The 218,595-nt window shown below is 44.0% G+C and overlaps 7 protein-coding genes and 1 long non-coding RNA gene across 14 annotated transcripts in view; 5 read left to right on the top strand and 3 right to left on the bottom strand.

Annotated features, from left to right (window-relative positions):
* Positions 1 to 3,332, top strand: part of man2a2 (mannosidase, alpha, class 2A, member 2) — an 83,046-nt gene extending 79,714 nt beyond the window's left edge. The window contains exons 21-22 of the mRNA XM_059945913.1: positions 100 to 210; positions 1,123 to 3,332. Of these exons, the coding sequence (XP_059801896.1) occupies positions 100 to 210; positions 1,123 to 1,272 (261 nt within the window). The 3' untranslated portion in view covers positions 1,273 to 3,332. The remainder of the gene's footprint in view (positions 1 to 99; positions 211 to 1,122) is intronic.
* Positions 3,333 to 13,562: 10,230 nt separating this feature from the next.
* LOC132378767 (protein shisa-like-1) lies at positions 13,563 to 37,234 on the top strand. Of its 3 annotated transcripts, XM_059945915.1 has the most exons (5): positions 13,563 to 13,784; positions 17,271 to 17,371; positions 21,762 to 21,876; positions 27,042 to 27,249; positions 34,382 to 37,234. In XM_059945915.1, the coding sequence occupies exons 3-5, from the start codon at positions 21,783 to 21,785 to the stop codon at positions 34,590 to 34,592; spliced, it is 513 nt and encodes a 170-aa protein (XP_059801898.1). In that variant the 5' UTR covers positions 13,563 to 13,784; positions 17,271 to 17,371; positions 21,762 to 21,782; the 3' UTR covers positions 34,593 to 37,234. The 3 variants fall into 3 exon arrangements, with proteins under 3 accessions (XP_059801898.1, XP_059801897.1, XP_059801899.1); XM_059945914.1 differs by lacking the exon at positions 17,271 to 17,371 and having other exon boundaries at positions 13,564 to 13,784; XM_059945916.1 differs by lacking the exons at positions 13,563 to 13,784; positions 17,271 to 17,371 and adding an exon at positions 13,791 to 14,348.
* Positions 37,235 to 48,241: 11,007 nt separating this feature from the next.
* Positions 48,242 to 93,082, top strand: LOC132378768 (protein unc-45 homolog A-like). Its single transcript, XM_059945917.1, has 20 exons — positions 48,242 to 48,335; positions 50,309 to 50,467; positions 51,070 to 51,106; positions 52,839 to 53,014; positions 53,778 to 53,870; positions 56,668 to 56,835; positions 58,403 to 58,571; positions 61,130 to 61,300; positions 62,810 to 62,981; positions 65,370 to 65,670; positions 67,252 to 67,346; positions 69,602 to 69,743; positions 70,392 to 70,532; positions 74,131 to 74,258; positions 76,101 to 76,167; positions 77,428 to 77,541; positions 81,302 to 81,417; positions 84,813 to 84,930; positions 86,394 to 86,549; positions 91,230 to 93,082. The coding sequence occupies exons 1-20, from the start codon at positions 48,324 to 48,326 to the stop codon at positions 91,500 to 91,502; spliced, it is 2,808 nt and encodes a 935-aa protein (XP_059801900.1). The 5' UTR covers positions 48,242 to 48,323; the 3' UTR covers positions 91,503 to 93,082.
* LOC132378772 (uncharacterized) lies at positions 85,537 to 86,995 on the bottom strand. Its single transcript, XR_009507175.1, has 2 exons — positions 86,758 to 86,995; positions 85,537 to 85,621 (listed from the first exon to the last, which is right to left on the bottom strand). It is a non-coding gene; the product is annotated as an uncharacterized LOC132378772 (long non-coding RNA).
* A 175-nt stretch (positions 93,083 to 93,257) lies between the features above and the next one.
* Positions 93,258 to 108,980, top strand: LOC132378769 (RCC1 domain-containing protein 1-like). Of its 3 annotated transcripts, none has more exons than XM_059945918.1 (8): positions 93,760 to 94,309; positions 98,022 to 98,258; positions 99,598 to 99,751; positions 100,414 to 100,535; positions 102,835 to 102,954; positions 104,117 to 104,296; positions 107,225 to 107,254; positions 107,650 to 108,980. In XM_059945918.1, the coding sequence occupies exons 1-8, from the start codon at positions 94,015 to 94,017 to the stop codon at positions 107,793 to 107,795; spliced, it is 1,284 nt and encodes a 427-aa protein (XP_059801901.1). In that variant the 5' UTR covers positions 93,760 to 94,014; the 3' UTR covers positions 107,796 to 108,980. The 3 variants fall into 3 exon arrangements, with proteins under 3 accessions (XP_059801902.1, XP_059801901.1, XP_059801903.1); XM_059945920.1 differs by having other exon boundaries at positions 93,846 to 93,927; positions 98,011 to 98,258; XM_059945919.1 differs by lacking the exon at positions 104,117 to 104,296 and having other exon boundaries at positions 93,258 to 94,309.
* A 24-nt stretch (positions 108,981 to 109,004) lies between these two features.
* LOC132378771 (calcium and integrin-binding protein 1-like) lies at positions 109,005 to 134,835 on the bottom strand. Of its 2 annotated transcripts, none has more exons than XM_059945922.1 (8): positions 134,695 to 134,835; positions 122,892 to 123,027; positions 119,213 to 119,247; positions 117,219 to 117,318; positions 116,501 to 116,654; positions 113,694 to 113,812; positions 109,368 to 109,456; positions 109,005 to 109,272 (listed from the first exon to the last, which is right to left on the bottom strand). In XM_059945922.1, exons 2-8 carry the CDS (start codon positions 122,940 to 122,942, stop codon positions 109,251 to 109,253), a joined length of 570 nt encoding a protein of 189 aa, XP_059801905.1. In that variant the 5' UTR covers positions 122,943 to 123,027; positions 134,695 to 134,835; the 3' UTR covers positions 109,005 to 109,250. The 2 variants fall into 2 exon arrangements, with proteins under 2 accessions (XP_059801905.1, XP_059801904.1); XM_059945921.1 differs by lacking the exon at positions 134,695 to 134,835 and adding an exon at positions 134,521 to 134,688.
* A 2,234-nt stretch (positions 134,836 to 137,069) lies between these two features.
* Positions 137,070 to 143,944, bottom strand: gdpgp1 (GDP-D-glucose phosphorylase 1). Its single transcript, XM_059945924.1, has one exon. It carries the CDS (start codon positions 143,770 to 143,772, stop codon positions 142,636 to 142,638), a length of 1,137 nt encoding a protein of 378 aa, XP_059801907.1. The 5' UTR covers positions 143,773 to 143,944; the 3' UTR covers positions 137,070 to 142,635.
* A 5,892-nt stretch (positions 143,945 to 149,836) lies between these two features.
* On the top strand, positions 149,837 to 210,557 carry LOC132378774 (tubulin polyglutamylase ttll6-like). Of its 2 annotated transcripts, XM_059945925.1 has the most exons (16): positions 149,837 to 149,945; positions 151,462 to 151,741; positions 153,456 to 153,496; positions 154,439 to 154,557; positions 156,280 to 156,410; positions 157,768 to 157,924; positions 158,698 to 158,841; positions 162,917 to 163,002; positions 164,459 to 164,684; positions 177,288 to 177,469; positions 181,898 to 182,086; positions 183,460 to 183,628; positions 192,300 to 192,494; positions 195,818 to 196,202; positions 200,275 to 200,530; positions 210,204 to 210,557. In XM_059945925.1, exons 1-16 carry the CDS (start codon positions 149,846 to 149,848, stop codon positions 210,214 to 210,216), a joined length of 2,673 nt encoding a protein of 890 aa, XP_059801908.1. In that variant the 5' UTR covers positions 149,837 to 149,845; the 3' UTR covers positions 210,217 to 210,557. The 2 variants fall into 2 exon arrangements, with proteins under 2 accessions (XP_059801908.1, XP_059801909.1); XM_059945926.1 differs by lacking the exons at positions 162,917 to 163,002; positions 164,459 to 164,684.
* The last annotated feature ends 8,038 nt before the right edge of the window (positions 210,558 to 218,595 follow it).

Below are 218,595 nucleotides of genomic sequence, written 5' to 3' on the forward strand. Positions count from 1 at the left end.
CCCCCCTCTCTCCCCCCTCTCTCCCCCCCTCTCTCTCCCCCCCCCTCTCCCCAAATTACTAGCACCCCTCCCCCCTCACTGTCTCATTTTTTGCTGCAGGTGGTTTCTGCCCCAGAGTTAGAAGCTGCTCTGATCCTTCATCGCAAAGGCTTTGACTGTGGGCTTGAGGCCAAGAGCCTGGGCTTCAATTGTACGACCACACATGGCAAGGTATGGGACAGATGACTGACCTCTGTAGTCACAGTCTGTTAACTGGCAGCAGGATAGGTGTCAGCAGATATGCGTGAAATGAAGAGAAGCAGTTGAGGGCAGCATTGACTGGAGCGGGATCTCCCAGTGGCCACCCATTTTAATTCCACTTCCCATTCCAATATGTCTATCCATGGCCTCCTCCACTATCGTGATGAGGCTATACTCAGATTGAAGAAACAACACCTTATATTCCGTCAGGGTAACCTCCAACCTGATGACATGAACATTGATTTTGTGAACTTCTGGTAATGCCCCCAACCCTGCCCCCTTCACCATTCCCTCTCTCACCTTATCTTCTTGCCTGCCCATCGCCACCTTCTGGTGCTCCTCCCCCTTTTTCATTCTTCTATGGCCTTCTGTTCAGACTCCCCCTTCTCCAGCCTTGTATCTCTTTCACCAATTGATTTCCCAGCTCTTTACTTCACCCCCTCCCCCTCCTGATTTCACCTATCATCTTGTATTTCTCCCTCCCCCTCCTGCCACTTTTTAACTCAACCCTTCTTATTTTCTCCAGTCCTGCTGAAAAGTCTCAAAAAGTCCCAAAACGTCGATTGTACTCTTTTCCATAGATGCTACCGACTTCTGATTTCCTCCAGTATTTGGCATGTATTGCTTGAATTTCCAGCATCTACAGATTTTTTGTTTGTGCTACCAGGGGTGGTGGTAAAGGTACATACATTAGAGACATTAATGAGGCTGTTAAATGTCCAAGATTTTTTTCTACAAATTAGTCTCTGATTTTAATTTTTTGAAATTTAAGTTTGAGAGATAGGCACAATATTGTGGGCTGAAAGACCTGTAGTATGCTGCGTAATTCTATGCTCTAACCCTTGTTTACAGCCTAACCCATTTCATGCCTTTCTGTTGCAGTTATCAGTGGGGACCATGTTTCAGGGTCTGGATGTCGTGAATGTGCAGCCAATGTCGCTGACTCTCCTGTATCCTGCCAAGCCCTTCAACAGCAGTCTTGTCTTCCTGAAACCAATGGAGATCTCCACCTTCCGCATTCGGATGGTTTGAGTGAATTCCCAACAGTACTTCCTCACCTGGAGCTAGGAGTTGTAAGATAGCAGCCAATTAGCAATATGAACCATGGCTCTTGGATACATAAACCCCAAGATGTTGATGGGGAGGGTGTTGGGGTAGGGCAGACTCAAAGACGGAAAATGTGTAACAGAACAACTCTGAATTTGAATTGGTCATGAATTTCTAGTTGCTTGTATAGTGAAAGCAGAGCCACACCAACCAATGCACTTTATGTAGAAATTCTACATGCAGTTTATGCATTTACCACTACAGTGTATGTCACTTCATGAATTTAATCGGCAAGCTGGACATGATTGTAAATTCATAACTCCAAAAGCAAGGACTAGAGCTCTGGTGAATCTGGAAGTGTTCAGTTTACACCTGTCTCTGTCATGCAAAAGCTCGTGTGCAGAAACAGAGCAGGCAAGTGTGGAAGTGTTAGTTGTGTGCACGGCGTCAGAATATTGTGCACACTCACAATTGCTCAGTGTGCACACCTGGACACCTGAACTGATCTAACTTGTGTAATGCATTCCTGAGAAGACTGACAATGAATTTCTCCTCAAGGTCTCTCCCATTCAAAACTGGGGGGGGAGGGTGGGGGGGGGGTGTTGGCGATGGTAGGATAGTCTGTTCTTTGAAAGTACTTTCCCTGTTGCAGATGAATTTGACGTGGACTGAAGCTAAGCTTGTGTAAGCCAGTGTCTCCACGATCCTGCTGCATTTTGCCATGTAAACCTCAGGCCAGTTGATACTCTGTTCTCATATTGTTTAGGACTTGGGTTCTGGTGTCTGGACCAGCACTGGGACATTCAAAGCCTCAGCTTCATTCGTCAGCATCTCCCTGGGTGTTTGTGCAATAATCTGTGGTTGTGCTGCATATTCAGAGTTGAAGGTGCTGGGTGACGTCAGGTCCCTTCACGTACGGCTGAGCTGCTATGTGCGATGTGCTTGTCGCAATATTTACAGCCCAGTACAAGACCTGATCAGCAATGTTAACAAATAAAAATGCTGTAAATGCACAGCAGATCTGGATGCACAAATACACATCAGCATTCGGAGCTTTCTGTACCACCTCCAGTAAAGCTAAAATATTTCATGGATTCTGGATTCTGAAGGATATGCTGGGTATTTTCATCATTTTTTACATATTTCAATGTTCCTTGATGTGTTCTGATTCACAATGTGAGCTCTATGATAGTTTTGCAAAATGATAAAGAGTAAGTTCTACTTCTGAAAGTTGTTTTTTAAGGTTAACTTGCTGCTCTTGGAAATAATCACTTTTTAAACAAATTGTAAGGCAGTTGGAATAATTTGCGATTGAAAAATTATGAATTCCGTAGTCTGAAACTAGAAAAGAGTCCTATAGAAATTTCCAACAGAAAAAAGAATTCTGGAATAACTAAGTTGTACTTTGAACCAGTGATATTAGCTATTTAAGATACTCTTTTTTTAAAAAAAACAAATCATGTTGTGCTGGAAAAATTGAAAAGATATCCAAGTGCAGATAGTTTATACTGAAATTAATTGACAAATTTTCTGAAGGAATGTTTTGTTGCACTGATCTGAAACAGGACTGAAGTGTTAGTGTCTTAACTTCCAGCAGGGCAGCTTTTATCTCCATCCTTTCTAAGGGGAAGTGTTTGACGAAACTACTTTGACCTTCATAACACTAAATACAGAGCCTCAAGATGGTTGATAGTGGTGGATGTAGCATAAGATGACAAATTAAAGGTATACCAATCAACTTTCTACATGAACCACATTATATTTGCTGAAGTTGTCAGGTGTTCCTGTTGTGACACCCCTCATTCAGGGGCCACTTGATGATAATCTAGATGTGCATTTAACTAGATTTTCTTGTATCTTTGGATTCAACCATTCCTTGTTCTGTAAAAGACCCAGCGTTCCTGACGGGATCAGACTGCTGTGTCTCCTGCTGCCAATAGAATCACTTGAACTTGGTGGATATTTGATTTTCTTACATCACAATCGCACTTTTATAGGAGCAGAACACAGTTACAAATACTCAATAAAACATGAGAGGAACTGGACTTTGTGTATTGTACACTTGTGTTTGTGCACCTATAGTTGGAGTCACAGCATGCAAGAACTAACGGAGTCAGTACTAATCACTGCGGATGCTGGAAATGTGAAGTGAACTGAAAGGATGGATATTTGGAGAAATGAATAAATACTTCTCTCTCTGGTGATGCCTGAATCTTTCTACCATTTTCTGTTTGGAGCATTGTGAAAGGAGCTTGCCCGTGCTGTTGCTGTGAGGAAATCTTGCTGCACATTTGTTTTGACAAATCTCTGGCTGTTGCCAAACAGACTGGGAAGCTGCACACAGAAAATGTCCTGCTGTAACTCGCTAAGCCCCTCCAGCATTTTGTGTGTTTTGCTCAAGATTTCCAGTATCAATAGAACCTCTTGTGTTATTGATGTCCTGTGGCCTTAACTAAGATGTAACATTTAGAAACACGAGGTAATCAAGCAAAATCAAATTAATTCTTAAACAATTTATTTGAAGTAATATTAGTAGATAAAGGGGAACCAGCGGATCTGTTGGTGTTTGTGTTTCTGGCTAAAGGATTCCTCTTCACCTCTGTTCCACATTGTCATCCTTGTATTCGGAGGCTGTGCCTTCTGGTCCTAAACACTCCCACTGTTGGAAATGCCCTCTCCACATCCACTCTTTCCAGGCCTTTCAATATTCAGTTGGTTTCAGTGCAATTTTCCCCCACCCACCTCCCTGTTCTTCTAAACTCCAGTGAGCCAACAAATACCTCACATGTATTAATCTCTTCATTCCCAGGATCACTTTCATTAACCTCTTCTGGACTGTCTCCAATGTCAGCACTGTTCTTAGATAAGGGGCCCAAAACTGTTCACAATACTTCAAGTGTGTGACCGATGCCTTGTAAACCTCAGCATTATATCCTTGCTTTATATTCTAGCCCTTCCAAAATGAATGCTAACGCTGCATTTTCCTTCCTTACTACTAACTTGATTTGCAAGTTAGCTTTAAGGCAATTCTGTACTAGGACTCCCAAATCCATTTGTACATCCAGTTTGTGAATGCGCTCCCCATTTATTCCTCCTTCTAAAAGTGCATGACCATGTACTTTCCTACACTGTATTCCAACTGCCACTTTGTCCATTCTAGTCTAAGTCCTTTTGCTAAAAAAGTCCTGTCTAAGTCCCTGGTTCTTCAACACTACTTTCCCCTCCATCTGTTTTTGTACCATACACAAGCTTGGCCACAAAGCCAACAATTCAATCATCCAGATCTTTAACACATTACTTGAAAAGTAGCAAACCCAATAAATATAAGGCCTGTAGAACACCACTAGTCACCAGCAGCCAATCTTCTGACAGCACCCGAGATCAAGATTTAACCTAGGACTGGATCTTTGACTCTTCAGGCTGTATGACTGAGCCACCCATCTGCTGCAGTCTGAGGGAGCTATTGGGTGTGAATTTCGAGGATCTGGTAGTGAAGAAGAAATAATGTCCCAAGTTGAAAATTTGCAAATTACCAAGGGGCTACGCATTTGTCTCCAGGAGCTGTTTCTCTTTCCAGTTTGCAGCACTTCTGATAAAGTTCTCTCAGCTGCAGCTTGTACTGATTTTATTTTACTTTTATTTAGGATACAGCAAGCTAACAGGTCCTTGTGACCCAACAAGCCCATGTCACCAATTAACCTCCTAGCCCATACAAATTTGGAATTGTGAGGAAACATGCAGACACAGGGAAATTACAGATAGCAGTGAGAATCGAAAAATGAGTTGTTAGTGCTAAGATAGCATAACCACTATTTTACTCTGCTGTCCGTAAAGTTCGCTAATCTCACAGTAGTGTTGTGAATTCCACACTTGACTACATTAGGGAGAGAATGGGTTAAACAAGAGTTAAGGGGGTGGTACAGTACCAGTTATTACAGCACCAGTGACCCAGGTTCAATTCCCTCTGCTGTTTGTAAGGAGTTTTTACGTTCTCCCTGTGATAATATGGGTTTCCTCCCACATTGCAGATGTAGGGGTTAGGATAATAGGTTACATGGGGTGTAGTTGGGCAGTGTGGGCTCGTTGTACTGGATGGGCTTGTTACTGTGTTGTATATGTACATAAAAGATTCTTGCTGCTAATTCCCATCTAGCAGAATGCAATATTGGGAAGCAGGTTGACAGGAAGAGTTGTAACTGGAGAAAGTTTGAGGAATGTTTCTGCAGCAGATTCTTCATAGCAGTGGATGTTCAATGAGAGAAATCCACTGAGATGTAACACAACCAGAGTGAGAAAAGGTGATTCAACTGTAACACCCTGTGATGGAGTGTCTAGAATTAGATTTGGTAAAGGGTTGATCATTTCAGATTCATTTGAGGGTGTAAATTCTTAGAATTCATTCCGCCAGAGAGCTGAATATTTTCAAAAACTGGAAATTCTGTACATGCTGCAAGTCCAAAGTAACACTCACAGAGAAAGAGACACACACACCTTGAGGAACTCAGCAGGTCAGGCAGAATGCATGGAAATGAACGGTCAACACTTCAGTCCTGATGAAGGGACTGGGCTTGAAACAGTGACTCTTTGTTCATTTCCTTGGATGCTGCCTGACCTGTGGGGTTCCTCTGGTATTTTGTGTGTTGCTTTGAATATTTTCAAGTTCAATAGATGTTGGACTGCATGATATGTGGGATTGAGTGTGTAAATGGATAACTCAGCTTGTTTTTTGTGCAAGCTGAATGAATGGTACACTAGTTTAATTTCCAAACCATCACCTTTTCAAAAGTTACAAGACAGTGGGGGAAAAGCAAAGGAGTGGAGTGCTTTTCCAACAATCTGGCACAGGGCTCTTGAGCTGAGTAACATCAGGTATTGCTGTACTCCATGTTAGCAGCGGACTTTTATGTGATGGTCCTGAGGCAGAGTATCTTGGAGACACACCGTATCCGAATTCCCATGCACAGCAACAGTCTCCTGTTTATGAAAATTTTGTCCCATTGACAGTTGGCACCCATTACATTGGGAGCGCAAAAACTCAGATGGCTAGTAATTGAGATCTTTGCAGCTGAATTACCTCTTACTAAACCTTTGCTATATTCCTGTGATTTCTCCATAAAAGTGGCATATCTGTTTACTACGGTTAGTTCGAGGGGAGTGAAATGTTGGATTTAAAACTTCCTGCTCTTTTCAGCAGTTCACTGTCAATCATACTGTGAATCAATGTAATGAATTTGACAGACACTTAATGAAGAATTGAAATAGACACCTGATTTTCTGAAACTCTAGCATTGAAAGACTGTGTATCAAGTGCAGTCAACAGCGGGAAGCATATTTTCAAACCAGATTTGTCGATGCTGGCATTAGTAATTACATCCCATTCTTGGATCATTTCTTACTGCCCAAACCCTGCCACTTTAGTGTGCATGGACACTCCTTTTAAAGATTTCACTATTCCTCACTGTGGTGAAACATTCCTGTCATTCTATATCACACCTCTCAATAATTTCTCACCCCAAACCCAGCTCTTTATCCAACCACTTTTAATCTACATTCCCTAGTTATTGGTGGACCTCTCAATAGAATTCATTTCACCTGATCCTCTCCATTACAACAGCGATTACGTTTTTTGAAGTAATTTGCCTGTAAGACTGAGGTTTAGACAAATGCTGGTTTACATCAGCTGATTACTATTAGTTACAGCCAGGTAAGCCAGTCAGAAAGAGAAGTTTAGTAGTTATTTGGTGTATGAGTGGAGGCAGGAGCCAATTGGGAAGCGTGTGAGTTCGGTGCCGGTAGGTAGAGGAATAGGGAGAATGTGGCGGCTCATTTCCTAGCGTGTGCGAACCGACTCACAATTAGATAGCCTACGGGGGTTTGCGAGCACAGAGCTTTGGAGCCTCTTCGCCATGGGGGGCCGGTTGACAGAGGCTTAAAAGTGAGGCTGAAGTTTTCGAATAAAGTTTTTCCTTCGACTGCAGTTACCGACTCCGTGTCGTAATTTTAGCGCTGCTTGTAGCACACCGCTACAATTGGTGACCCCGACGGTCCAAACGATTTTTGGACCAGAAATGACCGACGCCGCCTCTGTTCATGCGGTTTCGTTGAAACTGCCGGGTTTCTGGACACAGCGCCCGGACCTATGGTTCCAGCAAGCCGAAGCCCAATTCCACGTTCGCCGGATCACCTCAGAAGACACCCGCTACTACTACGTGGTGGGCTCCCTCGGCCAGGACACAGCTGCCCAGGTCGCGGAGTTCGTACAGTCGCCCCCGGCAGACGGCAAGTACACGGAATTCAAAGCCCTGCTCCTCAGGACTTTCGGACTCTCACGGCGCGAGCGGGCTGCCCGTTTACTGCACCTGGATGGCTTGGGCGACAGACCTCCATCGGCTTTAATGAATGAGATGTTGTCTCTGGCCGAGGGACACACAGGCCTCATGTTTGAGCAGGCATTCCTGGAGCAGCTGCCCGAGGACATACGCCTGCTGCTGTCCGACGCGGATTTCAGTGACCCCCGGAAGGTGGCAGCCCGGGCGGACTTGCTGTGGAACGCCAAAAAGGTGAGCGGGGCGTCCATCGCACAGATCTCCCAGCCACGCTCCCGGCAGCAAACCAGTCCAGGCCCGGCCGCAGAGCCCACTAACCCCCGGCCCAATGACCACTGGTGCTTCTACCACCAGCGGTGGGGCGCAGAAGCCCGCCGTTGCCGCCCGCCCTGCAAGTTCCCGGGAAACGCCAGGGCCAGCCGCCGCTGATGGCTACGGCGGCTGGCCATCGGGATAGCCTCCTGTATGTGTGGGATAGAAGGTCGGGACGCCGCTTTTTGGTCGATACTGGGGCTGAGGTCAGCGTTTTACCTCCGACGGGTTACGACACCCGCAGCAGGGCACCGGGTCCCCCCCTGAGGGCCGTGAATGGCAGCACAGTAAGGACCTATGGCACCCGTCAGGTGCAGCTACAGTTCGGCCCCAGCCAGTTCACGTGGGACTTCACACTGGCCGCCGTAGCCCAACCGCTTCTGGGTGCGGATTTTTTGCAGGCTCACAGCCTACTGGTTGACCTGCCCAGGAAGAGACTGGTACACGCCGAGACCTTTCAGACGTTCTCCCTGGGCGCGGCCCAGTTGCCAGCCCCTCACCTCGGCTCCATCACGCTGTCCGACAACAACTTCACCAGGGTCCTGGCGGAGTTCCCATCGGTTCTGGCACCGCAGTTCACAGCAGCCATGCCCAGGCACGGCGTACAGCACCACATCCCGACACAGGGACCACCCCTCCATGCCCGTGCTCGGCGGCTTCCCCCGGACAAGCTCCGACTGGCGAAGGAGGAGTTCCAGAGAATGGAGGAATTGGGGATCATCCGGCGGTCCGACAGCCCCTGGGCTTCCCCCCTGCACATGGTGCCCAAAGCGACGGGGGGCTGGAGACCGTGCGGCGACTACCGCAGGCTGAACGAGGCTACCACACCGGACCGCTACCCTGTGCCGCACATTCAGGACTTTGCGGCAAACCTGCACGGCGCCCGGATCTTCTCCAAGGTCGACCTTGTCCGAGGGTACCATCAAATCCCGATGCATCCTGACGACGTCCCCAAAACGGCTCTCATCACCCCGTTTGGCCTCTTCGAGTTCCTCCGCATGCCGTTCGGCCTGAAGAATGCCGCACAGACGTTCCAGCGGTTAATGGACGCGGTGGGACGGGACCTGGACTTCGCGTTCATCTATTTGGATGACATCCTCATAGCCAGCGGCAGTCGTCAGGAGCATCTGTCCCACCTCCGTCAACTCTGCGCCCGACTGAGTGAGTACGGTCTTACAATCAACCCTGCCAAATGCCAGTTCGGACTCGATACCATTGACTTCCTGGGCCACAGGATTACTAAAGACGGGGCAACCCCTCTGCCCGCTAAGGTAGATGCGGTCCGCCACTTCCCCCGACCCACCACGATCAAAGGCCTTCAGGAATTCGTAGGTATGGTCAATTTCTACCGCCGCTTCCTCCCTTCAGCTGCCCGGATCATGCGCCCCCTGTTCGCCCTGATGTCGGGTCCGAGCAAGAACATTACCTGGGACGAGGAGTCCGCCGCCGCTTTCGTTCAAACGAAGGAAGCTTTGGCTGACGCCGCAATGCTAGTACATCCCAGAATGGACGCCCCTACCGCCCTCACAGTGGACGCATCAAACACGGCAGTCGGTGGGGTGCTGGAGCAACTCATCGCAGGTCGCTGGCAACCCCTGGCGTTTTTCAGCAAACACCTGCGGCCACCCGAGCTCAAGTACAGTGCTTTCGACCAGGAACTGTTGGCGCTCTACCTGGCAATCCGGCATTTCAGGTACTTCCTAGAAGGCCGGCCCTTCACCGCGTTCACGGACCACAAACCGCTTACCTTTGCGTTTACGAAAGCATCCGACCCCTGGTCATCCCGCCAGCAACGCCACCTGTCCTACATCTCTGAATACACAACGGATGTCCGGCACGTCTCGGGTAAGGACAATGTCGTGGCGGATGCGCTCTCTCGCCCTACCGTTCATGCCCTTTCCCAAGGGGTAGACTTTGAGGCACTGGCAGAGGCACAGCAGGTAGATGAGGAGATTCCGAGTTACAGGACTGCAGTCTCTGGTTTGCAGCTCCAGGACTTCCCCGTGGGCCCAGGTGAGAGGACCCTACTCTGTGACGTCGCCACCGGCCGGCCCCGTCCGGTCGTCCCCGCAGCCTGGCGGCGACGTGTTTTCGACTCCATTCATAACTTGGCGCATCCCTCCATCCGGACAACTGTCCGGATGGTTTCCAGCAGGTTCGTTTGCACGGACTCCGCAAACAGGTCAGTGAATGGGCCAAAACGTGCATGCACTGCCAGACGGCCAAGGTGCAGCGGCACACCAAAGCCCCACCGCAGCAGTTCCATCCCGCCCACCGGCGTTTCGACCACATTCATGTGGATATCGTGGGCCCCCTGCCAGTGTCGCGCGGAGCGCGTTACCTCCTGACTATCGTGGACCGGTTCACAAGATGGCCAGAGGCGGTCCCGCTCACCGACACCACCTCCGAATCTTGCGCCCGAGCCCTGATCGCCACCTGGATATCCCGCTTTGGTGTACCAGCCCACATTACCTCCGACAGAGGCGCCCAGTTCACCTCCAGCCTGTGGTCAGCTATGGCCAGCCTTTTGGGGACTCAGCTGCACCCCACCACTGCCTACCACCCACAGTCGAACGGGCTAGTGGAGCGTTTCCACCGTCACCTGAAGTCGGCCCTCATGGCCCGCCTGCGAGGAGCCAACTGGGCGGACGAGCTTCCCTGGGTCCTACTCGGCATTCGCACAGCGCCCAAGGACGACCTGCACGCCTCGTCGGCCGAGTTGGTATACGGCGCGCCCCTGGCCGTCCCCGGGGAGTTCCTACCAGCCTCAAGGGGGCAAGAGGAAGCTCCCGCAGCAGTCCTGGGCAGACTTCGCGAGAAGCTCGGTAACCTGGCCCCCATACCCACTTCACAGCATGGGCGGCACCCGACCTGCGTACCCAAAGACCTACGGAACTGTAAGTTTGTGTTTGTACGAAGGGGCGGGCATCGGCCGCCGCTGCAGCGGCCATACGAGGGGCCGTTTACGGTGCTCCGGAACAACGGGTCCACGTTCGTGCTGGACGTTGGGGGGAAGGAGGAGGTTTTCACGGTGGACCGCCTCAAGCCGGCCCATGTGGACCTGGCGCAACCGGCCGAGTTTCCGGCGCCTCGGCGCAGAGGCCGACCTCCCAAGCAGGTTCTGGCCCAGGCTGTGGACATTGGGGGGTGTATCGCCGGTTCTGGCCCAGGCTGTGGACATTGGGGGGTGTATCGCCGGTTCTGGGGGGGGGTTATGTGGCGGCTCATTTCCTAGCGTATGCGAACCGACTCACAATTAGATAGCCTACGGGGGTTTGCGAGCACAGAGCTTTGGAGCCTCTTCGCCATGGGGGGCCGGTTGACAGAGGCTTAAAAGTGAGGCTGAAGTTTTCGAATAAAGTTTTTCCTTCGACTGCAGTTACCGACTCCGTGTCGTAATTTTAGCGCTGCTTGTAGCACACCGCTACAAGAAGCTATTTATTCCGATACTGTTTATTAAAAAAAAGACGAGTCTGGCTGATGTCAAAGGTCTTTAATTTTATCAAAGAAATCGCTGGTAAATGCAAATGGGATTTCCACATATAGTGGATATTAAACCTAGTGAGCCACCCCACAGGCTGACTAGCTCCTGAGCTTGTAGCCTGGCTGATCTAGTTATGATTAATGGTGAACTCACTCTCTCCCTCTCCCTATCTCCATTGGAGGGGTGAAAGCAATCTGCACTTTCCAGTAGATCATGGAGTACGTATTTGGGAGAGCAATCAGATTGGCAGGAAGAGTCTTACCTTTTTGCTATTTAGCACAAGGCGCAGGAACTCTGGCTGCAGTGAGGAAGTCAACAATGACTGAATATCTCTGGAGGGCATCAACAGTCTATGTTTCAGGCCAAGACCTTCGTCAAGACTGGAAAAGAAGGGGCAGAAAGTAGCCAGAATAAAATGGTGCATGGGTGGTGTGGTAGGAGTACAAGCTGTAGGTGAGGGAAAAGGTGGGTGGGTGGGGACTGAGGCATGAAGTAACAAGCTGGAAGGTGATAGGTCGAAGAGGTTAAAGGGCTGAAGGAGGAGGAAAGGGCAGTTCATGTGGGGAAAAAAAGGAGGAGGTGCATCAGAGGGAGGCCATGGGCGGGCGAGGAGAATGGGGTGAGAACAAAATCTGAATGGGGAACGGAAAAAGACAAGACGTGGGGGGACAAGTTGGAGAAATTGATGCACATTAGGGAGCAATAAATCACTATGAATAGTATCAGAATCTGGTTTAATTTCACTGACATATGTCGTGAAATTTGTTGTTTTGCGGCAGCAATGCAATACATAATATTTTAAAAACAAATTACAATAAATATGCATTAAACTAAATAGTACAAAAGTGAGCAAAAATATTGATAGTTCGTGGGTTCATTTTCCATTCATTAGTTCGATGGCGGGGTGGGCGTGGGGGAGGAGCAGTTCCTGAAATGTTGACTCCGTCTCTTCAGGTTCCGATACCACTTCCTTAATGGTAGCAATGAAAAGAAGGCAAGTCCTGGATGATGGCGGGGCGGGGGTGTCCTTATTGATGGATGCCGCCTTTTTGAGGCATAGCCTTTTGAAGGTGCCCTCGATAGTGGGGAGGCCGATGCCCATGATGGAGCTGAGTGAGTTACAACTTTCTGCAGCTTTTCCTGATCCTGTGCAGTGGCCTCTCCACATCAGACTGCGATGCAACCAGTTGGAATGCTCTCACCGCTGTAGAAATTAGCGAGTCTTTGGTGACATAGTAAATCCCCTCAAACTCCTAATGAAATATAGCCGCTGTTGTGCCTTTGTAATTGCATCAATATGTTGGGCCCAGACGCAGCAATCCTGGAACTCCCTGATGTGGGAATTCCTTCACCAGGATTATAGGCGCATCCCCAGCTTTCCAGGGACAGTTAGGGCCTCACCAGCAATAGCCAAATCCCCAGCGGTGAGGACTCTCCAGATGGTGCAGAGAACATGGAGGTTTTAACTGGAGCTCCCACGATGGCGCATCGTCTCCAGCATCAAAGCATCACCTTTAAGCAATGTGCCAGCCAGTGCGTACATCTACAGAGAGTGCTGTCGCAAAAAAGCAGCATCCATCATCAAGGACCCCGCCATCTAGGCCATGTATTCTGCTCGTTAATGCCATCGCGAGGAAGCAGCCAACAGATTCTGGAATAGTTATTACCCTCAACCATCAGGCTCTTGAACTAAATTATTCCCACAACCTCTGGACTCTTCATCTCGTGCCCACGATATTTATTGCTTATTTATTTTATTATCATTATTATTTTTTCTTTTTCTGTTTGTAGTTTGTTCTCTTTTGCATATTGGTTGTAGGTTTTGTTGAGCGCGGCTCGGCCCGAAATGTCGACTGTACTTCTTTCCATAGATGCTGCCTGACTTGCTGAGTTCCTCCAGCATTGTGTGTGTGTTCATTGATGCTAACGTGTTTCTTGTATTTACTATAAATGCCCACAAGAAAATGAATCTCAGGGTTGTATATGGCGACATATATGTACTTTGAACTTTGAGAACAAGGCGCAGGTGTAAGAGTCGGTGTGTGTGTGCGCCCCGCCCCACTCCTCTCCCGTTTGGGTTTTAATCTGAGACAAATCCCGGGAAGCGTAAGGAGTGTTGAATTTTATTGACTCCAGCACTGCGTTGCTGGGAGAGTGGCGTCGCTCAGTGACGGTTGCCGGGGGACTGGATCGGTTACGTGAGAGGTTTTGCAGAGTTCTTCCTCCCGGGGCTTCTCGCTGGCTGCGGGGGAGATGAGTCCTGAGTCTGTGCAGGAAGCCCTTCCAACGGTATCTTTGCAAATCAGAGGGTCCCGCCGAATAAAATGACTCAAACTTCGGGGAGACGCGCCCACTACGGCGGCGGCTGCAGCTGGGTGAGTAGAGAGACGGGAAGAGTTGTCAGGCTGAAGGGCGAGGGTGAACAATCCGGCGGCACCGAGCACTTGTTCAAAGTCCGGCGGCACAGCAGCCGAGTGCATCCACAGGGTCTGCGACTCGGGAGAAATTGAAACAAAATCCCCTCCATCAATTTTGTTATTAATTGAGTTGTACGGGACACAACTCCTTTAAACGAATCCACAGGAGATTCTGGAAGTCCAGCGTAACACATACAAAATGCTGGAGGAATTCAGTAGGTCGGGCAGTGTCTTGTAAAGGGATAAACAGTCGACATTTCGACCTGACATCCTTCATCACGACCGGACAGATAATGTTAGCGCCCCCGGAGAATGACTTTCAATGTATTTAAAATTCTCTCTGACTCCGGACTACAGTCCCGAGGGGGTGCCGCACAGCCTGCCAGCCCTGTTTCGGGTTAAGCCGATGCTCCTTTGCAAGATCTCCAGTCACCTTGAAATTTCTGACCCCCAAATGCAAGGAAGTTTGGCGTTGGCGGTTGTTAGGGACGAGGATTGGAATACCGCCCCGGCAACTAAGAAGTTAAGTAAATTAATAATTTTTTAAAAAGACCAGAGCCAGTCACAGTGAGAGTGATATTACTGATTGTTATATAAAAATCAGGATTCAAGGAGGTAATTTCAAAATGAGGTGCATTGGAACAACTTCTCCTTGAGAATGTGGATCCTTGAACCAGAGAGGAGAACTTCACTCACTCACTCACTCACTCACTCCAACACTAAAGTGTTCCCACAATCTATGGACTCACTATCAAGGACTCATCGTCTCATGCTCTTGATATCTATTGCTTATTTATATATTATTATTATTATTATTTCCTTTTGGTATTTGCACAGTTGTCTTTTACACATTTGGCTATCCTGTTGTGCAAGGAATTTCATTCCTTTGTACCCACTGTGAAAGTCCACAAGAAAGTGAATCTCGGGGTAGTACATGGTGACACACATGTACTTTGATAATAAATTTACTTTGAACTTGAATTCCAAACCCATAGAGTTTGGATCTGTGAGGTGTTAGAGGAGGGTGAAAGTTTGAAAGGTCGGAGTGCTGTCCGAAACGGCCACAGAAGAGGAGACAAAGCCTGGGGCCAAGTCTTGTTGGGCCAAGTCGTCTGCTTTCCTGTGTCATGAACACCCTTCAGGAAGGGAAATGTGACGCCCGAACTCCAGGCCACAGCCCCCCCCCCCCCCCAGTCTGGTGCCCTGTCAGAAACAGTTAGCCATGGTGAGAAAGGGCCTGCATTGCCAGGGGCATCATGTTCTTCTCATATTTCCTTACAAAATTGAAGACCATTAGACTCATTGAGTGAATGCTGGCTCTCTGACATTCCTATCAGTCCAAGAGTCCCACTTTTTCTCTGTAATATATTCTCCCCATCTTCCCATCAAATTCCCCCAAGGTTCTCCCATTCGCCACCACACTAGGGACAGTTAAATGCTAAATGCAGCCAATTAACTTGCGGCCTACACATGTAGGAGTTAGCGCATTGCTTTACAGTGCAAACAACCTGGGTTCAATTGCCTCTGTCTGTAAGGAGTTTGTTTGTTCTCCCACAACTGCGTGGGTATCCTCTGGTGCTCTGACGGCTCCTCACATTTCAAAGATGTATGGGTTAGTAGTTTAATTGGTCAGATGGGTGTAATTGGGTGATGTGGGTTCATTGGGCCAGAAGAGCCTGTTACTGTGCTGTATCTCTAAATAAAAAATAAATAAAACACCTTTTGAGTCAAGTGCCGGAAGTCTTGAGCAATACACACAAAATGGTGGAGGAACTCAGCAGGTCTGGCAGAAACAAACAGTTGACATCTCTATCCAGATGAAGGGTCTCAGCCAAAAAAGTCAACTGTCTTGTTTCCCTCCACAGAAGCTGCCTGACCTGCCGAGCTCCCCCAGCACCTTGTGTGTGTTCCGCACATCTTTGAGATGAGGGAGGAAACACCTGGGGGAATGCAATCACAGAGAGAACGTGCAGACTCCACACAGACAGCACCAGAAGTCAGGATTGAACCCGGGTCTCTGGGGCAGGGAGGCAGCAGCAGCAGCAGCATTCATTAACCCTGTGGTTCTTAGCCATGTTAAAGTGAACTTTGAATAGGTCGTTGTTGTGATTGTAGTGTGGTTGCTGTCACGTTACTGCCTGTGTGAGCTTGCAGTTGCCTTTCCTGCCTTGTGAAGTGATTGAACTGGATGCCTTTAAAATGATGTTGCAAGGTGGAATTAAAATTGGTTTATTATTGTCATATGTACTGAGATACAGTGAAAAGCTTGTCTTGCATACTGTTCCTTCAAATCAGATCATTACACAGTGCATTGAGGTAGAACAAGGTAAAACAATGACAGAATAAAGAATAAAGTATAACAGCTACAGAGGAAATGCAATGCAGGTGAACAGTAATTTGCAAAATCATAATGAGGTAGATTGTGAGGTCAAGAATCCATCCTAATAGTCTGATAACAGTGAATAAAAGCTGTCCTTTTGCCTGGTGATACATGCTTTCAGGCTTTTGTATCTTCTGCCCGATGAGAGAGGGGGGAGAAAAGGGAATGTCTAGGATGGGTGAGATCTTTGCTGAGGCAGTGGGGAAGTATAGACACACCCCAATTATGCTAAACAGCTCAAAACTGCAAAGTTTACTTTATAGTTTAAAAAAAAGCCTGCATTAAATAATCAAGACTATCTCTTTCTCTTGAAGCTGTCCAGGATATTGTGTCTCTAATATTCTGCCAGTATGGACCTGTGGGTGTGAATGGGGCTGCAATGAAATCCACCCCAAGGTCAATTAGCATGCATCATTCATAGGGTCGTTTATGAGGAATGCTCACTTAGGAAATGCCTCCCACGGTTATTCTTTGACCCAAAGAACTTTTAAAAAATTTCATTTATATACCTTTGCTTCAAACAATCCAAGCATCTGGTTGTTTTTTTCTTTGTTATTTTTGTCCTCTGATTAATTTGCATTTCTTGAATTTGTTCTGCTTCATGCCTGCTGACCAGCTGACAATTCAGGTTGCAACCAGGGAGTTCTCCAGCAGCCAGTCTGAAATTATCTCAGTTACACTGAGAATTGGACCCAATCTGAATAATAGTGTAAATATTTACCAGCAATGTAAATTTTGTTTTAAACATTTAAGTATAACTTTCATCCTTGATATTTCAAACTTAAATCTGTTTGGAAATTATGACTGATATGTTACTGACATAAATGTGTTACTGTGAAGCATGCAATTTGTCAACACATTCAGTTGCAGTCTATGGTTTCAGTTACAAGTGTTTGTTTGAGGCTTGTCTCTTTGTGGGAGCCTTCCCCGCACTGTTGCCACTTCCTGTTCCATCAATGGTCGGAGACTGTAATTATAATGTAACATTTACATGTTAAGTACAGTACTAATATAGCAGTGAATTGCATAAATAGTATTAAATTTTACTTTTTTATCTTATTTAGAGATGCAGCATGGTTACAGACCAGAAAGTGGTGAGGCATATGGATGAGTATTGAATTGCCAAGCCAGAGTAGACTACAGACCAGTGACTGTGATACAAGAGGTATGAGGGAATCTCAGTGAAATCTATTGAACACTGAAAGATATAGATAGAGTGGATATGAAGAGGATATTTCCTACAATGGGTGAGTCGAGGATCAGAGGGTGCAGCCTCAGAGTAGAGGGACGTCCATTTTGAACAGAGATAAGGAGGAATTTCTGTAGCCAGAGGCTAGTGAATCTGGAATTTATTGCCATGGATGGTTGTAGAGGCCAAGTCCATTGAGTATATTTAAAGCAGAGGTTGATAGGTTCTTGATTAGTCAGGGTGTCAAAGGTTATAGGGAGAAGCAAGGGAATGGTTGAGAGGGATAATAAACCAGCCATGATGGAATTTCAGAGCTGATTTGATAGGCCCAATAGCCTAATTTTTCTCCCGGTGTAATGAACTTACAGTCTTTGGTATTGGTATAAACTATAAACTAAGTGCTGGTTAAAGGGGTTTGTATCAATGGGCATTTAATGATCAGCATGGACATGATGGGCCAAAGGGCCTGTTTCTCTGTCCTTCGCAAAAGGCAGGACCTCCTGGAAGCAACCTATTTCAATTCAACTTCCTATTCCCATTCTGGAATATCTGTCCATGGTTGCCTCGACTGCCAGGATGAGGCCACACTCCGGCTGGAGGAGTAACACCTTGTATTCCATCTAGGTAGACTCCAACCTGATGGCATGAACATTGATTTTGCAAATTTCCTGTAATGATTTCCCCTTCCACTTCTCTCTTTTTCCATTCCCCATTCTGATTAATCCTTCTCATCTCCTCACCTGTCCTTACCTCCCTCCTCTTTCCTTTACTTCTATGGTCTACTCTGCAACTATCACCTGCCAGTTTCTTACTTCATTCCCCTTCCCCCCCCCCTCACCTGGTCTCAACAATCACCTCCCATCTTCCCCTCCCCCCCACACCCTCACTGATTGGCGTAGCATAACCAGGACTTGGAATATACGACCATCTGCTGCTTGCTCCCAGGCTTCACGTGACCCTGACCGGGGGCTAAGCAGGTGCTACACCTTGCCCTAGGGTGACTTGCAGGGTAGCAGAGGGAAGGAGTGCCTTGCACCTCCTTTGGTAGAGGTGTGTCTCCACCTTACTACCCAATAGCCCTCCATTTTCTTTCTCAGCTGTTTGTCTCTATGGTTGTTCACTTTTCATGGACTCTTCCTCCGCACCACCAAGGACAGCAGGAAATTGGCTTCTCTGCTAGCAGGTGGAAGTGGTGACAGACTGGACTAGATGTCAGCATCTCACAATATCTATCCTGGGCCCAACAATATTGATGCACTAACAAAGAAGCTGTGACAGCACCCTGTTCCATGGGGCAGTTGAGGAGATTTGGTGTGTCACCAAAGACTCTACCAAATTTCTGCGGATGCACTGTGGAGAGCATTCCTACTGGTTGCATCACTCTCTGGTATGGAGTAGCCACTGCACAGGATCAGAAAAAAGCGGCAGAGGATTTTAAACTCAGCCAGCATCATGTGGGCACTAGCCTCCCACCATTGAGGACATCTTCTAGGCAACATCCATCATTAAAGACCCCCATCATAAGGTCATGCTCTCTTCTCATTACTAGACAGACAAACAGATGTACTTTATTGATTCCGAGGGAAATTGGGTTTCGTTACAGCCGCACCAACCGAGAATAGCGAAGAAATATAGCAATATAAAACCATAAATAATTAAATAATAATAAGTTAATCATGCCAAGTGGAATTAAGTCCAGGACCAGCCTATTGGCTCAGGGTGTCTGATCCTTAGAGGGAGGAGTTGTGAAGTTTGATGGCCACAGGTAGGAATGATGCTCTGGCGCTCGGTGTTACATCTCAGTGGAATGAGTCTCTGGCTGAATGTACTCCTGTGCCTAACCAGTACATTATGGAGTGGATGGGAGTCATTGTCTAAGATGGCATGCAAATTGGACAGCATCCTCTTTTCAGACACCACCGTCAGACAGTCCAGTTCCACCCCCACAACATCACTGGCCTTATGAATGAGTTTGTTGATTCTGTTGGTGTCTGCTACCCACAGCCTGCTGCCCCAGCACACAACAGCAAACATGATAGCACTGGCCACCACAGCCTCGTAGAACATCCTCAGCATCGTCCGGCAGATGTTGAAGGACCTCAGTCTCCTCAGGAAATAGAGGCGGCTCTGACCCTTCTTGTAGTCAGCCTCAGTGTTCTTTGACCAGTCCAGTTTATTGTCCATTCGTATCCCCAGGTATTTGTAATCCTCCACCATGTCCACACTGACCCCTCAGATGGAAACAGGGGTCACCGGTGCCTTAGCCCTCCTCAGGTCCACCACCAGCTCCTTAGTCTTTTTCACATTAAGCTGCAGATGATTCTGCTTGCACCATGTGACAAAGTTTCCCACCGTAGCCCTGTACTCAGCCTCATCTCCCTTGCTGGTGCATCCAACTATGGCAGAGTCATCAGAAAACTTCTGAAGAAAGCAAGACTCTGTGTTGTAGTTGAAGTCCGAGGTGTAAATGGTGAAGAGAAAGGGAGACAGGACAGTCTCCTGTGGAGCCCCAGTGCTGCTGACCACTCTGTCTGACTCACAGTGTTGCAAGTGTACGTACTGTGGTCTGCCAGTCAGGTAATCAATAATCCATGACACCAGGGAAGCATCCACCTGCATCACTGTCAGCTTCTCACCCAGCAGAGCAGGGTGGATGGTGTTGAATGCACTGGAGATGTCAAAAAACATGACCCTCACAGTGCTCGCCGGCTTGTCCAGGTGGGCGTAGACACGGTTCAGCAGGTAGACGATGGCATCCTCAGCTCCTAGTCGGGGCTGATAGGCGAACTGGAGGGGTCTAAGTGTGGCCTAACCATAGGCCGGAGCTGCTCTTGAACAAGTCTCTCCAGGGTCTTCATGATGTGGGAGGTCAATGCCACTGGTCTGTAGTCATTGGAGCCATTGGGGCGCAGCGTCTTCGGTACAGGAACGAGGTAGGACGTCTTCCACAGCACAGGAACCCTCTGGAGACTCAGGCTCAGGTTGAGGACATGGTGAAGTACTCCACGTAGCTGGGGGGCACAGGCTTTGAGCACCCTGGGGTTGACACCATCGCCCGGATGGCAGCCTTGCTTGGGTGGAGACATTTCAGCTGTCTTCTCACCTGTTCAGCTGTGAAGCCCACCATGGTGGTTTCAGGTGTGGGAGGGGTGTAGTCACAAGAGCAGGGTGGGGGGCTGTGAGGAGGGGAGAGTGGAGTATGTATTGATTGGGGGCCGACAACAGATGAATCATGTAGGGGATGGGCAGGGGAACAGTGTCAAATCTGTTGAAGAACAGGTTAAGTTCGTTGGCCCTGTCCACACTGCCTTCAGTTCCTCTGTTGCTAGTTTGCCAGAACCCAGTGATGGTCCTCATCCCACTCCAGACCTTTTTCATGTTGTTCTGCTGGAGTTTCCACACAAGCTTCCTCCTATATCTGTCTTTAGCCTCCCTGGTCTTGGCTTTCAGGTCCCTCTGTATTGTCCTCAGCTCCTCCCTATTTCCATCTCTGAACACCCTCTTTTTAGCGTTCAGGATGTCCTTAATATCCTTTGTTACCCATGGCTTGTTATTTGAATAACAAAGGACAGTTCTTGCTGGAACATTGCAGTCCACACAGAGGTTGATGTAACCAGTGATGCACTCTGTGAGCCCATCAATGTCCTCTCAATGTGGCTCACAGAGGGCCTACCAGTCTGTCACCTCAAAACAACCCTGGAGTGCCTCATAAGCCTCCCCCGACCATTTCCTCACTGACCTCGAGGTTGCAGGTTTACCCTTCACCAGAGACACGTAGCAGGGTTTGAGATGCACCAGGTTGTGACCTGACCTTCCCAGTGAGGGGAGGGGAGAGGAGCTGTATGCATCCTTAATGTTAGCATACATCAAGTCCAGGGTCCTCCCCCTCTGGTTGTACAGCTCACAGTCTGCGTGAAGTTGGGCGGTTTTCTAGCCACGGTAACATGGTTGAAGTCACCCGAGATGGTAATGAGGGCACTCGGGTGCTGGGTTTGTAGTCCAGCTATGACGGTGTGAATAATGTTACACGCCAACGTCAGGTTGGCAGAGGGAGGGATGTGCACAACAACCACAATTGCATGTGAGACTACCACCTAGAAGGAGGTACAGGAGCCCAAAGACACACACTCAACATTTTAGGAACAGCTTCTTCCCCGCCACCATCAGATTTCTGAATGGACAGTGAAACAACCCATGAACAGTCACTCACTATTTTTGCTCTTTTTTAGCACTACTTATTAATTTTTTAAAAATGTTTCTTACTGTAAGTTACAGTATATTTTGAGTTGCATTGTAGTGCTTTAGAAAGAGAACAAATTTTACAACAAATGTCGGTGATATTAAGCCTGATTGTGTACTGTTTCAGATCCTGCTGTCATCCTTTGGGATGACAATTAGAGGAGCGGGGAATCGTAGCTACAAACAGTCGCTCTTCCACCAGCTCCACGTTTTTCTGCTGCTCTCTGAGTTATTGGCAACAGGTAAGAAACCAGCCCTCGGTAATGCGTTTCCTGGTCTTGAAATGCCCCAGTATGTTACTTGGCTGCCACTTGTTGTGTTACTGTGGGCACCAACTGTAGTTTGGTCGGTAACACAGGCGTAACGGTATTATGGGGCCAGCAACCCGGGTTCAATTGCCACCACTATCCGCAAGGAGTTTGTATGCTCTCCCCATGACTGTGTGTGCTTCGCAGCTTTAATTTAGACCATAAGACCATTAGATATGGGAGCAGAATTGGGCCTTTTGGCCCATCGAGTCTGATCTACCATTTCATCATGGCTGATCCATTTCCCTCTCAGCCCCAATCTCCTGCCTTCTCCCTGTATCCCTTCATGCACTGACCAATCATGAATCTATCATGTCTGCCTTAAATATACATAAAGATTTGACCTCCACAACAGCCAGTGACAAAGAATTCCACAGATTCTGGCTGAACAAATACCTTGTCTTCTCCGTTTCCTCTGGATGCTCTGGTTTCCTCCCACAGACCAAAGACATACAGGTTAGTAGGACATGGGAGTAACTGGGTGGTGTAGGCTTGTTGAGTGGAAGGGCTGTATCTCAAAATAAAATAAATGTAATGATGTGGATGCAGGGATAGATATTAGCCAGAGGAAAGCCTTCCTCTTCTTTAGAGCCGTGTTTAGGATTTTGGGAGTGGTGAGAGACTGGAATGGGTGTCAGCATCTCAGAATATCTGTCCTGTCCTGGGTCCAATATATTGATGCAATTACAAACAGTGGCTGCTATTTCATGGTGAGTTTGTATTGATTTGGGCTGGACAAGTTGGCCTGCATTGGCCTGGCAAATTGTCCATGAGTTTAACAGCAAGTATTTCCCCTCCTGAAGGACATTGAGGTATTTAGAGACATCTCAAAAGCATCAAAGGAACTGTCATGGCGACCAGATTTTTGTTTGAATTTAAGTTCTCCAGCTGCTGTGTGGGAACAGGAATTCATAGCTCCAGATCAATCATCCAGACCTCAGGAAAATAGTCCAGGATCATGACCATCAATCTACTGTCCTGTGAAGGGACTGGAAAATCAGCAGGACTGGTTATGATTAGGAGTAATTCATGGGGCTCTGGGTCAGTAAAAATTCTGCAAACATAGAGACACTCCTGTGCCTAGCATCACGTTGTGGGCATACAATCAATCTATGTACATAAGCTATCTGATGTATTTATATTTATTGTGTTTTTAAAATTATTATTGTGTTCTTTATCCTTTTTTTGGTGCTGCATCAGATCCGGAGTAACTTCATTCTCCTTTGTGTACTGGAAATGACATTAAACAACCTTGAATTTTGAATTCTGAACTTAAAAGAAGTGCGTGAAAAATGATCCTTGGTGGAAGTTGTGTGAATCAAACTGCTCCTGTTGGGATTAGTGTGTCAATGAGACAGGCACATGGATAATAAAATAATGAAGTGCTAAGATTAGAATGGTCTCTTCAAAGCAACGCTGTGGACTAAAGGATCTTTACTGTGCTGTAGTGTTCTATGTAATTGTTTCTTGGTGCATGAACGGGTAATGTGGACTTGTTCAAATTCAGATTTATATATCACACCTACATCAAAGCAGTGAAGATATGCTGGGGGCAGTCCACAAGAGTCACCACACATCCCAGTGCCAAAAGATCGTGTCTACAATGCTCAGCACAGAACACAACGTTACAGAAAACATGAAGCAAGAACCTTCTTGGGAACACAAACCTCCCACGACACAGGGGCTGTATGTACGCACACAGGAACAAGGTCTACCAGTTAATTGTGACACAGCAACAACTTTGCTCTTAACGCCAGCAAGACCAGAGAGCTAGTTGTGGACTTCAGGAAGGGTAAGACAAGGGAGCATGAACAGAGCGCAGATTTGACCAAAAATGCTATTTATATTTTCTGAAGCAAATCGTGGTGAGGAGGCAGATGGAGGCAAGGCTGGTTTGGGGGATGAGCCTCGTGGAGGCTTTGCAAGGTGCAACGTGTTCGAGCTGCAGGCAGAGCCGGAGTTCATATCGCTGCTGGAGATGGAGTGAGCAATTTAGAGAGGAGTCAGTACAGGAGAGATTCAGTGCCCGGTTGGATCACTCCAACTGCTGAGCTGATTTGGTGAGATTGAGAATCAGGCAGCCCAAGAGTATCAGAGCACCTGCATTCGGGTCCTAGAATGTGGTTTTACTCAACACTCTAACGTCAGCCAGATAGGCTGGAAGCCCGAGAGTCCGGTAGACTTCACTCGCAGTCCCACGAATGCTTATTCCTTTCTCCGCAGTGTCGAGGCTGTGAACTGATCGGGCTGCTGTACTTGTTTTGCCATGCTGGTGTGATGAAATGGAGACTGAGGCTCGGCTTGGGTCTACTCTGTCTGCTCGGATCTAGGACTCAGTCTGGTCTGCTCAGGCATGCTTCAAGGACAGGTGTGTAAAAAGGATCACTGGGGACCCAAGTCATCCCAACCACAATCTATTGGTTTCACAGCATAAAAGCCAGGACCAACAGGCTCCAGGACAGCTTCTTCCACCAGGCCATCAGACTGATTAATTCACACTGATTTTAACGTACTCTATATTATATTGACTGTTCTATTTATTATAAATTACTATGATTGCATATTTAGATGGAGACGTAAAGATTTTTACTCCTCATGTATGTGAAGGATGTAAGAAATAAAGTCAATTCAATTCAAATGTGCTTTGAATCTTTGACATGTCAGCCAATGGCCTTCTCTTTTGTCACAATGTGAGCAACACCTCATATTCTATCTAGGTAACCTCCAAACTGGTGGCATGAACATTGATTTCTCCTTCCGGTTATTTTCCCCCTCCCTCTTCACTCTTCTTCTATTCCCCACTGTGACCTCTTACTTCTTCTCTTCATCAGCCTATCACTCTCCTCGGTGCCCCTCCTCCTTCCCTTTCTCCCATGGTCCACTCTCCTGTCCTATCAAATTCCTCCTTCTCCAGCCCTTTGCCTTCTTCACCTATCACCTCCCAGTTTCTTACTTCATCCCCCTTCCCCCACCTACCTGGCTTCACCTAACACCTTCTAGCTTGTCCTGCTTCCCCTCCCCCCACTGTTTTAGGGGGCATCTTCCCCCTTCCTTTCCAGTCCTGATAAATGTCTCAGCCCAAAATGTCAATTGTTTGTTCATTTCCATAGATGCTGCCTGACCTGCTGAGTTTCTCCAGCATTTTGCGTGTTGTTCTATTAACTAAGATGATCTTTATTTGTCAGGTGTACATCAAAATATACAGTGACTTTAAAAAGTATTCACCCCCTTGGAAGTTTTCATATTTTATTGTTTTACAACATTGAATCACAGGGGACTTAATTTGGCTTTTTTGACACTGATCAACAGAAAAAGACTTTTTTTGTGTCAAAGTGAAAACAGATCTCTACAAAGTGATCTAAATTAATTACAAGTATAAAATGCAAAATAATTGATTGTGTAAGTATTCACCCCTTCAAGTCAGTATTTAGTAGATGCACCTTTGGCAGAAATTACAGTCTTGAGTCTGTGTGGATAAGTCTCTATCTGATTTGTACCTCTGGACACTGCTATATTTCCCCATTTTTCTTTACAAAACAGCCCTTTTCAATTTCTGTCACAAATTCTCAATTGGATTGAGGTCTGGACTCTGACTTGGCCACTCCAGGACATTAACTTTGTTGTTTTTAAGCCATTCCTGTGTAGCTTTGGCTTTATGCGTGGGGTCATTGTCTTCCAGGAAAACAAATCTTCTCCCAAGTCTCAGTTCTCTTGCAGACTGCATCAGGTTTTCCTCCAGGATTTCCCTGTATTTTGCTGCATTCATTTTACCCTCTACCTTCACAGGCCTTCCAGGGCCTGCTGTAGTGAAAGCATCCCCACAGCATGATGCAGTCACCACCGTGCTTCATGGTAGGGATGGTGTGTTTTTGATGATGTGAGGTGTTTGGCTTTTGCCAAACATAGCATTTAGTCTGATGGCCAAAAAGTGCAATTTTAGTTTCATCAAACCATAGAACCTTTTTCCAGCTGACTTCAGAATCTCCCACATGCCTTCTGGCAAACTCTAGCCAAGATTTCATGGGAGTTTTTTTCAACAGTGGCTTTCTCTTTGTCACTCTCCCATAAAGCTGTGACTGGTGAAGCACCCGGGCAACGGTTGTTGTATGCACAGTCTCTCCCGTCTCAGATCCTGAAGCTTGTAACTCCTCCAAAGTTATCAGAGGGCTCTTGGTGGCCTCCCTCACTAGTTCCCTTCTTGCACGGTCACTCAGTTTTTGAGGACAGCCTGCTCTAGGCAGATTTACGGCTGTGCCATGTTCTTTCCATTTCTTGATGATTGACTTAACTGTACTCCAAGGGATATTCAGTGACTTGGAAATTTTCTTGTATCCATCTTCTGACTTGTACTTCTAAATAACCTTTTTGCAGAGCTGCTTGGAGTGTTCTTTTGTCTTCATGATGTAGTTTTTGCCAGGATACTGACTCACCAGCAGTTGGACCTTCCAGATACAGGTGTATTTTTACTATAATCAATTGAAACACCTTGATCTCCAAAAACAGATCTCTATTTAACTAATTATGTGACCTCTAAAACCAATTGGGCACACCAGTGTCATATTAAAGGAGAGTGAATATTTATGCAATCAATTACTTTGTTTTATATTTGTAATTAATTTAGATCACTTTGTAGAGATCTGTTTTCACTTTGACACGAAAGAGTTTTTTTCCTGTTGACCAGTGTCAAAAAAGCCAAATTAGATCTGTTGTGATTCAGTGTCATAAACCAATGAAACCAAGGATCGTGAATACTTTTTATAGGCACTGTAGAGTGAAATGTTATTTTATGTCAATGACAAACACTGTCTGGCACCAACAGAACATGCCCACAACTTATTAACCCTAACCCACATGTCTTTGGAATGTGAATGGGAACTGGACCGTCCGGAGGAAACTCGTGCAAGAATGTGCAAACTCTTTACGGACTGCGGTGGAAATTGAACCTGACTTGCTGCTGTTGTTATGTTTTACACAAACCCTTGTGCCCATTTACCTGAAGTAATCATCATCCTTCTACAGCTGTGTGTGGCACTGCTCTTATCTCTAACTTTGTCAGTTTACACGATCAATGATCTGACAGTTAACTCTTCACTGTCCAGTTTCTGCCTCTAAGTTCAGGACCTGCGAGCCGTACTTGGATGCTGTGGGACTATATCACCCTGGATTCCACTGTCCACGCCTCAACGATGACCAGAAGCAAACATATTGCTGCCGGCAGAGTAACCAGACCCTCAAGTACTGCTGTAACAAACCAGAGTTTCAGAGCACCAAGGGAGTCAACTTGACTGAGGCCACCAGGAGCCCTGTGTATGTATGATCTCATCTAAGTGTAGAGGGAATGTGCTGGCTGCAGACAGGCCTGGCCATGTAGACTGGCAAGTCTGCTTTGTGAGCAGTCAGAAGATGTATGGCAGGGTGTGGTCTCCAGACCAGAAGAGGCTGCCTAGCTCTGGAACTGCACACAACATGCTAGAGGAACTCAGTAGGTCAGGTAGCATCAATGGAGGGGAATAAGCAGAGAGTGTTTCAGGCCTAGACTCTTAACCATGATGAAGAGTCTCAGCCTGAGACATCAACTGTTTATTCATCTTCACAGATGCTGCCTGATCTGCTAAGTTCCTCCAGCATCTTGTACGTGTGCCCTGGATTTCTAGCATCTGCAGAACCTCCTTTGTTTACCCCTGGAGCCCACCACTTTGACACTTGATTTTTATGTATTCATTTTCTTTAGCAGTACAGCACAGTAACAGGCCCTTCAGGCCCAATCAGCTCAATGGTCCAGTGACACCCCCATGACCAATGAGTTTGCACGGTCCAATGACACCCCCGTGACCAATGAGCTTGCACGATCCAGTGACACCCCCGTGACCAATGAGCTTGCACGATCCAGTGACACCCCCGTGACCAATGAGCTCGCACGATCCAGTGACACCCCCATGACCAATGAGCTCGCACGGTCCAGTGACACCCCTGTGACCAATGAGCTCGCACGGTCCAATGACACCCTTGTGACCAATGAGCTTGCACGATCCAGTGACATTGCTGTGACCAATGAGCGCACATTGTCCAATGACACCCCTGTGACCAATGAGCTCTCACAATCCAATGACACCCCTGTGACCAATGAGCTCGCACGGTCCAATGACACCCTTGTGACCAATGAGCTTGCACGATCCAGTGACATTGCTGTGACCAATGAGCTCACATTGTCCAATGACACCCCTGTGACCAATGAGCTCTCACAATCCAATGACACCCCTGTGACCAATGAGCTCGCACGATCCAGTGACACCCTCGTGACCAATGAGCTCACACGGTCCAGTGACATCGCTGTGACCAATGAGCCTATTAGTCTATATCTTTTGGAACGAGTGAAGAAACTTGAGCACCCGGAGGAACCCCATGTGATCACAGAGAGAACGTTCTAGCTCTTTACAGGGAGCAGCGGTATTGATTACAGATCGCTGATGCTCCAGTAGTGTTACACTAACCACTCTGCTACCATGTTACATTTGTTCACAATTACAAATGTGAATGTCAGGAATGGGATTCGAACCCACACCCTCAAGGTGGAGATCGGAACGCCTGTGTTTCTTCAGAAAGACTTCATTCCTTGAGTCTGGTGCGTTAGACCATTTGGCCACACGACAGCCCTAAGCGGATTGATGAAGTGTCTCCACAGATGCTGCCCGGCCCACCAATTCCCTCCATCGTTTTATTTATTCCAGCAGCTGCTACATCTGGTGTGTGCTGCTTGATTGTTGCCAGGAATTCAGTGGGTGAAGGGCCTGTTTCTGTACTGTGCAATGTCCAATCCTTGCGATGTTACAGCTCACCTGTGACCTTAAAATTGTCTTTTCCCATATTCCTTAAAACCATTGCAAGTTGGGTTAATAATGAGCTTTGGATTTAATGTCCGCAGCTGACCAGCTCTGACCGGTCTGTGGAGACTTTGATCACGCTGTGAGAGTACGGAGCATTTTCTTGAGTTTGCTCCTGATGTGCGTGTCTCTACCTGTTAGCCCCAGCCTCTCCCACAGTGAGCACGGCCGATTTTAGTCATACAGTGTGGAAAGAGACCCTGTGGCCCTGCTCGTCCGTGCTGAGCGTGGCAGCCACATGAGCTAGTCCCACTGGCCAATCTTGCTACGTTTTGCCTATCTATGTACTTGTCAAAATGAATCTCTTTATTGTACCTGCCTCAGCTACTACCTTTGGCAACTCACCGCTTTGTGAGTGAAGAAGTCCTATTCCCCTCTCACCGACACCCCACCAATTTCCTAAACTTTCAATCTTAAACCCACACCCTCTAGATTTGACCCCTCTGCTTGGGAATAAGACTGCATCCACCTTTATGAACTTACAGATGGCCTATTACCTTAAACCGGCTTATTTATGCCTTAAAACTATTTGAATTCTTTTATAACCAGCCTTGGATTCAATATCTGCAGCTGCCCGCACTGACCAATCTGTGGAGAGTTACAGACACTCATCTTCGTGTACGGATGGAGGATTTTCCTGATGTGCACCCTCTCTGGGGAGGGTTACGTGTGTGTGTGTGTGTGTGTGTGTGTGTGTGTGTGTGTGTGTGTGTGTGTGTGTGTGTGTGTGTGTGTGTGTGTGTGTGTGTGATTTTCCTGACATGCACCCCCTCTGTGGAGAGTTACAGACGTCGGTCATGCTCTGTGTGTCTGTGGAGGATTTTCCTGACGTGCACCCCCTCTGTGGAGGGTTACAGACGTCGGTCATGCTCTGTGTGTGTGTGGAGGATTTTCCTGACGTGCACCCTCTCTGTGGAGAGTTACAGACGTCGGTCATGCTCTGTGTGTGTGTGGAGGATTTTCCTGACGTGCACCCCCTCTGTGGAGGGTTACAGACGTTGGTCATGCTCTGTGTGTGTGTGATTTTTATGACGTGCACCCTCTCTGTGGAGAGTTACAGACGTCGGTCATGCTCTGTGTGTGTGTGGAGGATTTTCCTGACGTGCACCCCCTCTGTGGAGAGTTACAGACGTCGGTCATGCTCTGTGTGTGTGTGATTTTCCTGACGTGCACCCCCTCTGTGGAGAGTTACAGACGTCGGTCATGCTCTGTGTGTGTGTGGAGGATTTTCCTGACGTGCACCCCCTCTGTGGAGGGTTACAGACGTCGGTCATGCTCTGTGTGTGTGTGGAGGATTTTCCTGACGTGCACCCTCTCTGTGGAGAGTTACAGACGTCGGTCATGCTCTGTGTGTGTGTGATTTTTATGACGTGCACCCTCTCTGTGGAGGGTTACAGACGTCGGTCATGCTCTGTGTGTGTGTGGAGGATTTTCCTGACATGCACCCGCCCTCTTTGCGCTTTCCACCTCCACATCTGCCAGACCCATTATCTTGAAAATCCAAGTCGAGTCACACCTTGACCCTCTGAGTTCCAGGGAACTGAACCTGAGCTGATGTGTTTGCTTCTTGTTATTTAACCCTTGATGTCCCTGGTGAACCCTTTCCAAGTCAGCACACGCATCGAACTGTCTTAGGCTCATTACTGACCCCAGCAGGATGTAACCAGGCTTATTACAGACCCCAGCAGTGTGCTGTGCATTTGCAGTATAACTTGTCCCCTGCGGTGTCAGTGAATATAACACCAGCATTCTAGTCTCATTTTGATGAGAATCAGAATCAGGTTTATTATCGCAGATTTTCAGTGCCCATTAATGATATTTTATTTATCTTTAGACACAACGCCTACCTTTCCCCTTGAGCTTATTTGGATCTCTGCTGCTTTGGAGATGTACTTTTCCAATCCTTCCTGGGTTGAAATTTCACTTCGTTACTGATGACCTTGAAATCCATTTAGAACATAAAACATGAGCGCAGTACAGGCCTTTCAGCTCATGATATTGTGCTGACCTTCTAACCTGATCAATCTAACCCTCCACCACCACCCCGATAGTTCATTGTAGGTGCCCACCACTCTGAGTTTGAAATAAAACCTAACCCTAACCCTCTGACATCCCCCTTTACTTTCCTCCAATCACCTTAACATTATACCCCTTGTATTAGCTACTTTTGTCTCTTAACTGTCTGTAATCTATCTGCCTCTACCACCACCCTGGCAGTGTGATCCACACACCCACCACTCTCTGGCGTCCCCCTATACTTTCCTCCAATCACCTTGAAATGATGCTCCCCTGGTATTAGCCATTTATACCCTGGGGAAAGACTCTGGCTGTCCACTCGATCTTGCTGCAGATTCTCACGATTGTTCCACTAATGAGCTGTCTGTCCTGCTTAATGCAACCACATGCACAGTTGTCAAAGTGATTTGTCTTCATGTCACTGCTGAACCTAAGTCTGTGGCTGCTTTATACTGTTATCCAACTACCCTAATCTTTATCGAGACGGAGAATAACAGTGACCACACCACATCGCCCTCCTCCCACACCAACCCCTACCAATCTGAGCTGCTGACCATTGTCTCTGGTCACAATCAGGCCTGTAAAACCCCTTTGGTTCCCTAGCACATACATAACATGCTGGAGCAACTCAGTAGGTCAGGCAGCATCTATGACAATGAATAAACAGTCGGTGTTTCAGACAGAGGCCCTACATCAGGACTGGAAGGAAGGGGGAAAAACATCAGAATAAGAAGATGGGGGGGAGGAGGAGATGCTAGAAGCTGGTAGGTGGGTAGGCAGGGGAGGGGCAGATCACATAAGAAGCTGAGAGGTGATCGGTGGAAAAGGCAAAGGGCTGGAGAAGAAGGAATCTGACAGGAAAGGAGAGTGGACATTGGGAGAAAGGGAAGAAGGAGGTGAGGAGAGGAAATGAGAGGTCAAAGTACGGAACTGAACAAGGGGAGAGGAAGAAAGAGAGAAACAATTTCCGGAAGGAGAAATCAATAATCATGACATTAGGTTGGAGGCTATCCTAATGGAATAAGAGGCGTTGCTCCTACTCCCTGAGAGTGGCCTCATCGTGGCAGAAGAGGAAGCCAGGGACCAACATGTCAGAATGGGAATGGAGATAGGAATTAAAACAGGAAATTCCACTTTTGGTGGGTGGAGCGGAAATGCTCAACAAAACAAACCTCCAATTTACATCAGGTTCTCCGACTTTTTCATTTAATGAACCATTTCTGAGAATGGGCTGGAAGTCCACGAGAACCATGTCAGGCGCCCCTTCAGAAGGCTCATTAAGTACCCTCAGCTTCACTGGGCTCGGAGGGAAGGGGACTTGCTCTGGGAGAGTGAGGGGGTGTGGACAAGGAGTGGCAGCAGGGTGAAGAAGGAGCCATTCAGTTGTCATCTGCCATGAGTTTGTGGATTGACGGATGTTTGGGGCCGTGGGGTAGTAGATTGTTGGGGCTTGGGATGGAACTGGCTGGAGTTGTAAGGAGGAATGGATGGGATGAGAGTGGGGATGGGTGACTGGGTGTTAGTGAGCTGGGGTGGGGTTGGGATTGGGACTGGTGTAGGCTGCGAGAGCAAGGTGGAGGTGTATTGGGTGGGATGGGTTGAGAGGAATTAGGTAGTACATAGAGTGTGTGGTGGGGTGGGGTAGGGATGTAGTGAATGGGATGGTGGAGGGGTGGTGAAATGGGTGGTTGTGAGTGAAGTGGTGAGTGAGGGCAAATAGGATGGTGGGGATAGAAGTGTAGTGGTGAGGAGTGGTTTGGGGTAAGATAGTGATGGGGATGGATGGATGGTGAGGACTGGATTGGGGTGGTGAAGAGTGGGTTGAGGTGGTTGAAGAATGGATTGGGGGGGTTTAAGGTGGTGATGGGGATGGGTGGGTGTAGGGAAGAATGGATTGGGGGTGGAGAGGAAATGATTGGGGGTTTAAGGTGGTGATGGGGATGGGTGGGTGCAGGGAAGAATGGATTGGGGTGGTGAGGAAATGATTGGGGGTTTAAGATGGTGATGGGGATGGGTGGGTGCAGGGAAGAATGGATTGGGGGTGGTGAGGAAATGATTGGGGGTTTAAGATGGGGATGGGTAGGTGCAGGGAAGAATGGATTGGGGGTGGAGAGGAAATGATTGGGGGTTTAAGGTGGTGATGGGGATGGGTGGGTGCAGGGAAGAATGGATTGGGGTGGAGAGGAAATGATTGGGGGTTTAAGGTGGTGATGGGGATGGGTGGGTGCAGGGAAGAATGGATTGGGGGTGGTGAGGAAATGATTGGGGGTTTAAGGTGGTGATGGAGATGGGTGGGTGCAGGAAAGTTCTGGGTGAGCAGGTAGGCGTGGGTGGTGAGGACACTCTGAGTGTGAGGGGGTGGGCAGTACAGTAGTTTAGCGGTTAGCACGATGCTATTACAGCCTGTGGCGTCGGCATTCAGAATCCAGTCCCGGTGTCTTCCAACTGGAATGCGTGGGTTTCCTCTGGGTGCTCTGATTTCCTCCCACAGTCCAAAGATGTTCTAGTTAGTAAGTTAATTGGTCATTGTGATTTGTCCTATGATTAGGCTAGGGTTAAATCAGAGGTTGCTGGCTGTGTGGCTCAAAGGGTTGGAAGGGTCTGTTCTGCACTGTATCCCTATTTAAAAATAAATGTAAAAATATTCACCAATATTCATCATTGTGTGAGCTGCCCATGTTGATTGACCTGGGCACCCTCTGGACCCTCTGAGGCATTGACTCCCAAGCATACACCTTGATTACTATGGTCGAAGTTCAGTGGATTGGGCACTAACAGAGCTGTGACTCTGACCCACCTGGCTGTAACCTCGGTGTCAGCAGTGAGCCAAGTTCATGACATCTCTGTGTCTGTTCAAGATTGTTTAATGTCACTTCCTGTACACAAGTGTAAGGAGAACAACATACTTGTTACCCTAGCACAAAAGAAACACAAGATAAAGAACCCAATAATAATAACAACACAATGAATGTAAAAACATTAGACAGCTACTATTCCATGTCCATGAAGTGACACTAGGCTGTACATAAGGTGACTGATGGGATATGATAAAGTAGTGGTGGGTTAGTGGGTGGGGGTGTTGATCAGCCTGACTGCTTGGGGAAAGTAACTGTTTTTGAGTCTGGTGGTCCTGGTGTGGATGCCACGCAGCCTCCTCCCTGATGGGAGTGGGACAGACAGTCCATGAGCAGGGTACGTGGTATCCTTCATGATGTTACTGGGCCTTTTCAGGCGCCTTTCTGTTCATATGCCCTTGATGGCAGGCTTTTGATACGCTTTTTATTTTATTTAGATACAGTGCAGTAACAGGCCCATCTACCCCTGTGAGCTTGAGCTGCCCAAGAAGACTGATGTGACCAACTAACCTACTAATCCGTAATGCGAGAGTTAATCCACACAGTCATGAGCATGCACGAACTCCTTACAGAGAGCGGTGGGAATTGAATGTGGGTTGTTTGCGCTGTGAAGTGTTACTCGAACTGCTCAGTTACCATGCCATATCCTCACTTGCTGTCCTGCTGTTTTCTCTCCCCACCCTGCAGCAAGTACGGGCTGCTGGCTGCCGTTCTGGTCTATGGTCTGGGAGTTATCGCCCTTCTGCTGACCGACCTGCTGTATTACTACTCGCTGAATAGGGACGACCCCCGGCTGTGCCCAGCTCCCGCCTCTCTCTGCAGACGCCGTGGAAACAACGCTGAGGGAAGATCACCTGCGCTGGGTGAAAATTTGTCATCGGGACAGTGTGCCCTTTGACATTGCTGCTGGTGAAGGATCCTTGCATTGGTGGATGTGAGAGCAGGTTGTAGGCCCCAAACTCGCAGGAGCACAGCCACTCTGCGGAACTCCTTGAAGGACAGGATGAACCGTGGAATCGAGGGGGTGCAGCAGCCTCTCTGTCTGGTCAAATAATATGTCACGGCAAAATCATTTGAGGGTCAAAGGCTAACCAGGGCACCATGAGAACTCACAGGTGCAAGAGATTCTGTGGATGTTGTGAATCTGTAGCACTGCACACAACATACAGGAGGGATGCAGCAAGTCAGGCAATATCTGTGAAGAGAAAAACACAGTTGCTGTTTTGGGCTGAAACCCTTCATCCTTCCATAGATGCTGCCTGTCTTGCTGAGTTCCTCCAGCATGTTGTGTGTCTTCCCTATGAGAACTCTGCTTTCAAAAGTAGCATGTGGGATCTGGTGCCAAGGTATGCAGCAGTTCAGAATCAGGTTTATTATCACTGACGTTTGTCATGAAATCTGTTGTTTTGTGACCGCAGCACAGTGCAAGAGATAAAAGAGTTACTGTAATTACGTCAAAATAATAAACAGTGCAGAATTGTGAGGTTGTCTTCATGAACCATTCAGGAACCTGATGGTGGAGGGAAGGAAGCTGTTCCTAAGCTATTGAATTTGTGTTTTCTGGCTTCTGTACCTCCTTCCCAGTTGTAGTCATGCAAAGAGGGTGGGTCCTGAGTGGTGAAGGTCCTTAATTATGGATGTCACCTTTCTGAAGATGTCCTCAATGGTAGGGAGAGTTGTGCTTATGATGGAGCTAGCTGAGTTTACAACCTCCTACAGCCTTTTTTGATCCTGTGCATTGGCACCTTGATATCTGTCTGTGATGCAGCTGGTGGGAATGCTCTCCATGGTACATCTGTAGATACTTAATGGAGTCTTTGATGACATACCAAATCTGTGCTGGAGCACCAGCCTGGATTCTGTGGTCATGTCTGGAGTGGATGTGAACACAGGAACTGTGTGTTTAAAAAGGATGCTGCCTCCCTAACCTCTGACTGACCCTGTTATACTCTTAGAGGAGAGTGGTAACCTTGGACATTGCTGGTGTTGCTTTGACCCAACTCTAGTTGTCCTATGGATAGAGGTTAGCTACTCTGCTTAGTCAACAGCATGACTTGATTGTCTGAGTAATGCTGAGGCTTTATAAGCCATTGGTTAGACCACTCTAGGAATATTGTGAGTAGTTTTGGGCTCCCTATCTAAGGAAGGATGTGCTGGCATTAGAGAGGGACCGGAGGAGGTTTCATTCCCGGGAATGAAAGTGTTAATATATGAGAAATGTTTGATGGCTCTGGGGCTGTACTTGCTGGAGTTTAGAAGAATGGAGAGGGTGGAATCTCATTGAAACCTATCGAATATTGAAAGGCCTCAGTAGAGGGAATGTGGAGAGGATGTTTCCTATAATGGGGGAGTGTAGGACCAGAAGACAATGCTGACCCTTTAGAACAAAATTGAGGAGAAATATCTTTAGCCAGACAGTAGTGAATCTGTGGAATTCATTGCCATAGATGGCCATGCAGGCCAATTCATTGAGTGTATTTAAAGTGGAGGTTGATAGGTTCTTGACTAGGAAGGACATCAAAGATTATGGGGAGAAGGCAGGAGAATTGGGCTGTGAGGGATAATAAATCAGCCATGATTGAGTGACGGAACAGACTCAATGGGTTGAATGGTACAATTTTGCCCCAATGTTTTATGGCCTTATGGAGTATACATGATGACAAATAATCCAGACCTTAGCCTTTTGATCTGACAGTTCCCGTGTGCCTATTTATTCTGCTGTAGACATTGGCCCTTGCACTCCAATCACTCTTGAAGGGTTGACAGTTATGTGATAATTTTTGGCAAACAGCACTCCTGAATTACAGGCAGAAAATCAGCATTTAGGTGACAGGAAACTTGACTCCTGCCCAATATTCAACCCTCAACCAACATTCCAAACAGACCGATCTAATGGCTCTCTGAGGCCAGTTTGTTTTCTTCCTTCTAGCACTGATTATAATTCAGAAATATTTTACTGATATAAAGATTGAGTGAGTTGATGGACAAATCTTCCCTTCAAGTAGAAAGACCAGCTTGTGTCACTGTTGGTTGGGGAAGGGTGGGATTTGAAAATAATATTGATCAGGGCACGGGATGTATGTTGCTCCTCTTTGAGACCGGTAAGTCTGAATTTCCCTCGGCGGGAGATTCAGCCAACTGCCTCTGCGATGAGAACTCGGTGCTAAATTCACCAGTTCATCGCCCATGTGTGACAGACAAGCCAGCTCCTCAAAACTTAATAATGATTTGGAGGTAGAGGTATTGACAATAGCAACATTTAAAAAGTATCCAGATGAATACATGGATGCGAGAGGTTCATGGGCCAAATGTGGGCAGATAGGACTAGCTCACTGGGCAATAAAAAGCATCCGGATGAATACATGGATGACCATGGATGGGAGAGGTTTATGGGCCAAACGTGGTCAGATAGGACCATCTCACTGGGCAATACAGTTGGTGTGGAAGAGACGGGCTGTTTTTTTTGCTCTATGCCTACATGACAATGTGGTACAAACTACTTAACTGTATATCTGTAAATTATAGAATAAAACATGAATTATCACATGCTTTTGTCTAACCTCTTTGTGAGGGTCTAACAACTGCAATGTTTAATTAGGATGAGCCCCAAGATAGTGTTACATAGAACATAGATCAGTACAGGCTTTTCAGCCCATTAATCTAACCCTTCCCTCCCACATAGCCCTTCATTTTTCTATCATCCATTCTATATCTAAGACTTTCTTAAATGCTCCTAATCTACCTGCCTCTATAAAAAATAAGAGCAGGAGCTGGCCACCTGGCCTGTCAAGCCTGCTCTGTCATTCAATAAGATCATGGCTGATCTGGCCATGGATTCCTCGCCACCTACCTGCTTTTTCCCCATGATGCTAAATTCCCCTACTATTCAAAAATCTAACCAAACTTGTCTTAAATATATTTACTGAGGTAGCCTCCACTACTTCATTGGACAGAAATTCCATAGATTCACCAACCTCTGGGAAAAGCAGTTTCTCCTCATCTCTGTCCTAAATCTACTCCCCCAAATCTTGAGACTATGTCTCCTAGTTCTAGTCTCACCTACCAGTGGAAATAACTTTTCTGCCTCTATCTTATCTATCCCTTTTATAATTTTATATGTTTCTATAAGATCTCCTCTCATTCTTCTGATTTCCTGTGATTACAGTCCCAAGAGACTCAATCTCTCCTCATAGTCTAACCCCCTCATCTCTGGAATCAACCTGGTGAAACTCCTCTGGACTGCCTCCAAAGCCAGTATATCCTTCCTCAAGTATGGAGACCAGAACTGCACACAGTACTCCAGGTGTGGCCTCACCAGTACCCTGTACAGATGTAGCATAACCTCCCTGCTCTTAAATTCAATCTCTCTGGCAATGAAGGCCAACATTCCATTTGCCTTGAGAGCCTGCTGCACCTTCAAACCAACCTTTTGAGATTCATGCACAAGCACTCCCAAGTCCTTCTGCACAGCAGCATGCTGCAATCTTTTACCTTCTAAATAATAATCTGATCTATTTTTCTTTCCAAAGTGGTTGACTTCGCATTTACCAACATTGTACTCCATCTGCCAGACCCTTGCCCACTTACTAAACCTATCTATATCTCTCTGCAGACTCTCCATATCTTCTGCACAATTTGCTTTTCCACTCAACTTAGTATCATCAGCAAACTTAGATACACTACACTTGGTCTCCTCTTCCAGATTGTTAATGTATATCGTGAACATTTGTGGGCTCAGCACCAACCCCTGCAGCACTCCACTCACCACTGATTGCCAACCAGAGTAACACCCATGTATCCCAACTCTCTGCTTTCTATTAGTTAATTAATCCTCAACCCATCGCAATTTGCCTATAGCCACAATAGGTCAACGGCAGTCACAATTTCAATGGCTCTCCAAATGGCTTTAGACCACCTGGACCACACAAACGCCTAGTGTTCATCTACTATAGCTCAGCATTTAATACCATCATTCCCACAATCCTGATTAAGAACCTGGGACTCTGTATCTCCCTCTGCAAATGGACCCTCGACTTGCTGACTGGAAGACCACAGTCTGTGCGGATTAGTGATAACATATCCTCCTCGCTGATGATTGACACTGGCGCACCTCAGGGGTGTGTGCTTAGCCCACTGCTCTACATGACTGTGTGGCCAGGCATAGCTCAAGTACCATCTACAAATTTGCTGACGATACAGCCATTGTTGGTAGAATCTAAGATGGTGATGAGAGGGTGTACAGGAGTGAGATATGCCAACTTGTGGAGTGGTGTCGCAGCAACAACCTGGCACTCAATGTCAGTAAGATGAAAGAGCTGATTGTGGACTTCAGGAAGGGTAAGATGAAGGAGCACATACCAATCCTCATAGAGGGATCAGAAGTGGAGAGAGTGGGCAGCTTCAAGTTCCTGGGTGTCAAGATCTTTGAGGAACTAACCTGGTCCCAACATATCGATGTAGTCATAAGGAAGGCAAGACAGCAGCTTATACTTTATTAGGAGTTTGAAGAGATTTGGCATGTCAACAAATACACTCAAAAATTTCTATGTGGTGACCTGTCCATGATGGATAATTTTTTTAACAATTTGAATATTCCTAAACTGATAGGTGAAGATCGTAGCTTGTTTGATGCTCCTATCTCTATGGCCGAAATAGGTGAGGCTATCTCATCAATGATTTCAGGGAAAGCTCCTGGCCCTGATGGTTATATTGTAGAATTTTTCAAAACTTTTTCTTCTTTGCTTTCCCCTTGGTTATGTGAAATCTTTAATGATGCATTTGCTAAGAAGAGATTACCTCAATCTTTTTATGAAGCTACTATCTCTCTAATTCTTAAAAAAGATAAAGATTCTACTTTATGTACATCTTATCGCCCTATATCATTATTAAATGTAGATTCTAAGATTCTTACAAAAATTTTAGCCATTAGATTAGAAAAGGTACTATCACAGATTATTTCAGAAGATCAAACTGGTTTCATTAGGAATCGGTATTCTTTTTTAATGTTAGAAAATTGATTAATATAATTTATACTTCATCACCCACAGTCCCAGAATGTGTTATCTCATTAGATGCTGAAAAAGCTTTTGATAGAGTTGAATGGACATACTTATTTAATGCATTGAGAAATTTTAATTTTAGTCCTAATTTTATATCATGGATTAAATTAATATATTATAAACCTGTTGCTTCTGTTCTTACAAATAATTATAGATCCTCTTTTTTTCAATTATCTCATGGTACGAGACAAGGTTGTCCTTTAAGTCCTTTATTATTTATTATTGCATTAGAACCTTTAGCCATTGCTATTCGTGAATCTCCTAATATTTTTGGTATTACCCATAATGAGAAGTTATACAAATTATCACTTTATGCTGATGACTTGCTGTTATATATTTCTGATCCTGACAGGTCTATTCCCGCTATTTTATCCTTGTTGGCTCAATTTGGTAGTTTTTCTGGTTATAAATTAAACTTAGATAAGAGTGAATTATTCCCCTTAAACGCGCAAACTTTATTGAATGACAGGATTCCATTTAAAGTTGTTACTGATAACTTTATCTATTTAGGTATAAAAATTACCAAGAAATATAAAGATTTATTTAGACTGAATTTTTTACCTATGTTTCATCAAATTCAACACCTTACCACAAGATGGTCTCCCTTATTCCTATCATTAGTTGATCGGATTAATGCTATTAAAATGATGATTTTACCGAAATTTTTATATTTATTTCAAGCCTTACCAATTTTTATTCCTAAATCTTTTTTTGACAACATTGATTCAAAAATTTCCTCATTTGTGTGGCAAAATAAAAACCCCAGGTTAAGTAAAAGGCAATTACAAAAATCTAAAAAAGATGGTGGTTTAGCTTTACCTAACTTTACTTTGGGTGAATAATATTCGTAACCTAACGTATTGGAAATTTGACTTGGACTCACCATTGTGTCCACAGTGGCTAAATTTGGAATGCAATGAGGTAAAGGGATATTCTCTATTCTCCGTTCTTGGTTCTTTTCTTCCTGCTGATTTAGTTAAATTCAATAAACAGATATCTAATCCTGTTATCAAACATACATTACGAATTTGGTTTCAATTTCGTAAATTTTTTACTCTAAAAAACTTTGTTCTTGATAGCCCTATTTTATTTAATTTTTTTTTCAAACCTTCCTTGACAGATCAAGCTTTTAGCATATGGAAAAGGAAAGGTATAAAATGTTTTCGTGATCTTTTTTTTGAAGGTACTTTGATGTCTTTTGACCAACTTTCCAATAAATTTAAATTACCTAAATCTAATTTTTTTCAGATATTTACAAATCAGAAATTTTTTACATAAAGTTCTACCATCTTTTCCCAATTCAACTTCAATGGATTTCTCAGATTTGATTTTTACCTTAAATCCTTGTCAGAAGGGATTAGTAGCCTTTATTTATAATATGATTATGAAGATACAACCAGAAATATCTGATAGAATTAAACAACAATGGGAAAAAGAACTTCGATACAATATATCAACAGATAAATGGGAAAAAATTTTACAAATGGTTAATTCTTCTTCTATATGTGCTAAACATGCTTTAATACAATTTAAAATTGTACATAGAGCTTATATGTCTAAAGATAAGCTTGCTCGATTCTATTCTCATATTAACCCTCAATGTGACAGATGTCATTCAGAAGTGGCTTCATTGACCCACATGTTTTGGTCATGTCCCACTTTACATAACTATTGGAAGGACATATTTGTTACCATTTCCTCAATTTGGAATATCGATTTACAACCTCATTTTATTACATACCAAATGAGGATGGTAATCAGTTTTCTCCTTCAATTAGACGAATGATTGCTTTTGTAACATTAATGGCCAGAAGGTCTATATTACAAAATTGGAAAGAAGTAAACCCTCCTACCACGTCTCAGTGGCTTTTTCAAACTATTTCTTATCTGAGTTTGGAAAAAATTAGAAGCACTATTTTTGACTCATCAATTACATTTGAAGAAACTTGGGGACCGTTCATTCGACATTTTCATATGAATTAATTTGGCCTTTTCCAGACCTTCTCTCTGCTTATTCTTGTTCAGGTATGGAGTTCCGGAGTTCTTTGACACTATCATATACTTATAAACTGTTATTATTGCCCATGTTAGTTTAGTTTAGTGTTTTTTTTCAATATATATTCTCTTTTATATATTTTCAAATTTTTTTTCTTTTTCTTTTGACGATTATTTTTTTTCATATATAATTATATAGACTTGATTGATTAATGTACTTTTTTTTGTTGATGTTCAATAGGATATTATTATCTTATTATTAATGTAATTTCAAGTCTATTGTATTCATAACCTATTCATTATTATGTTATGTTTTTTTATATTTATATGAAACAATAAAAAGATTGAAAAAGAAAGAAAGAAAAATTTCTATGGTTGTACTGTGGAGAGCATTCTGACAGGCTGCATCACTCTCTGGTAGGAGGCGCCACTGAACAGAACTGAAAGAAGCTGCTGGAACTTGTAAATCTGGTCAGCTTCAACTTGGGTACTAGCCTATGAAGTACCCAGAACATCTTTAGGGAGCAGTGTCTCAGAAAGGCAGCGTCCATTATTAAGGACCTCCAGCACCCAGGGCATGCCCCTCTCTCGCTGTTACCATCGGGTAGGAGATACAGAAGCCTGAAGGCACACACTCAGCGATTCAGGAACAGCCTCTTCCCCGCCACCATGTGATTCCTAAATGGACATTGAAGCTTTGGATACTACCTCACTTTATTAATATACAATATTTCTGCTTTTGTACATTTTTAAAAATCTATTCAATATATGCAATCAATTTATTTATTTATTTATTTATTATTTTTTATTATTATGTTTATTTTACTTATTGTTGGTGCATGGCCAAGTGGTTAAGGCGTTCGTCTAGTGATCTGAAGGTCACTAGTTCAAGCCTTGGCTGAGGCTGCGTGTGTGTCCTTGAGCAAGGCACTTAACCACACATTGCTCCGCAACGACATCGGTGCCAAGCTGTATGGGTCCTAATGCCCTTCCCTTGGACAACATCAGTGGCGTGAAGAGAGGAGACTTGCAGCTTGGGCAACTGCCGGTCTTCCATACATCCCTGCCCAGGCTTGCACCCTGGAAACGTTCCAAGGCGCAAATCCATGGTCTATCGAGACTAACAGAGGCCTACTTACTACTTTATTTTACTTATTATTTTTTCTCTCTCTGCTAGATGATGTATTGCATTAAACTGCTGCTAAGTTAACAAATGCTGGTGATAATAAACCTGATTCTGATTCTAATACATCACCCCAATTCTATGTATCCTTATCTTAGTCTTTTATGTGGCACCTTATCGAACGCCTTCTGGAAATCCAAGTAAATAACGTCCCTCTAACCACTGCTCTCGTTATATCCTCAAGGAACTCCAGTAGGTTTGTCAAACAGGACCTGCCTTTGCTGAATCCATTCTGCATCTGCCTGCTGCTTCTATTTCTTTCCAGATGTCTCATTATTTCTTCTTTAATGATAGCTTCAAGCATTTTCCTAACTATAGATGTTAAACTAACTGGCCTATAGTTACCCGCCTTTTGCCTGCATCCTTTTTTGAACAGTGGCGTGACATTCGCCATCTTCCAATCTGCCAGGACCTGCACAGAGTCCAAAGAATTTTGGTAAATTATCACCAAGGACTCTACTATAACCACTGCCATTTCTTTCAGTACCCTGAGATGCATTCCATCAGGACCAGGGGACTTATCTATCTTCAGGCCCACAAGTTTGCTCAGCACTGCCTCTTTAGTGATAGCTATTATATCGAGGTCCTCACTTCCCATTGCATCTGTAATATCTACCACTATCTCTGGCAGGGTTTTCCACGCACTCAACATTCTGTGTAACAAAACGTACCTATGACACCCCTCTTATGTTTTCCTCCAATTTTACTTTTAAATTATGTCACCTCTTATTAGCCATTTCCTGGCTAATTTTTCTGGCTAGAGTCGATGCCTCTTTTAGTCTTGTACACCCAACAAGTCATCTGTCATCCTTCTCTCCAAAGAGAAAAGCCCCAGCGCACTCCACCTTTCCTCATAAGGCATGGTCTGTAATCTAGGCAGCATCCTGTTCAACCTCAGGTTCAAGTTCAAATTTACTTGTCATTCAACCATATCTGAACACCCATGAACACAGTGAAATGAAACAGCGTTCCTCTGGGGCCAAGGTACAAAACACAGAACCAACAGTCACTCACAGCACAAGTCACACCTAGCCCCTGTACGACAGCAAGCACTTATAAGATGTCAGTAAAATACAGTCATAGCAAAAACTATAGTCCAAGACCCTGAGACCACAAATATTGCAGCAGTCTGAAATCAAACACAATACAACTTGTCTATTGTCGAGTGAGAACCTTTGTAAAACTTCCAAAGGAACTGAGCACAGCACTCCAAGTATGGTCTAACCAGGGTGTTACAGAGCTGCAATGTTACCTCATGGCTCTTGAACTCATTCCCCCAACTAATAAAGGCCAACATACCATATACAAGAGAAAATCTGCGGATGCTGGAAATCCAGAGCAACACACATGAAATGCTGGAGAATCTCAGCAGGTCAGGCAGCACTTAGAAATGAATAAACAGTTAATGTTTCAGGCTGAGACCCTTCATAAGGACTGAAAAGGAAGGGGGAAGATGACAGAATAAAAAGGTGCGGGTTGGAGAAGGAGGATAGCTAGAAGGTGATAAGTGAAGCCAGGTGGGTGGGAAAGGTAAAGGGCTGGAGAGGAAGGAATCTGATAAGAGAGGGGAGTGAACCATAGGAGAAGGGGAAGGAGAAGGGGACCCAGGGTGAGGTGATAGGCAGGGGAGAAGGGGAAAGGGGCCAGAGTGGGGAATAGAAGAAAAGGGGAGAGGGAGGGAGAAATCGATATTCATGCCATCAGGTTGGAGGCTATCCAGATGGAATATTAGGTGTTGCTCCTCCCCACTGAGCGTGGCCTCATTGTATGGTTTCTTAACAACCATGTGTTTCTCTCTCCCCTCAACCACCTTCTAAATCTATTCCTCATCTTTTTTTCTCCAGTCCTGATGAAGGGACTCAGCCCGAAACATCAACTGTACTCTTTTCCATAGATGCTACCCGGCCTGCTGAGTTCCTCCAGCATTTTGTGTGGGTTCCATGGGTTTCCAGCATCTGCAGACTTTCTCTTGTTCTTAACAATCCTGTCAACTTGGTTGTTATATTGTAACCGAGCACAGTTTTACCCTGGGACCAGAGATAAAAGAATGAGAATTAGTTAATAAGGAAGCAGAAAGTATTCAAAGGAGTATTTCAGAGGTACTTTTAATGACAGATTTATCTATGTGGAAAGATGTTGCTGTCAAAGCTCTATTTATTGCCTGTATCCAACAACCTGAGAGATGGTGGTGAATTATTACAATCCATCTAGTGACTCCAGTAGAGTTGTTGGAGAAGATAGTTTGATTCAACTATCAAACAAACAAACTGCTGGAGGAACTCAACAGGGTAGGTAGCATCTACAGAGGGGAATAAACTGTTGACATTTTGGGCTGAGACCCTTCATCGGGACTGGAAAGGAAGGGGATAGAAGCTGGAATGTTAAGCTGGGGCAGGGGAAGGAGTACAAGCTGGCAGATGATAGGTGAGGCCAGGTGAGGTAAGAAGCTGGGAAGGGATAGGTAGAAGGGTAAAGGGCTGAAGGAAATAAGGTCTGATAGTACTCAAAATGCTGGAGGAACCCAGCAGGTCAGGAAGCACCAATTTCTAGCATCTGCAGAATCTCTTGTGCTTATGAGTTCAATAGTTCGACGACTCTGAGTTCATTTCAGAGGCTGCATATTGCCATGTTCACGAAAAGTTGGGTAAGAACAACTTAGTTATTTCCCTGAAGGACAAATTCAACAGCTTCACCCTGACTATAAAATAAGTCTAGATTATTTAATCAACTGAATTAAAATTGTCCAGTGGTTATGTTGGGATTAGGTGTTTTTTGTTGTTTTTTTCCCTTCCTTTCCAGTTCTGATGAAGGGTCTTGGCCCAAAATGTCAACTGTTTGTTCTATTCCATTGATGCTGCCTGACCTGCTGAGTTCCTCCAGCATCTGTGTTTCAGCTTTGAACTCGTATCTCCTTCTCAACAGTCCAGAGCTTTGCATAGTGAGGTCTCCATTGGTCACAGTCGACCATGGATGTTACATCCTAGCTTTGATGCAGCACCAACAATACACAAGCCAGGGTGGTACGACATGGAGAGTAAGCTCCTGCCCGTGCAGCAAGCTCCCCCTCCCCACGCAACTGATGAACTTATAGGAATGGTAGAGACTGATGCAGTTTGGCACCAGCAGTGTCGCAGGAGTTGCCAGTCAGTGTTGAACTCAACGGAGGGCTGTCTTGGGGACTCCAGCTCTGGAATCTTCCTTGGGCAATACTCTTGAAGCCTTCTCCGTGAGTGGCTGTAGACCCAAGGCAGCAGAGGTTTGAGATCAGAGTATCCCTTCTCCAAGACAAGTGGCCAACCACGGCTGATGAGCTCCATCTGCCCCAAGTGACTGGTTTTAAGGTGCCAGTGACCTGCCTTTACCCCTCCTCCTGTCAATAGAAATGGTTCTGCTGAGCAAAGTAGCCTAGCCACATATGAAGGCCAGGAGCTGGGCTTGGTTATCGGGGCACACCGTTGGGAGCATTTAATAGGTAGTGGGGGCTTATCCTCACTAACCTCCCAGATAACCTCAAGGAGCTTTGCATTAAATCCATTAATTTAACAATAGAATGTATCATCTATAATTCCATAACAGATTCTAAAAATGAAGTGTACTTCAAAATGTCAGGCTTGGGAAAAGGAAAGTTTCCAAAAAAAAAAAACCACGTTAACTGTTCTGACTGGATTGAGGTTCAAATATCTAGACAATTTGTAAAGGATGAGTGAGCTGGTGAAATGGGAAAAGTGTGGGGCTTTATTCAACTCGAGGCGGGAATCAGTGATGGGCAAAGGTGCTGAAACTTTGTTGGGTGAGAGTGATGGACTGATTCACAGTCAGAGCTCATTGACCCAGAAATGGGGGGAGCCCCCGCAACACATAGATTACCAGCCCCACTCGCGTTAGGTTGAGAGGTGAAATCAGGTGGGCACCTTACACAGAAAGTTCCTCTGGGCGTCCCTCTAACTGTACCGAGCACACTAGTGTAAAGTAAGAGAGAGAGAGAGAGAGAGAGAGAGAGACAAGCGACACACACAGCGTGCTGGAGGAACTCAGCAGGCCAGGCAGCATCTATGGAAAAGAGTAGAGTCGACGTTCCAACCGAGACCCTCCATCAGGACTGGAGAAAGAAAGATAAGGAGTCAGAGTAGAGGGGAGAAACAGAAGGTGAGAGGTGAAACTGGGGGGAGAGATTAAGTAAAGAGTTAGGAAGTTGATCAGTGAAAGAGGTACAGGGCTGGAGAACGGGGAATCAAATAAGAAAGCCATGGAAGAAAGAGGGGGAGGAGCACCAGAGGAAGGCGATGGACAGGCAAAGAGATAAGGTGAGAGAGGGAAATGGTGATGGGAATAGAGAAGGTGGGAGGGCATAACTGGAAGTTTGAGAAATCAGTGTTCATTCCATCAAGTTGGAGGCTGTCCTGACAGAGTATAAGGTGTTGCTGCTCCAACCTGAGTGTGGCCTCATCACGGCAGTAAGGAGGCCATGGACTGACAAGTTGGAATGGGAATGGGTAGTGCATTAAAATGGGTGGCCACTGTGAGATCCCATTTTTTTTGGCAGATGGAGCTCGGTGAAGTTGTCTCTCAATCTACATCAGGTCTACAGGAGGCCACACAGTAAATGAGTGCAACAGACTCACAGGTGAAGTGTCACCTCACCTGGAAGGACTATTTGGGGCCCTGAATGGTAGTGAGGGAGGAGGTGTGGGGACAGGGGTAGCACTTGTTCTGCTTGCAAGGATAAGTACCAGGAGGGAGATCAGTGGGGAGGGAAGAGTGGACAAAAGAGTCCCTACGGGAAGCAGAAAGTGGGGGGAGGGAAAGATGTGCTTGGTGATGGGGTCCCTTTGGAGATGGGGAAAGTTACGAAGAATTGTGAGCTGGACGCGGAGGCTGGTGGGGTGGTAGGTGAGGACAAGAGGAACCCTATCCCTGGTAGGGTGGCCGGAGGATGAGGTTAGAGCAGACGTGTACAAAATGGAACAGATGTGGATGAGGGCAGTGTTGACGGTGGGGGATGGGAAGCCCCTTTCTTTGTAAAAGGAGGACATCTCCTTCGTCGAGAATGAAAAGCCTCATCCTGGGAGCAGATGGAGGAATTGGGAGAAGGGGGTGGTGTTACAAGTGACAGGGTGGGAGGAGGTGGGTTTGTTATAGACACCAGTGGATAAGCTGACTCCAGTGACAGAGAGATCGGGAAAGGAGAGGGAGGTATCGGAATTTGGACTGGAGGAAATTTCATCCCAAACTCGCCGCGACTCTGCCAGCCGGAGCCCCGCCCCTTTTTAGAGTGACAGCTCATCGCCTTTTATGGAGATGGAGTTTAGCGGGAGCTCCGTGCTGACGCCATCATCGCGCGACGGCACGGACACCAAGGATCGGCTCGGTCGCCGCGGCAACCGGAGTGGGGATGGCGGGCAGGGTGAGGCCGGAGGCGTGGGTGACCAGGGTGGAGGGAGAGAGGAGACCGGTGGGTCGGGGATCGGGGCAGAGGCTGAGGAGGGCAAGGGGCCATGCGATCAGCAGCCGGGGTGTGCGGAGCGGAGGGCTAAACAGCGAGATCAGTGGTCCTGGCAATGGTGAAACAAGAGGAAGGAGTGAAGAGTCCGGTGCTGTGTGCTGTCAGGCCTGGGGAGGGTGAGGGGCCTGAGGAAGGGCTGGGGAATAGGGTCCCTAGGGTGCAGAGGGCACCCGCTACGTTGGGGACGAAGTGGGCGGGGGTAGGGTGTTGGACAGAGTGGTCCTGAGGATGGGGAGTGGCCTGGGTTCTGTGAATCACTGGGAAGTGTTTGGGACTGGAGTTGGCAGAGGTATCAGAGAGAGGGGGGCATAATTTTAAGGTGATTGGAGGAAAATCTGGAGGGGGGCAGGTGGTGTCAGGTGGGTGGTGGTAGAGACATTCACGTTAGAGATATTTAAAAGCCTTTTGGATAGGCGTGCGGTTGATATGAAGGACTTTGTGGGAGCGTAGTCTTAGATTGATCTTGGAGTAGGTTAAAAGGCTGGCACAACATCGGGGGCTGTCGGTTTTTATGTTCTATGATGGGCCATTTACCATAACAGTAGGGATTCCAAGAGCCAGAGATCTCATTGCTAAAGTATGAAAACAGTGCCCGATTGTAACTGGCAATAACACTCAAGACCATGTTACACATGCACTCCATGACTGCCAATCTGATCATCTGGTGACCAGATGGAGAGCTACGTAGGAGATTGATCTTGGTGCAGGTTAAGTGGTTGACACAACATTGTGGGCCGAAGGGTCCATACTGATCTATGTTAATGTCTCATTAGATATTGCCAGGAAAGATGCAGCACGAGTGTAGCAGTTAGCACATTGCTTTATGGCTTCAGCTGTAAGATTCCCACCACTGGACGACCTCCTTGTGACCACGTGGGTTTCCTCTTACATAGCAAAGATGTGCGGTTGGAGTTAGTGAGTTTTGTTGACTCTAGAAGCATGGTGACACTTGCAGGCTGCCCAGCACGATCTTTGCTGATTTGATTTGGCGCAAGATGACAGGTTTCACTTGATGTACATTTAACAAACAAAACTTATCTTTTAATCTTTACAAGCCCCTCTGCATTGTTGGATCAGTGAGTACTGCAGTGTTTTTTTGACATTTTATGTTTTGTTTTCTCCTACACTGTTCATCAAATGCTGCTGGGACAGAGATGACTATGTAGCCCCATTGTGGTCATCAGTTCTTATTTCAGTAAACTTCCTACTGTAGCACCAGCTGCTCTTCACCTTCATTAACTCAAGTTTGCAACTTGCTCTAAGCTGGGGACAATTCATGCCCTTATCTCAAATAGACTAGATTAGATCAATACACTTTTTACTGGCCTTCCAAAGAAATCTATTGACAAACTTAAACTCATTCAGAATGCTGCTGCTACATTTGTAACTAAAAGCTGGATGAGGGAGCACATCACTCCCGTCCTAACAGCTGTGTACTGGCTTCCTGTATCTTTTAGAATTGATTTTAGTGTTCTCTCTACTTGTTTTAAAGCTCTCCGTGGTCTGGAGTCTGCCACAGAATTGTTTTAATTTTATAATCCTCTTCGAGCTCTCAGGTCTTCTTCCGCTGGTCTCTTAAATTTAAACAATCTCGATTTCCCTCAAAAGATAATTGGCAAGTCAGCTTTTTTGATCTATGCTGTGGAACTCAATAATTAAAACTGCAGACTCAGTTGACACTTTTAAACCAGCTCAAAACCTATTTACTTAGCTTTGCTTTTAACTAACATCAGTTTTTTTCTTTTATTTTCATGTTAGCAGTTAATCCCATCGTATGAAAACTGCTCAATAAATAAGATTATTATTGTTATTGTTCTCTTGGGTTATTGAGGAACTGGGTCAGATCAGATTTTCGCATCTGTTTCTTGTTACAGGGCAGCGTGGCACAGCTGCGGGAAGATGGAAACGCAAGTTTCAAATCGGGAGACTATGAGGCAGCTCTGTCCTGCTATACTCAAGCAATTGAGCTCTCCCCGGAGCCAGCTGAGCTCAGAGTGCTGCACCGTAACAGAGCAGCCTGCTACCTCAAACTGGTGAGTAAAATATCAAATAATCTGATAGCTTGAGTTATCTTTTCTTAGAAACTGTGAACACAGGTAGTCAAAACTGCTCAACGCATCATCAGTTCAGGCCTACCCACCATATAGGACAAGGAAAAGGGGTAGTGACTCGTGATGGATCCCACCCACCCCACTCATGGACTGTTTGTCCCACTTCCATCAGGGAGGAGCCTACATAGCATCCACATTAGGATCACCAGACTCAAAAACAGTTACTTTCCTTAAGCAGTAATTTTGATCAACTCCTTCTCCCATTAACTCTGACCCTAAATTATTATTTTCAGTCAGTCACCTTATGTACAGCCTAGTGTCACTGTATGGACTTACAAATAATCTATTTAATTTTGTATATTTATTATGTTTTTTTAATTATTATTACTGTGTTCTTTATCTTTTGTTTTTTCTTTTTGTGCTTTGTCTGATCTGGACTAACAATTACTTCATTCTCCTTTACATTTGTGTACAGGAAATAACATTAAGCAATCTTGAATCTTAAATCTCTGAATAATTATAAATTATTTATTCAACCTTGTGGACAATATGTCTAATTATTTTTTGTTACTCTCTGTTATCAGGAACAGTACTCAAAAGCTGAGGCTGATGCTTCAAAAGGTGAGTGAAGAACGTGCTCTGTATAGTGATGCTTCATGTAACTACATTTACCTGGTTGTTCCTGAATATTCTCTTGAGTGGGAATGATATATTCTCTGTTGACAAACTGAATTGGTTAAAAAATCCCACGGAACCACTGAAGTAGTCAGCAAGGATGTTTTCCCCAGTGCACTAACCAATATTTATTCTTCTTTCAGAATTGCTGAGGCTAATTGTATATAGTCACTAAATTGTTAATAGTCCTTATTATATTCCGGTTGGTCTGATAAAAGTCTACTCTTCAGAATATTTTCATATTCAATGAGATATTAAAACAAATTTTAAAGTAAAGTGTTTTTTTCTTTTATTTCTTCTTCTTAAGCTTATCACCCCTACTGCAGCATTGGCTGCCAAAAGCAGCTCGCCAGAGTACTCTGTCCTGGGCCGATAGAAGGTTGATCGGCTCTATGACTTTATACATCTTCTAGGCAAAGATCCTTCCCCTCCCAGGCATGAGGTCTCTGGAGCTTCTGATGGCGTTTATGTAGCTCTGGGTTTTGAGGAATGGGGTTGCTCACCCCATGCCCAACCTTCCTCCTTTCACAACCAGGCTTGGGGCCATCCATGGTGGAGTTTTCTTTGATTTGCAACATTCTAAATTAGACTCATAGCACAAATGCAAGTCCTGTGGTCCAACTTGTCCATGCTGACCAAGGTGTCTGCTCAGGCTAGTCCCATTTGCCCTCACTTGTAAAACCTTTCTTTTCGTGTATCTGTCTAAATGTGTTTGAGCATTGCAATTCTTGTGTGATGCATGCAGACAGGTTTGTGCGATTTGAGAAGTTGGTTATATTGCAGCCATTTGTTTATTTAGCGATGCAGTGCGGAACAGGCCCTTCTGGTCCACCGAACTGTGCCATCCACAACCCACCGGTTTTACCCTAGCTTATTCACAGGACCATTTACAATGACAAATAAACATGTTAACTGGCATGTCTTTGGACTGTGGGAAAGCACATTCAAGCACATACAAACTCCTTAAAGAGAACACCAGGATTGAACTCTGAACTCTGACGCCCAAGCTGTAGAAGTGTTGAGTTAACTGCTACGCTATCTTGGCACCTATGTTTGTCTGCTTTGAGAAGCTGGTTATATTGCACCCATTGCATAGTTCTGCTGAGCTACTGGACTAGAAAAATATCCCTAGTGAACTAATCAATCCTAAAAGCATCCATCTCTCACATATCTATTCAAATCTATCCTCACTTGCTATTCAGACTATAGTCTCCGAATTGTAGGTTACCCTTGTAAATAACTAAAAGCACGTGGTCCTTTGAACCTGCGTCGCCACTCATCAAAGCTATGTCTTCTAGCTCAGTACCACTTTCCTGCGCTTTCTGTTTCCCATGATTCACAATATCTTGAACTCTCTTAGTCCCTGTTTTCAGTGACATCAACAACTGAACCTCCACAGTTCTCCACAAGCCAAGAATTTCATGGTAAAGAAATTTCTCCTCTTCCCTGACATAAATGTCTGCCTGTTATGCAGAATATGAAACTGACTGAAGTGCTACACTCTTCAGCAAGGGTAGTATTGTTTCCAGTGACTCCCACCCACCCTCCACTCCCTTCAAGTGTACCGTTGAGCCCTGTTTCAATGAGCTTGCTTCTCTCTTGAGGCCTAATCTACTCAATCTCATTTGTTTAAATTTCTGTGTTAAGTTCCAGCAGTAATGGTTGTTTCTCTTCTCAGTCATTGAGGTGGATGGGAAGGATGTGAAGGCTCTGTTCCGCAGGAGCCAGGCCCTGCAGGAACTGGGAAGGCTGGATCAGGCATTTGCTGATATCCAAAGGTGTGCTGTTCTGGAACCGAAGAACAAAGTCTTCCAGGAGTCAATGCGGCAGATTGCAGCGAAGGTCCAAGAGAAGGTGAGGGGAAGGTGGAAAGGCAGAAATGGTGAGGGTGGAGGTGGTACATATTGGCAGGAAAAAGAAATGCATGCAGGTGTTAAAGTATTTGTTAAAGATTACCTTTACTTGTCACATGTACATCGAGACATAGTGAAATGTGTCATTTGCATCAACAACCAACACAGTCCGAGGATATCCTTGGGGCAGCCTGCAAGTGTAGCTGCCAATGTAACATGCCCACAAACTGTACGTCTTTGGAATGTGGGAGGAAAGCAGAGCACCCAGAGGAAACCTACACAGTCATGGATCACAAACTCCTTACAAACAGCAGCGGCAACTGAACCCTGATTGGTGCTCCTGGCACTGTAAAGCATTGTACTAACTGCTATGCTACCGTGCCACTGTAAAAGCATCGGCTAAAGGTCTAAATAGTCAGCAATGACTATGAGTTCAGAACCTAGTTTTTCATGACAGGATAGCATACTGTTCTGTTCATTCTTTGTCATCGCTGGGTTTCAGAAAACTGCCCCACAAGGAATGTGAAATTCTAATACATCTTAAAATTCTAATGGCACTTCCTGACATGGACTGTTTGAAGAAAGTACTTAGAATTATTTTCTAGTGTCATGCTCAGAGGCTTGAATTTTTAAAAGTTAGGTCTTCTTTCCCAGATTCCTGCATTTCTACTGATGTTTCAAGTCTGACAGTGTCATTGTTGATCAACTCTGGTAATAACGACATAACAATCCTTATCTGCTGTGTTCCTGTCTATTTATTTCAGGTCCGACTACAGTCCTCTACTGACTCGCGCGTAGAACAAATGTTTAACATCCTCTTGGATCCTGGGGAGAAAGATTCCGACAAAAAACAGAAGGTCAGTGTTTTCTAGAGAACATTCTGTCAACTTTAATGCTCTGATCTGAAGAGGGTGCTTTGGATCTTGGACGGGAGCTTGAGGCTTTGCGGTACTGAGCATTGAATGCTTTGTTGTGTCACTCCCTTGTGCGTTGAAAGATCAGCATGTAGCAAGAGTGGCCTGGTAGAGCAGCAGTTAGTGCAATGCTTTACCGTGCCAGTGACTCCGGTTCAATTCTCACTGCTGTCTGTAAGGAGTTTGTACATTCTCCCTGTGACCCTGGGTGCTCTGGTTTCCTCCCACATTCCATACGGTTAGTAAATTGTGGGCATGCTACGCTGGAGCCAGAAGCACTTAAGAGCTGCCCTGGCACAATCTCACTGACTTGATTTGATGCAAACAACACATTTCACTGTACGTTTTAATGTTCATGTGACAAATAAAGCCAATCTCTTTATCTGCCCCTCTGATCATTAGGTACATTGTGGCAGGGTTATAATGACCTCAAAAGCAACAGTTAAATAATCAGATAGTCATAAATTGTTGATGTCAGCTCAGGATGCTGGGAAAACAAATAAAAAGAGAAAAAAAATCATTAAAGGTGGCATCTGTGGCGAGAGAAACGGAATAAATGTTTTAGGTCAATTGTCCTGATTAAAGATCATTGCCCTGATATGTTAACTGTGTTTCTTTCTCCATAGATGCTTCTGGTAATTTTCCCCCCTCTCCCTTCCCTCTTCTTTAATTCTCTACTCTGTCTTCTTACCTCTTCTCACCTGTCTATCACCTCCCTCTGGTTCCCTCCTCCTTCCCTTTCTCCCATGGTTCACTCTTCTCTCCTATCAGATTCCTCCTTCTCCAGTTTTTGCCTTTTCCACTTATCCTCTCCCAGCTTCTGACACCCCCCTCCTCACCCACGTGACTTATAACCTTTGAGCTTGTCCTCTTTCCCCTCCCTCCACCTCCTTATTCTGGTATCCGCTTTCCTTTCCAGCCCTGATGAAGGGTCTTGGCCGGAAATGTGTGCTGCTCATTCATGTCCATAGATGCTGTCTGACCTCCTGAATTCCTCTGGCATTTTGTGTGTGTTCCTTGATGGGCTGAGTATTTTCTGTTTCTGATTTCCAGCATCTGTAGATTTTGTCAGGGAGTCAAACAGCATTGGAACAGGGTCCTGGTCCACCGAATTCGCCTGAGCATAAACCACCCACTTACACTATCCTATACGTCCCATTTTATTCTCTCTCTATGTTGAACTTAGGCAGCACAACATCATTCACAGAAGGGCCTATACTCTGCTGTTGTATATTCCACTCCTCCCAGATTCTACCACTTTCCTGCACACCAGGGGCAATTGACAGCAGTCAGCCTATCAGTCAACATGTTTTTGGGATGTGGGAGGAAATCAGGGTATGCAGGGGAAACCCACATGACACAGGGAGAGCATTTGATCTGCTGTGGAGATTTCGGCAATTGTCTTGGTAGCGGTGGACATCCCACCTCAGGCTCTAGATGAACTGAGCGATGTAATCAACAGGCATGAAATAGCTCATCCTGATGCTGTCAACATCATTATGGAGGATTCTAACCAAGCCAGCTTGGAAAAGTCTTAAATAATTATTACCAACAAATCATTTGTAGTACCGCAGCCAACACACTGGACACTCTTGAAGTGTGTTCTGCCAAAAAGTTCAACATCTGTCTCATCTGTTCACAGAACATTGTCCCGGAAGTGTTGTAGAATATTCGGGTCGTCTTTTGCAAACTTGAGATGTGCAGCAATTATTTTTGTTCTGGAGAGCAGTGGTTTCCTCCGTGGTGTTCCTCCATGAACTCCATTCTTGATCAGTGTTTTTCTTGTAGTGGACGTATGAACAGAGACTTCAGCAAGTTCTAGGAATTTATTCAGGACTTTCGCTGTTAACCTTGGGTTTTTTTCACCCCCTCCATCTCTTGGTGTGATCTTTGCAGAGGATACCCTCCACTAGGTGGAGTAACAACACTACTGAGTTTCCTCCACTTGTAGACAATTTTTCTTACTGATGAACACTCGGGTCTTTAGAAATGTTTATGTAGCCTTTTCCAGCTTGATGTATTTCTGTAATTCTTCTAACGTCTCCTGAAAGTTGTTTTGACTGAGGAATGGTGCACATAAATGTTCCGAACGTATCTGCCTTTATCACCACCCTTGGCAGGGCATTCCATGCACCCACCACTCTCTGTAAAAAGCCTATTGCAGACATCCCCCAATACTTTCCTCCAATCAACTTAATATTATGCCTTCTTGTATTAGCTATTTCCACCTAGCTGTCCACACTGTCAATGCCCTTATCATCTTGTACACCTCCATCAAATTGCCTCTCATCCTCCTTCGCTCCAAAGAGAAAAGCCTTGGCTCACTCAACCTATCTTCGTAAGACATGCTGTCTAATCCAGGAAGCATCCTGGTAAATCCCCTCTGCACCCTCTCCAAAGTTTCCACATCCTGCCCATAATGAGGCGATCATTCAGAGCAGAACAAAAAGAGAATGTGTACAGCACCCGAGGTCTCTGGAGCTGAGAGGTAGAGGCTCCTCCAGCTGCTCCACACTTAGACTTTTAGGTTTTAGGGAAAACTGTTGCTTTTTTCTGATGTGGGATCTTTTGTGCCTAACCGTCTCGAGAGAAGGCTTGCATCTCCATTGGTGCAGTACTTCTCACTGAGACTGCTCACCCTCTGTGGCTCCAAAGTGACTGCTGACAAAACAAAATGAAACCACCAGACTGAACAAGAAGTTTCTGTACTTGTAGTAGTTTTGAACTTTATCACGTGCAGGCTGTCCAGAATCTGATTGTTCTCGCTCGCGAAGACGCTGGGGCCGAGAGGATTTTTCGCAGTGATGGGGCACGTCTCCTTCAGAAAATGCTGGACACGAGGAACGTGGATATTATGCTGGCTTCGCTACGCACACTAGTTGGACTGTGTTCGGGTCACCAATCTCGGGTGAGTCAGGAGAGTTGGGAGAGGAATTATCCTCTTGATTCCTTTTAATTAGGAATTGTGCTCCAAAGAGCCACCTAGTGGCCCGAGGTTTCAACCACCTTGTGAATGAATTGAATTGAATTGACTTTTATTTCTTACATTGTTCACATATATGAGTAAAACTCTTCACATTACGTCTCTGTCTGAATGTACAAATTATAGTAACATAATTAATATGTCAGAAATACAACAGAACAGTCAATATAGCTTAGAAATACAATTGTGTCAGCGTGAATTAATCAGTCTGATGGCCTGGTGGAAGAAGCTGTCCTGGAGCCTGTTGGTCCTGACTTTTATGCTGTGGTACCGTTTCCTGGATGGTAGCAGCTGGAACAGTTTGTGATTGGGGTGACTCTGATCCCCAATGATCCTTCGGGCTCTTCTTAAGCATCCGTTGCTGTAGGTGTCCTGAATAGTGGGAGGTTCACATCCACAGATGCGCTGGGCTTTCTGCACCACTCTCTGCAGAATCCTGCGATTATGGGAAGTATAGTTCCCACACCAGGCAGTAATTCATCCAGTCAGGCTGCTCTCAGTTGTGCCCCTGTAGAAAGTCCTTAGGACTTGGAGACTCATGCCAAACTTCTTCAACGGTCTGAGGTGAGAGGGGCGTAGTTGTGCTTTTTTCACCACACAGCCAGTCTTTGGTATTGTGTATACCGAGGAGGAACTTAAAGCTGTTTACCCTCTCAACCCCAGATCCATTGATGTCAATAAGGGTGAGTTTATCTGTAGATAAAATTGTGCAGGGAATGTTGAAACAAAACAATAATAAGTTGAACCCAATAACAAGTTACATTTCTGAAGTGAAAGTTTCCAAGGTGGTATAATACCATAAGGTATAGGAGCAGAATTAGGCCATCAGTTCCAATTACTCAGATGAAACTGAAAATGCTAGAAAATTTCAACAGGTCAGGCAGCATCTGCTGAGGGAGAAGCAGAGTTCTTGGCTAGGTATCAGATCTGTCCTATACCACTTTATGAAAGATTTTTTAGAATAGTGATTTCATTACCTTCAACTTCGGCAGTTCCTCATGATCAAAGTTGACTGTATCCACCTCATAGGTTTAAAAAAAATTGTGAGGCACATAAGTAGTCAGAGAGTCAAGGAATCTAAAACTAAAGATTTCAGGTGAGAGGAGTAGGATTCAAAAGGGAGCCTGAGGGGAAGTTTATCATGCAGAGGGTGAGGGGTATGTCAAACAAGCTGCCACAGTAGTTGGTAGAGGAAGGTATAATTCCAGCATTTAAAATGCATTTACTCAGGTACATGGATAGGAAAGGTATATGGGCCACATCCAGGCAAATAGTATTACTATGCGAACATCTTGGTTGGTATGAATGATTTGGTCCAAATGGCCTGTTTTCTCCATTGCAGTCACTTAATGTGTGATTTGTAGTCAATCTTACTGCAACAGTCAGGTTCTGTAGTACTTGAGGCAATCTCTAGATTTTGGTACAGAAAGATGGTATTTGTGACACCTTGCTTTTCATCTGAAAGAGTTAACATTTTGACGTCTGTTGATAGGCAACAATGATCTTGCACACAGTAGGAATGGACAGGCTGTGCCATGTGATGGGCATTGACCATGAGCAGGTTTCCCTGGCGACCTGCAATGTGCTGCAGGGTATTTTTGATTCATTGAAAGGTGGAATAAAAAGTGATGTTCGAGGGAAGGAGGAAGCTGTAGTTCTCGGTAAGTGATCTATCTAACATTGATGCAAGTTTTTTTCAGGAGTGATTTCAATTTCCTTCTTATTGAAGCCTCACTTTCACTATCAACACTGTCTTAGTAGAGTAAGTAGCATTAAATTCTTCCATTACTTTTATATGTACACTCAGGCTATGTCCACACTACACCAGATAAATCCGTAACCGAAGCTTTTTCTCTTCGTTTTTACTTTCTGTCCACACTAAACCGGTGTTTTCGTCCCCCGAAACCAGAGATTTTCAGAAATGCTCTCCAGAGTGTGTAATTTTGAAAACGCCACTTGGTTGGAGCAGTGTGGACGGGGCAACTCGAGAAATCTAAAAATGCTGTCATGACGTGCTGGAACAGATGGTGACAGCAGCGCGCCATTTCATTGTTTTCTTGAACACAACCTAACACTTTCAGAACAGATGGCAACAAGACTGAAGCCAGAAGAGTTAGAAATGTACTCACCAAATACTTTGACCCATAACTTACTGAATAAATAAGTATGGTCACTTTGCCCTGTTTTCTGTCCTTGCTCGTATGAAGGTGGTTTACCTATTTATGCAAGTACTTCTCTGACAATAGATGTGTAACAGCCTTATGTAGCATTGTATGGAAGTACAAGATAACACTGATGCAGACATGTTTTATACATTTAACAAGGGGCTTTATTAATGCAACAGAGTTTGTCAGGTTTTCAATGTTTGTCATCAACTGGGTCACACTGTCCATGAACTCCCTGTCAGTTGCCTCTATACGCTCCAGTATTTGTTTTTTTTTACTTTTAAGTCCTCCTGCGCGAGAGCCAACAGCTGCCTATCATTTAAGTTTTTCTAGTTTGTAACTAAACAAATGCGCACTCAGTCTTTCATGGTGAGATTCGACACCAAACATATCGCTTGTTTTCGGCAGATGTGTCCTGCGCATGCACAGTAGGAGGAAATTTGCCAAAATATCCGTTTTAATGTGGACAGAGATATTTTTTTAAATGCCTAGTGTGGACGTAGCTTCAGTGACTACTTTATTAGGTGCCTCCTTTAGTTCAGAGATACTGTTCTGCACACCACATTTGTAATGTGATTATTTGAATTACTATCACCTTCCTGTCAGCTTGAATCAGTCTGGCTATTGTCCACTGACCTCTCTCATTAACAAGGTGTTTTCACCCACAGAATGGATGTTTTTTTGTTTACCTGCACCATTCTCTGTAAAATCTAGATACTGTAGTGTGTCAGAAGGTCAGCAGTTTCTGAGATACTCAAACCATCCCATCTGGCACCAACAATCATTTCTTCCCCATTCTGATGTTTGGTCTGAACAACAACTGAACCTTCCGACCATGTCTACATTCTGTTATGTATTGTACCTAATCAACTGGCTTCTGTGTGTACTTTCTGGTAATATGCTGATATGTAGGATGCGGGGCTCAGTCTCCTGGAGTTTGAGTATTTAATCATTGAATGGAAACATGGGAAATAGGAGCAGGAATAGACCATTCAGCCATTTAACTGTTGATAAGGTGGTTACCCATTCTTCCAGCCTGTTGGTCTCCTGTTGTGAAATTTATTTATCCTCATTGCGGTTCACAACAATGCCAAGTATTGTGTCATATCAAACTTAGAAATTGCGGATTGTACCTCCAATATTATTGATCAAAAATGCAACGTGCAGTCTTTGATAAGAAGCTCTCTCAAGGCTCTCTTAAAGTGGAAGAGCATCACAAGGTAGTTAACAGGAATGCTATTGAATAAAATTTAAAAGTCAACTGAGCAAAATACAAGGAAATGAGACAAAAATCTTGATTGAAGTAGTTTTTTGAAAGAAAAGAGAATCAGAATTTTATAAAAGAATTTCTGAGCTTTGGCTGTTAAAAGGCACGGCCATCAGTTGCGGAGCAAATGAAATTGAAGATGTACAAGACGTTAGAATTGGAAGTACTTGTAGGAAAGTGGTTGCACAGTTGCAACGCTGCTAGCATTACGCTTTACACTGTAAATGATCAGGATTCAATTTTGCCAGTTTCTGAAAGGAGTTTGTACATTCTCCCTGTGACTACGTCGATTTCCTCTGGATGCTCCAGTTTCTTTCAAAAACATACAAGTTAGTGTGAGTAAGTTGTGGGCATGCTACGTTGGTGCCGAAAGCTTACAGACTGCCCCTTGTGCTGTTTTGGTTGTTAATACAAACTATGCATTCCACTCTGTTTTAATGTTTCAATGTATATGTGACAGATAAAGATGATCTTTAAAATAGACTTTTAAAAAGTCTTTAAATTCCAAGGTTGAGGCATTGCTGGTCTGAGAGTTGATCATCATTATCAGTTGCCATGCCCACTTTGAGCTTTGACTGCCATGGCCCACACACTCCTGTTTCGGGTCAAGTGGATCAATTCATTGGTATTCATTTCCAGTTCTTTGGCTACTGTCAGTTGATACAGAGATGTAAAGGAGTGAGTGTAAGGTTACTGCCAGCAGATCTCTGAATGAACTTTTTGGAAGACTGAGGTGATTAAATGTGCCTTCATGTTTGATAATTGACAGTTAGTCTTTGACCTTCAGATCCCGTGAAGGAGATGAAAATGATGGTGCAACAGCTAATAGAGATGTTAATTCAGCGTGACGTCTCTACACATGGTCGAGAAAATTCCATTAACCTCCTGATTAAAAATGTCCCACGTAAATCCTTACGGGACCCAAACAACTCCATGACAATTTGGGTCATTGATCAGGGTAAGTCAGCCCTAAAGTTATTGCATGTTAAATTGTAAGCAAAGCCACTTTAACTGTGAATTACACTCCATTTCCTGAGTTAATGTCACTAACGGATTCTGGTGTCCTAATTTTGAATTTATTTATTGGCAGCTCTTTACTAGACACACTAATCTCTAAACAGGATAAACAATGACTGAAAAATCAGCAGAAAGGTTCATGAAAATCTTGTCTCATAAGTCAGTCATGATAAGTGTGATTCTGATAAATCTGATTTAAAAGAAAAATAAATAGTGTTGGGAGTTATTAGCAGACCAGTGCGCATCTAGGGAAGAGGTAAATGGAGTTGACTGTTCAGGTTGACATGTTGACAGAACAGATTTGAGGTAATGAGCTTTGAGAGTTCAGCAGTTTGGGCTCAGCAACTGCTTGTGGAAACTACAGTCTCGATTATATATAGAATGGCTTATTGGATTTGGGAGGAAGGAGGTTAAGAGAATTGGTGAACATGGTATTGAAGATCAGATTCCCAAGAGAAAAACTTGTAAAAAAACAAGCACTCTGACTTGTGAGAAATTGACATCAATTGACCTTAAAGATGAGCTGGCCAAACCATTTAAACACTTTCCCTAATCCAATGGTCTGTGAGTGCGCTGGGGAGTTGCCCACAAGACCAGGGCTGTGTCCCTATTAAAATTCAGCCACTTAACCAACAAAATGTGATTTCAATGAAATATAAACTGTTATTACTGTCAGATCTCCTTTAGGCATGTGTTTTTATTTGTTTGCACTATTTGTCTTCTTTTGCACATTGGTTGTTTGTCAGATTTTGTTTATATACAGTATTATTCAAAAGTCTTTGGCACATGATGTATTGCACTGTACTGCTGCTGGAAAAAAACCCAAACCACTTCATTCATGAGTGATGATAAATGTGATTCTGTTATGGGTCTCTATTGTGGACTGAGAGTGGAAAGAGGATGGGAAAGGGGAGGGAGTGGCAAGCACCAGAGAGACATTCTGTAATGGTCAGGAACCCAATTGTTTGGTGTGTCTACACTCAAACCACCCCTACTCTTAGCACTCCACCTCTGCCACCTGCTCCACCCTCTCGGTTCCCAACATCCTTTGCTCCTACCAGATTTACAACCTCACTGTCTGCTGTACATTGACAAATACATTACTGTGCAAAAGTCTTAAGCACCCTAGATATATATATACTCAAGACTTTTGCACAGTACTGTACAATTGCTTGTAAATTCTACTGTATTCTTTATTTTCCTGTAAATGCCTGCAAGAAAATGAATCTCATATGGTAACATATACATACTTTGATAGTAAATTTTACTTTGAATGGTGTGCTTTGCAAGTCAGGCTTTGAGGAATGTGTGGTCTTACTTCACAGTAGGTGCTGTATAATTCACCCACAGAATTCATTCAGCCCAGCAGGTCTATGTTAATACTTGTGCTGTGTACAAAGCTCCTTCAGCTCAACCCTGCCGATAATAGTCCTCTGTCTGCACTGATTAGGAATGAAGAAGATCCTGGAAGTGGCTGGGACGGTGTCTGAAGTTCCTGATAGCCTTCCGGTCACTGACAGTGGTCGGATGAGTGTATCAGTACTGCTGAACAAACTCTACGATGATCTCAAATGTGATGCAGAGCGAGAAGCCTTTCACAAGCTCTGTGAGGACTATGTCAGGTAGGAACTGTGGTGTCAGTGATAAAAACACATTATTGGGGCTGAAAGAGTCCAGTTTTCCAGCCCCTAAGGTAAATTTATTTCCCCTCGAATTACATTGTGTATATTGCAATAGCGTTTTGTACTCTGGCTCATAGAAGAAATATCTGATGTAGTTTCCACTCCTGTTTCCTGTACAATAAATCCGGTTGAAAGAGAAAATGGAGGCGCTCACTTCTCATCAGTGAACACATCATTGATCAGACCTCTGCCACTACTGCAATGTCTTCCAACTTCTAATCCTCCCAGGTCTCCAAGCTTCTTCAGTTCTGACCCTCTACCACTGGTGGTTGTCCATCCAGATGCCTGGGCCTTTATCTCATGAGAAGGGGAATGGGACTGTGATTGCTGGGACCCAGTGACCCTCTGTATTAGGGTCATCGAACACTACAATACAGAGAGGCTCTTTGGCCCATCCAGTCCATGCCAAAATACATATTGTAATATGCATTTTGAGAAAGCAGGTGCAGCCATGACAGCCTTTGTTGGAGCACACTTGGGGTTGGACTGAACCTTTAGGCTGGATTGGAGTGGCAGGGCCCAGGCCCAGGAGTGATTAATGAACCGATGTTTGGCTGATTTAAGCACTGAGCCAGATTAGAAAGTTTAAGGCGTCAAGGGCAAATGACGAGCCGGTGTTCAACTCGCTTCTCCATGAGGTACTTGTCTCAGCGCTGAACTGAATGCAGCCATTTTACTCAGCTCAGCGCTGAGCTCGGTTCCGTGGCTGTGGACTTACTTTCGGGCACTCTGCAGTTTATGTCTTGTAGATTGTTTGTTTGCATTTTCTGACTGTTTGCACAATGTGTTCTTTCTTTTTCACACATGGGATGTTTGACTGTCTTTGTAAATTCTATTGTTTTCTGCTTGCCTGCATGAAGCAAGATCTCAGAGTTGTATATGTTTTCCTCTGAGAGGCTATCCTGCCCCTCCACCACCCCAGCCGAAACAGTAACCGTATACAACTGGTACACCTGTCAAAGAGGGGTCTTGCACTGCTCAGTGTAAGGACAGGGTGGTGTTACGTACACACAACCCTGTAAAAGGTTCAGTAACAATAGAACACACCTGGAGTCTGGTTTTACTGTTAAAAAAACACTATTTTATTAGTAACTACGTCATATAGCAATTTAAACCAGGCAAGTCAAAAGTTAACGGCGTTATGCATATGTAGGTGTAAGTATATAAATCCCTAAACTTCTAAGCTCAGGTGGCAAGAGTTACAGTCTTACAATGGTATGTAAGAAAGTTCAGTTCAGATGCACAGGTTAATTAATGTGAGATGTTTGTAATCCAAAGGCAAGTGTTGTGAGAAAGCAATTACGTTGATATTCAACAGATCCCACAACAGCAATACAAAATAACAATAGCAGTAGGTTTTGTCTCCGAAGTTGTTCCACTGCACACATGAAGTATCACCATCAGTGATCTTCAATGAATATCCTTTCAACACAAGCGGTACTACACCTGAATTCAGCTATGGGACGTCCCAAAGTGGTAGCCACAGCATACTCAAACAGAATCCACATATGGATTATCACCAACAGTAGCTTATCACAAAGGGGACCATCTTCAAGGGAACCACCACCAGGCAAGGGTCGACACACCGGTAGATTCCACACAGTTACCCCAAACACACAATGTGATAGCCACTTATCCAGTTCCATAACATACAAAATAACTCCAACAGTGGTTTGCCACAGGGGTGCCTTCTTCAGTGAACTACCACACCCAGACATGAGGGTAAACACACACGTGGTATTCACAAAGGTTTGCCCCTCACCAGAGAACCTATTCCTGTGGATTAACTAAGTGACAATCACACTTCCGTAGCCGAATGGAAACAAACTCACCCTCACGGGCTACTTAGAGAGAGAGTCCAAACAGTGATCTCTTTGTCACTAGGTTTCTTCTGTTTCAAACCTTCCTCTTCTCCTTTCTCTGCAAACTTCTAGTTGCAGAAACTTGTGAGAGTCATTTATCAATACTCTGGATTGATCTCAACTCACCCCTTTTTGGGCTACTGAAAGTTAAACCAGCGACCGACTCCCTGGTGTCTTCCATTGACTGAATCCATCTTGACTCTGAGCTGTGTGTCCTTGTATATTCAAAACATCAATTGTCCATCAAATAACTCCACCTCTCTCTCTCTCTCTGGAGCAGCTCAAACAGTGTCCAAAAGTCAGTCTTGTTCTCCTGGTGTTTTAAAGTGACAGTCCACAGAAAAACATGAATCCTTGGGGTACATAACTGTGGGGGTTCACCGCCAGTGAAAAGATCCAGATTTCAAACAAATAAAAAACTGCGGAATTCTGCTTATTTTTAATATTGGGAATTTGTTGTGTGTAGGGGCCGCTTTGAGTCTCCAGGGATGGATGGAAAGCTGCAGGCTATCCAGACAGTCTCCACCCTGCTGCAAGGACCCTCAGAGGTTGGCAACCGTGTGCTGGAGATGAGTGGCATATTGGAATGCATGATAGCCCTGTGCAGCTCAGAGAGGGAGATCGACCAGCTGATTGCCGTGGAAGCACTGATCCACGCAGCGGGCAAGTCAAAGAGGGCTTCTTTCATCACTGCCAATGGGGTGACCCTACTGAAGGACATCTATAAGAAGAATGAGAGTGATCAGATCAAGATTCGAGCGCTGGTGGTAAGTCAAAGCTAGTTCTTTAGGTGGGAAGTCAGGGAAATGGTCAGGGCGATGGATGTAAAAGTTACGAGAAGGGGTTTACTCCATCTTGTTTGTGCTGCTCAGGGAGATCTAGTGTGTTGTATAGGTGGTTGAGTGAGTAATGAAGCTGTATAACCAGGAGGTCCTGCTCTGAATAGTGAGCCAGTCACTCCCTGGGTGACAAAAAGGTGTCCAAGGGTTGTCGCTTAAATACAGGTCTTATGACCAGTATTACAGAACAGAATACCTCGTTTTCTTAGTCTGTGCAAAGTTATCATCAAAGTATGGAGATGACACCATATACTACCGTGAGGTTCATTTTCTTGCAAGCATTTCACAGTAGATTCAAACACAATAGAATCAGTGGAAAAACTACACACGAAGACAGGCAAACAACCAATGTGATGAAGACAAACAGCAAACATAAAAAAAACAAAAATAAAAAGTGAAAAAAAAAGCAGTACATAATATTGAGAACATGAGTTGCAGAAAGCGAGTCCATAGGTTGTGGAATCAGTTCAGTGTTGTTTGAGTGAAGTTATCCACTCTGGTTCAGGACCTGGTGGTTGAAGGGTAATAACTTCGTGAACCTGCTGGTATGGGACCTAAGGCTTTTGTACCTCCTTCCCGATCGCAGCAGGAAGAATATGGATGGTGGTGGCCCTTGGTGATGGAGGGATTAATAGGATTAATAATGGGAGCTTGCTGTTTGCAGATAACTCTTACTCGCTTTACAGTACATTTTCAAATAAGCATGCTTCAATAACTGGTGAGAGTTTTGGAATGTCTTGTGATGTGAAAGGCCCTGTTTAATATTAAATTGTATCAAATTTGTCTGCAATACCCCTTTGTATTTTAGTAATATCTAAAACTTGATTCTAGATTTGTTTTGGAATAAGGACCGTTTACTGGTCAGGCCTTATTTGAAATATTGTGAATAGTTTTGGGTACTATATCTAAGAAAGGATCTGCTGGCATTGGGGAGGGTCCTGAGGATGTTCAGGAGAATGATCCAGGGATTGAAAGGGTTAATGTTTAAGGGGTGTTTGGGTCTGTACTTGTGGGAGTTTAGAAGAATGTGGGGAGATCTCATTGAAGCCTATCGAATATTGAAAGGACTAGATAGAGTGGACATGAAGAGGATGTTTCCTATAGTGGGCGGAGTCTTGGAGGACAGAACTGAAGGGTGTCCCTTTAAAACAGAAATGAGGAATTTCTTTAGCCAGAGTGTAGTGAATCTGTGGAATTCATTGCCACGGACAACTGTGGAGGCCAAGTCATTGGGTATATTTAAAGCAGAGATGATAAGTTTTTAATTAGTAGAGGCATCAAAAGTTACAGGGAGAAGGTAGGAGAAGGGGTTGAGAGGGATAATAAATCAGCCATGATCACATCATGGAGCCTGTGGTTATTGAAGCACCATTCTGTGCATTGCTGAACCCTGTTACATGGAGGACAGTTTGAATTTTGCTCGTGCCTTCCATAGACAGGACGTGCCACTGCTTTGCTTTCACTTGTAGATGTCAAGCCTGTGAATTACCTGATGTCTCCTGCCCTCAGGGTCTCTGCAAGGTGGGGTCAGCGGGAGGAACGGACTGCAGCATGAAGCAGTTTGCTGAAGGATCAACCTGCAAGTTGGCGAAACAATGCCGAAGGTGAGTTGGCTTCTGATGCCATGAGGTCACTTGTGATTCTGAGTACCATTTACAGGAATGAAAGAGCATTGACACTTGGAACAGGTTAATTGCTTATTTTTTCATGCTTGTTGAGGTATTGGTGGGACAGGTTTTTGGCCTGAAACATAGATTGTTTTTTTACCCTCCATGGGTGCTGCCTGACCTGCTAAGTTCCTCCAGCCTTTTGTCTGTGCTTTGGTGCCCCTCCTCCTTCTTTCTCTTCCATGATCCACTCTCTTCTCCTATCAGATTCCTTTGCCAACCCTTTACCTTTTCCAGCTATCATCTCCCAGCTTCTTACTTGATATCCCTCACCTTCAACTGGCTTCACCCATCACCTGCCAGTTTGTACTCCTTCACCTCTCCTTACCTTCTCATTCAAAGGTTCAAAGGATCATTTATTATCAAAGTATACAACTCTGAAATTCTTCAGTTCTCTGGGTACATGAAACCAAGAAAGAAAAGAAAGGCAGCACGATCATCAACCCCCAAAATCCCTCCTCCCCGCAAAAAAGAAAATGAACAAAAATGGAACAGGCACATTCATCCCCAAATCCCTCCTCCTGCACAAAAAAAACCCGAACAAAACGGACAAGGCACATCGACTCCCAAATCCCTGCACAAAAAAAAAACCCAAGAAGACCTGGTGAATAAACACAGAATATAAAAACTATAAGACTGAAAAAAGGAGTCTAGAGTCCAAATCCAAAACACAGAAAAATCCTGGACAGCTCTCTGCGCAGTGGCGGACTCTACCTTCTCCTGTATAGAGTAAACAATCAAAAGGTAACCAGAGGGTGCTCACCCTCTACACTCGTTTTGATGCTTCAATCTCCCTAGTCACTTTAATCGGCAAACAACAGAAGCTAAAACCAGCGAAATGGTGCCAAATGTTGGCTTGTGGCCCGTCCTGCAGCCTGCCTGCAATGAGGTTTGTGTGCATTGCCTCTGCCTTTTGGAATCCTCTCAGAGACTGCAGAGCACTGGAACACCCAAACTTCTGCACTTGCCTTGATGTTTCAGTCAACTTTGTTGCTTTAATCGGTGAGCAATGGAAGTTACAATGGGTGAGATGGGATCAGACATTGGCTCACGTGCCATCCTACAGTCTTCTACCCATGAGGTTCAGTCATTCCTCCCAGAATCCTCTCAGAGAATGCAGAGCACTGAAGCACCCAAACGATCTCCAAACAACAAACACAGGTTCCAGCAGTTCCAGAATTACATCCAAGTTGAGAAATAAACATAAAAGACATAAAAGAAGTGAAAAAGATGGTTTCATGAACTATCCACAAGATGTCAACCAAAGGAGTGGTATATGCAGGCGCTATCTTGACCGGGAGTATCCCTGGGTAAAGAATCTTGACCCAAAATGTCTACTATTTATTCCCCTCCACAGATACTGATTGACCTGTGGACTTTCTACAGGGGCACAATTGAGCAATGTGCAATTTATAGTAAATTGTAATAAATAGTATGCACAACAGGACAGTCAATATAGCATAGAAATACAATTGTATGGAGGTTCAATTCCTTCTGCTATCTGTAGGAAGTTTGTATGGTCTTTCTGTGATTGCATGGCTTTCTTCTGAGTGCTCCTGTTTCTTCCCATGTTCCAAAAAAGATGTATGTGCTAGGGTCAGTCAGTTGTGGTCATGCTATGTTGGTACTGGAAGCATGGGAACACTTGCAGGCTGCCCCCAGCACATCCTCAGACTGTGTGGATCATTGATGCAAATGACACATTTCACTATATGTTTCAATACACATGTGACAAATAAGCTAATCTTAAATTTGTGAGGTGATACACTCAAGATGCTGGAGGAACTTGGCAGGTCAGGCAACATCAATAGAAATAAATAAGCAGTTGATGTTTTGGCCGAGACATTTTGTCGTGTCTGGAAGGGAAGGAGGATGAACCAGAATATGAAGGTGGGGGGAGGGAAGGAGTACAAGCTGTCAGGTGATAGGTGAAGCCAGGTGAGATGAGGTGAAGGGAAGATGGGGGCGGGGGGGGTAGGTAAACGTTGGCTGTTTATTCCTCACCATTGACACTACCTGACCTGCTGAATTCCTCCAGCGTTCTGTGTGTTGCTCTGGATTTCCAGCATCTGCAGAATCTCTTGCGTTTATTGTCTACGAGGTGATGTGGTTTTGGGAGGTCGAATGCAAGAGAAAGGAGTGGATGGTTTAAAGGTTGCCTTTTGATCTCACTGCTGCTTTACCTTGTCCAGATGGTTGTGCAATGACTCGATTCAGTCCAGCACACGGCGCTGGGCAACAGAGGGGCTGGCCTATCTGACCTTTGACGCTGATGTGAAGGAGGAGTTTGTGGCCGATCAGCCTGCAATGCATGCTATGTTTGAGCTGGCAAAGGTACGTCTCCGAGTTGGTGCCATGCATACGGAGGGACAGAATATGCATGTGGTTAATGGTCTGTATCCCTGCCTTTGGCAGTCCTAGCTGGATTGTTAGAGAGGATTGTGACCAAGTTAAACCCTTTAGAGGTGTTTGATCTGTTTGGCTCTCTGAAATAATTCGGAGCTGGTGTTCCAGTTATGTTGTCACCTCAAGTCAGCCTCATGATGTGGGGTCCATTTGGCCCATGAGACCTTGGGTTTGGAGGAAACGTGTCACCAACATTCCACTCTTTATTTAGAGATAGAGCATCATAATTGACTCTTCTGGCCCAACGAGCCCATGCCACCCAACTACACCCTTGTGACTAATTAACCTATGTCTTCGGAATGTGGGAGGGAACTGGGGCACCCAGAGAAAATTTTGTGGGCACAGAGAGAATATACAAGCTCCTTACAGACGTTGGTGGAATTGAATCCAGGGCCTGGTGCTATAGTGTTACGTAACTGCTGTGCTACCATGCTGTCCTCTATTGGCCTTATTGGAAAATCTTTAGGTGTAGAGATGGACATTCATTGTTTAAATGTACATTGACAGCTGCTTCTTGATAACTGTGGAACAGGATGTATGTCCACCTAACAGTCCCTTGCCTCTCTCCCTCTCCAGTCAGAAGATAAAACCGCCCTCTTTGCAGTTGCTTCCACTCTCGTAAACTGCACCAACAGCTATGACAAGGAAACGCCTGACCCACAGCTGCTGGAACTCGCTAAGTATGCCAAGCAGCATGTCCCGGAGGAGCACCCTAAGGTATGGTACAATCCGGGGATGACATGGCTTAGTCATTGCGCCTCAGAGCCCGAGGAATCTACAGGCATGAGAGCCATTTGACTCTTCAGGTTTCTGCGCCACTGAATGGGTTCACTGCTAATCTTCTACTTAGTTCCACGTTCTGTTTTTACATTCTGTTTCCTTAAAACTGTCATGTTAGCTTTGGATAGACTCACCAATAAGGATCAACGGTCCTTTAGGTGCTAATTTGCAAATATTCTCAACTGTTTGAAAAGCAATTAACAACAGGGGTGACTTTGGCAATCCAGTCAGAGGCAACTGGCCTCGTTTGTGTTTCCTGTGGTGTGAACGAACATTGGCTAGCAGATAGCATCCACGTCAAAACAGAAGGATACTTTATTCATGTAGAATTGTTTATTCGTCTGCCATCTGCTTATCGGTATTTCACTCACCTTTTTATTATCCTTAGGAAGGGAAAATTTACAGCTGTTAGTCTGTCTGAGGATGCAGAACTGGCTTAGAGCAAGTGAAAAGATCCAAATGAGCCCATAGAAACCAAGAGGGGCTTGGATTTTTATATGTCAGACATCTCAAAACAGTTTCCATAGTGAATTGCTTTCAAATGTATTGTAACAGTGTCCAGAAATAGCAACATAGTTGGTGACCAATTGATCTATTCCTGGCATTGTATGAAGTTATACATCCTGTCTTCGTACGACGCAGGTTAATGTCAGTACCTCTGTGGGTTGCATATTCATACTTGGGCCTGTCTCTGAGTCAGCTGGCTGTGCTTTCAATCTCAGTGCCAGGGGCTTAAGTAAGCTGACACTGCAAGTTCCGCTCTGAAGAGCTGCTGCACAGTCAGAGTTATGAACTTTGGGAAGAGAAGTCAAACAGGAACTCTCTCTGCCTTCTGAAGTGTTTGTAAAATATCCCAAAATGTTGCTTTGAAGAGTTTGTCATTACCAATTAACTAGACTCTGAAAACTTGCACTCATTCTTCAACCACGCTTTTTTTAAATTGTGCACAAAGAAAACACATGGTCCCTGTCACCAAACTGTTCTAAAGTTTGAACAAAGAATTGCTAATTTTATACAGAAACTGGAGAGCTCGATACAGAAATTGACTATAGAAACCTCGTTCACTTCTGAATCTTGTTATTTGCATATTAAGAACCAATCAAAATACAAAATTTGGGTGTTTAAACCTGTGTTAAAGGTGAATAATACTTGATAACTGTTCAATAGTAGGTGTTGCCCTGGAGTCCTTTGTTTGCCTTCATCTTGTCTTGGTGACCTCTGTTCCTGGGCAAGGACAGAAATGCTGTGCAAAGAAGAGTCAGGCTTTCAAGGGCCATGTTCAGCCTGAATGTCTACACACTGTCAGCTTATAATATTGGCTTTTGCTTTGCTGAACTTCCACAAACAGAAAAGGCTGTACAATATGTCTGCGCTCTGTTCCGTTAGTACACCATTTTAACCCTTATCTTGCTGCCACTTCCATAAGTCCATCAGGTTTAGAGGAAAGATATTTTTGTTAAATGATGAGAAGATTGGAGTGGCGCTAACCATGGCTGTGGCATTATTAAAAATGGGACATAACTTTAAGGAGGGAAGTATAGAAAGGATGGCAGAGGTAAGTTTTATATAGCGTGCTGGATGCCCGAAACGCACTTCTGGGGTGGTGATAGTGGTAAATACATTAGGAACATTTAATTAACTCTTGGATAGGCACATTGATGAAAGAAGAATGGAGGGCTGTAAGGGAGGGAAAGGTTCGACTGGTTAAGTAGGTCAGCATAACACTGGGCCAAAGGTCCTGTATTGTGCTGACAGTTTTATGTTCGTAAAAGAGAGAAAAGGATAAATGGCTAATTGCAGGCTAGTTTAATTGTTCAGCAAATTATTGGAATGAGTTCTGAGTAATATTTATGAACTTCATTTTGAAAGACACTGTTTAATTAAGGAAAATCACCATATGTTTGTAATAGAAAGGTGAAGAATGACAAACAAAGGATTGTTCAGAACACTTGCTTATGGACTGCATGGATTTTAGTGAAGCTGTTCAACCACTTTCTCCATTCTACTGGATTAACTATCCTTTAATCAGCATTACCAGCAGAGCAACACACACAAAACGTTTGAGGAACCCAGTAGGTCAGGCAGCATCTATGGAAAAAAGTATACGGTCAATGTTTTGGGCCAAGACCTTTCATCAGGACTGACTTGAGTCATGATGAAGGGTCTCAACTTGAAACTGGATGACCTGCTGAGTTCCTCCGGCATTTTGTGTGTGTTGCTCTGGATTTCCAGCATCTGCAGAATCTCTCATGTTCTTGATTACCAACAGAGACTGTTGGGTTAATGCTGTATTGTTAAGAATTTGCTTGTACAAGTTGGCTGCTGTACTTCCTACCTCATTGTCTGTAAAGCAGCTTGGTTAATGAAAATGTAAAAGCACATTGGCACTTCGAGCAACTTAAATTTAATTTTACTCATTGCAGTCTTTAGAAATCCATCTCCAGGATTTCATCTTTAACTTCTAATTTCAGAACTTTTTAATGCTCTCTTATAAACGTTCTACTTTTAAAGTAAAAGCGTTTGAGGAAAACTGGTAAGTTGGTTTATTATTGCCACATCAATTGAGGTACAATAGAAACACTTTGTTTTGCATGCCGTCCACACAGATCATTTCATACATCAGTACATTGAGGTAGTACAAGGGAAAGCTTGCAGAACTGTGGAACGAAGTGTTAGTTACAGACTAAGTGGAGAATAGGCGAATAAGGTGCAAAGTCATAATAAGATAGGAGGTCCCTCTTTTTATATTACAGGAGCATTCAGAAGTCTTGTAACAGCAGGAGAGAAGCTGTTCTTGAGCTGTATCTTCTGCCAAATGGGAGGGAGAAAAAGAGAAAATGCGCAGGGTGGTTGGGGTCTTTGATTATGCTGGATGCTTTTCTGAGGCAGCAAGAGTGTAGACAGTCTATAGAGGAGTGGCAGATTTATTTGATGTGCTCAGCTGTGTCTGTAACTCTGCAGTTTCTTGTGGTCTCAGACATACCAGTTGCCATACTGTGCTGTGATGCATCTGGAAAATTGGTGAAGGCCAAAAGGCGCATGCCAAATTTCTTTAGCTTCCTGATGGGTGAGATGGATGAGGAGAATTGGAGAGTTCTCCACTCCAACTACTTTTAAAGCTGAAAACCTTTCTCAATTTCTTCCTCAAGATGCTGGAGGAACTCAGCAGCCCAGGCAGCATCTATGAAAAAGAGTATAGTCGACATTTCGGGCCGAGACCCTTCAGCAGGACTATTTTTCCAGACTTGCTGAAGGGTCTCAGCCCCAAATGTTGACTATACTTTTTTCCATAGATGCTGCCTGGCTTGCTGAGTTCCTCCAGCATTATGTGTGTGTTGCATGAATTTCTCGTTTGTTAATTTCTTCCTCGTTTTTTTTTTATGATGATCATAATTTGCATTGTTTTTTAAAAAAAAAATCTCACCAAGTAAACCAATCTCTTAGTATTAGTTTGGGATTATTTTTCTTTAAAATGATGGTTGCTAAGAAAATTGAAAGCAGATTCAGCAAGACTGTAACATTTTCTGAATTGTAGGATAAACCCAGGTATGTGGGGAAACGGATTGGGAAACTGCTGAAGGCAGGTGTGGTGTCTGCACTGGTGTGCATGACTAAGAGGGAGAGTCCAGCCCTGACTGATTCTTGTAAGGAGATGATTGCTCGGTGAGTATGATTAACAATTGTTGTTACGTAGATGTTTTCATATGGTGATATACATAGGGACATATTGATTATTTCATAGGCAGGCATGATTCACATTTGACCAAATGTAAGCTGTGAGTTATTTGATTAGTGTGACAGTATCATAAGTCTGCCTGAGCCACCACAGCAGGTGGGAGGGAACTTCCATTTTGATGAATTGCACTGGAATCACAGGAATCCTCTACAACAACCTACAGTGAACAGGTTATGAGCATTAATAGAGCTAGCATTTCCTGGAATGTTTCTCCTAGTGCTCTCATGTCCTCAGTACTTCAGGCGATGCTGCTGCTATGAGCTTAACTTCTGGAATATGGCTTCAATGCTGAATAAAAGTAAAAATTGTTCCTCTGACTGTGCAGCATTCCTTCAAACCATACTGAATTAGAATCGGATTTGTTTTCACTGATGTGCGTCGTAAAATTTGTTGTTTTGTGGCAGCAATACAGTGCAAGATATGAAAGTTACAAAACAAAGTAGTTAAAAAGAGGAATGATGAGGTAGTGTTCATGGATCAATCAGAAATCTGATGGCAGAGGGAAAGAAGCTGTCCCTACAATGGTGTGTGTGAATCTTGAGGCTCCTTTACCTCCTCTTTGATGGTAGTAGTGAGAAGAGGGCATGTCACTGATACTGAGACTCCCATCATGATGGATGCTGCTTTGTTGAGGCACCAACTTTTGAAGATATCCTTGAGGGATGGAAAGTTGTACCTATGATGGAGCTGGCAGTACATCTACAACCCTCTGCCCTCTCTTTTGATCCCAGGATACAGGTTCAGGGAGCAGTACTTGACCCAAGTCTTTGTGAATGTAAGGTGCAAGCTAATAGCAGTAAAAGCAGCGTTTACTAACTCACCTGGCCAGATTATTAATCAAAACAGTACAAACTAATATAAAACACAGGCAAACTAGTATAAATACACCGGGGCTGGTACTTTTGGCCTGATTAAGCAGCAGCCCCAGTTAGCTGAAGGGTGTTTATTAGGTGCATCAAAAATCAAACTTACAAAAATTAGTGAAAATAGTGAAAAGAAAATTGCCAATATTTAGAAAAGACATCTTCAAGAAAACACAATAACTCCATACTTACTCTTGTCCAGTTTGAACTCCTCACAGCCCCCATCTCTCTCCCCTACTGAGGGTGATGAACTCTTTACTGTTAAGCACTAGAACATACCATCTTTTAATTACCCACAAAGATTAGGTAGAATATGATCCACCCCTCAATGTAGTTACAATCATATTGAGAAATAAACAGAAATATTTACATGTCTCTACCTTAAATACAAACAATATACATATTTACACATCCCATTACTAAAGAAATGGTGTATTCCACTGTGTATGGAGGGAAAGTCACTATAAAGCCAACCCGAGCCCATCAGCTCTTTTTGGGGCCTATTATGAGCACACACTGGGGAAGACGAAGTGCTCACATTCTATGTAACAACAGCAGAATGACCAGGCAATGTCTGTTTGTGTGAATGCATGTATGTAAGGAGTGAGTTTACTGAATGTTCTCTGTCACAGTCTGTACTGTGGATTGAGAGTGGGAAGGTGGCGGTGAGAGGGGAATTGTGGCTGGGAAAAGGGGAAGGGAGAGGGGAGGAGCGGGATGCACCAGAGAAACATTCTATAATGATGAATAAACCAATTGTTTGGATTCAAAAACTCTTGCCTGGTGTTGTAGGGCTGAGAGCATCTGCACCTGTCTGCCACCTGTTCCACAGTTTCTGTTTCCACAAAAAAAAGATTTAAATCTGCCCTGCAGGATTGACAGTTTAATTGCCTTTCTGATTTTCAGAGTTTTCCTGGCTCTGGTGGAGGTTCCTGAGGATCGTGGAGTTGTGGTAGCTCAGGGAGGAGGGAAGGTGAGTCAGCACCAAACACTTCATCTTTACTTCGGTGTTCATTTTGACAGGGACAGTCGAGACAATGGTTAGAAGATGTCTGAGAATGTTTCCTCTTGTGTTTAGAAGCAATGCCACAAGGAACCCACAGTCCCACAGTCCTGGCATCTCTCTCCAATCATAGGTAAAGATGAAGATTAAGGATTTGTTTTATTTGTCACATGTACGTACATCAAAACATACAGTACAATGAAGTGCATTGTTTGTGTCAACGACCAACATGTTCCAACAATGTGCTGGTGCAGCCACAAACATCGCCACGCTCTCAGTGCTAACTACTAACCAACCTTAATCCGTACGTCTTTGGAATGTGGTTGGAAACCAGAGGACTTGGAGGAAGCCCAATTTGTCATGGGGAGAATGTACAAACTCCTTACAGACAGCAGTGGGAATTTAAATCACAATCTTCTGATCACGGGCACTGTACGGCCTTGTGCTACAGCTGGTAATGTATTGTAAGTCTGGCATCCCAGCAACTCTTCCTTTCACCAAGAGTTAGAGGGCCACAGGATGTCGTGGTAGCATAGTGGTTAGTATGACACTATTACTGCTCAGGGCATTCCAGAGTTCAGCGCTGATCTGTAAGGTGTCTCTGTACCTTCCTCTCCATGGAATGCATCGGTTTTCTCTGGGTTCTCTGGTTTCCTCCCATAGTATGAAGACTTACCTGGTAGCTTACTTGGTCATTGGAAATTGTCCTGTGTTTAGGTTAGGGTTAATTGGGTTTGTTGGGGGTCGCCAGGGTGACATGGCTCAAAGAACCAGAAGGGTCTATTTCATGCTGTATCACTAAATAAATAAGTAGTTTTCAATAAAAGGGATTGGGAATTAAATAGAAATTGTGGCATAGAATTGGTGTTTTTTATCCCAGTTGGTCCATGAAGTGTTTATGCTGCATAAAGGTATCTTCTCACCTCTGTTTCATGCTTTAAGTGTATCTTCCATTGCTTTCTCCTTCATGTGTTTATTGTGCTTTCACTTGAATCAAATTCTGTCAATTCCCTTCAAAGTCCAGGTTTCCCATGCTTCCCACAATAGGTAAATTGGACTGATTGAAGACTACCTGGTGTTTGCTGTTGTTGAGTTTTGATTCTTCTCATGTGGAAATTGCTCTTCAGAGGGATGGCTGTGCAGTGGCCAGTGTTAGATCTGCCTGTTACTGTGACTGTGTTGTTGGTTTTGTTCAAACTGACCTGAAAGTCGTCTTCCTCAATCCCACAGGCATTGCTCCCTCTGGCATCAGAAGGCACCGAGGTTGGTAAAACTAAGGCTGCCCAGGCACTGGCAAAGATCACAATCACCTCAAACCCAGAAATTGCTTTTCCTGGAGAGAGAGTAAGTGCAGAGGTTTTATCTGTTGTACTCCACTAGCTTCATGATAAGCTCACCTTTTCTCAACAAAATATTCCTCAGCACAGCCCCTTTAGTCCATGCCAAACTATTAATCTGCCATTAACCTGCACGGGGATCATACCCCTCCCATCTATGTACCTATCCATATTTTGCTTAAACGTTGAAATTGAACCCACATCCGCCACTTCTGCTGGCAGCTTGTTTCATACTCTCACCACCAGAGTGAAGAAGTTTTCTCTTAAACATTTCATCTTCCACCCTTAACCTGTCATCTCTAGTTCTACTATCACCCAACCTCAGTGGAAAAATACTGGTTTTACTGTATCTGTATTCAGCAGTAATTTTAATTTCATGTTAAATGGATGTGCCCTTGGGGTTTCCCTGCCAGAACTGGATTTTGTAGGGTCATGTAATCGGTGGAAACGTACATAATTCACATCAACATTGAGTTGCGGTTCACTTTAAGTGGCTAGTCTAACGTGATGACATATTATGTGAAGCTCTGTTACTGTGCTTTTTGTGTTACTGTTTATCTTAAATGTAAAAATCCTTACGCTGTTTTATTTGCGAAAATCTACGTTGGTGACCCTGATGCTCTAGGACAATTCTACAGTTATTGAACATGTTAGCCAATGCAGTCGCTTTGAAACTGCTGGAGTTTTGGAAGCAAAATGCTGTCGTTTGATTTGTAAAAGCTGAGGCCCAGTTTGCGCTGTTAGATGTTACTGCCAACAACACCAAATTTTTCTTTATGGTTGTGTCACTCAGCAACTCCACAGCTGTGATAATGGTGAGTCTACTAGAACACCTGTCTGAACACAATAGATACCTGATAGATTGCTGAAAATTCACCTTTTATAGACTTCTGGACTACCAGAGTCTGAACTCCTGCCTCAGCAAGTACCTTGACCCATTGCAATTTGCCTATAACCACAATAGGTTAATGCCAGACGCAATCTCAATGGCTTTCCACATGGCTTTAGACTACCTGGACAACACAAACACCTATGTCAAGATGTTGTACATCGACTATAGCTCAGCATTTAATATCATCATTTCCACAATCCTGATTGAGAAGTTACAGAACCTGGGCCTCTGTATCTCCCTCTGCAATTGGATCTTTGACTTCCTAACCAGAAGACCACAATCCATGTGGACTGGTGATAACATCTCCTCCTCGCTGAAGATCAACATAGGTGCACCTTAGGGGTGTTTGCTTAGTCCACTGCTCTACTCTCTATATAAACATGACTGTGTAGCTAGGCATAGCTCAAATACCATCTACAAATTTGCTGACGATACAACCAATGTTGGTAGAATCTCAGGTGGTGACGAGAGGGCGTACAGGAATGAGATATGCCAACTAGTGGAGTGGTGCCACAGCAACAACCTGGCACTCAACGTCAGTAAGATGAAAGAGCTGACTGTGGACTTCAGGAAAGATAAGATGAAGAAGCACATAACATAAGGAAGTACAGCACGTTTGACATGAGCTTTTTGGTCTCTATCTGACTGTCTGCCATTTTTGTTTTCTTGTGGAATGTTGCCATTTCACAGCGTTCGTTAACCACAAACCCTTTGTGCATGCGATGGCCAAAATTACAGCAAGTGCCACCTGGCCAACATATCAGACTTCAGAACTGATAATGCCACAGCTGATTGTCTGTCATGTCTAGCTGTTGAGGCCATACACCGTAGGGTTGACTATGCTGGCATGGCAGCCAACCAAGCTACTGCCCAGGCTTACCGAACAGCAGTCATGGGCCTGAGTTTGGGGAAGCTGGGGGTCTCTCTCCTGCATGATGGTTTAACCGGTCACCCTCACCCCATAGTGTCAGCAAACTGGAGGCAGACTGTTTTTGACTCCTTACACAGCCTCTTTCATCCAGGCCGGAAGCCTCACAGAAACTGGTTGCAGTAAAGTTTTTGTGGCACGGCCTTTGAAAGGCCCAGGTGGCCAGAGGTCATCCCTCTAGCATTGACGAAGGCCACGCATGTGGCTCGGGCGTTCAGCAGCAGCTGAGTTTCTTGGTTTGGCAACCCCTCTGATATTTCCCTTGACCACAATCCCCAAATAATTTCTGACCTCTAGGCAGCTCTGGCCCAGACTTTGGAGTTATCACACCATGGCATGTCACCCGCAGACCAATAATCCGTGTGAGCGGTTTCACTGCTTCTTAAAGGCTGCACTTGAGAGCTTCCCTGACTGATGAGTGTTGGCATGATCATCTCCCATGGGTCCTACTGGGGCTCAGAACAGCTCCAAAAGAGGACTTGCAGTTGTCCGCTGAGTTGGTATATGGGCAGCTGTTACGAGTGCCAGTTGATTTTATTTCTGACGCCATGACCGTCTGGTTGGCCTGTCAACACATTCCACCATCCTCAGGAAATCCAATTCCTTTGCACCTATTGCTACCTCCCATCATGGCGTACAGCACCCTTGGGTTCCTGTTGATCTACGTTCTGCCTTGTTTGCTTTCTTCCGCCATCATACACACGAACATCCCCTCAGGCCATCATATGATGGCCCATTCAATGTTTTGGAATGGACAGAAAAGACTTCTATCATAGGTAAACCCGAATGTATTTCGATAGATCGCCTTAGATTAGCCCACCAAGATATGGAGGATTCTGCTACCTGGAAGCCCACGGGTATTGCCACACATTCTGGTGCCAACATAGCATGGCCACGCTGGGCTGAACAATGCAGTACACAACAAGTGACACAACAACAGCAAAACAAGCCCCTTTCCTCCCACCCACCAACACCCATACACAGTCCTTTAATCCCAGAAAAGGCCATCTTCATCCTCCGGCAGAATGGACTCTCCTCTATCTGCACACCATAAAGTCTCAGTAAAGTTAATTTGTATGTCCTTTGGTGAAATTTCTTCAACACCAAACCGTGCAAGACAGGTGTTGTCACACTGGTGTGAAAGAAGGTACTCATTATTAAGATCAGGTTGAGGCATTGGAAATGGATCCAAACTAAACACTATAGACTAAGCAGATGCTGGAAATCCAGAGAAACATACACAAAATGCTAGAGGAAGCCACCATCTATGGTGGGGAATAAACAGTCAATGTTTTGGGCAGACACCCTTCAACAGAATTGAAAAGGCAGAAGCCAGAATAAGGTGGGAGAGAGGAAGATGTTTAAGCTGGCAGGTGATGGATGGTAAAAACAGAATTTGATAGGAAAGGACAGTGGACGATGGGAGAATGGGAAGGAGGAGTGACACCAGAGGAAAGTGATGTACAGGTGTGTTGAAGAAAAGGGGTAAGAGGGGGAGCCAGAATATATTGAAGGGAAAAAGAAAGAATGAGGGAGAAATCGATGTTTATTTATGTTGTCAGGGTAGGTTGGAGGTTACTCACATGGAATATTAGGTGTTGCTCCCCCATTCTGAGAAATGCTTCATCATGGCAGTAGAGGAAGCCATGGACTGCATGTTGGAATGGAAAGTAAGAATTAAAATGGGTGATAATTGGGAAACCCACCTGTTGTGCAGCAGAGTGAATGTGCTTGTTGAAGTGGACACCAATCTGCATCAGGCCTTACCAATGTAGAGGAGGCCACATCTGGGGCACCAATATAGTAGGTGACCATAATTGACTCATAGGGGAAGTGTCACCTCACTTGGAAGGACTGTTTGGGCCCTTGAAAGATGGGGATGAAGGGGCAGGTGTTGCAATTGTCAGGAGAGATTTAACACTCTTCCTTCACCCTTTGCTTTCCCAGGTTTATGAGGTAATCCGACCTCTGATCAACCTCCTGCACCTTGATCGTACTGGACTGCAGAACTTTGAGTCCCTGATGGCATTAACCAATTTGGCTGGACTCAGTGAGAGGCTGCGGTAAGTGGCTGGGCAGAGGTGAGATTGAGGGATTGTTCCAGTAACCCAGTGAATAAACACATCCCTTCATTGTGGATAAATCTGAATCTTTATTATCTTACTCTTATAGCTGTTCCTATAATCATAATCCTTTAGGTTAAAATGTTTCTTCAAATGGACTAAATGTCTGAATTCCTAAGATTGCAGTGTTCTCTTTAGCAACAAAAATCTCCTTTACAAGGCGCGCTGTAGCAGGAAAGTAGCATCTATTATCAAGGAGCTCAGACATCCAGGCCTTCCTCTCTTCTCGCTGCTGTAAACTGGTAGGAGGTGTAGGAGCTCACGGCCCACACCACTAGGTTCAGGAACAGTTATTATCCCTCAACCATCAGGCTCTTGGACTAAAGGGGAAAACTTCACTCAACCAACACTGAACTGATTCTACAACCTATCAACTCACTTCTAAGGACTCTACAACATTGATATTTATTGTTTTTTTTTTTCTTTTTTTAAATTTGCACATTGGTTCTTTGCGTGACACTTGTGTGTGTTTTTTCATTGATTCTGATGTGTTTTGTTCTATTTACAATGAATGTCCGCAAGAGAATGAATGTCTGGGTAGTTTATGGTAGTATATTTGTACCTTGATAATAAATATACTTTGAACATTGAACAGACCAATTGGTCATTGTACTTTATGATTCTTCCGGTTGAATTATTTCTGCCAGATGGCTGTGGAGTCTAAGTGAGTTTGTGCAGACTGAAGTGGCTTGAATACATTTACTTCAGACTGGTGTCATGTTTAACCCAGCGTGGAATTTTCTGATTGCAAATCTGTGCCCTTACTGACCACACAGTAACAATATCAAGCTACTCTTGTCTCAACTGCTGCATAAAGCTCCCATCTCCACTACTTCAACTCGACTGCCACAGAGAGCCCTCATCTCCACCACCCTGACTGCTGCAGGGAGCCCTCATCTCCACCACCCTGACTGCTGCAGGGAGCCCTCATCAACACCACCCTGACTGCTGCAAGGAGCCCTCATCAACACCACCCTGACTGCTGCAGGGAGCCCTCATCACCACCACCCTGACTGCTGCAGGGAGCCCTCATCAACACCACCCTGACTGCTGCAGGGAGCCCTCATCAACACCACCCTGACTGCTGCAGGGAGCCCTCATCAACACCACCCTGACTGCTGCAAGGAGCCCTCATCACCACCACCCTGACTGCCACAGAGAGCCCTCATCTCCACCACCCTGACTGCTGCAGGGAGCCCTCATCAACACCACCCTGACTGCTGCAGGGAGCCCTCATCAACACCACCCTGACTGCTGCAGGGAGCCCTCATCAACACCACCCTGACTGCTGCAGGGAGCCCTCATCTCCACCACCCTGACTGCTGCAAGGAGCCCTCATCACCACCACCCTGACTGCTGCAGGGAGCCCTCATCACCACCACCCTGACTGCTGCAGGGAGCCCTCATCACCACCACCCTGACTGCCACAGAGAGCCCTCATCTCCACCACCCTGACTGCTGCAAGGAGCCCTCATCTCCACCACCCTGACTGCCACAGAGAGCCCTCATCTCCACCACCCTGACTGCTGCAGGGAGCCCTCATCTCCACCACCCTGACTGCCACAGAGAGCCCTCATCACCACCACCCTGACTGCTGCAGGGAGCCCTCATCACCACCACCCTGACTGCTGCAGGGAGCCCTCATCTCCACCACCCTGACTGCTGCAGGGAGCCCTCATCACCACCACCCTGACTGCTGCAGGGAGCCCTCATCACCACCACCCTGACTGCTGCAGGGAGCCCTCATCTCCACAGTCTCAACTCATTGCCACAAGGAGCCTTCATCTCCACCACCCTGACTGCTGCAAGGAGCCCTCATCTCCACCACCCTGACTGCTGCAGGGAGCCCTCATCACCACCACCCTGACTGCTGCAAGGAGCCCTCATCACCACCACCCTGACTGCTGCAGGGAGCCCTCATCACCACCACCCTGACTGCTGCAGGGAGCCCTCATCACCACCACCCTGACTGCTGCAGGGAGCCTTCATCTCCACCACCCTGACTGCTGCAGGGAGCCCTCATCACCACCACCCTGACTGCTGCAGGGAGCCTTCATCTCCACCACCCTGACTGCTGCAGGGAGCCTTCATCTCCACCACCCTGACTGCTGCAGGGAGCCTTCATCTCCACCACCCTGACTGCTGCAGGGAGCCCTCATCACCACCACCCTGACTGCTGCAGGGAGCCTTCATCTCCACCACCCTGACTGCTGCAGGGAGCCCTCATCACCACCACCCTGACTGCTGCAGGGAGCCTTCATCTCCACCACCCTGACTGCTGCAGGGAGCCTTCATCTCCACCACCCTGACTGCTGCAAGGAGCCCTCATCTCCACCACCCTGACTGCTGCAAGGAGCCCTCATCACCACCACCCTGACTGCTGCAGGGAGCCCTCATCACCACCACCCTGACTGCTGCAGGGAGCCCTCATCTCCACCACCCTGACTGCTGCAGGGAGCCCTCATCTCCACCACCCTGACTTGACTGCCGCAGGGAGCCTCCGTCTGTTTATTAGGCTCCAGGCTGTGTTGTTGCAACTAACTGCTGACTTTTAAAAAAAATTGCTTCTTGTTTTCTGATTCAGCGGCAAGTAGTATCTACAATCAAATGAGGCACTGTGCATGTGTTAAAGACCATAAGACATAGGAGTCTGCTCTGCAGTTATATAAAGAATAAAATACAGAAAGAACAAAAAAAAGTAGTAAAAAAGGCAAAATAATACTTAACAGGCAATCATGAAGCCATGCTATCCAATATACTGACAGAGAGACCCACAAGTGTTGACAACAGCTTTTCCAGTCTCTCTCTCTGTCCCTCCCTCTCAATGGCCTTGTCTCTATCTCCAGCTAAGAGACGATTGTCCTGGCACTAAGAAATTGCCCTTCTTTTTAAAACCCTTCAAGATCCTTTATCAGTTTCTCAGGGAAAAATGTGTTTTCCACCATGATCTATTCTCAAGGCTGTAGAATGCTACTCGCACAAAGTTCTCAAAACATTGCTCTGGACAGGTCCCCTTGTACTTCCTCAAAACATTCCCAGATCCCAGATGAACACCATTTTAGCATGTACCAAAGAGGAATCAAATTTAACTCTTTATTTACACTGACATCCTTTACTGTGTAAGTGGAAGCTGTTGTAACCGTAAACTTCATCACATTCCGTAGCTTTTCCCACCTTGGCCCAACTCCAGGACTAAATGGGTCTCTACTACTCACTCCAAAGCATGCTGGTTCATCTTCTGAGATTTTCCAATTGGATAATGGAACTTACTATGTTCTGATTTAGGTGCGAGTACTTTCATTTGCTGAAGGCTGATTTATCTCTTATGTTTTTAGCGAGAAGATAATTAAGGAAAAAGCAGTTCCAATGATTGAGAGCTACATGTTTGAAGATCACGAGATGATAAGATTGGCAGCTACGGAGTGCATGTGTAACATGGTCTTAAGTGAAAAGGTGTGTTATTGCTGGATACTGTCGTTTTTTTGCTGTATTTGTCCCATTTTGAGGGTAAGTGGCCCATCATAGAACATTACAGCACAGTACAGGCCCTTCAGCTAACGATGTTGTACCAACCTTTTACTTAGTTTTTTAGCGGAGTAGCCCTTCTGGCCCTTTGAACGATGCTGCCCCAGCAACCCCAATTAACCCTAACCTGCTCCAAGATAAATCTAACCCCTCCCACATGGCCCTCCATTTTGTCTATTATCCACAGGCCAATTAAGAGTCTCTTAAATGTCCCCAGTGTATCTGCCTCTACCACTGCCCCTGGTAGAGTGTTCCATGCACCCGCCAATCAGTTTAAAAAAAACTCCCTCCTCAGACATCTCTACATTTTCCTCCAGTCACCTTAAAATTATGCCCCGTCGTATTAGTGCAGCATGGAATTTGGTGATGTGGAAGCCCTAGATACTGTCCCCACTGTGTGCTGACTTGGTGATCTCCAGGAGGTGCAGCTGGGACAACTGGCCTGTCCAGTGTCCCTGAATGAAAGTAGAGGGAGGGCTGGGGATTCTAGAAAACAGTAGTGTCACAGAGCTTGCTGAAACAATAAGAACTGACCTGAGTTGTATGAATAGTTTAATCCAAAATTAGCCCACAAGCACAGAAAGAGAATTCTGGACATACGCAGTTGGTCAAACAGCATCTGTGGACAGAGAAACAGATAAGTTTTATGACCCTTTATCAGAACTAGAAATATCATCACACAATCAGTTTCTCTCTCTACCCAGTATCTCTGGTATTTTCTGGGTTTCTTTTGTTTGTTTCAGATTTCCAGCTGCTGTAGTTTTTTGAACAGTCAACGTTTCGGACTGAGACCCTTCATCAGGACTGGAAAGAAAGGGGAAGAGGTCAGAATAAGAAGCATGGGGAGAGGGGAAGGAGTACAAGCTGGCAGGAAATAGGTGAGACCAGGTGACAGTGAAGGTGGGTGGTAAGGAAGAGGTTGAAGAAGAAGCTGAGAGTGGATAGGTGGAAGAAGGGCTGAAGAAGGAATCTGATAGGAGAGGAGTGGACCATGGGAAAAAGGGAAGGAGGAGGGGCATCAGAGGTAGGCAATAGGCAGGTGGGGAGAAGGGGGAGAGGGTCACCTGGTCTCACCTATTACCTGCCAGCTTGTTCTCCTCCCCCTCCTCATCACCTTCTTATTCTAATTTTCTTATCCCCCTTACTTTCCAGGGTTTTGGCCTGAAATGTTGACTGTTTATTCTCCTCCATAGATGCTGCTTGACCTCCAGCATTGTGTTGGTGTGGCTCTGAATTTCCAGCATCTGCAGAATTCCTTTAAGTTTTTAAGCTGCGTGTATTTTTGCTTTTTAGTAATTAACTGAAGGTCTGTGGATTAGATTTTATTGGGAAAAGAATGTTGCTTTGCAGCTGGCTGAGTGTTTTATTTTTCTGTTTGCATGCTGTTCCAGGTGCAGGAGCTGTTCCTGGTGGAGGGCTCAGATCGGCTGAAGCTTTTAGTGCTGTACAGTGGTGAAGAGGATGAGAAACTGAGATGTGCAGCTGCAGGGGCTTTGGCTTTCCTGACGTCACTACAGCCAAAACTCTGCACCAAGATGACACAGGTGGTGAGTGTCTGTACACATCTTGCCTCTTCACTGGACCACACTCCAGGCTTAATCCTGAACTTTTGCTTTCTCATTCCCAGCTTCCTTCTCCGTGAAGAGGGTACTTTAACCAATTGTAATGCTGGAATTGTTATGGCATAGAAGGAGTCTATTCTGCCCAACGAGTACAAGATAGCTGTATTAGAATAATCTATACAATCCCACTCACCTGTTCTTGCATGTGTCTATCCATTTCTGTTTTAAATCTCTGTTGACTCTGCTTCCATCTTCCCCAATGGTAAAGATCCAGATCATAACCTCACTGATTTAAAAATAATTTCTCATCTTCCCTTTGTACAGTACTGTGCAAAAGTCTTGGGCACCAGAGATTTTTCCTATGGTTTCTGATGGTATGGCTTCCACAGAGCCTGATCTCACTGATCCCAACATCATCAAGGCTGTCTGGGATTACCTGGAGAGACAGAAGCAAGCTAGATAGATTCAAAGTACATTTATTATCAAAGTCTGTATAAATTATACAACCTTGAGATTCCTCTGCTTACAGGCAGCCACAAAGCAAGAAATCCAAAAAAGACTAACACCTAATGTGCAGAGAAAGAGAAAAGAAACAAAAAAGTCATGCAAACAATAAAAGCAAGCAACAGCATTCCAAACCAAGTTGTGTCCATAGACCTGCAGCAGCCGGAATAGGTCCGTAGCCTGAGCCTCAGTTCATCACACAGTGGAGCAATTCGCCACACAGAGCTCACAGGCACGAAGCATTTAGTAGCTGGAGCAGTCTCAATCCTCAGTGCCATAAAAAGAGGAGTAAATGTCATGAAGAGTGAGAGGAATCAGCCCAACCCATGCCTTCAGTCTCAACACCCTAGTTTTTCAGTCTATCTGTGCCAGCATTTAACTTGTCCAAACACTGGGTCATGCCCCACATTAGGAGCCAGGTCCTGCCACAACGATACATTCAGGGCCTGTACCCCACTGTCCAGCCCGAGGCCTTTCTCGACCTTTCCAAATCGGCTCAGCACATAGATCAATCCGACCTCTCTCCCGGTTTTGGTGGATGGACACCAAAACTCTTCTGCCCCAACTCCTCTCCAATTCATTCACTCTAACTCCAACTCTGACTCCGTCTCCATCTCGACCATGTCTCAAACCTCGCTTCGACCGCTTCTCCTTGAATGTACCATGCTCCAACTTTGCATCGCATCTGCATAGCTCGATCATTGAATCAGCCCTGCCTTCACTTGCCTCTTTATTGTTTTTGGTGATATTCTACCACAGTTTACCACAGAAAGAGTGTTATTAATAAAGTGCTAAGTCATATTTCTTGCCTTTTGAACCACCAGCCAAAGTCTGCAGAAGAACTCTGGTAAGTTCTCCAAGATGATTGGAACAACTTACCAGCTGATTTTCTTGTAAAACTACACAACAGTGTACCTAAGAGAATTGATGCAGTTTTAAAGGCAAACGGTGGTCATATCAATTATTGATTTGATTTAGTGTTTTACTCTTTACTGCTGTTTAGAGTTTTTTTATATTTAGAAACTTAATTTCATTATTTTTGAAAGCATCTTCAGTTTACAGAATTTTTTACATGTGCGTAAGACTTTTGCATAGTACTCAATATTTTCCTTGTGAATTGAAATCTGTGTCCCTGAACCTTGAGAACTATTTGCAAATAGCATCAGGTTCTTTCTTTTTTTGAAGCACAGTATATCAGATACACATACCTCCCAACTGATCTAGCCACACTGTGACTCCACATCCACTCTCGCGATCCAGTGGCTCTTTGGAAATCAAGAATAAGGCGGAAAACTTGGTGGTCACAGCCTTTTTATTAAGTTTTATAAGAACAAAAAAAGGAAGACAAAGAAAAAGAAGTTATAGTTGTCTCATAATCAGACTAGAGTTAACAAGATTCCAGTGACAATAGTTAACCTGTAAAATTGGGCACCACTGTAATGTAGTGGTTAGCATGACACTATTAGAGCCCAGGCATTCTAGAGTTAAGAGTTCAACTCCAATGTCATCTGTAAGGAGCTTGTTCGTTCTCCCCGTGAACGCATGGGTCCTCTGGGTGCTCCGGTTTCCTCCCATAGTCCAAAGATGTGCCAGTTAGTAGGTTAATTGGCTGTTGCCGATTGTCTTGTGATTAGGCTAGGATTAATCAGTGGGTTACTTGCAGCGCAGCTCTTTGGGCCAGAAGGGCCTATTCCCCACTGTATCTCTAAATAAATAGATTGCTTCAAGTGGTATGTCACCTGCTGCAGGAAAACTGAAAAGCTTCCAGAAAATACAGAATCAGCTAAACAATTATTAGAAAATTTACTGAACAATTACACAGATGTAGATGATTATATAAAAATTATAAGTGAGCATAGAAAAATTAAATACAAGGAAAATACTAAAAAAAAAGCAAGTCTACACCATTATCCAAGAAAACCAATCAAACTTGAATGGCTATGAGGGACAATAAATGATAAACAACAGCTCTGCTACTGAATGGATCATTTAAAAAAAAAACTTAAACACATAGAAAATCCTCTATGAAAAGAAGTAAAGAGATTCGGATCTGATGCAGGCAAATGGGATTAATATAGTTAGGCATCACTGTCAGCATGGATGAGTTAGGCCGAATGGCCTGTTATGTGCTGACTATCCTGAACTAAAGTGGAGACCTGTCGAGTTAGCTTCCTACTGGTAAATCTGTGAGGATTAAACCCTGTCTTTGTGTTCCTGTTTCTTCTGTGCTTGTAGTATCTTATCTGCTGAGTAAGTTGTAAAATCCCTTCATTTCCTGGAGAAGCCACAGGGCAGGGCACCCTGTGATTAAGGGCTTTAAATTTAAAAGGAAACCCAGGGTCTGTACAGTGCTGCCTCTGGACAGGCAGTGGGGCTGAGCTGCCAACTTTTGAAGATCTGAAATGGGATGGAAAGCTGCAGTTTATATATAAAACACTAGATTCCTGACAGTTAATGCACAGCGATCTATTTGTTAATGGAACACAAAACATGGAGGTTATACATTAATCCCCAGCTGGATCAGTGTTTAACTCTGGAAGGTTTTAAGGTTCAAAGGTTTGTTTATTATTCAAGCATGTATCCATATTAAACTCTGAAATGTATTCTCCAGAGAGCCATGAAACAAAGAAAGAGCACGAAAATCGTTCAGAGAGGGACATCAAAATCACCCCCCCCCATAGAAAAAAGTACAGCATCCCAATCATCAATCCACCAAAAACCCCCTCCTCACAAAACAGAACAGGAACATCAACCCTCCCCCCCCAAAAAAAAACAACTCCAGAACACAGCAGAACATCAATCCTTGCACAACAAAACAGAAAAGGAACGGGTGATTTAACAAAAAACACAGAATATAAAAACCGTAAGTCTGGAAAAAGTCCCCAGTTGATAAACGCAGACGACAATACTGACTTATGATATCACTGACTTAGGATGAAGTTGTTGATGACATTTACTGGAATGGTACCAAGATGAGCTTCTTCAGTTGCAGATAAATAGGAGAAGCATTTAACAATCTGCTTGGAGTGGAGAGTCACCAGAAATGTCATGAAAGTTTAAATCAAAAATGAGCAATGCACAATTTTCTGGTGGAAATCAGTGGGTCAAGCGTTACTGGTGAGGAAAAATAAGTTGTTGCTGTTTTGGGTTGAAACCCCATATCAGGACTGAGTGGAGAGGGGAGATGAGCAGTACAGTGAGGAGAAGGGGAGTGGTGGGAAAGGACTCTGAGGTGATTGGTGGACTGAGGAAAGTAGGTAGTGCTAGGAGGGATTGGAATTGGAAAACTGTGGCAGGTAAGTGATAGATGCAGACAAAGAGAGAGGAAAAGGTGGTGGGGGGGAACTACCAAAAGAAATTACTGTTTCTGGTGATACACCAACAGTGGGCAGTCACAAAGCAAGGGGGTGGCCATTCTGAACAGAGATGAAAAGAAGTCTCTTCACCCACAAATTTCCTTTTAGATTCTCTGCCCAGGAGAACTAGGGAGACTGTTACTAATGGATATGACTAGTACAGGAAAGTGGTGCTGTTGAAAACAATCAACCATGAACTTATGAGATGGCAGAGTTGGCCATTCTGTTGTGAAGGTCTTGCATAGGCTTGCAGATGGTGAATGGTCCTTGCCAAACAGCAAATGTCTACTTGGACTCAGCAAAGCCCAGGTGAGAAGTAACTGGCAGCATTCTGTTTACACTCAAAGGATGTAGAAGCTTTAGAGAGGGTGCAGAGCAAATTTACCAGGATGCTGCCTGGATTAGACAGATGTCTTGTGAGAATAGGTTTAGCAAGCTCAGGCTTTTCTCTTTGGCGTGGAGGAGGATGAGAGATAGATAGACAGGACAACCAAGGACTTCGTCCAGGTGGCAGTGGCTAATATGAGAGGGTATAATGAGGAGGAAGGTATAGGTGGGAGGTCTCAGGAGGTAGGTGGGTGCATGGAACACACTGCCAGCGATGGTGGTAGAGACAGAAACGTTAGGGATATTGAAAAGACTCTTAGACAGGCACATGGATGATAGAAGAATGGAGGGCTCTGTGGAGTGAGGGGCTGGATTGATCGTAGAGTAGGTTACAAGGTTGGCACAACATCTGTACCTCTCCTCTGTGATGAAATGCAGTGCATTTGTTAATTACGTGTTGTTCCTCTTCACCCTCCAGACAAGCCACTGGATGGAGATTCTGCAGGCGCTAGTGCTGAGCCCTAATGTTGACTTGCAACACCGGGGAGTCGTCATCACATTCAACCTGATGAACGCTGAACAGGAGCTGGCCACCCTGCTGATGGAGTCGGAGATGATGGAAATCCTGTCGGCCCTGGCCAGGGATGATGATGAGAAGAAATCCAAAGTGTGTGGGGTTGCCAAAGACTGTCTTGACCGAGCAGTAGAGTACGGACTTATTAAACCTAGCGTGGAGGGGAAGAGCCCGTAGTGGAGGCAAATGCAGGACATTCCAGGGATATATGACCTATTTCCCAAATCACTGCTATTCACTATAACCCAATGAGCTTTGGTGCCTCACATCATGTTTCTGTTGATAACAGAGTACCGAATATTAGCCATTGCAATTGGGGTATTAATGCCAGCAATGTGGCTAAGCCTTAAGACACTTCCCACTGTAAGGTTTTGCAAGATTTTCCTGTAGCGTCACTGAAACACAGTTTGCTCTCCCCATGGGCACAGTGGGCTTTTTGAGTTCTGGTTTTGGCGTGATGTTTGGCAGCCTTCTCCCCTTTGTGGTTCACCTGTACATAGTATTGATCATTTCTCTGTCATCTCCTTTGAAAGACAAAGAGAAAAGCCCAGAGAAAATTGGGAGAAAGTTCCTCTTGGATAATTGGCAGTCCAAGAGATCTCCTTCTAGTCAAGGATCTCCGGGTTCCTCCGTAAGGTGGATCGTCAGCCCCCACCTGCACCAGAGGTTTCCTCTCCATCAGGGGTTCCCAGCTTGGGGTTCACAGATCTTTTGCTGAATAGCAGGTGTCCATTGTATGAGAAAAGTTGGGAAGCCCTGCTCTACATGAAGAACCATGTCCAGTTTAGCATAGTTTTAATAATGTTTGCTTGTTTACAACCTGCATTAATCTGATTACTATATGGCCTGATTATATATAACCAGGCGAGCTGAAAGCACTCTGGTAACTGACTTTTAACACACAAAAATCTGATAATGAGGATAAAATGATTCACTTATTAAACAACTTAATAGAAAACATTAGACAACCATACACAATGATTGAAGATCCTTAGAAACATAATATACTGTATGTGGAACAAACAAAACAATACCTTCAGGAAAACCAACAAAATATAGGCAATAATAGCCAAGAACAAAAATATTCCCAGAGGGACCATGTTGCTAGATTTTAGGACGTTTATGACACATTTAGTTTACGGGTGTATAAAATATACCCAAATAAAATAAAACATTTGCTTTCCACCCATCAGTTTGAATGGGAATATTAATAATGTTAGTTGGTTGCAGAGAACTTTGTGCTGGAAATATGACATGAAGAAAATTTGACTGTTAAGGTTTTGAACAATCCAATTCATAGTGCAGACAGTGAGCAGGAGATGTAGATTCAGGTTTAATTGATATCCAGACATACAGTGAAATGCAGCATTTGCATTAACAATCAGCATTCCCATGGCTATACTGGAAGCAACCAGCAAGTGTTGCCACACATTCTGATGCCAACACTAACAGAACTGTAAAGGGATTTGCTGCTAAGGCTGGGAAGAGTATCCGTGGAGCAACCCTAAACCTAATGCCCACTTGAAGCCACTGATGTGAAATGAAATTATTGTCCACATGTTAAATAATCTTATTGCCCAAACAACTTATTACTCATTTTAGGTAGGCATTTGTCCTCCAGAGGCTGAGTGTTTTTACTCATATGGAGTTTAAAAAGACCCATTTCATCTTTCTGGTGTGAGTGATATGGGTTGGACTTTATACAAAAAAAGTATTTGAAGATCACATCGGATTAATTACCACCTTCTTCAGATAATAAAAGAAAAAAGATCAAATCTTGAAATGAACTGTTTTTGTGTATGCATCCTTGAACCTGATAGCTTAGATTATGTGTGTATATAGACATATAAAGGTCTATATGTGTGTAGGTTAATGGTCGAGCAATATTCAAGGCGTCAGGTTACAGGGAGAAAGGAGAATGAGATTGAGAGGGATCAGCCACGGTGGAATGGGTTGACAGATTTACAATCTCATGGAGCAGCCACGGGTGTGAACCATTGAAGAACATAATAGCTGGGAAATCTAATTCAAGAAACAGCGACTGCAGAGCAATGTAATGGTGTTTATAAACACGTAGGATTACTGAAACAGGGTGACGACCAGAAATCTCGATCTTGTCACTCTGCCTGTCTGATCTGCTGAGTTCCTCCAATATTTCAGTTCCAGATTTCACCATCTGCAGTCTCTCGTGTTTCTGGTTCACTGATGCCCTTACCTACTACCCTGGCTCGGGTCAATAAGGAATTGCATGGATTACAAGCAATGTCCACACTCACTGCGGGATTAACACGCACAAAATGCTGCAGGTACTCAGCAGGTCAGCAACATTGATGGAGATGAGAAACAGTCTACTTTTCTGGCTAACATCCTTCATCAGGTCTGGTAATGAAGGGTCATTTTTATATATTTGTACATAATAGTGAATGAGCTGCCAGAATTATTTAAACGTCCGCCAATAAAGCCATTTAATTTCGTCATGTTTCGATGAACGAGAGAGAAAAAAAAGTAGTGCAAGGGTCGATGGGGGAGAGGTCATTGTGTGGGGACTGCTGGGAATTCCGGTGTTCAACGCCGGGACCACGCGGAGGCTGTCGGGAATGAGGTCGGTGACAGCGAGCGGGAGGCATGGCGCGGTGTCCGGTTTCAAGTTAACGACCGTCTGTTTTCCCGTCACTCGGTGTCTGCGGGGATGGCGGCTGGGCGTTGGTTTGGGTTTGGCTTTAATCGTTTTGGACAGACTGTCAACAGCGTGGAACGGCCTGGGAGCCCGGTGAAACGTGAGGCAGATGACCGGGTGCTGGAGCCCCGCGAGGTGACAGTCTGTAACTCGAGGCCAAACCGGAGCGATGTCCCTCCTCCCCGGTCTGGCTTCGAGTTACGGACAGACCAGCCTGAGGCGGACGATGGCAACGGGCCGAATCCGCGGCGGCCTGACTTACCCTGTCGAGTCTCTCCCGCCTGGAGTCATTCTGCCTGCTTGACTGGTAAGGGGGCGTGACGGGGAAAGGGATGAAACCCCGGAGAACATAGGGCGATGGTGCTCTGGTCCTGCGTCGTGTTGTAAATATGATATAGGGGCAGAAGTAGGCCATTCGGCCTATCGAGCCTGCACCGCCATTCAATCATGGGTTGATCCAATTCTTCCAGTCCTCCCCACTCCCCTGCCTTCACCCCGTACCCTTTGATGCCCTGGCTAATCAAGAACCTATCTATCCCTGCCTTAAATACACCCAATGACTTGGCCTCCATAGCTGCTGGTGGCAACAAATTCCACAGATGTACCACCCCATGACTAAAGTAATTTCTCCACATCTCTGTTCTAGATAAAGATCCTTCAATCCTGAAGTCGTTTCCTCTTGTCCTAGACTCCCTTACCATGGGAAATAACTTTGCCATCTCTAATTTGTTCAGGCCTTTCAACACTTGGGAATGTTTCTATGAGATCCTCCCCTCATTCTCCTGAACTCCAGGGGGTACAGCCAGACGTTCATCATACAGTAACCCTTTCATTCCTGGAATCATTCTCATGAATCTTCTCTAAATTCTCTCCAATGTCAGTATATCACTTCTAAAATAAGAAGCCCAAAACTGCACACAATACTCCAAGTGTGGTCTCATGAGTGCCTTATAGAGCCTCAACATCACATCCCTGTTCTTCTATACCTCTAGAAATTAATGCCAACATTGCATTCGCCTTCTTCACCACCAACTCAACCTGGAGGCTAACCTTTAGGGTATCCTGCACAAGAACTCCCAAGTCCCTTTGCATCTCTGCATTTTGAATTTTCTCCCCATCTAAATAATAGTCTGCCCATTTATTTCTTCCACAAAAGCGCACAACCATACACTTTCCAACATAGTATTTCATTTGCCACTTCTTTCCCCTAAACTATCTAAGTCTCTCTGTTTCATCAATGCTACCCGTTCCTCCACCTATCTTTGTATCATCGGCAAATTTGGCCACAAATCCATTAATCCCATAGTTCAAATCATTGATGTCCATCATAAAAAGCAGTGGTCCCAACACCGACCCTCGTGGAACTCCATTGGTAACTGGCAGCCAACCAGAGTAGGATCCCTTTATTCCCACTCTGTTTTCTACTGATCAGCTAATGCTCCACCCATGCTAGTAACTGCTGTAATTCCTTGGGCTCTTACCTTGCTAAGCAGTCTCGTGTGCAGCACCTTGTCAAAAACCTTCCGAAAATCCAAGTACACCACATCTACTGCCTCTCGCAGGATCTTCCTTTCAGGAAATCATGCTGGCTTTGGCCTATCTTGTTATGTGCCTCCAGGTACTACGTAATCTCATCCCTAATAATCGATTCCAACAACTTCACAACCACTGATGCCAGGCTAACAGGTCTATAGTTTCCTTTCTGCTGCTTCCCACCCTTCTTAAATAGCTGAGTAACGTTTGCAGTTTTCCAATCATCTGGTACAATGCCAGAATCTATCGATACTTGAAAGATCATTTTTAATGCCTCTGCAATCTCTTCAGGTACTTCCTTCAGAACCCAAGGGTGCATTCCATCAGGTCCAGGAGATTTATCCACCCTCAAACCATTAAACTTCCTGAACACCTTCTCAGTTGTAGTTTTCACTGCACAAACCTCACTTCCCTGACACTCTTGAATGTCCGGTATACTGCAGATGTCATGCGCTGTGAAGACTGATGCAAAATACACATTCAGTTCCTTTGCTATCTCTGTATCTCTCATTACAATATCTCCAATGTCATTTTCTATTGGTCCTATATCTACCCTCAATTCTCTTTTACCCTTTATATACTTAAAAAAGTTTTTAGTATCTTTTTTGATATTGATCGCCAACTTCCTTTCGTAATTCACCTTTTCTTTCCTAATGACCTTCTTAGTTTCCTTCTGCAAGTTCTTATAAGCTTCTCAATCCTCTAACTTCCCATATAGGTTGATCATCCTGTCAACATTTACCAGTCTCAACACTGAGTTATAGAGTTATACAGCACCACAACAGATGCTTTGGAAGGTGGGACCTGTACAGAGGGACAGTTTGCACCTGAACTGGAAAGGGGGGGGGGGGGTGCACTATTATCCAAGCAGGAAGGTTTGTTATTGCTGCAGATTAGACAATGTCTAAGGAGAGCAAAAGAGAAGTAATGTTTCAAAGTCAATTCTGTGTCTCTCTCCAAATTGTTGCCAAAACTGCTGAGCATTTGCATGAGCATTTTTGTTGTCATCCTGGATCAAAGTAATCTTCTGATGGTGGTGTTTAGGATTTGTTACAGATCATAAGACATAGGAGCAGAGTTATGCCATTTGTCCCATCAATTCCTCCATTCCATCGTGACTGATTTATTATCCCTTGCAACCCTATTCTCCAGCCTTCTTCTTCGATGCCTATGTTAGCAAGAACCTACCAGCCTGTGCTTTAAGCATATCCGCTGACTTGGCCTTTACAGCCATCTGTGGAAATCAGTTCCACAGGTTCCTTATCCACTGGATAAAGAAATTTTTTCTTATCTCTATTCTAAAGTGATGTCTTTGTATTCTGAGTCTGTGTCCTCTGGTCTCCCCCACTATAGGAGACATCTCTCAGTGCCCACTGTATCTAGGCTTTTCAAAATCTGTAAGTTTCAGTGAAATCCCTCCCCCCCCCCCCCCCCATTCCATACTCTAGCGAGTATAGGCCCTGAGCCAGCAACTGCTCCTCTAGCTGTAACTCTAGCCTTAATCTTGTTATATTCTCCTGACATTCCATCAATTTTCTCTTAATTTCATCTGCATATTGGGGGAAATTTAGAGTGACCACTTAACCCACCAATCCACACAACATTCCCTCTAATTGTTTTTTACTGCTGCGCAGACCAACCTTTGCTCTGAGCAGGAAATTTTTACTTGGCCTGAAAATTGCACAGCATCTTAAATGGTTTTTGTAGCATGCACATCAAGCAAGCACAGCCTTTACATAAGTAAACAATGTCAGGTAGTCAAAACAACCAACAGACACAATGACAAAAGTAAAATATTTTGACAGGACACCATTGGTTTTCAGCAGGCTGGCAGTTTATTAACAATCAGCTACTGACTTCCATTCTGTGTTTATTGTTACAATTTGACGCAGTGTTGTAACTTGAAACACTACAATGTAAAGACTTCGAAGCTCTAAAATGTTTTTTTAAGTAAAGTTTGTAGTATGTTAGTTATTTAGAAAATTTATAGATTATTGTTATTAACACATAATCACAGGGTATTTCACAATTCTATTAACAAACTCTTGAACAAAATGGGGATAACTTTTATCTTGTTATTTATTGCTATTTATTTATATCTGTTCTTGCATACTTTGTTGACCATGGATCCTGTTTACAGTTTATGTTCTAAAAATTTGCTAAGTATGCCCGCAAAAAAGAATCTCAGCTTTGTATGTGGTGACGTGTATGTACTCTGATAATAAATTTTACTTTGAACTTTTTGAGATTTCAATATTGTGTTAGCATTATTTTAAAATTATATTGCCATTATATATAAGAAAACCCCAGCTGTGTGGCAGTAAAAGTAATATGTGTGGGAGCATTTCAGTTGTTGCATGGCTGTGTACCCGTGCAGCTTAGAGGGAACAGTGAATCCACATTATCACCCATTCATTCTCTTTGTAGTTCAAAGTAAATATGCAAACAAGTTTCACTGCATTAATTTTGTTTCAGTTTGGTTCCAGATGATGGGTCAATTTATTTCTGGGGGTTTGTTGCTGATGTTCCATGGCACCAGATGTACCTCAACAGCCAAGGTTTGCAAGGATGCAGAGATATTCTGTCCTCTGAGAAATACCTGCTTACGTTGTGGCGGGACAGGGTGGAGTGCTGGGATATCCCAAGCCTCTGTCGTACTGGAGAGGCAACAGGTGCTGTCATTTGGAAGAAGCACCTGCAGGAAGAAGAGAAACCAAATGCAGGTATGGCTATTTGCAACAGCACTTTGTTCCTTGTTCCATATCCTCCACCTCTTTTGCATTTGCCACTCTGTTTTTCATTTTGCTCTCCAGCTGTTGAATGTTGCTGTAATTGCTTGCCTGCTCACAACACGCCCAGAGAGGCCTCACCAGTGCTTTATAGTTTCAACATTACATCCTTTCTTTTATATTCTAGTCCTCTTGAAATGAATGTGAACATTGCATTTACCTTCCTCACCACAGACTCAACTTGCAAATTAGCCTTTAAGGAATTCTGCACAAGGACTCCAAAGACCCTTTACACCTCAGTTTTTTTGTGTTTTCTCTCCATTTAGAAAATCATCAACAGTTTTATTTCTTCTACAAAAGTGCATGATCATACACTTCCCAACACTGTATTCTATCTGCCATTTCTTTGCCCATTCTTCTCATCTACCTATGTCTTTCTGTAGCCTCTCTGCTTCCTCAAAACAGTCCCCACACAGACCCCTGTACAGCATCACTAGTCACTACTAGCCAGCCAGAAAGGGCTCCCTTTATTCCCACTCTTTTCCTCCTGCCCATCAGCTGCTGCTTTATCCATGCTAGAATCATTCCTGTAATACCATGGACTCATAGCTTGTTGAGCAATCTTGTCAAAGGCCCTCTTAAAATCCAACTACAGAACATCAACTGATTCTCCTTTGCCTATCCGGCTAGTTATTTCTTCAAAGAATTCCAACAGATTTGTCAAGTAAGGTTTTCCCTTGAGGAAACCACACTGACACCCTGTTTCGATGTACATGTAACAAATAAAGCTAATCTTTAGAAAGAGGCACATTGCAGCTTTCTGTACTCAGAAATGAACAGAATGTTTTCAGAATCAATGTTCTTTATAGGCTTTTATCATGCATTTCTGGCCTTGTTTTTATTCTTTTTCCTTTTCCAGTATTTCAGGTTTCATACCTGCATTCTGAACTATACCTCCCCTGTCCCCACCATTGCAGGTAGCTCTGTCAATGTTTGTGTCACTTAATCTCTCCCAGCACCTCTCACTTTTGTCTGCAATTTAAAACTTGTTTCTAAATTTGATTGTTCTTTAAATCTGGGAATCAACCCAAAAATTCTACATGTACTGCCTGGTCAAAGTTGAGTTTAGTGTTATATTGTCATATGCCTCTTTAACCTCCCAAGAAAATAAAGACTCCTTATGATTGCATCTATGTGCTGGGTATAGGACTGCTCATCCAGTGTGTTACCATACAGGAATTTAAAGCTGTTGGCTTTCTGCCTGCTCTGATGAGCATATGTAGAATTCCTTATTATTATTACATACTTTCTCTCCCCTCACCCCGCCTTACAGCATTTCCGTTAATCGCTGGTGGTTACATTACAACAACGCCTCCATTTTACAAATCGCTGTCACCACTGCTTGGTGGAAGGAAGCTGGTACTTGGCAGTGAGCATGCTCTCCTGCTGACCTGTGATTGGACTGTGTATTCCTGGGGTGCAGGACGGTAAGGCTTACTTTTTAGTTATGAGAAATTTCAAAACTGTTCTGAATTATGAGCTCTATCTTGTAGATGTATGTCAAAGGATATAATTGTAGTAAAGTTCCTCAAACACAAGGAGTTCTGCAGATGCTAGCAATCTTGAGCAATACACAAAATGCTGGAGGAATTCAGCAGGCCAGGCAGCATCTGTGGAGGGAAATCAATAATTGATATTTTGGGCTGAGAATCCAAGCTTATTCAGCCTCTGTGTTTGAGTTTTTCCACTTATTATCTATTAACTATTTTTCCGAATCTTGATAATCATCTTACTCTTTCTCAAAATGGTCAAATCATGACTTCACTAGTAGTGACTTATTGGATGAAATGGCAGACAAGATTGTATTGTTTTGATCAAATCAACCTAAAAATAGCCGTTCTGTACCAATTTCACTTCAGATTTACACTGAGAATGTTTCTATATGAACTGTTATTAATGTGAAGCTTTCTGCCCCCTTTTGAAGCATTCTGAAAATCTGCCCTTTCTGTCATCCTGCGGATTGACCAGTGTTGTTCATATTGCTACCAGTTCTCTGTAAAGCCTCTCATATGTACCATTCTGGAAAAGTAATTGTGGATAGGTCCAATCCCTGCTTATTTTTTTAACAACATGCTCTTCCTGTTTGCAGACATGGTCAATTAGGACATGGTGGTGTTGAGGATGAAGCAGATCCACGGATCGTGGAGGCGTTGCATGGCCTGGTGGTGACTGAGTTAGCAGCCGGGGCCTGGCATTCTGTATGCTCCAGTGGTAAGGTCTGACATTGTGCCTCTGTCTAATCTGCTTTATAGAACAGTAAAGCACAATACAGGTCTTTAGGCCCATGATGTCGTGCTGACCATTTAATCTACTCTATGATCAATTTAACCCTTCCTTCCCACAGAGCCCTCCATTTTTCTATCATCCATGTGCCTATCTAAGAGTGTCCTAAATGCCTCAAATGTATCTGCCTCTATCGTCACCCCGACAGTGTGCTCCACACATCCACCACTCTGTATTTTAAAAAGAAAACTACTGCTGACACCCCCCAATACTTCCCTCAAATCACCTTTAAAAATTTTGCCCCCTTATATTAGCCATTTCTGCCTGGGAAGATGTCTCTGGCTGTCCACTTGATCTCTGCTTCCTTTCATCTGTACACCTCTATCAAGTAATCTCTCATCCTCTTCTGCTCCAGAGAGAAAAGCCTTAGCTCATTCGACCTACACTCATAAGACATACACTTGCAGATTCCTGTCTCTGCCGTTCTTTTGGATTCATTAGCTGTGTGGAGCAACAGCTTGATCTCCATATTGACTGACAGTGTGGAAGTCGAATCCAGGTCAAGTCACTCAGAGACTAAGTACAAACTCTTTATTCAAAGCACCTGGGACTTACTCAGTTGCTCAAACAGGAACAGCCTGTGACTGTTCCTGCCTAATCCGCCACCTAACTCACAATTCCCCTTACAAATGGATATATTAGTTCGGATTTTTTTTAGCGTGTGGCACCAGACGGTCAGCCATTCTTGTCTGGCACATGGTGTCAGGATTGGACTGGTCTCCTTTCAGATTAACCAGGTCACGATATGAACGTTCCTGACTCAACCCTTGTATTTTGTACGAGGCCGAGTGGCTAGCTCGACGCTCAACCCAGCATGGATAGAAAGTGTGCTCAGGGGTGGCCTGACTTGGATTCGAACTCGGTAGCCTTCGCTCCAGAGCCCAGCGCTGATGCCATTGCACCACTAGCTGGCATTCATTCAGGTACCCCCCACACATACCAAGCTGGAGTCAGACTTACCTATTGCTTGACAGTACCAAGAGACAAATTACAGAATAGGCACAATGGCCTAATACACAAAACAGACTGGAGCTGTCCTATCTCTACGCATGACTGCACAAGGAGATAAGCAACCTGAAAGAAGGAGGATGAGAGGAGACATGATAGAGGTGTATAAGATATTAAGAGGAATAGACATAGAGTGGACAGCCAGCACCTCTTCCCCAGGGCACCACTGCTCAGTACAAGAGGACATGGCTTTAAGGTAAGGGGAGGGAAGTTCAAGGGGGATATTAGAGGAAGGTTTCTCACTCAAGAGAGTGATTGGTGTGTGGAGTGCACTGCCTGAGTCAGTGGTGGAGGCAGATACACTTGTGAAGTTTAAGAGACTACTAGACAGGTATATGGAGGAATTTATGGGATGCAGGGTTTGAGGGTCGGCTCAACATTGTGGGCCGAAGAGCCTGTAATGTGCTGTACTATTCTATGTTCTATATAAACCGTAGCTGGCTACCTTCAAAAAAAAATATTGCTCAGCATTGAATAACAAAATTAGCACATCTGTTGATCATCAGCAGTTTCCTTCAGAAAACCAGGCTGCTGTTTTTTAATGAAGTGTTAACCCTTTTACATACTTTATCAACAGCACTGCACCAACATGTAGTCAGCTAGGACGCGACGTCCATGGTCAACCCTGACCAACAGAGGACCTCAATGCTGATCCGTGATATTCCTCTAATGCATAATTGTCCATAGTGTTGACTCTCTGGTAGTTCAAAGGGCAGCGGATATTGAGTTTGTCTCTACCATTGGGAACATCCCTTATTGCCTCCATAATCATAATCAGAAGCAGGTTTTATTTCCACTAACATATGTTATGAAGGTGTTGTGGCTGCAGTGCGTAATACAATAAATTATAAGGAATCCAGAGCAACACACACAAAATGCTGGAGGAACTCAGCAGTCGGATTCAAAGGGAATCAAAGACACCAGAGAGTCTGTCAATGCTGGAAATCTTGAGTGCACACACAAAGGTGGAGGAACCAGTGGGTCAGACAGCATCTGCGGAAACCTGCATCAAGACTGGAAGGAAAGGGGGCAGAAGCTAGAATAAGTAAGTGGGAGGGGAGGGGAAAGAGTACAAGCTGGCAGGTGATGGGGAAGGTGGGTAGGGGAGGGGGGATATTGGAGCTATTGAAATGTGCTCAAACACACCTCTGCTCTGTTAGATGTTTCTCAGTCTGTGGTATCAATTTTGTTCCTGTATTTTTATTTTTAATATGGTTAGCCTCAGGAGACCTGTACGTGTGGGGTTGGAATGAGTCGGGACAATTGGGTCTGCCAGCGAGGTCGTGTTCAGGGGAGGAGCATCAGAAGCCTTCTCAACAGGTTGAATTCTCTGGAGAAGGTGAGGGCATTCATGTGGTAACTTGCATTTATCCACATTTTACTGTACCTGCAATGTAGTTGCCCACTCACTCAATGACCCAGAATGGTAATCTCTCCTATGCTGAAGTGCAAATTTATAGCTCCAACAATGTTCTCTATCGGTTAAGACATTTGTGTCCTTCTGTGTGTCCACTGTCCTTGTGTTTCTGTAGAGCAGCCACGTTTCCCCACTGACTGTAAAGGACACATTGGAATTGGTCTATTACTGTCACGGTGAGGTGCAATGAAAAGCTTGTCTTGCACACTGTTCATACAAATCAATCATTACACAGTGCATTACAAGGTAAAACAATAACAGAATACAGTTACAGGAGAAAAAGTGAAGTGCAGGTAGAGAATAAGGTGTAAAGTCACAATGTGAGGCTGAGAGTCAATTTTATCGTTCAAGTTTAATTGTCATTCAACCATACGTGAATACCCAAGAATATACCAAATGAATCAGCATTATTTGGGGGCCAAGGTGCAAAACGGTACTAACAGTCCACAGCACAAAGCACATATAAGATAGCAGTAAAATGCAGTCACATAAAATAATTAGTCCAAGTTCTTGAGTCCATGATGTTGCACCCAAACACCGTCCTGCATGTCTTCTGCTGAGCAAACCCTGGGGGCAACACTGACTCCAGCATAAACACAGCACCACATTGCCACCGGCACTCCTGTGGAACACTCTGACTCCAACGCCACCTGCTGTCCTGGCAACTCTACAGTTTGAGAGAGTGCCCAAGATGGATGGTGTCTTTGCTTTTGCTGGCTGCTTTTCTGAGGCAGCAAGAAGTATAGGCAGTGTCCGTGGAGCAGAGGCTGGTTCTCAAGAGTTCATCTTATTGTACAAGAGTCTGATAACAGCGGATAAAAGATGTCCTTGACCCTGGTGGCACATGCTTTCAGGATTTTGTATCTTCTGCTTGATGGTAGGGTGGGGGAGAAGAGCAAATGTCCAGGGTGGGGTCCAGCATAGAAGAAGCAACGTCAGTAGAAATGCCTCATTACTTGGTACTTGCTGTAGTTCTGGTGATTTCAGTAACACAGTGTACATTGTCTTGTATTCAAAGTGTGTAAGTGTTGGCTGGTGTTTGCATGAATGTTTTTGGCTGAAAGTACTCAATGTTTTTGTGCAGGCACACCGATCCTGTGTGATGCAGGTGACACTGTTCAAAAATCCACCACAGGAACAGCAACTATGGGAAATACAAATGTGTTCATCTCAATTCAGGCATTTCCAGCACTCTTGGACCTCCCAGGGGAGCTGGAGATCAGCAGAGTCAGCTGTGGGTCACGGCATACGGCGGCTGTTACCAGTAGGTACCAGTGTAATGTTTCTCTGCAGTGAACGGCAACCTGGTCTGTGGTTGAAATCATGTTTGTTTACGTGGTTTCTCAATGTGTTGTTTAGTTCAGCTGCAAATTTAATCATACATGAATTTACAAGCACAGAATTTTAATGTGAGAAATTGAAGAACTGCAGACTATGAATATTTTGTTGCTGATAATAAAATGAAATAACTGGGCTCAACTCAAACATATTTCTATTTTACTTGTGCACAAGGAGAACATCCTGGCCACTGTCGCCCACACTGTTCTGAAGTCGGAACAGAAACCTACTATTTTTATGCAGACTTGGTAGAGTTTTTATACAGTTACAGATATTGATTATTTGGTAATTTTTATATGTTTGAATTCCTTACTTGCAAAATCAGTTGCTGTTCATAATAAATGTGTTCAAAGTCGATAGAAACACAGGCTGACAACTGATGATATTTTGAAGTTGGTAAAGTAAGTTGTTGTATTTCACATCCTTCTGTTATTCTTATCTCATCTGTCTCCAGCACTCCCTACTGTGTAAAGGTTGATTACACGCTACCACAGTCGTTCTCAGCTCACAGTCTGCAGTAAGGAAGATTGACTCCAGCGGTCTCAATTCAATGGTCTCCTTTGATTGGGTTTTTCTGCACAAGGTTGAGGGCTGGCTCCTTCTGTTGGTGCTGCCCTCCGGTATTCAATTGGTGGAATGACCAGCTGGATTGCATGCCTGCTTATGTTCATCTGCAGACTGCTGAGAGCTGAGTGTTCTTGCTGATGACACCCATGCACCCTCAATTTACAGGATATGTCACTCGGGCTAGAGCTATATGTATTTATTTCTGTGTGACTGTTTACTTCCTATCTTATATGTGCCTTATATGTACTCTGTATGACTATGTTTTGCACTTTGGCCCCAGAGGAATGCTATGTTCATGGGTATTCCTGTATAGTCAAATGTTAAGTCTTTGCCTGGATGTTATCTTTAACCCTTGCCTTACTGCAACTTCCACAAATGTATCAGTGGTCAGATTTACAATTGTTCCTAATCAACAAGTCCAAAGAATCCCTTTGTTTTAGCTGTCAGTGTGCTATGTGTGTCTTGTTGGTTACTTCCATCCTATTATTGATAATCTAGAAGGTTAATATGTTCTACAGAACTCAGACAATCCATTCCTCTGAAGAGTGAACATGAGAAATACAAAGTGTTGGAAACACAAGTTTGTTCCACCAGTTATTGAAGCAAGAAAATTCAGTAAATCCCTGAACCATAGCCCTTTCTTGAAGATCTAGTACTGTGTATCTTGGCACGTGTTGATAGTGAACTGTGGTAGTGATTTTTGTAATAGTACTGAATACAATGTAAAAAAATTCTAGTCTGAGTTGGACACCACTAAGATGATTCTTCAATTATTTGAGGATGTGACAAAGCACATTGAAGGTAAAGCTGTGAATGTGAAGCATGTGGATTTCATTAAGGTGTTTGGCTATCAAGGCTCCCCGGCGGTGGGGGGGGGGGGGTGGGGGCACATTCAGAAAGTCCTGAGGTATGAAAGCCAGGGAAACTTAGCTGCATAGATTCTAAGAATGCAGAGGGTGGTAGTACACGGAGCGTATTCTATCAGGCAGTCAGCAAATATTGATGTTCTGGGATCCCTGCTCTTTGAGAGTTTTATAAATGACGTGAATAAGAAAGTGTAGGGGTGGGTTAGTAAGTTTGTACATGATGCAAAGGTTGATGGTGATGTGGACAGTGTAAAAGTTTGTTGTGGGTTACAATGGGATATTGATAGGAAGCTGAGCCGGGCTGAGAAGCGGCAAATGGAGTAAAATCTAGCAAGGAGTGAGTGAAATGATTCTTTTTGGAAAATCAAATTTGAAAGTAGAATTCTTGGCAAGGTGGTGGAATCAAGAATCCACATCCATAGCTTTTCAAAGTTGCCTTAAGTTGATAAGGTTGTTAAGAAGATGTTTGAAGTATTAGCCTTGATTAGTCAGAGGTTTCAGTTGAATCATGAGGTAATGTTGCAGCTCTGTATAGCTATGGTTGGAGATGTTTCAGAAGCCCTCAGGTGGGCACATGGATGATTTTTAAAAAAGGAAGGCTATGTAGGAGGGAAGGGTTAGACTGATCTTAAAGTAGGTTAAAAGATTGGCACAATTTCATGGGCTGAAGGGCCTGTACTTGTTGCCCCTTACACTGCTGGTGTTTAGGGCAGCAGTGAAGCTCCTCCATCCCTAATGGTGTTCAGGGTTTCCTGTCAGTACCACTGAAAGTCATGCAAATTGCAGGTGGCGACTCAGGAATACCGCTGTCACACATAGATGTAGGATTCTTCACTGCCATTTCGGCAGCAGTTTTGTTTACCAGTCAGGGTTGTTAGCCCTGAGCTCAACCCCCAAACCTGGAGGACTGATGGACCACTCTTAGTCTGGCCTCGAACCTTTGACCTGTTTGGCATGGGTGACCCTACCAAGAGCCAAAGCATAAAGCCCTGACTCCAGCCAACATAGCTCTCCGGGTCTTTGAGGCACGCAAGTCTCCAAAGCACAAGGTTGTGGGTCTCTTAGGGGTGAAAGTGCTGTACTGTGCTGTAATATTCTATCTTCAATACTAGTATTGAGAGTTAGGATATTGTTTCATTTTGTGTACACCATTCAGCTTTTAATAGACAGACATAAATGTGTAAAAATAGCAAACACTTAGAAATGAGTTTTGACATCAAATTTCCAGTAACAGTTTTTGAGAGGCACATGAGCAGGCAGGGTATGAAGGGACACAGGCCATGTGCTGGCAGATGGGATTAGTTTGGATTGGCACAGACTGTGGGCCAAAGAGCCTGCTGTACTGGTCTGTGTTCTCAATAAAAGCTGATTATTGTCTCAGGATTCACTATTAAACCACATCATTTCTCTTTTGTTTCCAGGAAGTGGTCAGCTGTTCACATGGGGCTGGGGTAAGTAGTAAGCAATGTCCTGTCACTATTGTGTTTTGGTTCCAACTGAAATAGATAGACTGACTTGCTCTGCTTTTGGTGTGGTGTAAACGTGTGCAGTCAGCAGAATTTTCAGTCAAGCTTCTGTTTATTGCTCTAGTTGGTGGAAAGATAGTTATTTACGGTGTGGGTAGCTCGTGAGCTCAGGGCAGGAGCAATCTTTCACCATCTTGAAGTGGGCTGGTTAGTTATTCATCTGGGTGCTGGTTTGTGGATTGTTCCTACTGTAAAATGTCAGCTTGTCTTTCCAACATAAGTCAGTGGCTACAAATCCAGTTCCTGGTTTAGCATCTGATATACTATTGAATTAATGCATCATGTTTTGCAGTGAATTTTACATTGTTCTTATTTTCTAGGGAACTATGGACAACTTGGCCATGGACAGACCCTCAGCACTGATCTTCCAAGGCTTGTCGAGTACTTCATGAGGAAACAGCTTTATGTGCTGGATGTTGTCTGTGGGCCATGGAACACCTTTGTGTTTGCACATGAGAAGGATTGAACTGTGCTCTGATGATGTAGTTCCATGTTTACTGTCATGAGGGAAGTCAGTCGACTGGTTCAGTGAATTTTACAGGCAGAAATTGTTGGTTTGGCTCTTGATCACTGATCATTTACTAGGCATTTACTGCGACGTGAGTACACGGTGTTGGAAACAGCTGGCCACCTTTCCTGCTCCTGATTGTGGTGTAGTTGTGTGATCAATTGAATAGAGTATGGGGTTGTCTTACTGGTGAGTCCTTTGTCCACTGCAGAGCTCGATCCAGAATCCACATAACCTGGGATGTTAGGCTGGATTCTCTTAACATGGGCAGAAACCGCATGATCTTGGATACATTGAGGTCAAGGTCCAGTGACATGGGGTGCAAGATGACTGGGTACCCATCACTTCTGTAGCCTTCCTCTGCCCTCACTGCTGTTGTGGTGTGTCATCATTTTTTGCCAGCTCCAGTACTGAGGTCTTGGTCAGATTGCTCTTTATCTGGAACCTCCCCCTTGACCTTACTACTATGAGTGACCCTACCAAAAGCTAAGTGCCAAATAGCTAGACTCCAGATGACTTCACTCTCAAATGGAACCCACAAGCCTCTCCACCACAACAAGGTGATGGTTCTTGGAGAAGCACCAATATGGTGTACTCTAGTGAGGGCAGGACTGAAACACTTTGATAAGATGTTTAGGAAGATTGCTTATCTTGACTTGTATGAGGAGCTGAGATCTCCACTGCTTTGTGGCCCACAGGGATTAGCACTTTCAAGGTAAGATGGAATGTGTTGTAAAACAAACTTCTCCCTTTAATATCATAGAGAATGAATTAACACCAGAAGGTATTAGATACGGAGACTTGTTAAATAATGTTTCTAATACAGAAAAAGTGTTTATCAAGTTTCCTGCTCCCTCTCTTAACGTGTGGTCCTTAGTTTATTACTGAATATAGATTTATGTATTTGGCAACGGCTCACTATATGGAGTCTGATCATTGCTGGGCTCTTGGAGTATGTGTTACAGTCCTGGTCCCCCAGGATATCATTAAAGCTAGAGTGGTCACAGTCTTTTTTTCCGGGATAGAAGAGTCTGAAACTGAAAGACATGGCTAAGTTGGGCCAAAGAGCCTGTTTCTGTATCATCATTTCCTGTACAAGCTAACTGGCATTAGAATAAAGTGAAAAGGACACCAGACTGGCGATAAATATGACAAAAGTAGTGAGTGTGAAGATAGAAAATACCTTTATTGCACAGTAAAAATATTAACAGGTTGGTTATTAATAATTACAAAATTAAAAACAACTTATTAACTGATCGGGTAGATATTTGAAACAATTACTCTGATCGTTGTAATTCTGGTGAGGAACGTTGACAAAAAAAAATTAAGAACAGCAGCGAGAAGGAGAAACGTGACCTTTCCGACAGGCCACAGAGCTTTGTACATTCTTTTCTTTTGTAGGTGTTCATCGTGTTACAAGACGATCCGAAATGAGCTGAGAAACAAATGGAAATGGATTAGCTGTGGAGAACAGGACAGGGCACATTAGTATTTCCCCTCAACAAACGATCCTGATGCTGTTTCACGTACCTGACAAAGTCTGGTGATCTGGAAATGACATGCTGAAATTCTGAGAGGTTCACTGTCCCATCCTTGTCAATGTCAGATTCTTCCAAAATCTGGGCAAAACAGTTAGTAATATTCATAAAGGATTCTAGTCTTCAGTCTGGAGTTATTTGCATTTATCAACTCAACAGAACACTTTTAAAGATTGAAAATTAACACAATCTATGCCTGGCCCAAACAAAAGTCAAGATCAGAGTGTGGCAGAGTCAAATTGCCCTTCATCAACAAACAACAAAATAATCCAATTGGAAGATCAGGAGCTGGAGAGGAGGAAATTTCACTCGGGTCCGCTGACCGAATATAAAAGGCGCAGCAACTCACGGCAGTTTTTGGGAGCTCTGACTAGGAAGCGATTGGCATTTGGGATTGATTAGCAAGAACAAATTAAAGGAGAGTGGTGATTTTAAGTCTTTAGTTCTAGGCTTCAATCACAAAAAAAAAACAAAAAAGCTCTAGGTAGAGTTTGTTTTCCCCCTCTCTTTACATCTGCTCAGTTGGGACAGTAGGGATGTCTGGCAGGATAGTTGAATGCTCCTTTTGCGGGATGTGGGAAGGCAGGGAGACCAAAGGTATCCCTGATGACTACAACTGCGAGAAGTGAATCCAGCTGCAGCTCTAACAATCCATGTTAAGGAGTTGGAGCTGGAACTGGATGAACTCCAGATCATTTGGGAAGCTGAGGGGTGATAGGTTGGACATAGTTAGTTACACCCAAGGTGCAGGACACAGGAAGCTGGGTAACAGGAAGGGGAAGGGGATTAAGGGGCCTATGAAGAGTAGCCCTGTGGCCATCCCACTTAAAAGAAATATCACTTTAGATTCTGTTGGGGGGATGATCTAGCAGAGGGATGTCACAGTAGTCAGGTCTCTGCTGCTGTCTGGTTCTGTGACTCGGAAGGATTGGGGGGGTGGAGAAGAGGCAAGCTGCGGTGATGGGGGATTCGTTCATCAGGGGAACAGAAAAGAGGTTTTGTGGGTGAGAATGAAATTCCTGGATGCCAGGGTCTGGGACATTTTGAATCGAATCCTGAGCATTTTCAAGTGGGTGGGTGAACAGCCAGAGGTCAAAATCTAGGTAGCCAATTACATGGGTAGGATGAGTGGCTGGTTCTGGATAGGGAGTTGGGTGCTAGGTTAAAGGGCAGGACCTCCAGGGAAGGGACTGCAGGATTGCAACTCATGCCAGAACTAGGAAGATTACAGTTTAGCATGTGGCTATGGAGTTGGTGTAGGAGGGAGGGCATAAGATTGTTCGATCATTGGGTTCTCTTCCAGGGAAGGTGGGACCTGTACAGAAGGGACAGTTTGCAGCTGGACTGGGGGGAAGGGGAGAGGGGGCATAGAGGCTAATATCCTAGCGGAAATGTTTGCTAATGCTGCACGGCGGGGTTGCCAGAACAAACTGCAGACAAAATCAGGAATCAAAAGGTTGAGCATGGTGCAACTTGTGTCCTAAGTGTATATTTCAATGCAAGAAGTATCATGGGAAAGGCTGATGAGCTTGGCCCAGATCAACTCCTTGAATTATGACATTAGCCACTGGTGAGGCTTGGTTACAGGAGGGGCAGGAATAGCAGCTCAGTATTCTGGGGTTCCATTGTTTTAGACGTGACAGAGCGGGAGGGATTAAAGGAGGAGGCATGGTGTTACAAGGCAGGGAAAATGTCACAGCAGTGCTCCATCAGGACAGACTGGAGAATTCAACTAGTGAGGCTAAGTTATGGGTGGAACTGAGAGAAGAGAAATGTTAAAGGACTATATTACAGACCACCCAATCATCCTTGAGATTTAGAGAAACAAATTTGTAAAGAGATTGCTACAATAGGTGATTTTAACTTTCCGCATATTGACTGGGACTGGATGGAATAGAGTTTGTCAAACATGTTCAGGAAAGTTTCCTTCGTCAGTATGTAGAAGTCCCAATGAGAGAGTATGTGATACTGTATCTGCTATTAGGGAATGAGACAGCACTTTGAATCTAGTGACAACAATGCCATTAGTTTCAAAGTATATATGCAAAAAGATTCTAAAAAGGAAAAAGGCCAATTCTGATAGTATTATAAATGATCTGGCAGGCTATTTTCTGACAAAGGCGTACTTGGGAAGTGGAAGGCCTTCAAAAATGAAAATTTGAGAGTACAAAGCTTGTATGTGCCTGTCAGAATAAAAGGTAAAGACAACAAGTGTAGGGAACCTTGCTTTTCAAGAGCTATTCAGGCCCTGGTTAAGAAACAAAAGGAGGTGCATGGCAAGTAGGAACAAATGAGGTGCTTATGGAATTGAAGAAATGCAAAAGAATATTTTAAGTAAGAAATCAGGAGGGTTAAAGAAGACATGAGGTTTCTCTAGCAGACAAGGTAAAGGAAAACCCCAGGGGATTCTACAGCTATGTCAAGATCAAAAGGATTGCAAAGGACAAAACCATCAACTTTATGCAACTTGTACAGATTATAGTGGAGGAGGTGTTTGCTGTCTTGAGGCAAATCAGGCTGGATAAATCCCCAGGGACTGACGAGGTTGTTCCTGTAGACCGAACAGGAGAATCCCTTGGGATTCTCCTTCTCCTTGACTGCTAGAGGCAAGGATAGAAATTACTGGAGCCCTAGCAGAGATATTTAAATCATCCTTAATGACAGGAGAGATACCAAAGGATTGGAGGAGAGCCAGTGGTGTTATGCAGCTTTAAAAAGGCTCTAAATATAAACCAGGAAATTAAAGGCCAGTAAATCTGCCATCAGTTATGGGAAAGTTATTGTAAGGTGTTCTAAGGGACTGGATACATGGACTTCAACAAGGACCCACATGGGAGGTTGGTCAAGGTGGTCAGTTGCTTGGCATTCAGGATGATGTACTGTTTTGCATTAGACATGGGCTTTGTTGGAGAAGCTAGAGAGATAGGTAAATGGTTGCCCTTCAGACTGGAGGCTGGTGACTAGTGGTGTGTCACAGGGATCAGTTGGGTACTTTGTTTTGTCATCTGTATCATTGATCTGGATGATGATGCGGTTAGCTGGATCAGCAAATTACAGATGACACCAAGACTGGGGGAGTAGTGGACAGTGAGGAAGGCTGTCATAGCTTGCAGAGGGATCTGCATCAGCTGGAAAAATGGCAGATGGAATTTAATGCAGACAAATGTGAGGTTTTGCATCTCCCAAGTCCAAACAGGGTAGGTCTTGCACAGTGAACAGTAGGGTACTGAGGAGTGTGGATCAAAGGGATCCAGGAATGCAGGTCAATAATTCATTGGAAGTGGTATCATATGTAGACAGGATAGTAAAGAAAGCTTTTGGCACATTGGCCTTCGTATATCAATGTACTGAGTATAGGAGATGGGATGTTATGCTAAAGCTGTATAAGACATTGGTGAGGCCTAGTTTGAGTATTGTGTGTAGTTTTGGTTACCTACTGGAAAGATGTGAACAAGTTTGAATTTACAAGGATCTACCAGGTCTGGAGGACCTGAGTTATAAGAAAAGATTGAATAGGTTAAGACTGTATTTCTTAGAACATAGAAGATTGAGAGGAGATTTGATGGAGGTGCACAAAATTATGAGGGGTATAGATAGGGTAAATCCAAGCAGGCTTTTTCCACTGAGGTTGGGTCATAAGGATGTGGAATGAGCTGCCAGCACAAGTGGTGTATGGGAGCTCAATTTCAATGTTGAAGAGAAATTTGGATAGGTACATGGATGGCTATAGTCCCAGTACAGGTCAATGGGAGTAGGCAGTTTTGACATTAACTGAATGGGCTGAAGGGCCTGTTTTGGTGCTGTACTTCTTTAAACCTACACTTTAATTCCTTTTCAGCTGTATACTCCCAACAGCTCCCTGTACACTGCATCAGAGATGATTTGTTAACTTTCGAGCTTGCCACAACTCCTCCACATGGTATGGGTGTGACACTTGCTGTCTGGGTCACTCATACACAGAATCTGTTCCAACCATTCGCTTGGGCAAGGACAGCAAAGAGGTGCATTTGTATAATGTCTCTTTTGTACTTGAGATTACTGCACATATTAGTATATGATACCAGAGTGCAGAAGAATTCATACAGAAATGACCGGAGGGAGTTTAGAGATGGAAATATTGGACACGGGTCCAAACAACTGGATCAGAGCACCTAGTGGTGAGTCTAGTACTTGGAGCACCAGAGCCAGGAAGGTTTCCAGTGATGGGTGTTGTAGCTAAACAGTCAGTGATTGAGAGTGAAATCAAGCAGAATATTCAGGTTACATTCAGGCACAATGTGGATAGTAGGCAGGTTCAAGGTCACAGATATCATCTTACATTGTTGATCAGCTGGTTCATGTCTGTTTCTGTCAGCTGGGAGTTGGCTGTGCCTCCTGTCAGACAGTTCACCAGTTTCTTCAGGTCTTCCTTATTCAATGTCCCATCACCATCAAAATCTGGAAATAGATACATTTAGAGCTGCATAGACACTTCCTCCACATTGAGTATGCCACTCAAATATCATGGCCACACCACAATTTTAACCAATCGCTATGACCCTCAATTCTCCAACTTCCAGAAATCTCCCTTCTCTCCCTCACACCCCTTCCCCCTTTGGTTCCCCTCCTCCTTCGCTTTCATACATAGCCCACTTTTCTCCAATCAGATTCTCTGTTCTTCCACCCTTTACCTCATCCAGATATCCCTTCCCAGCTTCTGTCTCAACTGCTTTCATCTATCACCTTTCAGCTTATCTTGCTTAAATTGAAGCAAGAGGCGGAGAGTGAAGAAGTAAGGGCATCTTGGAGAGAAGCCGTTTTTTTAAAACTGATTGGAGAGAAGAGGCTAGACTGCACAAGCACATGACATAGCGCGCCAAAGGTTTAAAATAAAAGACAGCCATAGACAGCGGCCACTGTCAGAGTGGGACGGCTTTGGCTCAACAGGCAGAGGCGAGGGTAGGTTCCGGTAAGTTTTGTTTGTTTAGAGCAGACAGAATGCCAGGCAGGATGTTGGAATGCACCTCTTGCAAGATGTGGGAAGTCAGGGAGACCTCCAGTGTCTCTGACAACGACACCTGCAAGAAGTGCATCCAGCTACAGTTCCTAACAAACCGCATTAGGGAACTGGAGCAGGAGCTGGATAACCTCCGGATCATTCGGGAGAATGAGGAGTTTATAGATAGTAGCTACAGGGAGGCAGTTACACCAAAGGAGCAGTGCACAGGTAACTGGGTTACCGTCAGGCGAGGTAAGGGGAAAAGGCCGGCAGAGCAGGGTTCCCCGTGGCCATTCCCCTCAACAACAAGTATACCGATTTGGATACTGTTGGGGGGGGGGGGGGGGAGAAGACTTACCTGGGACAAGCTGTGGCAGCTGGATCTCTGGCAGTGAGTCTGGTTCTGCAGTGCAGAAGGGAGGGTGGAAGAAGAGGAGAGTGGTAGTGATAGGGGACTTGATAGAGGTAGAGACAGGAGGTTCTGTAGTCACGACAGAGACTCCCGGATGGTTTGTTGCCTCCCAGGTGCCAGGGTTAGAGATGTCTCTGATCACGTGCACAGCATTCTGAAATGGGAGGGTGAGCAGCCAGATGTCATGGTACACATCGGTACCAATGAGGTAGGAAGAAAGAGTGAGGAGGTCCTGAAGAGTGAGTATAGAGAGCTTGGTAGGAAGTTAAAAAACAGGACCTCAAGGGTGGTAATCTCAGGATTGCTACCTGTGCCACGTGCCAGTGAGGGTAAGAATAGGATGCTCTGGAAGATGAACACGTGGCTGAGGAACTGGTGTGGGGGGCAGGGTTTCAGATTTCTGGATCATTGGGACCTCTTCTAGGGCAGGTGGGACCTGTACAAGTGAGATTGGTTACACCTGAACTATGGGGGGGGGGGGGGGCAATATCCTTGCAGGAGAGTTCATTGGTGCTATTGGGGGGAAAGGGTTTAAACGAGATTTGCAGGGGTATGGGAACCAGAGTAGATAGTGGAGCAGGGGTAAAAATAAATGATGTTAAAGGTTCATGCAAAGTCACAAATAGAAGGGTTGTGTGTGGTGGTAATAATCTTCTGAGATGTGTCTATTTCAATGTGAGGAGTATTGTGGGGAAGGCTGACGAGCTGAGGGTGTGGATTGACGTGGAATTATGACATTGTAGTCATTAGTGAAACTTGGCTACAGGAGAGGCAGGACTGGCAGCTTAATGTTCCAGGGGTCTGATGTTTCAGATGTGATAGAGGCAGAGGGATAAAGGGTGGGGGGGGGGGGTGACACTGCTAGTCAGGGAAAATGTTACAGCAGTGCTCAGGCAGGGCAGATTAGAGGGCTTGTCTACCGAGGCCATATGGGTGGAGCTGAGAAACAGGAAAAGTATGACCATATTAATAGGGTATGACCACCCAATAGTGAGAATTGAAGGAGCAAATCTGCAGAGAGATAGCAGACAACTGCAGGAAACATAAAGTGATATTAGGGGATTTTAATTTTCCACATATTGATTGGGACTCCCATACTGTTGAAGGTCTAGACGGGTTAGAGTTTGTAAAATGTATTCAGGAAAGTTCTCCAAATCAATATATAGAGGTACCAACTAGAGAGGATGCAATATTAGATCTTCTATTAGGAAACAAGTTAGGACAGGTGTCGGAAGTGTGTGGAGGGGAACACTTTGGTTCCAGTGATGATAACACCATTAGTTTCAATTTGATCATGGATAAAGATAGATCTGGTCCTCGGGTTGAGGTTCTAAACTGGAAAAAGACCAAATTTGAAGAAATGAGAAAGGATCTAAAAAGCATAGATTGGGACAGGTTGTTCTCTGGCAAGGATGTCATTGGTCTTCAAGCCAATGACCCAAGCCATTGACCCAAGAGGGCCAAAAGGCCTGTTTCTGTGCTGGAACGTTCTATGGTTCTACTTCCCCTCCTTAGCACCTTATTCTGTCATCTTCCCCCTTTCATTCCAGTCCTGATGAAGGGTCTTGGTCCAAAACATGGACTGTTTATTCCCCTTCATAGATGCTGCTGAACTTGAGGATGAGTTCCTCCAGCATTTTGTGCCGGTTCCTCAAGATTTCCACAGCTGTGTTCACCTTGGAATTAAATGTGGCCAAGGTATCAGTTATCCAGGAGCCAGGAAAATCAAACTAACCAAAGATTTTAAAAGCATAGTGAGACTTTAACTCTGGTGTTGCAGAATCACTAAACACACTGAGCATGTCCAGGAAGTCCTCAAAGGACATGCTGCCATCCCTTTCAGCCGAAGTTGAAAACACGAAACAGATTCTCTCTCGGAAGGGATTGGCCTATAATCAGAGAACAAACAGTCATTAAACAGATTAACTTCAAACTGTCTTTTTCGTGTCTCATCCTTACCATTCAGATCACTATTAGATATCAGTAAAAGCACTTGAATCATGAATATACAAAAAGCTATTGGTCAAGTTCTGGAAGATGGGATTAATATGGTGGGTGCCAACAAGCTGGTTAATGGGCTGAATGACTCATTTCGTGTTATTTGAGTCTTGTGGGAATTTCCACAATGAGCTACAATCAATAATCTTCCTACAGACTGTCATAACCAGGACAAATTCTTTGAGAGCCCAAGCTACAACTATCCAGAGACTAGCTTTGCCACCCAGCCCAGGCAATCAGGGTCTCACTGCAAAATTTACGGCGAGTGAGTGGTACAGTTAAAGAGCATCTCGCTCCCCTGTCCAGAGCAGTCCTCCAAGATCACGTTTTTGTCAGATCTCATTTTTCAGCATTAACTATTCTGACATGGGTTGGTTCTATTCATTATTAACAGAGCAAGCCCCAACCATTAACCATGGCCAGAATCTTTTACCTCCACAGATACAGTCTCATACCTTCAACTCTGGCATTTCACAAATCGTCATCTTTGGAACTCGTGTGTTTTGTAAGTCGATCTGTTCAGATGAAAGCAGCTGTTTGAATAGCCGATGAGCACTTTGGATAAAAAACAAATTGATTAGCATTAATATATTACGTCTCTGGAACATACATAAAGTAATCGATTTTCTTATTTGTAGTGGTAATTCATATGGTTAATTTTTAAAACAAGGTTGGCGACAGTTATTCCTGCCATTGGCTGGTGCAGAAATCATCTGCCCTCTTGCAATGTTAGCCCTTTGCTAGGGTGAACCTCCATAAGTCCCAAATTTTGTCTGTTGTCTCCTACAAATCAAGACAGTGAGACTAGAACTAGAGGTCATGGGTTTAGGGTGAAAGGTGAAATATTTAAGGAGAACCTGAGGGGGTGCGTGTGTAATGAGCAACCAGCAGAAGTGGTGGATTGCAACATTTAAATGAAGTTGGATAGGAGGGGTATAGTTCAGGTACAGGTTGATGGGACTAAGCAGAATAATGGGTCAACACAGACTAGATTGGCCAAAAGACTTGTTTCTGTGCTGTGGTGTTCTATGATAAACATCTAATCATGTCTCCTTGGGCATTAATCTGTTTTTCCTTGCAACCCTTAACACACTAACTAATCAAGAACCTGTCAATCTCTGCTTCAAACATGCCCAATGACTTGGCCTCCACAGCCATCTATGGCAATGAATTCCACAGATTCACCACCATCTGAAGAAATTCCTCCTCATTTGTTTTAAAGGGACATCCCGTTATTGAGGTTGTGCCCTCTGGTCCTAAACTCCCCTACTACTGGAAACAACCTCTCCACATCCACCCTGTCCCGGCCTTTCAATGTTCGATAGGTTTCAATGAGAACCCACCTCATTCTTCTAAGCTCCATGTACAGAGGTCAAGGCATCAAATGCTCTGTTAACCCCTTCATTCTCATTAACCTCCTCTGGACCCTCTTCAATGCCAGCACATCATTTTGTAGACAAGGGGCCCCAAAACTGCTCATAATACTCGTGTGGTCTGACCAGTGACAAAGTCTGAACATTATATCCTTGTGTTTATATTCCAGTCCTCTTGAAAGGAATGCTAACATTTACCTTCACTACTGACTCGACCTGCAAATTAACCTTGAGGGAATCCTGCACAAGGACTCAAGTCCCTTTGCACCTTACATTTCTGAATTCTCTCCATATTTAAACAAAATAGTCTCTGCTTTTATTCTTCCTACCAAAGGGCATCACCCCCACACTGCACTGCATCTGCCAACTTTTTGCCCACTCTCCCAACTTGCTGACGTCCCTTTGAACCCTGCCCATGACACAATCTGTCCCTCCTTCTGCCCGTCCCCGGCCACTTCCCCTCCTCCTATCCCTGCTCACTCCCGTTCTCCCTCCATCCCTACCCACTCCCACCTTCCCAGCCCTGCCCATTCCCGTCCCCCCAACCTCCTGTCTCTCCACCTGTCCTGGTCGTGTCTGCAAACTTGCCCACGATGCTATCAGTTCCTTCATTCAGATCACAGCTCCCCTCCTGTATCTACACTAAGCATTGTTGTTGAGGGACCAGCTCATCGGAGGTCTATCACCTTCACTGGGTTTCATCCAAGGAGAATTAAGAGGGCAGAAACTGAAAGGGGAAAGTGTCGGTGTGATGAAGGCCGTTAGAGGTTGCGGGTTACCCTGGCGGACTGAATGGAACAGTTTACACAGACTGTTGAAGGAATTCGCAATAAAGGTATTTGGGTGATGGGTGTGAAGAACAGGGATAGGAAGGGGGACATCAGAGCATCCAGATTCAGATCTCTGTTCCACCTCCGCTCTGCCTTTGATCTCTTGCACTGTGCCATGAAGCTGAAAACAAGGAACAATATCTCCTCTTCTACCCACGCTTCTTAGGACTTTTGGCCTCAAACCCCGCAGCACAGTCCATCAAACCCCTCCCTGCTCCAAAACAAAAAAAAATTATATCCACTTACTGCAGAATGTCCTGCTTTGTTAAAAATGTCAGCTCCTAAAATAAAAGAACAAACATTAGAGTCAGAGTCATACAACAGCTCAAAAAAGGCTCTTCAGCCCATCTAATATGTGTTGAACTTCTGTTCTGCCTAGTCTCAATGACCTGCAGCTGGACCATAGCCACACCCCTCACATTCATGTACCTAGACAAATTTCTCTTAAATGTTGAAATTGAACCTGCAACCACAACTTCCACTGGCAGCTCGTTCCAATCTCGCACCACACTGAGTGAAGTTCACCCTCACATTCACCTTTCACCCTTAACCTCTTGTTCACATCTCACCCCACCTCAGTGGAAAAAGCCTCCTTTCATTTAGCCTATCTGTATACCCCACCTCTATCTAATCTTCCCTCATTCTCCTACGCTCCGGGGAATAATGTCCTAACCTATTCAACCTTTTCCTATAGCTCAGGTACTCAAATCCTGACAACATTTTCTTCTAAATTCTCTCTGCTTATTGACATCTTTCCTGTGGGTCAGTGACCCAAACTGCTCAAAGTTTTGTACAACTTCAACATAACATCTCAACTCTTGTACTCAATACTTAGATTTGTGAAGGGCAATGTGCCAAATGCCCTCTTTACAACCCTATCTACATGTGATGCCACCTTCAAGGAATGATGGAGCTGTATTCCCAGAATACCGTGCTCTACCACACTGCTCAATGTTCTGTCCAAGCCCTCACTGCTTGTTCCTCCAAAGTGCATGATGTGATTGCAACATGCTGGCTTCAAGCACACACAGGCATGTCCAAGCTTGTGTGTAACCCAACCACTGACCAAAAGTGGGTCCTCCTGGGTTTGGTTACAGAGGATAGAATGTCTTGTAATGCCTGCTTCCCACCTTTGGAAGCTTCACATGTAGCTAACGATGAAGCAAATCTCTGCAATTTCCTCCCTCAAAGTCAGAGGATGCATTCAGTTGGGCTGTAAGGATTTATCCACTTTAATGTGCTGCAAGGCTGCAAATAATTCCTTGCTGATGAAAGTTGTCCAAAACATCTCAACTTGTCACTGTCTCTTGAGAAACCATGTAAACACCTCAAAATCCCACCCATCTCCTTAGCTTGAAACATAGTTGGCCTGTTGATCTCCAAGGAGACCTACTCTCTCCCTCACCACCCTTTTAATTTAGCTCTAGAACCTCATGGGATTTTCCTTGACTTTACCTGCCAGATCCATCTCACACCCTCTCTTTGCCCCCTTGATGTCTCTCTTAGGACTATTCTCAATGTTTTATATACACTTCTGTTGCTCCCCCTCCTCTGGTGACGATCTAGACTGGTAGTTTTGTTCCTGCTCCATGGATGCTGAATAATTCCTGCAACCTTCATCTTACTGCACACTGCTGTCAGCTGCTGCTATGTTGAGATCCACTTGTTTATTGTGCTGGGGGCAGGTGGTTCCTTTGAGACAGTCCTCACAAATGCAAGATGCCAAAGCTTTGTGATTCCTTCTCCCCCGGGTTTAGTGACGCACCGGAGGGTGATGCTTGTCTGATGGGAACCTGACCTTGTGACCAGCACATCTGATACTGCAACAGGGGTGACACTTAGGGCTGCCCCTTGTGGCTTCATGAGTGAAGGAGCTACAGTATATTAGAACACAGAACAGGCCCACAATGGTATTGCAGACCTTTTTAACTTACTCCAAGATCAATCTAACCCCCCCACTCCCACAATGCCCTCTCTTAAATGTCACTGATGCATCTACCCCTACCACCAGACCTGGCAGCTCGTTTCCTGCACCCACCACTCACTGTAAAAAAACCCCACCTCTGACTGACTTCCCCCATACTTTCCTCCAATCACCTTAAAATTATGTCTACTTGTATTAGCCAATTCTGCCCTGTTTCTATTTCTGGCCATCTCGACATCTTATCATCTCAAAATTATAACATTGAACTTTACTCTTCCTACTCCTGAAGTTATAAGAACATAAGAAACAGGAGCAGGAGCCGGCCACCTGACTTGTCAAGTCTGCTCCACCATTACTGATCTGGCCGTGGACTCAGCTCCACCTGCCCATCGTTTCCCCAAACCTGAAATGCACACAGTACTTCCGGTACCCTGAACAGCCAAAACGTAACCTTGCTTAGTTCCAGGAGTGGGAAACTTCACCCGAAGATTTAACAAGTTCCAAATGAGTTGATAAATTAGGTGTCATAATCAAAGACCCCACCCATCCTGGACAATTCCTCCTTGCCCCTCCCATCAGGCAGAAGAATCAAAAGCCTGAAAGCAAATACCACCAGGCCTAAGGAAATGGTCCCACTGCTATAAACCATTAAATAGTTCCCTACAATAACATGGATCCTTGACCGCAATCTACCTTATGCTCTTGTACCTTATTGTTTACCTCTGTAGTTACTACACTTTATTCTGCATTCCTTCTTCTGTCTCAATGGACAGTGTAATGACATGTTCAGTATGAACAAGACAAGATTTTTCACTGTACCATAGGACACTGGAGCAGAGTTTGGCCATTTGGCTCTTTGCTTTCTTCACCATTCGATCATGGCTGATTTATTATCCCTCTAAACTCCATTCTCCTGCCTTCTTCCCATAACTTTTGGCACTGTTACTAATCAAGAATCTCTTGACTTCAGTGTTAAACAGCCTCCACAGCCATCTAAAGTTTGAATAAAATTTATTATCAGAGTACACACGTCACCACTTACAACCCCGAGGTTCTTTTTCTGCGGGCATACTTAGCAAATCCATAGAATAGTAGCTGTAAACAGGATCAATGAACAACAAACTGTGCAAATGCAATAAATAGCAAGCTTGAAATAACATTAATTGTGGGAACACCAGAGTGTAGTCTCCCCCTTCGGTTCAACAGCCTGATGGTTGAGGGGTAGTAACTGTTACTGAACCTGGTGGTGCAAGGGCCGAGGCTCCTGTACCTTCTACCTGAAGGCAGCAGTGAGAAAAGAGCTTGCCTGGGTAGTGAGGATCTTTGATTATTGATGCTGCTTTTCTATGGTGAGGTTTCATGTAGATGTGCTCAATGGATGGATGGTCTTTACCCGTGAAGTACTGGGCTGAATCCACTACCTTTTGTAGGATTTTCTGTTCAAAGACATTGGTGTTCCCATGCCAGGCCGTAACGCAGCCAGTCAGCACACTTTCCACCACACATCTATAGAAGTTTGACAAGGTTTGCTGAATCTCCACAGACTCCTGAAGAAGTAGAGGCACTGTCGTGCTTTCTTTGCAATTATATATATATGATGGGTCCAGGACAGGTCCTCTGAGATAGTGACACCCAGGAATTTAATTTTTTATGTTCTAATTCCACAGTATGAATTCAATATCCTCTGACTAAAGAAATTCCTCCTCACCTCTGTCCTATTCAGAGGCTGTGCCCTCTGGTCTTAGACTCTCCCACTACAGGAACCATCCACTGTATCTGGGTCTTTCAATATTTGGTAGGTTTCAAAGAGATTTCCCTCATTCTTTTAAATCCCAGCAAGTACAGGATCAGATCCAAACACTCCTCTTGCATTCCCAGAATCATTACGGTGAACCTCCTCTGGACCCTCTCCATCTTTCCATAGAGAAGGGGCCCCAGAACTGCTCACAGAACTCCAAATATGATCTGACCTCGGAGATCAATTCCAAGTCACTATCTCACCTGATACTCAGTGAGTTGCTCCTTAGAGAGCTGGCTTGCTGACGCCCCCATGTTCACAGAAGCTCCAAAGTTTCCAGCCCCCCTGAGCTCTCGGATTCTGCCGTCCCTCCAGAGCCTCGTTACCTGAAATTAGTTCCTGAAAGGGAAACCAACAGGTTAGCATGGGCTGGTCCTGCGCAGGCACAACTGGAGACTGGAACCAGGTTAGGGTAACAGGCTGGCTGCACAGGGTGTGTCCAGGGTCGACGGCTAAGGCTGCGAGGCTTACAGAGACACAGGAGATGCTGGACATCCTGAGCAAAACAAGCAGGAGGAACTCAGCAGGTCAGGCAGCATGTGGAGGCCCTGCGTCGGTCGGGGTCAAACATGGATGTTGAATCCCATCTGCATGGATCACAAGCCAGGTCACTACGACATGGAGAGCAAGCTGCTGCCCCTCTACACACAGCTGAGGAGTCCAAAGGGACTGCATCGCAGGAAATACCAGTCAGTGTGGAGTCCAGCCCCGGAATTTTCCTTGGGGTTTACCCCTGAAGGCTTCCACATGAGCGGGTGTAGCTGCAAGGCAGTGGAGGTTTGAGATCAGAGTTCTCCTTCTAGATGAGCTGCTAGAGCCCAAAACATCGGCTGTTTATTGTTCTGCATTGACCTGCTGAGTTCCCCCACCATCTCGTGTGTCAACAGCTGCGTCACCTGAGACGAAGAGAAAGATCTTGAATCATCTAATGCAAAAACACACTAGGTAAGATACAAGCAGACTACTCGGCCCATCAAGCCTGCTGTATCTCTCAGCGATGGCTGATTTTGTACATGAAGGCCACTATGCAGTCGGATCCCCAAACCCCACCATTCACGTGGGGAGCCCACCTGCCCTCCAGACCACAGAATTCCCAGGAATTTCCTCCACACTTATGCTGACCCAGCCTCACAAGCCTGGTTGAATTCTTCACGGAAGTGATGAAATCAAAGCAGTTTATACCGATTTTATGTTCAGTTCTGATTGCTTCATCACAAGGAAAGATGTGGAAGGTTTAGGGAGAGTGCAGAGGAGATTTATCAGGACGCTGCTTGGGTTAGAGATCTTGCCTAATGAGGGTAGGTTGAGTGAGCTAAGGCTTTTCTCTGTGGAGCAAAGGAGGATGAGAGGCGACTTGATAGAGCAGTACAAGATAAAAGTCACAGATCGAGTGGAGGACCAGAGACGTTTTCCCAAGGTGGAAAGGGTTAATACGAGGGGACATAATTTTATGTTGATTGGAGGAAGGCATATTGGGGGAAATGTAAGAGGTAGGTTGTTTTAATAAACACAGCGTGGTTTGTGAGTGGGACGTATTGCCAGGGGTGGTGGCGTAGTCAGGACATTCATGTGATTTTGATAGGCAGATGGATGAAAGAAAAATGGAGGCTATGTGGGAAGGAAGGGTTAGATTGATTGTGGAGTAGGTTAAAAGGTCTGCACACCACTGTGGGCCAAAGGGCCTGTACAGTATTGTAATGTTCTATGCCAGATTTTCAGAGTGCCCCTCAGTCATCTGCTGATACAAAAGTTAGTGGCAATTTCTACCACCATCTTCAACACACCTCCCCACACACACAACTCTACTTACAGACTCCTCTCCAAATATCCCGTGTTGTATGCTTGCAAATATAAAGAATGTTTCTGAAATAACTAAATAATGATTTATTCAGAGACATCACTATCTTCAGCACCCCTCCATAGACAAGAACATACACACTCATGCTCACCTCCAGTGAGACACAGAGACAGAGGCTCCACACACAGACATCCTGACATTTGATACGTAGACATTAACTGGAAGGTGAGGGATGGGAGTGCGGTGAGAGACACTAATGGCTTTGTCAGAAAACATCATTCATTATTAATCTGTTCAGTGATACTGGTGTCTTGTTATAAAGAGTGCAACACAATGCAAATGTTTCCACTGCCAGCTCTTCCCGTGAGTAAAGCTGACTGCGGATCTCAGCCAAGACAGGGGTTCCAGACCTCAGTCCGAGGACAGAGTGAAGGGAAGAGAAATCGATCGCACTTCCCGGACAGAACGGGTTTTATTTGTCACTCAGCGACCCCTGCCCAGTCAGCCGGCTCTGTGAGGTGTGAGATCTGGGGCTTTGACGTAATGACAAACAAAGCACCAAAAAATTCACAGCAAGGAGTCTCTTCAGCCCATCACCCATACTAGCACAAATGGATTCTTCCATTTCCCAGCTCTCAGTCCACAGCCCACTTAATGTACAGCGAGGAGGATCTCATCTCCAGCAGCCCTCCAGGTAAAACCATTACTATTCTAGAGGTAAAGCCTCTTCCCCACTATCAAGGGCATCGGCGCCTCAAAAAGGAGACGTCCATCACTGAGGACTTACATCATTGAGACGTGTCCATGGGGGGAGGGGGGAAGGGGCACAGGAGCCTGACCCACACTCAATGCTTCTTCCCCTCTGCCGTCAGATTCATCAGTGATCAATGAACCTACAAAGTCATTATTCCTTCATTGTTTGTACCATAGATTTTGAAATTTATAGTAATTTTGCATTTGCACTGTACTGCAACTCCAAAACAGCAAGTTTCACATCAGATAATAACCCTGATTCTGACTCTCTGTTCCCTCCTGAGTGACAGTGTGATCCGAGGCCAGAGTTTGACTGTAAGGTTCCCATTGCTCTGGATGGGATTACTGGGTGCCACCATCTCTGAAAATCTATCCCAGGTCCAACATATTGATGCAATTACAAAGGCGAAACAACAGCAACTCAATTTCATTAGGAGTTTGCGGAGACTGGGTACGTCAGCAAAGACTGGCAAATTTCGACAGCAGAGCATTCTGACTGGTTACGTCACCATCTGGTAAAGAAGGCAGCATCTGTCATTAAGGACCCCCCCCCACATCACATGCCCACGTCTCATTGCTTCCATCAAGGGGGAGGTACAGGAGCCTGAAGACAGACCACTCAACATTTCAGGAACAGCTTCTTCCCCTCTGCCATCAGATTTCTAGATGGTCAGTGAACCCACGAACACTCCCTCGCTACTTTTTTCTCTTTTTGCGCTGCTCACTATACATTTCTCATTGTAATTATAGTTTATTCTAATTGCAATGTACTGCTGTCATATAACAAATTTCACGACATAATCCCAGTGATAGTGAACCTAATTCTGATTCTAATAGACATCGTCAAATCCTTTCACAGAGCAATGATTTTGGTCTCAGTCTTACTTAGGAATGTTACCAGTGGCTCCCAACGTCATTCATTTCCGTTGCTCAAGATTCTGACTGATTTATCACGTTAATCGAAACACAGTGAAATGTGTAGTTTCATGGGTCGCTGGGGGCAGCCTGCAAGTGTCACCGCACATTCTGGCATCGACAGCGTACTCACAAAGCTCAGCAGAGCATCAAGACAGCGAAACAAGTCCTGTTCTTCCCTCCCATCCACAGTCCGCTAACTCCACAACAAAACTTCTTCAGCCTCAGGATTAGACCCAGACGTGCGGATATTTGTCCACATCCTCAGAAACGCCCCCCCCCCCACTTCCAGCAGCCCCACCCACACTAAATAACTCCTCCAACAGGAATCATTTCAAACAAGTGTCCCTGAAATAAAACGGACTAATTCCATGCCCTACGTAACTCTCAAGCTGAACCCTTCCGTTGGTCAGGGTTAACTATAGGTGTTGCGTCCTAGCTGTCTACGTTTCAGCATGCAAGCCAGTGTAATCGATATGAAGAGCAAGCTGTTGCCTATCCAACAGATTCCACCTCGCGATGCAACTGACAAGTCCAAAGGAACAGCAGAAGTCGCTACAGGTCGGCATCACAGGAGTTGCCAGTCAGCGTTGAACTGCCTCAGGGTCTCCAACTCCGGGTTTTTCCCTCGGGGTTTACTTTGGAAACCTTCCCCATGAGTGGGTATAGACACAAGGCAGTGCAGGTTTGAAATCAGAGTCCAACCATGGCTGACAAACCCCATCTGCCTGCAGCAAATGGTTTCAAAGCACCAGTAACCCAAATTTGCCCCTTCTCTCATTAGTAGAAATGGTTCTGCCATGGTAACTAGCTAAACCATGCAAAGCCCAGGAGCTGGACTTGGTTGTCAGAGGCTGTTTGAGACTCCTGCGTTAGGAGCATTTAATAGGTGGTGGGAGTTCATCCCTACTACCCCAACTTTCCTCAGCTGCGACAGCCTTCAGGAACTAAATATTAATATAGCATTGAACACTTTCTTTCTCACTGTTATAAGATTACTGAACAATCCCCTAGCACAGTAAGATGGACTCAAGACTTCACAATCTACCCTGTTACTGCTTTGCACCCATGGAAGGGAGAAGCTAAAGTCAGATGCATCAGAAATACAGTGAAGTTAAAAAAAATTATGATTGAGCCCATTCGGGGATCAGCTATTCTGGATTAGGAACTGTGAAATGAATAGGATTTGATTAGGGAGCTTAAGGTAAAGGAACCCTTAGGAGACAGTAATTATAGTTTGGTAGATTTATAATATAATAATGTTATAATAGAATTTAAATCATGATGAGAGATTTGTAATATACAGTGATCATAATATGATAAGATTCACCCTGCAATTTGAGAGGGAGAAGCTAAATTCAGACGTGTCAGTGTTACAGTGAATTACAGAGGCATGAGAGAGGAGCTGGACAAAGGTGACTGGAAGGGGACCTATCAAGGACGATGACAGAGCAGTGATGGCTGCAGCTCCTGGAAGAAATCAGAAGGCAGAGGATAGATACATTCCAAAGTAGTATTCTAAAGGCAGTATGATCCAACTGTGGCTGACGAGGCAAGTCAAAGCCATCGTGAAAGCAAAAGAGAGGACATACAATAATAGAGAAAATATTAGAGGGAAACTAGAGGATTGGAAAGCTTTTAAAAACCAACAGAAGACAATTAAAAAGCCATAATGTGGGAAAACATGAAGGTAAGCTAGCCAATAATATCAGAGAGGATACCAGAAGTTTTTTCAGACGTATAAAAAGTGAAAGAGAGGCAAGGGTGAGTATTGGACCACTGGAAAATGACGCTGGAGATACAGTAATGGGGGGGGAGGGGCAAGGAAATGGTGGATGGACTGAGTAAGTATTTTGCATCAGTCTTCACTGAAGAAGACAACGGCAGTATGCCAAATGTTCAAGAGTGTGAGGGGACAGAATTGAGTGCTATTACTAAGGAGAAGGCGCTTGGGAAACTGAATGGTCTGAATGTAGATAAGTAAGTGCTGAAGGTAGTTTCCTCCCACAGTCCAAAGTCGTACCAGTTGGTAGGTTAATTGTCCTGTGATTACGCTCAGATTGAATGTGGGGGTTACCGGGTGACGTGGCTCCACACTATACCCCAATAAATAAATAAACAAGTCACCTGAGCCAAATGGACTAAGCCCCAAGGGTTCAGAAACAGGAAGAGATTGCACAGGCACTAATTATCTTTCAAGGTTCACTAGGTTCTGGAATGGTTCCAGAAGACTGGAAAATTGCAAATGTCACTCCATTCTTCAAGAAGGGAAGGTGGCAGAAGAAAGGAAATTACAGTCTGACCTCAGTGGCTGGAAAGATGTTGGAGCCTCAGGTACCCCGATTGTTTAGGCTACTGGGAGACGTGGACCATCTTCCCTTAAGGGAAGATCTTGCTTGACAAATCTGTTTGGAATTCTTTGAGGAAGTAACAAGCAGGATAGACAAAGGAGAATCAGTGGATTTCCAGAAGGTCTTTAACAGGGTGCCACACAAGAGACTGCTTAGCAAGGTAAGGGCTCACGGTATTACAGGAAAGATACTAACATTTGCTGATTGGCAGGAGGCAAAGAGTGGGAATTAAGGGGACCTTTTCTGATCGGCCGCCAGTGACTAGTGGCGTTCCACAGGGTTCGGTGTTGGGACTGCTTCTTTGTACATTAGATGTCAATGATTTGGATGACCAATGGTTTTGTGGGCGATGCAAAGATAGGTGGAGAGACATAGTGTTGAGAAAGCAGGGAAGCTGAGGGACTTGGACAGATTAGGAGAATGGGCAAACAAGTGACAGACAGAATACACTGGTAGAAGGAACAGTGTGGACTATTTCCTAAATGGGGAGGAAATTCAAAAATCCAAGTTGCAAAGGGACCTGGGAGTCCTCCTGCAGGATTCCGCAATGGTCAACTTGAAGGCCGAGTCAGTGGTAAGGAAAGCGAATGCAATGTTAGCTTTCATTTCAAAAGGACCAGAATGTAAGGGTGAGGATGTAATGCTGAGGCTTTATAAGGCACTGGTGAGGCCTCACTTGGTGTATTGTGAGCAGTTTTGGGCCCCTTATCTAAGAAAGGATGTGCTGACGTTGGAGAGGGTTCAGAGGTGTTTTCAGGAACAAAAGACATCATTTGAGGAGCATTTGATGGTTCTGGGTTTGCACTCGCTGGAATTTAGAAGAATGGGGGGGGGGGATCTCATTGAAACCCATCGAATATTGAAAGGCCTATACAGAGTAGATGCTTCCTACAGCGGGGGAAGCTAGGGCCAGAGGGACAGCCTCAGAACTGAGGGATGTCCACTTAAAACAGATGAGGAGAAATTTCTTTCACCAGAGGGTGGTGAATCTGTGGAATTCATTGGTACAGACAACGGTGAGGACCGAGTCACTGAGTTTATCTAAAATGGAGGTTAAAAGATTCTCGATTAGTCAGGATGTCAAAGATCACGGGGAGAAAGCAGGAGAATGGCGTTGACAGTTCTGATATATCAGCCATGATGGAACGGCAAGCAGACTCGATGAGAACAATGGCCTAATTTGCTCCCATGTTTCATGGTTTTAAAAATTACACAAAAATTGAAAAATCAAAAAAAAAATTTGGGACCTTAGATAATAAAATTGCAGATAGCTGAACCCAAAATGAATTCACAATGGTGAAAGTCGATATGAAGGGGCTGAGCAAACAGACTTGTCTGCCCACATGAAATTTACAACACAGAAGCTACCAATTGGCCCATCCAGCCCATACTAGTGCCCAGAGCAGTCCCAACAGTCCCACTTAGTTCCCCCCGAAAGTGAATCTCTTCCGCATGGCAGTTGCTGCCCTATTGCTCCTGCCCCCATGTACATTAGGGGCAGCATCCAATGAGTTTCCCAGCGTGTCTTTGCGATGTGGGCAGAAAGCAGAGCACCAGGGGTGGGAGAAGTGAGGCCCACGGAGTCACGGGGGGCCGGGACAGAGAACCTGGGTCGTAACAATCCACTACTAACCTGTCTGTGACATTGGGGGTTTGACAGGAGGTGAGAGATGGAGTGTAGAATGTTAACAGTTACTGTCTGGACTAGGGCCCTGTACTCCTTGTTCTACACGGTTCCTGAAGGTTGTTAGAACCGGGGTGGGAACAGGGACAAGCTCCCAACTGTGTGTGCTTCAAACGGCCTCTGATAACCAAGTCCAGCTCCTGGCCTTCACATGTGCTTAGCTACTAAGCCTGGAGGAACTCTTTCCACTGACAGGAGAGGGGGCAAAGGTGGGTTGCTGGTGCCTTAAAACCAGTTGCTTCGGGCAGATGGGGCTTGTCAACCATGGCAGGTAAAGTCTCTGATCTCAGACCTCTGCTGTCCTGCACTATACCACTCATGGGAAAGGCTTCAGGAGCAAACCCAGAGAAGAAACCTGGAGCTGGAGTCCCTAAGGCAGTCGTACGTCGAGTTCAACTCCTGCGACGCTACTGGTGCCAGACTGTATCAGCTTCTGCCATTCCTTTGGATTCAGAGAGAAGAGAATGGCTTGCTCCCCATTATCGTACTGCCCTGGACTGTGTATCGACTTAAGAGAGCTAGGATGCAACATCCGGAGTCAACATTGACCAAGAGAGGCCTCCATTCTCGAACATTCCCCACCCATCCCTCATCCCCTGAACCAGGTCTCACTGTGAACATCCCACCCTCAGTTGTCTTATGTCTTCCCATAATATAACACCTCACACTTACCCAAATCAAACTGCAGGGCAGAAATGGCTAATACCAGGGACATCATTTTAAGGTGATTGGAGGAAAGCATGGGGGGTGGGGTTGGGAGAGATGACAGAGGCAAGTTTTTTGTTTCACACAGTAAGAGGTTGATTTGTGGTAGTTAAGGGTGTTTCAGATACATTCCCAAATCAAAAGCCACGCATGAACCAGGAGGTCTGTAGTCTGCTGGGGGGCCAGATCTGTGGCTTTCAAGCCTGGTAATCCAGGACTACACAAAGAAGCCAGGTACAACTTACACCAGGCTATCTGAAACACAAAACAATTCTGATCGAGGTCAGAGGTGGAATCGGATGCACGTCAACTCTGGCTGGGTTTGCAGGCCTCACTAAATACAAAGCAAAACCTATCATGATGCTTTAATCCCAGATAAGCTGAACACCTTTTGTACTTTGAAAGGGAGAATAAAACTACAGTCGACCCTCCTTATCCGCGGGGAACTGGTTCCAGGACCCTCCCGCGGATACCAAAAAACTTTGATGCTCAAGTCCCTTATTTAGACAGTCTCAGTGCGGTGGACACTAGGACCCAGCAGTGCAGCTCTGAATCCGCAGTTTCTGTTCACGAAAATAATCACAATCACTATTGAAAATAAAGTGGAAGTAATAAAGTGATCGGAAAGAGGTGAAATGCCATCGGACATTGGAAAAGGGTTAGGCTACAGTGGGTCAATGATCGGAACAATTTTGTTGAAGCATGTGAAAGGCCCTGCCCCGATGAAAGCTGCAATTACTAAGCAATAGTGGTTTAATTATTGAAATACATACGCTTCTTAAGTGTTTTATCTGCATAGAAAGATAAAATATTTACTACATACTAAGACAAACGTTTGACTAACTGTCGCTAAATAATACCAGATGTACCTGTTCTGACTTAATGAAGAACACAGGAACAGAACTAGTTCATAACCCGGGGACTGCCTGTACTTTAAAATCATCTCTAGATTACTTATAATATCTAATACAATGTAATAACAACAAGAAAAAATAGTCTGTACGTGTTCAAACAATGAGTGCTGGAGAGAGAACTTCCGGGTTTTCCCGATTGGCAGTTGGTTGAACCCGCGGATAAGGACTGTACAGCTATAAGAGTTCCTGCAGCATCTGGTGACTGTGACCCCTGTCTTGGAGGCCTACGTCAGAATGTCCTTCGAGAGTGTGAACCCTTGCAGGGCATCATGCCTTGATAGACTACCGGGTATGGCTCTGAAAACTTGCATTAACCATTTGCCTGTGGCGTTCAACCTCTCACTGCTACAGTTATACCAGTGTCCAGGAAGAACAGGGTGAGCTGCCTTAACCACAATCGTCTACGGTCATGACTTAAATGAACTCCTGACTCAGTAAGGACCTGGACCCACTGCAATTTGCGCATCATCACAGTAGGTCTTCAGTGGATATGATCTCATTAGCTCTTCACGTGAGCTTGGATCACCTGGACAATATGAATACTTACAACAGGTTGCTTTTCATTAACTACAGCTCAGCGTTTAATACAATCGTTCCTACAGTCCTGATGGCAAAGCCTCTGCAACCAGATCCTCAACTTCCTAACTGGAAGACCATAATCTGTGCGGATTAGTGATAACATCTCCTCCTCACTGACGATCAACACTGGTGCACCTCAAGGGTGCGTGCTTAGCCCACTGCTCTGCTCTCTCCATACCAATGACTGTGTGGCTAGGCAGCTCAAATGCTGATGATACAACTATTGTTGGCAGAATCTCAGATGGTGATGAGAGGAGCGAAATAGATCACATACGCATCAGTAATACCAAAGAATTGATTGTGGACCTCAAGAAGGATAAGATGAGGGATCCCTCATCAATCAAGTCGTCACTTTTTATTGTCATTTCGACCATAACTGCTGGTACAGTACACAGTAAAAATGAGACAACATTTTTCGGGACCATGGTGCTACATGAAACAATACAAAAACTACACTGAACTACGTTAAAACAACACAGAAAAAAACTACACTAGACTACAGACCTATCCAGGACTGCGTAAAGTGCACAAAACAGTGCAGGCATTACAATAAATAATAAACAAGACAATTGGCACAGTAGAGGGCAGTAAGTTGGTGTCAGTCCAGGCTCTGGGCATTGAGGAGTCTGATAGCTGGGGGAAGAAACTGTTACATAGTCTGGTCGTGAGAACCCGAATGTTTCGGTGCCTTTTCCCAGACGGCAGGAGGGAGAAAAGTTTGTTTGAGGGGTGCGTGGGGTCCTTCATAATGCTGTTTGCTTTGCAGGTGCAACGTGTAGTGTAAGTGTCCGTAATGGCAGGAAGAGAGACCCTGATGATCTTCTCAGCTGATCTCACTATCCACTGCAGTGTCTTGTGATCCGAGATGGTGCAATTTCCGAACCAGGCAGTGATGCAGCTGCTCAGGATGCTCTCAATACAACCCCTGTAGAATGTGATGAGGATGGGGGGGTGGGAGATGGACTTTCCTCAGCCTTCGCAGAAAGTAGAGATGGATCAGAAATGGAAAGTGTGAGCAGTTTCGTTCCTAGGTTCAACATCTTTGAGTATCTAACCTGGGCCCAACATTATCAAAGAAGAATTGACAGTGGCTATATTTCCATTAGGAGTTTGAGGAGATTTGGTAAGTTACCAAAAACACTCTGAAATGTCTATAGATTTACCGTGGAAAGCATTCTAACATGGGGGAGGGGGATGTCGCTGCACAGGATCAGAATAAGCAGCAGAAAGTTGTGAAATCAATCAGCTCCAACATGGGTACTAGCCTGCCCAGCATCCATGAGATCTTCAAAAAGGTGGCATCCATCATCCCGGGCATTCCCTCTTCTCATTGCTGCCGTCAGGGAGGAGGTACAGGAACCTGAAGGCACACACTCAGCAATTCAGGAACAGCTTCTTCCCCTCCGGATTTATGAATGGACATTGACCCCATGAACACCAACTCACTATTGTTTCCTTGTTTGCCCTACTTCACTTTTCATATTTCTTACTGTAATTTTATAGTTTTATGTATTACAATGTACAGCTACCGCAAAACAACAAATTTTGATTCTGATAGAGATCTGGACAAATATTTTAAAACTAATGGCCATTACTGGATATGGAGTTGAAATATAGGTGGGTCTACTTCTGCACCTATTGTCTATTGAACAAGGCAGGGACTGGGTATTGATAGTGAATGATCAGCCATGATCTCTGAATGGCGGTGCAGACTCGAGGGGCCGAATGGTCTACTTCTGCACCTATTGTCTATTGACCGACTACCTTCCCCCCCTTGTCAACAGTTAACAGAAACGTGTCTCTCCCCCCCCCCCACATACGCAACCTCTTGCCTTCTCACGCCCTCCCCCCCCCCCCCGTGTTCCTGTGCTCACAACCAGCCGTCTGTCGGTCCGTCCGTCCCCCTACACGCCCTGAATCCCCCGTTCCGGTTCCCTACCCCGTCTCCTTCATCCCCAATCCCAAAGCTATTCCTGATTACTTTTCCTCCCACCTCCACTCCCCGGCTACTCCCCCCACCCCAGCTCCTCACCCTCCTACACTTAGCTCTTTGCCCCTCTCTTCAAACTTCTCACCCCCTACCCTTGCCCCTCCTAATTGACACCGCCCCTGTTCACTTCTATTCCTCCTTACCGTCGGGCCCGGCGCTCCGGGGAATTCGTCAGGTCGCTTCAGCGATCCCGAAGGCGATGTAGTGGAGGGAGGACGGAGGGAAGGTGGGGAACGTTCGGGGTAGGAGACAAAGTTGGTCCGGTATCGCAACTTCGGAAAAAGTTCAGAAATTCCAACGCCCGACGGGCAACTTACCCGGAAGTCGGCCGAGGGTCCGGTCAGTGACGCCAGTGCGCCGCCTGCTGGTCCCTGCCGCAGCTGCACCACACCGCACTGAATAGCAAGGAGCGCGTCAAAGTCCAAGTCCAGTTTATTGTCACATCCGCAAAAACATGTCTGCACAGGTGCAACTTGCATCAGCACATAGTACCAGATGTACAACATTTAAAAGAAAACATAAATTAAACAAATTTATACTTTTCATCGAACAAAAACACCAAAGCCCACGATATCTGGTAACCACGATACCAACTGAACGAATTCCCCGCACCTGGTCCCTCTCCCTCCATTCATTGCCTGTTCATGTACCTGGCTAAATTTCTCTTAAATGTTGCTATCGAATGTGCTGGTATTAATGTCTTCTTTTGCACAGCGTTTACCTCAATATCTAGAGTAATTTATGTATAATTTATGTTTTGTGTTGTCTGACACCGCTCTAACCGTACCTCGCCGTACTTAAGCACAATAACAATAAACACGACTTGCTTTGACTCCTCCCGGACAGCACAGGTTCCGGACTCCTCCTATTCTCCGTGCAGCATACAACAAAACATCGTGCTTTAAAACTACACCCTCTATTATTTGACATTGTCACCTTGGGAAAAAGTCTCTGCCCCAAATGTACGTCTCATTATTTTATAAACTTCTGGAGTCAGAGGACAGATATGTTCTCTAGCTCACCCCGTCCATCCGAACCATCAAACGCGCATTAATGACACTCGATAATCCAAGATCTCAGCTTCAGAATAGAAGGGCGTTCCTTTCGAACAGAGATGCGGAGGAATTTCTTTAGCCAGAGGGTGGAGAATTAGTTCATTGCCACAGACGGCTGTGGAGACCAAGTCACTAAGTACATGTAAAGCGGAGGTCGATGTGGGCTCTTGATTAGTAAGTGCGTCAGAGATTCTGGGGAGAAGGCAGGAAAATGGGGTTGAGAGGGAAAATAAATCAGCCACGGTGGAATGGCGGAGCAGACTCGATGGGCCGAATGTTTTCTGGTCTTATTCCAACACTTCTCGCCGCCCTCGTAACAAACCACCCCGCCCGCAGGCAGTAATTTCATCTCAGCTCCTCTCCTCTCTCCCTATGATATACCTCACAAACACGAAAAAACTCCGCAGATGCTGGGAATCCAAAGCAATACACACACAGAATGCCGGAGGAACTCAGCAGGTCAGGCAGCACCTATGGAAAAGAGTCACCTGTCAGGCCGAGACCCTTCATCGGGACCGGGAAAGGAGAGAGGTCAGAGTTAGAAGATGGGGTGGGGGGAGCACAAGGCGGTAGGTGATACCAGGAAAGGGGGAGGGAGTGAAGTAAAGAGCTGGGAAGTTGATTGGTGAAAGAGATAAAGGGCTGGAGGAGGGAGGATCCGACAGGAGAGGGATAGAAGATCACGGAAGAAAGGAAAGGGGAGGCAAGGAGATTAGGTGAGAGAGGGAAACGGGAATCAGGGATGGGCAATGTAGAGGACGCCGTGGACTGACGTGTCGGAATGGAAATGCGAATGCGAAGTAGAATAAAAAATGGATAGCCACCGGGAAGTCCCACTTCTTGTGGCCGGTGGAGGGAAGCGACCTCCCGATGTACTTCCTAATTTTATCCTAATCTCTCAACCGAAAAACATTTCTTACCGTCCTCTCTATATACCTCATAATTCGTTATACTTCCAATCAGATTCTCCCACTGACAAAGGTTCGCCATCCCGAAATGTTCACTTTCCATATCCCACTGATGTTTGTTCCAGAGTTCCAGTATCTACATTTTTTCCTCCTGTGCTCCGAGGAGAAGGAACCCAAACCCTCAGTTCCCTCCGGGCAGCGGACACGTTCCCCCTCCTCATTACATTCCGGTCCTACCCGAGGATCGTCACCTTGTCTTGGTGAAGAGGCTTGTGAGTTCTAGCGATCTGGTGCTTAGCTCCTGGTAGGGTCACCCAGCGAGGTTCCAGGCAGACGGTGGAGCTGGCGGAAGATGACACATTAAATGCAGGGAAACCTCCTCGGGTCAACTTGCCACTAGACCCTGACGCTGGTCTGTCAACGACCCCGCACAGCCCTTTTCCACTAGCATCCCGGTTATGTCGATCCCGACCGGGCTCAACAGCCAGCAATAAACAACCCCCTTGGAACATCATACTCAACCCGAGTATTCACTCTGCCGCGCTATCACATCCGTCCGCTAGCGTGGTGACCAGAACTGCACACAATGCTTCGACTGTGGTCTAATGTTTTAGAAAGTTGCACTATAACTTCCCTGCAGCTGCACTCTATCCCCGGCTAATTTCATCTACCCTCAGGGATCGTTGGACACCAAGTCCCGGTTCTTCCTTAAAGCACTTTATTGACCCGAGTGAGAAATTCTTTCATTACAGCAGTAAAACACATTTAGCAGAGTGCAGACTTAATAAAGTACATAATAATATACCAATGTGCAATTATAATGTATGAAGTAATCAGACAGAGACTATTGCTCTCTGATGTGTTCTCCTGTCGCACAGAGATAACTGTATATGCTTACTGTATTGTGACAGCGGAGCTGAATGTGTCTGTTCGAAAGGGTGCTCCGCCGCTTATTCAGTCTGTCATGGAGAGGATGTGCCTGATTGTCCATCATGGATAACAGTTTGTTTAGGGACCTCTCCATCACTAACTCAAAACAGTCCGGGTTGCACCCAAGGCCGGATGGGATGAGTTGTTATTCTCTCTGGTCCCGCCAGGTTCGGACAGAGACAAGTCCCTTCAAATTCCATCACTTCACACTGAACAGAATTACCCTCCATCTACCCCTATTATTGGTAATTTATTAATGTTTATTAACTAATGTTTTTAATTAATGGTTTATTGTCGTGTGATACGAGATACTGTAGAATCAATAAAAGACCGCGCCCAAGAGGACGGACAAACTATCAATGCGCAAAAGACAACAAATTGCAAATCCAAAAAGAAATGATAAATAAGCAATAAGTATCGAGAATAAATACTCAGGGACCAAAGAGCTTCAACGGGCGCGGCTATTCCCTAAACTGCCAACCCTCATCCTGTCCCGTGGGAACGCATTAGGGCATATGGGGTATTACGAAATATGGTGGATTTTGGATTTGTGGAGAAACCAAAAAAAATGTGACTGGCAAGTTCCAAACAAAACACAAATGTACAGGTAGATTTTCTAACAGGAATACAAAGGAACGGCGCCACTGGTGTCGGGAGTCGCATTGTCTTTAAACTGTACAGTGCGCTGGGGCCTCGTTTCCCTATGAAAGGCGCGACAGAAATGTAAACCTTTACATAACACGTTGACAAAATATACACCTCAGCGGTGAAAATTATCACAGGATAGCACAGCCATTTGGTCCACGACGCCGTGCCAATTTATACTGAATGTCCTCCTATACATCATCCACACTCCCCATTGTCTTCTCATTCTTAAATTTCACCCAACTGCCTGCTACTACAGCTCAGTAACCTATTCTGTACAAAAAAACCTTGCCCCTCACGCTGCCTTTAAATTTCCTTTCCCTAACTGGTTTTTGACACGTCTACTTTGGGGAAAAGATTCTGTCTGCCTACCTTATCTATACCTCTCAATTTTAAGAATCTCAGCCCCAATGCTTTAGGGCAGGAGTTCCCAAACTTCTTAATGCCATGACCCCCTACAATTAACCGAGGGGTCCCTGTACCCCAGCTCTATGGCGAACCCAAGTTTATTCATCTTTTTATTATAGCTCTTACCCTTTAGTCCAGGCAACACCTGGTAAACCTCAGAATTAGCTTCATCTCTGACATGAAATTTGCTGTTTCGCTTGACAGTACTGCGAAATATATCACAGCACAGAAACAGGCTTTTTGGCCCTTCTTTTTTCTGCCTAGTCCCACTGACCTGCACCTGGCCCATATCCCTCCATACACCTCTCATCCATGTAGCTGTCCAAGTTTTTCGTAAATGTTAAAAGTCAGCCCGCATTTACCATTTCATCTGGCAGCTCATTCCACACACCCACCAATCTCTGTGTGAAGAAGCCCCACTCCATCTTCCCTTTAAACTTTTCCCCCTTCACCCTCTGGTTTTTTCTCCCCTGGCCTCAGTGGAAAAAGCCTGCTTGCATTCACTCTGTCTGTACCCATCATAATTTTATATACCTCTATCAAATCTCCCCTCATTCTTCTACACTCTTTGATGCTGTATTTTTACATAACAGTAAAAATATTTTTTAAAAAAACTAATTCAACAAGAGAGCAAAATAGCGAGGTTGTGTTCAGGGACCACTGACAAACATTGAGTGTGTGCCTTCACTCTCTTGTACCTTTTCCCTGATGGTAATCTTTGGTAGTGTAGTTGTTAGCCCAATGGTTTACAGTATAAGTGACCCAGGTTCAATTCCTGCCACTGCCTGTACATGTACCATATGGGTTTCCTCCCACATAAAGACATATCAGTTGATGTTAATTGATCATTGTAAATTATCTTATGATTAGGGTAGCGTTAAATTGGGGAATTGCTGGGCAGCGTGGCTCCAAAGCTTATGTCTCAATATACAAAATTAAAGATGTTTAAAACTTCACATCTCAATCCTGAACGTATTCCACAACCCAAGAATTCACTTTCAAGGACTCTACAACTCATGGTCTCAATTTTATTCATTACTGCTTTCAGCTTTTGCATCAGTCTTTGCTTATGTGTAGTGTTCATTGATTCTATTGGATTTCTTTATTCTACTGCAAATACCTGAAAGAAAATGAATTTCAGGTTTTATGGTGACAATATACTTTGATAATATAATTTGAACTTGCTTTTTTGTCAGCTTTTTAATTTTATTTTGGAATGACATTATACCAAGGCCACATGTGGATGTAAATATTGCCAATATTTATTTCCTCTAATACACATTACTGATGGGATTCAGTTGTGCACACAGTAGTAATGCACGGCCCCCAGTGAAGAGCTGGAATGTGTATTGGAATAACCAGGGCTCATGCAACAGTAGAGAATGTGAGGTATCCACTGTCCCGAGGCTGGATGTAGAACATTTACAAGACCATGCAAAATTCCCCACGGTCCTGGCTTCAGACAACCCTCAAGAAACAAACCAGACATTTACTGAATTGCATAACGGTTCAGACGGATTGCTGAGCTTTTCAAATGTTTAGAAAGTTCTGGTCACCTACCTACAGGAAAGATGTCAAGTTCTGTTCATTTAGAAATCCAACTATATAAGCTACAAGGCTGGACAAACTTTGTTTGCTCTGGAGCACCAGAAGCTGACAGGTGAACTGACAGAAGTTGTAATGAGAGGCTTAGATAGTGAAAATCTCCATATTTGGTGTATCGAGAGATGTTTTGGGCCCCATGCCCAAGGAAGGACGTGATGGAGTTAGAGGTGGTTTTTGAGAACAATACTGGGAATAAAACAGTTGGCTCTAGGCCTGCACTCACTGTGGGGGGTGGGGGAAGAGAATCTCATTGAAACCTATCCAACATTGAAAAGCTTGGATAGAATGGACACGGACAGGATGTTTTCAATAGTGGGACCAAAGGGCACGGCATCAGAATAAAGGGATGTCCCTTTAGAACAGAGATGAGGATAAATTTCTTTAGCAAGAGGGTGGTGATTCTGTAGACAGAGATCTGTGAATGTCAGTTATTGGGTATATTTAAAGCAGAGGTTAATAGGTACTCAAGACATCAAAGGTTACAAGGAGAATGGGACTTTGAGGGGACTGATCAAAGTGACTCAATGGCCTAATTCTGCTCCCATGTCTTATGGTCTTATTCCCAAAGTAGAAACGGCAAATACTAGAGAGCATAGCTTTGTGGTGAGAGGGAGGGTTTGACACAGATGTACGAGGGAAGTTTATTTTCTACAGGGAGGGGTAGGTACCTGGATCAGGTCAGGGCAGGTGGTGGAAGAGGTTACAACAGAAACACATGAAAGGCAGCAGTACAGACTCGTGAGTAGCAGGGAAGGTGGGATAGATCATATGTGGAGTTTAAACTGGCATCGAGGTCAGCACAAACACTGTGGGCTGAAGGGCCTGTTGTACTCTGTTCTATGTAATACTGTAATAATTTGACAGAAACGCTCAGTGTCTCTCTCTGCAGGTGCTGCCTGACCTGCTGAACACCCACAGCACTGTCCAAATTTCTTGCGGATTTCCAGCATCCGCAGCTCTTAAATTGTCAAACAGTCTTCTTCATACAGATTGTTAGAAACAGTCTTCACCTGGTTCCTTAGCTGAAAAACCAGCTTTGAACTGAAAAGTGTAAAAGAACTGAAGGTGTCCAAGTCTGAAACAAAATTCAGAACATTCCAAAAGTGCTCAGGTCAGACTTCATCCTTGAGACAAAAAAAAGCCCCCCCACCTGAAGCACAGCGGGTTTCTCTTCCAACAGAAGCAGCCCAACCCATTGAGTATTTCTAGCTTTGTCTATTTAGTTGCAAACAAGGGCATGCAGCAGCCAACGGTAGGTGAATTTCCTCCAACGGAGTTGCTTCCATGTTACCGTATCATTCAAGTATTTCCTTAGGTAGCAGTCCAAATGCCTCAACATCAACCCAGTGTCAACCTCGAGATCTCAGATTACGCAGGAGGCTGTTCAGGGAGGTTTCTGGTCCGACACTGAGCCAGCCTGGTCCATAGAGTGCTTCCATCAATTCCAGAATCAGCTCACCAACTCTTTTAGTTCCTAGATCAGTTCAAGCTGAGGCCCCCAAATTCAAGCTCAAAGGTTGATTGATATAATTTATTTACACATCTCCACATAGGATGGTCCAGCCTGTGTATTTGTCTTGGAGTAACCCTGGAGGTAATGTTTCCTGTCTCTCTACTGATCTTTTAGCTGTCCAGATGTTGATATTATTTCCAATTTACGGTGAGTGAAATATTTTCATCAGGAAATTCCCAATTGTCGACAGTGACCCAGGTCCAGGCAGCTTCATTCCAAGATCAACAACAGTGGACGAGAGATAGAGGGGACAGCCAGTGCTTTTCTCCCAAGGAAGCAGTAGCCAATACCAGAGGACATCCTTTTAATGTGAGCAGAGGACAGATTAGGGTAAAGGTCAAAGTAGTTTTCTTTTTAAAACACACAGAAAGTGGAAGGCGTGTGGAATGTACCACTGAGGTAGTGGTAGGGGCTGATATGGAAATTTAAGGAACTCTTGGATAGGCACATGGACCATGTGAGGGAAGAGTTAAATTAATTGTGCAGTAGGTTAAAAGGACATTACAACATGTACTGTTCTATTCCAGCAGCGTGAGAGGAGGCATGCTAATCACCCTGGAAACACGTGAGATGGCTGATAGTGGAAATATGGAGCAGAGAGCAGAGGCGCTGGAGGAACTCAGCATCTGTGGAAGGAAATGGACAAAAGAGATCTTGACCTGAAACGCTGACTGGTCATTTCCCTCCACAGATGCTGCCTGATCTGCTGAATTTCTCCAGCACCCTTGCAAGTCGCAACAACCACTCTGACTGTTTGGGGTGGGTGAGACTAGTGGGGCAAGTGTTTTTTCTGGAGGAATATGGGGATGGTGATAGGAAAGTGGACAGGTTCATTAATGATTTTTGAAATATAGCGAGCCGTGCAGCAACCCACTGATTTTACCCCAGCCTAACTGTGTGACAATTTACAATGACCGATTAACCTACTAACAGGTAGGTGGGAAGAAACCGGAGCACCTGGAGAAACACACATGCACACGGATAGAACAAGATGTATAAATTCCTTACAGAGGACGCCAGGATTGAACTCTAAAGTGTAATAACACCACGCTAACCACAACACTAATTGGCACCCCATACCTTACAGTGGCGTGGGACAGGATTAGACGGGCAGAGTGGCCTCATCCTGTACGGGGAGGGGTGACAGGGTAACATGAAAGGGTCACTCGTGTCGCTCTGGGTGCACTATGGGCTTCAGGGCAGCGGCAGCGCCGCTATCTCGGCGCAGAGCCGTTGGAAGTGCTCGGCGGGCAGCTGCTGCTCGCCGATGGTCCGCAGCGCCGACTCCTCGGTCAGGCTCTCGAAGTGCCGGGCCGTCTTGACGGGCAGGAAGCCGGCCAGCTCGCAGACGGCCACGTTGAAGGCCGACTCGTCCTTGGCACCGAAGCAGGGTGTGCGCGGCCACACGATGAGCCGCACGCCGTCCCGGCTCTCGGGCTCGGGCGGCCGGCGCCCCAGCGGGCAGCCGCGGCTCACCAGCAGGTTGTGGGCGAGCGAGCGGCGCAGCAGCAGGTCGCTGACGGCGAGCAGCGCGTCCGCCGCCTGGGCCCGGTCGCGGGCTCGGCCGTCCGAGTAAAGCACCAGGCCCCGGGTGTAGTGGCCGCACAGCCGGTGGAGCCGGGCCCCGACTCCGGCCTCGCCCAGCGGCTCGGTGGGCACGGACTCCACCTGCAGCCGGTGCGGCAGGTAGAAGCCGTGCAGGTGCAGGTGGTTGACGGAGGCGAAGGCGCCCAGGCTGTTGAAGCCGACCCGGAAGGCGGGCTCGGAGCTCAGGAAGACCAGCTCGAGGGCCTGGAGCACCGCGGCTCGAGTCTGGGCCTGCGGCAGCAGCAGCTCGGGCTCGGGTAGCAGCAGGACATGGCCGTAGGCCAGGGGGCTGACGTTGATTATCAACAGGGCCTCCGCATCCCCGCCCGCCGGCTCGGCATCTCCGGCCTCGGGACTCTGGCTCCGGCGCAGCCGGAAGAGGAGCTCCCGGCGCGGGACGCGGCTGAAGTTGAAGCGCTGCGGGTCGAAGGGCTGCCGCACGCTGAGGATCTCCTGCGGCTTGCGGCGCTCGGTGGCCCGCCGGACGTTGAGCTGCGCCAGCAGGCGGCACCTCCCCGGCAGCTCCCGGACCGGCAGCTCGGGCCCCCACAGCCGGTAACGGAAGCAGCCGGCCCGCATCCTCCGCTCCCAGGCCGAGCGCAGCGCCTTGTCCAGGCGGGACTCGGGCCGCGCTCCATCCCAGCGGATGCCACTCCGCAGCAGCTCTCGCTCCGTGTAGACGAAGGCGGGCTCCGGCTCAGGCCCCGGCCCCGGCCCCGGTCTTTCCTGCTCTTCCTCTCCCATCACCGGGCTCGCAGCGCGCCGCCAGCCCGCGACGTCATCGCCGCGCCGCCTGTTTCCATGGTTTCCAGGTTCGCCCAGGGCAGCGCCTGCGCACTCTCCCAGCGGGAATTCAAACTGTTCGGGGTTGTGTCGGACAGAAACGGACCTTCGGCCCTCCACGTCTGTGCTAGCCTTTCCCCTCTACATCTGTTTTTAAATGCCTGTCTGACTGTCCCTTAAACGCAGTGACTACCTTTCAGTTACTCCGTGGAACATAAACTTCCCCTTCAGATCCCTCTTAAAACTCCTCACCTTAAACTTATGCACTCTTGTTAATGATATCCTCACCCTCCTTGTCTCCTATTTTATAAACCTCTGTTAGCTCTCCCCCTCTGCTACAAGGAAAGCAACTGTAACCTACTCGGGCTCTTCTCGGAGCTGAAAAACTCCACCCCACACCCTCTCTAGCGCAGGGGTTCCCAAACTGTTTTTATGCCAATGAACCAAAACCGTTAAGCAAGAGTTCCATGGACCGCGGGTTGGGAACCCCTGCATGCTGACATGCGGTGGGTCCTCTGCACTCCCCCTCAATATCGAACAGAACATGGTATCAGAAATGGTGATTGTTGAACTGGTGCTCGTTATTGGTTACAGCTCAGCATTTAATACCTTCTTCCCCTCAAAACTAATCAATAAGCTCCAACACCTTGGTCCCAATACCTCCTTGTGCCACGGGATCCTCAATTTTCCTATTTGCAGACCCCGGTCAGTTCGGATTGGCAAAAACATTTCCTTCATGGTCTCCATCAGTACCGGTGTACCACAGGGCTGTGTGCTTAGTCTCCCGCCCGCCCTAACTCACTTTACACTTATGACTGTGGCTAAGCACTGCTCCAATACTGTATTCCAGCTTGTTGACAACACCGCTGTTGTGGCCCGATTCAAAGATGGTGATGAATCAGCATTCAGGTGGGAGATGGAATATTTGGCTGAGTGGTGTCATAACAACAACTTCTCACTCAATGTCAGCAACACCAAGGAACTGATTGTAGACTTCAGGAGAGGGAAACCAGATGCCCATGAGCCAGTCCTCATTGGAGGATCAGAGGTGGAGAGGGTTAGCAACTTTAAATTCCTGGGTGTTACTATTTCAGAGGTTCTTTGACAAGCTTTTATAGATGTGTATTGACTGGCTGCATCACAGCCTGGTAGGAAACCCTACAAAAGGTAGTGGATTGGGCCCAGTACATCACCGATAAAGCCCTCACAACCTCTGAGCACATCTACATGAAACACTTGTAGTAAAGCAGCATCCATCATTAGAGATCCCCACCACCAGGAGGTCATCACTGGTATCTCAATGGTACCATCAGGTAGAAGGTACAGGAGGCTTATAACTCTCACCACCAGGTTCAAGCACAGTTACCACCCCACAACATCAAGCTCTTGAATAAAAGGGGATAGCTACTCTCAATTGCTCATCCACTGAGATTGAGAACCAATGATCTCACTTTAAGGACTCTTTATCTCATGACCTCATTTTTTATTGCTATTTATCAATATTTGTAATTGCACATTTTGTTGTCGTCTGCACTCTGGTTGATCTTTCATTGGTTCTGTTGTTACTTTTCTATAGTTTTGTTGAGTATGCCTGCAGGAAAATGAATCTCAGGGTTGTATGTAGTGACACATATGTACTGTGATAATAAAATTAACTTTTTATTACTTTTTGAATGATGGTTGGTGCTAGATGAGGTGGTTTGAGTCTGATTGCCTGGGATTTTCATGCACAACTGTGTCTCGAGTTTACAGAGAATGATGCAAAAAATACAAACATCCAATGAGTGACAGTTCTGTGGGCACAGGAGGGAGCTAATAAAGTGGCCACTGAGTGTCCACTCTCTCTAAATGATGCATACATGTGGAGGCACAACCACAACCGCAACCACAACCACACACAGTCTTGCCCACATCCTCTTTCTCGTGATTCCAGTCCCTTCAGATAATAACATTTACTTCAAACTTTGAAGTGAGAATTTACTGTTCTTGTTCACTGGCATCTATGAAAAATATCCAGAGACTTGTCAACATAAACTGCCTATGCTAGTACATGACCATGGGGAGTGAGCTGGGAAAGGGACAGGGTTACTAGGCAACACCTTTGTATTCCATCCAGAAGTGAATAGATTGTAATGATCTGCAGGCCACTAGCCTGGAGAAGGAGGTGTGGGGGAGGGGGGATGGAGAGAGAGTGGAGGGGGAAGAGGGAGAGGGGGAGACAGACAGACAAGTCAGTTATACTCTCAGGGAGAGAAAGGAAGCCTTTTGTAATCCAAGTAAATAACTTAAAAAAAAGGAAAATTGAACAAATACCTTCAGTACCTACATCTACTTACATAATAAAGCCCTGTGAGAGAGCTGATTTCTCTGAATCAGGGGACTTTGAAAGATTTAGGATTTCAAGCAACCTCACTCAGGCTTCAGAAGAGCATCAAGTAAGCACACTGATATACTGCATGGGTGACAAAGCAGATGACATCAAGGGTGGATTAGGACAGACAGATCCTCATAAAATGGAGTACAAAACAGTGCAGGACAAATTCAAAGACTATTTCACAGGAAAGTGAAATGTGACATTCAAGAGGGCAAAGATCCACTCCAGAAAACAGGAGCCAGATAAAAGAGTAAGTGAGTTCATCTCAGCATCGTACATTCTGTCAGAAAACTGTACATATGGAAATATGAGCGATGAACTCATTAGAGACAGGACTGGTGTTGGGTTACTTCAAACCAAATTGTCAGAGAGACTTCAGTTACAGGTAAATCACACACTAGAGAAAGCTATTACTATGACCAGGCAGAGTGAGAATGTCACTCGGGCACGAAAACGATGCTGAGGTAAAGCTAGAGGCTGTACAAAAAGAAAGCTACAAACAAGGTGTGCTCTAAAAGACTACAGAAAGATACCAATGGAGTTCAGCTCAAACAAACAGACAAGCAAAACAAAGAGCAAGTAAAATGCCCATCTGCAGTAGATTCAGCAAGTCTCCATTCCACATTGAAGAGCTCTGTCCAGTAAAAGAAGTGAAATGACTCCAAAGCAATAGAATTGGTCTTTTTTTTAAATCAGTGTCACTCAAAAACAGTTCTTCTGGAAGTCAAATAAGATTCTTCTTCAGCTGTCCATCGATTTTTGATGATGACTGAGGCCTGGGCAGGGTTGTATGGAAGACCAGCAGTTGCCCATGCTGCAAGTCTCCCCTCTCCACGATGTTGTCCAAGGGAAGGGCATTAGGACCCATGCAGTTGGCACCGGTGTTGTCACAGAGCAATGTGTGGTTAGGTGCCTTGCTCAAGGACACAGCATGCTGCCTCAACTAAGGCTCGAACCAGTGACCTTCAGATGACTAAACCGATACCTTAACCACTTGGCCACGCACCACTTTCCTTGGCATGGTAAACTAGCTGGGAAAGTTCATTCCAGGTTTGGCAAAGAAAACAAAACCACTATGTTACCTCCTCTCTCAGAGAAACATGTGGACTTGAGACGCACCACAGGAGAGGTCATTCTCATCACTTAAAGCAGAGCTTATTTCTCCGCCAACATTGGCATTCGTTGATCCAAACAAAGGTCTCAGCAGACAAATTGGCAGGAGTTTGGGAGTGCTCATGTGAGACTGCAGTGGTGTATGGAAACCTGTAGCATCTGCATCGAGTCCTTCTGAACAGTGTTACATCCAAATCGAGAAGGAGATGCTGGGGGCTTGTGAGAACTTCACCTGCTACTTAATAGGCAATAATTTCCCATTTGAACAGACCACAAACCACTTGTCAGCCTCCTCCACTCAAAACACTTGGATGACTTTCCTCCACGTCTGCAAAGATTCAGAACAAGTCTTAAGTGATATGTAATGATGTTGAACATATCCCTGGCAAATCTTTCATAACACCAGACACTGTCGAGGATGCCATGCAAAAGTGAGTGTACAGAAGTTGATTCTGCCCTCATGGAAGACACCAACATCTGCTAGGCTCAGCTACATGAAAGCTTTCCTGCAACACAGAGTAAACTGGATGAAATTCACGCTGAGCTGAAAAAGGACCAAATCTGCAGCAAGGTCGTGCAATACAGTGAGCATGGATGGCCAGCTGTTCCAATAGGAGCTCACAAATCAGACCTTACTGGCTCGAAACCATTTGTTGCTAAAAGGCTCCAGACTCGTCATTCCTGCTTCTATGCACAGCTGACGTCATCAGTCAAATCCAACAAGGACATCAAGGCATTGAAAAATGTTGCCTAAGAGCAAGAAATCCGTGTGGTGGCCTGGTGTGAGCTCACAGCTGGGAGATGATGTAATTTGAAACATACAGAAAACTGCACAAAATCATGCTGAATTCCCACAGAATTCCCAGACTTCCCACGGAAAATTGCAGGCACAGTCAAAAATCTTCTCATTGTGGATTACAATTCATGGAATGTTGAGGTGTCCAAGCTGTCCTCTTCATTGTCAGCAGGAGTTATACAGCACCTGAAAGCCATATTTGTTCACCATGGAATACCAGAGACACTTGTATCAGACAACGGTCCACAGTTCAGCTGCTCAGAATTCAAAGCCTTTGCTAGAGACTATGAGCTCAAACTCCAGACAAGCAGTCCACAGTCCTTATAGGCAGATGGAGAAGCAGAAAGAACAATGCAAAGTGTCTCCTACTGAAAGCAAAAGCCCCTACAAAACAATGCTAGCTCAACCCTCTTCACCTCTTGCGAAATGTTACAGTCCATCAGAGCTGTTGGTGGACTGGAGACTGAGAACAAGCCTGACTTTTCTTCCTTCCCTTTCCAACCTCACTTACCAGACTTAGACAAAGTGAGAAATTTTGAGACAAAATTTTGGGAAAACAAAGAGCATGTACGATCTCAGACACTGAGCAAAGTCTTTGTTGCCACTCTGGAGAGGTGAAGCTGTTTGGCTTTCAGACAAATCCATCAAAGGAACAATAGTCCAGCAGCATGATCGTTTGTGGTCAGACATCACAAGGTGAAATCAGGTTGAACACGCGTGCGCTTGTGTGCCTTCAAAGTCCACGAAAGGTAAAGGAAGAACTAGAGTGGCCTGATCTTTATGACAAGCACCACGTGGCCGCTCCTGTTCTCCACCCACTCCAACACTTCCAGAAACCTACACCTGATATGGTCATTCACTTGTCCCACCACAGACATATACTCCATAGCCTAACAGCTTAGAGGAAGTGACTAATAATCCTCTCACTTTGCCCGAGTGTTCAGGCAGTCCACCCTGACCTCCATTAGATTTTTTAAAAAAGAGTTCTGATGTTGAAAACGTTCCTGAAACTGAGATTGTTCTTTAAAAGATGGTGAAAAAGGAGGATAACAAAGAGAGCAACAGTTATAATGCCGGCAATTTTTTATAGTTTATTTAAGGAACATAATCAGAATCAGGTGACGTGAATTTTGTTAAGTTCCGTGCTCTGGTTAAAGTGAACTGAAGCGCTCAATTTCAGTGACTATAAATTCGATGCAGTTCAAGAAGTACGTACCTAGTTTTTCTTTTTTTTGGGGGGAGGGGGGAGAAGGAATTAGTAGTAGTTAACATAGGAGAAGTTCACATATTGTACAAAGACGCTATGAGGTTCAGTTAGGTTCCTGCATACTGGCGTCCTTGTGTGCTCCGTACGATCCCGCAATAACAAACACCAGTTTGTTGTATTCCATATACCTTCACCACTTTAGCACGAAGTTTGAAAAACTTACTTGTAGCAGAATCATCGGCAGTTTACATTCACGAAATAAATCTTTACAACAAAACGCAATTAGAAGAGAAATGTTCATTGTAATGCAAATTGTTAATGTTTGCGAGCAGTATATCCTATATATATATATTCTGCATATCCTATATTTTAAATATAGTGAATATATGACCCGATCAAAACCAGAATCGGTCTGGGTCAGTAAAGTCGTGTGCAACAGGAAAGTCCCTTGAACCAATGGAGATCGACTTGCTGCGCAGCAACCAATAAAAACGAGCTTCACCTCCCTACGTATGCAATTAACATACCACGCTCAAGACCACCAATGAAAAAGCGAAGCCCTTGGACTGAGCGTCCGGTTGTCATGGTTACGAGAGGAGCCGCGGCGGCGGTGAGGCCTGGCCGGTGGGGCGGGTGTGCATCAGGTTAGTGTGGTCCGGGTCTCCGTTAAACCCAGCGATCGGTGCTGGGTGTCTACCCCGCGGAGGCCTCTGCGGTTCCCCGCCTCCCGCCTCAGCTCCATGACAAGGCGGCCCAGGGAGCCCTGGCAACCGGCCTGTTAGCTGGACCGGGTTAATTTTGTTGCAAACGCTAAACAGCGGATAAACCAGTAATCCTCCGAAAGGATTTAATTCTTGTACGATAACAATTTCGAAGAGGTTGCTATGGGCTTTAATATTCATTATGAATGCATATTTGAACATGGAAATCACTGTCTTCGCGTTTTTAAAAAAAGTCTTAAATTGGATGGGGGGGGGGGAAACGATCAAGCACGGTCACATTAAAACAGATTACCATAAAATGCAGTGTATACACTGGTTAGAAGCATGCAGATGATAACGAGATTGAATCTTCAATTTATACATGTTCAAATATGTAAATCAAAAGTTACAGAAAATGTCAGACATAGCAGGTCGGGCAGCATTTGTGGAAAGGAATAAGCAGTTTATGTTTTGGGCTGAGTTCTGATGAAGGGTCTCAACCTGACTTTATTCCTCTCCATTGGTGCTTCCTGACCTGTTGACTTCCTCCATCATTTAGTGGGTGGGAATATGAAAGGATTTGAGAACTTGGTCAAGAATTTTAAAATAACAGCATTTTGTAGGCAGAAGACAATGTGGTCACAAGACTGATGGATGAAAATTAGCCCAGTGTCGAAAATACATCCAGCTTATAAAAAGGATGTGTGTTGGGTGTGCAGTGCAAATGTCATGTCTAAGGTATTGTTCTGCAAGCTAGGGAGTTGCACAGATCTATAGGGGAGGACTGGAGCTCCTTTGGTTATGAATGAAGGCCTATTGCTCAAACATCTATATCAGTTGGATTTAAAAATAAATCTCAGGGTATTACATAGTGATCTATAAATAGTAAATTTACTTTGAAATTTGAAAAAAAATCAATTACAGAGAAGAGAGAATTGTATAAAAATAAAGTTAGAAGTATAGATATAGAATAACTGTGGAAAAATACAGGAACACTAGCAAGTATTTACGATGTAAACAGCTTTATAAAAGATCTCCTTCTTCTCAGCCCATCACCCCTTCTAGGGCACAGGCAGCGACAGCAACTTGCCTTGAGACCTTTGTCCTGGGCCAGTCTTTCAAATTGTCCTCCGGAATAAAGATCATTCCCCTGCCATTGAAGAGGTCTTTGGAGCTTCTGTTGGCATTTCTGTAGCACTAGCTTTTTACGGGATGAGGTTGACCCCATGCACAATCCTCCTCCTTTTGCAGCTGGGTTGGGACCATCCAGGGTGGAGTTATTATAAAAAATAGCACAAACAAAATGTGGGAGGAACTCAGCAGGTCAGACAATGCCTATTTAAAAAAATAAGCAGCCAAGACCCCTCATCAGGACTGATGCATTATGAAAGGTACACCTAGCTGATTAATCTAAGTCAGAGGATCCTTATGTAAGTCTTTTTACTCCTCTCTTACAAAGCCACCATGAATGCACCTGGAGGCAGGAGTGATTCTGAGGGAGATTCTGTTGAAGAGGAAGCAGAAAATGAAGAAGAGAGTCTATCTGAGGGGTCAGAGGATGAAACGGAATCAACAAGTAAAGTAGATGTGACTAGAAACTGCCCGACAGCTCAGGAGTTGCAGCAAGAAGTGAGGGATGAAGAGGATCTTCACAAACAGGAACTTGACTTGCCCAAACAGAAAAGCAAAGAGAAGAAAGTTAAAGAGGAGCCAGTCAAAAAGAAAAAGAAGAGGCGAAGGTATAGTCAGAATCAACTTTTATGATTACTTCACCAGGTCTTTTGTGCTTTTACCAATACAATTAAATGTTCCCCATTGATCTGACACTGACAAGTGAAATTTGTGAACCCACCTCACATTGACTCAGAATCAGGCTTAATCAGCACCAAACATGAGCAGTGAGGTAGTGTTCATCCGTTCAATGCCCATTTAGAAATCAGATGGTAGAGGAGAGAACGCTCTTCATGAATCACTGAGTGTGTGCCTTCAGGCTTCTGTGCCTCCTACCTGATGGTAACAATGAGAAGAGGGCATGCACTGGGTGCTGGTGGGTTTTCAAAGGTTTCAAAAGTACATTTAACATCAGAGAAATGTATACAATATACATCCTGAAATGCTTTTTCTTCACAACCATCCACGAAAACAGAGGAGTGCCCCCAAAGAATGAACGCCAGTTCAATGTTAGAACCCCAAAATCCTCCACAGCTCCCCTCCCTCCCACGCATAAGCAGCAGCAAGCAATGAACACCCCTCCCCCCACCGGCAAAAAAAAGCATCATCACCCACCACCGAGCGCTCAAGTGTGAGCAAAGCAACAGCAAAGACACAGACTTGCAGTACCCAAAAGACTACTCGTTCACCTGGTATTCAGCATACCACAGGCTCTCTCTCTCCCTAATAAGGGGAAAAGAGATATCTCTGTTTCACAGTGAGAGGGGAGATATAATAAACAACTCAATGGTTTACAATGTTAAAAGTCCGTTGCATCGCTTTTTCTGAGCTCTGTGTGCAAAGTTCTTGAGTCTCTAGGCGCACAGCTGTAGATCTTCCGAGTCTCCTGATGACACACTGATCTCCTGCTGTACAATTCTCTGCAGCTTACTGTGATGCTGTGCAGTACCACAGCGCCCCCCCCCCCCCCATACCAGACAATGATGCAGCCAGTCAGAATACTCTCCACGGCTCAGCTGTAGAAGTTTTTGAGTGTTTTAGGTGACAAATCAAATCTCCTCAAACTCCGGATGAAATATAGCTGCTGTCTTGCCTTCTTTATAGCTGCATCAGTATGTTGGAATGAGGTTAGATCCTCAGAAATCTTGACACCCAGGAACTTGAAATTGCTCACTCTGTCCACTTCTGATCCCTCTACGTGGACTGGTATGTGTTCCTTTGTCTTATTCTTCCTGAAGTCCACAAACAGCTCTTTCGTCTTCCTGACGTTGAGTGCAAGCTTGTTATTGTAACACCACTCAACTAGTTGGTATATCTCGCTCTTGTACACCCTCTTGTCACTATCAGAGATTCTGTCAACAATGGTTGTATCATCAGCAAATTTATAGATGGCTTTTGAGCTTTGCCTAGCCACACAGTTGCGGGTATAGAGAGAGCAGAGCAGTGGGCTAAGCAGACATCCTTGTGGTACGTCTGTGTTGATTGTCAGCAAGGTGGAGAAGTTATTACCAATCCACACAGATTGTGATCTTCTGGTTAGGAAATCGAGGATCCACTTGCAAAGGGAGGTACAGAGGTCCATGTTCCACCATATTTCAGTGATACTCCCTCATGGCAACCATTATAACTCGGATACACTATTTAAACCAGGCAGTCTATCACAGGGTTAATATTTCCACTGATGTGTCTCACATGGGGCCACTCTGTTGCATAGACTAGCACAGCTTAGGGTCTTTGGGTTAATGCTATTGTCTTTCACTTCCTATCTCTTCTCTTTTGCAGGTCAATTGGCATCAATCTAATCAATTGCAAGTATGAAAGTGGTAAGTTCTAATGTAATTAAGGGATTAATAGGCCAGGGAGACTTGCTCAGACCAGTTTTCTCCCTCCAATCTTATTCACCCTCCCTAGACACCATTTTAGGGTGCAATTCCTTTAGCATAATTCCATCTTTTGTGTCTTGTGTCTGATGCACCATCAATAACTCTCAGAGACAGGAAGTGAATGATAGGCTTTTATTAGCAGCAAAAAGAGAGCACGACATCTCGGAGACTGAGGGAGGAGCAGTGCCCCAATCGCCTTTATACAGGGGTCTGTGGGAGGAGCCACAGGAGCAGTCAGTGGGGGTGGGGGCGTGTCCAGACAGGTATACATAGTTTATCACAGTGTCATTAATCGTATGTGAGTTTTGATTGTGTCAATTAGCCTTTTCAACTTCAAACTATTTTGTGAATCCCACTCCACATGTGGTGTTTCTGATGTCCAATGCAAGGACTGTTTGGCAAGAAATCATAATCTGCAGTTAATTCCATCACACCCACACTTCTCTGGCCAATAGATTATCATCAGATAAAGAAATTTACAGCTAATGTCTCCTGCTGGCTGCCACGGCTGTACTCTGTAAAAATTCAACACAGACCTGCAGATTTTTTGGTATCTAATTTCTAAACGTCTATTTTGATTAGTATTCTGTTTCGATAGTTAAATTGACTTACCAAATGTGATAATGACTGATTCATTTCCATTGCTTAGAATTACTAAACCAGCTAGTAAATGCTTTAATGACATTTTCTCTTCTTGTCTCCTCCTTTCTTTATGCTTCAATCTTATGAGTATTTTGTTAACCATTCGTCTTTATTATTCCTTCACTTTTTGTAATTCTCTTTTTAGCTTTGTATCCTTCCCCAGTTGTCTGTGCCTCTCTGTCTGTGCCTCACTGTCTCTTCATTACGATGGTTGGTTTATGTCTCCGCCCTGTATTCTAGTCCGCCGTGCAGCTCGTCGATATGGACTGAAGGAGGTTGGAGAGGATGAGGAATGGATATTGTACTGGACTGACACATCTGTTTCTCATGAGAGAGTTATGGAAATGAAGCGATTTCAGGTCAGTGCACTGGGGAGAAAAAGTAGTTAACAAAATGTAATAGCAACTCACACAAAATGGTGGAGGAACTCAGAAGCCCAGCCAGCATCTATGGAAAAGAGTGAACAGTTGACGTTTCAGGCTGAGACCCTTCATCGGGACTGGAAAGGAAGGGGTAAGGAGTCAGACTAAGTAGGTGGGAGTGAGGGGAGGAAGAAGTACAAGATGGCAGGTGATAGGTGAAACTGGAAGAGAGGGCGGGGTGAAGTAAAGAGCTGTGAAGTTGATTGGTGAAAGAGATAAAGGGCTGGAGGAGAGGGAATCTGATAGGAGAGGATAGAAGACTATGGAAGAAAGGGAAGGGGGAGGAGATCCACAGGGAGTTGATGGACAGGTCAGGAGATAAGGAGAAAGAGGGAAATGGAAATAGGGGAAAGTTGAAGGAGAGGAGAAGGGGGCAATTACCAGAAGTTCGAGAAATCGATGTTCATGCCATCAGGTTGGAAGCTACCCAATAGGAATAGAAGGTGTTGCTCTTCCAACCTGAGTGTGGCCTCTTCGTGGCAATGGAGGAGACCATGGACTAGCATGTCAGAACGGAAATGGGAAGTAGAATTGAAATGGATGACCACCAGGAAATCTCACTTTTTATGGTGGATGGAGTGAAGGTGCTCAACGAAGTGGTCTCCCAACCTACGTCAGATCTCACCGATATAAAGAAGACCACACTGTGAAAACAGTTACAGTAGATGACCCCGACAGACTCGCCTTACCTGGAGGGACTGTTTGGGGCCCTGAATGGTAGTGAGGGAGGAGGTGTAGGGGCAGGTGTGGCACTTGTTCCGGTTGCAAGGATAAGTACCAGGAGGGAGATTAATGGGGAGTGACGAGTGGACCAGGGAGTCGCATAAGGAGTGATCCCTGAGGAAAGCAGAAAGTGGGGGGGTGGGGGGGGAAGGGAAAGATGTGCTTGGTGGTGGGATCCTGTTGTAGATGGCGGAAGTTACTCTTTGTTAAACATCTTCTCTCCATCCACCATAAAAAGCAGGATTTCCTAATGGCCACCTATTTCAATTCCACTTTCCATTCCTATTCTAACAGATCAGTCTACTTCTGCCATGATGAGACCACACTCAGGTTGGAGGAGTAGCACCTTGTATTCTGTCTGGGTAGCCTCCAATCTGATGGCATGAACATTGATTTCTCCAAGTTTCAGTAATTCTTTTTCCCCTCCAACTTCCTTTTTCTTCAATTCTCCACTCTGGCCTCTTACACTACCCCCTGTCTTTCACCATTCCCCATTCCTATTTCCCTCTCTTACTTTGTCCTTCTTCCTCCCCTTCCCCCACCTTCTTAGTCTCATTCCTTAACCCTTCCTTTCCAGTCTTGATCAAGGGTTTAGGCCCAAAACATTGTCTCTTCCTCAGATGCTGCCTGGCTTGATGAGTTCCTCCAGCATTTTGTGTGTGTTGCTTTGATTTTCCAACATCTGCAGATTTTCTCGAGTTTCAGATGTAATAACTAGTTTCAGATTAATGAGGTGTAGATATAGCACAGTGACGAGTGTCCCTCCACCTTCTCCTTGACCTGTGGTCTGAGAATTTATCATATAAGTATGGTCTGGGTTCTGATCATAGCTGATTTCTTCCCAGCCTTTCCTGCTCTCAGTTCCTTTTGTTTTTCATTCTCTGTTATGTGGTGGATGCAATCACTGATCTGTTTCAAATATTTCAATTTCTGCAGAAAATTAATCACTTTCCAGGAATGAGTGAGATTTGTAGGAAGGACCTACTGGCCAGGAATTTGAACAGGATGCTGAAACTCTTCCCAAAGGAATATAACATCTTCCCCCGCACATGGTGTTTACCTGCTGAGTGAGTGATCTTAAGTGGGGTGTAGGTGATTTCTAAAAGTTAAAGATCTGTGGCTAATTTTTTTTAATCAAAAGAACCTTGTATTTATCCAGCGTCTCATCATATTTCTCAGCACACCTCACAACACTTCACAGACACAAAGAATTGGAAGCACACTCCCCTTTTTGTTACGTAAGCAGGTGCCCTTCAAGTTACCACAGAGTATCCAGTGGTTCGCTGGGTCTTGTACTGGTATTTAAGGAATACAGTGGATTTCAGTTAATTGGGACACATTGAAACCGGTACATCTCAGCTTAATTAAGTGGTTTTCCCAATCAGCCAAAGTTTCATGGAAATGTTAAAAAGGTATAAAAAAGACAAACTACCATTGAACAGGGTAACAAATTGTGTATTTAAATTAAATACACTTCAAATTAGAACACTACCAATACTACCATAGTACTTACTATGAAACTGTGTATTAGTTCCTAATGATTATCAATGGAGGAATTCATCCAGTATACGCTACTGTGTTCTTCTGATTGGCTGTTAATGAACAAAATCAGTGCACATAATGAACTGCCTTCATACAATGTTTTCGACAATTGTATCCTTTAAATCTTTCTTTTCATTATAACATTCAAATGATTGTCAACACTTCCAAATTCTTCATAGTTCTTAATTTTTTGAAGTAGTGAAATCATTTAATTTTAACTCACAGCTGTTTCTCTCATCTCAAAGCCTGAATGCTTGAAACCATAGTGAGCAAAATGGTTCTGAATTGTCTTACAGCTTATTTCTTGCCAAGTATCTGTGACAAAGATAATTGCTTTTTGAACACAAACACATGTAACTGACGCTATTTAAAACTGTTCTCTGTAAGCATGGTGTAGAGTCTAACATCCACACAAATGCATGGGAAATGCTGGTTAGAAACTGTTCAACAACAGTCTCCTGTTCTTATTAAGTGGCATTTGTTCACATAAATGATAGGAATCCCAACTATTTTCTTGATTAGTTTATGTTCTTTAAGAGTTGTCCAAATAAACGGCTGTCCTGATTTAACCAATGGCCCACTGTATTGATCACCAGTAAACCACTGTATTGATTACCAGTTTTGGGAGCTGTTCCTGCTGATCATTAACCAATCACAATATGGCTCTTCTTGGGGGCAGTGTTATATTTTGTTGGAGCACCTGGTAAATGGGTCAGAGATATAGGTGGATTTGCATGATTCACTTCAGGAGAACTGATTGTTGTTTGACTGAACTGGTGTTTGATCCTCCTGGTTAGTACTCATCACATTTAATTGTGACCTACGTTGATATTTAGACATCTGTCACATGATCTTTGTACATTTTGTTTATATTCTGCACAGTTTTGGCGATTTTCAGGCCTACTGCAGGACGAGGAAGCCCAAGACGTATATATGTAAACCAGACTGTGGATGTCAGGGCCGCGGGATTTTCATTACCAGGAATCTAAAGGAGATTAAACATGGTGACCGAATGATCTGCCAACATTACATCTCCAAGGTATCACATTGCAGTAATAGCATAAAAGTAGGTCAGAAAAAGAGCGAATAAACATATTACTTCCACTTCCACCCTACAAACCTCCACATTCTCAACTTTCCTCTGTTGGTACTTAGTAATGAAACCTTTTAAATAACACAACATCGAAGTTTTCTACAATTATAAGTCAGGAAATAGGATTAAGGTACACAGGTTTATTTCAAGAGCTATTAATGACACCAATGCCATGGGCCAGTGACTTCCTACAGTGCCTGTGATTCTGTGATCCTAACTATTACAAATATTAATTTCATGTCTCAATTCCAATAATGAATTATTCAAAATTCATTTTATTTCAATTTGGTCATTCATTATTCCTCCTTTGGATAAAATTTGAATCACTGTTCTTTATAGCCTACTCTTCCCCTTGTCCCACTGCTGAAGTGTGGCCACTAGACCAACACTCGATGAACAGAGCAACACACGCAAAATGCTGGATGAACTCAGCAGGTCAGGCAGCATCTGTGGAAATGTAGAAGGGTCTCCGCCTGAAACATTGATTGCTTATTGATTTCCATAGGTGTTGCCTGACCTGCTGAGTTCCTCCTGCATTTTGTAAGCATTGTTGTGGATTTCCAGCATCTGTAGAATCTCTTGTTTACTGTTTCTGCAGGGCAGAAGTATTTTCTCTGTCATTTAAGCAAGGTCTCTTATTATATGCTGTGGAGATGGTTGACAACAGATTTGCACTGTTAATCACTCTCTTAATAAAGTTTCTGTTGTTTCATTCACAGCCTTTCCTCATTGATGGTTTCAAATTTGACCTCCGTATTTATATCTTGGTTACATCCTGTGACCCCTTTCGGATTTATATTTATAACGAAGGTCTGGCAAGATTTGCAACAAGCAAGTACATTGAGCCCTCTAGCAACAACTTGGTAACTCGATTTCTGCCTTCATATTATGTCAAAGCATAATGTCTTTACTGGGGAGTTTTGCTTGTGTACAAGCCTTCCGTCACAGTAAAGTGACATTGCAGGGGAAAATAGACAATTCCTTTATTTTCCTGTGCCTTTCATTTTACAATCAACTTAACAGTTGATTTTACAATCAACTGCTTTAAGATAGAAAATGTGCAAGCAAAGTGTGCCTTGCAACCTCCCACAAACACCTTCGGCCAAGAAGGGAAAAATGACCAAGACATAAGATATTTCCTCTGCAATACACACAAAACACCAGAGGAATTCAGCAGGTCAGGTAGCACCTGTGGAAATTAATAACCATTTTGGGCTGAGACGCTTCATCAAGTCTAGAAAGGAAGGGAGAAATGCCAGAATAAGAAGGTGGGGGAGGGAAAGAAGGCCAAACTAGAAAGTGATGGGTGAATCCAGGTGGGGCAGGGGGGATGAAGGAAGAAGCTGGGAGGTGATGGGTAGGAAAGGCAAAGGGTTGGAGAAGAAGGAATCTGATGGGAGAGGAGAGTGGACCATGGGAGAAAGGAAGGAGGAGGGACACTAGGGAGAGGTGATCGGTAAATGAGGAGAAAAGGTAAGAAGTTCGAGTGGGGAATTGAAGAAGAGAGAAGTGGGAGGGGAAAAAGAATTACTGGAAGTTGGAGTAATCAATGTTTATGCCATCAGGTTGAAGGTGCAGACGGAATATGAAGTGCTGCTCCTTCACCATGAGAGTGGCCTCAACATGGCAGAAAAGGAACCCATGGACCCACATGTCAGAATGGGAATGGGGACTGGAAATGAAATGTTTGGCCACTGGGAAATTCCACTTTTCTCCCATGTTTTGCAGTTTTGTGGTTTAATGTATAGAGTGACACCTCCATGAGTGAAATAGTTTGGAAGTTGTCACCTTGGAAGTGCATCTTGGTGAGGGCCTAGTGGTGAGTTTGACACGTGGTAGAGACAACTACTTGAGATTTTCTTCTCAAGTTCAAGTTCAGATTTAATTGTCATCCAGCTGCATACATGTATATATCTAAATGAAACAGCATTCCTTGAGGGTCAAGATGCAAAACACAGTACGTAGAGTCACACACAGCATGTAGTTATGGTAGCACATACACTCACAAAAGAATAATATTAACACAAATCCCTGAGTGTCCTGGCCTGAAGGTTGATCGTGTATGGAATGTTGTCCTGGATCCATGTTTCTGCAAGAACAAGTACACAGCAGTTCCTCAGTTCGTGCTGGATCAACTGCAAACAAATGCAACCCAGCTTGACTTTTAAAAAAAATATTTGTTTAGAGATACAGTGGGAATAGGCCCTTTCAGCCTTTTGAGCCATACCACCAGCAACCTCAAATCTAACCCTAGCTTAAACATGGAACAATTTACAATATCCAATTAACCTACTAATGGGTATGTGTTTGGACTGTGGGAGGAAACCGGAGCACCCAGAGGAAACCCACACATTCCACGGGGAGGACATACAAATTCCTTCCAGTTGGCACTGGGATTGAAACCCAAACTCTGACATCCTGAGTTGTAATAGCATCGTGTTTATTGATGTGCTAACATGGCAACCCACAGAGCAAACACTGGAGAGCAGCATGGACAGGAGAGCTGGCCTTGCGGGGGCTTTCCCCCAATCCTCTGTTCTCTCCTCGCCTGGGCTCCATTGCCTTTTTTTTCATCTGGAAGATGGTAGATGTTACTGAGTAATTAGGCCACATGCTGTTGCTAGTTATCCCCCTTATTACAATGTTTGGCCAACTGAAGATCTTAAATAATCCTGGAATTCTGCCAAGTTTTAATTTCTAACTCACTAATTTGTGCTCTCTATACTTTAGACCCCAAAAGTTTGGGAAGGTCTCTTTGAACTACTGTCACTCCCTTAGTGCATAAACTGCATTACTTAAAGTAGTTGATGGCATATGGCTTAATGCCGATGTAGTTAACATACCAGTTCATGTTGTTTTTGGTTTGAGTGCAGCATTTGATACTGTAGATCACAGCTTTCTTGTAAAGCACCTCAGTGGGACAATGGGTAGGTCCTTCTGGTACCACCTTAAGCTCGCTTCAATCTCGTACAACAGGAAGAAAATTAAAATTCTTTTGTTAGCTGTGGTGATTATGTGTCTAAAATCCATGACACTGTGTTTGGCGTGCTACAAAGATCAATTCTTGGCCCGTTGTCGTTCTCACTCTACATGCTCCCATTAGGTCAGATTATTTCAAAATGTGGGGTGAATTACCACAGATATGCAGACAACACATGACTGTATTTGTCTATAACACCAGATGACCCTGAGGCTCTAAACTCTGGTCTGGTATCTTGCTAACATTGAAGAATGGATGAGCTCAAATTTCCTTAACCTAATTAAGGGAAAAAAAACAAAAATTTTGGTTACTGGTATTAATAAAAAAAAAAATGAATCTTGGAAATAATCTTGATCAGCCAGCCTTCCAGACCAAGCCAGAAGTAAAACAATTTAGGCATTGTTATTGACTCTGAGCTAAATTATAAATCACATATTAGCCATATTATTAAGACTGTGTTCTTTCATTTAAGAAACATTGAAAGAGTTTAATTTCTTATAACATCTCAAGATGCAGAAAAATTGATAAGCACTTTTGTTTTTAGCCGATTAGATTACTGTAACACACTCTTTTTAGCACTGCCTAAGAAAGCAGCTTGTTCAAAATACAGCAGCAAGAATCTGAATTTAATAAAAAATTGACAATCTTTTATCAGTTTTAGCATCATTACATTGGCTGCCTGTGTCCTTTAGGATCAACTTTAAAATACTCTTAATTGTGTATAAGACTGAGAAATCTAGCTCCTCTGTATATTCTGGAGTGTCTATCCCCTTACATCTCTAATCATGATCTTATATCCATGAATACTGGTTTGCTTAGTGTTCCTACAGCCAATGGTATAAGAACTGGTAACGTGATCTTTTGCTCTTATGTACCAAAAATCTGCAATACTCCACTGACTGAGAAACACCAGGCTAGTACTGTGGAACGATTCAAAATATCTCTGAAAATCTACGTTTTTAATGTGGCCAACTTACAGGATTACTTGGTGCCTGTTGATGTTGATTACATTTATATAATTGGATATATTCGATTACATTGTATAATGTTTGCCTTTACTAATGATTTTAAATTTTGTATCATATTTTTATGACTATATTAATTTAGCTTTACAATCTATGTAAAGTACTTTGAGCCTGCATCTTAATGTATGAAAGATGCTATATGTATAAAAAAACTTATTGTTATTATTACTAATATTAGACAATGCATTCCAGGTCTACAGACAAAGATCACCAGTTGCTACACTAGTGACTCAGTGGGAACATAGATTTAGCAGCTTGCATCGATAATAATTTACACTTTTATAGTTTGAATGATCCATGGTTTAGTCATGGTGCTGTCAGCAACACAATGAACAAGAATCAAAAGAGCTGGGAGCTATGATTCATTGGTGAAGATGCCCAAAGATAATCTCATTAGGACAAAAAGGTCATTAAGCTGAAACCTTGTGTCTTTTTTTTTCAAACTCCACAAATGCTGTCTGATCTGACCAAATCCAGGAATTTGTGTTTTTTTTTCAGATTCCCGGCATCTGTAGAACAGGCGTATCAGTAGTTTGTTGATTTATAAATACCAGAGGTTATTTCATCACTCCTGATGAAGGGTCTCTGCCCAAAATGTTAATTATTTGTTCTCCTTCATATATGCTACCTGACCTGCTGAGTTCCTCCAGCATTTTGTGAGCGTTCCTCTAGACTTCCAGCATCTGCAGAATCTCTTGTTTTGAGAGATTATTTTAAACTGGGCATTGAAAGAGATGCTAGGATAAGTAACCTAAAGCATTGCAGACCCATTCACCAATGGCAAAGGTGTGTAAGAGACTGGAACTGGAGGCATGCAGATATCTCCAAAGGTTAGTGGACTGGAAAAGGTTACAGTGTTTGTAAGGAATGTGGGCATGAAGGGTGCTTGTAAAATACTTATTTCAAATGATTGAAGTATGTTGTTGATGACAGGATGACATCTGTATGCACTTGACAAACTATGCTATCAACAGGCATAGCAAGAATTTCATCAGAGATGGCGACAGTGGCAGCAAAAGGTACTTAAATGGGTTGGGGAAAGAAATCTTAAAGTAAACCTTGTTTTCTTCACTATCAACATGTAGCATCATTATTGAAAACACTGGTTAAGGTAGCTGGGCAAGTCATTGAGGGAATATGTGGCACCAGGTATCACTAATGACTGATTTAAACAGATCCCACAACACTGGTGGGCAACTAGCATAACACTTCAAAGCACCAATGATCAGGGTATAATTCCTGCCAGAGTCTGTACGTTCTTGCCGTGACCATGTGTATTTCTTCTGGTTCAGTTCTACATTTCAAAGATGAACGGGTTAGTAAGCTGTGGGGATGCTATGTTGCCGTTGGAATCAAGGCAACATTTGCGGGCTGTCCCAGCATGTCCTTGGACTGTTTTGGTTGTTGACTCAATGACATGTTTCACCGTAGTATGTTTCAATGTAGATGTGACAAAAAAGGTAACCTTTATATCACTTAAAGTACAAAGTTTTAGTATTATTAAAGGAACTGCTGATAAATCTTAGGGTATAACTATGATGTTATTGTCCTATTTTCCAGTAAACCAATGCAAATACCAGTTGTACTGTTAGTGCAATGTTTCTCAATCAATCATTCTTGTAATAGGAATTGTGTGACACCAGCAGTGAAGCCATGACAGTTTCACCTGGGTCACCTGGGACCATTTTGTTCACCAATTGTAACGTCTTCAAAATAATTCTCAGTGGGAGCATAACTGGAGTCTTTTAGCTCATTATAAAGATTAATTTATTTGTCACATGTACATCATAATATACAGAGAAATGCATCATTTGTGTCAAAGCAAATCAGCAAGGATCATGCTGGGGGAAGACTGCAAGTGTAACATAGCATGGCCACAGCTCATGCACCTTTGGAATGTGGGATGAAACTGGAGCACCTGAAGCAAACCCATGCAACCACAGGGACAGCATACAAACTCCTTTCAGACAGCAGAGGGAATTGGCGATTGCCGATCGCTGGCGTTGTAATAACATCACTCTAACTGTTACGTTACCTGCTGCCCCATATCAGATAAAATTAAAAACTGGTACCTTTTTTACCAAACAACTGACCTGTAGTTCCAGTCATACACTTCTTCTTCTTCTTAAGCCCATCAACCCTATTGGGGCCTACACCACCAGCAGCAGCTCACCAGAGTCCCCTGTCCCAGGCCACACTTTCCAAGTTATCCCCATCTTCTTAGGTCCCTCCATTGCCAAGAATGAGACCTTTGGTGTTTCTGTAGCATTGGGTTTTTACAGGATGAGATTGCCAGCCCCATGCCTAAACCCCCTCCTTTCGCGTCCAGGCTTGGGACCATCCATGGAAAAGTTGCTCACACAGTTAGTTAATATCAAAAATATACCTATTGGTGCCTGATCTACAAGTTAATCATAGTGCAATCTTTATCCAGCTTTGTATTAATTCATCCATTCTGTGTTCTGTGTTGTATAGAAAGTTGTCTTCACTTAATAAGTGGTTGACAGATCATGGATACAGCGTGACAAAGGTCTGGATGGACATTGAGGATGTCATTGTTAAAACTCTAATCTCTGCCTACCCGATCTTAAAGCACAATTACCGAACCTGTTTCTCCAATCATTTCTGTGGCAGCGCCTGCTTTGAGATACTAGGGTTCGATATTTTGATGGACCGTAATTTGAAGCCGTGGCTCTTGGAGGTGGGTTAACAGCAAATTAAGTGTGATAAACATGCACAAGCAATGTAAAATCTTATCTTATGGTGACCATTTTTGATTATATCAGATCAGAAATCAGACTTGTAGTAGAAAACAGGGTCTGACCTCTTACCTCTTCTCCTTACCTGCCTATCACCTCCCCCAGTGTCCCTCCTCCTTCCCTTCCTCCCATGGTCCACTCTCCTGTCAGATTCCTTCATCTTCAATCCTTTTCCTTTTCTAACTGTAACCCTTACCCAACAGGCTGGTATATGTCTAGGGGAAAAGGAGATCCAGCCACACACCAACCCACCTCCCGTACACGCAGGTGCTGTGGGAATCAAGTTTATGCCGCGCGCACACACACAGTATCAAACACACACTAGGTACCATTATGAAATACACTTTAAAGATTTTACTAAAACTAAAGGAGTACTATGCAATACAATATATATGAAAGAAAAGAAAAAGTAAAAGGCGCCAACTTATCAAAGTTCAGTCTGTTTAGTGCACATCGTTGGAGCTCAACTATCGAACCATTCGACCCCTCGTCACTTTCCTCCGACTTCCACGTCCTTGCACCTGGGACCACCCCCGGTGGTCGACCAAGCAGTGCAGCACACGTCCACCTTCCTCGGCATCTCCTTCCTGCCTCCCCTGAAAAAACCGCGAAAACCCCCAAGCTCCCAACCTCACCAGACAAAATAACATTTCCCATTGGTTAACAAATGAATACAATCCCCATATCAGCAAGTCTAAAGCTAAACAACTGCGAGAGAAACACTTATCAAACAAAGAAGCATTCCTACTCTTAACAAACCAAAGAAGCCATTTTGAGTAACAGACACAGGACATTGTACATAACTATCACCTCCCAGCTTTTTACTTTGTTCCCCCCCCCCCCATCACCTACCAGGCTTCATCTATCACCTTGTTCTCCTTCCTCTATCTACCCCCACCCACTTACTTATTCTGGCATCTTCCCCCTTCCTTTCCAGTCCTGATGAAGGGTCTTGGCCTGAAAGGTTCACTCTTTATTTCTCTTCATAGATGCTGCCTGACCTGGTGAGTTTCCCCAGCTTTTTGTGTGTGTTGCTCTGGATTTTCAGCATCAGCAGAATCTTGTGTGTTTAGGATTCTTTAGATAGCCACAGACGCTTGTTGAACATACATTTTGTACTTCAGCTGTGCAGTACTGTCTCAGTACTGCAGTGCAAGTCTGAGTCAAGTGCAATAGAATTGGTTTATTATTGTCACATGTAGCAAGATACAGTGAGGAGCTTGTCTTGCATACTGTTCCTACAGATCAGATCATTACACAGTGCACTGAGGTGGAACAAGGTAGAACAATAACAATGGAGAATAAATTGAAACAGTTACAGAGAAAGTGCAGTTCAGGTGCAAGATCATGAGAAGATAGATTGTGAGGTCAAGAGTCCACCTTATCGTATTAAGGAGCTATTTAAGTCTCGTAATAGTGGAATAGAATCTTGTCTTGAGCCTGATGGTACTGTAGGGTAATGTAATTGGTGGAAATGTACATAATTCACAACCACTGACATTGAGTTGGGGTTCATTTTAAGAGGCTGATCTGACGTGATGGCATATTATGTGAAGTTCTGTTACAGGGCTTTATGTGTTCAGTATTTCGAGTACAATAAATGTATTACATTTTTAAAAAAAATATCAAATGCCTCACATTGTTTTATTTGTGAAAATCTACATTGGTGGCCGTGATGGAATTGTCCTAGAGCAGAGTTATTGGACATGTCAGCCAACAAAGTTGTTTTGAAACTGCCAGAGTTTTGGGAGCAAAATGCCATTGCTTGGTTTGTACAATTCCTGTTGCGAGAAATCACTGCTGACAACACTAGATTTCTCTATGGGGTAGCATCGCTCAGCAACTCCATGGCCACCTGCCTGAACTTGATAAATACCGATTGCTGAAAATTTTCCTTGCCTGGCCTCCACAATGCTAAACTGTTGGAGCTAATGGACTACATGCTGTCTCTCCTGGGAAATCACCATCCTCATTTTATTTCTAAAGAACTCTTCATGCAACAAATGCCTGTGAAGTTTGCATAACTCTTGCTAATGCACCCATGATGGACTATAGGGAGCTTGCTAAAATGGCGGATAGTCTGTACTCAGCCAGGCAGTGATGCAACATTCCTCCTCCTTTTCCTGCCTCAATAAGCCCAGTCAGAAGGCCCCCAACATAAGGATACCCACGGCTGGGAAACAGACAATGCCAGGCTTGTTTTGGTATGAACGCGAGGAAGTGCAACTGCCTTGCAGCTTTGACAGAGCCAGTGCATCGGGACATCAGAGGTCTGTGCAGCTGCCAGATTCGCCTACTCTTCATTACGGACACCCTTTCAGGACGATGCTTCCTGTGTGACACGGGTGCTCAAGCGAGTGTGCTGTTGGCATCACCTACTGCTGAGAAGGCAAAGAGCAATGAAGCCTCACTGGAAGCCACCAATGGCAGCCGGATCAAGAACCACGGGACACGACAGGTGATGCTCTGCTTCAGTGAGTGATGTTACACATGGAACTTTGGCTTTGCTAAAGTGGCTAGACCTCTGTTCTGTGCAGATTTCCTGTGTGCCCCAGGACTATTAGTTGATCTTAAGAAATGCTAGTTTATTGATGTCAAGGTCTTTGGGTCGTCACTTCATTCCACGAGCTGCTGAACTTGTACTCCCCCTGTATAGTGTGCTTAAAGGCTATACCTGTATCAAGTGCTTGATTGATCAGTGGACATGACCAGGGCATTTGATGACCCCAAACAAGCTCTTTCTAACGTGACCCTGCTGGTGCACCTGCTCCCCAATGCATCTGTAGCCATGACTACTGACTCTTCAGACTATGCTGTGGGTTCTGTGCATGAGCAGTTGATCAGAGTGCTCACCTGTGGCGGTTGCTCACCTTCAGCCAGCAGCTCCATCCTCCTGAAAGTAAGTACAGCACATTTGACTGTGAGCCTCTCGATCTCAGTGTGGCAGCCCGCAATTTCACTGTGTTCATTGACCACAAACTGCTCATGCTTGCAATGGCTAAAACAGCAGACCCTAGTCTGCATGGCAGCAATGCCACCTGGCCAACATATCAGAGTTCACAACTGATGCACAATATAACCAGGGGAAAAATAATGCCATGGCTGATTGCCTCTCACAGCCAGCCATTGAGGAGTTGACTATGCCAGCAAGGCAGCTGACAAGCTACTGACCCAGAGGTCCAGGCTTACCAAAAAGCAGTCACAGGCCTGTGGTTGGCTGACACTAAGTTTGGGGAATCTGGAATTTCTCTCCTGTGCGATGTATCAACCGGATGCCCTCACCCCATAGTGCCTGCAAACTGGAAGCGGACTGTTTTGACTCCATACATGGCCTCCTGCACTCCAGAAGGCCTCCCAGAAACTGGTTGCATTAAAGTTTGTGGGGCACAGCCTTCGTAAGGACACGTGTGATTGGACTACTGCCTGTGTGGAGTGCCAACGGGCAAAAATTAACCATCATTTTCAGGCGCCATTGGCAACTTCTGAGGTCCATGCGTGATGGTTTGACCACGTCAATTTGGACCTTGTTGGTCCTCTTTTATTCCCCTCTTCTCCCCCCCCCCCAGCAGTTTCATACACCTCCTTACCATGGTGGACTGTACCACTGGGTGGCCAAAGATTGTCCCTCGAGCATCAATGATGGCCCCAGATGTGGCTCAGGTGTTCATCAGCACCTGGGTTACTCATTTTGGCACCTCATCTGATACTTCCTGACTGTGGTCCCCAATTTATTTCAGACCTCTGGGCTTTGCTTGCCCAGAGCCTCGGTGTTAGGCTACATCACACAACGGTGTATCACCTGAAGTCCAATGACCTGTGCAAGCAGTTTCACCACTCTTTAAGGGCTGCTCTGAGGGCTACCCTGACAAATGAGTGTTGATCGTCTCCCCTGGGCCCTGCTGAGGCTTTGAACAGCTCCAAAAGAGGACCTGCATTTGTCCGTGGCTGAGTTGTTATATGGGCAGCCATTATGAGTACCAGATGATTTTATTCCCAATGCCATGCTTGCCTGGTCAGCCTCTCACAGCAATCTACCCTCCTCAGTAAATTCAATGCCTTTTTACCTATTCCTACCTCCCGTCAGGGCACATTTCACTTTTGGGTTCCTGTTGACCTACATTCTGCCTCACTTGTTTTCATCTACCATGAGGTACACCAATATCCCCTTAGGCCCCCTTATGATGGCTCATTCCACATTTTGGAACAGAGAAAAAAACTTTTATCATAGATAAGAGGGGTAAACTGAATGTATTTCGGTAGATTGCCTTAAACTGGTCACCAAAATTTGGAGGAATCCACTACCGTGCCCCTGCCATCAAGGCATGATCATAATTATGTCTACACACATCAGGATGAGTCAGAGGCACCTGCTGTTCCTCCACCCGTGGAACATTGGATCTGAGCCAGGCAGCTCAGCTGAGCTCCTGACAGGCTCATACTATGGGTGTTAGTGAATTCTGGGTGGGGGGGTGGGCTGTGTAGGGTAATGTAATTGGCGGAAACTTACATAATTCACAACCACTGACATTGAGCTGGGGCTCACTTTAAGAGGCTGGTCTGACATGATGGTTTATTATGTAAAGTTCCGTTACTGCACCTTTTGTGTTCAGCAATGCAGTTACAATAAGAGTCGTTACAGTTTTTCTTAAACATAAAACATCTCATATGGTTTTATTTGTGAAAATGTACCATACTTACTTTAAGGCTTTTGTATCATCTACCCGTTGGAAGAGGGGTTGAGAGAGACTGTCCAGTGTGAGTGACGTCTATGATTATGCTGGCTGCTTTGCTGAGGTAGCGAGAAATGTAGACAGAGTCCACGGAGGGGAGGATGGTTTCTGGTGAGGGTCGACAGGGGCATGCCAAGTTCCTGCATGCTCCTGACCGGGTAGAGGTGCTGCTGAGTGTTCTGGGCCATGGTCTTTACGTGGTTCAACCAGGACAGGCTCTTGGTGATGTTCACTCCTGGGAATCTGAAGCTCTCAGTTCTCTCAAGCTCAACACCGTAGATGTAGACAAGAGCAAAAAGTGCTACAATTTCTGGAGAAAACCCATAACCCCATAACCTTAGCTCTTACTGAGCCAAGCTGGTTTTGAGACCCATGTGAATGATTGAGTCTTGGTAAAATTATAATTTTTAAACAGGGAGATGAGGTCTATGGCTATCATGCATGCTTTGGGCAAATTAGGACATAGGTGACACCACACCTGGAATATTGTGTACAGTTTTGGTCTCCAGGTTTAAGGAAGGACATTCTGGCAATTGAGGAAGTGCAGCGTAGATTCACTAGGTTGATTCCTGGGATGGCAGGGCTGTCTTACGCAGAGAGATTGGAGAGATTGGGCTTGTACACACTGGAATTGAGGAGATTGAGAGGGGATCTGATTGAAACGTTTAAGATAATTAAAGGATCGAGGCAGGAAATATGTTCCAGATGTTGGGAGAGTCCAGTACCAGAGGGCATGGATTGAGAATAAGAGGTCAGTTATTTAAAACAGAGTTGAGGAAAAACTTCTTCTCCCAGAGAGTTGTGGAGGTGTGGAATGCACTGCCTCGGAAGACGGTGGAGGCCAATTCTCTGGATGCTTTCAAGAAGGAGCTAGATAGATATCTGATGGATAGGGGAATCAAGGAATATGGGGACAAGGCAGGGACTGGGTATTGATAGTGAATGATCAGCCATGATCTCAGAATGGTGGTGCAGACTCGAGGGGCTGAATGGTCTACTTCTGCACCTATTGTCTATTATCTATTATAACAGTTCTTTTAGCCTACAATATTGTGCCAAACCAATTCAATTTGTATTCAAATGGCTAATTAAACTAATCTCTTCCTACACAATGACCATATCTTTCCATTTTCCTCACAGTCGTATGCCTATTTAAAGTCTCTCAAAAGTCTTTAATGTCTCTGCTTTTACCACCACCCCAGGCAGTGCATTGCAGGCACCCACCACTCTCTGTGTGTTTAAAAAAACTTGCCCCTTGCATCTCCTTCAAAGTTATACTCACTCACCTTAAATGCATGCCCTTTGGTTTTAGACATTTCAGCCCTTGAAGAAAGATACTGTCTGTCTACTCTATTTAATCTTCTAAACCTCTGTCAGATCTCCCTTCAGCCTCTGCCGCTGCAGAGAAAACAACTCAAGGTTATCCAACCTCTCATTTTAGCACATCTGCTCTAATCCACACAACATTAATGGGGTAACCAGAACTGTATGCAATACTCCAGATGCAGCCTAACTAAAGTTTTGTAAAGCTGCAACATAACTTCCTGACTTTTGAACTCAATGCCTTGACTAATAAAGGCAAATATGCCATGTGCCTTCCTAACCAACCCGCGTAGCCACTTTCAGGGAGCTATGTACTTGCACTCTGCTCATCAACACTCTTAAGGATCTTGCCCTTAGCAGCGTACTGTGTCTTTGCATTTCACCTACTAAGGTGCAACACCTCACATTTGACCGGGTTAAGCTCCAAATATTCTAAAATAATAGAGGGTGAAAATTGAAGTTACGAATGCAGGTGCCATTAGGCCTTGGAAAGAATTTTTTTGGTTGGGTAAAATTTGTTTGAGTAGAAACAAGAGCCATGATTTATCTACGTTGTATTGCAAAGGGTGATCATTGTCCAACCTAAGGTGTAATGCTTAACGTATGCTAAGTCATTCAATCTTTTTTCAAAAGAAAAACAGCAAATACTGGATAATGATAATAAACACAAGGGATTCTGCATAGCTGTAAGTCCAGAACAACACACACAAAATGCTGAAGGAATTCAGCAGGTCAGGCTGCATTAATGGAGAGGAACAGCCAACGTTTCAGACTGAGACGCTTCTCAGTAGGTCAGTCAGCATATGTTGTGTGAGACATAGAAGTTAACATCTCAGATTAATAACATTTCAGCAAACCTGGGAAAACTAGTGAAGTAAGCAGAGAAGAGGCAGGAAGGGAAAACATTTTTAAAAAATACCTGTAATAGGATAGAGAGTGAGCACTGTTCCTTCTAAGGTGCGTGGCTGCGCAGAAACTGAATGCTCCCACACACATAACCTTCGTTGCTACGCAGCTAGAAAAGGTTTATAAAACATGAATGATTCTCTTTGTTGTACTGTGCTTCATTATACTCTTCCAATTAATAAATAAAATCAAAAGTGTGATTCTTCAGTTTTCATTCTAAATATTCATTTATGCATATTACAAAAAAAATTAATTTGCACTTTTTCAGGCCGTGTAAAAATTTCCTGTTTAGAGCAATGTCTTTGCAATGTTGGTCCATGCAGCTGTAAAAAAAAAATAGAGGGAATGTTGAGAGTGAGGTAGACTGAATGATGCAGATAATGTTGGTTCCAGTTGAGAGAGGGTTCTGAAGGCTTGATACTTGCTGTTTATCTGTGTTACTTACTTAAGGCCATCAACCCTACTGGGGCAATGGCAGCCAACAACAACTTGTCACAGTCCTTTGTTCGAGCCAGTCTTTCAAGTTGTCTCCCAGGTGTAGGCCATCTTAAGATTCTAACTCTCCCAGGGTGAGGTCTTTGGAGCTTCTGTTGCCGTTTCTGTATCTCTGGATTTTTATGGGATGGTATTGCTAGCCCCATGCTCTTTTCACAGCCGGGCTTGGGACTGTCCATGGTGGAATTAGTTAGTTTATCTGTCTGGTGGATGTTTTGAGCTGGGTGAGGATGGAGGAGAAAGGAAACAAAACAACACTGGAACTGTGAGGTGCATCTCTGCAGTGGTTGAAAATCAGAGATGGAAGAGAATGCTGCAAATATCCAACAGGTCAGGCAGCATCTGTGGAGAGAGGAAGAACTTGCACAATGGTGATTTTTCATCAGAACTGGATAATTCTGACTATCTGAAGTCCATTGTAGAGTTTTTGGGCCTGGAGCATGCCTGGTTGAAACATGAGAAACTGTCAAACTTGCTTTGGACACAGACTTGCTGGAGGAACTCAACAGGTCAGACCTGCTGAGTTCCTGCAGCATTTTGTGAGCGCTGCTCTGGATTTCCAGCGTCTGCAGAACATTGTGTTTAAAACTTGAATCAGATTTTATTGAAATAGAGTTGGAGGTCAAGAACAAGGATGTCAGAGTGGGAGTGGGATGGGGAATTGAAGTGGCAGGAATATTTGAGCCTTTTGGAACAGAAACACAGAAATATAGAAAACCTACAGCACAATACAGGCCCTTCAGCCCATATGCTGTGCCAAACATGTCCTTACTTGAGAAGATACCTAGGGTTCGCCATAGCCCTCTATTTTCTGAGCTCCATATACCTGTACAGGAGATTCTTAAAAAGACCCTATCGTATCTGCCTCCACCACTGCCGCCAGCAGCCCATTCCACGCACTCACCATTCTCTGCATAAAAATCTTACCACTGACATCTGCTCTGTACCTACTTCCAAGCACCTTAAAACTATGCCCTCTTGTGCTAGCCATTTCAGCCCTGGGAAAAAGCCTCTGACTATCTACACAATCAATGCCTCTCATCAACTTATACACCTCTATCAGGTCACCTCTCATTCTCCGTCACTCCAAGGAGAAAAGGACAAGTTCACTCAACCTATTCTCATAAGGCATGCTCCCCAATCCAGGCAACATCCTTGTAAATCTCCTGTGTACCCTTTCTATGGCTTCCACATCCTTCCTCTAGTGAGGCGACCAGAACTGAGCACAGTACTCCAAGTGGGGTCTGACCAGGGTCCTATATAGCTGCAACATCACCTCTTGGCTCCTGGACTCAATCCCACAATTGATGAAGGCCAATGCACAGTATGCTTTCTTAACCATAGAGTCAACCTGTGCAGCAGCTTTGAGTGTCCTATGGACTCAGACCCCTAGATCCCTCTGATCCTCCACACTGCCAAGAGTCTATACTATATTCAATACTATATTCTGCCATCATATTTGACTTAGCAAAATGAACCACCTCACACTTACGGGTTGAACTCCATCTGCCACTTCTCAGCTCAGTTTTGCATCCTATCAATGTCCTGCTGTAACCTCTGTCAGCCCTCCACACTATCCATAACACCTCCAACCTTTGTGTCATCAGCAAATTTACTAGCCCATCCCTCCACTTCCTCATCCAGGTCATTTATAAAAATCACAAAGAGTAAGGGTCCCAGAACAGATTCCTGAGGCACTCCGCTGGTGACCAACCTCCATGGAGAATATGACCCATCTACAACCACTCTTTGTCTTCTGTGAGCAAGCCAGGTCTGGATTCACAAAGCAATTTCCCCTTGGACCCCATGCTTTCTCAATAAGCCTTGCATGGGGTACCTTGTCAAATGCCTTTCTGAAATCCACAGGCACTACATCTATGGCTCTACCTTCATCAATATGTTTAGTCACATCCTCAAAAAATTCAGTCAGGCTCCTGAGGCACGACCTGCCTTTGACAAAACCATGTTGACTATTGTGCCTCTCCAAATATTCATAAATCCTGCCTCTCAGGATCTTCTCTATCAATTTACCAACCACTGAAGTAAGACTCACTGGTCTATAATTTCCCAGGCTCCGTTACCTCTCCCATCCCCACTGATGATGCAAAGATCATCACTAGAGGTTCAGCAATCTCTTCCCTCACCTCCCACAGTAGCCTGAGGTACATCTCATCTGGTTCCAGTGACTTATCCAACTTGATGCTTTCCAAAAGCTCCTGCACATCCTCTTTCTTAATATCTACGTGCTCAGGCTTTTCAATCCATTGCAAATCATCACTACAATCACCAAGATCCTTTTCCGTAGTGAATACTGAAGCTTTAAGTACCTCTGCCATCTCCTCTGGTTCCATACACACTTCTCCACTATCACTCTTGATTGGTCCTATTCTCTCACGCCTTATCCTCTTGCTCTTAACATAATTGTAGAATCCCTTGTGGTTTTCCTTAATCCTGTCTGCCAAGGCCTTCTCATGACCTCTTCTTGCTCTTACCTAGCTTTTTGAACCTTTCATAAGCTATTCTTCTTGACTAGATTTACAACAGCCTTTGTACACCATGGTTCCTGTACCCTACCATCCTTTCCCTGTCTCATTGGAATGTATCTATGCAGAACCTCACACAAATGTCTCCTGAACATTTGCCACATTTCTTCTGTACATTTCCCTGAGAACATTTGTTTTCAGTTAATGGTTCCAAGTTCCTACATGATAGTCTCATATTTCCCCTTACTCCAATTAAACGCTTTCCTAACTTGTCTGTTCCTATCCCTCTCCAACGCTATGGTAAAGGAGATAGAGTTGTGATCACTATCTCCAAAATGCTCTCCCACTGAGAGATCTGACACCTGACCAGGCTCATTTCCTAATACCAGATAAAGTACAGCCTCTCCTCTTGTAGGCTTATTGTCTCAAGAAACCTTGAACACACCTAACATACTCCACCCATCTAAATCTCTTGCTTGAGGAATATGCCAATCGATTTTTGGGAAATTAAAATCTCCCACCATGCCAACCCTGTTGTATCTTTCCAGAATCTGTCTCCCTATCTGCTCCTTGATGTTTTTGTTACTATTGGGTGGTCTATAAAAGAAACACTCAGTAGAGTTGTTGACACCAGAACTGCAAAGTGTTTATATTGTGGTAAAAACCAAATGTATAACAGATTTTAAAAAACAATTCATATTGGGTAAAAAAAAACAAATGCATATTTGGTTTTAAAAAATGCATATTGGGTAAATAAACTCAGACTATGGGCAGTTCACTAATCTGAAAGAAACCACTAAGTCACTGAGTGCTTGAATCACTGGATGTGGAAAGGGAAAAGGTAAAGGGCAGGCGTTGCATTTCGTGATGTTGCACAGAAAGGTGCCGTCACAAGGTGTAGGTGTGTGATGGAAATGATCGGATAAACCGGGGGTCATGGAAGAATGCCACATTTGGAGTGGAGGGGAGAGGAAGATGAGTCTGGTGGTCTTGTCACCGATTAACTGGACTCATTTCTCAATCACACTTTATTTACTTGTGCACAAGGAGAACAGCATGGCCTCTGTCACCCACACTGTTCTGAACTCTGAACAGAGAAATGCTCTTTTTATACAGAATTGACTAGGAGCTACAGATATTTACCACTCACAATACTGGTGTTAAAAGTCAAAAGAAACTACAGGCCAACAACCGATAGTACTTTGGAGTTAGTAAAGTAATTATCCCTTGGTGTGTTCTCCTTAAATCCTTCTTATCTTATCTTGTCTCAGTAAGCCAAATGACTCTGGCCCCCTTCTATGAAAGAGGAAGCTATGCTCTTGAAAAACCTGTCTTAAAAGATGTTTCTTACCTGGGCTGACTGCTTAACTCTTGACTTGCGTCAACTTCCACAGTGGCCCCTTATTAAAATTAGCATAAAATATGTATGATATTATGATTTAAGATAAGATTAGCATTATTTATCATGCATACATTGAAACATACAGTGAAATGTGTTGTTTGAGTCAAGAACCAACTCAGTCCAAGTATGTGCTGGGGGCAGCCTGCAAATATCACCGTGCTTTTGGTGCCATCATAACAAGCCCATAAACTTACTAACCCTAACCTGTGTGTCTTTGGAATGTGGGAGGAAACTGGAACACCAGGATTAAACCCACAGGATCATGGAGGGAATGTAAAACTCCCTACAGACGGCAGTGGAAATTGAACTGTAATCGCTAGCATGGTAAGCCATTGCAGAACTGCTGCACACCTGTGTCGAGTCTGCAGGCTGATGGGGTGGAAGGTGAGAACAAGTGGAATCCTTGTTCAGGGTGTGAAGTAGTGAGAGCGGAAGTATTGGGAACAGCGATGATTGGAAGCACTGTTGACTATGATGGATGGGAAGCCATGGTTAAGGGAGAGTGCACACATTTCAATAGGATTGCATTTGATAAGGACTGGTATAGGAAATTTCATATGTACTCATAATGATCAGCCTATTAATTATGTAGGTTGCTTAAGGGTTTATAGCTGGGCGGGGTTAAACTCCCACTACCTAATAAATGCTCCCAAAGGGATGTGTTTCAAATAGCTTTAGACAGCCAAGTCCAGTTCCTGGCTTAGTAGCTAAGTAACTCATGGAACCATTCCTTCTGACAGGAGAAGGGGCAAAGGTGTGTTACTGGCACCTTAAAACTAGTTGCTTTGTACAGTTGGGGCTTGTCAGCCATGGTTGGAAGCTCATCTAGGAGAAGGAAAAGTCTGATCTCAAATCTCCACTGCCTTGCGGCTATACCCACTCATGGGGAAGGCTTTGGGAGTAAACCCCAAGGAAAAATGCAGAGTTGGAATCCCTAAGGTAGTCCTATGTTGAATTCAATGCTGTCTGGCAACTCCTGCAATGCTGCTGGTTTCAAACTGTATCAGTCTCTTCCGTTCCCTTTTCATTCATCAGCTGTGTGGAGAGGGGGAGCCTGCTGCATGGGCAACAGCTTACTCTCCATATCGTACTGTCCTGGCTTATGCATCATGTGAACAGCCAGGACACAACATACAGAGTTAATTCCGACCAACAGAGGGCTTCAATTAATTATGTATCATGCCATGCCTATATTTTGCTTTCCAGGTAAACCACTCTCCCAGTTTCACCACTGATTCCAGGCTGGACAGAGAGGTGAAGGATAATCTTCTGTATGATACAATTTCTTTGATAAACCTTGGAGCAAACAACAAGCAAAAGGCGATGGAGGAAGAGAGGCGCAGGGTGCAGGAGCGCCTGTGGCAGCGTCACTCAACTCGTGAATCAAGGTAGAAAATCTGGAGTCCAGTGGGACCTGCCTTCTTTCACGTCCCCAGCTTCTTTCAACAACTAGGGCTAAAGTCAAAAGTTGAGAGACTTGGGGGTCCATGTCTTTAGTTCCCTGGATACTGTGGTGAAGGTATATATAGTATGCTTGCCTAAAGAGGTCTACATATAAAGTAAGAGCTAGAATGTTAATTTTGAAGTAAGTTTGTTATCAAGGTATGAGGGATGATTGATAAGTTCGTGGCCCATGGTAAAAGGAGTTGAGTTACACTGCTCTCATTATATGTGCATGCAGTTCAACTGTTTGAGTGATTATGCAGAGAGTTTGAAGTTAATAACTCATCCTCTTCTACCGTAGGCCACAAACCTATCAATCACCCCTGATGAATTACTAACTTCATAGTTCCCTGAAAGCAGCAACGTAAGTGGATAGGGTGGTGAAGCTATATGGCATGCTTGCCTTCATAGCTCAGGACATGGAATGTAAGAGCTGAAATGTTCTGTTTAGGCCTTACTTGGTGTATTGTAGTCACCACACTAGAGCACATGCTTAAAGGACATTGAGACAGACTCTTGAATGAGCAAGATATAGGAAATGACCCTATGTGGGTAAACAGGGTTTATGTTGCTGAGCAAAGAAGATTGGATCTAGAGTGCTGTAAGCTCTGATGTTTCTGAGCGTTTCCTTTGTGCTCCTTGCTTGTTGGCTGACATGAAACCCCATGAAGAAATGTGAAATAAAATTTGATTTGGGATGTTTTGCAGTTTCAATGTCCAAAATGCCTTCCAACCACAAATTTTGAATCATAATTACTTCCATAATGTACATTGTTTGCGAACCAGCTAGTCCAGATCTTTCATAGTCCAGTATCTTTAGTCAAACACTGACTCTCACCCTGGAGGCAAAGTGTCCTGGGTAGGAATTCTAAATATGTTTGCAATATTTTGGAACCAACAAGGTGAGATTAAAAGATAGAAAGATCAGGATTATTTGTCACATGAACTGCAAAACATACGGTGATATGTATTGTTTGCATCAAAACCAAGGATGTGCTGGGGGCAGCCTGCAAGTGTCACCATGCTTCTGGCGCCAGCGTAGCATACTCACAACTCACTAACCCTAACTCGTACATCTGGGAGGAAACTTTAGCACCTGGATGAAACCCACACGGTCACAGGGAGAACTCCTTACATATTGCAGTGAAAATTGAATCCCAATCAGTGATCACTGGCACTGTAACTAACCGTTATGCTACTGTGCCATCCCTTTCCACTGCTATGTACCGTGTACCATGGAACATGGGTGCCTTGTGGAACTCTTTGCAGAAGCTGGGAGGGGGCTAACGGAGAGAGTTGGAGAGAGGATTGGCGAGGTGTTGTGTATAACAGGAATTACAGAGAGTTTGGGTGGCAGCTAACATGTCGTCTTCTCATTGGTGTATTGTGCTTTGAGTTAAAACTGTACATGCTACATTTTACTTTACGTATGAATCATAATGCAAGAATTAAAATCCTGCAGTAGCTTTCCTGACCAGATATTCACGAATCAGTTGACTGGATGACACAGTCATTGGTTTTAATCTTACACAGATTCTTTATGTTCCTCACCTCCCACCCTAAAGGTGTAGCAAGAGCAGCAACTGTGTGCAACTTTCCCCTCCGTTTGACCACCTACACACACCCTCCCATCTTCTCCCACTCTACTCCTTTAGTGGAAGACAAACATCAATAATTAAGAGATTTGGCAGATACTGGAAATCCAGAGCAACACACACAAAATGTTGAAGGAACTTAGCAGGTCAGGCTGCATCTATGGAAAGGAATAAACAGTTAATGTTTCAGGCCCAGACCCTTCAACAGGACTGGGACAGAAGCGGGAAGGGGAAGGAGGACAAACTGGCAGGTGATAGGTGAGACCATGTGAAGGGGAAATTGTTGGGTGGGGGGAATGAAGTGAGAAGCTGGGAGGCTGAAGAAGGAGTCTAATGAGAGAGGAGAGTGTACCATGTGAGAAAGGGAAGGAGGCACCAGAGGAAAGCACATGAGGAGTTACGGTTTATTTTTTCATTTAGCGATACAGCGTGGAATAGGCCCTTCTGGCCCTTCGAACCACGCGGCTAGCAACCCTACAACCTGATCAACTCTAGCCTAGTCACGGGACAATTCACAATGACCAATTGTGACTCAGTCTTTGGACTGTGGGAAGAAACCAGAACTCTTGGGGAATACCCACAGATTCCACAGGGAGGATGTACAGAGACTCCTTACAGACGGCACTGGAATTGAACCTCATACTCTAGAGTGTCCTGAGCTGTAATAGTGTAACACTAACCACTATGATACTGTGGCACCTTCTTATAGAACAGTACTGTCAAAAGTGTGGGGTATATGTATATAGCTAGGGTGCTTAAGATTTTTGTACAGTACTGTAGTAATTTTCTGTATTGCAATGTATTGCTGCAAAAGAAAAAAATTCTTGACGTATGTGAATGATGGTAAACCTGATTCTGATATGGGAAGGGGGCAGGGAGAGGTGTATCATGGTTGGGGAGAGGTGAGGGAATGGAAAACATCAGAGAAACATTCTGTAAACCAATTGTTTGGGATCAAAAGACCTTGCCTGGTGTCTCAGGGCTGGGTGAGTCTGTACCTGTGCCCCCCAGCACTCCTTCTCTACCAGCTGTCCCACATCCCTCCCGCGGCACTGCCTGCATCATTCCCTACATCCTTTGCTCCTGCCAGATTTACAGACCTGCTCTCTGCTGCATGTTGACAAACTCAGTACTGTGTGAAAGTCTGAGGTACCCTCGCTGTATACATGTGCCTAAGATAGTTCCTGAGACACTGTGAAGATAGTTCATCTTCAATGCACAAACTCATTCTTTACAAACAGCTGGAGCACAGCTATCTTCAATATTACAGAAATGTACAAACTGATAGGAAGAATTTTTATGTCTATTTCAAAAAGAAAAAAAATTAAATTGAATGTTGGTCCCTGTGGTGAGCTACATATACCTGTCTGGACATGCCCCCCCCCCCACCCCCCGGCTGACTGCTCCTGTGGCTCCTCCCTCTGACCGTGGCTCCTCCCATAGACCCCGGTATAAAGGCGATCGAGGCCTGAGCCCGGCCTCTCAGTCTCCAGGATGTAGTATGGTGGTCACTCACTGCTTGTTCCTTCTTCCAGTCAATAAAAGCCAATATCTCGCCTTTACGTCTCAGAGTGAGTTATTGATGCTGCATCAGTGATTGAGGCCTGAGCCCTGCCCTCAGTCTCCAGGATATAGTATGGTGGTCAACCACTGCTTATTCTTTCTTCCAGTCAATAAAAGCCGATATATTGATGCACCATCAGTCCCATAGAAATTAACACTGGAAATTAGTATTGGAGTAATGGAAATGAGGTGAAGTAAACAGATGATATAATATTACTCTTCACTGTGGAGGCTATTTTCCCCTGTTGTCTTTGCTATAACAGCAGGGGAAATTACACATTGCCTGAATTTTAATTCTGTATATTAAAGAAGGGTGTAATAGATTGGAAAATAGCAAAGGCAACAGGGGAAATGACCCTCCATAGTGAAGAGTGATATAGAACCAATGGAACGGAATAAACAGTTGATGTTTCAGGCCAAGACCGTTCCTCAGGACTGGAAAGGAAGGGAGAAGAAGAAACATTAAAAATTGTTATTCAATGTTATTTCAATTTCTACTTTCCAAATAGTGTGTGATGGCAGGCTGTTCAGTGATCTGTGGTCAATGTATAAACAATGCTGCTGAATCAAGAGAGGGAACCCTGAACCATTTTATCTTCCTGTCCCAGAGGCATTAAAGCCAATCGTACCTTTATTTATTCTGTTAACCAATTATACATTGTTCAGTAGATTATCTTGTAACCTGTCCAAGTAAAGATTTGAGATTGTTTAATGTTGTTCTTCAGTACACAAGTGTAATGGAAAAGAAAATGATGCAGCATAAAAACACACAATAAAAAGTAATTTTAAAAACATAATAAGTAACATGATTGGAGTCTCCTGCAATTATGAAGAGACTGTACGGATGCTGCTTTGTAGAGAACTGATGATATTATAAAGCTCTCCCAATGTGTCCTTGGTGTTAGCGCTTGGGAGGGGAAGTGGATGGGGGAGGTGCAGAATGTAGACGGTGATAATGATGCACTTTAAAAATAGTGCAATGAGCTGTTGCGCTTAAGGAAGAGTTTATCTTGGTTTTGGGGCGGGGGGGATTGTGGGTAATGAGACAGCCAAGTAGAAATAGTGTAAATGGCTGAAATTGTTGACATGTTAGTGATGGTTGCAAAACAATGCTGTTTGACTCTATGACTATAAAAATTTTTCAAAGCCTTGCTGGAGTTGATGAGAAAGCTGTCTTTTCCTCATCTCCTCATTTAACATCTTTTGCCTCCACAGACGGGAGCAGTATGAAAACCAGCAGTTAGCCTGGCTCCAACAGGTGGAAAAATATGAGAAGGAACACCTGGGAGGTTTCCGTTTGATTTACCCACTGTCAGACTCCAAGAAATACGATGACTTTTTTAAACAGAGTGGATCACTTTTTCAGGAGACAGTCGCTTCCAGAGCAAGGGAAGAATGTGCCAGGTACTCCCAGCACATTCGAGGGCAAAACCAATTGTGAGCAAGGAGGCATATGGGTTAATCGTCGATAATAGCTGGAAATATGGTGGGGTTTAGTTCTTGTTTGGCAACAATAATGTTATTCATTTGTATTCAATTTTAATTGAAGTACTGTAATTTCTGGACACTGGCTACAGATGTTTAATAATTAATGCAAAGACTCTCCAACCCAGTAGCCTTACAGGGTTTAGCGGTCTTCATCATTGCTATTCAACCAAGTACATATACTTATCCAGTGCCACAGATTCTCTAGAAATGGCTCATTTCCCTTATTATAATGCCCATCAAATTAGATACCAATGCCATTTGTAGGACAAAAAACTGTTTGTAACCAATACAAATATCTGCAGATCTTGGAAATCTGAAATAAAAACTCAAAATGCTGGAAATATTTAAAAGGTCAGGGCAACATTCCTGGTGAGAGAACCAGAGAGAACACCTCAGGTTGATATGAACTCAGCAGGTCGGGCAGCATCCGTTGAAAGGAGCTGTCATCGTTGACTGAAACATTGACTGCTCCTTTCAATGGATGCTGCCCGACCTGCTGAGTTCATCCAGCTTGTTTGTATGACTTGATTTGACCACAGCATCTGCAGTGTACTTTGTGTTTACCTCAGGTTGATAAACTTTCGTCAATACTGCCCAATTTAGACTTGCTGCTTGTTCCTTTCACTCTGTTCTCCCTCCGGAGTGGTTCCTTTTGTCCACAGTGTCACTGTTTTATCCACTGAGCTGTGAAGCAAGGCCCTAGAGCCCGCTCCTACCCTTGAACAGTATCTGTGGAGGTCCATATTTCCATACATAGGATCAGAAGCAGGAGTCTTGGTTGTACTTTTAACCAACTGTCAATTTTAACTCAAGTTCAAAGTAAATTTATTGTCAAAGTACGCATATGTCACCATGAACTACCTTGAGATTCATTTTATTGTTGGCATTTACAGAAAAATAAAGAAATACAATATAATTTATGAAAAACTGTACATAAAGACTGACAAACAAATAATGTGCAAAAAAAGAAGTCAAACTGTGTAAGTAAAACGTAAGTAATACTGAGAACATGGGTTGTGGAGTCATTGAAAGTGAGACTGTAGGTTGTGTGTAGTCAGTTCAGTGTTGAGGTCAGTTGATGGTTACCCCGCAACCATCAGGCTCCTGAACCAGTGTGGTAACCAATCCTGATGGCTGCAGGGAAATATTTTTTTCTGAACCTGGTGGTGTGGGACCTGAGGCTCTGGTCAGTCTGGCTGGGGCCAGTGACTTGTACATAGAGTTGGCTGTGGCAATGTGTCACATGCAAACTGTGGAACAGAATTAGTTACCGGGTTCTTTGTGCTCAGGCAGCAGCTTGAAGAGATTCGACAAAAGAACGAACCCAAGGAGCTGGCAAAAGGAAGAAAAGTGAAGGATCCAAAGGACATCCATCTGCACGGCGAGTCAGGGGGTGAGGCTTCCACACTGGACCGAAGCTTCAGGAAGTACAATCATTGCTTATCCATGACGAAAGAGGTACCGTTCTTTCTGTTTTCCAGTCTCAATTATCACAGTTTATTTCTTGTTTCCTCAATTGCTGTGCATCTATGGTATCAAATTCAAGTTTATTGTCAGTTAGCTGTACACATGTATACAGCTGAATGAAACAACATTCTCCTGGGACCAAGATGCACAACACAGTACATATATACAACACACAAAATAATATTAGCACAATAATATTAACAGATAATCAAGCACATTCTGTAGGTGTACAAGTTGACATAAAGTGCATATATTACATATAGTTCAGAATCACAGTTATTATCACTGGCATGTGTCATGAAATTTGTTAACTTAGCAGCAGCAGTTCAATGCAATATATCATTTAGAAATAGTAATAATTGTAATAAATAAATCAATCAATTACAGAATATGTATATTGAAAAGATAAAAATCATACAAAAACTGAAATATATATTAAAAATTGAGGTTGTGTTCACAGGTTCAATGTCCATTTAGAAATCGGATAGCAGAGGGGAGAAGCTGTTCCTGAATCGCTACGTGTGTACCTTCAGGCTTCTGTACCTCCTACCTGATGGTAACAGTGAGAAAAGGGCAACACCCTCTCATTTCCATCTGAGATTCTACCAACAATGGTTAATATATAACAGTATAATGCTACTGACATTACATCTTGCTTGCAAGTGCAGGTTTAATTGTCATTCAACCATACACATGAATGCAGCCAAATGAAACAGCATTCCTCTGGGGCCAAGGTGCAAAACACAGTACCAACAGTCACACACAGCACACATAGGACATGTAATTATGATATCAGAAAAATATACAGTTACAAAACAAATGTTCCTGAGTGTTCTGACCTGTAGATTGCGGGTGTATGGATGTTGTCCTGGAGCCATGTTTCTGCAAGGACAGTCCATAGAATTTTCTTGTATCACACAGTGCAGCCACAGATGAACAAAATCCAGCTGGTCTTCCACTTGACTTTATTCACAGGAAATTCAGCCTCACTAATTTGATTTAAGTCTTTGAAGAAGTAACTAACTATATTGATGAGGACAGCATTCTCTACATGGTCTTTAGTAATCTCTTTGGCAAGGTTCTGCATTGTAGGCTGATCCAAATGGCTGGAGTCCATGTGATCCATGGTAGGCTGATAAACTGAATCCTAAATTGGCTTGGTGATAGGAGGCAGAGTGTGCAACCATCGGTGTAATCCAAAATTGGTGCTGGGACCCTTTACTTCTGTGATAGGCTATACATTTGCAACACTGTTACTCCTGAGTTTGGAGTTCAATTCTGCCACCATCTGTAAGAAGTTTGTATGTTCTTCCCGTGAATGCTTGTGCTCCAGTTTCCTCCCACAGTACAAAGACGTACTGGGTAGTAGGTTAATTGGTCATTGTAAATTGTCCTGTGATTAGGCTGGGGGTAACTAGGTGGGTTGATAGGTGTTATAGTTCATTGGGCTGGAATGACCTGTTCCACACTGTGTCTCTGAATAAATAAAAATAATATTACACAACTTGGATGTGAATGTAGGAGATATGATTAGCAAGTTTGCAAATGACATGTAAACCACAAGAACAGGGACATCATATGAGAACTTTATAAAGTATTGGTTATGCCGTGCCTAGAGAATTGTGCCCAAACAGCCTGATGATATTGTGTAGGAGAGTGAAAGTCATCACCAATTAACTGGACTCCCATTCGTTTCTCAATCACACTTTATTTTACTTGTGCATAAGGAGAAGAGTGTGCCTCTGTCACCACATTTTTCTGAATTCTGAACAGAGAAATACCATTTTTATACGGAATTGACTAGCAGGGTCAGATATTGATCATTTGGTAAACTATATGTCTGAATTCCTTAGCCATTCACAACTCATGTTAAAAGCCAATACTGCAAGTGGACATCAATGATACCCTGAAGTTAGTAAAGCAGTTGTCCTTTAGTTGGTGTGCGTGTTTCGTATCCTTCTGTTACATTCGTATCTTGTCTGCAGTAAGCCAACTGGCTTCAGGAATCTGCTGTGCAAAGGGAAGCGGTGCTCTTCGAAGTCCTTTCTTGCCTGGGTTGTCTACATTCTATCAGCAGTCTATCCTTGCCTGGATATTATGTTAACCCTTGCCTTAGCACAGTTTCCGCATACTGTGAGCAGATACCATAATGTTATTGTGTTAAATCAAGTTGCATTAGAAGGAAGTAGTTGAATGTATGAAACAAACACTGGAGTTTATAGCTAACATTTGATTTGCTCTATCCTTGCAGAGTTAGTGCAAGTAGTCACATCCACAAACTTGTGAATGAATTCCCAAAAAGTGACTATCATGAATGTCTGCAATTCATGCCTGTTGCTGTTGAGGTTAATGTTATCTGATTTTAGTTAATTGACCTGACATTTTAATATTTTCCAGTCCTGAAATCTGTATGAGTGATAAATGATATGTGAACATTCCATATTGAAACAGTATTTATGAATGCTGCTGGTGTATAGGCTATCTACCTAACACTAGAAAATGCATGACCTGTAATTTTGCCTTGGTCTTTACCTGGATTGAGATCTTAAAGGCTTTACTTGTTACACGTACATTGAAACACACAGTGAAATGCATCTTTTGCGTCAATGGCCAGCACAGTCCGAGGATGTGCTGGGGACAGCCTGCAAATGTCACCACGCTTCTGGCGCCAACATGGCGTGCCCACAACTCATTAACCCTAACCTGTACATCTTCTGGAATATTGGAAGACCCAGAGGAAGCCTGCATGGTGTTGTAGAGAACATACAAACTCTTTACTGATAGCGGTGGGAATTGAACCCCGATTACTGATCACTAGTACTGTAAAGCATTGCACCAACTACTAGGTTACCATTCTGCCCTGAATCCATAATCTAAGCTGACTCACTAGTACAGCACTGAAGGGGTTTTACAATGTGGCAGGTTACCCTCTCTGATTCAACTATATCAGAGAAGATCATGAGATACCTCCTGATGTCCTGATCAACAATCAGCCCCTAATCACCATCACTGCTCGTAGCCATGACTTTGCTGCTGTCTGTGAGACCTTGCTGTGTGAAAATTGGTTGCAGCATGTCCAGCATTACCACAGCAACCACATTTCAAAGATGCCTGTACAACTGGAACGTCACAGAGCAGTGCAAGGCAGCACTGTGACTATAAGATAATACTTGCTACCTTTATTCTGCACCTGGATCTTGATCTCTGTGCTCCTGATGTGTTAATATGTGTTGTAACCATTCTGTTAGTGCCATGGGATTTATCTTGTCTATTTGGTTTGAGAATGATAGTTGGTGGGAGAGTGGTGTCATGGACCATCTGCATTCAGTCATACCTGTCTCTCACCAGCCACAATGAAGGAAGGGTTGTTAACTGGGCAGATGTATTCCCTTCCGTTGTTGCTGTGCACTTTCTAGCAGGAATTGTTAATACTGATAGAAGCCGAGAATCCTGAAGCCATTTTACTTTTCTTTCTTACTCAGTCAACTGCAATGGCCCAATTGAAACACCTCATTTGGAACAAATTGGCTAGATGATAAAGTACATTTGGTCCCAGGACAGGTAGATCTGAGCTTTGCTTCATTAAGAATAAACAATAAAGCCTTGCACAAACTTTTTAAATCCATGTTTGCATGATCTCAAGCTGTAGATATTCACATATCATGTTCTGAGATTCCGGTGACATCATCGTCCAGAATGGCAGCTTAAGTCAACAGCTCCTCTGGAAAAACGCATATTTTGCCCTGTTAATCCATCAAATATAAGATCTTTAGAAAACATTTGAATTGATAAGGGGGGCAAGAATGGGGAAAAAGAATGGAGATAAAAAAAGCATCACTGTGGAGCCCATGGATGAGAGGGGTGCAGCGAGTGGCTCTCTTACCCGAATGTGTGGTAGTGAGGCTGACGATGAGCCTCATTCAGGCGAAGCGGCAAATAAGATAAAAATTCTGTAAGAGATACGGGGATTCCAAAAAGATATAAAACAGCAACTAAATGATAGCAAGTCAGAGCTCGCCAACGTCAATCAAAAAATAGCGGTGGCAGAGACACAAATTGAGAAGGTGGAAGATAGCATGCAAAACGTGGAATGGATACTAAGTAAGACGATAAAAATATTAAATCAACAAGAAAGTAAACTGCTTGACCACGAGGGAAGATCACGGCGGAAAAATATCAGGTTATATAATATTCCCGAAGGAGTGGAGGGTTTGTAGGAAAGTTGCTGCGGGACGCGCTGGAGATTCCTTCGACTATGGAGCTTGAAATTGAGAGGGCGCATCGTGCGCTGACCCCAAGGCTACTTGAGACAGAGAAGATAAGCCACATTCAATAGTAATTAGATTCCTTCAATACAATGCCAAGGCAGAGATTCTACAAAGCGCCTATGGAAAGAAGAGGCTGTTTTTGGATGGGAAATTAATATATTTTAATCAAGATTACCCCCCAGCAGTCCTGCAGAAATGTAAAGAATACTCTGAAATAAAGCGAATATTAAAGCAAGGAAAGATTAGATTCCAAACTCCATACTCTGCTAAACTGCGAGTGTTTTATAAAGATGGGATCCAACTGTATCAGACAGTGGAAGAGGCAACTACAGACATGAAGGCCACAGGGTTGCCTGTCAGCGTGTTCAAACTGAGGGAAAGCCTGGCTGAGCAATTATCCCGCTCTGCTTGGGAAATAGTGAGAGAATCAAGAAAGCAGGGGACGGGAGGAGGGTGAGAGAAATATATCAGGAAGAGACTGTGAGTTTTCCAAAGACAACCCTCACCCCCTCCAGAAGAGCCATAAGGTTTGGCTAACTTTAAAAGTGATGATAAGCTAAACAGAAGTGAAAATAGATGGTGCTATACTTATCTGAAGAAATACTTATTATAATGTGGATTTATATTACTCAATTACTCTTTTTTATTCATTCATTCACTCCTTTTTCTCCGCCTAAACGAGAATATATATATATATATATAGTAGGAATGTAATGGACATAGATTTGTTCACTTACTTTTATGGGTACTGCAATGGGGGCCCTCAATTCACAGGAAGGAGGGCCTATCCCCCACAGCTAGATGTTTCCTCTAGCTCAACCCAGGGTCATCTACCAGAGACCTCAGCCTTGGAATCACACCTTCATTGCCTTTTGTTTTATTATTTGAGTTTCTTGGTTCTTATTTGTTCAGGGAGTAGATCGATTAAGTTTTATTCTGCTAATTTCAATGATATATTGATAGATATTACACATGGCTAAGGACAAAGTAAAGTTAATTTCTTTTAATATCAATGGATTGTTAAATCCAATCAAACACAGTAAAATTCTATCCAAAATGAAAAAAGAACAAGCCCATGTAGTATATTTACAGGAAACTCACAAGTGATAATGAGCATGGAAAACAAAAGCGAATGGGCATCACTAATTTGTTTTTCTCCTCATATAAATCAGGACATAGCAGAGGAGTTGCTATTCTTATCTCAAGCAAGCTAAATTTTGAAAAAGGATTCAAAATGGGAGATAGAGAGGACAGATATATTCTGGTAAAGGGGAATATAGACAGAATTTCATTCAGTTACTCTATTGAATATATACGCACCCCCTGGAAGTGATACTCGTTTCTTTCAGAAATTTACTAATATTATGGTAACAGAAACAGAAGGTCTCCTGATCTGTGGGGGAGACTTAAATTTACAATTACAACCAAAGTTAGACTCTTCCAATAGAAAAACCTATGAAACAAAATTCTTACATAAGAAAGTTAATATGCTTTTTGAGGATGTTGGTCTAATTGATATACGGAGGGACCTTTTCCCCAACAGAAGGAACAACAGAACAACTCATTATTCTGCCCCCCATTCTGTATATACAATAATAGACTATTTCATAACATTTGGAAAAGACAAAGACAAAATAAACACCTGTGAAATTGGGACAACAGATGTAAGTGACCATGCACCTTTTATTTATCTGTTGATTTTGACCTACAACCAAAGAATACTATTTGGAAACTAAATTCAAATCTACTCAATGATTCATACTTTAAGGAACAAACTAAAAAAGAAATTGGTCTTTATTTAGAATTCAATGATAATGCAGAGGTTTCACCTCCCATTCTATGGGATATGAAGGCTGTCTTAAGAGGGAAAATTATAGCGATATCTTCATATAAGAAAAAAATAAGGAATAACACATTGGAGGATTTACAAAATAGGCCGAAGGAACTAGAGAAAAAATACAAATTGAATTTGGCACAGAGAAGCTCTTCTGCTGTAACGCATGATTATCTGAGTTACTGTTACGTTCCTGTCAGCTTGAACCAGTCTGGCCAGTCTCCCCTGATCTCTCTGATTAACAAGGCATTTTTTGCCCAATGAAAGCCACTCACTGGATGTTTTTTTTGGGTTTTTTTTGCCCCAGTCAATGTAAACTATAGAGACTGTTGTGTATGAAATTATCAGGAAATCTGAGGTACTCAAAAACAATTATTCCATGGTCAAAGTCACTTAGATCACATTTCTTTCCTATTCTGATATTTGATCTGAACAAGAACTGAACCTCTAGACCAAGTCTGCATGCTTTTATGCATTGAGTTGCTGAAACATGACTAACGAGCTGGTGTACAAGTGTACCTAATCAAGTGACCACTGGGTGTAAATGTGCCTTTGAGGTGTTTTTGGTTGCCATGTGTGTTCTGAATGGGAGTACTTGTATTCAATAACCTCGCCCACTATGGGTAAAATAATTGCTGGAAAACTCCATAAAAGGAACATCAGGAATAGATTTCTTCCATGAAAGATGTTAAATGATACCTTTTTAATTCTGTTGTAGGTCACACAGCAATGGTTGCCAATGCGTGCTCATCTCATTCATCTCTGTCGACTGACTTTTCAGGATCTCTCTCAAGCCAGACTAATTTAAATGCATCTGCTCCTAGCCCTCCATAATAAAGATGTTTAATAAAGAACTCAATGAGTAGTAGTTCTCTTTTAAATTGTTCCGTCTTTCACATTGACCAAAATGTCAGCAAACACTTGGAAACAACCTAATAATATGATGGCAACACGAGTGAATCTGCAGATGCTGGAAATAAATAAAAACACAAAATGCTGGCAGAACTCAGCAGGCCAGACAACTTCTATGGGAGTAGATAGTGACAACATTTCGGGCCGAAACCCTTCATCAGGAGGATTTGACTATATGATGAACTATATGAGTCTCCTGATGAAGGGTTTCGGCCTGAAACGTTGGCACTACCTCCTCCCATAGATGCTATCTGGCCTGCTGAGTTCTGCCAGCATTTTGTATTTCTAATGATATGATATTTGGATTAGTATATCCAAGTTGAATTGTATTTCAACATTTTGCTTAACATCAACTAGGAGACTGCCTTCATTGGTACCACATACTATTACCCGTTAAAAAAAGTCGTATGTTAGGATTTACACCAGAACTTTCCGAAGGTCATTCAGAAGTAAATGTCTCAAGGCATTTGAAAAGGGACTGAGTAGGCTAAGTTTCTGTTCTCCAGAGTTTAGAAAGCTGGGAGGTGACATGGTGGAAATTCTTGGAGTATTCTTGTATTCTTGGAGGGTCAATGGGGGTAAATGTTTCTCTTGCTGAAAGAGACTCAAAACTGGGATAAGCCATTTGGGATTGGGGTCCAGCACATTTTCCATGGAGAGGGTGGCAAATCTTTGGAATTCTGTGTCCTGAAGCACTGTGGATGCTTGGCCACTGAGTGCATTCATAACTAGAATCAAAAGATTAGGAATATTGGAGGAAACAAATAATATTGGGATGAGACAGATGGTACAGTGGATTCTGGTTAATAGAGGCAGCTGCTTATTTGGGACAACTATTAAAGGACAAAAACTAATTGAGAAAATAACTATGATTCTCTTAATTTGTTTGGGACACTATGCTGCTTAATTAGGCAGGAAACTGTTGCTGAATAAGTTTTAACTAGCATTAGTTGTGTGTACTTGTGTGGCTGTTCACACTATATCGTGCTTAGAGTGAACAGTTTTAAAATAGCATCAGTTACGTGCATTTGTGTTCCAAACGTAGTGATTTTTTTGTCACTGATAGTTGGTGAGAAATAAGCACAAGTTGATTCAAAGCTGCTTCAACAGGTTAGGAACTACAAAGATTTTGAAGATATCTACAATCATCTTGAATGTTACAATGAAAATGAAGAATTGGAGGATGCAATCATCAATAGCATTGTATGAAGACAGTCCTTTAACTGTACGATATCTGGGCTGATGTTATTCATTGAGTGCACTGGATGAATTTTTCTGTCAGTAACTACCAAGTGTTCTAATTTGTTCTCTATTTCATTGTAATACATAATTTGTTACTTAGTTGGTCCTTTTTAACTATTTTCATGAAACTTCGACTTGTTGGGCCTCCACTTAATTCAGCCAAAATGTACCTGTCTCGATGTGTCCCAATTAACCGAATCCACTGTATTTGAGAGAGGAGATCTTGTTGAATCGCAGAACAGGAATGAGGGGCTGAATGGCTTATTCATGCTCTTATTCTGACCCATTCATGAACAGTTCTAAGTGTGCAGGCTATTGATACCTTTTCTCTAACTGAATTCCCAGTGACTTGTTGCACCTTGTTTGGTGATGTAATGTTCTATTTTGTTGCACATTGTTTTTACAGGAGGCCATAGACAGTATGAAGCCACTGAAAATCATCGACGAGGAGGAGTTGCAGCGACTCAGTGGTCTGCTGCACCGGGAGAACCTTCTCCGGGCTCTGGGTGTCATCGAGCAAGTTTACCGGGTTTTGCGGAACACTTCGGGTGTTAGTGGAACCGTTCAGACTGCCCCTTCAGATGGTACTAACAAGAATAAAGTGAGTTGCACTGTGTGAAAAGAGTTAGTGGTTAACCTTTCAACTTGCTGACCTTGGTCCTACCAGACATCCGGGTGTGTGGTGCCATGAGTTTTGGGGATGACGGTCTGCGAGCGACTGCATTATTTGACACTTTATTTGTGTTAACTTGCCGGTTGAGTCGGTGGTAAGAAAGGTTAGCATTCATTTTGAGAGGAGTAGAATGCTAAGCTGAGGCTTTATAAGGAACTGGTGAGGCCCCACTTGGAGTATTGTGAGCAGTTTTGGGTCCCCTATATAAGTATGGTTGTTCTCCCATTGGAGAGAGTTAAGAGGAGGTTTACGAGAATTAACATTAACGTATGAGGAGCATTTAATGGCCCTGTACTCGCTGGAGATTTAAAAAATGAAGGGGAACTCATTGGAACTTATTTAATATTGAAAGGCCTTGATAGAGTTGACATGGAAAAGATGATTCGTATAGTGGAGGAGTCAAGCATCAGAGGACACACCCTTAGTAAAAAAGGATGTCCGTTTAGAGCAAGGATGAGGAGGAATTACTTTAGCCAGTGGTGAATCTGTGGAATTCATTACCATAGACATCTGTGGGGGGGGGGGCAAGTTGTTTGTTTTTATTTAAAGTAGAGGTTGATAGATTGATAGGTTAGGGGAGAAAGGAAGAAGAATGGGTTTGAAGGGTGTAATCAGTCAGCCATGATGGAACAGTGGAGCAGACTTGATGGGTTGAATGGCCTACTTATAGTGGTAGTGCCCAACAGTGGTGTTAAGATTGAAAACAGATTTATTTGACGTTAGTTGTGTTACTGCAGGTAAAGCTAATTCTAGTTCCCTGCATCCATTCCATGTGCTAAATGTCATTGGTGTGACTGCAGACCAGGTCTTAACTGGTTCTTAAGGATGCTGACAAGATTCATACCATGCTCAATCCTAGTCCCCTTTGAAGATGACTGAGGACAGTTTGGCCAGTATCCCAGTGTTCCAGGCTCAGTCAAAATGAGCACTCATACCCTGAGCCTATCACTGCTAAAATTGATTCTGGCCATCAATAGAGAAAAAGCAAGCAAAGGTGAATTTCTCTTTTCTTTCACGGTGCAAAACTCTTCATACTTTTTTCAGGAACATCCTAATATTATAATGCTCCAAGAGGACCATAATCTTGTGGTTAGGTTTGGAGGCTTATGTGCCTCAATGGCCTCGAGAGCTACATTGGTCAGAGTCAGGGCCAACCAGATACCAGACCATGATGCAATTAGTCAGGATGCTTCCAACAGTACATCTGTAGAAGTTTGAGTATTTGGTGACAAGCTGAACATTCTTGACCTCCTAAGGAAGTAAAGGCATTCGACAATAAGATGAACAAAGGGAATAATTTGTAAATAGCACCTTGGATAATTACAAGCAGCTGTATCCATCTGGTATGGAGGGCCCACTACACAAAATTGGAAAAAGCTGCAGAAAGTTGTAAACTCAGCCAGCTCCATCATGGATGCAAAAATGTAATGTTGAAGATTTATAAAGCACTGGTGAGGCCTCACTTGGAGTATTGTGAGCAGTTTTGGGCCTCTTATCTAAGAAACAATGTGCTGATGTGGGAGAGAGTTCAAAGGAGGTTAACAAAATGTTTCTGATTGAAAGGCTTATCACATGGGGAGCGTTTGATGGCTCGGGGCCTGTACTCACTGGACTTAAGAAGAACCTCATTAAAACCTATTGAATATTGAAAGGCGTTGACAGAGTGGATGTGGAGAGGGTGTTTTCTATGGTGGGAGAGCAGAGGACACAACCTCAGAATAGAAGGACATCCATTTCGAATGGAGTTGAGGAGGAATTTCTAGCAAGATTGATAAATCTGTGGAATTTGTTGCCACAGACAGCTGTGGAGGCCAAGTTATTGGGTACATTTAAGGCAGAGTTTGATGACTCTTGATTAGTCAGGGCATGGAGGGATATAGGGAGAAGGCAGGAAACTGGGGCTGAGAAGGAAATTGTTCAGCCTTGATGAAATGGCAGAACAGTCTTGATGGGCCAGATAACCTAATTCTGCTCCTATATGTTATGGTCTTACAGACAGTAGCCTCCCCAGCATACAGGACACCTTCAAAAGGCGATGCCTCAAAGAGGCAGCATTCATCATCAAGGACTCCCCATCACCCAGGACATGCCCTTTTCTTGGGAGTATTTGTGCAGGATTCCCTAAAGCTTAACTTGCAGGTTGAGTTGGTGGTAAGGAAGGCAAATGCAATGTTAGCATTCATTTCAAGAGGACCAGAATATTAAAGAGTGTAATGTTGAGACTTTATAAAGCACTGATGAGGCCCTACTTGGAGTATTGTGAGCAATTTTGGGTTCCTTATCTAAGAAAGGATGTGCTGACGCTGCAGAGGGTTCATAGGAGGCTCATGAAAATTATTCCAGGATTGAACGGCTTGTTATATGAAGAACATTTAATGGCTCTGGGCCTATATTCACTGGAATTCAGAAGAATGAGGAGTTATCTTATTGAAACCTATCAAATGGTGAAAGGCTTTGGTAGAGTAGATGAGGAAAGGGTGTTTCCTATGGTGGGAAAGTCTAGGACCAGAGGACACAGCCTCAGAATAGAGGGACATCCTTGTAGAATGATGTTGAGGAAGAATTTCTTTAGCCAGAGTGGTGAATCTGTAGAATTTGTTGCCACGGGTGGCTGTGGAGGCCAAGTCTCTACATATGTTTAAGGCAGAGCTTGATAGATTCTTGATTGGTCAGGTCATGAAGAGATACAGAGAGAATGTGGGAGATTAGGGCTGAGAGGGAAAATTGATTAGCCATGATGAAATGGTGGAGCACACTCAATGGGCCAAGTGGCTTAATTCGGCTCCTATATTTTATGGTCTTCTGGTCTTCTCATTGCTACCATTAAGGAGTTACTGCAGCTTGAAGACATACACTCAGTGATTCAGGGACAACTTCTTCCCCTCCACCATCAGATTTCAGAATGGACAATGAACCCATGTATATTACCTCAGTATTTCTCCTCTTTTTGCACTACTGATTTAATTATATATATAAAATTAAATTCTATTAAATAAGTAGTGCAAAAAGAGGAAAAAATACTGAGGGAGTGTTCATTGTCCATTCAGTAATTATAATATACTTATTGTAATTTATCATTATTATTATTTATTGCAATGTACTGCTGCTGCAAAACAACAAATTTCATGATATAAGCCAATGATATTAAACCTGATTCTGATTCTAGCTTTGGTTTGATTTCATTTAGTTTGTCTGCAGAGCTTGTTTGTTTATTGATTTTGCTCTTTCTACATGTTTCTTTAATTTTTCAGTCTTTAATTTGCCCGAGCACACAGCGATCCAACCAGATGATGGAAGAGCTGGAGTACGTCAGCTCTAGTGCCTTGACAGCAAAGAATAGCGCAACAGAGCTGGGAGTTCTCAATCCCACAACAGTTAACTGGTCGACACTGCTGTCTCCCCATGGCCAGGCTCCTGGGAATAACAACCGGAAAAGGACCCTGAATCCTGGAAATGGGTTCCCGCTCCACCGCTTTCAGAATCGCTTTCCTGTCCGTAGGGGTCTGACGTGGGTGGGTGGAAATCAGTTACCAGTGTCACTTGAAGCCATTGCAGTGAGGACTGCTAGCTCCTCGGAGTTACGGCTCAATGCAGTTTCAGCCTATCCTCGTTCAGTGAGTGCCAAGCTAGTACCTGGTGAGAAAGTGATGCCTTTGTTTTCATATGAGATTGTTCATAGACTGATAGAAAATTTATGACAGTCCATTCAGCCCATCATCTCTGTACTGTTTGGAAAGAGCTCCCAGTCTGATCTCAACTCCAATGCTTGGTCTATGGCACTGAAAGTCACAGGTTCTTGAATTGGAAGGCATCAGAGGTTATGGGGTCGAGAATAAATTAGCCATGATGGAATGGCACAGCAGACTCAATGAGACCATTGTTCCTATGTCTTATGGTTTTAGGTTCACAATTTCTGCCACCTTCCTGTTTCAATATTTCAAAATGATAACATTTTCTTTGTGACTCTGTCTTTTTTTGTAATTTTCCTTCTTACGGCACTTCCCAGAATATGTAACACCCAACCTTTCACCTCTTCCATTTCCACTACTCTCACCCCAAACTTCACTACTAGGCACTTTGCCTCAGTTATCTGAGAGCACTAAGACCCTTATTCCTGATGCTTCTTTAGTGACACTCTGTCTTGAAAAACATGTATACACTGATGCCAGCTATGGTCAAATAGCCCGCTACTTTCTTTACACCAGGCACATGGGGAGGATGTGGAGTTACATGCTGGATATTTGGTACTTCAAACAGCATGGAAAACTGAGAAATGTTCTAGGTCTGACAATTAACCAATGGTACAGGACACTGATCCAGATATTGGTCTCTGTGCAGATTCAGTGTGGAACTGGGAAAGTAGTTTTTTTAAGGTTGCTCATGTCACTGACTCTTTCTAATTGGGTGAAACGAGTGTAAATGAAAATTTTATCCTTGGTGACGTACACGGAACATTAAATACAGTAAAACTCCAATAATCAGTTATCCAACTGTTAAGAAATCCAGATGGTTCGGCACTGAAATCACCAGGCAGGATTTCTGTGCTCCCTTTAAACTTACTCTGGGTGGTGGGGTGGAGAGGCATCTCTGCCAAAGGAGGTGTATGGTGCTCCTTCCCTCCGCTAGTCTACAAGTCACCCTTGTGCAACATGTAGCAATTGCTTAGCACCCTCCACCCCCAAATCAGGATCACATGAAGCCATGGCGGCAGGTGGTGGATGGTTGTATGAGTAACTAGTGCAGATCATAAGTCCTGGTTATGTGACCACTGATGCCAGTCAGACAATCTCTGAAGAGCATTAATAATGTCTGGGGTCACCCATCTTGTAATGACACTGCCCAAAAGAAGGCACTGGCAAACCACTTCTGTAGAAAAATGAGACCATGATTGCCTAGGTCATTCAACATAGCACATAATGATGATGATTTGAACTTACTGGTTTCACTGGCAAATTTATTATACTACTACAATACATTTTTAAAAAATTAATTTTATTTAAATAGTGCATTCAAAATATGTTGGAGTATTAATTGGAATAGCATTGAGGAACTCAGCAGGTCAGGCAGCATCTATGGAAATGAATAAACAGTTGACGTTTCAGGCTGAGACCCTTCTTCAGGACCAGATGAAGGGCAGGCCAGCCCCAATGAAGGATCTTGGCCTGAACTATAGAACATTTCAGCACAGAAACAGGCCTTTTGGCCCTTCTTGGCTCTGCCAAACCATTTTTCTGCCTAATCCCACTGACCTGCACCTGGCCCATATCCCTTCATACACCTCTCATCCATGTGCCTGTCCAAGTTTTTCTTAACTGTTAAAAGTGTGCCCGCATTTACCACTTCATCTGGCAGCTCATTCCACGCTCCCACCACTCTCTGTGTGAAGAAGCCCCCCCCCCCAATGTTCCCTTTAAACTTTTCCCACTTCACCCTTAACCCATGTCCTCTGTTTTTTTTTCTCCTCTAGCCTCAGTGGAGAAAGCCTGCTTGCATTCACTCTATCTATACCCATCATAAATTTATATACCTCTATCAAACCTCCCCTCATTCTCCTATGCTCCAGGGAATAAAGTCCTAACCTATTTAACCTTCTCTGTAACTCAGTTTCTCAAGTCCCAGCAACATCCTTGTAAACCTTCTCTGCACTCTTTCAACCTTATTAATATTCTTCCTATAATTCAGTGACCAAAACCGCACACAATACTCCAAGTTCGCCCTCACCAATGCCTTATACAACCTCACCATAACATTCCAACTCTTATACTCAATACTTTGATTTATAAAGGCCAATGTACCAAAAGCTCTCTTTACAACCCTATCTACCTGTGACCATCTTTAGAGAACTTCATATCTGTATTCCCAGATCCCTCTGTTCTACTGCACTACCATTCACCTTGTATGTTCTACCTTGGTTTTTCCTTCTAAAGTGCAATACTTGTCTGTATTAAACTCCATCTGCCATTTTTCAGTCCATTTTTCCAGCTGGTCTAAATCCCTCTACAAGCTTTGAAAACCTTCCTCACTGTCCACTATACCTCCAATCTTTGTATCATCAGCAAATTTGTTGATCCAATTTACCACATTATTATCCAGATCATTGATATAGTTGACAAATAACAATGACAAATAACAGCACTGACCCCTGTGGCACACCACTAGTCACAGGCCTCCACTCAGAGAAGCAATCCTCCACTACCACTCTCTGACTTCTCCCATTGAGCCAATGTCTAATCCAATTTACTACCTCACCATGTATACCTAGCGACTGAATCTTCCTAACTAACCTCCCATGCGGGACCTTGTCAAAGGCCTTACTGAAGCCCATGTAGACAACATCCACTGCCTTCACTTCATCCACTTTCCTTGGAATCTCCTCAAAAAGCTCTAATAGAAATGTCAACTGTTTAATAATTTATAGATGCTGCCAGACCTGCTGAGTTCATCCAGCATTTTGTGTGTGTTGCTCTGGATTTTCAGTGTCTCCAGAATCTCTTGTGTGCAGAAATCCTGCCTGTTCAGCATCACTGAAGTCCCGAGGGTGCCAGATTTCATTGTGTACCAACAGCTGTATTTGGCAAAGGCTCTGAGCTTTGAAAGTGGAGTACATTGCTCATGCAATTTTCTCATTCCCTACCACCACTGTTCTCCCACCCTCCAACTTTTCTACCATATTTATGAAGATTTCTATCTTGTTGGGTGCAATGGCATCTGATATTTTGTGAGTATTAATTTATTTCAACTAATTTCCAAGCAGGAATGAGATTAATATGGCTTCCACCCACACCACAATTTTGTTAATAACAATGGCAGAGTAGCAGTTAGCATAACACTGCTAAAGATCAACCTGGGTTTAGTTATGCCACTGTCTGTATGGAGTATGTATGTTCACCACGTGACCACTTGGGTTTCCTCTGGATGCTCCAGTGTCAATGTTCAAAGGAAATCTATTAGCAAAGTACATATACATCACCATACACAATCTTGAGATTCATTTTCTTGTGGGCATACTCAGTGAATCCAAGAACCACAACAGAATCAAGGAAGACTGCACCCAACAGTGTGGACTAACAACCAATGTGAAAAAGATAACGAACTGTGCAAATACAAAAAAAAAGTAATAATTAAAAATAAACAAACAATAAATATTGAGAACGTGTTTCCTCCCACATTCCAAAGATTAATGGATTAGTAGGTTAATTGGTCATATGGGTGTAATTGGGCAACACAGTTCTCGTTGGGCTAGAAATACTTGTTACCATGCTGTCTCTAAATCTAAATTCTTGTATTTACAAATCCAAGTACTACCTGTCTTTGTTAGCAATAAAAGTAACAAGAAAGATTTATCTGTTCATTTGGTTGTTTTATTCCAGCCCTTCGAGCCACACCCACCCCAGCACTCCGGTTTAGCCCTATCCTAAGCATGGGACAATTTACATTGACGAATTAACCTACTAATCCGTACGTCTTTGGACTTTGTGAGGAAAACTTGAGCACCTGGAGAAAACCCACGCTTGTCACAGGGAGGACATAGACTCCTTACAGATGATGTTGGAATTGAACTCTGAACTCCAATGCCCCAAGCAGTACCCTTCGACTGAAGAGCAACTATTTCCTGCAAACTGCAGGTCCAAAGCAGAGGCAGAAGGTGGGATGAGGTGAGGATAGAGGGGAAAAAGGATCCCACTGATTACAATATGCTTTCGTACAGAAAACTCTCTTCTGCAATCAAAAGCCTCGCGAGGGAGTGCCATGCTTTTGGGCTCAGGAAGCAGCCACAGCAGTGCGGTGAATGCAATGCGAGTGAATGGCATGGGCAAGGGTACCAGTTTGTGGCATATGAAGATGAATGCAGCCAATCCTAGCCCAGAGCTGACGGTGGTCTCAGCCCAAGCTCCCATGAACCAGCGAGCTCACCTAACAAGAAGAGCAAATCTCCTGAGCTTATTCCAGTCTGATTGCAGAAGGTAAATCTAAATGGTTTCAGATTCTGATTCATTTACATGGAAACATACGGTAAAATGTGTTGTCTTAACAACCAACATAAACAAGGATGTGCTGGAAGCAGCCCACAAGTGTCCCCACACATTCTGGTGCCCACTTAGCATGCCCACACAGAACAACATAAGCAACAACAACAAAGAGGGCAGAGTATTGTCTGAACGGTGTAGAGTTAGGTAAGGGAGAAATGCAAAGAGACCTAGGAGTCCTAGTTCATCAGTCAATGAAGGTGAATGAGCAAGTGCAACAGGCAGTGAAGAGGGCAAATGGAATGTTGGCCTTTGTTACAAGGGGAATTGAGTACAAGAGCAAGGATGTCCTTTTGCATTTGTACAGGGCCCTGGTGAGACCACACCTGGAATATTGTGTACAGTTTTGGTCTCCAGGTTTAAGGAAGGACATTCTGGCAATTGAGGAAGTGCAGCGTAGATTCACTAGGTTGATTCCTGGGATGGCAGGGCTATCTTACGCAGAGAGATTGGGCTTGTACACGCTGGAATTGAGGAGATTGAGAGGGGATCTGATTGAAACGTTTAAGATAATTAAAGGATTTGATAGGATTGAGGCAGGAAATATGTTCCAGATGTTGGGAGAGTCCAGTACCAGAGGGCATGGATTGAGAATAAGAGGTCAGTTATTTAAAACAGAGTTGAGGAAGAGCTTCTTCTCCCAGAGAGGTGTGGAATGCACTGCCTCGGAAGACGGTGGAGGCCAATTCTCTGGATGCTTTCAAGAAGGAGCTAGATAGATATCTGATGGATAGGGGAATCAAGGGATATGGAGACAAGGCAGAGACTGGGTATTGATAGTGAATGATCAGCCATGATCTCAGAATGGCGGTGCAGACTCGAGGGGCCGAATGGTCTACTTCTGCACCTATTGTCTATTGTCTATGGTCTATAAAGCAGCAGGCAGCCCCTTTTCACCCCACCCACTGGCCATCCCCAGGCTTCCAAAGTGCAATGTGGTGCAGTGGTACTTGGTATAGACTGCCTTGAAGCTCTTTGATATCTGTGTTGGTTTATGTTTCTATTGTTTAGAAACATAGAAAACCTACAGCACAATACAGGCCCTTTGGCCCACGATGCTGTACCGAACATGTATACAGGTCAATCTTGGCTCTGTGTGGGAAAACAAACATGAAACGATGACCGCGACTTTCAATTAATTCTGAGGTAGGTATAGATGTGTATTCTCATTATGGTATTCAGACTGATACAGGATACTAATAGAAAGATGTGGAAGTGGAAGGTATTGTCTAAGGTTAAAGCTGAAACAGTCATCTCCCCCACATATTGACAAATAGAAATTAATCAAAAATACTGCTTAAAGGTACAAAACAACAAAAGTAAGCATCTGCATTTTATGTGTGTTGCTTCAGATTTCCAGCATCTGTAGAATCTCTTGTGTTTATTAGATGCTGGTTTTCTCCCCCTGGTAAGGAGAACTATAACCAGGGTCATAGTCTTAAAACAAAGGCATAGCTTTTCAGGGTTGAAATGAGAAGAAATGTCTTTACCCAGAGGGTGGTGAGTGTTTGGAATTCCCTATTCAAGGGCCTCAGTAACTTAAAGGAAGACTTTATAGATTTTTTTGATATTTGAGGAATCCAGAGATATAGAGCAGAAAAGGGTGCTAAGGTGAAAGATGGGCCATGATGTTTTGAATGGTGAAGCAGGGATAAGATATAGAGATATAGAGTAGAAAAGGGTGCGAAGGTGAAAGATGGGCCGTGATGTTTTGAATGGTGAAGCAGGGATAAGATATAGAGATATAGAGTAGAAAAGGGTGCGAAGGTGAAAGATGGGCCGTGATGTTTTGAATGGTGAAGCAGGGATAAGATATAGAGATATAGAGTAGAAAAGGGTGCGAAGGTGAAAGATGGGCCGTGATGTTTTGAATGGTGAAGCAGGGATAAGATATAGAGTAGAAAAGGGTGCGAAGGTGAAAGATGGGCCGTGATGTTTTAAATGGTGAAGCAGGGATAAGGGACTGAGGAAACTACATTTTTTAATTTCTCTGTTCTAAACTGGAAAAACCATGTAAAATAATGGATCAGCTGTAGGTTTTATGGAGTAGATCATCAACAATTGTACTTGAAAATGAGTTTGACGAAGAGTAGAGGACCATCAAAACCCAGGGGAGACAGTAGAGGCAGATATATTAGAGATACTAAGGGACTCTGAGAAAGTCACATGGATGATAGGAAGCTGAATGGTTGTAAAGAATTAGGTTGATAGTAGGTTGAAAGGTTGGCAGAACATTGTGAGCCAAAGTGCCTGTACTGTGCTGTAATGTTCTATGCCCTATGTACTTTAGGACATTGGTTGGTGGGTCACTGATAGATGGGCAAGGAGAGGTAATGAGGAGGAAAGAAATGTTACAGATCCAAAAGCTGGTAGAATTAAACTACCTTGTTTATTGTAACTATTGTTTTAAAAAAAGAAAATAAATATGATGGATTATATTAGCAACCAGAGTTCCACACCATTGATCTGGAGACTTGAGACCCCTTGTTGCAGTCCCATAGAGCCCTGGCGATATTACTGCTAAATATTCTTTTTAGAGGTTTCTGCTCCCAATCCAAGGAATGATTATACACACACCCACAAAATGCTGGAGAAACTCAGCAAGCAGAGGTTGGCATGCTAGTGTAATAGTTACTATAATGCCTTACAGCACCACCTATTCTGGCTCAATTCCCACCACTGGTAAGGAGTTTGTAAATTCTCTCTGTAACAGCCTCCAGGTGCTCCCATTTCCTCCCACATTCTAAATATGTACGGGCTAAGGTTAGTAAGATGTGGGCATGCCTTGTTACTTGCCAGCTGCCTTCAGTACATCCTTGGATTCTGTTGGTTTATGATTCAAAAGAATGCATTTCACTCTCCTTCAATGTACATGTGACAAATAAAACTAATAATTAAAACTACCTGCAAGAAAATTCTTTAATCAGGTGGCATCTATGAAAGGAAATAAGTAGATGGCATTTTAGGCTGAGACCCTTCATTAGGGCTAGTGCTGCTCAAGATTTCCAGCATCTACAGAACCTCCTGTGCCACAGAAGGATGTAGCTGGGGTAAAGAGAGGACAGCAGAGATTCTCAGATTCCTGGGCTGGCAGATTTGTCGTATAAGGAGAGTTAAGTCTGTACCCTCTCGAGGTGGCTACACCATTTGTGAAGGTGATGCAGAGTTGGTATTTCCTCTGGGCGTGATGCACAGAATCAGCAGTTGCTGTCTCAAAATAAGGAGCCAGCCAACCAGCAGAGGATAGTGAATCCCTGAAATACATTCAGAATATATTTAAGTTTGAGATGTGTAGTTTTAGATATTAAAGGAATCAATGAGACTTGGGGGCGGTGCTAAGAGAGGCAAGAGTTCACCTCCCCCCCTTCCGGTACTCCCGTTCTTCCCTTTTTCCCATGGTCCAAGCTCCTCTCCTATCAAGTTCCTTCTGCTCCAGTCCTTTGCCTTTTCCACTTGCCATCTCCCAGCTGCTTACTTCATTCTCCCTCTCCCACACACCTGGATTCACCTATCATCTTCCAACTTGTCCTCCTTCCCTTGTCCCCACCTTCTCATTTTAGCATCTATTCCCCTTCCATTCTTGTCCTAACAAAGGTCTCGGCCCAAAATGTGGACTATTTATTCATTTCCATAGATGTCGCCTGACCTGCTGAGTTCCTCCAGCATTTTTGTACCTGCTGCTCTAGATTTGCAGCATCTGCAGGATCTCTTGTGTTTTTGAGGTAAGAGTTCAAATATTATTCTGTCTGACACCAGAGTAATCATCAGGTACAATGTGGCCTACTTCTGTTCTCATTTCTTCTGCTGTTGTGAACTTTAGCTATGAGTTGATCTGAACATCTTTGACCACCAGCCCCAGTTGTGTTCACACACCACTGAGATCAACTGCTCAGTCATGACTCTGGCATGAGCGACTCTTCCAACCTGCACAGCCCACAGATTTGTCGATCACTAGTGACTCTGAACCTAGCGTAAAGAATTTGAAGTATATTAGTCTCCTTACTGGGCTAGAAATTCCAGGGCAAAAAGTGCTGATGAAGGGGCTTGGATTGACAGTTCATTCCTCTCCAGAGATGTTGCCTGACTTACTGAGTTCCTCCAGCATGTTGCATGTGTTGATGGGTTTGGGTCTGTCTGGTCACTTGTGGCATCTTGTGGGGATCAGCATTCATGCATGTTTTCTTCTTGTTTGTGTAAGAATCTATGAAGAACAAGGTGTGGTTTTTCAATCCTTCAAGTCTATTCTAATGTTCAACATACAGATTGGTTTCATAAACTTTAGTAGCCTCACATAACACACTTGCGGATAAAAAAAATGAAATTTCTGAATGATTAAAGTCCCCTTAAGATATAGGAGCAGAATTAGGCCTTTTGACCCATCAGGTCTGCTCCTCCATTCCATCATGGCTGATTTATTAAAGCCTCATCGTTGCTTTTATATTTTAGTTCTCTTTACAGGACAATTCAGCTGACACAGTGAGTGATGTTGGAGCTTTGGAAGGGTGCCAGAATTTCCAAGTCAGCCTCAGAGCTGAGGCTAATCGCAGCCAGGTCCACAGGACTGAACTACTCATAGAATGTGGCAACTAAATAAGTCGAGGTGTTGTTGGGGTCACAGCCTTTAACGTTGAGTCAGTTTCCCGGATCTGGCAAGTAAGACAGAAAACAAACTGTGAATAAATACATAATCATTTATTTACAAACAGAGAAAAATGATCAAACATTTATGCTCCCCAAATTACAGAAACTACGAAGTTAAATATTCAACAAATATGCTTAGTTAAAAGCATGCGCAGAGCATACCTTCCCAAAGGTTATGTGCATTGAACAAAGGAAGAGAGATCAAGCCCCTTCCATGTGCTGTCTTATACCGGGGATATTTGAAACTACACACTAGGTGACTAAGCGATGGGAAAAGCAACTGCAGTTTCTAAACTAACCAATCAACAGAAGTGAGTAATGACGATCAAAAGAAGCCACCCCCCCCCCCCCACCCAGTTTTTCATCTCATAAGGTTTCTGGGTGAGACACTGAGTGCCCAGTGGTAGGATAGTGGTTAAAATACTGTCCGAGCAACCAGTGTTCTGCACTGTTAATCCAAAGACGGGTTCAAATGCCTTGGTGGGAGCTCAGTAACTGAACCAAATAATTGTATTAGTTCCAGTTTTGAAAAAAAACTGGGTTGCTGTCTGCCTTGCAGAGTTCCTACAGCATATTGTGTGTGTTGTAAATAATATGTTTAGGGGGATTTAGATTGCTGATGAGAAATTAACTCCCATTTTATTTTTAAAACAATATGGATGCGTCATCATAGTGGTTGTTAATGCACAGGTAATCCCGAGACCAGTTAGTAATGGAGGTCATGAGTTCAATTCTACTGCATCTGGCCAATTCAAGTCCAAGTAAACGTGGAAGAGAAGTCAGAGTCAATTTATTATCACAGTATGTACGTGTCACCATGGACTATCCCACAATTCATTTCCTTGCAGGCATTTATAGGAAAATGAAGAAACAGAATTTATGAAAATCTAAATAACAAAGACTGACAAACAACCAATGTGCAAAAGAATAAAATGTATGCAAATAATAAAAAAGAAAATAAATAATAAAGAGCGTGAGTTATAGAGTCCTTGAAAGTGAAATCTAACACAGTGGAAATTATTTTAAGTTTCTCTACAAAGCTTGCCACTGGAAGTACAGTGGCAAGTTCCCCAGACACCAAACCCAGCCCTGACTGTTGGCATCAGGTTTTTGTCCAATCTGTCTCACTAATATTCTGCAGGGAAAGAAATCTGCTCTCCTTACCAATAATCTACTGAAGGAACCCAGTGGCCAAAGCAACATCAGTGGAGGGAAAGGAATTTTTGATGTTTTGGATTAAGATTCTGCTTCAGGACTTGACCCCCACTCATTAACAATTCTTCCTGCCATCTGCCACAGATATTTACTCAACCCACTAATTGTTGCTTCAGGTTCCAGCATCTGCTGTCTCTCATGTCTCCTGCTGTCTTTACCTGGTCTGACCTGCATTTGACTACACCATGTCCTGCTTTAATTTTAATTACCTCATCTTATTCTGCAATAGTACCAAAATGGCCAAGTGACATCTACATTCTATAACTGATTACATTAAACGAAGTGAAAGGTGTTTCTCCTATAGCTTCCCTGTACCATCACCAACTTTATAGGTAACATTTCAGTGACTATGCAACTACAGGATTAGCAAGAGTCAGGGCTGGATTTGGCTCCAGGGAACTTGCTCTAGTTGGTTCATACTTCCAGCAGAGCAGTGGCAAAGTAAAGCCTGGCAGAGAAACCTGGTCAAAGTAAATATATTATCGAAGTATATATACAGTACCTATAAAAAGTATTCACACTACCCCCCCCCAGACATTTTTATGTTTTATTGTTAAACAACATTGAATCACAGTAGATTTAATTTGTTTTTTTTTTGACAGAAAAAGAAAATAGAAAAGCTCTTTCATGTCAAAGTGAAAACAGATCTCTGCAAAGTGATCTAAATTAACTACAAATATAAAACTCAAAATAATTGATTGCATAAGTATACACCAAATTATTACTGGTGCAGCCAATTGGTTTTAGAAATCACATATTTAGTTAAATGGAGTCAAGGTGTTTCAATTGATTGTACTAAAAGTACATCTGTCTTTGGAAGATCTAACTGCTGGTGAGCCAGTATGATGCACCATCAATAACTCACACTGAGATGTAAGGCGAGATATCGGCTTTTATTGACTGGAAGAAGGAACCAGGAGTGAGTGTCCATCATACTATGTCCTGGAGACTGAGGCCGAGCGTCAGGCCTCAGATCGCCTTTATACAGGGGCCTGTGGGAGGAGCCACAGGAGCAGTCAGCAGGGGGCGTGTCCAGACAGGCACATAGTTCACCACACAGTATCCTGGCAAAAACACACCACAAAGACAAAAGAACACTTCAAGAAACTCTGCAAAGAGGTTATTGAAAAGCACAAGTCGGGAGGTGGATACAAGAAAATTTCCAAGTCACTGAATATCCCTTGGAGTACAGTTAAGTCAATCATCAAGAAATGGAAAGAATATGGCACAGCTGTAAATCTGCCTAGAGCAGGCTGTCCTCAAAAACTGAGTGACCGTGCAAGAAGGGGACTAGTGAGGGAGGCCACCAAGAAACCTATGACAACTCTGGAGGAGTTACAAGCTTCAGTGGCTGAGATGGGAGGGACTGTGTATGCAACAACTGTTGCCCGGGTGCTTCACCAGCCACAGCTTTATGGGAAAATGGCAAAGAGAAAGCCACTGCTGAAAAAACTCACATGAAAACTCAGCTAGAGTTTGCCAGAAAGTATGTGGGAGTCTCCCAAGTCAGATGGAAGAAGGTTCTATAGTCTGGTGAAACCAAAATTGAGCTTTGTGGCCAAAAGTCTAAACGCTGTGTTTGGTAATAAGCCTCGTTATCAAGTGTGCTCGATGAGGGTCACCAGTTGGGGGAAATATACAGATGGTAAGCTGCAACAGCACATTAGTGCAAGGTATTTTGTTTAGTGCCAAATGAAAAAAATGCATGTTGTGAAGAAAATAAGTATTTACAAATAAACAAATGAAAACAAATGTACAAAAATTTACAAATATGCTGAGGTTTTCTCCAGGGCACATATGTAAATATTCACCAACCGTAAAATCCAACCTCCATTAGCAAAGCTAGACTGAGGGTTTAAAGCCGGTCTCAGCCTGAACCATTGACTGTATTTTTTTCCCATAGATGCTGCCTGGCCTGCTGAGCCCCTCCAGCATTTTGAGTGTGAGTGTGTGTGAGTTATAAGCCAGTAGAGCACGTTAACTGAAGGGATTATTTTGATTAGCCAAGCTACTGATTGTTTTACTGTTGGGGTGTGTAAATGGTGAACTCACAAGAACTGCAGAACGGGAGGGCCAAGTGTGTGAACTACTGGGGGAACTGGACAAGGGACAGAATGAGGGGTGATTAACCTGCAAAGGGGCAAGGTTAGCGGGAGACCTAACATCGCCAACCTGTTATGTCACAACCACACATCATCAAAAACAGACCACCCCTTCCGCGAAGCATGGTGGTGGGCTACATCATGCTGTGGGGATGCTTCATTGTAGCAGGCCCTGGAAGGCTTGTGAAAGTAGAGGGTAAAATTGATACAACAAATACAGAGAAATAAATGTTGGAGGAAAACCTGATGCAGTCTACAAGAGAACTGCGACTTGAGAAGATTTGTTTATCAGCGAGACAATGACCCCAAGCATAAAAACCAAAGCTACTCAGGAATGGTTTAAAATCAACATAGTTAATGCCCTGGAGTGGTCAGACCTCAGTGCAATTGAGAATTTGTAGCTAGACTTGAAAAGGACTGTTCCCTCGTGATCCCCATGCAATCTGACAGAGCTTGAACAGCTTTGTAAAGAATGGAGAAAAGTTGCAGTGTCCAGATGTGCAAAGCTGATAGAGACCAATCCACACAGACTCAAGGCTGTAATTGCTGCCAAAGGTGCATCTACTAAATACTGACCTGAAAGGGATGACTAATTATGCAATCAATTATTGAGTTTTATGTTTGTAATTTATTTATATCACTTTGTAGAGATCTGTTTTTGCTTTGACATGGAAGTATTTTCTGTTGATTAGTGTCAAAAAAGCCAAATTAAATCCATTGTGTTTCAATGCTATAAAGCATAAATACTTACAAGGAGGGCTGAATACTTTTTATAGACATTGTATGCCACCATTTTCAGCCCTGAGATTTATTTTCTTGTAGGTATTTCAGAATCAGAATCAGGTTTATTATCACCGGCATGTGACGACAAATTTGTTAACTTAGCAGCAGCAGTTCAATGCAATACATAATCTAGGAGAGAGAGAGAGAGAAAAATAACAATGTTAAATAAAATAAAACATAATAATAAATAAACAAGTATATCAATTCTGCATATTGAATAGATTATTTAAAAATGTGCAAAAACAGAAATACTGTATATTAAAAAGTGAAGGTATTTACAGGAAAATAAACATTTATAATAGAATTTGTGGGAAAAATCTACATAAACACTGGCAATCAACTAATTTGCAAAAAAAGACAAATTACGCAAATTAAAAGTGTGTGTATATATTGAGAGATAGATAATACTGAGAACATGAGGTTTCGAGTTGTTGCTAGGTTGAATGAGTATATAGGTTGTAGATTTAGTTCAGAGTTGTAGTGAGTGAAGTTATCCACACCAGTTCAGAAGCCTGATGGATGTAGGGTAATAACTGTTTCTGAACCTTGTGGTGTGGGATCTAAGGCTCCTGTACCCCCTTCCTGATGGCAGCAACGAGAAGAGAGTATGGCTTGGATGGTGGGGGTCCTTGATGATGGATGCTGCTTTCTTGTGACAGTGCTCCATGCAAATATACTCAATGATGGGGATGGTTTTGTGGTGATGGACTGGGCTGTATGCATCACTTTCTGTAGACTTTTCTGTTCCTGGGCATTGGTGTTTCTATACCAGGCAGTGATGCAACCAGTTAGGATGCTCTTCACTGCACATCTATAGAATAACACTTTGAGATTGTCAGTAACAAGTTTTACCCATTCTTCCTTATCAGGCGGCTGAATTAATCTCAAGTAGCAGATCACTGCTGGATTCCCTTTCCACTTTCTTCAAGTCTGAGAACTTTTCCGCTACCTGATGAAGTTTTTGCCATTTAACATTGCCTCTCTGCAGGGAGGGTTGAGGAAAAGTGCCCTGGGATTTGAGCATGGACTGAGAACGGAATAAAGCCTTTCCAGTTGGAGAATACTGCACTGGGTCTACAATGTGTGGCTGATGGGGAGGATGCAGTTTGTCTTTTTGTTAAGCAGAATCTATAATTGTTTTTCTAACTGTTGAACAAAAGAAGCTAATGTAATAAAAATGGTATGTTTTTTAATTGAAGTCTAAATAAAGTACTTGTTCTAGATTTTGGCTGTTCACAGGCAAAGCATGAATTCTACTGCCCTCACTGTGCAATGAACTAAACAACTTCTCAACAATCACCTGAGATGGAAGCTTTGGTCAGGGTTTTTAATTAGGTCTTTTTGTTGTGAAAAGATTTTCAGATAAAGAATGGATGGAGATGGGCGTCTTTCCACCATGCCTAACATTAAAAAAAATCTAACCTACGCAGGAAACTATGCAAAAACAGCTTATGTATAGAAGTGATGTCCATAGAAAATGAGAGGCCAGAACACAAATCTTAATTCTGATGTATGGTAACAGAACCTGTAGCCGCTGTAGTGAGTTGTCATGAAGATCCATTCTTTATCCCTCAGGTAGTCGTGTTAACACTGTAACAGGGACATCATCAAGATGCGAGAAGATTGCAGTTTGATTCTTGCCTGTAAATCATAACCTGAAAAGGTTCTGCCGATGCTTGAAATCCAGAGGGGGGAATAAAACACAAAATGCCGGAGCAGCTCAGCAGGCAAGGCAGCATCTATGGAGTGGAATAAAACAGTTGACTTAGCAGTCCTTGTGCAGGATTCCCTAAACTTTAATTTGCAGGTTGAATCTGTGGTGAGGAAGGCAAATATGATATTAGTATTAATTTCAAGAGGACAAGGATGTAATGTTGAGACTTTATAAAGCACTGGTGAGGCCTCACTTGGAGTATTCTGAGCAGTTTTGGGCTCCTTATCTTAGAAAGGATGTGCTGACACTGGAGAGGCTACAAAGGGGGTTCACGAAAATGATTCCAGGATTGAATGGCTTGTCATATAAAGAGCGTTTGATGGCTCTGGGTCTGTATTCACTGGAATTCAGAAGAATGAGGGGCGTCCTAATTGAAACCTATTGAATTGTGATAGGTCTTGATAGGGTGGATGTGGAGAGGATGGTTCCTATGGTGGGAAAGTCTAAGACCAGAGGGACAGACTCAGAATAGAGAGCCATTCTTTTAGAACAGAGATGAGGAGGAATTTCTTTAGGCAGAGAGTGGTGAATCTGTGGAATTCATTGCCACAGGCAGCTGTGGAGGCCAAGTCATTTGGTATATTTAAGGCAGAGGTTGATAGATTCTTGATTAGTCAGGGCACGAAGGGATACGGAGAGAAGGCAGGAGACTGGGGTTGAAAGGGAAAATTAGATCAGCCATGATGAAATGGTGAAGCAGGCTCAATGGGCCAAATGGCCTAATTCTGCTCCTATGTCTTATGGCCTCAGTAGCATAGCTGTTAGCACAATGCTATTGTAAGGAGTTTCAGTATGCCTGTGTTATGTGGGGGGTTTCTCTGGGTACTCCAGTTTTCTCCTACAGTTCAAAGGGTAGGTTCATTGGTCATTGTAAACTGTCCTGTGATTGGGCTAGAGTGAAATCATTATTATGGTGTTTCTCGGTGGCTGAGTCCAAAGGGATGCAAGGGCTGTCTCACTAAACAAATGAAATAAATGTCAGGGCTGAAAACAAAGGAGGAAGACACTAGAATCAGAAACACCAAATCCTGCCCTTGTAAAGTCCAGATTCAAAATTATCCAAGGAACATTCATAAACACAAGAAATTCTGTACATGCTGGAAATCCAGAGTAACACAAATGAAATTCTGGAGAAACTCGGCAGGTCAGGTAACATCCATGAAAAGGAATTAACAGTCGACATTTTAGGCCGAAACTTTTCATTAGAATTGTTTATTCCTTTTCATAGATGCTGCTTGACCTGCTCAGTTCCTCCAGCATCTTGTGTGTGTACCTCTCTGATTCTCTATTTATATATAGGTAGCACAGGACAATTGTAGTTTGGCTGTTGTGGATGACAAGATTGGACTTGGTTGGTGTCACTACTAGAGTACAAACCACTGTAGCTCTCTACTGGGGTTCTCACACAATTCAACTGGAGCAACAATAACTGACTGTTCCTTAATAGCACAATAAATGTGAGAAACATTAGAGAGAAATAAACTAGTTTTGGCTGACTTACTGAGTCAAGATTTCCAGCATCTACAGGATCTCTTGTGTTTTTGAGGTAAGAGATCAGCCATTATTCTGTGTGACACCAGAGTAAACATCAGGTACAATGTGGCCTACTTCTGTTCTCATTTCTTCTGCTGTTGTGAACTTTAGCTGCGAGTTGATCTGAACATCTTTGACCACCAGCTCCAGTTCACACACCACTGAGATCAACAGCTCAGTCGTGACTCTGGCAGTGAGCAACACTTCCAACCTGCACAACCCACGGTTGGTGATCACCAGTGGCTCTGAATCTAGCCCAGAGAGTTTGAGGCATTAATCTCCCCACTGTAGTGTTAATATGACTCGGACACCGCAGTATATTAAACACACACGTTTATTCACCAGACTTCCATTTTACAAAACCCCCACGTTCTGACATCATACGCACTCTGACCTACGAATACTCACATAATACATTACATCCCCATTCTCAAGTTTTTTTTTACAATACTGTGAATTACCAAAACAATGCCTCTAGGTATGACTTTCTAACATTACAACAGCCATGACATAAACTAATAAAAATCTTAACTTCTTATACTGTATTTTACATTGTATCTTACAATACTAACAGCAGTATATTTTCTTTTACTAACATAGACTAATAAACCTTTTATTTCACACCTTGGAACTTATAACATGTGATTTTGTCTCAAACTGTGCGAGACTGTAGGTAGATCTAGTCTCTGTATCTAGCTGGAAGTTTGACTTGTCTCCCAGACCTTGTGCGATAGGACTGTGCTTGTCCTTCAGAGTCAGTCTTTCGAGTATGTGTCTGCATTTCCACCTCAGACTGTCTGCGCCGAACTTTCACCATCATTGTGTTGTGGGGTTTCGTCACGCCCCTCACTCTTGGTGTCGTTTGTTTCCATGTCTGTATCTGTGGAAAAGTCCTGTGCATCTGTACGTGGAAACTCCCTCTCACCTGTCTTCAGCAGATGCTTCCTGTTCCTCCTGTAGACTCTTCCATCCGGCGTGTGAACTATGAAGGATCTTGGTTGCTGATGTCTGTTCACAACCACAGCAGGCTGTCAAGTGTCTGCTCTCTGTATTCTGACGTTTTCACCTGTACACAGATCTGGTAACTGTCTTGTATGTCTGTCATAGTAGCTCTTTTGCTTTATTTGCTTGTACTTTAGCTTGTCATGTACTTGAGTATTACTGTCAGGAGACAGTAGAGTTGTGGATGTTGGCAGCTTGGACTTCAGACAATGTCCCATCAACAGCTGCACAGGAGAGAACCTCACACCCACAATCGGTGTGTTGCGGTATTCAAGCAGAGCAATGTACGGGTCACCGTTGCTGCTGTGTGCCTTCTTGAGCATGTTCTTCACAGTTTGTACAGATCTCTCTGCTTGTCCATTAGACTGAGTGTGCCCAGGACTGGAAGTAACATGTTGAAATTCCCAGATTTCTGAAAACTCTCTAAACTCACCACTGGCATATTGTGGACCATTGTCACTGACGACAATATCTGGAATACCATGTCTTGCAAATGTCGACTTGACTGGACGTGTCACTTAACTTAGTGATTTCCGGATATTTTGAATAGTAGTCCACACAAAGCAGATATTCTGCACCATTGTAGCGAAAGAGATCTGTGCCAATCTTCTCCCATGGTCTTCCTGGTAGTGGGTGGGGAAGCAAAGGCTCTCTTGGATTGCTGTTTTTGTTTTCATTACAGACAGCACACTGAGACACAATGTCCTCTATCTGAGTTGACATACCTGGCCAATAGAGAAGGTCCCTTGCTCTTTCTTTACATTTCACTATCCCCAGGTGTGACTCATGAATTCTGTTGAGCATTTCCTGTCTCATTTGGTTTGGTATGAGTTTTGCCGCTTTGAACATTAGTCCTGATGCATAGCTAATTTCCTCTTTAAACGTCCAGTATTTTTGTATTTCTTTTGGAACATCTTTCTGTTGGCCATCCATTCATTGTAATGTCTCTTAGCATTTGCATTTCAGGATCTTCTGCAGTCGCTTTCCTGAACATGTTCAACTTCTCCTCAGAGATGGGTAGCTGAGGTGTAACCCAGTTGACCTCCAGCTCTCTTCCTAGCAACTCTTCCTTTTGCTCTTTGAGGTAAGCATGGCTCAAAGCATCAGCGATGTGCAGTTCTTTTCCTGACCTATAGGTGACTGTGAGAGTGTACCTCTGTAGCCTGAGAAGCATCCTTTGCAGCCTCACAGGAGCTTGGTGAAGTGGCTTTTTGAAGATGCTCTCAAGTGGTTTGTGATCACTCTCAACCTGGATTTCTTTGCCACATACATACTGGTGGAACTTCTCACACCCCTAAACTATGGCGAGTAATTCTTTCTTGATTTGAGCATATCGGCATTGACAGTCTGTAAGTGCTCGTGATCCATACGCCACAGGCCTCCCATCCTGCAGTATAACAGCTCCTATTCCTTCCGAACTGGCATCCACAGACATCATCACCGGTTTATTGACATCATAGAACTTGAGTGCTGGTGCATTGGTAACCAACTGCTTCAATGTGTCAAAACTTTTCTTTTGTTCATCTTCCCAATGCCATTTAGTGTTGCTCTCTAGTAGCTTTCGAAGTGGAGCACTGACCTCTGATAAGTTGGGAATGAATTTGGCAAGATACTGTATCATGCCCATGAATCTCATTAGTTCTTGCTTGTCTTCGGGTGGTGGTAGCTGTACCACAGCCCTTACCTTTTCATTATCTGGTTTCAGCCCATCAGCGCTGAGTAAGTGACCTATGTATTTGACCTCTGTAGTTCTGATCCTACATTTACTTTTGTTCAGTTTTAGATTGTACTCACTTCCTCAGTCTCTGATCATGTTCCTCAATTGTGTCACCCCATACCAGCAAATCTGATGTTGACCGCCCCATCCAGACCTTCAGTCATTTGTGCCACGGACCTCTGGAATACCTCTGATGCAGAAGAAATTCCAAAGGGTAGACACAGGAAACGATATCTCCCTATGGGCGTGTTGAAAGTGCATAATTTGGAACTTTCCTCATCCAGCTTGATCTGCCAGAAACCTTGATTTGCATCTAATACTGAAAAGTATTTTGCATTAGGCATGCGGGAGACAACCTCTTCAACCGTGAGCAGTGGATAGCTCTTTTGAAGGCTCGGTTGAGATCTTGTGGATCCATGCAAATCCTAATCTTTTTCTCTGTGACCACTGTCACCATACTATTCACCAAGTTGGTCAGTTCTATTTCTCTCGTTATGACTCCCATCTGCTCCATTCTGTGTAGCTCCTCCACTACTCGATCCCTGAGAGCTGCTGGAACCTTCCTCGGAGCATGCACGACTGGTGCAACAGTTGGGTCAATCTGGATATGGTGTTTCCCTGGTACGCATCCTAGTCCAGAAAACAAGTCAGCAAAGTCTTTGAGATAGTCATTTTCTTTCTTAACACCATAGATTCGCTTCACCAGGCCTAGCTCTATGCATGTTGCTCTGCCTTGTATTGCCGAAACATGTATTGGAGTATAAAAGTTGCAACTTGCTATTTGCTATGCATGTACCCAATTTAGTAGGAGAATAAAATATTAAGAATGTAGAAGACAATGGTGTGTTAATGAAAGGTAGCTAAGAGATGTAGATTAGAACATGATTAAGTCACGAAATCCTAAGAATGTAGAAGACAATGTTGTGTTAATAAGAGGAAGCTAAGAGATGTAAATTATGTAATCTGAGTTTGCTATTTGCTATGCATGTACCCGATTTAGTAGGAGAATGAAATATTAAGAATGTAGTGTTAATGAGAGGTAGCTAAGAGATGTAGATTAGAACATGATTAAGTCAATGGGTAGAAACAATAGTGGCGGATGTACATGTGGTTCACAACTATAGACCGATTGCATATGCTAGTGCAATTAAACCAGGAGATTGCTATAAAACATGCTATGTCCAAGGATCGGTGGGCAATCAGCGACTAGCTCGGGGGTCGGCAACCTGCGGCTCCCGAGCCATTTGTGGCTCTTTCACCTCTGTGCTGCGGCTCCCTGTGGCTTTGGGAAATAATTGGTCAGTATTTAATTAAAATGTATTTTATGTTAGTTTGTTAGCTTTTGAAATGTAATTATGGTGATCTTGTACAACCTAAGTGTAGCGACACATTTCCTGCCACATCATAAAACGGCTCACAATTAGCCAGCATTCCGGCTAAGGGAGATAGCCTACGGGGGTTTGTGAGTACGCGTCTTTTGCAGCATCTGCGTCCATGGGGGCTGGGTTGAGGGAAGCTGAAAAGCAAGGCTGTTTAGTTCGAATAAAGCTATCTTTGACTGCAGTTTACTGACACCGCTACAACGTGTTTTTATCGCTGGCTGTCCAGACGGAAGGTGCTGAAACGCTTTGTCGCGTGTCTGGAAGAAGTGAAAACTTTCCTGGGCAGCAAAGGGCTCACCTTTCCTGAGCTGGAACAGCCAGAGTGGCTGGAAAAGCTACACTTCATGGTAGACATGACAGCGCACCTGAACACGCTGAACACAGCTCTTCAGGGGAAAGGACGTACAGCCCTGCACATGTTGGAGGATGTTTTGGCATTCGAGCGCAAGTTGACAGTGCTTGCCAGAGATTTACAGAAAGGCACTTTGTCTCACTTCCCCAATTTGAGAGAGTTCAAACAAGGTCACGACATGATAATTTCGGAGTATTTACATTCTGCAATCATCGCAATGCAAACATCGTTTGGGAAACGCTTCTGTGAGTTCAGAGAGGAAAAAAACACATTATCCTTCCCGGTCACTCCCTTAAGCATCGATCCTTCCCTACTGAATACGACTGCATTGGCAGGTGTGAGTCAACCTGATCTTGAGATGGAACTGGCCGACATAGCCGACAAAGACATATGGGTGTCCAAGTTTAGACGCTTGACAGCAGACCTTGAAGATGTTGCCCGTCAGAAGGCCGTTCTTGCTCAGAAACACAAATGGAGTGATATTGAAAACCTCACAGATGACAGCTTGCGATCCTGTGTAAAGATGAAGGTGACATCATACAGCCCTGATGTGCAGACGCTGTGCACTGAGGTCCAGGAGCAGAAATCCCATTAACCAAGTATGATAAATATTTTAATTGCCTATTATTTTACTTATATTCATATTTTTTCATTGTTCAGTGAAATAGTCCTTTCATTTTTCAGGATGACAGCTGGCTGACGTTATTTTTGGTTTGCTGCTGGCGGAAAATTTAAGTTCGGCGTTTTTCATAAATACAAGAAGGACTCAAATAGACATTGAATATTTTACTTAAAAGTAACTTTCAACCCAACGTCTTTTTTTCGGAGTTCAAAATGTTTTTGTTGCATGCAGAAATGTAATTTCGTTTTCTCTGCAGGAGTTCATCAATTTCATAAATGCAACACATTATAGTTTGTTTATACATAGCATAAAGGCAAAAAAAACGTTGTATGCAGTGTTATTTCATTTTAAATGTCAAACGGGTTTTGCGGCTCCCAGTGTTTTCTTTTCTGTGGGAAACGGGTCCAAGTGGCTCTTTCAGTGGTAAAGGTTGCTGACCCCTGGACTAGCTCAATGACTGTCTCAGCTTTGATTTGCAAATTAAAGTTTAACCCTTCTTGAAGAATCTTCTGCGTCTCCTAGTCATTTGTGGGGCATGAGAAACCGCGACAGGACTGGAAAGAGACCCGCAGAAAGGAAACAGCAAATTGGGGATGCTTCCCAGTCCTCTAGGGACCCCCACAAGGCTAACCTAATTAAGGGTGCACCCAAACAAAAGGTAAGTGCTTTTTGCGATAATTTGGACTAAGAATTCTGTTGGCTTTGGGGAGGTCTTGGAGTCTCAGAAGTGTGGAACCACTGCCGAAGGGTCTCTCCGGTCCTGAGAATCTGGCAGAAGTGGGGGTTAACAGGAGGCTCAGAGGATTGATCAAGAACACTGCAGTGAGGGTAAGTACAAATAAGTTAATAAAAAGTTAAGAAAAATTCCACGTGGTGTTGGTAAATCCCTGTGGATACCGCTTCGTATGAAACAAAGGTCTGAACGGGCAGGGCTGGTAG

Source organism: Hypanus sabinus, chromosome 21 (assembly GCF_030144855.1).
Source record: "Hypanus sabinus isolate sHypSab1 chromosome 21, sHypSab1.hap1, whole genome shotgun sequence".
NCBI lineage: Eukaryota > Metazoa > Chordata > Chondrichthyes > Myliobatiformes > Dasyatidae > Hypanus > Hypanus sabinus.

Coding starts and splice junctions, on each gene's coding strand:
- LOC132378767 (XM_059945914.1), top strand. CDS start 13,734: ATGACTCAAACTTCGGGGAGACGCGCCCACTACGGCGGCGGCTGCAGC. Junction 13,785..21,761: donor ACGGCGGCGGCTGCAGCTGG/GTGAGTAGAGAG, acceptor GTACTGTTTCAG/ATCCTGCTGTCATCCTTTGG. Junction 21,877..27,041: donor CTCTGAGTTATTGGCAACAG/GTAAGAAACCAG, acceptor TTCACTGTCCAG/TTTCTGCCTCTAAGTTCAGG.
- LOC132378768 (XM_059945917.1), top strand. Junction 77,542..81,301: donor TTGCTTTTCCTGGAGAGAGA/GTAAGTGCAGAG, acceptor TTGCTTTCCCAG/GTTTATGAGGTAATCCGACC. Junction 81,418..84,812: donor GGACTCAGTGAGAGGCTGCG/GTAAGTGGCTGG, acceptor TTATGTTTTTAG/CGAGAAGATAATTAAGGAAA.
- LOC132378769 (XM_059945918.1), top strand. CDS start 94,015: ATGGCGGCTGGGCGTTGGTTTGGGTTTGGCTTTAATCGTTTTGGACAG. Junction 94,310..98,021: donor TCATTCTGCCTGCTTGACTG/GTAAGGGGGCGT, acceptor GTTTGGTTCCAG/ATGATGGGTCAATTTATTTC. Junction 100,536..102,834: donor GCATTCTGTATGCTCCAGTG/GTAAGGTCTGAC, acceptor TAATATGGTTAG/CCTCAGGAGACCTGTACGTG.
- LOC132378771 (XM_059945922.1), bottom strand. CDS start 122,942: ATGGGGGCGTCAGCAAGCCAGCTCTCTAAGGAGCAACTCACTGAGTAT. Junction 119,248..122,891: donor AGCAACTCACTGAGTATCAG/GTGAGATAGTGA, acceptor CTTTTATTTTAG/GAGCTGACATTTTTAACAAA. Junction 109,273..109,367: donor AGATCACCAGACTTTGTCAG/GTACGTGAAACA, acceptor TTTGTTTCTCAG/CTCATTTCGGATCGTCTTGT.
- gdpgp1 (XM_059945924.1), bottom strand. CDS start 143,772: ATGGGAGAGGAAGAGCAGGAAAGACCGGGGCCGGGGCCGGGGCCTGAG.
- LOC132378774 (XM_059945925.1), top strand. CDS start 149,846: ATGAAAAAGCGAAGCCCTTGGACTGAGCGTCCGGTTGTCATGGTTACG. Junction 163,003..164,458: donor GGCGACAGTGGCAGCAAAAG/GTACTTAAATGG, acceptor TGTGTTGTATAG/AAAGTTGTCTTCACTTAATA. Junction 183,629..192,299: donor GCTTATCCATGACGAAAGAG/GTACCGTTCTTT, acceptor TTGTTTTTACAG/GAGGCCATAGACAGTATGAA.